Source organism: Simochromis diagramma, unplaced genomic scaffold (genome assembly GCF_900408965.1).
Source record: "Simochromis diagramma unplaced genomic scaffold, fSimDia1.1 OVJJ01000123.1, whole genome shotgun sequence".
Lineage (NCBI taxonomy): Eukaryota > Metazoa > Chordata > Actinopteri > Cichliformes > Cichlidae > Simochromis > Simochromis diagramma.
The window spans coordinates 5620890-5869820 of record NW_024386778.1 but is presented as its reverse complement, the minus strand read 5'-3'; the positions used below and the strand labels follow the sequence as shown (position 1 = coordinate 5869820).

Genomic DNA, 248931 nt, shown 5'->3' with positions numbered 1-248931 from the left:
TAAACATCTGACACAATGAGCAAGAAAGTGCAGGAGGGACAGGTGAAGTAGCCATGGTGCTAACGAGTCGGCTACGAGCTAAGCTAAGCTAGCGAAACAGTACAGAGACAGTGAGTGAATACTTTGGCTATAAATTAGGTAGTGAGTACACAGAAAGTGTGCTTCGGATGAAGCACGTGAAGATTATACTATGAAAAAGAATGTATTTAAAAGTTGTTAATTAAATTGCTAAGCAAATAAGCTACTCAGAAACACCACTGTGTTTGAGCAGGAACAGGAAGTGATACTCTACCGCAGAGCGAGCGAACACCAAGTGACATATTCATTTTGGTAAGATTTTATTTTTTCATTGTGCTCCTTCAGAAAGTCAACAACAAATCACACTCGGTATATTCATTTTAATCTCCCCAATCAATGACAATGTTACGTTGGAATGTTTCAACAAGGCAGAACAGAACTTCCAGATTGTATGAGAAAAATTAGTTTTTTTTTCTTTTTCTTTGTCAGTTTAACAGTTTCTGTTTTGCCTGTCACTATTCCTTGTCTGTTTTCTTACCTGGTTCTTCCAGACCTTGTACTTTCTCCTCACGTTCCCCTCTTTCCTCTCTCCTTCTTTGGACTGACAATCATACACAAATAGATTGTATTCAATTAGATGAAAAAATTACATTAATATGAAAAAAATACTATTAAGATCAATAATAAAAAGTCCTCTCTCAGTGTACTTTCAACCAAAAGGCAAATAACCGTGGTTACGTGTACATCTAATAAAAGATATGAATATTGAAACACTGATCCAACATTATTCTTGATTGACGGATCATTTGATCTTACACTTTTACCTGAATGTGGCTTCTTTTTTTGAAAAAACTTCCTTATATCCATTATATCCACACAAACGCACACACAACAGGAGTTATAAGGTTAATGGGACTTATAAGGTTATAAGTCAGTTAGCTAGTTAGTACCTTGGGTTTAATATCGGCACATGCACATATGACAAAATAACCGGCTTCTCCATTTCAAACAGGACAGTGGTAACAACCAGAGGCGGAGCCAGACATTTTATACACCTGGGGCTTAGCCCTAAAGTTTATATAACTATTTAGCCTTGTTGAGCAAACAAGCCTGCATAACTTAATAAATATAGAATTTGAAAAATAACAAACCTAAAAAGATACTAGATACATGTTTTGATGAGTTTTGGCAAACAACCACTTGACTAACATGTCTGTCTCACCTGGCTCTTGTTCTATCTCTGTTCTGTCCTCATTATCCTCTCCATCCCCCTCTCTGTTCCTCTCTCTCCCTCCCTCTCCCTCTTTGTGCTAACAAACAAGCCAAACACCAACATCATCAAATATACAGTTGAAACCAGATATTTACATACTCTTCAGATAAAAACACAAACACTTTTTTAATTGTAAAACATCAAATCACACTAAATGTTTATTTTTTTGATTGATAAATATAAAAAACGTATTTGTTGGCCCCTCTGGCCATTGTATGTAAGTATTTGGTTTCAACTGTGGATATACTGCTGTGTACTGAAGTTCCTCTTGTTTTGCATAGAAATATATTGAACAACATACAAAGCATAATATATAAAATAACATTTACCTGAGTTTTCTCTTTGAAATAAGCTCCTTATGTCCATTGTTGTGTATATCAGCACATAACTGAAACCGATTTGGAGTGCTTTATTTAGCCGTGGAGGGAGCAACTGAAAATATAAAACACACATGTAAACTAAGACTCTCTAAAAAAAAAAACAGCATTGTTGTTCGGCTTTTCATTTCGCCACTTGTTGGTTCACTTGAAGAGCAAGTAACGTAATATGGGTCAAGTGATCAGTTTGATATCAATCTTTTGTGATACACCGTCATATTTACATTGTTTGTATAGTACGAATGATTTGCTTGGGTACCTGGTCAAACTAAAGCTCTCCTCTGTCTGCCTGTCCGCACTTCTCCAACAAACTCGCAGGCAGCAGCTTCTCCCCCCTCGCTCACATGCGTAAGTGCTGTGCTCAGTCGCCTAGTGTCCGAGCTCAGATCATACCAAAATAGGGGGGATTTACAACGTGCGCTATGTGCTTCGAATATTGCGTGTAGTTTTTGTTTTATACAGTTGTCAGTCAGGCATCTAACTATGAAACAAATTACACTATAAAAGACCATACGGTTACGATGAAACCTTGGTTCTCTTAGTGAGAGACTATCTCTCCCCACCGTTACATATTCCATATGTACAGGGTGACCCCCCTTGGTCGGGCGTGTGGCTACTTCTTTAAGACACTCCTCCTTCTAACCCAGCCACGCTCCACAGCTCACGTATAAAACAGCTGTGCAGACGTGACACAGATGATAGTTTGATCGGAACGCGTCTCCAAGCGGTGAGAGATAGTCACTCACTAAGAGAACCAAGGTTACACCATAACCGTACGTTCTCTACCACATCGAGACTATCTCTCCACACCGTTACATATTCAATATGTACGGGGTAATTCTGTAAGACACCCCGCGAGGAGAAAGTGCAACCGAACCGCCGAGAGTGAAGGTACCGGGAGTCAGTGACAACACACCAATAGACACACCACCCTGGTCAGGGCTTCGCAGATGCGAAGGCCTACGACATACGGGCAATGCCAGACAGAGAGTTGGCGCTACAGGCTAGAGAACTCTCACCCACCACAGCGAGGTCCAACTGGCGTGTAAGCCGGCAAAGCGGGCAACACGCCAGGGGAACACAGCCAGCAGGACAAGCTAGGGATGTGACCTGTCCATCCTCAAAGCCGAAGCCGCCCCAAGCTGTTGACAGACAGGGTGGGGGCTGGCAGCCTAGCCTGCTGAAGTGGGGGGCTGAGCAAGGCGATGACCCGAAGATCCCCCCCCAGCACCGTCACTACGTGCTTTTTGGCAGACAGAGGAGCCTCAAGGGTGAACTCGCAAATGAGACGCTCGAGGTCAGACACAATCCCCAGCTCACTGGGCGTTCCCGTGCTGGCCGTGTAAGCATGACACACAGGCAAAGCACCAGACAGGGAGCCAGCATAGCAGGCTGGGGAGCTCTCACTCACTGGCCAAAGTGTCAGACACAGCGAGGTCTGACAAGCGCAAACCCACGGCATGCGGTTAGAGCGATGGAAACGCCAGAAGCACGGGCAGTCGGCTAGGACGAGCCCGTGTGCACACACACCAAGGATCCCCAGCTGGAGCCTGGGTAGCCCAGGGCCCAAACCTGGAAACCTGGAATCCCAGGAGCGGAGTGAGGAGAGGAAGCGTAGCTCACCGAGCCGCTGAGTGGGGACCCCACTGGCCACGCAACCCTGCAAGAGGCGGGCAACGCCAGACAGGAAGTAACCCTCATGCCCCTGTTAGGGCATGCCGCCCTGCCCCGGGGAAGGCCCGAAGGGGGCAACAAGGGATCAGGGGTGGGGCTATCGGGGGAGGAGCCAAAGACACCTACTCCCGCCAGCATGGCAGCAACCATCTGTGGACAGGGAGCTGTCAAATGCTGGGAGGCGGGGCACTCAACTGCCTGCCACCAGACCTATCAGGAAGGAGCGGCACCTGAGGTAGGCTGAGGCCGCGTGACATCAACCTCGAGGTCCACTCTACTAGATAGGACCTCAGGAAGGGCTAGTTCCCACACCCGGCATGCTCCAATCAAGAGCTGAAGGGACCCATCTCGCCCAACTCTGTGCCTGGGGACCAGCAGGGGGCAGCCCATTGACAGGTGGGCAACACCTGAGGAGAGGATGGAAGTTTCTTCAACATCCGCCACCTGATCGTCAACCTCCACCGGCCCAGGCCTCACAGAGGCGGAGCCATGGGAGGGACACTGTGGGAGGGGCCAACAGTGAATCAGCAACAGGTGTGTGAAGGGACCCAGCCCATGGCCTGCCTATCTGGTGTCCACAGCAGTGGCAGCCATTGTCCCCATAGTATCCTGCTTTCTTTTTTTGGGAGGCATGAGATGGGGAGGGCGGGCCATTTAAATGCTTTCAGAAAAACAAGCATGGTCTCCCTAGTTCGTGCTGGCAACAAAGCAGTCCATGCAAGCGTCAACTTCTCTAGCCAGCACAGCATGCTCTGGGCTCAGGGCTCGCAAAATCGCTAGCCCGACATCCCGGGGCTAGCGATTTTTCCAGTCGGGCTACCAAAATCTATCTCAGCCCTGCCCGTCGGGCTATCATAGGAAGGAAAAAACGTATGTCAATGCTTTTGCATGCTTTCGGAAATGTAGCTTGGTAATTATGTCATTGGCATCGGTGAGCCACTGTCAATATGTGACATATTGAAATCGCGTTTGAATTTGCGCTTGTTTTTTTGCTTTCACTTTGCAATCGCGCAAACTGTGTGTAGAGAGCGACAGTACTGATTGCTGAGTGATGATAATTTGTGCACCAATTCCTCTGACATTGTCTTATCAATCGTTAGCTTACTATGCAAACATGACAAGGTGAAATCTCCCGCAGCAAGCTTAAACATGTGAGAGGTTGATCGCGCAGAGAATTGCTGAGCGTTATGTGAGTGCATGTGTAAAAGCAGCAGGATATACATTTTAGTTCTGCTGAGCCAAATAAGACAGGTCAGGGTGAAGAAAGTGACAGCGAAAGAAAAGCTTACCACAAAACGGAAAAGTTATGACAAAATCAGACTATAAGGCAAAAAGAAAGTGCAGCTTTATGGTTTCATGGACAAAATAATTTCTGTGGCTGCAATATGACAAGCTAATAATAACGCAGGGGGTGCACATAGTGGTCCGCATGTGCGCATTTCGCTGTCAAAATAAAAAACCGCGCACAAGTAAGAAGTTGCAATGCGTGTTGCGTACATAGGATTTCTGGAGGAAGACAGACATTTGTTTAGAACTCTTAAAGATGTTGAAGAAGCAAGCTCCTTAAGCCATTACTTTGGGTTCCTCCACCTCCAAGAATGTCATAAGGAGTCCGAACCACAAAAGAAGCGCATATCTCAGAAAAAGTGGTTGCAGGAGGTGAGCTGCTTAAACCAAATGATGAATGCACAGAGATTTGGGCAGAATGTGCCGTGAAAAATCCCACTCAGCGGACAAAAGCAGTGCCTTTATATGGACGCAAACGCGGCGTTGCAACTTCTACGGAAGAGGATTAGTGCCACGGGAAAAAAAAAAAAAGAATTCTGACTTTAATGCTCAGAATTCTGACTTTTTTTCTCAGATTTCTGACTTAATCTCAGAATTCTGAGAATAAAGTCAGAATTCTGACTTTTTCAGAATTCTGACTTTTTCTCAGAATTCTGACTTTAATTCTCTCGAATTCTGACTTTATTCTCAGAATTCTGACTTTAATCTCAGAATTCTGACTTTTTTCTCAGAATTCTGACTTTAATCTCAGAATTCTGATTTTTTTCTCAGAATTCTGACTTTAATCTCAGAACTGACTTTATCTCAGAATTCTGACTTTTTCTCAGAATTCTGACTTTAATCTCAGAATTCTGACTTTAATCTCAGAATTCTGACTTTATCTCAGAATTCTGATAATCAGAATTCTGACTTTATCTCAGAATCTGACTTTTTCTCAGAATTCTGAGAATTCAGAATTCTGACTTTAATCTCAGAATTTTGAGGTGGGCACCTGCAGGCTTCCAGCTTCGTGACAGCGATGTGTCCAGTTTGGCAGGTGGAGAACTAATTCACTAAATATGGTGGATATAAGTGACTTTTTGCGTGGCCGAGGGGTCCCCGAAGATGCTATTTTATTAATGAAGAGCAGAAGGTGAGTAACAAAAAAAGAGAAATAGTTTGGTGTCTCCTATTTTACAGGAAAACAGTTACGGTTAGCTTTTAGCATGCTTGTTAGCTTATAATGTTATATAGGAATGAACGGGTTTCACGATGTTACAGTATACTAGTGAATTGACGTTTTAACTGTTGTTGATCGCAGGATCATCCCAGATGGGTTCGTTGCATTTTATTTTATTGTTCTACTATTTCAGAGTTTTTTCAAGGCAGTTAAGCGGAGCTTACAGATGCTAGGCCGCCTGCCAATATCACTGATATATTTTGATGTTGTACAAGTAAGTTACACTTAGTACAGCGGAGGAGAGAAGCTGTAATGAATGTTTATGCGGATATTTCACTCAGAAAAATGGGTGGCGTTCATACACAAGCCACCGACTACAGCCCCGGTTGTTGTTCTGACGGTGGTCCGACTGACGATCCCCTCACAACATGTTAGCTAACACAAACTAATGTAGTGCATTGTACTGTGTATACGTTAGTGGTACAGTGTCGGAAGAAATGAGCAAACTGTTTATAATGTCAGATGACATCATCTTTGTCCTATATATAAAAGTGCTGGCTGAGGAGCGCTGCCGGGGTTGAACTTTGACCTCGGAGTGACGTGACGTTTGTTCGCACAACCAATAGAAGTGCAGAAAGTCGCAAATCAGGCATATTGTTCGCATAAACACAAAAATAAATAAATAAATAACGAAATAATCCCGATATTGTGCCAAAGACTGATTTACAATGTTACTTTGTGTTCTATGTGTAATACCTTTGCTTAAATGACTAAATGGACTGTGTATTTATGACTCTGCGTTATAGTCTTACATACATAAGTAACATTCATATGTACAGATAAAAATGTACAGAGATATGTACACAAGCGTGTACACAAAAGTCTACTGCTGATCGAGCTGCTCAGTGGTCGTACAGTCTCATGCAGAGAGCGTGGAGGTGTTGTCCATGGTGGATGTTAGCTTAGACAACATCCTCTCCTCCCCAGTCTGCTCAGTGGACTTTAGCAGACCGCTAAAGCTGGCCCTCCCGACCAGTTTGTTAAGTTTCCCCCTGTCCCTCTCTGCCATTCCACCACTCCAGCAGACCACAACATAAAAGACAGCAGACGCCACCACAGTGTCGTAGAACATCCTTAGAAGACGTACTACCTACATCATAACCAATCAAGTCCCGCTTTTTTTTAAATACAGAAGAGGATTTATTATTTACTGAAAGGCTATGCCTTAGTTTGCTTCTTTCATTATTGTGTTTCGCCCTGCATAAAATAGATAGCTTTTCTGATAACTACAGTCAATACTCTCCTACTGGCATTAGCGGTGACCTAAGAGGCTTAACTGTAATATTGCTTTGCAGTGTAAATGTTGCAGAAAATGACTGTCTTTTCTTTCTTCCTGTGTGCAGATTGACTGTGACGTCATAGCGCTGATGGATGACGCAACTTTGGCAAACTACATTCCCTCGTACGGAGACCGAATTGCCGTCTTCAATTTCTGCAAAAGCAAGCAACCACTGTCAAAAAGAAACTAGGACTTCTGCAAAAACTTCGTGAGAAAATGAAAACCAGAAAAGAAAGTCCAAAGGAGAACACTTCACATACAGATGCAGGAATAAGACAGACAAAGAAGCAAAAGCAACACGCAATGTTGAGATAGGATGGATACATTGTGATGGAAAAATAGCCAAACAGGTGAGAGCGAAGCAGGGAGGTGGCACTAGAAAAATTCAAATGGCCACTGATGCTGGATTAAAAGATATTCTTCAGGAAGGAAAGAAACTTTTTTTTCCTAATGGCATATCTCCTAAGGGATGTGAAACAGATTTTGAGTTTGAGGTTTGGGACTTTAAACAGAACCACCTTACTGATGATACCTGCCAGTCTATTGGCAATATGTATGAGGCAGCGAGACTGACAATGTTACGCTTCTACATTGCAACAAAACCAAAAGATCCTGAAGAAGATGCCAGCGAGACATCTGAAGTGGTGTTTGTCTCAGAAAGCAGTGGCAGTGATATTAATCCATTGCAAGTGGGGGAAGTCAGGGGTAATTTTGATGAAGTCATCGCTGGTTCAGAAATTTTAGATGATCCAGAAATTACTTTGGTCCAATTTTTGATGCTGAAGAAGATACAGAAGACACATTAGTCTATGAGGGTTTTCTTGTACCCCTCAGTACACCTAATTCAGAGAACATAATAACAATCACCATACGTCATACTGACACTTTACATGACATGATTACTGCTTTCTCTGATGAGGAGATTTTGACCAAAACACTGAATGTGAAGCGCATACTTCCAGACAACACAGAAGAACCAGGCACTGGATCAGGAATACTAAGAGATGTACTCACATGCTTCTGGCATGAATTTTATGAGCGATGCACCCTAGGTGCAACCGTTTAAAGTGCCATTCATTCGCCATGATTTTCCTGCTGAAAAATGGAAGGCAGTTGGGCGAATACTCCTGAAAGGTTACCAAGAATGTCAGTATTTTCCAAATAAACTTGCAATCCCTTTTCTGGAACAAGTGCTTTTCAGTGGTGTTTACAGTGATCTTAAAGCACACTTTCTACAGTTTGTCAGCAGCCAAGAATGTGATGTTTTGATGGAAGCAGTAAAAGATTTCTCTGCAGTTGACTTGGATGATCTTGTGGAAGTTCTTGACAGTTATGGCTGTAGAAAAAGAATCACTGCTGAGACTCTTCCTACAATCCTTGATGAAATAGCACACAAAGAGCTTGTCCAAAAACCAATGTTTGTTATTGACTGCTGGCGGGAGATCATCGACCCCCATATCTCCCTCAGTCCGGAGGGACTGACCAAGTTATTCTCTGAACTGCAACCAACTTCAAAAAAAGTGTGCCAGCTGCTGAAATTTGCTGTGGATTTGATTCCACAACAAAAAGAAGTGAAAAATCATCTCAAAAGATTCATCAGAGAGCTGGATAACATTAAACTTCAGAAATTTATGCGTTTCTGCACCGGATCTGACCTTATAGTAACAAACAGTATTTATGTGGAATTTCAAGATATGACAGAGTTTACAAGAAGACCAGTCGGACGCACGTGTGGGAATGTTCTGCAGCTAGCTAACAGCTATGAAAACTTCCCAGATTTTCGTTCTGAATTTAATGCAGTTCTTGAAAGTAATGTCTGGGTGATGGACATTGTTTAGACTCTCACAGCAATGCGCTACATTTGAACTGCTCATGCACACTAGAGCATAACTGTAAAGAGATGTTAGGAATATGTATTTTTATGTATTTTGAGAGAGCTCAGCACAGTCAAATACTTTTGTAAGTAATTAGTAGAAAGACTAATTCATTCAGATGGTATTTTCTTATTAGGTCAGGGCTAAAACTGAACATAGTTATAACGTAAAAGTAATGCTGTTATGCAACACTGTATTGTAAAAGGAATAAGTACAATTTTATACTTTAGCATTTGTCATGTCTGAAAACATTTTGCTTTACAGTATATGCAATTTTTTAGTTAAGGTAGGTTAAGGTATCAAAGTTTGGCATTTGTTGTTGATTACAAAGGTTCCATATAAAGTTGGTGAAAATATTTTTTAAAATTCCAGTATTTTCTTAATGTCATGTTGTTTCTAAGCATACCTGTTATTCATCCATCAAATTGATTCAAGCTGCTTAAAGGATTCAGTCTGTTTTGAAGATGGTTATTGATTACTGAGATCATAAATAAACACTGTACACTTCAGTGCAGTGGTCAAGTACTGTGATTATTCAGGCATCCTTTTGTAATGCCAAATTGTCATGTTCTCAGATATAGTATTAATCTTAACACCTGAAAAAATGTCTTGTTACTGCCAGAAATTATGCATTTTTATTTGTATGCATGTATGTTCTCAGTCATTCACACTTGTTTTTATTTCTATACCATAGATGACACTTAAGGAATATGTGATACTACAATAGCCAGTGTTCATGGTCTTTACAGTAAGTCACTGATGTATACTGATGCATAACAAGACTGTATGAGATCTATAAGTTTGTTTTAAAAGTTGAGTCATTCTTGTTACAGGGCAGCTTATACGGTTATGAGTTTTAGCCATGTTATTGGCATTGGCAAGAACAGGTTTCTTGTAAACTTTTTCCAATAAAATGTTACTGTACACAGTACATTTGTATTGTTGTTTTGAATATGTTCATCAAACTCCATATCTATTTGAACATGCCAGAATTCAAGAGACTGCCACACATGAGCTCAGTAACATGGAAGAATACCATTTATTTTTAATTTCAAATATTTCATAAAGATACACAAATATAAATGTAAAACATGTTGCACTTAATGGGACAATAACTTGGTTCCACTTGTAGGAACTGTTTTGTTGCATTGTTGCTGGGATACTACAAATAAAAGTCTAAATATTTTTGGTATGTTTCTTATAATTTTAGGATTCATATCATGAAGGAGCCTTGTATACAACAGCTAACACTGAATCAGTATAGCAATGATTCATGGTCATTTTACATGAAAACCAGCTAAAATATCTTACAACTAACAGAAGTGAAATACATTAATAATTAAGTGATGGATCTTCATATGGGTAAATGATTATAATAGCTTTGCTTTAATATAATTGCACTAAAAGCTCCCCAAAAGGCATAACGACTTTAAATATTAACAATGATACGTTTATAGAAACATGCTGTTGTCAAGACCTAGAATTGTTAATGCTACTATGGTTTGCTGAAACATACCACAGATAACCCGGGCACTTAGCATATCATATGCTGGTGCCTGGGTTTCCAGCCATGAATATTAAGAGTAAAGGTTGATACAGAAAACAATGAGCAGGGAGCTGGTCAGTTTATATTTTATATACTATGCACATGTCTGGCAACAAAACACAGAAATTTATATTGCAATTTACTGGTAGGCAGGTTTACACCACTTATGATTCAATCAAAAATATAACATTTGTAAATGCAGTTTAATGTATGGCCTTTTAAAAGGATTGACATGTGTTTCATAACTGATTGATAATATCACAATATTCAGCTTTTTCAAGTAATATATAAACATTTCTGTTTAATGGTAGTGTGAATGTAGAAAAACAATCAAATTGGGGGGGGGGGGAGATACCAACCAAACTGTATTTATTACTATGATCAACATAAAATGATACTAGTTGGTGCTGACCTCCTATCAGCACTCTGAATTTACATTACAGCAGAAATAAACAGCAATATTCTGAGAGAATGACCTGAAAAATGGCATGTTCGGTCACACCTAAAAGATGTCTTTCATTTAATGCAGTGCAGAAATACCTGCATAAAAGGTACCTGTAAGACATGGCACCTACTATCAAATCACGTTATCAAGATAAAGAGAAATATTTTGTATTTATTTGTACATTTACACACTGAAGTTCCTTAAATACTTTGCAGTATTTCTTCTCTTAACCTAATATACAGATCCGCAGCACCAAGTGGATCTCCTGGGGCATCCCATTCATTTTCTACCATAAGCAGACAACACAGTTCAAAGACTGTTTCATCACAGGGGTGTTGACCTTTTGGGCTACACTCTTCCATACACAAAGTGATATCCTCCATAGAAATAGGCTTCAGTCTATCCTCAGCACTGTGCAGCTCTGGAAATGAGTACATTACTACTGGTCGACCCGATGCTGCACTACCACTTGGCCGGATTTTGTGCGAGTTCCATGTGTTCACAACTTCATCAAGTTCATCCTACATGAAAAACAACACAATATAAGTACCGGTATATGAAACAGACCATGTACCAGTAGATTTAGCCAAAGTTGAGGCTTATTAACTCATTAATCAACAGACATAGAAACTGACCTCTAATTAATGTAAAACCAAGCAGCAACAACAAAAGAGCACTTTCACTAAACAGCACATGGACACAGAATGGTGCTGCATGATTCTGCTGTTGAATAGATAGCCCAACACTTTATACTCAGTGTGCAATGATTCTACAATATATTTTCAATAGAGAATTAACCAAATGATAGGATTGCTTTCTGAAACCATGCCCAAAGGACCACTAGGTAACAGACTCCATAGTAATTTAAACCATGTGGCAATAAAAAAAAAAAAATGCTCCATGCACCTGTGCTGAGAAAGGTGCAGTTACTTCCACTGATAACATGAATACAATTCCATCAAAGTATTAAAATGGAATCCCAAAAAGTTGATTCTGTTCATCTGGATGTAGCGTTTTCAGTGTGAGAAATGTTCTGTCAAAAAACATTCCTTACCTGGCTGATTGAGCATGCATCAAGACATATTAAAATGGAAATAAAATTCATATTTAATTTAAAGAAAAAAAATGTTCTAACCATATTTATATTTTCTATTTATGCAGCTAAGACATTACATAGCATGAGCACATGCTTTTACCTGAATAAGATTGAGAAAGCAGAATTGGATAAGACTTTTGTCCAAAAAATCCCCTGTGAAGTGGCCATCATCCTGAAAAGTTTGAAATAAGTTCATCCAAAATTGTGCACTCTGTTTGCGTAGGGTAGCCCACCATCCTTCTATACATTGGTTGGCCGTACCTCTTCCGTAAAGGAAACTTTTCTCACCTGCAAAACTGTCTGTGTCGTTTCTCCGTAAAAACATCTGCATTTGTTCGACACAACCATTTTCGGTACCTCGGTCAGCACGTAACCTTTCTGGACATCCACTGATGCATGAAACTGTTTTCAGAAAATAACTTGCAATCAATTTAGGGTCATTGTTTGTGGTATAAACCTACATCCATAAAACATAGCGGCTAAAACCATCTATGCAGCCACTGATAGCAATACCATATGGTTTCAACTTGTCATAGCCATCCATGTGCCAGAGAGCATTTGGCCCTCTGCAGCTGTACTGTCGTCTTCTCAACCGTCGAGCTCGTCTCAGTTCCACACCTTGAGGGTCAAGCAATTTGATTATGCATCTTACAGTATCTTGTGACACCACAAATCCATGTTGAATTGCACGTAGATGTAGCCAACAATAACCTTGCATCTGTCCATTTGTCATGATCTCTTGTTGGACAAAGGCTAGCACTTCCTCCAAGTTTGATTGATTCTTCCTTCTAAAAAGCCCAAGTCTTTTACAAATTCTCTTTAGAGTTCGAACACTTATAATTGTCTGATGACTATGTGCTAAAATTGAGAGTATTTCTTTGTTACTGAAAGAAAGTCTGAAATACAGTCTTATTAAGTCATCCAAATCTGACATGTCAGCCACTGTTTCTCTCACTTTGAGAGGTGAACTTTTTGCAGAAGTCCTAGTTTTCTTTTTGACAGTGGTTGCTTGCTTTTGCAGAAATTGAAGACGGCAATTCGGTCTCCGTACGAGGGAATGTAGTTTGCCAAAGTTGCGTCATCCATCAGTGCTATGACGTCACAGTCAATCTGCACACAAGAAGAAAGAAAAGACAATCATTAATCATTTTCTGCAACATTTACACTGCAAAGCAATATTACGGTTAAGGCTCTTAGGTCACTGCTAATGCCAGTAGGAGAGTACTGACTGTAGTTGTCAGAAAAGCTATCTATTTTATGCAGGGCGAAACACAATAATGAAAGAAGCAAACTAAGGCATAGCCTTTCAGTAAATAATAAATCCTCTTCTGTATTTAAAAAAAGCAGGACTTGATTGGTTATGATGTAGGTAGTACGTCTTCTAATGATGTTCTACGACACTGTGGTGGCGTCTGCTGTCTTTTATGTTGTGGTCTGCTGGAGTGGTGGAATGGCAACGGACAACACCTCCACGCTCTCTGCATGAGACTGTACGACCACTGAGCAGCTCGATCAGCAGTAGACTTTTGTGTACACGCTTGTGTACATATCTCTGTACATTTTTATCTGTACATATGAATGTTACTTATGTATGCAGGACTGTAACGCAGAGTCATAAATACACAGTCCATTTAGTCATTTAAGCAAAGGTATTACACATAGAACACAAAGTAACATTGTAAATCAGTCTTTGGCACAATATCGGGATTGTTTCGTTATTTATTTATTTATTTTTGTGTTTATGCGAACAATATGCCTGATTTGCGACTTTCTGCACTTCTATTGGTTGTGCGAACAAACGTCACGTCACTCCGAGGTCAAAGTTCAACCCGGCAGCGCTCCTCAGCCAGCACTTTTTATTTTATTGTTCTATAAAAAAAAAATCAAATACTGTGTAACCGAGGACAAGGGATGAGTAAACGGGGCAAAGAAATAAATTGATCGTTTATTTATTACATAAGTTAGACATAATAATTCCCAGTCATTTCCAGACAGGACTTACAACACATCCTGCTGATATCCCAGCTGCACATGAGACTTACCACACAAACTGTGCGAAAATAACAACACTGCAACCCGTCACACCCCGCTTAGCGACACTGCAATCGTGGCACACACTGCAAACAATTCGGGTCTCAGCGCAGCTGGGAATCAGTGCTATGTATGGCCTGTGATCTGGGAGAAAAAGGGAAGTGGCACAAACAATTAAACAAAAAAACAAAAGGGAGGTTAGTCCGCCCTTACACAACTTAAAAATCAATAACCGCCTTTACGGCTGGACGGACTAACCAAAACAAAATTACAAATCAATCAAAAGAACGAAAAAAGGACAGCAGAGACAGCACAGCTGAAAAACAAACAACATTATCAATTAAAATATTACCCAATAAAATAGCAATTTTATGAAACCATTCAAAATCATGAAGCTAAAACAAACACTCAATATACCTATAATATTGATCAGTTTCCCTGCGCGCAGTCGATCTAGGGCTTGATCAATTCTTCTATTAAAATTCGTGGTCACACTAAAAAAGTCCAATGACACATTAAAAATAGGCACATGCAATAGCAAACGATCCAAACAAAAATGGCAAAAGTCTCTTACCGACAGTATACCCACTCGCACCTGAGTGAATTAATTGCCTCTGGTTTTTTCCGCAGAAGAGCGCTCACTTCACCCCACACACCCACTACCTTTTCACAGCTCTTCAGCCAATCACCTGGCAGAAAGCAACAAACTGCCAGGTGACACTTGTTACAACCGTATTAAGTTTATTTTTACCGGTAGTTAACTGTAGTGTAGCCTACCATTTTCACACGTAGGCGTTAAGTGCACTGGGCAGCTCAGAGTATAAGATATGATTTCCTTCTTGAGCTGACACAGTGCAGGAGAACGATGATGTCATTCTGACATTATAAACAGTTAACAGTTTGCTTATTTCTTCCGACACTGTACCACTAACGTATACACAGTTACATGCACTACATTAGTTTGTGTTAGCTAACATGTTGTGAGGGGATCGTCAGTCGGCCACCGTCAGAACAACAACCGGGGCTGTGTCGGTGGCTGTGTATGAACGCCACCCATTTTTCTGAGTGAAATATCCGCATAAACATTCATTACAGCTTCTCTCCTCCGCTGTACTAAGTGTAACTTACTTGTACACATCAAATATATCAGTGATATTGGCAGGCGGCTAGCATCTGTAACACAGCTCCGCTTAACTGCCTTGAAAAACTCTGAAATAGTAGAACAATAAAATAAAATGCAACGAACCCATCTGGGATGATCCTGCGATCAACAACAGTTAAAACGTCAATTCACCTAGTATACTGTAACATCGTGAAACACGTTCATTCCTATATAACATTATAAGCTAACAAGCATGCTAACAGCTAACCGTAACTGTACCATAACTGTTTTCCTGTAAAAATAGGAGACACCAAACTATTTCTCTTTTTTGTTACTCACCTTCTGCTCTTCCATTAATAAAATAGCATCTTCGGGGACCCCTCGGCCACGCAAAAAGTCACTTATATCCACCATATTTAGTGAATTAGTTCTCCACCTGCCAAACTGGACACATCGCTGTCACTGAAGGTGGAAGCCTGCAGGTGCCCACCTCAAAATTCTGAGATTAAAGTCAGAATTCTGACTTTAATCTCAGAATTCTGAGAAAAAAGTCAGAATTCTGAGAATAAAGTCAGAATTCTGAGATTAAAGTCAGAATTCTGAGAAAAAAAGTCAGAATTCTGAGATTAAAGTCAGAATTCTGACTTTTTTCTCAGAATTCTGACTTTAATCTCAGAATTCTGAGAAAAAAGTCAGAATTCTGAGAATAAAGTCAGAATTCTGAGAGATTAAAGTCAGAATTCTGAGAAAAAAGTCAGAATTCTGAGATTAAAGTCAGAATTCTGAGAAAAAAAGTCAGAATTCTGAGATTAAAGTCAGAATTCTGAGAATAAAGTCAGAATTCTGAGAATAAAGTCAGAATTCTGAGATTAAAGTCAGAATTCTGAGAATAAAGTCAGAATTCTGAGAAAAAAGTCAGAATTCTGAGATTAAAGTCAGAATTCTGAGAATAAAGTCAGAATTCTGACTTTAATCTCAGAATTCTGAGAATAAAGTCAGAATTCTGAGATTAAAGTCAGAATTCTTTTTTTTTTTTTTTTCAGTGGCCCTAATCCTCTTCCGTAAACTTCTTATCTGGTGCGCGTCTTTTATTTTGACAGCGAATGCGCACATGCGGACCACTTATATGCACCCGTGTAAATAACATAATGTTCTGCAGGGTGTGCTGTTGGTTTTCCCTCGATTTCTGAGTTGACAAGCGCCTTTGTTACTGGGACAAGTAATTTTAAGAAAGGACCCCATTAGAACCCGTGAGAAATGCAAGAAACGCATTATTGCTCAGTCTGCAATATCTTTCCCGGAACAAACACCAATTGCAAATAACATACTAAAAATAAACCTGAAAAATCTGATTAGAACAGCGTACTATGTTACAAAGAGTGAACTACCACTGGCAAAATTTAGCAGTCTTTGCAAACTTCAAAAACCCGTGACTTCAGTGGAAAATTCTAAATCAGGATCTGACACAGACTGATTCATGTTCTACAGTTCTTACAAGTTCATAGAAATTTCTGTTCAATTAGAACCAAGTATTTGAGTTGATGATTGTAATTTTTATACAATGTTGTAATTTGTGTTTCAACAATTTTTTGATTGTTTTGTTTTTGTTACAATATTATACTTTAATGTATAATATTGTAACGGAAACAAAACAGGAAACAAAACATCAATCAAAAAATTGCTCTCTTTTTTATTCGGGCTACTTAAATTTATTTTGGGCTACCAAAAACTGAAGAGTCCCTGCCCAAAGGGCTACCAGGGATTTTGAAATTTTGCAAGCCCTGGGGCTGTTATAGTTTAGTTATTTATTTCCCTTTTCGCTCAGGCACAGCAACACTGCTTGTGCCTATTGTCAAAAGGCAAAAATGCCATACACAGACATGTTTGGGACGTGTGGGCTGCCATACTTCTGCTACCAAGCAAAGGGGCAGGGCCACATGCTAACCAAGACGTACTAACAGGTGGCCGGCACCAGCCACAACCTGAATTCCCCTTTCACTGTTTATTCCCCACAGTCTTAAGCAGGGCGACAGCGAACACTTGGAACGCTGAAGCTGTATCCCCTCTGTGTTTACATACATCCCAGCCGAGCTGCAAAGTAGGGGTGGGTTTTGATAATGGATTTATCGATTAAAATCGATTCTGGCTTGGATAACGTGATATCGATTCATTAAAATCCTGAATCGATTTTTTTAATATTAATTTATTTTGCCCGAAATGCCAGAATCTCAGGTTAAACCTCACAAAATTTCAAGAACCACCAAACAGCTAAAACAGTAAATGAGAGCAAGTACACAGATTCTGCACAAAGATGTAAACACAAAGCTTGGACCCCCCGACGGATCAGAATCAGTGAGATGCCGCCTTTCTCACCCGGCGGCACAGTCACGGTCGAGGCTGAAAGCCGACAGCTCGCTGATTCCGATGTTTCAGCGGGTCCGCGCTTTGTGTTTACGCCCTTTTTGCGGTGATTCTAAAGCTGTTAGTTTTATCTCTCTCCAAACATTATTGACCGAACCAGCAGTAAAAGAAGATCCAAACTACGCTTCACAAAAACATCGTCATGAATTCCCTCTGACTTTTGCTGTTTTGCTTCCACCACACTTCATGCACAGCTCTCTCTCTCGCTTTCTCTGTATACTTCAAGAACAGCTTCCCGTCTAAAAATCTGTTTTGTGCATTATTCGCTTGCTTGTTACGCACAAGTCTACCGTTGTTTACAGCGCTGTCGGCCGCTGTTTTTTTCCCTTTTATGTTGCACCCTCAGAGAGACATGACTCCATTCTCCTTTTTTTGCAACTTTATTCTCCTCAGTTCAGGTTTGGAGTTTACAGGAAGCATAGCGTATCATCAGCAAAACATCGCTTCCTCACGTCTCAGACACTGTTTTTTTTCTGCGCTTACTGATGACATCACACGTCTGAACTCTGACCTCCTGGAGCCAGTAAACTATGAAAATTAACTAGAAATGTGTCCAAAAACAAAACACAATTAAATAAGAATAGTCTTTAAAGATTTTTCCAATCATTCAGAAAAATGTACGTTTTATAACTACTTTTAGAGCGCAACACCCTCCCCCACAAAAGAAAAATGTTGCCACACATTTTCTTTCTAATCTTTGACAATTTACCAAAAATAGAACATTTAACCGAAGATGAGTGAGCAAACAAATATTTCCACACATATTACACATTACTGGATGAGAGGCTATACCATCTCTTAGTATCTCAGGACAAGTCTCTCATGGTCACGATACAAAACTAAATGTTCATAGTCCTTTTGTACTGAAGGGTGGGTTATCCCTCAGGGTATTGGTGGGCCCGCCGAATCTTCACAGTGGGAAAAGGAAATTACCATTTACACCCCAACATCATGTGATTACACACTTCAAAACCATGAGTTCATTAAACCCATATTGTACCCACGTCTTAGCTCTTTGACGCTAGAATGATAAACCTTTTCTCAATTTATAATAGTAATGATGCTCAGAGTACCTGTTTTTTTTTTAACTGTAACATGTGTCAATACCACATCAACATGAACTGCAACTGTAATGTTACGCTTAGATTAAACTCTCTTGTGAAATTGACTCTGTGTTTTCTGTTTTATCTATTCATACTGTAAAGGATACATGAATGATGGTGGGACAGAGGAATGATGGATGGCACTTGAAGGGCTGTTCACGCTGACAGGGCATGTGCTCCATTGCTGGACGGTTGGCTGGCCTAGTTTTTCATATGTGTAGACACGCCGGGGCTGTCTCATTCTCTTTGGCTTGTGCCTCCATGTCTCAGCATCGCTCTGCTCACTCTCGGGTCCAACAGCTGGAGCTTCAACCTCCTCCTCCAAACTGCGTCTCTCCTCCACCTGTTCCTCTTCAGGATGCCCCTCTGCTCTGAAAGCAGGCTCAGACTTCTCTCCGAGTGTTTCACTCCGGGGGCAGAAATCCTCTGCTTCTGGGTTGAGGGGTAGATCGGCATATCTGAGTGCTGTCCACATGTGACAGTCGTCTTCACTAGAACTGCCTGTGTCTGTTTGGTCAGTATCGGGCTTGGTCTGATGATGTCTTCTTGCTGACTGTCTCTGTTTGTTTCCACGGCTTTTGTCTTTCAGGCTGCTTTCGCACACCCCAGACTCGTCAACCAGGTAAGGACACGGCAACAGTAGGTTACGGTGTAACACTCGTCTTCTTCCTGTCCCCTGCAATGGCTCAACCACATACACTGGACTAGGGCTGGGCCAGTGTATGTGTAACATAATACCGGTATAATGTTAGGCAACGATAGGAAAATGAAATATCGCGATAGAATGAGTAAAACGCGCATGCGCAGTGCCTTTGTTTTCATACGCACATGGCCGATTGTTGAGTGAAACAGATGAACCAGAATTGGTTTGTAAAAATGGTGCAACTTCAGTGATGTGGAACTGGTTTGGTGTTTGTCCGTCAGATACACGACAAAGCACATTTTTTTGCAGAACATGCAAGCGGCCGTCGTTATTGTCGTATTTGTCGGACTAAGATGCTCTTAAATCTGGGAGTAATCTGGGTCCTAAACACCGTATTCTTCAGGTCAAACGAACACTGCAGCATCACTGAGAGTTAAAAACTGTCTAAATTCTTTCATCTTTAATAAAACGATCAGCATTTCTGCTTTACCAGGTGTAACTATGAAGTTTAACTTCCAGGCATCCATGAAAACAAAATGTATTACATTATGGAGTTAGAAGTTAGCAGGAAGCTAGCGGAAGTTAGCTCGCTAGTTTCGCTAGTTACCTAAGCATGATATTGCATGTTCTGACTGAGAGATTTCTGAAAAAATTCAAACGTATAGCTCTGCTATCACTTCCAACATAAATGAAGACAGGAAACTAAACAGCAGTGACGTTTGTAGGGTTACTGAAGTTGGGCTAGCTGGTATATAATGATGTGCTACGTGATCGCTAGCGACACAGCTATGTTAGCATAACATAAACAGTGAAGCTGGAGGATGAACACTAACACTTTTCCACTTATAAAAGGTAACGTTAAAGTTCCTGATAGTTAGAGACAAATGCAATCGCATGGCAGGATGCTGTAAACGGACCAAACTTCAGTCAGGAGAACAACTGAGATAATCCATCCACAATACAAGGTTAGTCATTAATATACTGCAACAACATGGGAATAGAGCAGCTGCCAGAGAATTCAATTCAATTCAATTTTATTTATATAGTGCCAAATCACAACAAAAGTCGCCTCATCAATTTGCATTAATGAATCGATGGTACAGAAGTGGAGGAAGCAAGAAGAATGAGTTTAATAAAGTTTGATTTATCTGACTGCTTTGTTTCGCTTAATGTGCCTTATAATCCCGTGTACCTTATGGTCCGAAAAATACGTACTGCACACTGCAGTTTAATGTTGCAAACCACCTTTTTTTTAACTTCAGTGGATATTATACATGGTTATGCTCAGGATATGTCAGCCCATTTCTACTGGAAATGCCTTTTGGTTAAACTTTCAGCAAGGAATTTGCATTTGCACTGTTAAATTTTTATAAAGCTTTAATGTACATAAAAACCAGCTTCTTGTTTAAGTGAAAATAAATGGAAGGTTGTCTTTTTGCGCTAGTAATGTTGTGGAGTTGTATTTTGTCTCGCATCAATTATATCGTCAGTTATATCGTTATCGCAAATTTTCAAATATATATCGTGATAAATATTTTTGGCCATATCGCCCTGCTCTACACTGGACTATCCGGACCTTTCCTTTTGGTGATGATATGAATCATATCCTCTCAATAGCTGCGCAGTTTCCCAGGATCTCCTCTGGGTGTGAGATTTCTCACCAAGACATGGTCACCTGGCTGAAGCATAGAGCTCCATGCACGTTGATTGTAGTTTTTCTGTCCCCTTCTTGCACTCTTTCTCATGTTCTGCCTCGCAATTGCATAGGCCTCTTGCATAACTCCTCTCCATTTCTCTGCATAGCCAATGTGCGATCGACTCTTCTCTTCTTCTCTTTTTGGGAAGAGCAGGTCAATAGGCAAGGTTGGTTCACAGCCAAAGAGAAGGAATAATGGAGAAAATCCTGTTGCTTCGTGCACAGTCGAGTTGTAGGCATGAACTACTTTGTTCAAATGGTCTTTCCATCTTGACTTCTGATTTTCATCAAGTGTCCGGAGCATACCTAGGAGTGTCCTATTGAAGCGCTCTGCAGGATTGGCCTGTGGGTGGTACGGGGAGGTACGAGAATGGCTGATACCACAGTAGCCTTGAAGCTTGCGGAAAAGATTGTTCTCAAATTCTTTCCCCTGGTCATGGTGTATTTTGGATGGGGAAACTGAAGCGCATGATAAAGTCATCAAAGAGCTTTCTTGCCGCAGTCTTCCCAGACTTGTCCCTTGTCGCATATGCCTGGGCATATTTGGTGAAATGATCCACAACTACGAGTATGTATTCTTGTTCTGGTTATTCTGTTAGGCTTCTTCTTCTTTATACAGCAACACACCTGAGTGACATAGTGCTCCATTTCCTGCCTCATTTTAGGCCAGAAGAAGTGCTCCCTGGCGAGAGCAACCATCCTGTCTGCTCCTAAATGTCCCATCTTCTCATGTAGATGTTTATAGACCATGGGCTTTAATGAGTCAGGAACAACTAACTGCTTTCTCCTGGTGGTCTGACGCCTCAGAATGCCATCTCCATCAATCTGGAAATGGGGCCACTGCCGAAGAAGGTACCTAACTGCCTCACTCTCCGCCATCTTTTCTTTATGCTTCAGGTAGGTATGTGTTCTTTTCAGGGACAAAACTTGGTTTATGGCTATGTCTGCATCCTGGGAGTCTCTGATGTCATCAACTGCAAATGGCTAAATTGGTTCTGAGACGATGCATCCCTCTGGCAGCGTGTTGACATTACAGGTGACAGCTGAGATCCAGTTCATTTCTCCTGTTTTCGCTCTCTCTAGGGCTTTCCCAATACATTCAATGGCATCTTGCTGACATTCCTCTGTGCATTCCTGCATGATGTCTTCAATGGGCTTTCCTCTTCTTGATAAGAAATCTGCATCTCGATTCGCTGCCCCTGGCCTGTACTTAAGAGTGAACCGATAATCTGCCAACTCCGCCACCCAGCGGTGTCCAGCTGCATTAAGTTTCGCTGACTTCATGACGTATGTCAGTGGGTTATTGTCACTGTACACAGAAAAATGAGGCGCATGAAACAGATAATCACGAAAGCGTTCTGTTATGGCCCATTTCAGTGCCAGGAATTCCAGCTTGCCTGAATGTAGCTTGTAGTTTTTTTCTGCAGCTGTCAGTGTCCATGATCCATAGCCTATGACTCTCAGGGCAGTCCCTTGACGCTGGTACAAGACTGCATCCAAACCATCCTCAGAGGCATCTACATGAAGAACAAATGGCTTCTCTAGATCTGAATATGCCATGATTGGTGGGTTTTTCAGCTGGTTTACTATTTTGTCCAATGTCTCTTGGTGAACTGTCATCCACTGGATTGGATGGGATGGTGGCAGCTGGGCAGATTTGCGGTGGCACTCCCTACTCTTTCCACGCTGCTTGAGTTCAGACTTAGGCTTTGCTAAGAGTTCATAGAGAGGGTTGGCTGTCCTTGAGAAGTCCTGTATGTAGGGGTTTCCTTGTAGTAGCTAAGGAAACCCATTAACTTTCTCACCTCTCTCACGGTCGATGGTTTCTCCTGTTTCAGTGCTTGCACTGCTTCAACTTCTTTGGGGTTCATCTTGTATCCCTCTGCTGAAACCACTCGCCCTATACAGCAGACTTCACGTTTGAAAAAGTCACACTTCTGTGGCCTTAATTTGATACCACATTCTCTTTGTCGCTGTAGCACTCTCCTCACATTTTGGATGTGTTGTTCGAAGCTTGAGCTAAAGACGAGTACATCATCCAAATATGGGACACACATTTCATCCCTGAGGTCTCCCAGGCATCCCTCCAAGTAGCGCTGGAATGCTGCTGGGGCATTAGTAAGGCCAAATGGGACCCTCACCCACTCATAGAGTCCCCATGGTGTTATAAATGCAGTACAGGGTCTGCTGTTCTCACTCATGAAACCCTGGTGATAAGCCTTTCCCTGGTCCAATACTGTGAACCAGGAGTTGCCCCAAGGTTTTCCAGGATCTCCTGTATTCTCGGATGGGATGTCTCTCGGGCAGTGTCTTTGCATTCAGGAGCCTATAGTCTACACACAAGCGAAGGCCACCATCTTTCTTCCTGACGCATACCACAGGCGAAGAATATGAAGAACAAGATTTTTGGATCCAGCCCCGATTGAGTAAGTCTTGTATGTGTGCTTTTACCTCCTGATAAAGGTGTCTGGGGATTGCATTATATGTCTTTTGCACAGGCAATTTGTCTTTTAGCTGTATCTCCAGCTCTTGATCTTTAATGCATCCCGTGTCCCAGTCATCTTTTGCAAAAACATTGCATTCCTCCCTCAGCATCTGTTTTACCTGCTGCTGTTGGTCACTTGTCAGATGGCTCAAATCCACTGGTGGGTCCCAGGGCTCAGTTTTTGTTGTCTGACTGGACTGCACTGTGGGTAAGGAAGTACTACCGTCTGATGTCTTAGAAAGCTCACCCTCCATACATTTTAGCTGTGGCATGTAGATAGCATCAACATTGTGCAGCCACCCCAGTGTAGTGCGACCACAGAGGGTGATATCATGGTCAGTCATATTATCCACAGTCACTGCAACTTTAGCATCACCTTCTGAGGGGAGCTGAATACAGTCTTCACTGGTGTCATCTCTCAAAGCTAATTCTTCTATCACATTAAAGCCGATGATGGGGCATTCAATGTCACCACTGGCGACTAGGATTGGAACTTGGACGGGCCTGTTGGTCATCCCAGCCACAGCATTTTTGGACAGGCTGAACTCAGTCTTCCACTGACCTCATTTCAGCATCAGGCAGGTGTTTCTTTCTCCAGTTCGTCCCCACTATCGATACTTGTGAGCCGGTATCCCACAATATTGTGGTGTCCACACCTCCTAAGAAGCCATAGACCTGGCATCTTTTGCCTACCAGCTTCGCCATTTGTTGTTGTTTACCAGTGAGGGGTGCTTTGAGGCTGAATGGGTCGGTTTGGTGCTTCTCCCCTTCAGGGTTAAGTATGATTTCGATCTTACTTTAATTAGCTGAGCGCTTTTTCCTACGACAACCTGCTGCCCAGTGTTCCGTACTGCCACACATTCATTCACATTTGTAACAGTGGTCACATTTGTTTCCTGTATTGGATGATTGACACTGCTGGCACTGTCTAACGTTTGTGCTCCTAGGCTGTGATTGGTATTTCCGGTCAGGTGGTTCGGCCATTCTCATGTGCTGAGGCTTAATGGTCTGCTAGAGGCTGGCAATGTGAGTGGTGAGGTTCTGCAGAGCCTCACATATGGCCTTGTTGCCTTCATCAACTTTATCCATTAATGTGTCTCGTTTGACCACTCCACCTTGCTTGTTCTTACTGTCTGATGTGTGCATACTGCTTTCTTTCTCCACCTCTTGATCTTCCCCACTTACTGCTGCAACTTTGATCATCTTTGCTCTTGATGCAGCTGACAGCTTATTCTTTCTTTCCATTTCCGGACTGTATGCCGCTGTCATTTTTTCCAGAAGAACCTCATCTGTGATTTTAGGATTTTGCAGATATAGCTTCACATCAGCTCGGATGGTGTCATCATGGAGGCCAGTGAGTACTGTCTGGAGAAACTGATTTTGGATGAGCTCCGAACTGTACTTTAAACCAGACTTAACTCTCTCTGAAGCAAGAACAAGTTGTTGTCTCAAATCCATTGCTCGCATCAAAAACTGGATTGGAGTTTCTTTTGGCTCCTGTACAGCATGTGTGAGCGAATGATACAACTCTGTGGCATCTTTCTCAATGTAATGAGTCCGTAATATTTGCCTGAGAGCTTGCAAAGTCTACTCTACTCTCAAGGTAGCTTTTCAGTTTTGTTCCTGGGGTTATAGCTTGAATGATGGCTTCAACAATTTCTCCTTCATCATATCCCCTCTTCAATGCCCTCTGGATTTGTCTTTCCAAGCTAGTGTATGTTAATTTGTCCTTTTGGTTTGGTTCTCCAATTTGTCCCATTATTTTCAGATCCCGTCGGTACAGTGAGTGTACAAAAGGCCTTCAGATGAGAAACGGGGCATTACTTTCGCATCTCTTTTGCTTCACTTCATTAATTTTGTCATCTAATTCCAACAACAAAGACATTCCTTCATCTTCTCGTGCAGTGACATCCTCTCCCTCTAAGTACTGGAGAATACGCCGCCTCAGTTTACGAGGTAAGTCTTTTTCACTTTCATCCACGGCTAAACTGAGGGCAGCACAAATCTCATTCAAATCCGGTGCTAGCAGTGTAAGTAACTTTTCCTCTATCTCCTCAAGAAGTTGCTCCCAATCAGGAGACATCTACTGTACTTTAGACATGACGAAAAACTTTTACCTTCACTGCCTTTTCTCGGAGGGATGGCACTGCCATACGAGTTCAGGTGGGGGGTAGTGAGCGAGGCTAGTCACCTGTAGCTCGTCCTTCTTTGCGGTATAAACTCCAAACCGGGCGGAAACACCAAGATTATGTTGCCCCCTCAGAGAGACATGACTCCATTCTCCTTTTTTGCAACTTTATTCTCCTCAGTTCAGGTTTGGAGTTTACAGGAAGCATAGTGTATCATCAGCAAAACATCGTTTCCTCACGTCTCAGACACTGTTTTTTTCTGCGCTTACTGATGACATCACACGTCTGAACTCTGACCTCCTGGAGCCAGCAAACTACAAAAATTAACTAGAAATGTGTTCAAAAACAAAACACAATTAAATAAGAATAGTCTTTAAAGATTTTTCCAACAATTCAGAAAAATGTACGTTTTATAACTTCTTTTAGAGCGCAACACCTACTTACTTCCGAAAAGAAAACCTAATTTCTGCTGTTCAATAGGCTACTGAACAAATGTAAACTTTTTAAAATTATGCAAAATGCAAAACGCTTAGCCGTGTCTCTAATAAAACCGCTGTAACTTCATATGTTCATATGTTGATTAATGGTTTTCTTTCGTTTTTGATGTACTGCAGAATATTTTTATAAAATCCCAGGCCAGGAAAATCACCATGTTTTTCTGTGTTTTATCTTCAGCTACTTTGACACAAAGGCATCTGCTGTGATGCTCACACCTTTGATAAAGTCTGGAAAGTGTCAGCTTCCTTTTTATAGATACAAAAATATGTAAATGTACTGATCTGAATTATAATATTTCTGACTGTCTGAGGCAAAATTTCCCAGATTTAAATCGAATCGAATCGTGGATCGAATCGATTCGGGACCTTGTGAATCGGAATCGAATCGATTCTAGAAATCAGTGACGATACCCAGCCCTACTGCAAAGTACCCAGGCGACAGCGTATGCATGAACGCTGAAGCCGTGCCCCTGCTGTGTTTGCTCACCTAGCCACTGTGACAAACCATCCTACTTTGGCAAAACATCCTACCGTAAGTAGTTTATGCACATTTCTGCAGTCACAGAGTAATTCCAGCACAAATTTAAGTATGTATGACGGTTAGCCACTTAACTTTGCCCATCAGAGTATGCTTGTAGCTCATATTCATAAAGCCAGGACGGTTTGCCACTTCATTTTACCCGTTAAAGTATGCTTGTAGGTAAAATTCACAAAGGTAGCATGGTTTGGCACTTAATTTTACTCGTCAGCGTATGTTTCTAGCTTTTATTAACAAAGGTAGGATGATTTGCCACTTAATTTTAGCTGTTAAAGTATGCTTCTAGGTAATACTTTACCACTTAATTTCGTGTTTTGCGCAAAGGTAGGATGGTTTGGCACTTAATTTTACCCGTCAGAGTATTTTTCTAGCTAATATTCACAAAGGTAGGACGGTTTGCCACTTAATTTCGTGTTTTGCGCATGCGCAGAAAGAACGGGTAGGATGGTTTGCCAGTTTTGATGGATTCCCAGAACACCGGCAGCTGCACAGCGTGGTCTGACCGGCGAATATGGCTGTTTTTCGAGGCGATAAGCCGGGGAAGGGAGACCAACCAAAGGGAAAGCTAAGGGCCAGCTAAGGGGATACCAGGGGAATACCAGGGGAGAGGCAGCGCCCACGGAGGCTGCTGAAACAGGCTCTTGACGGATGCACATACATACAGCACTCTCAAGTAGTGATGTGTGAATCATGAATGAATCGTTCAATACTCGAGAATCACTTTACTGACTCGTAAACAAGCCCAACTGACTCATTCACTGACTCATCCCTGTTGCTGTTAGCAAACTAATTTCATTAGTAGAAATATATCTAGCTTATAATTAAAATTGTGTTTGGGGGGGGTGGGACAACAGCCAGTTTCCTAACAGAAACATTTCTGCTCTGAACTGGAAGAAAAAACCCTGAGTAGAAAACTCACATCAAGACAATAGCTCCTCAGTTCACAGTGGCATCGCTCTGCTAATTTGCTAACAACACATTTGAGTTCACCCCCTCCCTTACTGTGTCAAATCGTTGAGTAAGCGAATCCGGTCATTAAGTGATGACGTGACGAATCCTACTTCCGGGCCTAAAGTAGTCTGCGTTTAATATGGCTTTTGTGTTGTTAACATGTTTAATGTTTTGTATTTTCTTCTATTTAATCTCAAAAAGCTCCTAAAAAAGTCAGTGATCACTGTTGACCTCCCTCGGCTTTTATTACTGCTAATCATTTATTTAAGCTCAGTTTTTAAAACCTTAGGATGTAACTACAGTCCAGCCCATGCAGCAGTATATGAATGACTAACCTCGTATTGTGGATGGATTATCTCAGTTGTTCTCCTGGCTGAAGTTTGGTCCTTTTACAGCATCCTGCCATGCGATTACATTTGTTCCTGACCACCGAGAATACTCACGTTAACTTTTATCGAGTGGAAAAAAGTTAGCTTGTTTATATTATGCTAACATAGCTGTGTCGCTAGCAGTCACGTAGCACATCATACCAGCTAGCCAAACTTCAGTAACCCTACAAACGTCACTGCTGTTTAGTTTTCTGTCTTCATTTATGCTGGAAGTGATAACAGAGCTGTACATTTTAATTTGTTTCCAAAACCCCGCAGTCAGAACATGCTATATTGTATTTAGATAGAAGCTAGCGAGCTTCTATCTCACTAGCTTCTATCTCGCTTGCTGTTTAGTTTTCTGTCTTCATTTATGTTGGAAATGATAACAGAGCTGTACGTTTTAATTTGTTTCCAAAACCCCGCAGTCAGGACATGCTATATTGGTTGTGTCCAAATTCATGGGCTGCATCCTCCTGAGGACCCGGCCTTCGCGGTCTACGTGCGCCGGGTCCTCAGAAGGTCGGGTAGGCCGGAAGTAAACGGCTGGGGAAATTGGACGGTCTAGCATACTGATTAGCGTCACCGCTGTCTCGGTGGAGTTTAATAAACTCGGCCATCTGCTCCTTGCTATCTAAAATATAACAGGACACTGGCGGAAATTCTCGACCGTCTCACACTTCTGTTTAATCAGTTTTCTGTTTGACATTTATTCAGCTGTGTGAAATAACCCACCCGGGGGACTAATAAAGTTTTATTTTATCTAATCTAATCTAATAACTTTAATCTCAGCCAAACCGATTTACTCACGAACAAATAAAACACTGAAAAAAGCCCAACAATAACATGTTTAGGTTGTCTAAGTGACTTATATATTACATTTAACCTGTTGATGTTAAACTCAATTGTTAGACCTGGTAGAGCAGAACACTGATCATTTACAGACAGTTTTTCAACTCTCAGTAATGCCATAGTGATCGTTTGATATATGGACCTGCGAGTTTAGGCCCAGACACGGCTAGTGACGTCAGACTTAACGACCGGATAACTTACTCACCCCGTCCTTTCCTGTGCTGAATCGTAGCATGAATGAATCACTCACTCACTCACTCACTCACTTACCCCCTCCCTTGCTGTGCTGAATCGTAGCATGAACGACTGAGTGCTATACTTCTTCTTTTGCTACTTGGTAGGCAACCAATGTTAAGGCGCATTACTGGCCCCTGGCTCACAACTCAGTGGACATTTTTTTTTCTAAGCTTTATTTTCATTTTTAAATTGGAAAACGAACAAACGATAAACGATAACCTCAAACATCTGAAAACCAAACACAGAAAATACAGGCATAATAATAATAATAATAATAATAATAATAATAATAATAATAATAATAATGACGACAATATTGGTAATTACAGAAATTTAAAACAAACACACAAACAAACAAAGAACAAAGAATTCAAAAAAAAAAAAAAAAAATGAAAAAAAAATGAGCAAAACAGAAAACACATCATGTGAACCCCTCCCACCATACCCCCACCCCTTTACCCCTGTATGGCTCTCAATCTCATCACATTCGTGTATCCAGACAGCCCATATTTACACCTATCTATAGAAACTCTCATATACAGGAATCAACATCCCACAAGATAAAACTACAGCATTCAGGAAATCAAGTCAGAAGGGCCTAACCGGGGATCAACTCAAGGCAGACCCAGGGGGATTTGCGTCATCTCTATGATCTGTTAGGTCCAAAGATGGTAGTACTGACAGGAAGGGGCCCCAAATTTTTTCGAAGGTTCCATATTTCCCTTTTACACTATGCAATATCTTCTCAGGTGTGCAGTAGGACGCTAGCTCATTAATCCAGTGTCTCAGTGTTGGAGAGTTTTCAGATTTCCAATGTAGCAGAATACATTTTTTCACTGCAGTACTCGCAAGTAAAATAAAATATTTCTTATGATAATTCACATTTATAGAACCTGTGTCACCTAGAATCCATAGTTTTGGGTCCAGTTCAATTTGGATCCCCATTACCCTTGAGATTATTTCAATGGCCCGTCTCCAGAACTCTTCTATCACTGGGCAATTCCACAGCATGTGCAGGAGATCACCATCTGTCACCTTACATCTCAAACATTTGGGGGAGTAATTAGTATCAATTTTATGTAACCTATAAGGGGTGTAATATATCCTATGAAATATATTAAATTGCATTTGCCTGTGATCTGTAGAAATTAACATGGTCTGTGCCTGTTCCAATAAATGGTGCCATTCTACCTCTTCATAGACATAGCCCAGGTCTGTCTCCCATTTTCTTTTTAAAGACGCTTTATTATGGTCAGGTAACTTTTCATTGATAATAGTATATATAGAAGATGCTATTCCTTTTATTGACTTCCATGGTTTGGTGCAAAGATGCGTTTCAAGAGGAGTTTCTTTAGGTATCTCGGGGAATAATCCTTTGGATTTCTCTTTGACCTAATCTCTTATTTGTAGGAATTTGAAGAAACTTTGTCCTGGGAGTTTGAATTTTTCCTTTAGTTGTTGAAAGTCAATAAATGTATCATTATTGTATAAGTCGGCAACAGTTCGAATATTTCTATCCTTCCATCCCCGCAATATTGGATCAGCAATATGATGAGAGAGATCAGGGTTGCCCCATAAGGGTGTCCTTCTAAGAAAAGAGATATTTATTTTCAGAAGTGAGTGGGATTCCTGCCAGGCACAGAAGGTGTTTAATATTATCAAATTGTTTGTGAGCTTGGATAGACATTTTTTTGTACCTAAAAATGGAACATCTTTTAATGGTATGGGGTTCACCTCATGTTGTTCTATTGGAACCCATCGAACCTCACTCCTCTCTGCATGTAGCCAGATCCAAATTGATCGGTACTGGGAGGTAAGATAATATTTCCTAAAGTTTGGTAAATTAAGTCCTCCCCTTGAATATGGGGCCTGTAGTGAGGAGAGTTTGACTCTTGGATTTTTCTTTTGCCATATGAAAGAAGTTCTGAGTTTGTTAAGCTCTTTGAAGAAACTTCAAAGAGCTTTCTTCAATGTCTCCCTACATTTGTAGGGAGACATTGAAATAAGTAGATAAACTTAGGCAAAGTGTTCATTTTAATAACATTAATTCTCCCTATAAGAGATAATGGAAAATCCATCCATCTCTGAATATTAAGTTTGGTTTGCTCCAACAGTTTGATGTGATTTAATTTGAATATTTGATCCTCGGATTTACCAATTTGTATACCCAAATACGTAAATCCATTATTACACCACTGTAATGGGTCAGTAAGAGCTCTAATACGGCTATCTTGTATATTTAATGACATAATCTCACTTTTGGTATAGTTTAACTTGTATCCTGAGGCTGCACTGTATTCTTTAAGACACTTCATTAAAGAGGGAATTGATTTAAGAGGGTCCGTTATATACAGTAGGAGGTCATCTGCGTATAGAGAAAGTTTATGTTCACTTGTGCCGAATTTGATTCCAGATGTGGAGGCATTAGTACGGATGGCAACTGCTAGTGGTTCGATCGCAATCGCAAAGAGCAAGGGGGAACTTGGACAACCTTGTCTGCAACCTCTAGTTAAAGAGAAAGTGCCAGAAAGCACATCATTTGTTATGATATTGGCTCTGGGGGCATTAAAAAGTGTCCTAACATAGTGGGTGAACTTTTCTCCGAAGCCCATGGCTTCCATTGCCTGAAATAGAAAGTTTGGCTCAATCCTGTCAAATGCTTTATTAGCGTCCATGGAGATTATTAGCAGTGGGTCTTGGTTTTTTTTTTAGCAGTATTCAGTATATGGAGCAAACGCCACACATTATCTGCTCCATGTCTGTTTTTAATGAAGCCTGTTTGGTCGGCATTTATTATCTTAGGCATAATGTCCTCCAATCTAAGTGCAATTATTTTAGATAATATTTTATAATCTGCATTTAAAAGGCTGAGGGGTCTGTAAGAGTCACATCTCTGTTTGTCCTTGCCCGGTTTTGGCAATAATGTGATTGTTGCAATTTCCAATGATTCTGGTAATTTATTATTTTCTAAAGCTTCTTTAATCATATTTGTAAGTGGTGTCAATAATTTATTAGAAAAAGCCTTATAATAATCAACTGGAAATCCATCTGGTCCAGGGGTCTTATTATTTTGTAAACACTTGAGGGCTCGAAGAACCCCCATCTCAGATATATCTGCATCAAGCAGTTCTTTGTCCTCATTATGTAATTTAGGAAGGGTTATTCCATCTATAAATCTTTTTGCAGCAGTACTGTCGACCCCTTGCTCAGATTTATACAGATCTTCATAGAACCGTTTAAACTCTGCATTTATGAGTGCTGATTCATCAAGAAGTTTATCATCTTCCGTTAATATTGTCCGTATAAATTTATCAGATGTTTTTCTTTCTTAATTTGCCAGGCCAGTAGTTTACTTGTTTTGTTTCCAAATTCGTAGTAGTGATATCTAGTTCTGGCCATGGCTGCTTCTGCTCTGCTGGTGCATAAATTATCATATTGCAACCTTATTTTTGTTAATATATTGAGGTATTCTTCCTTTTTGGTAGCAATATATTGCTGTTCCAAGTTTTTAATGTCAATCTCCAATTTAGTTATCTTCTCTCTGACCTTTTTAACCTTATTGGCACCGTATGACATAACCATACCTCTCATATAGGCTTTGAGGGCTTCCCAAATATTGGCATGTGAAGAGGAGTTTGAATTGGCATCTAGGAATATTTCAATATTAGTGTTCATATATGAAATAAAATCAGAGTCTCCTAGCATATAATTTTTAAACCTCCACCTGTAGGTTACACTTTGCGACATATTGGTGGCCCAGGAAAGTTTATGGGTTTTTGGGATTATGGTCTGAAAAAGTAGCTGCTAAGTAGGAGCAATCTATCACTGTTGCCATCATATTTTGTGGTACAAGAAACATATCAATTCTAGAGTGTGTATTATGTACTGGTGAAAAAAAGGAGAAGTCCCTCTGGCCTGGATGGAGGTTTCGCCACACATCAATTATGCCTATATCCTTCATACCTTGGTTCAGTGCTGTTGCTGCCTTGGATAGTGAAGTTGTTTTGGGTGAGGACCGATCCAAAGAGGGGTTTAGGACCAAATTAAAGTTTCCACCCACAATATACTGTGTGATTCTTACTCTGAATCTGAATAAGTACGCGGGACCACTGTGTGCGGTAAGACCATCTCTTTTACTTCCTGTATTACCATTTCCCGGCATGCATTGCCAGTGCGTAACACGTAATTACACAATCAAACAATGAACACATACTGCCCATACAACAAATGTACCAGAGACAATTATGAATACACCACATCTCCCCTTTTAAACAAAAACAGAATATTACTTTTCTCAAGACAGAACTTCCAACCAGACTATCTCTTGATTCTTCTTTTTCTCTTTTTCAAAGCCATACAAGAACATCTGGCAACAATCTGCATTACATTTTTAACCTTTTGTTTTTGTTTTCTTGTTCTTTTCTTTTCTTAACAACTCTTTTTAGCTTTATTTTACTGTGCTCTACAAAACCATTATAACACAGTTACATAACAACAACCTTTTTTTTTCTCTTACAGATCTAACTTTTTAGGTTTAACTATTGGCCTCCCTGACTTGGTTCTGACCACATCAGTATTAACAGGTGTAGCAGGGATCACACTGGGTATTTGAGGCTTCTGCAACACAGGCACATTAGCAGGTTCATGCACAGGTGAACTTAAAGGAATCAAATGCACACGATTACGCCTCACAGTCCCTTGTGGTAACTCCACTGTGTATGATCGGGGTGTAGAGTGATTTTGGATAACAGTGCCTGTAGTTTTGACATCAGTCACCCAAACTTGCTCTCCTGGGGACAGGCTGCATAAAGGTTTTGCGTGATGGCGCCTGTTGAAGTTTGCCATGTCCATCATCCTCTTCTCCCTTTCCTTTTGAGCGAGCAGTGCGTTGTCCGGCAGTGTGGGCTCCAGCTGCAATGGAAGCATCGGCAGTGTGGTTCGCAGACGTCTGCCCATTAAAAGCTCTGCAGGGCTGTATCCGGACTGCAGTGGTGTAGCTCTATAGGCAAGAAGAGCTAGATAAGGATCAGCTGCTTTTTTCAGAAGATTTTTTACAGTCTGCACAGCACGTTCTGCTTCTCCATTACTTTGCGGAAACTTGGGACTGCTTGTGATGTGTTTGAAGCCGTATGCTGCTGCAAAGTCTGTAAAGATTTGACCTGAATACTGTGGCCCATTATCAGACATGAGGACCTCTGGGATGCCGTGACGGGCAAAGAAAGATTTCAGGTGAGTAATGACGTCGTTTGATTTTGTCCTGTTTAACAAAGCAATCTCAACAAATCTAGAGTGATAGTCAACAGCGAGAAGGTAAGTTTTCCCTCCCAGCTCGAAAAGATCTGTGCCCACTCTCTGCCATGGGCGGGCAGGGTATTCTGTTGGCATGAGTGGCTCACTGTTATTGTGTCTTTCTTGAATACACGTTTTGCACTTGAGCACCATCTCAGAGATTTGTTGACTCAGCTCGGGCCACCACACTGTTTGGTGTGCACGAGCTTTACATTTTACAACACCTTGGTGTCCTTCGTGTAGTTTTTCCAGCACCTCGTTTCTCATTGCTGAAGGAATGACAAGCCGTTTGTCTTTTAACAAAAGGCCATCTTCAGCAGTGAGCGTGGCTCGGTCAGGCCAGTAATTTCGCAGTAAAGGCTCTTGTTTTGCATGTTCTGGCCAGCCTTCGGTGCACATGTCCATGACGCGAGCACACACACTGTCGCTTTTCAGTTGTTCCTTCAGTGTTTGCATATATGATGAACTGACAGGCATGTTTGCTACAATACTGTCCACATATATGTCTGTGCTTTCCATTAGCTCTTTGTCTGACGGGTTCATTGGTTTTTTCAGAGGTGAGCGGGACAAAGTATCTGCTGTCCAGCGCGATTTCCCTGGGGCGTACTGCACAGTGTACGAGTAACGCATGAGTCTCATTCTGAATCGCTGGATCCTGGGTGGCAAGAGATCCAGAGCTTGTCCTCCCAGTAAGGAAATGAGAGGTTTGTGGTCCGTTTCAAGACAAAAATGTTTACCAATCAGGAAATCACGAAAACGCTCACACGCCCATGTAGATGCCAGTGCCTCTTTTTCCACTTGTGCGTATCGTTGTTCTGTAGGAGAAAGGGACCTCGATGCATACGCCACTGGTCGCCATCCTTCTTCCCACAGCTGCAAAAGAACACCTCCGAGACCATAGGATGAAGCATCTGCTGATACTTTAATGTCTCTGTCATACATTGTGAGCACTGGGGGTGAGGTCAGGGCATCTCGTAATGTTTTGAAAGCTCTCACTTGGTCAGTTCCCCAATACCATCCGTTCTTTTTGGAAAGAAGATCTCGCAGGGCTTTGTCTTTTTCAGCTAAATGGGGGATGAACTTGCCCACTTGATTCACCATGCCCAGAAAACTGCGCAACTCTGACACATTAGTTGGCTCTGTCATTTCTGTAATTGCCTCTGTTTTCTTCGGGTCGGGACTGATTCCTGTATCCGCTATGATGTGACCCAAGAAAGCAACCTTGCTCTGGGAGAGCTCGCATTTTTCAACATTCAGCGTTATGCCTGCTTTTTCCAGTCTTTGCAGTGTAGCATGGAGACGGGAATTGTGCTCCTGATGGTTACGTCCCCACACCAACACATCGTCAGTGTGACACACCACTCCTTCGAGACCCTCGATGACCTCCGCCATCATGCGCTGAAAGTGTTCGGGCACTGAGTTGATCCCAAACGGTAGGCGGTTAAAGTGGAACCGCCCAAAGGGTGTGATGAAGGTGGTGAGTTTGGCAGACTCATTGGACAGGGGAATCTGCCAGAAGCCCATGTTGGCATCCAGTTTGCTAAACACTTTGGCTCCTGCGAGCATTCCGAGACTTTGTTCAACCGATGGCAGCACATATTTTTCCCTGCACACATACTCATTTAGTCCGGTAAAGTCTACGCAAAGTCTTAGCCTAGGGCTGTTTTTCTTTGGAACAACAACCATGCCGGCACACCAATCCGTTGGTTCCTCAACTTGGGTAATGACACCAAGCTCTTGCATTCGTTGGAGTTCCTCTTTTACCCTTCCCATCAGAGGCAGAGGAAGCCTTCGCGGAGTTTTGAGTGAGTACGGCACAGCATTCGGTTTGAGTTTAATGTGATAGGCCCGCTGCACTTTCCCTAGACCATTGCAAAGTTTAGGGTAAGTAGTCTTCAGAGTGTCCATTGAAACCGCGTCAACTCGCACCAGCAGGCCAAGAGCTGGCGGGCAGGCCTAGCAGTGGAGTGCTCAGGTTTCTTACAACATAGACCTTCTCTGTTGTCTGTTTCGCTCCGTAGTTGAGCTGTAGCTTTGTAAAACCTGCAACGTCCAGTGGTGTTTTTCCAGGGCCTAACAAAGGTTTTTCTGGCTGCTGGAGAACTGGTCTGTGTTCGTTAGCAAAAATCTTTGATAAGTCCGAGTCAGCTATTACAGTCACATCTGCTCCCGTATCCAGTTTGAAAGTAATTTTTGCATCTTTCACTTGTATGATGGCTGTCCACGCCTGGCCGTCACTGGAAACTGAGCCTAGGAAGAAACCTTGCTCCTCTTCCTCCTCAATACTTTGCACTGTCTTGCTTTGTCTGCAGACTCGCTGGTAGTGACCTTTTTTTCCACATAAATTACATTTTGCATCATTTGCTGGGCACTCAGGTTTCGGATGTGGAGAGCCTCCGCACTTGTAGCATTTATTACTTTGTCTCTTGCTATATTGCTGTTGTGTTTTGACAGTTTTATTTTTGAACATGTTGAACTTTGTTTTGTCGTGCTTTTGTATCACTCTGTCAACTGTTTTCGCATTTACATGCGTTACATTTGTTTCACTTCTCAAAGCTGACTGTTGCTTTTTGATTTCTTCTGACTGCCTGGCCATATTTATAGCTTTATCCAAGTCCAAGTCTTTTTCCATCTGCATGCGCTCAGACAGCCTCGTGTCGGGCAAGCCCACTACTATTCTGTCTCTTATCAGCTCATCGTGGAGCGGTCCGTAGTTACAGTGCTCTGCTAATGCATGCAAGGCAGTCACGAATGCATCAACAGTCTCATTCGGCTCTTGTTTGCGCATATTAAAACGTGCGCGCTCATAAACAACATTTTTCCTGACAATGAAAAAGTTGTGGAAGCTATCTCTCACTTTAGCATAGTCCCGTTGGTCTACATCACTTAACTTTAGTCCTCTCAGGACGTCATCCGCTTCGTCTCCCATACAATATATGAGAGTGTTCACTTGATTTTCCTCCGAGCTCGCAGACAGATTACTTGCCTGACGGAATCTCTCGAAGCGACGGACCCATCTTGTCCATTCGTGTGGTTTGGAAAAATCAAAGGGCTCCGGTGGTTGGATGCTAAACGTAGCGCTGGGAGTGCTAGCCGCGGTGCTAACTCCTGCCCTCGGACGATCGTCTACGTCGTCATTCGGCATTTTGTTTCCACCTTCCCCTTCTCCTCACACTCGGCAGATGTATGGAGTCTTACAAGTCACACAGCACTTCTGACACCATGTGTGATTCGCGGGACCACTGTGTGCGGTAAGACCATCTCTTTTACTTCCTGTATTACCATCTCCCGGCATGCATTGCCAGTGCGTAACACGTAATTACACAATCAAACAATGAACACATACCGCCCATACAACAAATGTACCAGAGACAATTATGAATACACCACATATACTGGCCCTCAATTGTAGCCACTTTCATTATTAAGTTGTTAAAGAATAAAGGATCGTCGTAGTTGGGCCCATATATATTTACCAAAGTTATCTTATTTCTATTTATTTCACAATCTACAAGTAAGAATCTGCCATTTTTGTCCTTTTCAACTGAATTTAGTTGAAAGTTCAGGTGTTTATTAATAAGCAGGGTAACGCCTCTTGCTTTGGAAGTATATGATGAGTAAAAAACATTGCCTACCCAATCTCTTCGTAATTTTAAATGTTCAGCGTCTGTGAGGTGGCTCTCCTGGATAAAAGCGACATCTACACTCTGCCTCTTTAAGTATGTCAGCATTTTTTTCCTCTTAATAGGTGAATTAATCCCTCTAATATTCCAAGATATACAAGTTAGATGACCCTTAATTTAAGTTTTTTTTTTTTATATATATAAATGTCTTGGACAGGTAAGTGTCATGGTATTGAACTCTGGGGATTTCTGAACACATTCTTGCTTTTCTGAGTTAGTTTCGATGTGGTGAAATTGTGTAGTAAGTGAAATTCTGTATAATAGTAAGATACAGCCTAGACCAGGGAGCTATCTGAACAGTTGTGTAAGTATGAGTAAAATTTTTGGTAAGAGACCATACATAACCCCAAAACGTTAAAATAAAAACCTGCCTCATAAAACCCCTATAACAAAACCACATTAGGTAGGTAATTCAACTAAACAATAGTGGTGGCCCAGGCAGCTGTTAAGGTTGAAACTTTAGCCACTCTTGGTGAAATATTTACAGCAAAGTACTAAATTTTTACAGTTAGATACAGAACGTAACTGTGTAAGGGACAAATAAACTGGTTGATCAAGATGTAATCACACTCATCCAGTAAGGGATTGATATCATAATCATAAATGCACACAAAATCTGTACTTTTATGAATTCGTACACATTATTTTAACTGAGTAATGAGCAAATATTTATATTAGTTATCAAATACTGGATTACTATAAATCATATCTCCAATTCGTCTGACAAGTGGAGGATGGAGAGTTTCTATGTCAATGCTTGATGTTATAGTCTTTTTTTTTTCTCTTCATTTCACCTCCACCCCCAAATTTAACAGTGGAGGACTTCTCATCTGAGAGTACAAGGGCGAATTGCTTTGTTGAGATCACATTACAACTCAGTGGACATTTAGATGAGAAAATATATATTTGACACATTTGAAGAAAATACTAATAAAATAAAATAAAAATAAATGTTCCTTTAGAAATCTTAATTTTTTTGCTCTTTTTTGCTCTATAAAATAGTTGTTTTTCTTTTTCAATCACTCATCTTAACAGTAGGATATACATGAAAAGAGAAACAAATTAAGTTTGAGTGAAAATGGACATTTTTTGCTCTCTCTGGTGCACCTTGTCCCTGTGTATGAGCCCTTAGTGCGCAGGGAGCCACCAGCCACCCGCACAGTACAGAGATGGTCAGAGGAGAGCGAGGAGGCTCTTAAGGATTGTTTTGAGTCGACTGTGTGGGAGGTGATTTGTGATGACCACGGAGAGGACATCGACAGCTTTACTACATGCATTACTGACTATATAAACTTCTGTGTGGATAACACTGTACCTACCAGGACTGTACGGTGTTTCTCCAACAACAAACCTTGGATTACCCCAGAAATTAAAACCGTCCTCAAGCAGAAGAGGAGGGCCTTCAAATCCAGAGACAAAGAGGAGTTGAAAAGGGTGCAGAGAGAGCTGAGGGGACTGATAAGGAATGGGAAGGAGAGCTACAGGCAGAAGATGGAGAACCAGCTTCAACAAAACAACGTTGGTGAAGTCTGGAGAGGCCTCAGAACCATCTCGGGCCACAAACAGCAGAACTCTCTGCCTGGAGGGATAGTGAGGTGGGCAAATGAACTGAATCATTTCTTCAACAGATTTGATTCAGCCATGAGGCAGTCTGCAACATCGGCTGCAGACTCACCCACCCCCACTGCTGCTGTTCCACCTCAGACACTTCACACCTCCTCTATTCACCCTGCTCACTCCCCCCCACCCCCAACTGCAGCATCCAATACACACTCAACACAAGGCTCCAGCCTGTCTCTCTCAACCACCCAGGTTAGGAGGGAACTGAGGAGGATTAATGGCAAGAAGGCAGCGGGTCCAGATGGCATCAGCTCGAGGGTCGTCAGGTCCTGCGCGGACCAACTGTGTGGGGTGATGGAGCACCTCTTCAACCTGAGCCTGAGGTTGGGAAGAGTCCCACAGCTCTGGAAAACCTCCTGTGTTGTACCAGTGCCAAAGACTTCACGCCCCAAGGACCTCAACAGCTACAGGCCGGTGGCTCTGACATCCCACCTGATGAAGACCCTGGAGCGGTTGGTCCTGGCTCAGCTTCGGCGCCTAATAAGCTCATCACTGGACCCACTTCAGTTTGCCTACCAGCCTGGCATTGGAGCGGATGATGCCGTCATTCACCTCCTACATCGTTCCCTCGCTCACCTGGAGACCGCTGGAAGCACTGTGAGAATCATGTTCTTTGATTTCTCCAGTGCCTTCAACACTATTCTTCCCTCGGTTCTAAAGGACAAGCTGGTGAACTCTGGAGTGGACCATCACCTCACTACCTGGATCCTGGACTACCTCACCGACCGACCACAGTATGTGAGGACTCAGGGCTGTGTGTCGGACAGGGTCGTCTGCAGTACGGGGGCCCCACAGGGAACGGTTCTGGCTCCGTTCCTCTTCACCATCTACACTGCAGACTTCTCCCACAATTCCACCCAGTGCTTCCTGCAGAAGTTCTCTGATGACTCTGCAATAGTCGGCCTCATCACTGATGGGGACGACAAGGAGTACAGAGGTCTGACCCAAGACTTTGTGGACTGGTGCCAGCTGAACTACCTCCAGATCAACGCCAGTAAAACCAAGGAGCTGGTGGTAGACTTCCGCAGGCACAAGCATTCTCCACTGCAACCACTGAACATCCAAGGTATGGACATTGAGGCTGTGGACAGCTACAGGTACCTTGGTGTTCATCTGAACAATAGACTGGACTGGACTCATAACTCAGACGCCCTCTACAGGAAAGGGCAGAGCAGGCTGTACCTGCTGCGGAGACTCAGGTCGTTTGGAGTGGAGGGCCCACTCCTGAAGACCTTCTATGACTCTGTTGTGGCTTCTGCTATCTTGTATGGTGTGGTCTGCTGGGGCGGCAGCATCTCTGCTGGGGACAGGAAGAGACTGAACAGGGTGATCCGAAGGGCCAGCTCTGTTCTAGGATGCCCTCTGGACCCAGTGGAGGTGGTGAGTGACAGGAGAACGGCGGCTAAGCTGTCATCCCTGATGGACAACATCTCCCACCCCATGCAGCAGACTGTGACAGCACTGAGCAGCTCCTTCAGTGGGAGACTGCGGCACCCACGGTGTGGGACGGAGAGATTTCGCAGGTCTTTCCTCCACACTGCTGTCAGACTCCATAATAAAGACTTTAACTGATCAAGCACACACATCCATACATATGCAATAATACTAAGTGCAATAATCCTTTCTGTCATCATTGTATTTTTACTCAGTTGTATATAGTATTTGTATTTGTATTCTATTTTTATCTTATTGTATATTTATTTTATTTTATTCAACTGTATATAGTATTTTATTTTATTCTATTCTGTACAGTTGTGTACTGTATTTATTCTTATTGTATTCTAATTTTTGCCTCATAACTTTTGCACTGTCCACTCCTGCTGTGACAAAACAAATTTCCCACGTGTGGGACTAATAAAGGTTATCTTATCTTATCTTATCTTATCTGACTCAGTGACTCAAAAAACCTGATTCATTAAAAAGAATCGAACTTACCATCACTACTCTCAAGGCACTCACACACACAACACAAGTGGAGATCAAACGATCACTGGTGTCACATCTGCACAGCTGTTTTATACGTGAGCCGGAGTGTCTTAAAGAAGTATCCACACGCCACAACCAAGGGGGGCCGTACCTGTACATATAGAATATGTAACCGTGTGGAGAGATAGTCTCGATATGCTAGAGAACCCGGGCTTCTGGAAAACCACCCTCTCCCTGCTCCGCTGATGGTAACAACAGTAGGCTATGGACAACTTTAAGTTTTTGATTTTAAATAGGCTATATACAATTCAATGGGAGCAACAGGATGGTTGGTTTCTTATCCTGTTCTACATTAGACATGCTAATTCGTGTATGATTTTTGTCATTTTGATATGTCATGTATTTAATAATAATGAGAAAATTCTATAAATTTCATAGAAAATCTGTTTTAATGTCTTTACAGTGTACACACGATCCCCCATTATTTCCCCAAAACAATAAAGAAATAACTAGATAGTATCTAAAACTAAACCAAAGAGTAAAATAGCAAAATGTGGATCATTAACATTAGGTCTCTCTCTTCTAAGTCCCTGTTAGTACATGAATTAATAATTGATCAACAAGTTGCCTTACAGAAACCTGGTTTACAACATGATGATTATGTTAGTATGACTGTTGATTCATTTAAACTAATCGTCAGAATCAGAACTATTTGACTATGTTCTGATCTCAGTCATCTCAGCTGATGGCTGCCGCTCTCTGAGCCTGGTTCTGCCAGAGGTTTCTTCCCCTTAAAACGGCATATTTCCTTCCTACTGTCACCAAAGGATTCTACAATTGGTGTAATTTTCTCTGTAATATTGTATGTTTTTTTCCTTTTATAGATTCTGGCATCCTCAGGTGAAAGTAGGCTGGTCTTGTTTTTGGATTTTGCCTGCTGGTGGGAACCCGTGTTGGCTGGACCATTTATACTACCCTTATCTGTATATATCAGTATATCCATACATTTGCCCATAGTACATCTGTATATTTGCTCTCTACGTTTAATAATAATAATAATAATAATGGATTGGATTTATATAGCGCTTTTCAAGGCACCCAAAGCGCTTTACAATGCCACTATTCATTCACTCTCGCATTCACACACTAGTGGAGGCAAGCTACAATTATATACAGATACGTAACGTATCTGTATATAATTGCTCTTATTGCACTTACAATTTGCATCTAATCAGAAGTGCAAGAGTAGTATTTTGTTACCCTCTATGCGTAATGACAATAAAGTTGAATCCTAATCCTAATCCTTTTGCTGATTTTTACATTATTGACCTCTTGATCAGGTTGTTGTTGTATGTAGTAAGCTATCTGTATCACTGTTAGGAGACTATCTGTTTTGGTTGGTACTCACCTGTGATTCTGGGCTTCTCAACTCCTTCAATGAAAGAATATGCACTGACCTTCTGAGACACATCTGTCCATCCTCCACTATCACCTGGGCCATCAACTCAGTTTTATCCAAATTTTATCCAAGAGGGCTACCCAGCAGCCACAACCGGTTAGGGGTTTTACAGGTCTTTGTTTTTATTTCCTGTAGTTTAAATAATTATTGTGTGTCATCTGACCTAACAGATAGACATCTGCATCACAATGAAAATGTTTTGTATCCTTTCTAACGATGACACCTAAGCGAAGTAATGCCATCATGGCAAACCTGACAGTCATATTTCTGAGAGATGAACAATGACTGCAGTTTTTTTTTTAGTTGAACAAGTCTCTAATGAGTCTCTAATGAAATCCAGTTGCATTATTCAAATGCTGTTTCCTATGCTAACCCTTGCTACAGGAAAACTGACTATGTGCACAAAAGAGTTAACATGGTCAATGCCACCAACCTGTTTCTGTCTGATTCCTGAATTAGTGCAAATTGTGAAACATTTATTCTTAATTTTACATGAAACAAGGTTATATTAAAAAGTAATTTTGATTTCTATAATGAACATGCAGTTTTTCTTCACTAAGACTTGAACTGGCAGATGTCAAGCAGTTTGCAGCTCCATACCGAGACAGTCCCCTCAATGGAGACCACAGGTAATGCACAAACACATCATTCAACTACAGAAAAGGAAGGAAAAAAACACAGTTTGATGCATAACTTTCAACATTCCTTTAAATCGTGTACCTCCAATCACCTTCAAACACCTTTCTCCTGATCTGACTTGAGTTCTGTGTCATAATTACTGATGATATAGCTTTGTTGCTCTATAGTAGTTGGGAGAGCCTCCCGCCCCACGAGCCTGACTTGAATAAGCGCAAGAGGATGGATACCTTTGTTTTTACTGTTGCATGTTCACTAGAAGCCACTGGCTGAAAGAGTGTATTTTAAACACAAGCTGTCAGAAAAGGGCTGTGAAAGGGCATGCACACATCAGATTTAGGGTTAATAACCTTGGCATACATGAACACAAACCATTTAATAGGTAACTGTGACTGTTTATTATTGATTTAAAACAAAATCAACCAATCAAGCATGAATAACATAAATATAAACATACACTGCACATTATGCATGACATATTATCAATACATTTCTTTCACTAGAGCACTTTCACTGAATTAATTTACATATTAATGATATGTAAATGAATTCAGAACATTAAAATTGCCCTTTGCAACCAAAGGTTATTTAAGCCCATCACAAGGGTGTCCAACAGAATGGACAATACTGAGCTTAGGAAAGATGGTTGCTATACAAAAGAACCACTGCAAAAGCAAACCATCGAGTTAAGGGGGAATGCCACTAAATGGCATATCAGAATGTGGAATATCAGTGTTGTGGTTCCAGATATGTGTAAACTCCCTGTCTCCATTAATACATGAACTAGGCTGGGGTAGAGCCACATTCACATTTTTGCATGTTAATCTGGTAGCTATGTGAGTCTCTTGAACTTTATCATGGAGAAGCCTGTTAAAAACCTTGGCTTGTTCCAAAATATGAACTAAATACTCAAGTAAAAAAAGGCCTTCATGCTGGGGATCACACTCACACTATAAATACAACTGGACCATTTAAAGACTAACACACAAAGCCAGTGAGCTGTGTTAGTAGATTTGTGAATATCATTTTCTTGTATTTACGGTATAACAAAGTTTTGACTGAACCATTTTATTTCCATTTGAAAAGGGAGAAGCCTCAATCAGAGTGGGCTCTGTGAAAAATAAACAAACAATGAAACACTATCACTTATCAACTCTGATTATTTTGATAGTCTTCCATAAAATTGGAATGTGGAAGTGAAAACAGGAAAATAGGACCTAGTTTAATCTAGGCAGCATGCTGTCTGCGAATGCTATGCAAGCAAAGTTTAAACGTATAAATACGACAGTATTTAATCTAAGGACAGTTCAACTTTTTGCCCTCGGTTGTTTGTTTTTGTACTAAGGAGTCTTGATTTACTGACTTAAAAACTCAGAACAAAGGATAAATTGTTCATATGATAAGACACGATGTCAACAAATCCGCAGGTTTGACAAATGCATGAAAGCAATTACAGAAAAATATCAAAATAGGTCTTAAAGAACAGAAATCACCTAGATAAACGATTTACAACGTGTCACATCACCTGAGAGCTTGTTTTCTTCAAAGAAATTGTTCAGGAAATCTCAAAAATTACTTTGGAAAGTAAATTTTTATCACAGTCTCAAATTATGAGGTGAAATTATCATGGAATTTCAGATATTTGACATATTAAAGAAACAAATATTAACACCCAACTCCTACAGTGGATTCTGTGAATATGTGGAATTGTTAGGTTCAACTAGTCCCCCTGAAGGGAAAGGTCACTGCAGACCATACAATTTCGATTTTATGGTCTGCATACTCTGTATAAAAGCTGTCTTCAGCTGCTCCCTTATCACGAAGGGATCACCACGTTAGGAAGCACCAGATGTTTGATTTGAGTTTTACACCAAATATCTTTTAATATGCAACCCCATGTGTTTGGCTAAAATTGTAACTTTTGAAAAACAGAATGGGCAGCAGATCATCCAGTTTGGATTTAGGAGACAGGCACTGCACTTTCAAGATTAGGCTTTAAACTTTTCTTTGTGATAAAGAAACCCTGAAACACTGCTTAGTTAGCCTCAGGGCGCCGAGGGACATCCCATGATAAGTTTCTTTATTATGACACTATTGTGTCTTTTCTTGGTTTAGGCTTTAACCTGTGGTTGTTTTGGTTGATTAACACTGAAGTTGTTGTAGCAGTTTGTGAAGCACATGGTGCTTCACAAACTGCTACAATTTTTTATGCTTTTTTTCCTGTAGCAGATGCCATATTGTGAGGTAAGGGTTTTTAACATTACAATGACCGTGCATATAATTGGTCTTGCGTTTTGAAACCTGTGCAGTATTTTGTTCTTCTCCATTGTGTTCACGTGCAAACTATCAAGTCACACTCTCTCAAAATCAGGCTGAGAGTGCTTCCTCCATCATGTGTGGATGTGAACATTTTCAGTGTGAGACAGTGGGAGACAGGTGGCTGTGGATCGTCTCATCTCTTAAGATCTAACAGATATGTATGTTTTATGGAACTGCACCCGTTCCTGTCATTTCTTTAAACTTGGCTTTAGACACAGACAAATCAAACATCCACAAACATTAAACACGGCATCACTTAAAGAAAAAAAACTAGGCCTGAGGGAATGAAAAAAGGTAAAGGTCACTTATGGAGAACAAATACATTCCTAGGCTTGCTGCCCAAAAATGAAAAACATAATAATAAACATCCCCTGGTGTAGGAACAGAAGCGAGGAGCATAATTAGTCCTCCCATGCTTCTCTGCTTTTCTTGTCCAAATGAAGTATTTATTCCTCTACATGTAGTACAATTACTATGTCAAAATCTGGGCAAAAAATGGAGTATTCTGAAAAATACATACGGGAAGAGGAGGAGGAAGTAAAACAGAAGGCACTAGATAGAGGAGAGGGTGGAAAGCAGCTAGAGAAGAAACATCTTGGTGAAAGGCTCACCCCACTGGTTATGAAAACTGACCCTCTGACAACGTGCAGCTGAAACTGTTTTGCTATTATAAGAATCTTTCAGATCTGAGTAATGTGATACGACAGTAGCAGCAGTAGCATGATCTGGTCTACGCACCCAGACACACAGAAGAATTAAATCCAGAGGCCAGCACTGGCAAAGTTCACTGTAAACATAACAAGCCTCTTCTTTTTTCACAGGTTTAATCATTCACATCCATATCTTTCCCTTTTTTGATTCTCTGTGCTCTGCAGTGATTTGGTTTTAGCCATTTCGTTGTGCATGTCATCTCTGTTTGGCAACAAAAAACTAAGTCTCCCTTGAAATATTTCTGTTTCTTTCCCTCACTATTTTCCCCTAAAATTCTGAGAACAAAGAGAATAAAGAAGCCCTTTTTAGAGGCACGGCTTCATCGCTGTGCTCCACTTTCACACTCTGTTAGGACTAGAGGTTGAGTCTGGGGGCCACTAAGGCAAATTCTCGCAGGATGTTTCGGGCCACATCCACTTTGTACTGAGCAATCATCAGTGCTCGCTTCACATCGTCAAAAGCGAAACCCTCGCCCATCAGTTTGGCTATCTTTGCATCTTCACTCTCCAGCTCCAGGCTGTGTGGTTTTTCTGGTTGTATTTCTGGAGGAATCTTCCTCGGATATGGCTTGGGTGGCCTCGCTGGTGCCTGCAAACAGTCCAGTGATACTTGGAGAAAGAGGAGAGAAATGATATCAGTGGAAAACTTGGGAAGGAGAAAACTAAACACTGCTTATCAGCATACTGATCTTTTTCCTGCACCTTCAGATTTCAGACATTTTTCATGAAGTCATGAGATTCTAATCATGTAGAAATCGCCTAGATGTTCCACTGCCTTTCTACTTAGGGCTGCTCAATTAATCGAATTTTAATCTAAATTACGATCTGGGCTTTCAACGATCATTAAAAATTATTGAGCCGATTATTAGCACCTCCCTCGTGCTTTACTCTCGCATTGCTCCGTGTGGCAAATTGAGCGCACCTCTCTGCATTTCGAACACGCGTCACAACAAGTAAGAGGACCCGAGGGAAGCTCGGAAAGCTAAGCAGAAGTTATTTGGAGAGGAGAGTGACTGCCGTTGGTTGAAAAGAGAGGTAAAAAAAAAACCTTCAGTGGTGTGGAAACATTATGGGTTCGCGGAGTCAGACGTGGATCAAGTAGACATATTGTGTAAACTTTGCTACGGTGTCGTAGCTGCACCACAGAGCAACACTGCAAAGTTCACTAAACATAGATGTTTACACTTTTCATTTATTTTTTATATTGCAAACATTTGCACTGTTATCAGTGCAAATGATAACAAAAAATAATATTTTATATTATTTTTTGACAATCTTTTAAGCCATTATTCAATACATTGTTATTGTTAAATAAATATTGTCAAATAATCGAGATCTAAATTTCAGTGAAAATAATCGTGATTATCATTTTTGCCATAATCGAGCAGCCCTATTTCTACTCCTCTGACTGAAAGGAATCAAGCCTATTTGTACAAAAGCAGTCTTGCTGTCTTCATTGAAAAGTTGCTAGGGACATAAAGAAGAATCCATGTTGATGAGATTTCTCGAGTCAACACATGAAAAACACCTTTTCTTCTTTGAACCTTTTAACCAAAAATTTCTCCTTTGGTTAACCAAAGGAGAAATTTTTGGTTCTGCACAATTTCAAAGGCATCTAGATCTAAAAAAATTGATCTTCCACTCCCAACATGAAAGGTTTGAAACCTATAAAACATGCAGTCATTTATACACTGACCGAGCACTATATTAAGATCCCCTGTTGCTTAGTCATGGAGTTTACCATCAACTGCACGAATCCACGGATCCAGCTTGCCCAGCACAGGGTTCTGCCTCTGTGACTTTATCTACAATTTAACAACTTTAATACTACTTACATGTGTTTTCAGTATTACTAATTGCCCATGAGCTCAGTGAACACTCACTAAAGAGACAGGATGGTCTCTTTAGTGAGAGGTTGTACCTGGATGGTTGTACTCCAGGATGCCTCTGGAGCTTTTCACATTGTCCGTTTGCCTTTTGGCTGGATGCGAGGGAGCAGCACTGTTCACCATTCCAAAAACTGAGTCTGGACAACAGAGAAAGTCCGGCACACAAGCCAACACGAGCAAAGCAATGTTGTAAATAATAAGTTTAACACTTATTACACTGAGAAATATAATGCCCTAAAACGATTTATTTAGCTTGTTTTTAAAAGAAAAACTTTACCTGGAGTTAACAGGACATGCTCGTGTCCAGAGGGGGGCATGTGTAGTTGAGTGATAATAGAGTTGGATGACATGGAAGAGTTACAGGATGAGGGTGATGAGGGCGGCTCAGTAAAGCTGTGTCTCACAGGTGGAGGAGGAGGAGGAGGCTGGGATGGAGGGCAGCTGTTTAAGGTGTCTTCAAATACTGTAAGGGAACACAAGCCAGATGCTAGAGTTCTGTTTTGGGGTTTTTTGCTTGGTCCTGATTGACAGTATCTACTTATTCTATGAGGAGGTAGCTGACTAAGAATTCTAAACTGTGTGCAGTCTTGCAGTCCTACGGATTACATACTAAAGGCATGCTTGGAGGACTGGGAAAGAAAGTACAAAAAGGCTGAAATCGGCATGAATGTGTGACTCTTCTACACCCTGAGGTGGTGCTAAGACATCAAATATACAAAAATGATTATAATCAGTCAGATATATCTGAGTATTCAAATGAAGACCATATGTTGGAGTTCTGGAATGACATCATCACAGTTAAAGTAAAATGCCTGAACATGAAATTTCAGAGTTTATTACAGAGAAATGGCTCTTTCCAAAATAAAAGCTATACTATACGCTTCTTCTGGGCTATATTCTCAGCAGCATATTAAACATATCAGGTAATAAACTCTCTTTTCCAAAGATGAGTGATTTCTCCATCAGATAGATTTATTTTTTTATTACTTTGTTGTTTCAGCAACATTAAATTTAAAAACTGTACTTTTGAGTTAAAATATATATTTATAATTTTAATAAATGACAAATTAAAAAAGCATGAACATTTTTTTGTATCAAAAAAATATCGAACCGTGACACCAAAGTATCGAACCGAACCGACCCGTGAATTTTGTGTATCGTTGCACCCCTAATATATAGATAGATATAGATATAGATATATATACATGTATGTATAACAGCAGGGTGCAAGATGCTAGCAGCCAAGGCATACATGGAACGGCATAACCAGGTGGCCGGCATAGTGTACAAGAACATCTGTGCTGAGTATAACCTGGACGTCCCAAGGTCAAAATGGAAGAGGCCCCCAAGGGCGGAGAATGTCCGAGCTAAGATCCTGTGGGACTTCCAAATACAGACGGACAAAATGGTGGTGGCTAACCAACCGGACATAGTGGTGGTAAACAGAAGAAGACGGCCATAGTGATCGATGTAGCGGTCCCGAATGACAGCAACATCAGGAAGAAGGAACACAAGAAGCTTGAGAAATACCAAGGGCTCTGAGAAGAGCTCGGGAAGATGTGGAGGGTGAAGGTAACGGTGGTCCCAGTGGTAATCGGAGCACTAGGTGCAGTGACTCCCAAGCTAGGCGAGTGGCTCCAGCAGATCCCGGGAACATACATAACATTGGAGATCTCTGTCCAGAAGAGCGCAGTCCTAGGAGCAGCTAAGATACTGTGCAGGACCCTCAAGCTTCCAGGCCTCTGGTAGAGGACCTGATCTTGAAGGACAGCTCACCCGCAGGTGCGAGTGGAAATGTATTTTTTTTATAGATATTGTGCGTGTGTGTTCGGGTGTAGTGACCAGAGGCTGGTCACTACACCCCCAGGGCCCCAGGCTCCGGGGAACCACCCCCATGCCAAAGAAGCTACCCCCAATGAAGCAGATCAACAACCACGCCCGAACATCCAGCCACACGCCCTGGAACCAAAGGCAGGGCCACATCCTGGGGAACTGCAGCAATGTCCCAAAGGGACAGCGAGCTTCAAACACTGGGCTGTGCCCAGCCGTGCACACACACACACACCCAGGCCATTCACTCACTCACACATACCCATCCATTCATGACACAAAGACATACACATGCTTCCTGCTCATAATCAGATCATACTATAGCAGGGAGCTTATTAAATGGCTCCAATAATTAGTGTACCACACTTAACTTCACAGAATAAAATTGTGTAATTAAATATCGTGTTATATAGTAATCATTTGTGTTTACTGAACAAAAACAATGAGTTATACAACATTTTTCAAAGGGCACTTATAGTTAGCACAGCAAACGGCACAGATGCATTGTCATGTCTGCAGGAGGAACACAGACAGGACAGGCAGCATGAAACAGCTGACATGCACAGGAAGCTATGGCTGAGTGAGAGAAGGTACATGCACTGTTAGGGAGGGCTACCTGGTTGGGGAAGTAGAAAGTCATAGTCAGATGGTGTCTTTTGGATGTTGAAGGGGCAGAGGGTAGTATGTGCTGCCCCCGAGACTAACCCACCGATGGATTCTGAACATCCACCCGTGGAAGCAAAGAAACGTTCAAACAGCCAGTCTGACACAATATTGCATCTTTTCTTTCTAAATTAATTTATATTTTTTTAAGTTTCATTGAATAAGGTATGGTAAGACATGTCATTTAGTTAGGATCTATATTTTTTATTTTACTGTTCATGAAGCAAGTTAATGGATTGTTCCAAAGCAATATATGCTATTGCTGTTGGTCATTTTGTTTATTATTGGTGTGAATGCTGATTCAGTGAAATACTAAGAACACAAAGAATAAAATTATTAATCTTGTTTTGAGAATGTCTTTTGTTTCTTATTTAGTTTATAAATAATAAAATTAGTTACTTTACATGCATATCACCAACAAACTGTTTGAGATGACACTGTTATCTTACAACCATTTTTAGTAATAATTCCCACACTTAAACTTTTGTTGTTCAAACTTTAACACACAGTCAAGAAAATTGTGCAGTGGTTAACACTGCTACTTCACAGCAAGAAGGTCCTGGGTTTGACTCCACCATCTGACTTGGGCCTCTTCCTATGGGCTCTCTTCCACAGTCCAAAGACATGCACTTAACTGAGTTAGGTTAATTGGTTGATTGATTCTAAATTATCAATAGTGAGAATGGTTGTTACCCTTGTGAAAGACTGGTGACCACAATAATCGTCCTCTCAAAGTGAGAAAGAAGTGATGCTGAAAGAAGCATTGATGGGCCAGTTTTGAGTTTATTTGACTTAATAAAGTACTTGGAATGAGTGTCTCAACACTTCTTTTAAGATATTTCTCACTTGTCTAAAGTCTAGATATTTTTTCTTATTCCAAGATATCTTGTGAAGTGTAATTATCTTACAGCACTGAGTGTTTCTTCTTCAATCACCTTTCTCACAATGTGTTTACACCTTACTAGTTATTAATCTCTGGCTCTCTTCCACAGCATGTCTTTTATCCTGTCTTTCTCCTCTCACAACAATGTGGGATTTAATGGTTGTTATTGTTATATATAAATCCTAGCTGTTACGATTTTCTTGCAATCATCAGTACTTTTCATAAAATGGAAGTAAATCATTATGTTTGTTATTTTTTCATGTCTCAGGTCAAACAGGATCTTATGTGACAATAGATAAAATGTGTTCGCTAAAATGAAATGGAGCTCTATAAATAGATATAAACAAATCGACATACAAATTATTGTAGCCTTTAATTTTTCCATTGGTGAGTTTTAAAATCTGTTTTTTGAGATGCTCCAGCTGTCAGTTCTTTCTTTTCCATACTGGGATTGTTTAAAAAGCAGACCACACCCATCTGGAAAGCAAGCTAAAATTACACTACACTAAATTATATACAGGGAGTGCAAAATTATTAGGCAAATGAGTATTTTGTCCACATCATCCTCTTCATGCATGTTGTCTTACTCCAAGCTGTATAGGCTCGAAAGCCTACTACCAATTAAGCATATTAGGTGATGTGCATCTCTGTAATGAGAAGGGGTGTGGTCTAATGACATCAACACCCTATATCAGGTGTGCATAATTATTAGGCAACGTCCTGTCCTTTGGCAAAATGGGTCTAAAGAAGAACTTGACAGGCTCAGAAAAGTCAAAAATAGTGAGATATCTTGCAGAGGGATGCAGCAGTCTCAAAATTGCAAAGCTTCTGAAGCGTGATCATCGAACAATCAAGCGTTTCATTCAAAATAGTCAACAGGGTCGCAAGAAGCATGTGGAAAAACCAAGGCGCAAAATAACTGCCCATGAACTGATAAAAGTCAAGCGTGCAGCTGCCAAGATGCCACTTGCCACCAGTTTGGCCATATTTCAGAGCTGCAACATCACTGGAGTGCCCAAAAGCACAAGGTGTGCAATACTCAGAGACATGGCCAAGGTAAGAAAGGCTGAAAGACGACCACCACTGAGCAAGACACACAAGCTGAAACATCAAGACTGGGCCAAGAAATATCTCAAGACTGATTTTTCTAAGGTTTTATGAACTGAGAAAGGCGACATCTCACTGATTCTGATCCACGGTCCGGGCTTTGTGTTTACGTCTTTGTGCAGAAGCCGTGTACCTGCTCTCATTTACTGTTTTAAATTTTTGGTGGTTGTCAAAATTTTGTGACATTTCACCTGAGATTCTGGAATTTTGGGCAAAATACATTTATATATTAAAAAAAAATCAATTCAGGATTTTAATGAATCGATATCACGTTATCCAAGCCAGAATCGATTTTTAAAACCCACCCCTAATCACAGGCCTTCAAGCTGGCAGTAGTTAAACTGTTGCTTAAAAAGCCATCTCTTGACCCAGGGGTCTTAGCTAATTATAGGCCAATCTCCAGCCTTCCTTTCATCTCAAAAGTTCTTGAAAGAGTAGTTGTCAAACAGCTAACAGATCATCTGCAGAGAAATGGCTTAATTTGAAAAGTTTCAGTCAGGTTTCAGAGCTCATCACAGCACAGAAACAGCGTTACAAATGATCTTCTTATGGCCTCTGACAGTGGACTCATCTCTGTGCTTGTCCTGCTAGATCTCAGTGCAGCGTTCGATATGGTTATTACAGCAATAAGTCACACATATCTTTTCCCAGAAGTGTGTGATTAGTGAAATGTATAAAAAGTCTCAACAGGATCACCCTGACAAAGACTTGCATAGACTTTGCTGTTGCTCGCTTGCAAGTAACGAAATAAGAAGTATGTTCAGGAAGTTGCACAACTCGTTTACTGACATAATGTGTAACCCGTTCCACAATCCTGGAGACACCATTCAGTCCAAGGCCTTTGATGGGATTGTTTCTGGTACAAACAGATGGTACAAACTGCCTGATATGTCTTTTACCCAGTCTGCTGATCCTCCACTGTACATAAACACCGTTTATTTTTTTTAAATATTTAAAAAAAAAAAAAAAATCTTTTTAAAAACCAGTGCTCCAGTCTTCTCTGCCAGGTCCTTCAAAGACAGAGTAAACCAGAGCCACAAGAAAACTACTAAACTCAGAAACCTCTGGTAAGGACCTTGTTTGTTATTATTGCCAGCAGCCAGGCCACAAGACTTCTGTGTGCCCCATCTGCAAAGCTAAGGTCACAGGGGATAGCTATGCACCCCAGCAGGAGATGGAGCCCACAGGGAAAGACAGTGGAAATGCATTGCTAGAAAATGGTAAATGTCAATAGTCAGCCAGTTACTGCTTTGTTGGAAATGTCTTTGGTTAACCATTGTATGGTACCAGTGAGCAATGTGGATTATAGCAGACAGGAGGAAATTTTGTGTGTACATGCTGATAAGCATCGTTACCCCAAAGCTGATGTGACAGTGACCATTAATGAACAGTCCTACATGTTGTCTTTTCTGGTGGTACAGAGCCTGCCTGTTGATGTTATCCCAGGAATGGAGTTTTAGGGAGGATGAGACATTGAAAAACTTGATTGCTAAGGTTACTGAAGGGGAAAATGGAAAGTGAGAGGGGAAATGAAAAGTTCATTTTTAATAAGCATGTGTTATACGCAGTTGACTGTGACCACCAATATCTTGAGATCCCTGTTCCCTAGGTCCTTTATCATGTACCTAACACACACCCTTCCCTGGGTCTTTAATGTTTGCAGACATACAGAAATCCTGAAGTGCATGCTCCATATGCCAGAAAACATGTCCTCCAAGGAAGTCAGACCAAAACCTCCTGTAGTCACTGCCAGTTATCTACACTCATTTCTAAAAGACCAGGGAACCAACCCGTGGCTGCCCTTCCTGCTGTTTGCATACAGAGAAGTTCCCCTACCTTTAACGGAGTTCTCCCCTTACAAGTTACTCTATGGCTGGGATGTACATGGGCCCTTGGATCTACACTCGAAGGGTTGGGAGTCTCCTTCCTTCACTTGGAGTGATAAAGTACTATGTACTCGAAATGAAGCACCATCTGGCAAGACATTGCAAGGAAGCTGGGGGAACATGTCCAAGGCTTATATAACCCAGAAAACCTGGTATGGCCAGCAGGCAAGGCACTGTGATTTCCAGCACTGTCAAAAGGTTTTGTTATTCCTCCTTTCTGCTAACACTTCTGGCAAAATGGCAATGGCCGTACACTGAAGGCTCAACAAAATGAACAGGTCCGTTTTAAACTCTAGCATCTGGCTTGTGTTGCCTTTAAGCCATTTTAAGATCCGTGGCAACGTGTCATGCAGGACGCATCTCCCTTCTGTGTGCAAGTGAATGAGTGAGTTTGTGTGTCTGTAAGGAGTATGTGGTGGCTACAGTGAACACTGAAGTTTGGTCAAAGCAAAAAAATTATGATAATTTCTTTTATAATAGAGTTGCAGCCCTAGTCAACACTGTAGTCTGCTCAAGTTACTGAGCAGTCTCAAACCAATGTTCCAAGTCCTTGGGAACACACAAGATGAGTTATCAAAAGCTGAAATACTAAGCAAGGTTTTAAAGGTTATCTTTACCTAAGCTGTTGCGAGATTTAAACAAATAAAAGTTACCGCCTTTTGGACGGGCTGACGGGCTATATGTATTTGACTGACCTGGTGTGGAAATGTTTAGACATTCACAATTTACTGACATCAAAAGGATGATTTCTTTTGCTGAGATGCTGAACCACATCAGTGTCAAAGGCCTGATCCAATGTCCAAGGAACACAGAGCTTTGCTTACAAGCTCTGTAAGCTCTGTAAAAGAGAACCACCAGACTAAAAAGATCCAAAAGATATTAATTAAGAGTTGTTAATTCTCTTGCATTTTGACGTCACAAAAAAAGATGTACACAAATATCGGAATTACCCTAAAACTGGCAGAAATGATGAGACAAGCCATACCTGATGAGACAAGTAAAGGCTGTACACTTCCGGTATGATGGCGCCTGTGTTTGGCTTTGCCGCTGCCGGGTGCAGTTTGTCACGCTCTTTCGTCGTGCTGTTTTTCTCTGCTCTGCTGTTTTCTATTTGTATCAATGATGTACTGGCTGCCTTGGTTTATGATCGTTTGACGCTGTTATCCATCCGATCTTCAATGATGGCTCAAGATGTCTCATCCTCCTCCTCCTTTGGCACTTTCCATCCTCCGCACTCCTTTGGCACTTTCCATCCTCCGCCAGTGGCTGGATCCTCGGCCAGCGTCCTCAGCGTTCCCCGCAGACCACGGAGAAGGAGAGGAAGAAGAGCAGGTATCCAGGTGAAGCTTAGGCTTTTCTGGCGGCGGGGTCTGACTAGAAAGCGATGTCGAGCGTGCTTTGTTACCTATGCTCAGAACAGCTCCATGGAGAGGAATTTGTTTTCCACGTCCCTGCTTGTCCAAAAGGCGGTAACTTTTATTTGTTTAAATCTCGCAACAGCTTAGGTAAAGATAACCTTTAAAACCTTGGATAATCAATGCTTAGTATTTCAGCTTTTGATAACTCATCTTGTGTGTTCCCAAGGACTTGGAACATTGGTTTGAGACTGCTCAGTAACTTGAGCAGACTACAGTGTTGACTAGGGCTGCAACTCGATTATAAAAAAAATCATCATAAATTTTTTGCTTTGACCAAACTTCAGTGTTCACTGTAGCCACCACATACTCCTTACAGACACACAAACTCCTGCTGACTGGCTTTTCATCCCCTCGGTGAGTGGAATCTACGAGCGTGAAGGCTCAAACCCAGAGTATTTACGTCCTTTAACTCGAGCCTCTGCCAAAAATGATGCTTCCACCCCGCTGAACATGGCGCTTTTTAATGCCCGATCATTGACTAATAAATCGTTCGTGCTTAACGATTTTATATCTTCTAAAAAACTGGACTTCTTATTTCTGACCGAGACCTGGCAGAGGGACTTGGACTATTCGTCTCTCATTGAAATGTGCCCGAACGGCTATTCCGTCATCAGCCAGCCTCGGGGATCTGGTCGTGGAGGAGGTCTCGCGGTGGCATTTCAGGGCCGTTTCAACTGCCGTTCAGTGAAAGTTGGACACTTTCTTTCCTTTGAATTACAGCTTATTAAAATCGGAAGTAAGGATCCTTTTTATTGTGCTGTGGTGTATCGTCCACCAGGCCCAAATAGCTTGTTTTTATCGGTTTAGCGACTTCCTGTCCTCTACTATGAGGTTGTCCAGACTGCTTTTAGCTGGGGATTTTAACATACATGTTGATGATGACTCCAACCTCTTTGCCAGACATCAACATTATGGATTCTTTTCATTTTACCCAGCATGTGTCCGGCCCCACACATAACAAAGGACACACACTGGACCTTGTTTTTACTTTGGGTTTGAATATTGATTCTATTTGTTCTGAGGACATTTTTTATCTCTGATCATCACTGTATTCTTTTTAACATGTCTTTTCATGAGCCTTTGTCTCCTGTTCACCGGACAATTATCTCGCGCATCATAAATTCCTCCACAGCGGAGAATTTCTCGGATGCTTTTAATTTAACACTATCCCCGCAAAACGGCGTTGATTTCTTAACAGATCTATTTAATAACCATTGTTTTTCGATTTTAGATGAAATCTGTCCGGTTAAAATGAGACCAGTTTCTGTTCCCAAGTCCTTACCCTGGCTAAATGACAACATCTGCTCCATAAAACGTGATTGTCGTAAAGCTGAGCGCTTATGGAGGAAAACTCATTTAAATGTTCATCTCCTTTACTTAAAGGATCTTTTAGCCTCTTTTAACAATGCAATTAGAGATGCGAGGGGTGCTTATTTTTCTCATCTGGTTGCAAAGAGCAGAGGTAATCCTAAGGTATTATTTGACACTATTACTGATATTATTACTCCTGCTCCACCTGCTGCCATTATTTCTTCTAATGAAGACATTTTTTTCTTTCTTTCTAGATAAAATTAGTAATGTAAGGAAAAAATTGTCCCCATCAGCATCTGCATTGTCAGTTCCTACACCAGCTCGGCCTGTCGTTTTAGAATGCTTTTTACCCGTCTCACTATCAGAGCTGGAAAAAATAGTTAATGCAACAAAAGCATCCTCCTATTCACTCGACATTTTACCCGCATCGTTATTCAAAAATGTCTTCCACTCTATTGGTCCCTGTGTGCTCACCATAATTAACACCTCACTGGGATCTGGTAAAGTCCCTGCTTATTTTAAAACTGCTGTTATACACCCCCTGTTAAAAAAGCCTATGCTGGACCCATCTCTCACTAGCAATTACAGACCAATCTCAAAAATACCGTTAATTGCTAAGATATTAGAGAAGGTTGTGGCTAAGCAGCTTAAAGCAGTTTTAGACAAACATAATATCTTTGACAAATTTCAGTCTGGCTTTCATAGAGCTCATTCTACTGAAACAGCCCTTCTTAGAGTTTCCAATGACATTCTGATGCAAAACGATGCAGGAAAGTGTTCTGTACTCCTAATGTTGGACCTCACGTCAGCCTTTGACACCGTTGACCATTATATTTTGCTTGAAAGGCTGAAATACTGGGTTGGTGTATCTGGGTCTGCCTTAGAGTGGTTCTCCTCGTATCTCTATGAACGATACTTTTCTGTGGCGGTTTCTAAGTACAGGTCATCTTCCACGTCCCTGTCCTATGGTGTGCCACAAGGTTCTGTGCTGGGGCCCTTATTGTTTTTAATATATCTACTTCCTCTCCAGCATATTTTAAGCCCCTTTTAGGACATTTGCTACCACTGCTACGCAGACGACATCCAGCTATATATATCTTTTAAACCTGAAGATGTTTCTAAGCTGCAGATTCTAAATGTGTGCTTAGAAACCATCAAAGGTTGGATGGCTGACAACTTCCTCCAACTTAATGAAAAAAAAGACTGAAGTCCTTGTATGTGCTCCTAACATAATGAATGCTCTTGGTCCTCTTTCAACATTTGTGAAATTGTCTATCAGGAACCTAGGGGTAACCTTTGATTCTGCTCTTACCCTGGATGTCCACGTCAAATCTCTGGTTCAGTCCTGCTTCTATCATTTAAGAAACATTTCTAAATTGAGCCCCATAGTATCTCATACTGAACTGGAGATTGTTATTCATGCATTCATTTCATCACGATTGGACTACTGTAATTCACTGTTTACATGTCTAAACAAAAACTCCCTGGAGCGTCTGCAGATTGTCCAAATTGCTGCAGCAAGGCTTCTGACAAAAACATTGAAATACTCTCATGTAACACCATTGCTTATACAGCTGCACTGGCTCCCCGTTGAATTCAGAGTCCATTTTAAGATTCTGGTTCTGACATTTAAGGCTCTTCAAGAACAAGCACCAGCGTACATCATTGAACTTTTACAGCCCTATGCCCCTAGTAGGTCCCTGAGGTCTTGTGATCAGGGCCTACTTGTTATTCAGTATACAAGACTGAAAACCAAGGGTGATAGAGCTTTTGCTACTGTGGCCGCCAGACTGTGGAATTCTCTTCCTCAGAACTTAAGATCCGCAGACTCAGTGATTACTTTTAAAAAACAGCTAAAAAACACATCTTTTTAAAATTGCATTTTGTTAACTTTTGACTGTTTTTGTGAATACCTTGTGAAGCACTTTGTGATCTTTTATCTAGAAATGTGCTATATAAATAAAATTTTACCCCCGCCAAAGGTGTGTGTCCCGGCGTAAAAGTAATGCAGCATTTCAGAAAAGGAACATCAACCAACAGTAAAATATAGGGGTCATAGTGTGATGGTCTGGGGCTGCTTTGTTTCTCAGTTTCCCATTATGAATATACAGTATGGGTAAGGTGCACATATGCCATTTTTAAAATGTCTGCCTCTTTATTAGGTATGCCTGTTTTCACTTTACAGCAACAAACTGTAGCAACAAGGTTTTTAGTGCCACCAATAGCCCCAGACCTAGTCTGCCAGTAGCAACAATCCCACCACAATTTCTCCAGAAAGTTTTCTTGTACTCTTTTATTTTAACTATACAGAAGGTAATTTCTGCCTCAACGGGTCCCTTAATCAAAACATGAAAAAACGATGTAGCCTGGCCTGCTTATAACAACAATATATGAGCCAAAAATGTAAATTAATTAACACTTGAAAGACTCACCAGGCTCAAGGCACCAGGGCTTCTCCTCCTCAAAGGACAGCTCTGGAGGGCTATTTTCCAAGGACCTGCATGAGCAACAAAATGTAACTGAATCACAGCACCCCAACTAAACTCTAATGACATACAGACAGAAAACTGTTGAAGGCAAACCAACTGGACATTGTAGTGGTGGACAAGCAGAGGAAGAAGGCCGTAATAATAGATGTAGCTATATAAAGTGATAGCTACATCAGGAAGAACAATGTGAAGAAGAACGTGAGAAGCTGGAGAAATACTAAGGACGGAGAGAGGAGCTGGAGAAGCAAGGTCAAAGGTGAAGACAAGTCTTGGGCAACTGCTCTGTCTAGCAGTAGCTGATGTTTTGTCCTTCTGGTGTTTTGCCAATTCCTCTGGGTTTGCCAAAAACCCAGAGGAATGATTCCAATACACTGCTGAATCTATGTCATGAAGAATGACTGCTGTTCTAAAGGCAAAAATTGCTAAACATTTTTGTTAAAAGTCTTGAGTTACAGCTGAAAATCTGCATTCAATCAATTTTATCTTTTTGAATGTTTCATTCACTGTGGTGGTGAATAGAGGCAAAACTACAAAAATTATGTCTGACCAACTACCTATGGAACTAACAATATACCATGTGTGTGAAGACCAATACCTGCTTGCTACAGTGATGCAGACAGGAGTCTGACTCAGGCACAGACTGGATGAAGGAATGTGATAGTTGCCCTCCGGTCCTTCCATTGCCCCTTGATGTTGTTCTAACACAGGGCTGCAAAAAGGGTTGGAGGATCTGCAAAGATGACATTTGATTTGTCAAAACAACCTTTGACTACATTGGCTAGTTTGTCTAATGGTTAACTATAAGAGGGAATCTTATGCAAAAGCCCTTTCTAACCCGTTTTCTGTCAGAGGTTTGCTCCTGTCAAAGGGGTGTATTTCTCTCAAAAATTGTTCAAGATGTCTTATTATGTTGGTTAGGTTTGTCAGACCAAGGAAAGTTTAGATACAGTCGGAGAAATAATTATTCGAGCTACTTTGTAAGTTTATTCATTTCCAAAACAATGAATAGTCTCTAATTGCATAGAGACAGAATTCAACCAAAAAAACAACCCAGAAAAAACAAGAGTTAAAACCCCCTCAAAAGTTATTATAAACAGATTTGCATGTCATTGAGTGAAATTAGGTTTTGCTCCACAAGATCAAATACTTGTTTTAGTACTTGGTCAAGAATACTAACTTTCTTGGCATAATTTCTTATTATCAGGTTTTCATATCTCTCAGGTGGGATTTTGGTCTTTTAGGTTTCTTGGTTGCCTGGTTGGCAACTTCAAGTTTCAGCTCGCTATAGTAATGAGGTCAGGAGACTGATAAGGCCAGGGTGGCTGTAGCTCAGGTGGCAGAGCAGGTCAGCCACTAATCAGAAGGTCGGTGGTTTGATCCCAGGCTGCCTCCTGGCTGCATGCCAAATATCCTTGGGCAAGATACTAACCCCATGTTTGCCTTTATTGTTAACTTTTCCCGTGTTGTAGTTGTGTGTCTTATTTTGAAAGAAATATTTACACATTACCATAGCGACCAGAGAGCATTAAGGGGCAGAGAGGAGGACACAACTACACAGTGAATTTGTGTTTATTACTATATTTACAAAATACCACAGTTTTTGTCTTGGTCGTATCATTTTACCTTAAAGGCCGGTCCATGAAAATATTATCTGACATTAAACCGGTCCGTGGTGCAGTAGGCATGTCCAGTAGGCAACGGATGAAGTGTCTTGCCCAAGGACACAACGACCGAGACTGTCCAAGCCGGGGCTCGAACCGGCAACCTTCCGATTACAAGGCGAACGCCCAACTCTTGAGCCACGATCACCACCAAGTCATCCTCTACCCTTAGACAAACTGCCCCAAAGCATAATGTTTACACCTCTTACTTGACTGTGGGACTGGTGTTATTTGGGTCATACTCAGCATTTCTCTTCCTCCAAACACAGTGGTTTGAGTTGATGCCAAAGTACTCAATTTTGGTTTCAGTGGAAGGCAGATGCCAACATTTGAAAGTATATGTACATCAATCGCACAATCACACAATACTTTTTCAGTTTGAGCCTCCTCTTTGGGTTAAATCTTCATCAGAAGTATCAGCTCTATCTCCTGCCTCCAGTACATCTGGATACACAGAATATATAATCTAATTCTTACTGCAGCTAAAAGGCTATTATCATTCAGCCATTACTTTTGGCAGTTTCTAACCATCAGATTTGCCTTAACCTGTAGACATCATTGGTAAAAGATCTGAAACCACAGAGAAAGCAAAAGAAGAGTTTCATATATACTTCCTGTTATGGAAAATTCTAGTTTATCCTCACATTTAGATTTATGTGTTTAGAATCTTAGTGTATGATTTTTGTATAACCTTTGCCTGCTTAAGATGAAGCAAGTGTGTGTCAGTATGACCTCGTAAAGAACTGCTTAGCTAGGCCTAATGATGTTTCACTATGTTATCTGCTAACTGTTAGGGTGTAGAAGGACGAAACTCCCAAGATGACAGGTGCCAGGAGCTTCCTGGGAAAAGATAGTGGAAGATGCTCTGCCCAGCCACTGCCCATGGGACAGAAGCCTGTTGTAACTAAAAGATACAGAAAGTTGTGTGTGGGGAGGGGGTATAAAAGAGGAGCTGAGACACCCCAAGGGTAGAGCTGGCACGACTGTAAACTGTGATGTTTGATGTGTGTGTTGGCTCTCCTGCGCAGTAATAAATAGCTTGACCACAGCTTTTTCCGTGTTGCAGACTTTATTTACAAAATTCCATGACAAGTTTGGCATCACAAACAGGATGCTCCGAGTGTGGGCACTCCAAAGACGGCTGATCACCCCAAGGGAAAAAGTCAATCCTCGGTCCCACTAAAGCTTCAAAAAGGGGGAGTTGTGAGGCGAGTCCTCAGCGACACACCGAGATCATCCAAAAGAACTAGGGGAGAATCTGCACTGGTGAGCTGTGTCCAACCTATGTCATATATGGATGTATAAGTCACTTGGGTTCTCTGTTTGGTCAGGCCAAAGGGTGGGTGAGTCATGGCGCACCTCCGTGATATTTCACGGAGAAGTTCTGGGCTTAAGTACGGAGCAATTTCCTCAGGTCTCAGCTACATACAGGATCTAATGGCCCCTGGGGCAGTGGCTCATGGGAGGTCGGCCGAGTAGCTTAGAGTCTGCAGAAAAAAACCCTAGGCGCCGGGGGACTGGCGTTAGGCAGCAGTATTTTAGCATGTTTGGTCCGTAGAAGGCAAAAGGCTTTGCTAAGGACGCTTATCGAATAACATGGGATGACAGTCAGCACGGCCGAGTTAAGGGCTGGGGCGTGGACTGTCACGCACGCTCAACCGGGTGACCAAGGTGAGAACTCAGTCTTTGACTCAATGGTAAAAAATGTAGAAAGAAAGCATGAAATATGTTGTGAGAAAGAAAAAGAAATGTTGAAAAGAAAGTCAGTTGATGTGGATTGAATGAATGATGAAAGAGAGGTGTTTGAAAGTATGGGTGGAGAGAAGAGAAAGCAGTTTTGGAAGGGAAAAAAAGTGGAAGAAAAAAATGTGAAAAAGGAGGAGAGAGGGAGAACCAGAACCAGAACCAGCAGCAGTGGTGGCTGCAAGCAGACTAAGAGGAGCAGGGCAGGACCCCAGGGGACGCTTCAGGCCGTGGTTTTCCCAAGACGCCAGAACAGGGAAGTGACGCAAAAACACAAACCTACATATATACACACACTGATACAGTGAGGAGTGATACAAGAGCCACACACAAACACGGACGCACACACACATGCTGACGCAATGAAGAAAGCTTCGCTAACAAGTGCTACGGAAAAAAAGTGCTCCACACACACATACACAAACACAGAGACTGCTGCAAGAAGCCACACTTAGAACACATTTCATGCCATCCAAAGGGCAAATATGTGCATATAACAAACAAAGCCTATAAATCTCTGCCTATGTATACAATGTCTGTGTGTGGTGAGAAGGTGGAATTTCTTGTAGACTACGGAGCCACTCTGTGTTACACTCTCACCCTGAAATTCCAGCCAACATTAGAAGGTACACCCACACTGTCTCTGCAACAGGCCATGTTCAAAGAGATAATTTCACCATTCCCCTGTCCTGTATTGACGGACAGGGCCAAAAGTTAAAAGTTTTGTCAGACTCATGTCCAGTAAATTTACTTAATGTGTAAATTAAACATAAATTTGATCTCCTGCCATGATGGCATTACAATCACACAGTCAGAATGTGACCATGCAATGGTGAAATACAGCCCTGTGACCCCTGCCTTCGTGTATGAATGGAGGCTGGGGGCAGGGCTGCTCACTGAAAGGTTTTTTTTTTTTTTTTTTTTTTACAAACAGCACTTGACTGCATGCCTCCAGATGCCATTTTTGGCCGCTGATGGCCTGCACTGCACTTTTCACTGTGCTTCGCAGAGCCCTGATGAGAGACATGAGGAGGAGTGGTAAAGAGTTGAACATGATAAACTAACAATGAAATGCTTATTTTAGAGCTTTACATTTGCTGCACTTGCGATTTCCCTCACTAAAGAACAAAAGGTTATTTATAATGGATGCATCCACCCCACACATCTTCCTTGCTAGGTCTGCTGACTACAGGTGGGAAGACCTGGGCAGATTTGTGCACAATTGTAAAAGAGCTTGCCTCCCTGATTGGCAAGTCAGGGAGGACCCAAAAGTGTTGTTCTCCCTAAAAAATGATTGCTTATAAAACAGTTATGCTGTCTATTGTTATACTGTTCACTGTTTGCTCATTTGAACTTTTTGATCCCACTGTTGATCAGAGGTGCCTGACGGCCTGTGGGCCAAGTCTAAATACGATGTGGGACTGATTAAAGATTGCAAACCAGCTGTTATCATCTTGTCCTGTCAACTTAGTGGGTTGATATGTAAATTAGTTGATTGTTATTAGATCAGGGAACGCTCATTTAATTATAACACAAGTGAGCAGAATGTTGCAAATGAGTGGAGACTAACAGACTGAGTTTCCGGTTTCTGATGTATGTGAAGCTTGCACATAGACATACACACACACCTGATTATATGGGAACAAACTTGCTTTGTCAAGTGAAATACATGACATCATCTCACACATTTTTATTTTAAATGCTAAATAAAATGATTGGGTTTATGATTAGTGCAACAGTACAGACCTGAGGAAGAAACTCACATTCCAGGGATGAAACATTGCAATGAGGTGTTTAGGAAGCATCTGACATTAAACATTAGTGTTGTGTGAACTGTGCAGCTGCTAACAAAAATTTATCTGGTGGAACTATGCCAGTTGACCCCAGACTCTCCAGAACTGTGTGACATCTCAGAGCACTTGTGGGCAACCAGTGGATATGATGCAGGGGAAATGAACGGGGTAGTGAGTCTTAAGTCTGAGTTCAGACCAAGTAAGCATAAATAACAAATAAAGCCAGAAACAGTGAATGCACTACTGCATCTCATGGCACCTGAAGTTCTAATCCTCACACCATATTGTTCCACCAGAAAAACACATTTTTTCTGTGATTTATCTGGCTGACGTTTTTGTTTTGTTTTAGTGTTAGGCTGATCCTATAAGTCAGTTTGGGTCTGTTTTCTCTTTCTAAGAGAATGACAGCCTTATGCTTGGACATGTCCTAAAACTAGGCCTAATGTTTTAGGGTTTTTTTTGTAACAGTGCACTTAAATAAAACCTGTCAGGTGTCACCCCTCCAGGGCATGATATTTTGTGTGCTGATGATTTAACAATCAGCTCTCTTTTCAGCAGGCCTGCAAGATTGATACGAAAGCGCTATGAAATATTCTTACTGGAAACATTTGCAAAGTGTGATTCTTCAGATTACAATGGGCTTTGGAGAAATTCACTCGTCTGGGACACGTGATCTCACGCGACAGTAAGTCCCTCTGTGTAAAAAGGTTGTAGCGATTCAATCCATTCCAAAATCATAAAGAATTGTTTTTTCTTTTTTTGATATGACATCGTATTGCTATTAGTGGATACTCAAATATGTGCGCGAGAGGCTCCACTCTCAGCAATGACAAATGTGAAGGGACTGACTGGACTGTGACAGACTGATAATGTAAATAAAGCTTTGACTGACTTGAAACTGAGATTAAAGACTGCACCAAGTTTAGGATTAGTAAATGCTGTTAAACAATTCACCAAAACAGTTAGAAAAGGGTGGATGTTTGTGCGTTGTTTGGTTTTGTTTTCACAGGAGCGGGCAGCGACCAGAGATGGGAAGACTATCTAGGTTCACATAAGCTTGTGGGCCGTGCAGACTCAACCATTAACTGCCACTTTCAGTGTAACTGATTCTTGTAGAGAAATCTATGTATTTACTAGCTTTGTTGTTTATGATGCCATAATGTATTGTTGGAAAATGCCAAATGTCACAGTTGAAAAATGTACTGTGTTAAACCCAGAATAACTTATTTCACAGGAGCTGATGGCTAACCACATGATTTTGTTGCAGCTATTTCTAGAATCTATTTGTCCAGATCTGATCTACAGGATGCATAACTGGCTAATGTTGTTTTTTTTCCTGAAGGTCTTTGTGGAGGATTTGGCATCACACAGACAGTAAAAATAAAGCAGGATGTGAAGTAATCACAGAACATCTTAGCGTTGGGCTAATTATTATATCAGTATTTATCTCAAGTTGCTGAGCTCATAACATTGAAACAAGTGAGTGACATTACTTATGACCAGTCACTATACCTAATTCTAAATACACACGGGATGATCCATGATTTGGGCATATTATGGGAACAATGACTTTTTTTACTGATTCAGGAAAATCCATTGCACATGACAAACTTGTGACTGCAGTGCTGGATGCCTTATTACTCCTCTGACCTACAGTTGTTTGTAAATGTGAAGTTTATATTAACTCAAGATTCTGTTTTCTAGGCAATTACAGAGCAGATGCGGTGGTAAAACCAGTAGTTAAGCAGAATTAACATGAAAACCATGCTAATTTCATTTCCTAGCACAGGTTTAAAACTATTTCGTGATATTTCTATGATTTTCAATTATTTTTTTTTATGATTTGTGTGACTAACAATTCAATTCATGTACAGGTATCAAAACTCTACAGGTGGTACAGATTAGTGATGGTAAATTCGATTCTTTTTACTGAATCGGGTTTGAATGAGTCACTCACCAAAGTGAATCGGGTTTTTGAGTCATTTGAGTCACTGAGTCAGTTGACCAGAGAGTGCAAAAAATGTACATTTTCACTCAAACTTAATTTGTTTCTCTTTTCATGTAAATACTGCTAAGATGAGTGACTGAAAAAGAAAAACAACTATTTTTGCTCTCAAAAAAGAGCAAAAAAAAAAAAAAAGATTTCTAAAGGGAACATTTATTTTTATTTTATTTTATTAGTATTTTCCTCAAATGTGTCAAATATATATTTTCTCATCTAAATGTCCACTGAGCTGTTTGCCAGGGGGCGGTAATGCTCCTTAACTCTGGTTGCCAACCAAGAGGAAGAAGAAGAAGCTGTGAGCCAGGAGGGAGGGGGTGAGTGAGTGTCACTACCCGATACCGGAAACCCGATCGGTACCCCGCATGCGCAAATCTTACATCACTTCCTCTCTTTGCCAACATTGCGACATTCAATATATTTGAATGATACGGTTAGCGCCCAGTTAGCTCCTAGCATTTCTCAACAGCTCTGCCTCCTTTTCGACTACCGGGACATTTAAACAATGGATAATCTGTATCCGCAACAAATTTTTGCTTTTCTCCTCAACAGAGAGCGTTCCCCGATTGAACAACAGCGCCGTAAAATAAGAAGAATGGCGCCTAATTACAGAGTTAATAATACAGACTTTATAATATGTCACGTGAAGATTCAGCAGCCAGATGAAGTGTTTACTGGCAATTGACAGTGATAGCGGACATTATCATCACTTTTCCAACAATCCTCTCCACACAGACAAGCATAAACACACTCGATTATCACTAAATCAAATTTAACACATGTTTGTAATGACGCTAATTCAGTTTACAATAGGGTTCATTCGCTCAGTCAGCAGGTGGTGGTATCCTCGTACACTGCCATTAAATGAACAGAAGAAGAAGAAAACCCCTGCACATGCGCGGTACGGATCGGGTAGACCCGATTTGTACTGTCCGACTTTGCACATGCGCAGTAAGGATCGGGAGTCCCGATCTGTCACTATCTTTTTATTTTTTTGTTTTTGTCTACATTATATTAAATGTTTCATTATCGGAAACATTTTAAGAGATACTTACTGTGGCCCTGAGAGGCCAAACGGACTGCAACTTCAGAAAACACTTGCAAAAAGAAAAATGCTGCAAATAGAAAAATGCTGCAAAAGGAAAAACACTTGCAAAAAGAAAAACGCTGCAAAAAGAAAAACGCTGCAAAAAGAAAAACGCTGCAAAAAGAAAAACGCTGCAAAAAGAAAAATGCTGCAAAAAGAAAAACGCTGCAAAAGCACACACAACACAACGGAAATAGGAAAAAAGACAACGGAAATGTTTCTGGGGAGACAATAACCGGACGGACCAGTTGCACGAACCAAAACATGCTAACAAGTGCACTGGGACTGGGAGACACTTCAAAGAAGCGGAGCGGCCAAAGAGTAAACTTTCAAAAGTAAGTTCTGAATATTATGTCACTTATTTATGTGCAAATGTTTAATAATGAGGAACATTAAAACATTACTGTTGGCCACATGCCGGCAAAGTTATGTGACATTAGCGATGTTTGTACTTTCAGCATTTACTTTGTTTTAAAGCCTCTACTTTATACGCCGTTCGATAGTCGACCTTAATCTTACAGAGAATCTGATGATTTTGTGGATAATTAAAGTCAGTCATATATCCAAAAACACAACAAGCTGAAAGTCAGTGATGCTGTTTGGTTTGCAGTCCTGAATATCACGGCACAAGCAGGATTCACTGCACTGTTAATGTTAGCTATGTTATATTGCTGCCTCTGTTCGGTGGTGTCGAGCCAAACGGACTTTAACGTGTGTTTGAACGAGCTGACGGTTCACTCGTTAAGCTGAAAGAAAGATGCTTTAATCACAGGAGTCACACATGTGTCCACTGTACCATCTGGGAACTCTTCTTGTTTAGCACTCGTAATAACACAAACACTAAATCCTCCTGTTTGTAGCAGTGTATACACCTGAGACTGTCACCTGTCTGTCTGTCCTGCACTCTCTCTCTGTTTCTTTCTCTCTGATTGTGTAATAAAAGTATGAACATGTATTTATAAGTTACACTTGTGTTTTTATCCTGCAGCTTATCACACATTTGATTTCCATGTGTGACAACTGCAAGTGTCCAGAGTGAGGACAGACTGAGGGACCCACTGCTGCACATCATTTGTGAGGCTTTGCACCCCTGATGATCCACCAGGACAAACTCAGCAGTGTGTGAGGAAGAGGAGGAGGAAGATCCAGCAGCAGCTGACAGATGGAGAGAATAGACAGACTGTTCCCTGTTTGTGAAGGACTGCTAGCAAAGTTTAAAATCACTAACTGTCTGTCCTGAATCAGTCTTATTAGGTAATGTTCAAATAATTGTATCATTCCAGTGTTTTCAGTGTGGGAGAAAGTACTCAGGGCCTTCAGGTTACACACTATGAAAGGCAGCAACAAGTTTAATGTTCAGAAACCTAAAGTATGTATCAGCAGCAGAATGGAGCTAAAAATAAATGTTTGTTTCAGTTCTATGAAGCTTTGAGTATTTTGGATTAGTAGCACTGCTGTGTTTGTTGCATCATATTGCTGTAACTGTTTATATGCTTTATATATTCTGAGGTAAGTTGATCTATAGTGTTACATCATATTTTATAAGGATGTTATGTGTTTGGATACTTTCTGCCCAGTTTGACCCATTTAGCAAAAGTCAGCCTGTTTAAGGCTCTGATATCTATTCTGTATGACTTAAAGCAGTTATGACATGTTCTGATTTTCTCACCCAATAAAGAAATATTTAATATATCAGTCTACTCTTCATTTTATCAGAAACAGTTATCACAGCTCGTACATTTTCTTTTTACACATATATGTAAGCATTGAGCCAAATTTAGTAATGCCAACATACTGAAGGAACAACATTTGTCTCTTATATATAAAATACATCTATATATACACTGTCAAAGATACTTGAGTGTCTTTGAGTGAAGATTTAAGGTGATAGGACATATAAATAGCTGCAACTTGAATCTTTACTGAAGCTCAGTGTTTGGCACAGAGTTCATGTTCACTGCTGTAATAACTAATAATGATTAATATAATATTGGCCATATTATATTTACATTACCAAAGTGAGATGACTTTAGTCTCATGAACAACATTAGCTAATTGTTATTTACTATCCATCCATCCATTCGCTTCCGCTTATCCTTTTCAGGGTCGCTGGGGGCGCTGGAGCCTATCCCAGCTGTCATAGGGCGAGAGGCAGGGTACACCCTGGACAGGTCGCCAGTCTGTCGCAGGGCTAACACACAAGGACAGACAACCATTCACACTCACAGTCACTCGCACATTCACACCTAGTGGCAATTTGGATTATCCAATTAACCTATGTGTTATTTACTAACTAATCTTAAATGACTGTTCAGTACAGAAATGAAGCCCAAAAATCATGTTTTACAGTCCTGTGGTCTCAGCCTCAGATACTTATCAAATCACACAGAGCTCATGTAGAAACAAATGTACAAAATATGTTCTCCTTCATTTCTGTCAAACAAAGCTGTATGAAACATTTCCAGCTGTTAGTATCATGGTTGCTAGGCAACCTGGGCAGCGCGACGGAGGCTAGACTGTCCCATCTCACAAGCCTACAAGCCTCACACTTCCGGCCTTAGCGGTCTTTGAGTAGGCGGCCCTTGAGGACCGTGGAGGCTGCGTACTTTAAGGCTGCAGACCCTGAATTGGGATACAGCCATACATAGGCTGTATCCCAATTCGGGGTGTGACTCTGAGTCTGCAGAGGGTCCCGGTGATGTGGAAGACATCATGCCTCGTCCCTGTACCAAAGACGCCACGTCCCAGTGGCCCCCAGGATTACAGGCCCGTGGCACTGACCTCCCACATCATGAAGACCCTGGAAAGGCTCATCCTGGACCAGCTGCGACCCATAGTAAGACCACATCTGGATCCCCTTCAGTTCGCTTATCAGCCTCGTCTCGGAACTGAGGACGCCATCATCTACCTGCTCAATCGTGTCTACACCCATCTGGACCAGCCGGCGAGCACTGTGAGGGTCATGTTTTTTGACTTTTCTAGTGCTTTCAATACCATCAGGCCGACCCTCCTGGGTGATAAGTTAGCAGCGATGCAGGTGGATGCTTCTCTGGTGTCCTGGATTGTTGATTACCTGACAGGAAGACCACAATGTGTACACAGCAAAATCTCCAGTGTTAAATTAACACTAGAGAGTGTCTATATGGGTCCACACCTCTGAGTGTTAAATACAACACTGTTGAGTGTTAAATTAACACTTTTGACAGTGTTATATGTTTAAAAGTAACCTAGTCAGTTTTGAAGATTAACAATGGCTAACACTGAGCAGTGCTGATTTTCTAACACTGGAATATTTCTAACATTTTGAGTTATTTTCCAGTGTTAGAAAATCAGCACTGCTCAGTGTTAGCCATTGTTAATCTTCAAAACTGACTAGGTTACTTTTAAACATATAACACTGTCAAAAGTGTTAATTTAACACTCAACAGTGTTGTATTTAACACTCAGAGGTGTGGACCCATATAGACACTCTCCAGTGTTAATTTAACACTGGAGATTTTGCTGTGTACGTCTCCCACAGTGTGTGTCTGACAAGGTAATCAGCAACACAGGGGCACCACAGGGACTGTCCTCTCTCCCTTCCTCTTCACCCTCTACACCACAGACTTCAGCCACTGCACAGAGACCTGCCATCTTCAGAAGTTTTCTGATGACTCTGCGGTGGTGGGATGCATCAGCAGGGATGATGAGACAGAGTACCGGGCTGTGGTCGACTCCTTTGTCACGTGGTGTGAGCAGAATCATCTGCAGCTCAACGTGGCAAAGACCAAGGAACTGATCGTGGACTTCAGGAAGACCAGGAAACACTTGACCTCTGTTTCAATCCAGGGGGTCAGTGTTGACATTGTGGAGGACTAAAAATACCTTGGAGTACACATTGACAATAAACTGAACTGGGCTAAAAACACCACAGCACTTTACAGGAAGGGCCAGAGTCGTCTTTTTTTTTTTGAGGAGACTGAGGTCTTTCAACATCTGCCAGAAAATGCTCAGGATTTTCTATGAGTCTGTTGTGGCCAGTGTGATCCTCTATGCTGTTGCATGCTGGGGGAGCAGGCTGAGGGTAGCAGATGCCAACAGACTTAATAAACTAATCCGTAAGGCCAGTAATGTTGTGGGGATAGAGCTGGACTCCCTCAAGGTGGTGTTGGAGAGGCGGATGCTGTCCAAGATAAAGACAATGTTGGATAACACCTCCCACCCACTCCATGACATGCTGGTCAGTCACAGGAGCACGTTCAGTGAGAGACTGAGATTACCGAAAAGCACCACTGAACGATACAGGAAATCTTTCCTGCCTGTGGCCATCTCCCTGTACAACGCATCCACTTAACACACTGGTTACTGCTACAACTACACATGTTTCTTTTCCAGCTATTTATTAAGGAGTGACTTATGTGTACATATATATGTATATATTGTACTATTCTTAGTTAGCGTATTGTCTGTCTTGTCTTAATGTTGGTTTATAATAGAGCACTGTAACAAAAAATAATTTCCCCCAGGGATCAATAAAGTATTCTGATTCTGATTAGTTATTACAGCAGTGAACATGAACTCTGTGCCAAACACTGAGCTTCAGTAAAGATTCAAGTTGCAGCTATTTATATGTCCTATCACCTTAAATCTTCACTCAAAGACACTCAAGTATCTTTGACAGTGTATATATAGATGTATTTTATATATAAGAGACAAATGTTGTTCCTTCAGTATGTTGGCATTACTAAATTTGGCTCAATGCTTACATATATGTGTAAAAAGAAAATGTACGAGCTGTGATAACTGTTTCTGATAAAATGAAGAGTAGACTGATATATTAAATATTTCTTTATTGGGTGAGAAAATCAGAACATGTCATAACTGCTTTAAGTCATACAGAATAGATATCAGAGCCTTAAACAGGCTGACTTTTGCTAAATGGGTCAAACTGGGCAGAAAGTATCCAAACACATAACATCCTTATAAAATATGATGTAACACTATAGATCAACTTACCTCAGAATATATAAAGCATATAAACAGTTACAGCAATATGATGCAACAAACACAGCAGTGCTACTAATCCAAAATACTCAAAGCTTCATAGAACTGAAACAAACATTTATTTTTAGCTCCATTCTGCTGCTGATACATACTTTAGGTTTCTGAACATTAAACTTGTTGCTGCCTTTCATAGTGTGTAACCTGAAGGCCCTGAGTACTTTCTCCCACACTGAAAACACTGGAATGATACAATTATTTGAACATTACCTAATAAGACTGATTCAGGACAGACAGTTAGTGATTTTAAACTTTGCTAGCAGTCCTTCACAAACAGGGAACAGTCTGTCTATTCTCTCCATCTGTCAGCTGCTGCTGGATCTTCCTCCTCCTCTTCCTCACACACTGCTGAGTTTGTCCTGGTGGATCATCAGGGGTGCAAAGCCTCACAAATGATGTGCAGCAGTGGGTCCCTCAGTCTGTCCTCACTCTGGACACTTGCAGTTGTCACACATGGAAATCAAATGTGTGATAAGCTGCAGGATAAAAACACAAGTGTAACTTATAAATACATGTTCATACTTTTATTACACAATCAGAGAGAAAGAAACAGAGAGAGAGTGCAGGACAGACAGACAGGTGACAGTCTCAGGTGTATACACTGCTACAAACAGGAGGATTTAGTGTTTGTGTTATTACGAGTGCTAAACAAGAAGAGTTCCCAGATGGTACAGTGGACACATGTGTGACTCCTGTGATTAAAGCATCTTTCTTTCAGCTTAACGAGTGAACCGTCAGCTCGTTCAAACACACGTTAAAGTCCGTTTGGCTCGACACCACCGAACAGAGGCAGCAATATAACATAGCTAACATTAACAGTGCAGTGAATCCTGCTTGTGCCGTGATATTCAGGACTGCAAACCAAACAGCATCACTGACTTTCAGCTTGTTGTGTTTTTGGATATATGACTGACTTTAATTATCCACAAAATCATCAGATTCTCTGTAAGATTAAGGTCGACTATCGAACGGCGTATAAAGTAGAGGCTTTAAAACAAAGTAAATGCTAAAAGTACAAACATCGCTAATGTCATATAACTTTGCCGGCATGTGGCCAACAGTAATGTTTTAATGTTCCTCATTATTAAACATTTGCACATAAATAAGTGACATAATATTCAGAACTTACTTTTGAAAGTTTACTCTTTGGCCGCTCCGCTTCTTTGAAGTGTCTCCCAGTCCCAGTGCACTTGTTAGCATGTTTTGGTTCGTGCAACTGGTCCGTCCGGTTATTGTCTCCCCAGAAACATTTCCGTTGTCTTTTTTCCTATTTCCGTTGTGTTGTGTGTGCTTTTGCAGCGTTTTTCTTTTTGCAGCATTTTTCTTTTTGCAAGTGTTTTTCTTTTTGCAGCATTTTTCTTTTTGCAGCATTTTTCTTTTTGCAAGTGTTTTTCTTTTTGCAGCATTTTTCTATTTGCAGTATTTTTCTTTTTGCAAGTGTTTTCTGAAGTTGCAGTCCGTTTGGCCTCTCAGGGCCATCGTAGATACTTGTTATTCTTAACATCTTAACAGATACTCTGACCTGTAACTATCGTAAAATGCTTCGACCGGAAGTAGACACCTTTCGCACATGCGGGGTACGGATCGGGTAGTGACAGTGAGTCCTGAGTGATTCACTTACGCCAAGATTCAGCACAGGAAGGGAGGGGGTGAGTAACTCAAATGTGCTGTTAGCATGTTAGCAGAGCGATGCTACTGTGAACTGAGGAGCTATTGTCTTGATGTGAGCTTTCTACTCAGGGTTTTTTCTTCCAGTTCAGAGCAGAAATGTTTTTGTTAAGAAACTGGCTGTTGTTTTTTCCCCACACAATTTTAATTATAAGCTAGATATATTTCTACTATTGAAATTAGTTTGCTAACAGCAACAGGGATGAGTCAGTGAGTCAGTTGGGCTTGTGAATCATGATTCACGAGCCAGTAAAGTTATTTTCGAGTATTGAACATCACTAGTACAGATAAGCTTTTGATAACCCACATGTGAAGTTCACTGAACAGAAAGTAAAAAGCTGATGATGATGATTGATGCTTTCAAAATGGTTAGAAGTTTTTCCTTCTAGTAAGGACATACAGCTGCAGTAGCCAGAGTATTGCTGGAAGAAATCATCTGAAGGGTAGAATCTCCAGACTGAGACTGGGTGCTGATCAGAAATCTTCAGAGAACCAGCAGGAAGCAGGGACCAGTCCACGTAAAGCTGACAACCCAGACAGCGGTTAAGGTCAAGAGTCCTGTCGTTTGGGGTCACAGTAGTCATAACGAGAAAATTCCAGAGCCACAGCAATAACCACAAAGGTTAAGAAAGATCCCTACGTTAGACGCTGAGGAAGACGACAAGGGTGTATGGCGTGCTCTGCCCTTTCATCCTACAGCTGCGTTGGAACGCGAGAGTGAGGGGTAAAAAAGCACCCTCCTCCAACAAGGGCGTGACAAGCTCCCAACTTAGTGACTTGCAGAGCAAGGCTCTGTGTCACCTAAGAGGGGATCAGCAATGGAATACAGACCAGACCTGATAAAACAGTCAGGCAGTTTTACCTGAAACGTTCAGTGTGTTTTTTTAAGTTAAGGTGGTCATTGGTGTGACTTTTCTAATTGTTTCACAGATGACATAAATTTACATGACTCTCCAAACATCACAAACACAGGAAAGGTGTACCGTATTTTCACAACCATAAGACGCACCGTACTAAAAGGCGCAGTCTCAGTTATGTGTGCCATTACTGTATTTAACACACACATAAGGCGCACCCGATTATAGGGCGCATACAAGTATGCGTGTTTAAAAATAAAGCGGGAGCAAAACTGAGTTTGGTACTCACATTTTTATTACCGGTAATCGTCATCATCATCAGCATACAAGTGTGCGTATTTAAAAATGAAGCGGGAGCAAAACTAAGTTAGGTACTCACATTTTTATTACCGGTAATTGTCATCATCATCAGCATACAAACATACAAGTATGCGTATTTAAAAATGAAGCGGGAGCAAAACTGAGTTTGGTACTCACATTTTTATTACCGGTAATTGTCATCAATCAAACCCATCAAAGTCCTCATCCTCTGTGTCTGAATTGAACAGCTGCGCTAAATCTCCATCAAACATTCCAGGTTCACTTTCTTCACCGTCAGAGTCACTTTCCGTGCCGTGCGGCTCCTCGGAAATGATGCCGGCTTTTGCGAAAGCTCGAACAACAGTGCCAGCAGACATGTTAGCCCAAGCATCTACAATCCATTCGCAAATTGTGGCGTAACTCGCCCGGCGCTGCCTTCCACTCTTAGTGAAACTGTGGTCCCCATCGGTCATCCATCGCTCCCACGCCGCTCGCAGCCTTACTTTGAACGGCCGGTTCACACCGATGTCCAGCGGCTGGAGTTCCTTTGTCAGGCCTCCCGGAATGACAGCAAGCTCACAGTTCATTTGTTTCACTTGTTTTTTCACATCGGCTGTGAGATGGGCACGCATAGAGTCACAGATCAACAGCGATGGTGATGCGTGGAAAAAACCACCTGGTCTCCTTACATACACCTCCCTCAGCCAGTCTTTCATCATTTCCTCATCCATCCAGCCCTTTTCATTTGCCTTAATGATGATTCCTGCTGGAAACTTCTCTTTAGGCAAAGTCTTTCTCTTAAAAATCACCATAGGCGGCAGTTTCTGTCCATTAGCATGGCAGCCAAGCACAACAGTGAAAGAAGACTTTTCGTGCCCCGTTGTGTGTATCGCTACCGTGCTGGTCCCCTTCTTCTCCACAGTATGACTCACCGGGATGTCGAAAGTGAGCGGCACCTCATCCATGTTAGTGATGTGGCTGGGCTGGATGTGTTTGTCGGCGATGTGTTTGCTGCAGTAGGAGCGGAAGATGGCCAGCTTTTCATTATAATCCGCTGGAAGTTGCTGCGCTACCGTAGTCCTGGTCCGGATGGAAAAATGGCACCGTTTCATGAAACGAAAGCACCAAGACGGACCTCCTCGGAAATGTTCAATTTTCATTTCTTCTGTTAGCGAAACCGCTTTTAGTCGAATGGTGACCGTCGAAACGCTTCTCTCACTCGTTCTTTGCTCGATGATCCACCGCTCGAGTCTTTCCTCCAACTCGAGCCACCTCGCCTTATGTCCGCGGAAACTCAGCTGCGTCTTCTTGACCTGTCGGAGCTTGTTTTCCAGCTTCCTCCACTTGCGAACCATCGATTCATTAATCTTAAATTCTCTCGTGGCTGCTCAATTTCCATGTTCCTCCGTGTAGCTGATGGCCTTCAGTTTAAACTGTGCTTCATAAGCGTGTCTCTTTGCCATTTTCAGGGTTGTTAAAACAACGATGTTCCACATAATGCACATACCTGTCCTTTTATACGGGTATGTGCGATTGTCCGGTATATACGATCAACGCCCACACTTCACCCTTTAGCGTTCTCATGGTGTTCTCTACTACGTCCTCCTTACAACACACAGGGCGCACTGCACTATAGGGCGCGCCACACTTTTTAAAGAAAATCTAAGGCTTTTATGTGCGCCTTATAGTTGCGAAAATACGGTATATGAATTGCTGACTTTCAAACTTTTCTCTAGCCCTGATCTGATTAAAAGTAACTAGTGTAAACAGAGTATGCAAATTTCTCAGCCATTTGGCTAACAATTCCTTGATGGCAAACATTTGGACATGGCAAGATAGAACAGAAAAGAGCAGAGGAACGAAGGCTGATTTCTTAAAACGGCTACACTATGATATTTTGTGCCTTCAAGAGATGAGATTAAAAATACATGCGGATATAAATGAATTAAATAAAGTGTGGAACCCTGGCCATTCAATAATATCAATAGGGGAAGACAGCTCTGACGGAGTGGGTATTTTCTTCAAAAAGGATACGGTGAATATAATCAAAAGAAGAGACATAATACCGGGACAACTCCTCCTTGTTGATTGCTGTTATTACGGGCAAAAGTTGCATATTATTAATGTATATAACGCACCCGATCGAACGAAAAAGATGCAATTGCTGAAAAAAATGAAGTATTTGTTAGAGATTGGTTTTAATATTTTTTATGTGGAGATTTTAATATTGCCACTGAAGCAGCTGACAGGATATCCAATGTTGAGGTTAGAGAATCTCGAGAAAGTAAATTGTTGGTTCAAATTTGTAAGGAAGCAGCACTTAGTGATCTGTACAGAGTCTTGCATCCCCATACCATACATTACACTAGGTTCGACTCATTAACCAAAACAAGGATTGATAGACTTTACATATCATCTAACATTCAAAGTCTTAAATATGACACATTCTTAACAGACTTTTCATCCCTTCACCCCAACAGTAAGGAATATACTTTTTTCTCACATGTCCATCACTCCTACTCTCGTCTGGATTATTTTCTGGTCAGCAGCTCACTGCTGAGTAACATTTCAGACACTGAGATTCATCCTATAGCTGTCAGCGATCATGCTCCTGTATCTTTAACACTAATACAGAAGAATAATACTACACCAAGTAAAAACTGGAGATTTAATACATCACTGCTCAAAGACGAAGAGTTTATCAAATACTTTAAAAAAGAATGGACTCTATATTTAGGCTTTAATGACATTCCTGGAACATCAGCATCTGTCCTCTGGGAAGCAGGGAAAGCCGTGATGAGAGGTAAAATAATCTCTTTCTCATCACATAAGAAGAAAGAAGAAAACAAAAATATTCAGGAACTAGAAAAAAACATCAAATTCTTAGAAAAAGCCTTTGTGTCACACCAAGATCAAGAAATATTAAACAAAATACGCAAGACAAAACTAGAATTAAATGAAATTATTAATAAAAAGACTAAATTCTTAGTACAAAGACTTTGCCTGCAAAATTATGAACACGGTAACAAATCCGGACAATTTCTTGCTAACCAGTTAAAACTAGAGATGGCACGATACCACTTTTTTATGTCCGATACCGATACCGATATCATAAATTTGGATATCTGCCGATACCGATATGAATCCGATATAGTGTTTTTTAATCAACAAAACTGTTTTTTAAAATGTCTTGCTGCATTTTGCAAGTCTGCAAGTTCATACTCAAGTTTAAAACAACAACTACACTAAAGCTATTCTGTTATACCTATATACAAAAAAAATATTTCATAGTTCAGCAATACTGATCAATCTAATAAACTTAAACCTACACCATCCTCACTATTCTGTTATTTTAAAGAGTACTTAGCGTAAATATTAAGCAACCTAACTAATAGGGTTCCAACTCCCAGCAACAACAAAAATAAATAAATAAAAAATAGGGAACCACCCCTCACGCTCCACCTCATGATGCTTAATCGACGTAATCAACCTTAATTTGATGAAGTGTGAAAAAAATGCACAGAAATCAATTATTTTTCAAGAAATATTAAATAGATTCAACATCTTTCTTCAACAAAATTGCAGACTGCACAGATGGTACCTTCCCAAAGTAAAAAGTACTATAGCTTACTAGGGTATATATATTAGACTTAATAGTCACTATATACAGTAATTGACTTCTATTCATTTTACATCAAATTAAAACTTTGGGTGTCAGATAATTATTTATTAAAAGCTTGACATTTTAAATGAGAATAAGAAAGAAAAGTATGTCTTTGTGCCCCCTTTTCCCTGTTCATGCCCTATCGGCCCCCCTGGCTAAACTTTGCTAGATCCGCCCCTGCACAGTTACCAGCGTCGGCTACGTAGAAAAAGATCCTCGAGTAGAAAGTAATATTAAATAAATTCTAACAACAGCTTATCAAGCTTAAACATGCTGCTGTTGTTCAGCCGCTGGTTTCCTCTTTCTGGTGCAAAGTGGGGCAAAAACAAACAAGACAGACGGATTCCCGACAGAAAAGCCGATCAGCTGATCATTAAGCAGTTTCATGATTGAAGTAGCAGCCGGAGAGCGAGAGGCAGTCGCTTGTTAAGCTTAACGCAGGAATGCTTTACAAACATTCAGAGATGGACTTACACACTTGCTTTACTTCTCTCGGGGATAACTTTGTCGGAGATGAAATGCCGGGTTGCTAGCGAAGCTCCAAATGCTATCCAGACCACCGACAGGTCCCGCATGCCACAGCCGCTCTATCACGTGATGCATACTGCTCCGACGTGCTAACGTTCTGAGGTGAGTTACGGCGTGTTGCAAGTTTTGTGAGGTGCTTTCGTGATATTTAATGGATCAGATTACATTTTTTATTTTTCTCCGATATCCGATCCAGTAATTTAGGTCAGTATCGGACCGATACCGATACGTAATATCGGATCGGTCCATCTCTAGTTAAAACTCAATAAAGAAAAAACAACTATATGTGCTGTTAAAGATTTATCTGGGAATACAATATATGATCTTAAAAAAATAAACAAATTTTTTAGGGATTTCTATGAAACTTTATATACACCACAAATAAACCCATCTAAAAATGAAATTGATCAATTTCTCGACAACATAACTCTTCCAAAATTATTAGACACCCAAGCAACGGCACTGGATTCGCCACTGACGCCAGGTGAACTCCAGGAAGCTCTGATAAGTATGCCCAATAATAAGGCTCCAGGTCCAGACGGTTTTCCAACAGATTTTTACAAAGAATTCTGGACGATTCTGGCACCAGTTTTTCACAGGATGTTGCAGGAAATCAAAGAAAATGGTAGACTACCACCAAATATGAACTCTGCAAATATCAGTCTCTTACTAAAACCAGGCAAAGACCCTGTATTTCCTTCAAGCTATTGTCCAATATCCCTTATTAATGTAGACCTGTAGAAATTAAACCACATCCCACTTTTAAAGACAGTAGAAGGCGATCTGGCTAGATGGAAATCTTTACCCATATCACTCATGGGAAGGGTCGCCGCTATAAAAATGATAGTCTTGCCAAAAATAAACTATTTATTTTCAATGATCCCAAATAAGCCATCACAAGATTGGTTCAGATCTCTAGACTCGTATATTTCTAAATTCCTTTGGAAAGATAAACCCCCACGTATCAGCTTAAAAACACTACAAAAGACCAAGGATAAAGGAGGATTAGATCTGCCTAACTTTAATCACTATTTTTTAGCCAACAGGCTTCAGTTCATCTCTACATGGTAGTGATGTTCAATTCGTGAACGAATCGTTCAATACTCGAGAATCACTTTACTGACTCGTGAATCATGATTCACAAGCCCAACTGACTCACTGACTCATCCCTGTTGCTGTTAGCAAACTAATTCCATTAGTAGAAATATATTTAGCTTATAATTAAAATTGTGGGGGGAAAAAACAACAGCCAGTTTCGTAACAAAAGCATTTCTGCTCTGAACTGGAAGAAAAAACCCTGAGTAGAAGCTCACATCAAGAAAATAGCTCCTCGGTTCAGAGTAGCATCGCGCTGCTAACATGCTAACAACACATTTGAGCTACTCACCCCCTCCCTTCCTGTGCTGAATCGTAAGCATAAGCGAATCACTCAAGACTCGCTCAACCCCTCCCTCCTGTGCTGAATCATAGAGCGAACGAATCACTCACTCACTCACTAACCCCCTCCCTCCTGTGCTGAATCAAAGAGCGAACGAATCACTCAGGACTCACTAACCCCCTCCCTCCTGTGCTGAATCGTAAGCGTAAGCGAATCACTCAGGACTCGCTCACCCCCTCCCTCCTGTGCTGAATCATAGAGCGAACGAATCACTCACTCACTCACTCACTCACTCACTAACCCCCTCCCTCCTGTGCTGAATCAAAGAGCGAATGAATCACTCAGGACTCACTAACCCCCTCCCTCCTGTGCTGAATCGTAAGCGTAAGCGAATCACTCAGGACTCGCTCACCCCCTCCCTCCTGTGCTGAATCATAGAGCGAACGAACGAATCACTCACTCACTCACTCACTCACTCACTCACTCCCTCCTGTGCTGAATCATTGAGCGAGCGAACGAATCACTCACTCACCCCCTCCCTCCTGTGCTGGCTCACAGCTTCTTTTTCTTCTTGGTTGGCAACCAATGTTAAGGCCAATGGATCAGAAATCCCAGTTTGCAATTAATAGAATACAAAATATTACATAGAGTGCACTATACTGGTCATAGGATGTTCAAGATGGGCTATATGCCTTCCAACAACTGCTCACACTGCACAGCAAATACACCAGACAATTACATCCACGCTCTTTGGTTCTGTCCACCAGTTCAGCAGTTTTGGCGTGAGATATGTGAAAACTTATCAAAGTGTCTGAAATGTAACATTCCAGCCTCCCCTTTAGTATGCTTGCTGGGCAACTTGGATGAGGTCACTGCAGAAATAAAGACAGCCCACGTTGTTTTTACGGCCCTATGCATTGCCAAGAAAATGGTCCTCATTAACTGGAAAAATAAAAATAATCTTAATTCTAACCAATATAAAAACCATCTAATAGATCGCATTAGTCTTGATACAGCCTCTGCCATCACATTTGATCAATCCCTTTGGGCTCCTTTGATCGGCTTCATCACCTAGTGGGGGTGGGGGGTCATGGTTTGGTCCTGCCTTCGCTATTGTGGTTGATATGGGGGTGGGGACGGCCTTAGGGCGTCTGGGGAGTCCCTAGGGACGTTTTCCCTGGAGGGCCTAACCCGGGGGATGTGGTTAGGGGCTCTGGTGGATGGTGTTTTCCTTGTGGCTGCGTACAGTGGAGATGGGGGAGGGTCTGTGCTGGCGGATGTTGGTTACTGGCCTGGTAGCCTGGCTGCCCCTGGGCAGGGTCCGGGATGGGCGTGGAGGCTTGGGGGTCTGGGGGTGCTCTGCCCCCGGTCTGGGGTGCTGGCTGGGCCTTGGGTCCTGGCTGTTGTGTCACCAGAGCTGTGGGCGGGTAGGTGCAGGGGGGCTCAGCCCCAGTGCAGGGGACCTCTGGTGCATCGGCCCAACTTGGGGGCTCTCTAACTGGTGGGGAGGTTGTTATATCTTCGCAGGTAGTCTCCTCTCTACAGGAGCTCACTCTGCAGGTGGGGGAGAGATATAGGAGAGGTAGAGAATGAACTCAACCTGGGTGTCTATTGTTTTGTGTAGTTTGGGAGATGATTGGATGATGGGGTGGGTGCAGTTTTCTCTGGGGTGGAGTCGGGTGGGCTGCCCCGGACTCTGTGGGGCTGGGCGGTGCTGCTGCTGCGGGCCCCGGTCCGGATGGGCCTGGGCCCTCTTGCCCTGGTGGGTTCCAGAGTGTGGGGGTGCCTACTGGGGTCAGCGGGGGAGCTGGCCCCAGGGAGGGGGCCGCTTGCCCCTCCCTTTCTTCCCTCCCCATCCTCAGCTGCCTCCCTATTCCCGCTCTACCACACCCACCCACACACGCAGGGCTTGGGGTGCAGGTATGTCACCAGGGTGCAGGGAAGGCACTCCCCCTCTGTCCCCTTCTGGCCGCCTGTGCCTCAATTTTATTCTGCAAACTAGACATCCACATTACTCACACTCTCACATAACACATACATATAGGGCCTTGGGGGTGGGCACGTTTTACAGCATCCAGAGGATGGTCGGTGTATTCCAACCCACCTCTGGCGCTGGTGCACTACCCTCAATTTTAAATGCATATAGACACTAAGGGTTTTCGGGAGGAGCCGTGCTGCTCTCTGATGTTTTAAATGCACTTTAGAACAGCACACAGCAACACTACATATGAGCGGGGGTAGGGAGGTTTGGGGTCTTCACTCACCCTGGTTCTGTTAGCCGTCAGAGCTGGGGGGCTGGGAGGAGGTGCTGGCCGTCAGACTGGGGTCTGGGATGCGGGGGCCTCCCTGCTACTGCAGATAAGCAGGTGGTCCGCTTGCCTCCACCACAGAGAGAAGGGTAACATCTCCTGGGTCTAGGTGCGGCTTGCCCCTCCGGGGGCGGGGGTACCTGGACCTGGGATATAGAGTATGTTTGGGGAGTGTGACTGTCTCTGCAGTGTCTATTTGTGTCTGTCTACACGTCGGGTGAGTGCCAAGTATTTGGTTGTGTATATGGGGGTGGGAATGCACGTTTGTGTCCGCGTGCGCCTGTTCGTCTGTGTCTATATGTCAGGTTGGGTGTTAGACTCAACCTCTCTGGGTACATCTCAGGCCGTCCTAAGTACGGAGGCCTATCTCCCCTTACCACACTCCCTGCCGGTGGCTGATGCCCTCAGACGTTGGTGTGTTGGTGGTTCTTGTCGACTGGGGCTGAGCGCTCATGTATGTACCGGCTTACTCCTGGTGGCCGATTGGCGGACCCTGGCGCCTGTGGCTCGGCTGGGCCCCTTCCAGGGGGTGGGGTGCCTTCAGGCCTCTGGCCTCTGGGCCTGAAGCTCGGTCCTCTCTGGCACAGCTGGCTGCCGGCAGAGCCCGCGGGCACGCCACTGCTGCAACCCCCTCTGGCCTCTGCTCCGTAGCTGCTGGGTGACCTCTTGTTTGGGGCTCTACTCAGCTCTTCCCATGAGGGTGGCACGGTTCCCCCCCTTTTTGGTGGTCCTCCTCGGGTCCTCGTACTCTGGGGCCTCTGGATGTCTGGGGCCTGGATCTCCTCCATACCTGCTTCATACCCTGGGGGACCGGGGGACCAATATGGCAAGGCCATGATGATCCACTTGGTAAAATAAATCCGCTTGGCATCTTTCGTGGCCTTAAGACTACAATTTCGGGAGACAACAATTCTGATGGCTAAAGATCCAAACGGGACAACAAAAAAAACCCCCAAAAAACAAAAACAAAAAAACCCCCAGACTTTTCTGATCACATGGTGGTTATGGCAACAATATCCTGTTGCTCCCACGAATTTTTGAACTATTGGAAACTGAATACATCTTTGTTACCAGACGGGTTGCTTGTGCTTGAAGTTAAATCTGAAATTAAGAAAATATTACATCTTCAGATTTTTACTGCCTCTTTCTCAGAACTTTGCGAGATAATTAAATCAAGCTAAGAATATGAAATACAATGAAGATGTCAGTAGATATATATATATTTAAGAAATAAGAAGGAGAAACAAGAAGAGGAAGAAAATCAAAGGATGTCTCTTAAGGAGAGCATTGATCGAGTCAACAGAGAAGTTTTATTTAATATGTTGAGATGTACTGAATTTCATGGGAATAGCGATTATATGATTCTAAATAATCAAAAGAAATGTGGAAATGATTTCATTGTCTCAATTAAGGACAAACATGGAAAGTCAGTTTTCAAAGAAGAAGGGAAAAGATTAGAAGTTAGAAGAAGTTATTAGGGACTATTGTTCGGAGATATTTCACCCATAGTTACAAACAGTGACACTGTTAACAATCTTCTAAGTGAAGTTGAACTATTAAATTCTGTCACTTATGAGACCTCGGTTGGGGAAATTAAAAGAGAGGAAGTGGAATCAGTAATTAATCAACTGGTTTGGATGGACTCCCTTCTGAATTTTATAAACTTGTGAGTAAAGAACTGTCTGAATTATTAACTCAGTACTATAACGAAGGAATAGAAAGAGGAACAATGGGTGAATCATTTTATGAAGGAGTTATCCATCCATTCGCTTCCACTTATCCTTTTCAGGGTCGTGGGGGGCGCTGGAGCCTATCCCAGCTGTCATAGGGCAAGAGGCGGGGTACACCCTGGACAGGTCACCAGTCTGTCGCAGGGCTAACACACAGGGACAGACAACCATTTGCGCTCACATTCACACCTATGGGCAATTTGGACTCCACTAACTGCATGTCTTTGGACGGTGGGAGGAAGCCGGAGTACCCGGAGGGAGCCCACGCAAACACAGGGAGAACATGCAAACTCCACACAGAAAGACCCCGGCCTGATGGCAGAATTGAACTCAGGCAACTGTGCGGCAACAGTGCTAATCACAGTGCCACGGCTAGCACAAGGAGCAGGAGTTATGTGTTTATTATATAAGAAAGGTGATAGAGAGAACATTAATAATTAAAGACAATTAACAATAATGAATTTAAATTATAAAAATTTTGCTAAAATAATTATGAACAGACTAGAGGATGTGTTAGATATTATCACTGAAAAAGAACAAACTTGCGCAATCAAGGGACGAATGATGTGGGATAATTTATGTATGTTAAGAGAAATTATTTATAATGGGAAGGATTCAGAGCTCTGCATCCTAGATTTAGACCAAAGGAGAGCTTTTGATTCTGTCTCCCATTCCTATATATGGCTAGTAATGAAAGCCTATAACTTCCCGGTTCAGTTTATTTCCATTGTGCAATTGATTTATAAAACGTCCCTAGTGCAAGTTAAAGTAAACGGAAAACTCTCATCCCCTTTTAGTGCTGAGTGCAGGATTAAACAAGGATGCCCTTTAAGTGCTGCTTTGTATGTTCTTGCAATCAACCCCTTATTGAAAAGGATAAATAATGGTAAACAAATTAAAGGATATCTCCTTGACAAAACCCATAAGATTACAGCCTTGGCGTATGCAGATGATTTGACGTTGTTAATTAGAAATCAAAATGAACTGTCTATAGTGATGGAGATATTACACCAATATGAACTGGCATCAGGTGCCAAGCTGAATCAAGACAAAACTTTGGTGTGGCTTGGAAAGCAGACCAGAAGACCTTAATTTCAAAACTTCTCTTCCTCGCCACAATACTTCCTCTTCTGAGAAAAAACATTATCAAAATAAGTGAGATGTGCATTAAATTTATCTGGGGATCCAATCGTGAGGTGACTAAGAGGAAATTTATGTACAAGAGTAGGAAGCACCAAGGATTGGGAGCTCCAGACTTGGAGATTATTTTGCGAATTCCTTTTTTCAAAAATATTCACAGTGTAATTTCCCGAGGTGCCTCGTGGGTTCAAGGGAAGGAAGGATTGTGGAGTAAAAAAAGAGGCAGAGCCAGAGCAGGCGTACCATATCACAGACTTATGTTTGGAGATTTATTAGGTCAATGGGAACATTATAGTCTCAATATTTTACAAGATAATACGAAGAATACCGATAATAAAATTAATGAAATTTTATTATCGGTTTTGTGTAGAAAAGCACCAATTATGTTGGTGCTTTTCTGCACCAACAAAATTTGTACCATTATCACAATGTATGATTTCAATTTGGCCTCTTCTGCTTATAAACCATTGGAGAACATTGATGTAGGAGATGGTGTCAAGACTGTCTGCTACCTCTATTTGTGATGCTAGTAAACAACACACCACACCTTTTGAAAATTCCTCAGCCACGTTTTCAAATCCAAATTAAAATATACAACTGAGCAAAATACAACATTGTCATAAAAGAGTATTGCACTTAGTGTTATTGCTATTGTACATGTGTGGATGCGTGTATTTGGTCAGTTGAAGCAGTAGTTGTGATATCTTGTGGTTCTCCTGTAGTATACTGCTTGCTGCAAGTAGTACAAATTGTCTGCATCATTTCTCTGTTCAATGGCTGGCTCAAAAGCTTCTATAAAGGACATGTCGGTAAGTGGATCACCCTTGAAAACTGCCATCATCAGCTGCTTTATCCTCTTTGCTTACTTTGCTTTCACTCAAGTAGTAATGATGGACAAGCAGAGGAAAAAGGTTGCAGTGACAGATTTAGCTATACTAGGAGTAACAACAAGAAGGAAGAAGGAACATGAGAAGCTGGAAACATACCAAGGACTTAAAGGGGAGCTAGAAAAGCTGTGTAAGGTGAAGGCAACTGTCGTCCATGTGGTAAACAGGGCAGTGACCCCCCAAGCTGGGCGAGTGGTTCCAGCAGATGCTAAGAACAATATCCTAGTCATAGGAACAGCAAAGACACTGCACTAGACATCCCAGGCTTCTGGTAGAGGACCTAAACTTAACCTCTTAAGCCCCAAGGGGGTTTCTGAGCTTCCTGCTCGAAAATGTAATGCCAAATTTAATTGATTATTTCTCTGCAATTAAAAACTCTGTCCTTACAATCTTGGTGTCAAAACAAAAGCTAACACTTGTCAGATTTCATCAGAGGTGTAAATATTGAAGCAGATATTACTGTGTCAAAGTTACTGAGACTGGAACACAGAAAAAGTAAGTATATTTTATCCTCGCCTAATTTTTTTTAAAATTTTTAGCATATAACCCTTTTAAAAATATGCCTCAGATCACATTTGGCTCCAGGATTTCAGTAACCAACATATAAACATCATCTGTGCAAAGATTTATGTTTCTAAAGTGAAACTGAAAAATTACAGCCCTGTCAATACATGAATATCCAGACGTTGTACAAAAATGTCCAATTTTGGCACATAATTGGACACCATGCCAGTTGAATTTTTTAGGTATTAAAGAGTAGAAATTAATACATTTTATTAACAGGCCTAAAAATGCTTTTTTTAAAATATATTTTTGAAGAATTAACCACACATTTACATGGTAATGGCCCTTTTCTGCAGTGCGCATGAAGCGTTTAATTGGTCTCTGACCCTTTAAACTCCGAAGGGCTGTAACTTTGGTTTCTTTTGGTCAATTTGCATGATTGACACCTCTTTTTAATCGTTTTAGCCAATAGAATCAAAGTAACAATGCCACGTTAACGTCACTTCAACCAATCAGACGTTGCAATGCCCAAACCCACGTGGGCCCAAATTTGCTGCATGTGGCGTCTGTCCAGTCACGTGTCTGTAGGTGGGTCTAAAATGGAGGTTGTTGACGGAAATCGGCTCTGTTGTGGCTAGGTAGGCGTGGTAACATCTGATAATCACATGGCTACCGGCGAAAATAACGGAGGAAATTGGGACGGTAAGCCAATCTCTGTCTTAGCGCATTTGCGCTGCTATGTGTTTTTGTGGTCTTCTTTTCAATTCAATTCAATTTTATTTATATAGCGCCAAATCACAACAAAAGTCGCCTCAAGGCGCTTCAGAGATACAGAGAAAAACCCAACAATCATATGACCCCCTATGAGCAAGCACTTTGGCGACAGTGGGAAGGAAAAACTCCCTTTTAACAGGAAGAAACCTCCGACAGAACCAGGCTCAGGGAGGGGCGGCCATCTGCTGCGACCGGTTGGGGTGAGAGAAGGAAGACAGGATAAAGACATGCTGTGGAAGAGAGACAGAGGTTAATAACAGATATGATTCAATGCAGAGAGGTCTATTAATACATAGTGAGTGAGAAAGGTGACTGGAAAGGAAAAACTCAATGCATCATGGGAATCCCCCGGCAGCCTACGTCTATTGCAGCATAACTAAGGGAGGATTCAGGGTCACATGAACCAGCCCTAACTATATGCTTTAGCAAAAAGGGAAGTTTTAAGCCTAATCTTAAAAGTAGAGATAGTGTCTGTTTCCCGAATCCAAACTGGAAGCTGGTTCCACAGAAGAGGGGCCTGAAAACTGAAGGCTCTCCCTCCCATTCTACTTTTAAATACTCTAGGAACAACAAGTAGGCCTACAGAGCGAGAGCGAAGTGCTCTAATAGGGTGATATGGTACTACAAGGTCATTAAGATAAGATGGGGCCTGATTATTTAAGACCTTGTATGTGAGGAGCAGAATTTTGAATTCAATTCTGGATTTAACAGGAAGCCAATGAAGGGAAGCCAAAACAGGAGAAATATGCTCTCTCTTTTGAGTCCCTGTCAGTACTCTTGCTGCAGCATTTTGGATTAGCTGAAGGCTTTTCAGGGAGTTTTTTGGACATCCTGATAATAATGAATAATGAGTAGTCCAGCCTGGAAGTAATAAATGCATGAACTAGTTTTTCAGCGTCACTCTGAGACAGGATATTTCTAAATATCCTTTCTTTTGCGGCTCATTCAGTGAATTTTGGTCTGATCGTGGTGAAACTTGGTGTGTGGAGTCAGTGATAGCTCTGGAAGCAAACCAGCCTATCTTTAGCCGGTTACATGAAGCCTGGAGAATTTCGGGTTCGGTTTTGTTTGTTTAGCGGTCTTCTGAAAATGGCTATTGGTTGTCCTAAAAGTTGCTAGAAGCCGCTAAATGACGTCATCGCATAATTTGCATAATTGGTCATGCTAATGTAATTGTAATGTATGTTGTTGGAGAGAGAAATAACATCGCGGAAGAGACATAAAGTGAGTAAAAAACGTCCTAAATGCATTTAGTGTTTATTTAGAACTACACATTAAATTTCTTTTAGCAATTATTGTTTTTTTTTAATGTCACAATTCCAACCCTGCTCCGAAATAGGCACTCTGGTGGAGTTACTATATGTGTGTGTGTGTGTGTTTATAAGTAGATTTAAACCTTGTGATCCACAAAACAGCATAAGAGTAAAAGAAGAACTGACTGCGTTACAGTCAGTGCGGGAGCAGTGGCTTCGCTCATGCGTGATTCATTTGCAGTTTGGACTCATAGGTGTGGATGTCTCCTGTCCTGATAGCAGCTGGGGGAGGACTATCCTCCACCCGTGAGCGCTTTGGCACGGGCGAGGTGCCCACGGCAGCACCCGCTGCTTGTTGAGAGTAGGAGCGATACGCGCTTTCACGTCAAAAAGTCGTCATAAATAAGTCTCCAATAACACTAGAAAAAGTCGCCAGATTTGTCGCTGGTCGCTTTTTAGAAAAAAAGTTGCTAAGGGGGTCTGAAAACTCGCTAAATACAGCGACAAAGTCGTTAAGTTGGCAACACTGACGTGATCTCCTTTTTGACCCCGGTACCGGGGGCGTGGGGCTTAAGTGGTTAAAGAATAAAAACAGCCCACATGGCGAGTAGGGAGATTTTGTTTATACATGTATTAGAGCACTCTTAATCTTACTGACCACTCAAGGCATTTTACAGTTGTCCCATTTGTCCATGTATACAGTGTTTTACACTTTAAGCACTTTATCTACTTCAAATCCATACATGTAAAGCTCACTTGCTGAAAATAAGGTAAAACACAAGTCATGTAGTTTCTCAGATACAGCTGAGTATCCAAGATGTCTATAGCATGCACAGCATAACAGTATGTTTTCATTTTTTTTTAAAAGCACACAATCTTGACTCAAAATCTGAGACACAGCCTTGTCAAAGGCTGGTTAATCTACAGTTTTAGAGCAGCATCAAAACTGACTTAAAAATGCAGATTAACCAGAAATTTCCAGGATATTTTCTGGGAATATTTGTTCATATCCAGCTAGATAAATATTTATGTGTGTGTGTGTGTGTGTGTGTGTGTGTGTGTGTGTGAGATGTGATACTCACTTGTGGCTACTACAAAGTTTGGACTGAGTTGGCAACTGCCGTGAGGGAACGATGTCGTACTCATCACTGACTTGCTCGCCATTACAGAAGGGCTGCACAGACACACAAAAGATAAAATGGATGTGGTATCTGTGATGTGGCAATCAGAAATAAATCAAAATATCTTTCATGTAGAAGAACCCATCCTTAATGATGAAAAAAAAAACCTTTTGTAAAAATATTGGCAGCTGTCATTGCAAGTAAGATACATTTATGGTATAAATTTGAAAATCCAAGGGGACTTCCTTCTTGAGTTATATCATTCCCAAAATAGACCCTGATTCAAAATCCTCATAGATTTTTAGTAGATTCACCTGTAGCATAAATATCAAAATCATGCGTTGCTTCCCATATGGAAAAGATATATATAAATCTTATAAAGTTTGTATCTGTCTTGTGTGAAACTTGTATGAAAAGCATATAAGTGTGAAAACAGATATAAGATCCCTTGAAAAATTATATAATGAAACTTGTATGTTTTGGATACTTACTAAAACAATGTATGAAAGTAATGCGAAAGTGGCCACTTTCATGAGTAAATCATGTAAGCCTTATATGTGATTACTCATGAAAGTGGCCACTTTCATGAGTAATCACATATAAGTTTTTACTATTTCTTTTCCGTATGGGTTACCCCATCAGCATTTTATTGCTATGGGGTAAAAACTGTTTTTTCAAATAATGTTTCCTACAGTCACTGAAAAAGTGTTCTGAGAAAGATGAATTACTTTTTGAGAATTATTATTATTACTTGCAATAATGTAAAAGCAGTGCCCCCTAGGACAGAAGAAATCTTTAAAACCAGAGAATTCAAAGACATGTTCAGAAGCCTCTGCTGTCCCATTAATCTATTGATTTCTTCAGCATTACAAAAGTCGAATGTCAGTTGTCAGCATTTCCACTTTTACACAGGAAACAATAGTTCCTAATAGTTAATTAACTTTATTTTCAAAATTGAAACAAATACGGTTTTGATCAGGATCCAGTGACGTCAAAGTGACAGACATCCAGAGACTCAAGCATGAAGAGTTGGACAGCACCAGGCCCTAACATGATTCATGCCTACTGGCTAACTACATTCCACTTGGCAGTACAAATGAACCAGCTACCAATGGAATGGAATGGCTAACTGAAGGCCGGATAGTCCTGATCCCCAAGGATCCCCAGAAAGGAAGCTAAGATGAATGGGCACACAGTTTTAAACATGAAAGGGGCATAGAAAGGAAGAGGTAGAAACACCAGAGGGCCAAAACAACAGCTGAGAGGTGTTCCCATAGGCTGTTTGGAAAGCTGCAACCACCAAATACCTGCAGAGAGTAAGGCAAGTCCCGAGGAGTCAGCTGAATGGGAAGAGCAACATCTAAGGAATCAACACCTATGATCTGCCAATTGTCAGATACCTTTCTGAGATAATAAGCTGGCCAAAGGAGGAGATAGAAGCCACTGACATCAAGACAAGAAAACTACTGACCATGCATGGAGGGTTTAACCCAAGTCCAGCAACCTGAAGCTATACACTAAGCGGAAGGAAGGAGCCCAATGACTAGTGACTACATCCATGAATCCACCAACGGCAGTCCAGGAAAAGTTTGTGTTTAATAAAAAGTAAACTGATCAGTGATCATGATGCTTGTTAAGCTTGTGCTTATTACAAACTTTCGAGCAATCTTAGAGTATTCCCCATCTTAGTTAAGTGAGATAGAACGTCCAATGGAGGCTGTTAAGATAACATTTATTTTTGTAATGGTCAAAATTTTGATCTGACACTGGGTCTAAGAGAAATGTTAGAGAATCTCCAAAAATATTTAGATTTACCATTATAGTCCTCAAGAAAAGATTTAACCAAATGTTAGAGTAACCTAGAGCTGCAGCGACCTATTATTTTAGTATAGAGTAATCTATCAATTATTCCATTGATTAACCAAGTAATTTTGTAAGAAGTACTTTTGTCTTGTTAACAAGTAATAATAAATATTAAAACGAGAAAAAACACTGGTCTTTTAGAATGAAACCTAACCCTAACCCATTGGTTTCCATTTTAGAAACTGCAATGTTTTAAAGTTTAGCTGCATACAATATCTGTCAAAAAACAACAACTAAATGCTGTGATTGTTTGTACGTGCCATATTGAAATTTAAGCTTTTAAATAAAACATTTTTTAAATGCAAAAATATATAAATAATCTAAAGTACAGTCAAAGTCAAATAAAATAATATACATACAATCTAAACTAAGGCATAAAAAATAATCTTTCTTCTTGGAAGGCTTTCTGACATGAGGAGGCAAGTGTTGTGCTGCTGAAACACATGAGAACACAGCAGGAACAAATCAGACATAACCAGATAGGGGAAGCAAAACAGAAAACAATACAAATGCAACAAGAACTACCAAAAGATAACAGGAAGGAGCTCAAACACTGAGACTCAGACATAATCACTCGAGCCTGACACTAAGACGGGGCTAAACAAACATGGAAACACATAACAAACTGGGGAGGCAAAGGATAAAATACAGAGAAGAACATGGGAAGGGAGACAGAACTCCGAGGTCTGACTGGGATGAGAGAGAGATGAAGTGACACAGATGTAGATAGAGAGAGAAAAAGACACTGAAGGGTAGGGCTGCCACGATTAGTCGACTAGTCACGATTACGTCGACTATCAAAATCGTCGACCACTGATTTAATAGTCGACGCGTCGTTTGAAGCTTTGTAAGATCACAAAAGACGCAGGAATAAGTAGTAGAATTTAAGAGTGTAATAACGGACTGAAACAGAAGATGGCAGCAGTGTATGTACAAGGATGCCAGCTGCCGTTAAACCCCGAAGAAGAAGCTGTGTCCCAGAATTCATAGCGCAGCCCAGCTCAGTTTCCAACAATGGCGGCAGCTAGTTAGTTTTAATATTACTCTTATTATTCTTTCTGGGTCACAAAATAAACCCATCCATCCATTCGCTTCCGCTTCTCCTTTTCAGGGTCGCGGGGGGCGCTGGAGCCTATCCCAGCTGTCATAGAGCGAGAGGTGGGGTACACGCTGGACAGGTCGCCAGTCTGTCGCGAGAATGTAACTGTGTAAACCTCAAATATCTGCTCAGTTTATCAAGACACCACATATTTTCAAAAGCGCTCCAACGTTTTCGGAGATGTCTGTTACCCACTAGCTCGATAGCTAGCCGGGAGCAAGGCTCACTAGAGCCGTGAGAACACCGGACTCCCAGCAAATCGTTTTCAAACCCACCGCCGTCTTTCGCTACTCAGGTTAAACATATATAGGTCACTTAGATAACTTAAAAATGTTATTGTTTGGCTTTTTTTTTTTTGTATTTTATTTGTTCCTGAGTAAATCGGTTTGGCTGAGATTAAAGTTATAGTTTTTACACAGCTGAATAAACGTCAAGCAGACAACTGATTATCAGAAGTGGGAGATGCTCGAGAATATACTCCGGTGTCCTGTTATATTTTAGATAGCAAGGAGTTTATTAAACTTCACCGAAACAATCTGCAAATTTCATTAAAATTTAATAAACTATCATCTTGTCTTTATTTTTAGTTAGCACATACCTTAAACACTTAAAGCTGTAAGCTAATGATAGTTATATAAGAGCAGATGCTGCTGGTGCAATAAGCTGTACGTCTAATGGATGCGTGATCTGATTAGTCGACTAATCGCAAAAATAATCGGTGACTAGTCGACTATCAAAATAATCATTTGTGGCAGCCCTACTGAAGGGTAATAAACAAGGACAGAGGGTAAGACAAAAGGGGAAAGGCTAAAGAAAACTAAAAAATCCAAACTAACATGAATCCTTGGGCAAGACACTTCACCCGTTGCCTACCGGTGGTGGTCAGAGGGCCCGGTGGCGCCAGTGTCCGGCTGCCTCGCCTCTGTCAGTGCGCCCCAGGGTGGCTGTGGCTACAATGTAGCTTGCCATCACCAGTGTGTGAATGTGTGTGTGAATGGGTGAAAAGTTTGCCGCACAGCAAGAAGGTCCTGAGTTCAATTTCAACATCAGGCCGGGGTCTTTCTGTGTGGAGTTTGCATGTTCTCCCCGTGTTTGCGTGGGTTCCCTCTGGGTACTCCGGCTTCCTCCCACCGTCCAAAGACATGCAGCTTGTGGGGATAGGTTAATTGGATAATCCAAATTGTCACTAGGTGTGAATGTGCGAATGAATGTGAGTGCGAATGGTTGTCTGTCCCTGTGTGTTGGCCCTGCAACAGACTGGCGACCTGTCCAGGGTGTACCCTGCCTCTCGCCCTATGACAGCTGGGATAGGCTCCAGCGCCCCCTGCGACCCTGAAAAGGATAAGCGGAAGCGAATGGATGGATGGATGGAACATGAATCCCTGAGGTAAAACAATAATCAGAAACTCATAAGCACATGGAAACTAAACTAAGAAAAATAAATCAGTCTTTAAGAATACAACAGTGATAATAAACAAGCTTCAAAAGTCCACACAAACAAAACATTGGGTCAAAGAACCATGACAAACCCATCCCACAGTTCTGGACACATCGAACCTCACGGGGCAGAATGAAGAGACTAAACAAAGTCACAGTTAGGATTCTTCCTCCCAGAATTGTGAGAGTTTATCCTTTCTTTTACTTAGTAAATTCAAAAAAATACAGTCCAGTACTGGCTTATCATTTTAAATATTTAAAAGACACGTAATCTTTACCTTGGAGCTCTCTGAATTTCCTGCCCCGTCCAACCTTTGATGTAACCTCACAAATTCCACAGATGGACAACTGCGTGGTCTTCTGTTCAAGTGACAAGGCACAGTGGGTCCCAGCTGGAGTTGGTGTTCCCCTCCAGTCTTGTGTGCATCTGTCAAATGGCTGTCTTTGGAGCACCAAGTCTCAGAGGAAATTTGGAATTCTGACAGCATGCCTGTAGAAGAAGAGGACATGTACGAGGAACCGGGGAGCGAAGAGTGGTGTGATTCAGGGGGGACAGGAGGAGGACGCTCGGGAGGAGGAGGTGGTGGTGGGTCCCTCTGTGGAGGAGGTGGGGCTGGAAGAGGCTTGTCTTGCTTCCTAGATATGCCTGGTGAAGACTAAAGGGGTAGAAAGATAAAGTTGTTCAATTAAATGAGACAACTAATTTGATACCTGGATTTACATTTTTTAAAATTCTTTTAATTAATCTGGTCGTCCATCCATTCTCTTCATGGGGAAACTGGAGCCTCTCCCAGCTACCATAGGGCAACAGGAAGGGTACACCCTGAACAGATCGCAGGGCCAACACAGAGAGACAGATAACTATTCACACTTTCAGGTGTGTGCTAACACAATGCCATAATCTTCCCAGGAGTAAAAATCTCCATAAATTTACCTCTGTAAAATGCTCAGAGAAAATACAGAAAACCCAAGAGCCAAATCTCAGACTCTACAGGACTCTGTTATTATTAGTTAAATGTTAAAGTTCAGTTTGCAAAAGACTGAACAAGTATGACTGTGCCTTGGATTAAAAGGGTTGCCAGAAAAAAAGCATTTTTCTACTTAAAAGAACATGGTTTAGCAGGGCTCGCAAAATCGCTAGCCCAACGGCTATCGATTTTTCCAGTCGGGCTACCAAAATCTATCTCTGCCCTGCCCGTCGGGCTATCATAGGAAGCAAAAATATATGTCAATGCTTTTGCATTCTTTCGGAAATGTAGCTGGGTAATTATGTCATTGGCATCGGTGAGCCACTGTCAATATGTGACATATTGAAATCGCGTTTGAATTTGCGCTTGTTTTTTGCTTTCACTTTGCAATCGTGCGAACTGTGTATAGAGAGCGACAGTACTGATTGGTGACGATAATTTGCGCACCAATTCCTCTGACATCGTCTTATCAATCGTTAGCTTATGTTGGGATTCAGAGATTCTTTTATTGCTACCATATAATTTGCCTTATGAAGAATGTATTAATAACATGTTTCACAGTATCATTTATCAGTAATATTTCCTACAGGGTTTATATTGCATTGAATATGTCTGTCATCACATTGACCTTTCTATTTTTACAGGTTGAGTTCATTTTATACACAATGCATGAATGTGCTTGGTTAGAGTTGATGTTCCATTCTAGAAGGTTTTAAGCTTCACTGGTGAGAGTGTCCAGATGATACATGCTGAGGGGAGATGAGAACATAGCAGGTTAATTGCATGCATGCTTACAATACACATATTAATCTAGTAGCAGGTTTGAGTGAAGGCCTAAGCGTCTTCTACTTCAGTTTGAGACTGGCTGCAAAGTACTCTACTTAGTGATTAATGACGAGGGTCCATTATTAGCTCTCAGAGATGCTAAGACCTGAAGTTATTACCTTAAAAGGCAAGTAATGTAGAAAGGAGAAGTTATATGTCGGTGTAAGGTTATACAGTGGGGCAAAAAAGTATTTAGTCAGCCACCGATTGTGCAAGTTCCCCCACTTAAAATGATGACAGAGGTCAGTAATTTGCACCAGAGTTACACTTCAACTGTGAGAGACAGAATGTGAAAAAAAAATCCATGAATCCACATGGTAGGATTTGTAAAGAATTTATTCGTAAATCAGGGTGGAAAATAAGTATTTGGTCAATAACAAAAATACAACTCAATACTTTGTAACATAACCTTTGTTGGCAATAACAGAGGTCAAACGTTTACTATAGGTCTTTACCAGGTTTGCACACACAGTAGCTGGTATTTTGACCTGACCCAGGACCGTGACAACCTGTTTTTTTTTTTTTTTAAATCATGCCCTGGCTTTGTCACACTGAATCATGTTGAAAAGATCTATTTTCATGGCTCCCCCCATTACCATTTCCTTGTACTTCTTTCTACCAGTCTATTTTATTTTGTGACATTAACATCTTAAATGTACCCCTAATTATTAATAGCTGTGTTAGTATTTATAATGCATTTTGTTTTTTTTTATCATGTGCAGATCTACCAAGGGTCAGTGGCACAGTTCACCTTTTGTGGTAAGTTATAACACTTCATATGTGGTCACATAAGTAAGTTGTTTCATCAGTTGTTCAGTTCTTATAAAATGTTGTATAATTGTACCAAATCACTGAGGATACATCCAATGTGTAAATCACAATCAACAATTTTACTGTGATATTCGCTCGTGTTTAGAGAATCTCCATTATCTTTGTTACTGAGTTTCCATTTTTGTAGGGCCAAATTTGTATTAAAAATTAATATTTTCATATGATGTGAAATGACTCAATCATTTCTAATTTTTAGAAGAAACCATTCATTAAGTCCCTTAAGGTGAAGATTTCATATAATGATAAAATTAACACAAATTAAAAGTTTCACTGATAAACACACAATTTTTCCTTGCTTTGAACCCCATGTTCTATATAGATTACAGCTCTGATCTGGAGAACACTATCTTAAAATACTGTGTAGGGTTTTTGTCAAATGATTAAGAAACAGACTCTCTGTCACAAGAGACAGAAAGGTTGTATCTTAAAAGAAAAGTCTCCAAAATTTAGTAGAGTCTGATGTCATGCAGTTTCATAAACATGTATTCTCCCCAAAGAATGACACCTGAAAACTTTGCGTTAAATGAACTTTTCTTTTCCCTTTTTAGGAGGCGCCTGATATCAACGTGAAACGCACTGCAGTACTTCGTGCCCTTCCTGTATACCTGTGGGAGGAGGACCCAGAATTCTTTTAGACATGTAATGTAAGTGTATTTTTGCATTACTTAAATTCTGCCAGTAAGATAAAATGCTATGGATTTTTTTTAAATACAATTTAATACCCTAGCAGCTACCAAATTGTACAAACAAAATACCCTCTCTTTAGAAAACCCTCACACAGGGGGGATGGTCACATCTTGCAGGAGCTTTCTTCTCTTCAGGAACTTTCTGCAGGAGGGGGAGATACAGGAGAGGTGGAGGAAGATCTCAGCCTGGGCGTTTACCGTCTTATGTAGTCTGGAAGATGAGTGGATGGTGGGGTGGGTGCAGTTTTCTCTGTGGTGGGGTTGGGTGGACTGTCCAGGGCTCTGTGGAGCCGGGGGGCGCTACTGCACTGGGCCCCGGTCTGATGGGCCTGGGCCCCCTTTCCCTGGCGGGTCGCGAAGGGTGGGAGTGCCTACTGGGGTCAGCGGGGGAGCTGGCCCCAGGGAGGGGTTACCTGCCCCTCCCTTCCTTCCCTCCCCATCTCCAGCTGCCTCCCTCTTCCCGCTCCTCCACAACCACCCACACATGCAGGGCCTTGGAGTAGGGGTATGTCACCAGGGTGCAGAGGAGGCTACCCCCCCCTCTGTCCCCTTCTGGCTGCCTCTGCCTCAATTTTATCCCACAACTTAGACATTCACATTATTCACACTCTCATTACACATACATATAGGATCTTGGGGGTGGGCACAATCACGGAGTCCAAATTACCATCAGGGTGTATACCTCACCCCTGACGTCGTTGCCCACCTCTCAATTTTAAATACACTTAGTCATTGAGGGCTAGCAGGAGGGACTATGCACTTACCTGCTGCTCCTTGGCAGGTAGCTCCATGCCCTCCTGGGTTTTAATTGCACCTTAGAACACATATGCATCAACACTACAATGAGCGGGTGGAGGGAGGTTTGGAGTCTTCTCCCACCCCCATTCTCTGCGGCCTGCTGGAGCGGGAGGGCTAGTAGGAGGAGTTGGCCATCCGACTGCGGTCTGGGGTGTGGGGCCTCCCTGCTGCTGCGGAGTCGGGATGGTCTGCCTCTCCCCACCGCAGGGAAAAGGGTAACACCACCTGGGTCTGGGTGCAATTCCCCCCTCCAGGGGCAAGGGTACCTAGACCCGGTTTGTAGAGTACGCTTGGGGAGTGTGATTGTGTGTACAGCGTCTCTTTATGTCTGTCTCCACGTTGGTTGAATGTGGAGTGAGTGCATATGAGAGCATGAGGGTGGGAATGGATGTTTGTGTCTGTGTGTGCCTGTATGTCTGTGTCTATATGTCAGGTTGGGTATCAGACGCCACCTCTCTGGGGACACCTCAGGCCCTCCAAGGTTTGGAGGCCTATCTCCACCCACCACCACTTCCCCTGCCGGTGGCGGACTCCCTCAGGTGTCGGTGTGTTGGTGGTTCCTTGTGTCTGGGGGTGGGCGTCCGGGTACACACCGGCTCACTCCTTGGCGGCCGCTTGTCGGGGCCTGGGGCCTGGGGCTCGCTCGGGCCCCTTTGGAGGTGGGGTGCCCCCGGCCTCTCGGCCTGGGGCTCGGTCACTCAGGCACAGCTGGGGGCCGGCGGAGCTCACGGGCGCGTCACTGCAACTCCCCCTGGCTTCTGCTGGCCCCAGGGAGGGGTTACCTGCCCCTCCCTTCCTTCCCTCCCCATCTCCAGCTGCCTCCCTCTTCCCGCTCCTCCACAACCACCCACACATGCAGGGCCTTGGAGTAGGGGTATGTCACCAGGGTGCAGAGGAGGCTACCCCCCCCTCTGTCCCCTTCTGGCTGCCTCTGCCTCAATTTTATCCCACAACTTAGACATTCACATTATTCACACTCTCATTACACATACATATAGGATCTTGGGGGTGGGCACAATCACGGAGTCCAAATTACCATCAGGGTGTATACCTCACCCCTGACGTCGTTGCCCACCTCTCAATTTTAAATACACTTAGTCATTGAGGGCTAGCAGGAGGGACTATGCACTTACCTGCTGCTCCTTGGCAGGTAGCTCCATGCCCTCCTGGGTTTTAATTGCACCTTAGAACACATATGCATCAACACTACAATGAGCGGGTGGAGGGAGGTTTGGAGTCTTCTCCCACCCCCATTCTCTGCGGCCTGCTGGAGCGGGAGGGCTAGTAGGAGGAGTTGGCCGTCCGACTGCGGTCTGGGGTGTGGGGCCTCCCTGCTGCTGCGGAGTCGGGATGGTCTGCCTCTCCCCACCGCAGGGAAAAGGGTAACACCACCTGGGTCTGGGTGCAATTCCCCCCTCCAGGGGCAAGGGTACCTAGACCCGGTTTGTAGAGTACGCTTGGGGAGTGTGATTGTGTGTACAGCGTCTCTTTATGTCTGTCTCCACGTTGGTTGAATGTGGAGTGAGTGCATATGAGAGCATGAGGGTGGGAATGGATGTTTGTGTCTGTGTGTGCCTGTATGTCTGTGTCTATATGTCAGGTTGGGTATCAGACGCCACCTCTCTGGGGACACCTCAGGCCCTCCAAGGTTTGGAGGCCTATCTCCACCCACCACCACTTCCCCTGCCGGTGGCGGACTCCCTCAGGTGTCGGTGTGTTGGTGGTTCCTTGTGTCTGGGGGTGGGCGTCCGGGTACACACCGGCTCACTCCTTGGCGGCCGCTTGTCGGGGCCTGGGGCCTGGGGCTCGCTCGGGCCCCTTTGGAGGTGGGGTGCCCCCGGCCTCTCAGCCTGGGGCTCGGTCACTCAGGCACAGCTGGGGGCCGGCGGAGCTCACGGGCGCGTCACTGCAACTCCCCCTGGCTTCTGCTCCGCGGCTGCTGGGCGAGCCCTCATCTGGGACTCTCCTCAGCTCTTACTGGAACAGTGGCGCGGCTGCCCCTCTGTTGGTCTTCCATGGTCTCTTGTGTTCTGGGGGCCTCTGGATGTCTGGAGTTTTGATCTCCCCCATACCCGCTTCACACCCTGGAGGACGGGCTGTGGCCCCCCCACACTCCCTAGCAGATCATTACATGGAGAAACCTTTGGAATGCAAGCATGCTGATCCACACAGGTATGCACACAGGTGTACACATGGGTATTCACAGACGCGGACTAAAGCTTTCTTGGCTGCTGCCTCAAAGCACACTGTGCACTGTCTATCTTGCGTGCTGCACAATATCGTTTATTATTTAGTAACTATTGATCTCTATGACTAGCTAGTTTATTGTGATGGTGCTTTGTTTTCTCTATTATTATGTTGCTCTTTGTTGTTTGCTGTCTCCTCTGTTTGTTTGTTTTTTGTTTTTTTCTCCATACAGGTGACCCAGGAGTTTTTTTTTTTTTTCGTTTTTTTTTCTCTCTCTTCCCCCCCCTTCTCACCGTCTCTTCTCCCCTTTGGTTTTCTTTCTTTCTCTCCCCCTCTTTCTCTCATTCATTCCCCCTGTCCTATTTATTAAAAAAAAAAAAAAAAAAAAAAAATGACAAAGGATGAACTGAAGCTCTGCCATCACGTAATGTCGCATACTGCTGTTTCTGATGTCATTTAAAAAAAAAAAAAAGAAAAAGAAAAAAAAGAAAAGAAAACCCTCACACACACACACACAGGTCAGGAGCAGGGCACAGGCGTATCACAGCACTATGGCTATCCTGCAGGTGGCCCCAAAACCAGGCTGAAGTCAAGATCTAGTTTCTTTTTGAGATAAAGTCATGAAATAAAAAATTACTTTTTTTTTTTAGAAAAATAACAAAAATACAAATTATGTAATGCAAGAAGCTAACACGTTAATGTACATTTTTCAAAAAAAGTAGAGTACCCTAACTCGTTACAAAGTAACCCACTACACTGCTGAATGTTTTGCTAGATTACAGGTCATGCTTGTCACATTCTCTCAAACCAACCTTACTTATTTAATTGGGGCGATCGTGGCTCAAGAGTTGGGAGTTTGCCTTGTAATCAGAAGGTTGCCGGTTCGAGCCCTGGCTCCGACAGTCTCGGTCGTTGTGTCCTTGGGCAAGACACTTCACCCGTTGCCTACTGGTGGTGGTCAGAGGGCCCGCTGGTGCCAGTGTCCGGCAGCCTCGCCTCTGTCAGTGCGCCCCAGGGTGGCTGTGGCTACAATGTAGCTGCCATCACCAGTGTGTGAATGGGTGTGAATGTCTGGATGACTGAATGTGTAAAGCGCTATACAAATACAGGCCATTTACCATTGATACTGTGTCTATTCCAGGCGGACGCATTGGATGAGTCGACCCTCATTGACACTTCAGTTGCCCTTCTCACAGTGGTTACCGACGGCGCTTCCCAGTCCAGTCCATTTTACTTCCTCAAGCATGGCTGTTGTGGTGAAAGGCGACTAGGTGATGCGTGATATTCCCAGATTTGCAGATGCATTTGCTTTATTGTTTGGCTTGATCTATGCTCTGCATTTAGACTACCCCAGGAAGCTGGTTCACACATTTGCCTTTGTCCAAAATATCTTCATGGGGCTTGATGATGGCAAACCCCTGAAACCCCTGCCTACATGCTCTTAAGGAATATAAGGCAATGTTTGTTAGGACACGCACTCTGTTACTGAGCACTTTGTTTGAAGCACTTTAAGCACTTTAAGTTTACTACAGGCTTTGGGTGGATTTAACTCCATCAGTTTACCTAATTTTCCTATACTTGACTGCCTTATCTGGTTATTTGGAAGCTGATCGTCTTTGTACCCATTTTAAAAAATTGTTTTTCATTTCTATTTAAAAAAAAAAGTGATTAGTATTTGACTTTTTGTTTTGCATTTTTGTGTATTTTGAGAAAGATGCAATTAGGACTGATGTCGTCCTTTGTGATTTTATAAAAAGATAAATGTTCTACACAGAATTTATAATGCTCACTTTATGGTGCCGATGTCCATGTTAGTTGTTTTATAAAAACATTTGTGATGTTTTTAGATTTTCATGAAAAAATGTTAAATAAACAAAATGTAAAGTAACTGAATTTCCGTACTTTTTTTTTTTTTAGTAGTCTACACTCAAACATTGAAACATAAATATCTTTTAATTAATAATCAGATAATTTGAGTTTAGGTTGTAATATAATTGCATTGTGTTGCATCAAAATAATAAACTACAAGAAACACAAAAATATTGAAATTAAAGTATACAGTCTTTGAGTAAAGCTCAATTAATAAAATATAAAATATAATTAAAAATTTTTAGGTTAACAATAAATACAAATTTTGAGTACCCCATACTTAGAAGATATGAGTTTTTGTACTTAAATCTTTTGAGGTAATCAGTTTCCACAAAAGTTTTAAGTTCAGTCAACTTGTTCGGGTTTACAGTGTAGGTGTTAAGACTGGCTGGGTTGTGCAGGTGAAACCACTTGTTTTATCAAAAGTGTACCAGCAGATATTGTTTCAGCTAAGAGCTACTGGGTGCGGCCTACTTCCCCTTTTTTACTTCCCCTTTGAACAGGAGAAGAAACACGCACTGTAGGCCTCTTTAAGATTAAAAGAATAACGTTGCTTGTCTCCTGGTGATTTAAAATAACAGGCCTTGCTGAATGGTGTGAGTTTGACTTTAACAGAAAGAGAAGAGAATTGTTTTTAACTTTGTGCAGGTCTAAGGTATCTGAAATATACAACTGCGCAGTTTTTGGGTTGGCCCGCACTTCCTCTTTTTACTGAGGATCGGTCTACAAGTTGCACCAAGTATAAAAGCTCTGTGCTTGGTTTTTAGAGCAAGAGTTGCAGCTGGTGTGGTGTGTTTATTTTATAGCGCTGATAATTGTGGCTGTTTTGAGAATTTATGAAGCAAATGCTGTTCTGACCCAGTGCTGGTTATATCAAACAGGGTACGAAAAGAGGAAGTGACTGTTGGGTGGCTGCAGGACATCTGATAAAGAAATAGGGAAGTCGCCTCAAGAAACTTGCAAGGAGGAGTCATATACTTATACATATACTTACTATGCAAACATGACAAGTGAAAATCTCCCGCAGCAAGCTTAAACACGTGAGAGGTTGATCGCGCAGAGAATCGCTGAGCGTTATGTGAATGCGTGTGTAAAAGCAGCAGGATATATATTTTAGTTCTGCTGAGCCAAATAAGACAGGTCAGGGTGAAGAAGTGACAGCCAAAGAAAAGCTTACCACAAAACGGAAAAGTTATGACAAATCAGACTATAAGGCAAAAAGAAAGTGCAGCTTTATGGTTTCATGGACAAAATAATTTCTGTGGCTGCAATATGACAAGCTAAATAACCAGGGGTGCACATAAGTGGTCCGCAGGTGCGCATTCGCTATCAAAATAAAAAACGCGCACAAGATAAGAAGTTGCAACGCGTGTTTGCATACATAAGATTTTCTGGAGGAGGACAGATATTTATTTAGAACTCTTAAAGATGTCGAAGAAGCAAGCTCCTTTACGCAATTACTTTGGTGTTCCTCCACCTCCAAAGAAATGTCAGAAGGAGTCCGAACCACAAAAGAAGCGCGTATTCTCGGAAAAGTGGTTGCAGGAGGTGAGCTGGCTTCAAACAAATGATGAACGCACAGAGATTTGGTGCAGAATGTGCCGTGAAAATCCCACTCTAGCGGACAAAAACAGTGCCTTTTTATATCAGAATCAGAATCAGAATACTTTATTGATCCCTGGGGGAAATTATTTTTTGTTACAGTGCTCCATTATAAACCAACATAAACCAACATTAACAAGACAGACAATACGCTATCTAAGAATAGTACAATATATACATATATATGTACACATAAGTCACTCCTTAATAAATAGCTGGAAAAGAAACATGTGTAGTTGTAGCAGTAACCAGTGTGTTGAGTGGATGCGTTGTACAGGGAGATGGCCACAGGCAGGAAAGATTTCCTGTGTCGTTCAGTGGTGCTTTTCGGTAATCTCAGTCTCTCACTGAACGTGCTCCTGTGACTGACCAGCATGTCATGGAGTGGGTGGGAGGTGTTATCCAACATTGTCTTTATCTTGGACAGCATCCGCCTCTCCGACACCACCTTGAGGGAGTCCAGCTCCATCCCCACAACATTACTGGCCTTACGGATTAGTTTATTAAGTCTGTTGGCATCTGCTACCCTCAGCCTGCTCCCCAGCATGCAACAGCATAGAGGATCGCACTGGCCACAACAGACTCATAGAAAATCCTGAGCATTTTCTGGCAGATGTTGAAGGACCTCAGTCGCCTCAAAAAATAGAGACGACTCTGGCCCTTCCTGTAAAGTGTTGTGGTGTTTTTAGCCCAGTCCAGTTTATTGTCAATGTGTACTCCAAGGTATTTATAGTCCTCCACAATGTCAACACTGACCCCCTGGATTGTAACAGGGGTCAAGTGTTTCCTGGTCTTCCTGAAGTCCACGATCAGTTCCTTGGTCTTTGCCACGTTGAGCTGCAGATGATTCTGCTCACACCACGTGACAAAGGAGTCGACCACAGCCCGGTACTCTGTCTCATCATCCCTGCTGATGCATCCCACCACCGCAGAGTCATCAGAAAACTTCTGAAGATGGCAGGTCTCTGTGCAGTGGCTGAAGTCTGTGGTGTAGAGGGTGAAGAGGAAAGGAAGAGGTAGAAACACCAGAGGTTGCTGATTACCTTGTCAGACACACACTGTGGGAGACGTACATATTGTGGTCTTCCTGTCAGGTAATCAACAATCCAGGACAATAGAGAAGCATCCACCTGCATCGCTGCTAACTTATCACCCAGGAGGGTCGGCCTGATGGTATTGAAAGCACTAGAAAAGTCAGAAAACATGACCCTCACAGTGCTCGCCGGCTGGTCCAGATGGGTGTAGACACGATTGAGCAGGTAGATGATGGCGTCCTCAGTTCCGAGACGAGGCTGATAAGCGAACTGAAGGGGATCCAGATGTGGTCTTACTATGGGTCGCAGCTGGTCCAGGATGAGCCTTTCCAGGGTCTTCATGATGTGGGAGGTCAGTGCCACGGGCCTGTAATCCTGGGGGCCACTGGGACGTGGTGTCTTTGGTACAGGGACGAGGCATGATGTCTTCCACATCACTGGGACCCTCTGCAGACTCAGACTCAGCATAAACAGTTTATGAAAGACTCCACACAGCTGGGGGGCACAGGTCTTGAGGACGAGGGGACTCACTCCGTCTGGTCCAGCAGACTTGCCTGAGTGAAGTCTCCTCATTTGCATCTCAACCTGGTATTGAGTGAAGGTGATGGGTGGGGGAGGGGTGTCCGGAATCTCACAGGAGGCAACAGCGCCATGTGAAGAGAGAGGCTGGCACAGTGGTGTGGCTCTGGATTCCAGGCTGACTACAGGTGAGGTTGTGGGGGTGGGAGCAGACACTGTGGTGTCGAATCTATTGAAAAACAGATTCAACTCGTTAGCTCTATTCTCACCTCCCTCAGCTCCCCTGCTGTTGGTTGGCCTGAATCCAGTGATGGTCTTCATGCCCCTCCACACCTCTCTCATGCTGTTCTGCTGGAGTTTCCACTCCAGCTTCCTCCTGTAATTGTCCTTAGCCTCTCTGATCTTGTCCTTTAGTAACACCTGGACCTTCCTCACCTCCTCTTTATTGCCCCCTCTGAAAGCCCTCTTCTTGTTGTTGAGGAGGGCTTTGATGTCCTTAGTCACCCACGGCTTGTTATTTGGGTAACAATGAACAGTCTGAGCTGGAACAATGGAGTCGGTGCAGAAAGTTATGTAGTCTGTGATACACTCAGGAAGCCCATTGATGTCCACATCACTCAGGACCTGTCATGGTCCTGCCACATCAACACCCTGGTTAAGAAAGCCCGTCAGCGTCTCTTCTTCCTCAGAAGACTTAGAGACTTCCATCTGCCACTGAAGGTGCTCAAGAACTTCTACTCCTGCACCATCGAGAGCGTCCTGACGGCAAACATCTGCACCTGGTTTGGGAACAGCACCAAGCAGGACAGACGAGATCTGCAAAGGGTGGTGCGCTCGGCAGAACGCATCATTCAATCAGAGCTCCCTGACCTGCTGTCCATCTACACCAAGCGGTGCAAGTCCAAAGCTAGGAAGATTATGATGGACCTCTCCCATCCCAACAATGGACTCTTCTCACTGTTGAGGTCTGGGAAGCGCTTCCGCTCCCTTAAGGCCAAAACAGAGAGAATGAGGAGGAGCTTCTTCCCCCAGGCTATTCGGGCCCTGAACCAGGTGTAGGACTGGACTCTCCCAAACACGTCACTATAAGACTGGACTCTCACACACGTCACCACACGCACCACCACACATTTCCTATAATCCTATAATTCCTATAATTTATAATCCTTATAATCTCTTTCTGCTATTTGCACATTCTTTACTGTAAATTCCTAAGTTAATTTGTAAATTTTTGTAGTAAACTGTAAATTGTAAATATTGTAAAACTTTTCTTCTGTCATTTAATGGTCGGGCATTGTACAGCTACAAGCATTTCACCCCCATGTCATACTGTGTATGGTTGTGTGTGTGTGACAAATAAAATTTGAATTTGAATATTTGAATTTGATGTCCTCGGCGTGAGGCTCGCTGAGTGTTTCCCAGTTGGTCACCTCGAAACAGCCCTGTAGTTCCGCTAAGGCCTCCTCTGACCACCTCCTAACAGTCCTCATGGTCACAGGTTCCCTCCTCACAATTGGCACATAGCGGGGGGTGAGGTGAATCAGGTTATGATCTGACCTACCAAGTGGGGGGAGGGAGGAGGAGCTGTATGCATTTTTGACATTAGCATACAGTAGGTCTAGAATTTTTTCTCCCCTGGTGGGACAGTCCACATATTGTCTGAATGTTGTTAGTGTATTGTCCAGTGATACATGGTTGAAGTCACCCGAGATCACAATAAAGGCACTCGGGTGCTGAGTCTGTAACCGGGCTATGGCAGAGTGGATAGTGTCACATGCAGCTGTGGGGTTAGCAGAGGGAGGAACATAAACAGCCACCAAGATAACGTGAGAGAATTCCCTGGGTAAATAATACGGCCTGAGTCCAACAGCACACAGTTCAATGTCCGGGCAACAAATCCTTTCTTTGATTGTTATGTTGGCAGGGTTACACCACCGGTTGTTAACTAAAACAGCAAGCCCACCTCCTTTCCGCTTACCGCTAGCGATGCTGTCCCTGTCCGCCCGAACAGTGTGGAAGCCTTCCACGGAAGCATTCTCATCGGGAATGTCCTGGTGCATCCATGATTCGGTGAAACACATCAGGCTACACTCTCGGTATTCCCTCTGACTCCGTACCAGTGCTGAGAGCTCGTCGATTTTATTCGATAACGATCGGACAGTTCCCATTACGATAGACGGCAGACACGGTTTATACCTCCTCCTCGCTTCGAGCCTCCGCTGTCTCACCGTCTCCTTCTTTCTTCTCTTCTGTCCTTGACCTCTGCCCCGATGTGTTTTCCTCCAAATTTCAGCTGGTACTTCTGCGGGCCTGGCCAGCGAGCCGGCCGGCATCAGGGCGATCAGCTGATCTCTGGAGTAAACAGTCCGTGAGTGTAGGAGATGTGCCGCGGTCCCGTTCCTTGATAAAAGTAACAGTTCCACGGCCACCAGAAGAACAAAAACTCTCTCAATCCACATGATTGAGTAAAAGATAATAAATGGATGAAAATACAAGTCAGAAAAAAAAGAATACGTAAGAAAAAAGAGCTAAACTAAGAGAAAAAGCAGGAGCGACTGTAACAGGCTGCACGCTGGTTGGCGCATGCGCACTAATTATATGGACGCAAACGCGCGTTGCAACTTCTTATCTGGTGCGCGTCTTTTATTTTGACAGCGAATGCGCACATGCGGACCACTTATGTGCACCCGTGTAAATAACATAATGTTCTACCGGGTATGTTGTTGGTTTTCCCTCGATTTCTGAGTGGACAAGCGCCTTTGTTACTGGGACCAGTAATTTTAAGAAAGGCCCCCAATAGAACCCATGAGAAATGCAAGAAATGCATTATTGCTCAGTCTGCAATATCTTTCCCGGAACAAACACCAATTGCAAATAACATACTAAAAATAAACCTGAAAAATCTGTTTAGAACACCGTACTATGTTGGAAAGAGTGAACTACCACTGGCAAAATTTAGTAGTCTTTGCAAACTTCAAAAAGCAAATGGCCTAGATCTTGGTTCCACTTGCCTCTTACCCATGACTTCAGTGGAAATTTCAAATTCAGGATCTGACAGGCTGATTCATGTTCTACACAGTTCTTACAAGTTCATAGAAATTTCTGTTCAATTAGAACCAAGTATTTGAGTTGATGATTGTAATTTTTATACAATGTTGTAATTTGTGTTTCAACAATTTTTTGATTAATGTTTTGTTTCCGTTACAATATTATACTTTAATGTATAATATTGTAACGGAAACAAAACAGGAAACAAAACATCAATCAAAAAATTGCTCTCGTTTTTATTCGGGCTACTTAAATTTATTTTGGGCTACCAAAAACTGAAGAGTCCCTGCCCGAAGGGCTACCAGGAATTTTGAAATTTTGCGAGCCCTGGTTTAGGATTGCAAAACTGAATCTGAACAAATCACAAGACAGGGGTGTCAAACCAGAGATGGCTACTTGCACTCGCGACTTAGACTCGAGTCACAGTTGAGTTGCAAAAACCAAAGCCTTCAGACTTGAGACTTAGACTCGAGGGTTGGGGCTCCAGTCTTGAGAAACATTTTTTACCCATGTAAATACGGTAACTGTAGGTTATTTGGATAGTAACGAGATGTACACAGCAATTTGTCTCTAATATTTAATAAAATGTTCTGAATATGCTAATAATTTGTGAATTTTTGTTTTAAATTTATCATTAATTATGTGAGGGTTGTAAGGAAGACATAGTCCAAAGGTTTCATCATATTTCACTGTATAAATGAAGTGTTTCTTAAATCTTTGTTGTCCATACACATACTAAGATATTAAATATATATAGTATAATATAGATATTAAAGTGTCATTTTTTCAAACGATAACCAAGGAGAGATAGCAGCAGCAACAATGTGGCAAAGACTATTAAATAATTATACAGACCATTATAATTACAATTACATCCAGCCCTGAACTCCTCATAGGTTACAAAAATATTCCTTTTCATATGACTGACTCAAGCTACGGTGCTTGACAGCTGGAATGAGGTGTGTTTGCCAATATTCAGTGTTTGCTTTTGATCAGACATAGCACTGTAGATTATGGCATAACATCTCCACTTTGGTTTTTGCTGTCCAAAGGATACTGCTCCAGAAATCTTCTGGCTTGTTCAGATGAACTTTAAAAAAAAAAACCTAAGCTATGCTAACATGTTCTTTTTAGAGAGCAACCTTCCAAATAAGCCATATTTGTTCAGTTTGTTGTTGTTTTTTTAAATTGTACTGTCAGTAAACTCCGGGTCTCCATAGTATTGTGATAACACGTACCTTAATACTCAAGACTGCTACTTTTATAGAGATGGTAACAGTTGATAATCATGATCAGTGAGTGAATCAAGTGGATTTAATTAGCAGCATTTGGGGCACTTGGAGTAATTTGTGGATTGTCATGTAAATTCTCTGCTGATCAGTAAACATTGTAGAAACTGTGTAAATAAACTTAAACACTTGTGTGCCAGGTGAACATATGAGGTGTTTCATAGTGGCAGTGTGCTGAACTGTGACTGACCTTGGGGGAGCAGATGGGACTGGCAGATGGGGAGCGAATGGACCCTTTGTTGATAAGGTCACGTCGTGGTGGGACAGGTGGGAGGCTGAGGTGCTGGACACATTGGCTGGAGTTTCCCCCATGGGCTTTTCTGTGTTGGCTGACAGGTGAAGAACTGGGCGACACCATTGGCGATTTCTGATGCTCGCCACATTGCTAAGGGAAAAAGTAAATAAACTTTTAAAAAAAAATTCTTAGTCGTTTATTACCAGTTCTATCCTGATTAGAGACTGCTAGAATCCACATTCTTTATAGGGGATAGATGGAAGCAAATCTACACCACTTTAAAATGTGGTAAAATGTTAATCAATTTCCCGTTTTGATTACCCGAGATTATGCTCTCGCCACTGCTCCAGAAGTGATGTATCATAGCCAACATAATGAGAAGGTTAGATATAACCTAGAGCTCAGTATTCTATTTTCAATAGTACTGTACTATCTATCATCAGCTGTCATGGGGCAAAAGGCAGAGTACAACCTGGACAGACTGCCAGTCTGTCACAGGGTTAACACATAGAGACAGATAAACATTAACACTCATGTTCACACATTCAAGGTTCAAGGTTCTTTATTATTTGTAGCCTGACACGATCCTCGACATGTGCAAAAAAAATTGGGGGGGGGTGTAGAGGAAGAAAACATTATATATATATATATATGTAGTATATACACTGGGTGAATGTGCAGTAGTAGCAGCAAGCAGGTGAATTCTGTACATTAATATGAATAGACATCTGACTATTTTACAGGATAGACAATATAAACATATTTAAAATTAAAGGAATTGAAATGTACATTGTGCCTTGGTTTAGTGTCTGGAAGAGTCCTGACTCAGTCAATTATAGATGATGTGAGAGGGCGGGTGTGTGTGTTTAGGGCACGGATGGCTTGGGGATAGAAGCTCCTCTTGAGTCTCTCTGTCCTTGCCCGGAAGATGCGGAACCTTCTACCAGATTGCAGAAGTTGGAACAGTTTGTTGCCAGGATGGGACGGGTCCTTCAGTATCTGCGCTGCTCTAGTCCGGCATCTCCTGGTGTAGGTGTCCTGAAGCGGGGGGAGAGCAATCCTGCAGCAGCGTTCTGCTGTACGGATCACTCTCTGGAGAGCTTTTTGGTCCTTCACACAGCTGTTCCCGAACCACGATGTCATGTTCTGTGTGAGGATGCTCTCCACAGCGCCTGTATAGAAAATCCTGAGGATCTTTGGAGAGACCCTGAACTTCCTCAGTTGTCGTAGGTGATACAGGCGCTGCCTAGCCTTTTTGGTCTGGACCTGAATGTGGGCAGCCCATGTCAGGTCTGAGGAGATGTGGACACCAAGATACTTGAAGGACTGCACCCTCTCCACTGGAGCTCCATTGATGATGATGGGCTTGTAGTCTCTGTGCTGACCCCTTCTGAAGTCCACCACCAGCTCCTTGGTCTTGCTGACGTTCAGCTGGAGGTGGTTGTCCTGGCACCACGATGCCAGATTCTTCACTTCATCCATGTAGGCCGCCTCATCGTTGTTGGAGATGGCACCCAACACCACTGTGTCGTCAGCAAACTTCACAATGGTGTTGGAGCCATGGGTGGCCACACAGTCTGAAGTGTAGAGGGAGTAGAGCAGTGGCGAGAGGACACATCCCTGAGGTGCTCCTGTGTTGATGATGATGCTGTTGGAGAAGCACCTGCCCACCCTCACCACCTGAGTTCTGCCAGTGAGGAAGTCCAACACCCATGCACACAGACGGCTGTTAAGTCCCAGATCCCTCAGCTTTGTGAACAGTCTGCAGGGCACTATTGTGTTAAACGCTGAACTGTAATCAACAAACAGCATTCGCACATAGTTACCCTGTTTCTTGTCCACGTGGCTGAGAGTGGTGTGTAGGACGTGGGCGATGGCATCCTCTGTGGATCTGTTGGATCTGTAGGCGAACTGCAGCGGATCTGTGGTGTCTGGGATGGCGGAGGAGATGATGTTCTTCAGCAGCCTCTCAAGCACCTTCATTACTACCGAGGTCAGTGCAACTGGCCGGTAATCGTTCAGGGATGAGGGTTTGCTGTTCTTGGGCACAGGGATGATGGTGGATCTTTTGAAGCATGTGGGGACCACAGACTTCGCCAGGGACTCGTTGAAGATGTAAGTGAACACACCTGCTAGCTGGTCAGCACAGCAGCGCAGCAGACGGCCGGTGATGCCGTCTGGCCCCGCCGCTTTCCTTGTGTTCACTCTCCTCAGTGCCGCTCGGACGTCATGCTCCGCGATGCTGGTCACCGGTCTCTCGCTGATGACGTCACTGTCCTCGGTAGTCAGGCGGTAGATAGCATTAGCCGCCTGGCTAACCTCGAAACGGGCGTAGAACCGATTCAGCTCGTTGGTGAATGCAGAGTCGGCGTTGATCGGCGCAGTGTCCCTGGCTTTGTAGTCCGTAATGGTGCGTAGTCCGTGCCACATACTCCGTGTGTCGCCCTGGTGGAAGCGGGACTCCACACGTTCCCGGTACCTGCGTTTGGCATCTCTCACCGCGCGCCGCACGCCGTATGAGGCCGCTTTGTAGACGCTCATATCGCCAGTGGCGAGACCCGCGTTGTAGGAGGCGGTTCTGGCGTTTACTGCAGTGCGGCTCGATCTGTCCATCCACGGTTTCTGGTTTGGGAATGTGGTGACTCTCGCAGTGAGGATAATCTCCTCCGTTAGCATATTGACGAAGCATACTGCTACTTCCGTAAACTCGTTGATGTCGACTGCGCATGCTCTGAACATGTCCCAGTCGACGTCGTTGAGTGCGTCCTGTAGCGTAGCTTCTGATTGGGCAGTCCACCGTTTTACCTCCCTCGTGGTTACTTCTTCCCTCCGTATGCTTTGTTTATACTGGGGGATGAGGAAGATGGCGTTGTGGTCAGACTTCCCAAAAGCCGGGTGTGAGACAGCTTTGTAGCCCTGCTTGTATGGCGTGTAGCAGTGATCCAAAATTCGATCCCCTCTCGTTGGACACGAGACATGCTGGTAAAAGTTTGGCATGACTTGTCTGAGGTTTGCTTTGTTAAAGTCTCCTGCTACAATGAGGGCTGCGCCCGGGTCTTTGTTTTGAAGCGAGCTCAGCACATCATGTAATTCGGACAAAGCCATACCTGTGTCCGCTTGGGGTGGGATGTAGACCGCCGTGGCGATGACTGAGGTGAACTCACGGGGCAGATAGAAAGGGCGGCACTTAATGCTCAGGAACTCCAGATGTGGCGAGCAGCCGCTGGAGAGAGTAGAAATGCTCCTGGCATCACACCACTTTCTGTTTACCATGAAACACACTCCTCCACCTTTGGTTTTGTTCAACTCTGCCGTTCTGTCCGCGCGGAGCACAAAGAATGAATCCGACGGAGTTACGGCCTGGTCCGGCACGGTGGGGGACAGCCATGTCTCCGTGAAGCACAGAATGTTGCAGTCCCTCATGTCACGTTGGAAGGTGACCCTTGCTCTTAGGTCATCGAGCTTGTTCTCCATGGATTGTACATTGGCCAGTAGGATACTGGGCAGTGGTGCGCGATGCGCCTGCTGTCTCAGTCTGTTCCTAATACCAGCGCGTTTTCCCCGGCGCTTCTTTGTTCTGCGCCTCGGATGAGCGGCCCGTCCTTTGTTGTTCTCCGCGCCGCGTAGAATCTCTGGCGGCCAGGAAGGGTCAGGTTTAAAAGTGTCCAAGATTAGATGTGCAACCTTGGCACCGATGTTTACAAGTGATCCGCTGTCGTATACTATAAGACTAGAGGATTTTGGGATGTAAACCAGAGCAAAAAATAAGTAAAAAACAAGAAAAGTGGATAGTCGGAGCGGAGCGGTCAGGAAGGCGTCTGGACGTGGCCGCGCCAACTTGGATTACATGCTTGGCCAATGCTCTTTTTTGGACTGTGGAAGTAAGCCTTGGAATCTGCAGTTGTTTAGAAATGGCTCAAATGGCTCCACCATCCTAACTTCTGTAAATTTTATAAGTCTCCGTCTTAGCATTACTACCAATTGTAGTCAATGGTTATGACTAACAACCATAAGAAGATGTCATCAGATGGTGTCAAACCATCAGCAGTTTTTTTAACCATGAACCACAATGCCTTTAGGTTGGCTGGTCAACAATGACAGCCAGTCACTGCTCATCTTCTCCTGGTGCCCAGCTACCCTGTTCTTTGATTTCTCCAGTGCTTTTAACACCATTCAGCCACGACTTCTGAGGGACAAGCTGGAGCTATCAGGAGTGGACTACCACGTGTCCCAGTGGATACTGGACTACCTCACAGGACGCCCACGATATGTGAGGACACAGGGCTGTGTCTCTGATATGCTGGTCTGCAGTACGGGGGCCCCACAGGGAACTATGCTGGCACCATTCCTCTTCACCCTATACACTGCAGACTTCTACATCAACTCCCACCTGCCACCTACAGAAGTTGTCTGACGACTCTGCCATAGTCGGCCTCATCACAGGTGAGGATGACTCAGGCTACGTCCACACTAGCCTGAATAGATTTGAAAAGGTGAAAAGGTCTGAAAACGCTCTGCGTCCACACTTTCAGTCGTTTTCACAGAGATGTGCGTCCACATTGAAACGGCCGAAAATGCTTACGTTCAAGCATTGCACGTGCGTGAAACACAAGAAGATTCAGCCTGCCTCATTTCTGTCTGCCCTTTATTTACTTTCCGGCTCTTTGAAACGTCACGGCAAAATGTCGAGGAAAAGCACCAGGTTTTTTAAATGGACTAACAATGAGGTGGAGTTGTTGCTACGAGTAACACAAAATTACAAAGTTGCAAAAGCGAGTGAGAATTAAAGAATTTGAAGAAAAGCTATCTGAAGCATGTACAAACTGATATTAATCTTTAATAGGGCTGTCAAAATTGAGAGCAAACAAAACAACTGCTGTATAATGCCCTCCGCTATCTTTGTTTAATTGGTCACATGACTGCATCATATAACTAACATGTGTCATCATTTTCAAAAGTCTCCGTTTTCACTGTCCACACTGCGATGTGAAAGCACCGTCTTTAAATGTATTTGTTTTTGAGAGCGTTTTCAATATGATGCGTTTTCCTTCGGGGAAAACACAGTCTCAGTGTAGACAGGAGGCCAAAACAGAGAGAAAACCATGCGTTTTCAAACGTAAACGCATTAGTGTGGACGTAGCCTCAGAGTACAGACAGTGGACTCTGGACTTGTGGACTGGTGTCAGCAGAACCACCTGCTGATCAACACTGGGAAAACCAAGGAGTTAGTGGTGGACTTCCGGAGACACAGACCCACCACACTGACATAGGTGAACATCCAGGGAGTGGACATTGAGATAGTGGACTCTTATAGGTACCGGGGTGTTCACCTGAATAATAAACTGGACTGGAGCCACAACACTAATGCTCTTTACAGGGAGGGTCAGAGCCTATCTACTGAAGCGGCTGAGGTCATTTGGAGTCTAGGGAGTGCTTCTAAAGACATTCTATGACTCTGTGGTGGAATCCATCATTTTTTACCGTGTTGTATGTTGGAGCAGCAGTTTATCGACAGCTAAGAGGAAGAGGTTGGATAAACTCATCAGGAAGGACAGCTCTGGGATGCACCCTGGATCCAGTGCAGGTGGTGGGAGACAGAAGGACTCTGGCCATAATAACTTCTCTGATGGACAGAGTCTCCCACCCCATGCATGTAAATGTTGCTGAACTGCAGAGCTCCATCAGTGACAGACTGCTGCATCCTAGATGCACGAAGGAGCGTTTCTGCAGGTCCTTCCTCCCTGCAGCTGTCAGACTGTACAATCAAAACTGCTCCCAACAAACATAGATGTTTACTAGGGGTGCAACGATACTCGTATCGATATTGAACCGTTCGATACAGTGCTTTTGGTTCGGTACGCATATGTATCGAACAATACAAAATTTTTAATTTATTTTATCAACTTTCCTTCTGACGATGCTGTCTGTGTTGAGTGCTCAGTGGATCTGCGCTCGACAGTGCAGCCTAGGCAGAGTAGTCGAACGCAGATTCACTGAGCCCAGAGCAAGCTAGCAAGACAGAAGTTAAGCTCTCCTTGCAACATGGCAAATTGAATCTCCCCCACCCTCATTCAGATGTGGCGTTTGGAACTATTTTGGTTTTCATGTGACGTATGACCCTGAAGGTAAGCGCGTCATGGACAAAAGTAAAACAGTATGTTGGATGTGCCACGTAATGCTCAATTACATTGGTGGGAACTAGTGCGTTAGCGCAGTTAGCTCGTTAACGTGTTGGCCGTCCAGCCCCACGCACGGGGCGATCCACGGTAGCTCGTTAATGGAGACTTGCCGTGTTGTGGCGTTAACGTCATTTCAGATTAACGCTGACAGCACTAGTGGGAACACAATGAATATGACTGCACATTTACGCCGACATCATCCTAGTGCAAAGACAAGTGGAAGCAGACAAAAACAACAAGCAGCATGCTACAAACTTTATCCGAGTCATTTAGACAGCCGTTAGCACATGATTCTCCTTATGGGGACCTGATATGTTTAATATGCTGCTGAGAATATAGCCCAGAAGAAGCGTATAGTATAGCTTTTATTTTGGAAAGAGCCATTTCTCTGTAATAAACTCTCTTTTCCAAAGATGAGTGATTTCTCCATCAGATAGATTTATTTTTTTAATTACTTTGTTGTTTCAGCAACATTAAATTTAAAAACTGTACTTTTGAGTTAAAATATATATTTATAATTTTAATAAATTACAAATTAAAAAGGCATGAACATTTTTTTTTGTATCGAAAAAATATCGAACCGTGACACCAAAGTATTGAACCGAACTGAACCGTGAATTTTGTGTATCGTTGCACCCCTAATGTTTATATCAGTGCTGTAACAACTTCTATTGTTATAACTTGCACATTACTTTTCTCAGTTTATATATACACAAGTTACATGTCTACTTTTTAATGCACAGGTACAATACGCAATCTACACTTTTCTAATTATTCTAAATATTCTTAACTATTTAAACATCTTTCAGTATCCTGCACTGTTTGCACACTACAACCTGGGTTTGCCACTTATCTATACTTTAATTTTAATAACTGTACAGTACTCTGCTTTGGTAACTATTGTCCATGATGTAAATATGTAAAAACTGTGTTTCTGTTCTGTGTCCTGTTCTGTTTGTATATGTGTGTTTTTGCTGCTGATACAACCAAATTTCCCCTTGTAGGACAATTAAAGGATTATTCTAGTCTTCTATCCTATTCTATACTTTTGACCCTGTGTAAATTAGAGAGAATCCTAATACCTAATACCCTTTTCTGTATTATGAGTCCAGTCCAGTTTATTGTTCAAATAAACACCAAAATACCTGTAGCTATCCACAGCCTCAATGTCCATACCTTGAAAACTCCACCCTTTTCCGGCTGAGAACCATGGCTTTAGATTTGGAGGTGCTGATCCTCATTCCCGCCGCTTCAGATTTGGCTGCGAAGCATTCCATTGCGAGCTGGAGGCCAGCACCCGATGAAGTCAACAGAACCACATCATCCACAAAAAGCAGAGATGAGATTCTGACACCACCTAAGTGAAAGCCTTCTGCCACTTGGCTGCGCCTAAAAATTATGTCCATAAAAATTATGAACAGAATCGGTGACAAAGGGCAGCCCTGGCGGAGCCCAACACCCATTCGGGAATGAGTCCGACTATGTGGACCAAGCTCTTGCTACAGTTGTATAGGGACACCCCATACTCCCGCAGCACCTCAAACAGCACACCAAGGGACACGGTCAAATGGACCAAATAGCATATGGATCAATAGGGGCTCTATGTCCATGTCGCTCTTGGGGGTCACTCTCATAGGCCTTAATTCTGAGACTCTCCACCATCTAAGAACTGAAGACGCTTCTCGGATGAAATATCTTCAAGCAACTTAAAGAAGTCCAGACATTTTTCTTTCCAAGTTCCTTAGACATATAATATATAACTGTATATAATTTCTTGAGCAGTGTATTTAAGTCTGTATTAATACTTTTGATCCTGTGTAGATTACCTTCCTGATGTTGGCCAGTCCATTCATGACAAGACAGTCTTCTCGGTCTTCCTCATCATCCAGGTCCAGCAAGGGGGAGCTTTGTTGGTCCAGGAAGAAGCACTTGGAGCCCTCATTTCGTGGGTCAAAGGGATCCACAATAATGGGCTCTGTGCCTTTGATCTCACAGCGACAGAAAGGGCATCCTTGGCCATCTGATTCCTGAATAGATATAACAGGCTAGTCATACACAAACATACAAAAACACAGGTGGTGACATTTTAACCAAAAAATATAACTAAATGCCACATGTTGTTTCAGTAACATCATGAAATTATTGTGCATTCATTGTAAAAGACCCTGTCAAAAATATAAAAAATAGCAGTATAACGTTTTCGAGCATCTATCTAACAAAGACAGAACAAAGCTATGCTTTTGGTAGCCATATAGTTGGGAACGTGACTGTGGACTTGTGGGAACTGATGTCTGTTAACTAAAAGCTTTACCTTTAGCCACATATGACACACATTTAAACTTTATTTTTGAGTGATTGTTTCATTCATAAGTCAACATTTCAGTAGCACACTGGGAGAATTCTGAGTCAAATGATTATTCTCTATGGGCTTATTACCACACTACTATATCACTATTACCATTATCACAGAAAAAAATACAGGCCATGGCGGTTGAATACATTACTTATTGTTTTCTTTGAATAAATAAACCTGCAGATTTTTATCATCCTTAGCTCTTGGACAACTCTTCTGATAATTCTTTTCACTCCTCTGTCTTTCAGGGAGCACCTACTTGTGGCCAGTTTATGGTAAATGAGTGATCAGTTCTGCAACCAGTGCCATCAGTTTGTTTTGCAACAATAAGGTTACAAAGGTGTTGAGAGAACTCACTGGTTTTACCAGTCATGAGATATTTGTTGTGTGACACCTTGGTAATGACAGACCTTAATAGGCCACCAGCTGGAACTGAACCAGCTCATTTTAATTTGAATTAAGTGGCAGGATTGCTTGGAAATTACTGATAGATTTCAGCTGGTGTCACTGCTTTCCATGCCTTTTACACCTCCCTTTCTTTATGTGTTCAATACTTCTTCCTTGTATAATTTCTCTATTACACATAACTTTTTTCATGGACATCTATGGTTTGATTTCTTTGCATCTGTAGGTTGGATGGGTTGCTACTGACATCTGGTGAGAATGTCACGTCAATACTGCCTTCAAAAATATATTTACTTTGAAACTTGGTGAAATGTTCAACACTTATTTTATTCAATGTTAATCTTTTTCTTTTATTTATTTACTTGTTTTCTTTTATTATTATTATTATTATCTCTGTGGTTATACACTGCTGAAGGTGACAGGGATAGTAAAGAGAAGGAGTAGGTAAAAAAAAAAAGGGAAAAACTGCAAGACTTAAACAAATAGCTCCCTGTGTCCACCCCAACATCCCTAGAGAAGCTGATGATAACCACATCTTGCATGTGAGCTCTCGTCAATTTTTAGTTTGGAAGGACCAGCATGTCTTATTGATGGAGACATGCGGGCACACACTCCCTTTGTGACTCTAATCTATTGTGGGTGTTTTAATAATAATAATAATAATAATAATGGATTGGATTTATATAGCGCTTTTCAAGGCACCCAAAGCGCTTTACAATGCCACTATTCATTCACTCTCGCATTCACACACTGGTGGAGGCAAGCTACGGTTGTAGCCACAGCTGCCCTGGAGCAGACTGACAGAAGCGAGGCTGCCATATCGCGCCATCGGCCCCTCTGGCCAACACCAGTAGGCAAGTAGGGTAAAGTGTCTTGCCCAAGGACACAACGACCAGGACAGAGAGCCCGGGGATCGAACCGGCGACCTTCCGGTTACAGATACGCTTCCCAACCCCCTGAGCCACGGTCGCCGCCCTTTAACATTCCTGGATAAAGTTCTTTCTTTTTCTACAATTAAGGTTTATTTGGCAACTATATCTGCTTTTGATATTGGATATGATGAGGTGACTTAAGGTGTACCTTAAGTACGCTGTACTGGTGTAGAGTCAACAACCTGTCTCTGAATGTGGACAAAACAAAAGAGTTGAATATCAACTTCATGGGAGCACAGAGAGATCACTGTGCACTTAACATCAATGGATCCTCTGTGGAGGTCGTCAAGAGCACAAAATTCCTTGGTGGTCACCTGGTGGAAAACCTCTCCTGGTCCCTCAACACCAGCTTCATAGCTAAGAAGGCCCAACAGCATCTTTACTTCCTGCGGAAGCTGAGAAAAGCCCATCTCCCAACACCCATTCTCACCTTTTACAGAGGGACTATTGAGAGCATCCTGAGCAGCTGCATCACTATCTGGTATGGTAGCTGCACCGTATTGGATTGCAATATCCTACATTGGCTAGTGAGAACAGCTGAGAAGATCACTGGAGCCTTTCTTCCCTCCATCACAAACACGTATCGCACCCACTGCATCCGCAAAGCTGCAGAGGACCCCACAAACCCCTCACACACACTCTTCACACTGCTGCCTTCTGGCAAGAGGTACCAGAGCATTCGGGCCCTCACTGCCAGACTGTGAAACAGTTTCTTCCTCCAAGCCATCAGACTCCTGAACACTCAGTAACTGGACATTAATACATGTCACTACCTCATCTCCTCCACACATCACTCACTCACTTGGACACTAGAAGGGGGAATTATGTTAAAATGCTCTTCATAGACTACAGCTCTGCATTTAATACCATAATTCCCTCCACACTCACCACCAAGCTGGAGCATCTGGGACTCAGCTCATCTATGTGTCAGTGGATCTCCAACTTCCTAACTGGCAGACCACAGGCAGTAAGGACGGGCGGACATGTCTCAGCCTCCACCACTCTCAGCACTGGAGCCCCCCCAGGGTTGTGTTCTGAGCCCCCTGCTGTACTCTCTGTACACATATGACTGTGTGGCCACTACCAGCTCCACCACCATCATCAAGTTTGCTGACGACACCGTCGTGGTGGGCCTGATCTCTGATAACAACGAGACGGCCTACCTGAAGGAAATTAGAAATCTGGAGAACTGGTGCCAGAGGAACAACCTCCTTCTAAACGTCAGTAAGACAAAGGAGCTGATAGTGGACTTCAGCACTAAGCAGGAGAGGAACTACCAGACCCCTGTCATCAACGAGTGCCCAGTGGAGAGAGTGGACAGCTTCAAATACCTCGGAGTTCACATCACGCAGGACCTGTCATGGTCCTGTCACATCAACACCGTGGTGAAAAAGGCCCGTCAGCGTCTCTACCACCTCAGACGCTTGAGAGACTTCCAACTGCCCTCCAAGGTGCTCAGGAACTTTTACTCGTGCACCATAGAGAGCATCCTGACGGGAAACATCTTAACCTGGTTCGGGAACAGCACCATGCAGGACAGACGAGCTCTACAGAGGGTTGTGCGGTCAGCTGAGCGCACCATCCGCTCCGAGCTCCCTGACCTGCACTCAATCTACAGCAGGCGGTGCTGGACCAAGGCCAGGAAGACCGTGAAGGACCTCAGCCATCCCATCAACGGACTGTTCTCTCTGTTGAGGTCAGGAAAGCGATTCCGCTCCCTGAAGACCAACACAGAGAGACTGAGGAGGAGCTTCTTCCCGCAGGCAATACGGTCTCTCAATCACACCACCACACAGTACTGACCCACACATACAGTTCTTACACACACACTGGACATTCTGGACATTGTTTTCACTTCATCACTTAAATCACTTTAAGCATATTTGCACTGCACAAGACATAATGTGGATTGCACAACACTGGACATTATATTCTTCATTTCCAGTTAATACTTGTACAGCTGCTGTTATTGTGTATATATATATATATATATATATATATATATATATATATATATATATATATATATATTTATTTATTTATTTATTTATATTTCTTCACACATTCTTATATAGTTCTATACTGTGTATTGTGTATTTTGTTGTACAGTTATTTTATTTTCAACTTTAATTTATATATTTTATCTTATTCTTTCCCAGTTAAATTTACCCTTCATTCTAATTTGTGTTGTACAGTTATTTCATTTTTTATATTTTATATTCTTATATTTTATTCCTTCCTAGTTAAATTTACACTTTTTAATTTTTCATATTTATTTCCTATCTTATTCATAGCCCTTTCCTTTTTTTTTTCTTTAGGTCACGAGCAGTTGTCTAAGCATATCGTACTGTGTATGACTGTGTACGTGACAAATAAAATTTTTAAAATTTGAATTTTGAATTTTTATTTCGAGCATTTAACTGCACAATCTCATATACACAAACACGCACACCTTCATACATCAAGTTACCTGTTGTACAATGCTCAGTCTTTTGCACAACCCACTGTCATTGTTGCACTTTTCTATTGCACTGTTGTGTCTGCACTGTCTTGTGTCTGCATTATTCTGTTCTGTCTGGTGTTGCACTGTTTTTTTGTTTGGTTTTTGGCAATTTTTGCACACTTGCAATTTATGTAGTTCTGTGTTGATTGTCTGTTATATGTCATATGTAGCACCATGGTCTTGGGGGAACGTTGTCTGGTTTCACTGTGTACTGTACCACTGCACATTGTTGAAATGACAATAAAGCCACTCGACTTGACTTGAGTACTGCTTCTCACTTTAGGGTCTGCAAAGTGAGTGGGTAGGCTTCATGCATTGTTTTGTGCATCCTTCTTGCACACAGTTCTCTTCTGACAGCCTTAGGGTCGTATTACGTCCAAATATGTTAGGGTACCTGGATCGTTGTGGGTTTTTTTTTCTTTGACTCTTGTTTATTCGTTGTTGTTTTCTCTGTGTGACTTTTTTCCTAGTTGACTTATCTGTATTTCTAGTTCAGGTTGTCTGGTTAGTTATTAGTTCCCTTTTCATGTCCTGGTCTCGTCTCTGTCTTGTTTGCCTTGGTCTTGCCTTTGTGTGTCCACCCCTGTTAGGTCAGTCTTGTCTTCATGTTTGTCTGCCTGTTTCCCTAGACATGTGTTCTTGTGTCCCTCTCGTCCCTTGTTCTCTCGCCCTCTCTCATCCCTTGCTCTCTCATCCTCACTGTCTTGCCTCCTTCCCCTGGGTTTCATCTGTCTGTGTCCAATTGTATGTGTTTCTTGTACTTCCTCTTTTAGATTGACAGACAGATTACGCTCAGCTGTGTTCCCTCCTGTGAGTTGTTCCCTCGTTTGCCCTTGTCGCGATCGCCCTCATTCCCCACTGTGTTCTGCCTGTTAGTTAAGTTCCTGAACAGTTTTTGCAGTCCAGCAATAAAGCTGCCACTTCAGTTTGGTTTCATGTATGGGTCTACATTTTGGGTTCTTCAAACCTGCGTACCTCACACAGTGAATGACAGAATGCTGAATTTTCCTAAAATTATTCCTGTGGCTTATAGCACTATATAGAATTTGAGCTTGTGAGCTCTTGCCTTTCTCTTTTCGCATTTGAGGAAAAAAGGAGGCTGGATTCTCTCTGTCTAAGTCCAGTTGCTTGTCTGCTTCGCTAACCAAGTCAGAGCTTTGTCTAAACAGAGGTTAACTCGCTGGATTATGGACGTTTTCCTTGGCATATGGCACTAAGGGTCTCTCTTTTCCTCAGGGCGTGAGAACACATTCCACCGGAGGAATGGGAACCTGAAGGGCCCTTTTTAAAGAAAACTTGCAATCAGCGTTACACGGACAGCTTATACACCAACTGGGTAGTGGTGGTTAGCACCAAGCTAGATTGACTCAACAGGTGTTCTTAGCAAGGTGAAGAGCGGAATAACTGAGAGATGACTGTGATGACAGGGGTATATGTGTGCAGGCAGGTGACCAAAATGAGTGCAGGCAGACATATTATCACAGGTCTTTTGCCTTAGAGCAGTAAATAGATTTTTTATCAGACATTTTATCAGTATCATGGAGTATTTTCACTTTACCTAGCATGCATCAGCACACACACTGGACTTTGTATGTGTTAAATATTGATTCTGTTTCTTCTGTGGACATTTTGTGGCGTACTTGGAAAACTACACCAGACGGCAGAATATACGCATTGTGGGGATACCAGAGAATGCGGAGGGCCCACGACCAACGAAATTCATCACCAAACTACTCTTTGATGTGCTTGGGGAGAACAACTTCGAGAGGCCGCCATCGGTGGCTAGAGCCACGTCCATTCATTGTCAGACTCCACCACTTCCAAACCACAGAGCTGATCCTATGCCTCGCCAGACAGAAGGGCCCGCTCCTATTCAATGGATCGAGATTCCACATATTTCCTGACTACAGCCCAGAAGTCAACAAAAGACAAAAGTCTTCTCCAAGTCCAAAAGGAAGCTCCACAGTGCAAAGGTCAAGTTTGGTCTCTTCTACCCAGCCACTCTGCAGTTCACACACAACGGGAAATGCATGAGATTTACCGACCCTGCAGAGGCGCTGACCTACGTTAATAATAATATCACTGTTGATAACGAACGCCCCGCCTCGCACCCTGCAGAGACTGGTGACTGAGGTAAGGTAACGATTGGGTTAATAACATTGAAAATCATTTCACAGAAGGTGGCATCATTAGACATGGCTACTCTGTCATATTTTGAATATTTCTTTACTCTCATTGTGTTCTATTATCATTGGTCATAGTGGCAATGAACGTTTTATATTTGATGGTGTAAATACACACCACACATAATGCCACTCATGAGCACCTTCCTTTTCTTCATTACTGATGTTATTGCCCTTTTTTTCTTTTTTCTTTTCTCTTTTTCAAATTATGAAAGGGCGTTACAGTTTGTTTAATACCCTGTTGGAGAGGTTCATTAATGGTTCAAACATGTATCCTTTATTGCGGGCAGCATGCAAATGCAGGTTTGCAAAAGTTTGAAGTTTTTTTGGGGTGGTAGCCTTTTTAAGGCCCGTTTATGTGTTATGTGTTATGTGTTGTTTTGGTGTGGCATTTGCTCTGTATTCACTGTGTGCACCTACTGTGATTTTTTTATCGTTTAAATTGGGCAAACATCTATATTTTTGAATTACATAGTTCTGACAAAGAGTAGATTGGACCCTGACCCAGATAATGCTGACGTAAAAATTATAAGTTGGAATGTGAAGGGTATGAACCAGGCAATAAAGAGAAAAAGGGTCCTTTCTCATTTACAACATCTTGGGGTTGGTATTGCCTTCCTGCAGGAAAACCACCTCAGGAATTGTGATCAGTCTAAAATTCACAAAGAATGGGTGGGCCAAATGTTTCAATCGCAATTTAATTGTAAAGGCCGAGGAGTGGCTATACTCATCCACAGAAAAATTCCTTTCATCGTATCAGATACTATCTTGGACCCTAATGGCAGATATGTGATGGTTGTGGGAGAGCTGTCTCAACTTTCCCTAGTATTGGTCAATATTTATGGTCCAAACTTTGACGATGAGAACTTTTATAAAAAGATGCTAAGCTCCATTCCCAATTTGGATAATTTGGATAGTTATCATTTGATTATGTCTGGGGATTACAAACTGGTAATGGATTCTGTTTGGGATCGCTCTTCCCAATCTTTACTAAGACTGTCTAAATCTGTGCAAACAATTCAGTCATTCGTAGAGGCACATAAACTTGTAGACCCTTGGAGATTTAAATATCCCACTAAAAGGGAGTATTCATTTTACTCTAATGTGCACAAGTCATTTTCTAGGATAGATTTTTTTCTGGTTGACCCCTACTTACTGAGTGCTATTACAGACTGTAAATATGATGGTCATTTCTGATCATGCCTCGGTTAGTATTAAGGTAACTCTTCCGACTCAGAGGACAAAGTGGACATGGCAACTGGACCCACTCCTACTCGCTGATTCAGACTTTGTGAAGTTCATTACAGAACAACTAGATTTTTTTCTACAGGTAAATAGGACGGATGGCATCTCAGCTTCGACCCTCTGGGAGACGCTTAAAGCGTATCTCGGGACAGACTGTCTCTCATTCTGCTTATATGAGGAAGAAGTATAAGAAGTTTGAGGAGTTATCCTCAGAAATCAAGACCCTGGACAGACTCATATCTGGTTCTCCGACCCCTGATTTGATTAAGAGGAGAGTGGTCTTACAAGCTGAAATTGATCTATTAACTACCGCCCAAGCAGAGAAGCTCATTTTAAAATCCCGTAGTAGATTGTACGAAGAGGGAGATAAACCATCCAAATTATTAGCTAGCCAGCTCCACCAAAAAGCAGCATCCCGTGTTATTTCACAACTTATCTTATCAGATGGCTCATCAACTGAGGATCATCAAGCTATTAACGACTATTTTAGAGAGTTTTATGCTAAATTATATTCCTCAGATTCAGCACCAGCTCAAAATAAGTTTGACGCTTTTTTTCTAATCTGAATATTCCTATAATTATCTCTGACTCGAAAGAACAATTGGAACAAAGTCTGACACTGAAAGAAATTAAAAATGCAATAATGTCCCTTCAGAGTGGAAAAGCCCCTTGTCCGGACGGGTTTCCAACTGATTTTTATAAGAAATTTATGGACAAACTTGCCCTTCTTCTTCTCTTGGTTTGCACGGAAGCAATAGAGAATAACATTCTTCCGCCTACGCTTCGGCAGGCATCTATTACACTCTTATTAAAGAAGAATAAGGACCCCCGAGATTGCACATCCTATATACCAATCAGCTTAACAAACTGTGATGGCAAAGTGGTCTCAAAAGCCATTGCACTCCGACTTGAGAAAATTCTTCAGGGGACCAGATTGGGTTTGTCCAGGGTAGACAATCGTATTTTAACCTGAGGCGATTGTTTAATATCATCTATACTGAGGCTGATACTCCATCCCCAGAAGCAGAAATATCGATTGACGCCGAAAAGGCGTTTGATCGGATTGAGTGGGATTATCTTTTTCACACACCAGTAGGCTAAGTGATTTTTAGCCAATTACAAGTTGAATCTGGTAGTTGGGGGTGTTAGCTAAGATACCGTCATTAAGAAGCGGCACAACTAATGTGTCTATGTGAGCTAATTTGCGATGTGCACCGCTGGCCCGGCCATTTGTTTTTAATGCACCCTCCCAGATTAATTCACTGCGTGTCGTACCCAGGGCTGGACTGGGACAAAAAATCGGCCCAGGCATTTTGACTGGAGACCAGCCCACCAGGTATTATAGGAAAAGCCATAAAGCCTTTGAATGAAAACAAACGCTGTTGTGACAGTGATGTACACTGTCTTGTTGGTATATGTATGATTTCTATACGTTGTACATCAGATAAAAACTTTGGTTGTAAGATTCAGATAATTATTTAATAAAAGCTAGACATTTTAAATGAGAATAAGAAAGAAAAGCACATCTTTGTGCCCCCCTTTCCCTGTTAATGCCCTACCTGGCCTCCTGGCAAAACTTTGCTAGAGCCGCCCCTGCACAGTTACCAGCTGTCAGCTACTTAGAAAAGGATCCTGGTGTTATTTGTCTCTCAGAAACAGTTCATAACTTTCCTTCAACTCATTCATGTCACCTAAAAGGTAAACCTGTCCATCACCTGTTCAGCTCTGATGATTCATCTTCATGTTTCCCTCTCACTAGATATCCAAACCGATATCATGACCTTCAGCTTTTACAGCTGTGGCTCCAGCAAGCATCAGCTGATACTAGAAATTAATATTAAATACATTCTAACAGCAGCTCATCAAGCTTAAACGCGCTGCTGTTGTTTAGCGCGACATCCGCTGGTTTCATCTTTCTGGCGCAAAGTCGGTGTGCAAATTCCCTGCTGACTCGGCCTCAGGATGTCTAGAGGCAAGAATCAAGCGCACCCAAAGGAGCGCATCAGTGATCATGTGCGCATCACGCAGAGGGAGAGTGAGAGGCGAAAGGCAGCGGCAGAGCATGGCAGTTTTAACGCAGTTTGTGTGATTCTGTGTGTGTTAATGAAACTGTAAGTTATTACTTTTGACAGGTTAACTGGTATGATAAGAGTTATAGTTGTTTGTGCATGTTAAAGCTAAAGTTATGCCCCGGTACACAGATATCACGTTAGTAGGTTTATTTAATTATTTAATTAATTTGCACTAAGTTAATACCAGTGGCCAGAATCTCCTCCAATGATTACATCCTGCGGTTAAAGGATTTTTCTGTTGTTTATTGTTTAGTTTAACTGTTGTTAGCTTACCACATTCTTGCCTTAGTACTAGCAACTGGGAAGATATGTGCTATTTAGCCAACTTCTGGTCTTACGGCGACCCCCTGTGGACATTGTAAAATATTGCTGTGTCAGAGTAGATGATGTGTTCTGATTGTTTCTTAGTTATCTTTGACCCTGCTAATTATAGTATTACCTGTTTCTGTTTCCAGACAACCATGCTTATAGTCACCTATACTGCATCTGCCACAATTATAATTGCATATCTGGCTGTATCACAGTTGGATTTATCATGGCAAGCCCTGCTGTAACCAGTTCTTCTGTGAAGATTCATTAAAGACGGTGAACTAAACTCCTGGACTGCTGCAGTCTTTCTGACCGAAGACTTAGGCCAGACTAGTATACCCAGCACTTCCAGTATATATATATTCTACAGTCGGCGATAAACAAAGGAGAGACTTGCGTCACAAATACCGATCAGCTGATCATTGATCAGTTTCATGATTGAATGAGAGAAGAAGAGGCAGCTGACAGCGTAAAGATGCAGAATAACTCCAGCTTTGTGTCTTTTTTCATCCTAGCTGAAGTACGGGACAAACTGTGTTCCTTTTCAGCTCAATACGATATGCGTGATAACACAAAAATGTCGATGAAACGTTTTGCACCAAAGGCAACCGTGGGTGCCTTCGGTTTTATTCTATAATACTGGTCTTATTTTTCTACGAAGTTTTGAACTTTTAGAGTGTGTAAACCATAGAGAAAAGTGTGGAAATGTTCGAGCCTGTTGGAGAAAAGTGTATAAAGTGTGTAGTGAGGGGTTTTACAGCTATAAAACATCTATAATAATTGTAAAAAAAAATAAAGTTAGCTACTTCGCGGATTTCACATATTGTGGGTTATTTTTAGAACGTAACTACCACGGTAAACGAGGGACCACTGTACATACTGTATATATACAGTACATTAAATGGGAAGGAAAATGATAGGTTTAAACACACACTCTATAGATCTGCCAGTGTTTGGTATTTTATATGAATAGCCTAAAGCATTCTAGAGTTATAATGAAAATGGGAAACCATAGACTCATTTTGTATGAACTTTTCAGCAGTGCATTTTAAAGAAGTTATTGTCCGACTCTTCAAGGCTGTAAGCTTGGCTGTTAGGTGCATTTGTACAAGCCATAATGTGTTTGTAGTGTTGCAAAAAACACTCAAAGGTCCTGTGAATGTTTGCCACATTTTTGGTCTTGTTTTAAGCCCCTCAGAGTAAAATGTGTAGACTGTCACATGTTATTACGTGAGTGTGAGTGTTATTATGTCAGTGCAGAACTCTAGCAAGTCTGAAGAGACATGACTACAACACCATGGTCAGCGAAGGGATACGTATGAAAAAAGGGAGAACAGGACATGCTAATGACTCATATGAGAGTAACATTTACAGACACTGCTCATACAGCTTTCAGTGCACAAACAAGAGGCACAATAAATATATATATATATTTTTTTGTTTCAAGATGGCGCCGAGTATGGCAGCCTCGTCGCGAGCTCCCCCAAGCAACAGCTTTTTTCTGTGTTTAATTTTACTTTTCCTTCATTTTTTCGCGAGTAGCACATGTCTCCTTGTGTACGACCGACAAACCTTACTGGACATAAAAGACGGTCTTTCTTATAACTTTCCGGAGTTCAAGTTTTGCAACACGGACCCTCCGTTTGCAGACCCCCCATTCATCTCACCTGAGACGCCTTTGTTCTCTGGCCCTGGAGGCCGCAAACGCCGACGCAGAGGGAGAAGATCTGGCGTTCTGGTTCGACTGAGACGGCGCACTAACAGACCACCGTTACCCAGTTTATTACTGGCTAATGTGCAGTCTCTGGAGAACAAGCTGTGCGAGCTTCGGGCACGGATCTCATTCCAGCGAGAGATGCGGGACTGCTGCGTGATCTGCCTCACAGAAACCTGGCTATCGGACAAGGTACCGGACTCCGCAATACAACTACCGGGGTTCTCTGTGCATCGCGCGGACAGGTCACAGGATCTTAATGGGAAAAGCAGAGGCGGTGGTGTGTGTTTCATGATCAACAACAGCTGGTGTGATTATGTGAACGTGCACCCGGTCAAATCCTTCTGCTCACCGGACCTGGAGTACCTGATGATTAAGTGCCGGCCATTCTGGCTACCGAGGGAATTTACAGCAGTGATTATTACGGCTGTTTACATTCCCCCACAAGCCGACACTGACCGAGCACTCAGGGAACTGTACAGCGCGATCAGCAGTGAGGAAACCGCACACCCAGAGGCAGCGTTTATCACAGCCAGAGACTTTAATAAGGGAAATGTCGAGGAAAACCTGTTATTTTACTGTTACTTGGTTATCATTTACAGGCACTGTCATTATTTCATCATTACTTCATTAGTCTGCATCACTTATCATCAGGTTATCATGGATCATTTATCATTTATGGTTATAGAAGAATCCTGCATTCCAGGTTTAATTATATCCTTGTTAATCTGAGCAAGATATTAATGTATATAGATTATCATCACTTTAATCAGTCTATTGTGGTTCTGTATTATTCTTTCTATCTGCTTAAGCTGTTGTCCATTAGAGTATGTACACCACTCGACCTTTTACATTCAGGCCTGTAACAACACACACACACTTAATAAGAACAGAAAGGTCGTCTTAGGACAGTCTCTCTGAGAGCTACACTATCACAAAGTGCACAATGTAATACACACTTGTTTTTCTCTAAAGTAGCAGTTGATGTCCATATAAGGGGAACTTTTTGAGTGCGAGGAACTGTTATCATTGCCAGTAAGGTCTAACTGTGTGACGTCAGAATGACTATAAAGCTTTCTGTCTTTGTGCAAACGAAGAAGAAGTCCGGCTCTTCCCACACTGTAATGTGTGTTTTAATAAATGATCTATGCTGACCCAAACTATATCCCAGTCGTAGTCTCTTCCTCAAAATCCGAACCATGACAATTCTGGTGCCGAAAAACCCGGTTTGGGGGGAGACAAATGGAGCGTGGCTGGGGTATAAGTGGTGTCAGACGGACAGCCAGGAGGCCGACTGAGTGATGGGCCCCGAAATATGAGAGGTAAGCACCGCCTGTTGATGGATCTCCAAAGGTGCTGAATTGGGAATTATATTAAATTAAATGTTCACTCAGTGGGGCTTCTGTTCTGTTCTGATCTTGAGTAATTAGTTTAAAAAAAAAAAAAAAAAGGGAATATTGGTCTGTCTAAATTTATTACTGTTTATTTTGGGGGTGAATTTTGAGCTAAGAGGTTATATGTGGTTAAGACAATACGGTTTAAAGTGTTTAAAGAAGAGGTGAAGTTGATTGGGTGCCAGCCAATCAACCGGTAGTGTAGGGAATTTGGTTTAATCGAGTAGCAAAAACGCGGTTTTGGGCGTCAGGTAATTAAACTGGAGGCGGAGACCTCGCAGTGATGCTTATAATATATTGAGTAAATTGTGTTTAAGACTGGGGACGCGGTCCCCTAAGAGCGCAGCTGCTCAGCGCCGTGGCGGCGACTCCTGATCGCGGACGCGTGGTTAGGCTATTTGCTCGGTTGGTTGCCGGGGAAGTTCGAGCATCCCAAACAAACCAACGTGATCGACGGAGACCACTTTCTTACTGCGCTAAATTGATTGACAGGGTCGCGGACCCGGCCGGGACCACTCAACGTCGTTGGCCTGTGAGCTTTAAGTAAAGCTGAAGGCGTGGGTTTGATACTAGCGCCAGAGGTGGAGCTCTTTCCCAGCTGCGGGAAACGGTTATAAATTAATTAGTATTTAGAAATTAGACCGCGGCCGGCGAGGGCGTTCCCGACGCGTGTAATTGATCAGCAAGGCGCGGCCTGGGCTATAGATGCTTTTAAATCAGTCTAAAGTATAGGAACACCGCTAGAGAAATAAATGAGATAAGCGGTTCTGGCATGCGGTGTGTTTATGTTTATACGGGCCCGGGTGTAAATAGTATATAAATTACCCATGTGTGAATAGAAGAAAAATTACGTGGGTGTGTTAATAAAGTGTAAATAAGTTCTATAAATCTGTTAAATCTGAAACTCCTGCTAAACTTCCTCTTTACAGACTCTTTTCTCTTCTTTCCCTCTTTCTCTCAGATGGGATTCTGTGTGTGTATGTGTGCTGGAGAAAAAAGGAAAAGGGTCTCTCTCTCTCTGTCTCTGTGAGAGAAAAAAGGTGGGGGGAGCCCGCGGGGCCGAGCGGGTCTGCGGGAGCGAGCGTGTATGCTGTATGGGGAAGAATGAGGAAGAAGGGAGTGAGAAGGAGCGAGTGAAAAGAGTGACCGAGTGTTTGGTGATTTTTATTATTTCAGGGGCTGTGTGTAAGAGTTTTGACTATATTGATTAAATTCTGTGGTTTTGGAGCTGGTGATTTTAACTGTGAGAGTTGTGAAAAGAGCAGGTTTTTCTCTTGTTGTGATGTTAAGTATAAATTGAATAGACTGTGATTAATCGGTGCTTTTCTGCCTAGTGTGCTGCGTGGAAGACATAGAAGTGTAGAAATGTCTGAGGTTTATCTTTGTTTGACGTTTATATAGAAGGGAGTTGGTTGATTCAGGGTGATTTCTCCCGTTTAAGGGAGGAGTTGGATTATTGTTATGTTAAAGCTTTGCTGTAGGTGTACGAGTGTGAATTTTTGCTGGCTTCGCATGTTTAAATTGATGCATAGGAGTTTGTGAGGGGGAAATTGTCTCCAAGAGGGGGAGCAATGATAGGGGAGGTCACCTTCTTCCCCTGCTGGACACAAGAGAAAACATGATTTGGAGTGTTGTGCACGTACAAGCAAGGTTAAGGTAGCGACACTTAACATACACCTGTTTTTAAATGATATAGTTTATCCACTACTGACAAATAAACTCTCTGGGTTGCAGGACAACAACTTAACTTCAAAAGAAAAGACACTGGTCTGACCATCCAGTGAGGACACGACAAATTTAGTGGTTAAAGGAGTTAAATTGTGACATGTTTTTGTTGATTGCTTAAGACAAATGATTACTGAATGACAGAAAAGTCCTTTTTAGGTTTTTAAACATGATTTTAAGAATTTTAACACGTACCTGTGTTGTCCTGCCAACTGGGGGGGTTATGAGTTGATTATATGGTGAGAAAAAACAAAAAGGGGGGAGAGGAGGCCCCGTTGTTTCTCCCCTCTCTGGGTAACACAGCCAACACAACATCATTTTCCTGTTCGCCTGTGGTTGTTTTGTTTTTGTTTTTTCTGAAAGCCGAAGCTGACCTGGACTCCTACCCTCCCCTCTACCATCGTTGCCCTCTCCGCTACCATCTTTGACCCTTTGACCCCTGAAGGCCACAGCAGCTGGACTCACAACAACAACTTGAGGATGTCAAAAGTGCTGCAAAAAGCAATCTCAGCGGAGATGGAGAATGCTAAAGCTTCAGCTGACAGAGCTGTGACGAGAAGCGCATTAAGCCCGGAGGAAAAGGGAGGTTGAGCAAAAGAATGCTGACCTCTGAGAAGAGCCGAACAGCAGAGCTGCAGAAGGCCGTGGAGCAAAGTAAGGACAACATAAACAGACTCCAATCTGACGTGGAAGGAAAAGACTCTGAGGTTTTTGCCCTCAGTAAGAGCTCAAGGCATCAGAGCAGAAATTGAGCATGGCTCCGGAGGAGCTGGTTGCTAATTGAACTCATCAGTCAGACGTGGAGTTTCACATACAGGACTTGAAATCAGGCGGAAGCTTGCTGGAGCAGGAGGTCGTCAGACCTGACGCAAAGCTCCAGCAGCAGGAGCAAACCCTGAAAGAACTACAGAAGCAAAAGGGTCAAGTTACAAGGAGAAGATGCAGGCAGCTGCAACAACGGATGCAAACAGACCCAAAGAGGAGGACAGGACCCCAGGGCATGCTTCAGGCCGCTGGTTTACCCAAACAACAGAACAGGAAGGTGATGAACACAAACATACACCAACACACAAACACACACTTCTGCATACGCCGATGTAGAATGAAGAGAAACACACACATGAACACTTATGCACTCGTTGAGTGAGTGAAAACTGATACACACCCATGCACCAAAATCAAAATGTTGATTCAATTCACTAAGAAGTGACACACAATGCTCCAGCTGCTGCAATGAAGAATGCTTTACTGACAAAAGGCTCAATGCTGCACACAACAAATTCAAATACAGAATCTGCTACAATAATAAGCCCAGAGGGCATTTGTGTGGTCTGGGGAGCAGAGTCCAGGGCGGTTTGGTTATGAAAACGATGCCTGTGCGAGATATCTGGGGCTTAAGGCCTCGACTCAATTGTTTACTGTACACTAAAAAAGAAAAGAAAACAGCCTGAGCAGTGGTGCAGAGTGAAAACGATGAATTAACAGTGTGAGTCTTATTTCAGAGCGCCACATCATTGTGATGGAGATTTAATAAAAGGAGGAACACACGGACAAAGAAGAAGAGAAAGGGGGGGCCAGCCCTTGATCACGATTGTCTGAGGTATTAAAGTTCTGTACTAAATTCTGGTTTCCAGTGTGAGAAAAGTCACGCAGTGCCAGTAGTAGAGCTAGGTTGAGTGATGATTCTAAATTACTGTAAGTAAATCATTGTAGACCCGTTCAAGTTTCATGATAACTGGGATCTAGACTTTGTTGAACCCTAGGCAATTTGAACAGGTAAGATTTGAGTGATCAAGTTGCAGTTGAATAAAAGTTACTGAATAAGTGTTGAGATAAACTGGCAGAATTAAGAGAACTAAAACATTTCAAGAGCTCAAATTACTTAATATGGAAACGGTTCAATTTTGTTTCACGAACACAAAACATATAGGTTTATGAATATGAAAAGGTTGAGGTGGTGTTGATTTGACTCTGTGTAGGTTTAGGTTTGGCATTTTTACTGATAGGAGGAATATTCAGTGACAAGTCCTAAGACCCGGGCGTTTGTATTTTTGTTTTGTTATCTTTCATTTTATTTTGTTTTATATTTTGAACAGTGCACTGATTTTTGTTTGTGAATCTTTTCTTTAAGCAGATCTGCACATCGGAAATTACAAACATTACACGTCGGCGAGAAAATTGTTGTAAGTGAGTTTCTCCGCATTGAAATGGGTTCTGGAGGAAACACTTATGGGGACAATTAGAAATGAGAGTCCCTGCCTAAAAAAGGATTCAGCGAGGTAATCCGATCTCAAGTTCTTGTTTTTCTTTTTGAAATGACGTCATTTTGCTGAGGGTGGAAATCTAAATGCGGCGATGGTTTCCACTATCAGCAAAGGAAAGAATGGATGAATGAATGAATGAATGGATGAAAGACTGGAAATAAAACAAACGGACTGACTGGTAAAAGATGACAAGACTTGACTACGACTCAAGGTTAACCTCCACCTAGATAGAACAAGAGGGTGGATGAATTTATGTGTGTTTCTTTTTACAGGAGTAGAAGGATGACAAAATATTCGAGGATGAGTGAACTTTTAAATGCCATTTTTGTGTCTTGTGTTGCTTACAGAGGTAACTGCGCAGCGTTAACATTTACATTTTCTTTTCTACAGCGTTACAGTTCTTAATGTTTTCTTGTGACAGGAAATCTTTTTATAGCACCTCTGGAATGTGGATGGCTGACTGCGGTCAGTGTGCTGCTAATGTTTGCTTTGCTTTGGTAAGAATGCGTGCAGTAGAAAACAGACAAGTGACATGAAAACAAAGAATAATAATAAAACAAGTAATAATAACAAATAACCAATTTGGGGACAGTTTAACCTAGAGCTCACTAACTGGCCATTAGGGGGCTCTGAGTGATAAAACTAGTGGAGTAACATTGCCCAAGTGTGAATAAAACAAATTGCGGCAATAATAGTGATTTATTGATCGGAGGAAACCTGAACATGATACTTGTCTGTTGTGCTGAATCTTTTATTACTCTTATGATTTACAGGTGGTTGTAAATAAGCTGCTTGATTTAACAGATTTGCTTTTTAGGTGAATTGGGAGTTAAAGGGGGTTAACATGGAACTGCTGACTGATGTTTTTACACAGGGTTACAGCTTGGCGGGAGAGTGTTTGGGAGAGGATGTGTAATGTTCTTGTGCAGTTTGCAGTGGGGAGATTGCAAATACAACTAGAACTATTAATTGAGACTAATTAAAACTAACCTGAAACTGAGGAGGTTTTAGATAAGGAAGAATTAAAACGGATATAAAATGCATCTGGTCTTTAATTGCAGGTGTAACCATGAAGATTTTTGGTACAGATTGCAGGTTGTTGCTCATTATTGAAGTGTGCTCATAAAGGCAAAAAGCTATATAAGGGGTCTATGATTTCATTGGTGTTTTAATAATTTAGGTATGGCAAAATTAAAGGTTTCTGGACAATTTAGAGAACCAGTGAGAAGCATAATTAGATGATCAGAAACTGAGTACTACATTTAAATGGAAGTTAGAATTAAGAATGCCCAATTTGTTTTGATGTCTGTTGTTCGCTTTTGTACACACACTGCAAATGTTCTTATAAGGAGGTGGGCCCGGAAGAGAGCTTGCTAGAGATCAGCTCCATCCCGAATAACACAGGGGGGAACATAGAGGCAGAATAATCCTCTCCCCCTGTGCACCGGTCCTCCCCAGTAGTCCACCTGGGGGGTCGAAGAAAGAAGAATCCGAGGGCGTTTCTTCACTCCAAGAGGAGGTGGTAAAGAGGCCTGAAGTGTGACAGGCTGAAACTAGAGTCTGAAGCTAAAAGAACAGCTGGGTTGTGGGAAAATTGGAAAACAACGGAGGTGTTGGGGTTGATAAGTGTCATAACGTGTTTGTTTGTTTGGAGACAAATCCTGGTGTAAGTTGGGCTGGCAAGCCAGCCCAAAGAGGAGGAGATGTCGAGGAAAACCTGTTATTTTACTGTTACTTGGTTATCATTTACAGGCACTGTCATTATTTCATCATTACTTCATTAGTCTGCATCACTTATCATCAGGTTATCATGGATCATTTATCATTTATGGTTATAGAAGAATCCTGCATTCCAGGTTTAATTATATCCTTGTTAATCTGAGCAAGATATTAATGTATATAGATTATCATCACTTTAATCAGTCTATTGTGGTTCTGTATTATTCTTTCTATCTGCTTAAGCTGTTGTCCATTAGAGTATGTACACCACTCGACCTTTTACATTCAGGCCTGTAACAACACACACACACTTAATAAGAACAGAAAGGTCGTCTTAGGACAGTCTCTCTGAGAGCTACACTATCACAAAGTGCACAATGTAATACACACTTGTTTTTCTCTAAAGTAGCAGTTGATGTCCATATAAGGAGAACTTTTTGAGTGCGAGGAACTGTTATCATTGCCAGTAAGGTCTAACTGTGTGACGTCATAATGACTATAAAGCTTTCTGTCTTTGTGCAAACGAAGAAGAAGTCCGGCTCTTCCCACACTGTAATGTGTGTTTTAATAAATGATCTATGCTGACCCAAACTATATCCCAGTCGTAGTCTCTTCCTCAAAATCCGAACCATGACAGAAACCTGAAGAAAGTCTCACCCAAACTCCACCAACACATCCATTTTAACACTCGTGGAGATCGGCTACTCGACCACTGCTACACCTCTTTCCGGGATGCGTACAAAGCCCTCCCCCGCGCCCCATTCGGCCAATCAGATCACCGCTCCATCCTGCTCCTGCCCGCCTACAGGCAGAAGCTGAAACAGGAAGCTCCAACCCGGAGGGCGGTGCACTGTTGGACGGACCAATCGGAGTCTGCGCTGCGGGACTGTTTTGATCACGCGGACTGGGAAATGTTTCACGTGGCTGCTAGGGACATTGATGAATACACAGACTCAGTCTGCGGATTTATCAGGAAATGCGTGGAAGATGTCGTCCCATCCAGAACAGTTAAATCCTTCCCAAATCAAAAACCCTGGATTAACGGAGATGTTCGCGCGGCACTGGCGGCACGGAGCACCGCCTTTGCCTCCGCGAACACATCGGACTACAAACACGCACATTACCAACTCCGGAAGACGATCAAAGCAGCCAAACGTGAGTACAGGGACAGGGTGGAGCAACAGTTTGACAACCCTCGGAGTATGTGGCAGGGACTAAACACGATCACAGACTTTAGAGGGAAAACCAGCACACCGCAGACCACGGCCTCTCTGTGTGAGGATCTAAACGTATTCTACGCTAGATTCGACACAGCGAACACCATGAGACCGGACAGTGTGCGCACCGCGGATGACGTCAGTGCGCACACTGTGTCTGAGGAGGATGTGCGGAAGTGCTTCAGGAAGGTGAACGCACGCAAAACTACTGGTCCGGACGGGATTCCCGGCCGCGTCCTCAAGTCATGTGCGGCTCAGCTGGCTGGAGTGTTCACGCACATCTTCAACCTTTCCCTCTCTCTGTCTGTAGTCCCAGCCTGCTTCAAAATGGCCACCATCGTCCCTGTACCCAAATCCTCCACCATCTCCTCATTGAACGACTGGCGACCTGTAGCCCTGACCCCCATCGTAAGCAAATGCTTCGAGAAGCTGGTCAGGGACTTCATCTGCTCTGCACTACCCGACTCACTGGACCCTCTACAGTTCGCATACCGCCACAACAGGTCCACTGATGATGCCATAGCCCTGACACTACATACTGCCCTGTCACACCTGGAGAAGAGAGACACGTATGTGAGAATGCTGTTTGTAGATTACAGCTCAGCATTCAATACCATCGTTCCCTCGAAGCTGGACAGGAAACTGCAGGATCTAGGACTGAGCAGCTCCCTCTGCGGCTGGATCCTTAGCTTCCTGTCTGACAGACGCCAAGTGGTCAGACTGGGCAGCATCACCTCATCCCCCGTCACACTGAACACTGGTGCTCCACAGGGGTGTGTACTGAGCCCTCTCCTATACTCACTCTACACCTACGACTGCACAGCCACTAACAACTCCAACATCATTGTGAAGTTTGCGGACGACACTACAGTGGTGGGTCTTATCACCAATGGTGATGAGACAGCTTACAGGGAGAAGGTCAGCGCCCTGACCCACTGATGTCAAGACAACCATCTCACCCTCAACGTCGCAAAGACAAAGGAGTTGATAGTGGACTTCCGGAGGTGCAGAGAAGTACACACCCCCATCACCATCAGCGGCGCTGCTGTGGAGAGAGTGAGCAGCTTCCGGTTCCTTGGTGTACATCTGGCTGAGGATCTTACGTGGTCAGTACACACAAACAAAACAGTGAAGAAGGCGCAGCAGCGCCTCTTCTTTCTCAGGAGACTGAAAAGATTCGGCATGAGCCCCCGCATCCTCAGGACCTTCTATCACTGTGCCATTGAGAGCATCCTCACTGGATGCATCACCACCTGGTATGGCAACAGCACCGCCTACAACTGCAAAGCTCTCCAGCGAGTAGTGCGGTGCTCTGAACGGATAATTGGAGGTGATCTTCCCTCCCTCCAAGACATCTACAGGAAGCGCTGCCTGAGGAAAGCGGGGAGGATCATCAAGGACCCCAGTCACCCCAGCCATAAACTGTTCAGACTACTTCCATCAGGAAGGAGGTTCTGCAGCATCCGGTCCCGTACCAGCAGACTGAGAGACAGCTTCTTCCATCAGGCCATCAGACTGCTGAACACTTCATAGACACCTCAGCTTCACTACTGGAACTTTAACATTATGCACTCCATACTGTACAGTAATGCCACTGTTTTGCACATGTCTCACTCTGTATATTTTATTTTATATATTTTATTTATTGTTTACTCTATTTAATTTGTAAAATATGTGTACACACACACACACACACACACACGTAGAAAAATATTTAGTATACACATCCAGAAATGCATATACTATTATATATTGTACATATATTTATTAGTTTCAGATGTAGCCATTCTTGTATTTTGCTTGTTTACATTATTGTATTTTGCACAACTCTGTTGCTTGTGAAGCTTGCACACAAGAATTTCACTCACATGTGCTGTACCAATGTACCTGCACATGTGATGTGACAATAAAAGTGATTTGATTTGATTTTGATTTGATACACTAGTGTTGGACAGGTTGCTGTGAGAGACACTACATACAAAGACAACAGGAAGCAGAAAACCACAAGGAGAACCACAAGCAGAAAAACTGGAATATATTGTGTGCATATAGTCTCAGTTTTCACTTCTGTTGATATGTGGAAATTCAATTTGGACATATTCATGTGTACAGGGAAGGAGTAAGGAAGAGAGGGGGGGTTTGTTGGACTGACTGCTGAAGAAAGCTGCTTTGACTGTATTTTTCAGAAATCTTTTCAAACTTCTATGCAGGCTCATTAATGCAGGCTCACAAAGAAAACATTATATTACCCAACTGGACAGAACATTTCTCAGTGTGACAATGAACAAATGCATAAACACATGCAATACCACCAATATTTAATAACTTTGAAATGGACTTCTGTGATAAGATTTGTTACGGTACCTGCCAGGCAGTAAAACAGGAAGTACACATGAGGTGACCGCATGGTTCAATCTTGATGTCTTTGTCATTCTCAGCACAGATCTTACAAAGCTGAAAGGTAGAGCCCATTTCACAGTACAGCTCATACTGCTCCTGTTCATGCAGAAAATACTGCTGTTAGTCATCAAATGGCATATAAAAGTCATGAGAAACATATAAACATGCACTATCCGTACAACACACGTTTCCCATCTCGTCTTGTACAATGTGTTTTTCTTCTCTCACTCGTTCAGAGCTATTCCATAACCTTTTATCTTTAAAGTCCCAAATTTTATTTGGGGATCTAACTGAATAAGTGTTCAGTTCAAAAGAAAAAACATGTTTTCTCATAGTGAATGGTGCTGCACCAAATTCACAGAAACAGACTATTTTTATTGGTTTAATTTTAAAGGCTTCCCCCTGAAAAACCAAGTCTGATTTGTCACCATTACTAAACAAAAATAAGTACAAGAACAGGTATAGCTGTGTAAGAACTGCTAGCTACTAAAAACCTACAATTTATCTGTACAGTTTTGAAACCACAGAACAATCAGAATTTCCACACGAGTCAGCATGTAGCATAAACCAAAATGGTTTTAAGCATTTTCTAGAGAAATTTTCCCAAATTACTTCCATTGTGACTATTTAATAATCTACCAAGAAGAAAATCGCTTTTGTAGCGGAAGCCTTGGTAGAGCTATGTTTTCAGTGATGTTTTCAATGATGCAAGCAAAAACTACCAAGCCAAATTCCATGAAATTGTGCAGTGATGTAAATATTTGAAAAAGAGGATCTCATTGGATGGTGATGTAGAACTGGATAACTTTCTTAAAGTGGCCTTGTCAGATAATACTCTTGCTGGTGCAGGAAAAACAAATAAATAATAAGCAGACTGCTTGCTGGGCAACTGTCATTCACCTTTGAAGTTTCCCAGTATTCCCTAACTGATCTCGTTTGGAATAATTTTCTCAGAAAATTAAAATGTCAAAGTACAGGGAACACTACACCATTACACATGAATGAATAAACAAACCACTAGTAAAAAGTGGTTTAAAAACAACTTTTATGTACTATTTTGAAATTGAAAAAATGTGGTTTCACTTCTAGAAAACTTAAAGTTTTTGTCACACTATATGGAAAATTCAGTTTTGTAATAAATCAGAAGTGAGTATAAAAAGCCATTGATTTGTATTACCTCATTTAATACCACACTTTTACACAGTGATTTTCAACATTTAATAATTTGGAGAGGCTGTGAGTCATGTCGATTTACTGAATGCTGTGAAACACAAAGTCTACCTGGCGAATCATACTACTCACCGAAATGTCACAATTATTTATGTGCCATTACAAGTGGGAAATTTGTAGAGTATTATAAATTTCTCCACGTATACATGTTTTTTTTTTTCAGTAACATAGAAATGCTTACACACACACATAACCACACAGACAAACCCACTTGTGTGACTTTGATGTGATCGTGAGGTGTCGGCTCACATAAACCAGTGAGGTCAGGATTGTAACTGCGACCATCTGGGAATAAGTAGCTGTGAATTTAAAGCAAACAACCAAACAACAAAGAACAGCATTTCATTATATGTTATATTTATAAGAGTTTAACTTGTGCACAATTCAATAATCATGAATTCTGTCTAGTTAAAAACAGTGGGTATAATTATGTAATGAGTAAAGTGAAAAAATGGATTAGTAGTACTGTTTGTATCAGTAATATAACCTGTTTTTTCCACCACTTGAATTAAATATATATGTCTAACTTTTTTGAAGGCTTTTAATATTATCAGGTTTATTGAAACAGACAACATCAGATAAACACTTCTGGGTCAAAAACCCTTTCTTGATCCAGGATATAGCTTTTATGAAAGCTATATCCATATATATAAACCAGAGATTAGCAGCAAATCTCTGGCTTGCTGCTAAACATTTAAAGCGAATCAGATGTGACCACTGAAGATACAATTTGTGACTTTCTGTTTGTAGAAAGCGACAAGCTCACCACATACCTGCAGAGAGTGAGTTAGAAAAAGAGATGTGTGACAGGTTACATACAAGCCCTCCTTGTAGCCATCGATTAAAGCCTGGAACAGCGGTTTGTTGTTGGGAATGGTCTGCAGTATGTTTCCATCAGTGGTCACATAGCCAATGGCCCATTGGCCCAAACGTGTACAACTCAGTCTGAAGATGTAACTATTAGAGAAAGATAAAGATATGCATGACTCACACTAAAAACATCACTGACAAGGAAAAATCTGGTAACAACTGAAAAGAATGCAGTGACTACTGGTGAGTCAGTGACACCTTGGAACGATGGCATTAAGCGCAAATCAGGCTTACAACAGAGTCTGTGTCTTCTGTAAGGTGGCCCCCCAAACAACACACAGGTGTTCACTCTGTTGAGAAGGAGGCCTGGAGTTACCCAAAGTCAACTTGAGTCTGGCAATGATATGGTCCAAATTATAGAAGCAACCATGATAGGAGATATTGGCAGGAAACTTCAAGCCATGGCAACAATAGGTTCAGAGGAAAAAAGATGAAAAATATCAAAGAATGAGAACGGGAAGGTGAAAATCAAAAGACAGTTACATGTAGGCTTGACACTATATAAATGTCATGGTTACAGGTTTTGGACTTTTGAATTATTTATTAATCATTTAAAGCTCCACTGGAATTCTTAGTATGTATGTATTCGTACACACACACACACACCACACATACACACACACACACACACACATATACCTGTAGTTTATATTAGGGCTGGACAGAACTAGTTTAGCCTGGAAACTAAACTCGATCTTGGACACTGGTTATATTAAACAATTTCTTTCCTCTACTGGCTGTCAAAGAAAAAGAACAACAACAATAACAATGACAAATAAAAATAAACTAAGAAATAAACAACTTATCCCATTATCTAAGATACGTTGTTGATGTACCACAAAAAGGTACCCCAGACCTGATCAAAAATATCTTCTCTCCCCTTAACTCTGTGCGTAACCTGTTCATATAATGCCATCTTGGACATTTGTTCAGTCCATTCCCTGAAACAACAGGGGTTAGATGACTTCCAGTGCCTCAGTATTATCCTGCATCCTGTTATGAAAGCCAAACGCACCCATAGTCTCTGTCTTCCAGTGAGAATAATACTGAAACCAGCTTCTTCCAACTATCCTCTGAAATTTGAATTCCAAGATTATTCTCCCAGCACAGCCTCAGCCCCTCCAGATGGGGAGAGTGTTCCTCTCTGAAGATCCCATAAAATTTGGATGCTCTGATTCTATTGATGCCAGGAGCAGTGAACACCTCCTGAATACTAGATGGAGGGTCTGGATTATTGTTCAAAATGGCTTTAATACAGTGTCTAACTTGAAAAAACCTCCAGAATTCCCTTTAATCAAGATTAAATTCTTGTCTGATTTCCGCAAACGATTTCATGCCAGTTTGCCCAAATAAATCCCCCACTTGGTTGATACCTGCCCTAACCCAAGCCTCCCATCTGAACGGTTTCTTACCAACTAATATTTTCTTATTATACCAGATAGAGGCTCTGGAGGTAAGAAAGGGGCTAGTGTTGATAAATTGGTGAGCTCTAAACCAGGTCTCTTGTATACACGGAGTGCAGAATTATTAGGCAAATGAGTATTTTGTCCACATCATCCTCTTCATGCATGTTGTCTTACTCCAAGCTGTATAGGCTCGAAAGCCTACTACCAATTAAGCATATTAGGTGATGTGCATCTCTGTAATGAGAAGGGGTGTGGTCTAATGACATCAACACCCTATATCAGGTGTGCATAATTATTAGGCAACATCCTTTCCTTTGGCAAAATGGGTCAAAAGAAGGACTTGACAGGCTCAGAAAAGTCAAAAATAGTGAGATATCTTGCAGAGGGATGCAGCAGTCTCAAAATTGCAAAGCTTCTGAAGCGTGATCATCGAACAATCAAGCGTTTCATTCAAAACGGTCAACAGGGTCGCAAGAAGCGTGTGGAAAAACCAAGGCACAAAATAACTGCCCATGAACTGAGAAAAGTCAAGCGTGCAGCTGCCAAGATGCCACTTGCCACCAGTTTGGCCATATTTCAGAGCTGCAACATCACTGGAGTGCCCAAAAGCACAAGGTGTGCAATACTCAGAGACATGGCCAAGGTAAGAAAGGCTGAAAGACGACCACCACTGAACAAGACACACAAGCTGAAACGTTAAGACTGGGCCAAGAAATATCTCAAGACTGATTTTTCTAAGGTTTTATGGACTGATGAAATGAGAGTGAGTCTTGATGGGCCAGATGGATGGGCCCGTGGCTGGATTGGTAAAGGGCAGAGAGCTCCAGTCCGACTCAGACGCCAGCAAGGTGGAGGTGGAGTACTGGTTTGGGCTGGTATCATCAAAGATGAGCTTGTGGGGCCTTTTCGGGTTGAGGATGGAGTCAAGCTCAACTCCCAGTCCTACTGCCAGTTTCTGGAAGACACCTTCTTCAAGCAGTGGTACAGGAAGAAGTCTGCATCCTTCAAGAAAACATGATTTTCATGCAGGACAATGCTCCATCACATGCGTCCAAGTACTCCACAGCGTGGCTGGCAAGAAAGGGTATAAAAGAAGAAAAACTAATGACATGGCCACCTTGTTCACCTGATCTGAACCCCATTGAGAACCTGTGGTCCATCATCAAATGTGAGATTTACAAGGAGGGAAAACAGTACACCTCTCTGAACAGTGTCTGGGAGGCTGTGGTTGCTGCTGCACGCAATGTTGATGGTGAACAGATCAAAACACTGACAGAATCCATGGATGGCAGGCTTTTGAGTGTCCTTGCAAAGAAAGGTGGCTATATTGGTCGTTGATTTGTTTTTGTTTTGTTTTTGAATGTCAGAAATGTATATTTGTGAATGTGGAGATGTTATATTGGTTTCACTGGTAAAAATAAATAATTTAAATGGGTATATATTTGTTTTTTGTTAAGTTGCCTAATAATTATGCACAGTAATAGTCACCTGCACACACAGATATCCCCCTAAAATAGCTAAAACTACAAACAAACTAAAAAGTACTTCCAAAAACATTCAGCTTTGATATTAATGAGTTTTTTGGGTTCATTGAGAACATGGTTGTTGTTCAATAATAAAATTATTCCTCAAAAATACAACTTGCCTAATAATTCTGCACTCCCTGTATAAGCCAACACGGGATCTTTTCTCTGAGTGAAAAAGACCTCTTAAGGTGTAGGAGCCACAAGACTTCAATCGCCACCCATGATGGCTTCTCCCCATACCGGTACAATGTTATGCAACGATAAAAAATTGAAATATCGCGATAGAATATGGGTAAAACATGCCTGTGTGTAACATACGTGTTAAATACTTGTGAATTTCACCCAAAACACTTTTTTTTTTTGGATTAAATATGTCATTTTTGCATCTCGGTCTCCTACCTGTGTGATCTGAGTCTGTGTGTGTTCGTGTGTGTGTGCGCTGCGTGGTGACGTAGGCGCGTGCATGTGTGCCCCGGTCACAGCTCCTTTCAGCATGGCCGGAGGTAAGTCACTGCCACGTTGCTCTCTGCGAATTAAAGTTTGTTCAGACCCCAAGCTGCAATGTGAATACAGCCGAACCGCCGCGTTTTTGTTTATCATTAAGAGACTCATTCGGGATAAGTTTTGTGGAGGGCGGAGTTCGCTAATATACGCTTATAATGAGTTTTAGCCGAGAACACAGCTGAAAGGCTAGCATGCTAAGTTAGCCTGATCGCTAGCGGCTTGAGAGCGTACTCGCAGCAGTCTTTTTTTTAACAGCATGCACTCTTTATTCCTTCGTCAGGAGAGGTGTACTGGCAGTCGCGTGACACACACAGAACAGACACATATTTCTGTGTTGCAGATGTGCAGTAAACAGCCAAAGACCCAGTACTGTCGCCTGCCTCTTACTTTGACGCCAGAACACAACGCAAGAACAACAGGCGTAACACTTGAACGGGTTACATGTTCAGTGGCCGAAAAAGCATGGCACCAATGGAGAATGAGAAGGGGAAAAGCGGATCGTTGAGTGAAATGGACGAACCAGAATTGTTTTGTAAAAATGTTGCAACTTCAGTGATGTGGAACTGGTTTGGTGCTTGTCCGTCAGATACCCACCAAAGCACATTTTTTGTAGAACATACAAGCGGGCTGTCATTATTACCGTATTTGTCGGACTATAAGGTGCTCGTAAAAGCCTTTAATTTTCTCAAAAATCGACATTGCACCTTATAATCCAGTGTGCCTTATATATGAATTCTGGTTGAGTTTACTGACCTTGAACGGATTCTATGTGGTGCACGGCGCTCAAAAATCTGTCAAAAAATGTTTTAGTACGACTTTGGGAAGCTACAAAGCCACAACACTTCGATAGATTTTCTGGGCATTACGGCTCATGGCCTCGCAGAGTAATCTGGGCCCAAAACTCAGTTTGCTTCAGGTCCCAAAGTCAAACAAACACTGCGGCACACTTAGAGTTAAAAATTGTCTAAATTCTGTCATCTTTTATTAAAGTGATCAGCATTGCTGCTTTACCAGGTGTAACAATTAAGTTTAACATCCAGGCATCCATGAAAACTGAATTTATTGAATTTAACTTGATAAAACTTAAGGGTTCCTAATGGTTAGGGACAAATGCAATCGCATGGCTGGATGCTGTAAACGGACCAAGCTTCAGTCAGGAGAACAACTGAGAAAATCCTTCCACAATACGAAGTTAATCATTAAGATACTGCAACAACATGGGAATAGAGAAGCTGTGATAGAATACAGCATTAATGAGTCAATGGTACAGAAGTGGAGGAAGCAAGAAGAATGAGTTGAATAAACTTTGAATTATCTGACTATATATATATATAGGGGTGCAACGATACTCGTATCGATATTGAACCGTTCGATACAGTGCTTTTGGTTCGGTACGCATATGTATCGAACAATACAAAATTTTTAATTTATTTTATCAACTTTCCTTCTGACGATGCTGTCTGTGTTGAGCGCTCAGTGGATCTGCGCTCGACAGTGCAACCTAGGCGGAGTAGTCGAACACAGATTCACTGAGCGCAGGGCAAGCTAGCGAGACAGAAGTTAAGCTCTCCTTGCAACATGGCAAATTGAACCTCCCCCACCCTCATTCAGATGTGGCGTTTGGAACTATTTTGGTTTTCATGTGACGTATGATCCTGAAGGTAAGCGCGTCATGGACTAAAGTAAAACAGTATGTTGGATGTGCCATGCAATGCTCAATTACATGGGTGGGAGCTAGTTGTTAGCGCAGTTAGCTCGTTAACGTGTTGGCTGTCCAGCCCCATGCACGCCCCGCGGTAGCTCGTTAACGGAGATTTGCCGTGTTGTGGCGTTAATGTCATTTCAACGAGATTTACGCTGACAGCACTAGTGGGAACACAACGAATATGACTGCACATTTACACCGACATCATCCTAGTGCAAAGACAAGTGGGAGCAGACAAAAACAACAAGCAGCATGCTACAAACTTTACCAGAGTCATTTAGACAGCCGTTAGCACATGATTCTCCTTATGGGGACCTGATATGTTTAATATGCTGCTGAGAATATAGCCCAGAAGAAGCGTATAGTATAGCTTTTATTTTGGAAAGAGCCATTTCTCTGTAATAAACTCTCTTTTCCAAAGATGAGTGATTCCTCAATCAGATACAGGGCTCGCAAAATCGCTAGCTCGACGTCCTGGGGCTAGCGATTTTTCCAGTCGGGCTACCAAAATCTATCTCTGCCCTGCCCGTCGGCCTATCGTAGGAAGGAAAAATATATGTCAATGCTTTTGCATTCTTTCGGAAATGTAGCTGGGTAATTATGTCATTGGCATCGGTGAGCCACTGTCAATATGTGACATATTGAAATCGCGTTTGAATTTGCGCTTGTTTTTTGCTTTCACTTTGCAATCTCGCGGACTGTGTATAGAGAGCGACAGCACTGATTGGTGAGTGATGATAATTTGCACACCAATTCCTCTGACATCGTCTTATCAATCGTTAGCTTACTATGCAAACATGACAAGTGAAATCTCCCGCAGCAAGCTTAAACATGTGAGAGGTTGATCGCGCAGAGAATCGCTGAGCGTTATGTGAGTGCGTGTGTAAAAGCAGCAGGATATATATTTTAGTTCTGCTGAGCCAAATAAGACAGGTCAGGGTGAAGAAGTGACAGCCAAAGAAAAGCTTACCACAAAATGGAAAAGTTATGACAAATCAGACTATAAGGCAAAAAGAAAGTGCAGCTTTATGGTTTCATGGACAAAATAATTTCTGGGCTGCAATATGACAAGCTAAATAACCAGGGCTGCACATAAGTGGTCCGCAGGTGCACATTCGCTGTCAAAATAAAAATCGCGCACAAGATAAGAACTTGCAACGCGTGTTTGCGTACATAAGATTTTCAGGAGGAGGACAGACATTTGTTTAGAACTCTTAAAGATGTCGAAGAAGCTCCTTTAAGCAATTACTGTGATGTTCCTCCACCTCCAAAGAAATGTCAGGAGTCCGAACCACAAAAGAAGCACGTATTCTTGGAAAAGTAGTTGCAGGAGGTGAGCTGGCTTCAAACAAATGATGAACACACAGAGATGTGGTGCGGAATGTGCTGTGAAAATTTAATAAATGACAAATTAAAAAGACATGAACATATTTTTTTGTATCGAAAAAATATCGAACCGTGACACCAAAGTATCGAACCGAACCAAACCGTGAATTTTGTGTATCGTTGCAACCCTAATATATATATATATATATATATATATATATTAGGGGTGCAACGATATTCGTATCGATATTGAACCGTTCGATACAGTGCTTTCGGTTCGGTACGCATATGTATCGAACAATACAACATTTGTAATTTATTTTATCAATTTTCCTTCTGACGATGCTGTCTGTGTTGAGCGCTCAGTGAATCTGTGTTCGACTACTCTGCCTAGGCTGCACTGTCGAGCGCAGATCCACTGAGCGCTCAACACAGACAGCATAGTCAGAAGGAAGAGAGCAGGGCAAGCTAGCGAGACAGAAGTTAAGCTCTACTTGCAACAGGCAAATTGGACCTTCCCCACTCTCATTCAGATCTGGCGTTTGGAATTATTTTGGTTTTCATGTGACGTATGACCCTGAAGGTAAGCGAGTCATGGACTAAAGTAAAACAGTATGTTGGATGTGCCATGCAATGCTCAATTACATTGGTGTGAACTAGTGTGTTAGCGCAGTTAGCTCGTTAACGTGTTTGCCGTCTAGCCCCATGCACGGAGCGATCGGCGGTAGCTCGTTAACGGAGATTTGTGTTGTGGCGTTAAGGTCATTTCAACGAGATTAACCTGAAAGCACTAGTGGGAACACAACGAATATGACTGCACATTTACGCCGACATCATCCTAGTGCAAAGACAAGTGGAAGCAGACAAAAAAAAGCAAGCATGCTACTAACTTTAGCCGAGTCATTTAGACAGCTGTTAGCACATGATTCTCCTTATGCTGCTGAGAATATAGCCCAGAAGAAGCGGATAGTATAGCTTTTATTTTGGACAGAGACATTTCTCTGTAATAAACTCTCTTTTCCAAAGATGAGTGATTCCTCAATCAGATACAGGGCTCGCAATATCGCTAGCCCGACGTCCCGGAGCTAGCGATTTTTTCAGTCGGGCTACCAAAATCTATCTCTTCCCTGCCCGTCGGGCTATTGTAGGAAAAATATATGTCAATGCTTTTGCATTCTTTCAGAAATGTAGCTGGGTAATTATGTCATTGGCATCGGTGAGCCACTGTCAATATGTGACATATTGAAGTTGCGTTTGAATTTGCGCTTGTTTTTTTGCTTTCACTTTGCAATCGTGCAACTGTGTATAGAGAGCGACAGCACTGATCTGTGAGTGATGATAATTTGTGCACCAATTCCTCTGACATCGTCTTATTAATCGTTAGCTTACTATGCAAACATGACAAGTGAAATCTCCCGCAGCAAGCTTAAACATGTGAGAGGTTGATCGCGCAGAGAATCGCTGAGCTTATGTGAGTGAGCGTGTAAAAGCATTTCAGTTCTGCTGAGCCAAATAAGACAGGTCAGGGTGAAGAAGTGACAGCCAAAGAAAAGCTTACCACAAAACGGAGAAGTTATGACAAATCAGACTATAAGGCAAAAAGAAAGTGCAGCTTTATGGTTTCATGGACAAAATAATTTCTATGGCTGCAATATGACGAGCTAAATAACCAGGGCTGCACATAAGTGGTCCGCAGGTGCGCATTCGCTGTCAAAATAAAAAACACGCACAAGGGTTAGGGTTAAATTTAAAAACTGTACTTTTGAGTTAAAATATATATTTTTAATTTTAATAAATGACAAATTAAAAAGGCATAAACATTTTTTTTGTATCGAAAAAATATCGAACCGTGACACCAAAGTATCGAACCGAACCGAACTGTGAATTTTGTGTATCGTTGCACCCCTAATATATATATATATATATAGTTTGTTATTTATTCCTACTGTCTTACCTATTATATTTTATTTCCACACAGCTTGTGTGGAACACCCATAATTGTGTTGTACATATATAATGACAATAAAGAGCTTTGTTTGTCTTGATCATTATCTTTAGGTTGTGGTTTCAGTTAATATTTTGCTTAGGGATTAGTAGAGTTGTCTCGAGACCGGTCTCGAGACCACTTTTACGTGGTCTTGGTCTCGTCTTGGTCTCGACGGACTTTTGTCTTGGTCTTGTCTTGGTCTCGAGTGACTTTGGTCTCGGTCTTGGTCTCGGTCTTGCGTTCTCAAATCGACATAGTGTTCGGGAGATTTGGAGTCAACCATCAGCGGAGCGAGGGGGTGGCTTACTGGGCTTAAGCCCAGGTCATTTTTTCAAAAGCATGGGGTCTTTTGGAGTGTAATTTGTTAGTTAGATGCCTGACTGAAAACTGTATAAAACAAAAACAACACACGAAGCACAGAGTTCAGGCACTAGGAGCACAGCACCCATGTGAGCGAGGGGGGAGAAGCTGCTGCCTGCGAGTTTGCTGCAGACAGAGGAGAGCTTAAGTTTGACCAGGTACCAAAGCAAATCATTCGTACTGTACAAATAATGTAAATATGACGGTGTATCACAAAAGATTGATATCAAACTGATCACTTGGTTGCGTTACTTGCTCTTCGAGTGAATCAACAAATAGATAAATAAAAAGCCGAACAACAATGCTAATTTTTTAGAGAGTCCACGGCTAAACAAACTCTCTAAATCGGTTTCAGTTGTGTACTGATGAACACAACAATGGACATAAGGAGCTTCTTTCAAAGACAAAACTCAGGTAGATGTTATTTTATATATTATGCTTTGTATGTTGTTCAGTATATTTCTATGCAAAACAAGAGGAATTTCAATACACAGCAGTATATTCACAGTTGAAACTAGATATCAACATACACTTTAGGGAGAAAACATAAAAACTTTTCTTTTTACTGTTAAACATGAATTTAGAGTAAACTTGTTTTGTTTTAGATAAATAAATGTTGAAATATCTTTGAATTAGTTAAATGTCAGAATAAAGAGAGACAGCGCTGTCTATTTTAATCACTTTCATCAAATTTAGGAGTACATATACACTAAGTTTATTGTTAATTAATACGAAAACGCCAGGCGATTCCATTCTGAGCTTAAGAAGCTTCTGATAGGTTAGTAGAGTCCATGTGAGTAAATTGGTGGCACACCTGTGGATGCATATAAGGCCCCCCAACACACAGAGCCTGTTTCTTTGACATGGGAAAATCAAGAGATATCAACCAAAACACCAGGAAAAGAATTGTGGACCTCCATAAGCGTGGCTCAATTTTGTATACATTTTGGGTCCATTTGCAATTAAGGAATACAGACAATTTCTCTCTTTACTCTTAAAGTTAACAAATATGTTTTTATATTTATCAATCTAAAAAAATAAACATTTAGTGTGATTTGATGTTACAATTGAAAAAGTGTTTGTGTTTTTATCTGAAGAGTATGTAAATATCTGGTTTCCACTGTATATTTGATGATGTTGGTGTTTGGCTTGATTGTCAGCACAAAGAGGGAGAGAGAGGAGCAGAGAGGGAGAGAGAGAGGAGAATGAGGACAGAACAGAGATGGAACAAGAGCAGGTGAGACACATGTTAGTCAAATGGTTGTTTGCCAAAACTCATCAGAATATGTATCTAGTACCTAGTGTAACTTTTTAGATACCATTTGTTACTTTTCAAATTCTATATTTATTAAGTTATGCAGGCTTGTTTGCACAACAAGGCTAAATAATTATATAAACTTTTCTGAATCTAAATAGTGTACTTTGATAGAATTAAAAAATAAGTGTAGTGCAGATCTATGATGATTTTTAGTGCTACTATCATCTAGTTTTGATTCTGGTTCTGTTTTGGTTAAGTCCTAAGTAGTCCTGATTTTGAACTGTTGTAGTCCCGTTTTAATTCCGGATCAGTTCTGGGTCTGGTTGAATTGGGGTTTAGTCCCTGTGTTTTGATACAGCCCTGACTTTGTTCTGCCTTGCTGCTTAATTAAAAAAAATAGTTTAAGGTGTCCTGCATATGTGACATATATATATTTTTCCTACATGAAGTCATTCTTTTTTGAACAAAACTCAAAAAGGAGCCTAATAATCTTTCAGTCATTTCTACCCTCACTTAATTTCCTTTCGCTGCTCAGCTCTCACACAGTGGCTCAGCTATGCTCCAATCCCTCCATATTGTGGCCAATCACATGCAAGGATATAGGATAATATCATTATGTGAAAAACAGAGAGGGTGAGAGATGCGACAGTCAAGTGCAGCGTGTGTTTGTCCTCTCAGTAAGTGAGTGAGACAGTAGACAGTGGTGAGGAGGGCTGTGCGAAAGCAAAAACACATAAATATGCCTGACACCTGTAAACGAAGCAGCATCTGGCTGCAGTTTAAAGACTTTTTTTGTCTCGGTCTCGGTCTTGGTCTCGTCTCGACTCGGTCTCGGTCTTGGTCTTGTCTTGGTCTCGGATTAGGCGGTCTTGACTACAAGTCTAGGGATTAGTACTGTGTGGGAACACTACACTACTACACTTGACTGAATGAACAAACCACTAGTAAAAAGGGGTGTAAAAATATTTTTATTTATTATTTTCAAACTGGAAATATGAGGCAGTACTTCTAGAAAACTGTTTTGTCACACATAAATCTGAAGTCATTGGTTGACAACAACCTGGAGACAGAGCAAGGAGTTTCCTTTTAGAGGTTGAATAAAGTGTTTTGCTGATCAACTTCTATCTAAATCCTTTGGCTTATTAGGTGTTAAAGGTGTAAAGAGACACAGTCACTGATGGCTGTGGCTTAAAAGAGGAGAACCAATGGGGACAGAAGTGGAAGGTCCTATTAGGGGTGGGCGATATAAACGATATACGATAGAAACTTTCCCAGCTGAAACAAAGGGACCAGCAGGACTCATTGAAAACTAGCTTTAATGCAAATTCTGTGTTCATACTATGAATATTAAGTCACAAATGCTCAAAGTACAAACCTGGTTAAAATTCTGTGCCATATTTTGTGTCATATTCTTTATGCCAGTATTTTTGAGCATTCTAAGCCGAAATAAGCTAAATTAGAGTTAACTGCATTAAGCAGAAGTGTCATAGCAGTTGGAAAGTCCGCTCTACAGCTTGGTAAAATAAGTAACAGGGACAGAACAAATGGCAAAATAAAATTTTTACAAGTTAAGGAAGCAATGACAGTATCCATTCATCCTGAGACCCTCTGTGATCCAGCCCTTTCTGCATGCTGAAGTTGAAGGATTACATACCTGCCAGGCTTGTTGATGTACTTGTGCAGTCGAGCTTTGACTTCATCATAAGTAAGGAAGGCCATATAGCCAGGGTGTGTCACAGCTAGGAAATTCCAGTTCCTCAGAATCGATCCCCAAGGCTGAAAAAAAAACCCATGTTATTGTGGTTATGCAGTTTTTGTAAGTATTAATGTTTTATATTGTAAACATAAAGTAAACGGAAGTTGGGTCATGTATAACAGCATACACTCATTGCGTTGCCTCTTCAAGGTAAACTGTTCCTTAGGGATGGGTACGGGTATCTGACGGTTCTGACATAAACGTTAGTAACCAGACTGTAAAGCAGCGCACATTTCGGTGCTTTATTTCGGTGCTTTATTTCGGTGCTTTTTTTTCCTGAGATGTCAGACACTTTGGATTCCAGCCAATCATTTTACCTTTGCAAGCGTAGTAGGCGGGGCCAGGTACGTACGTTCTTTTAGAGCAGAGCTACAGATTAAAAACGCCCAAGGCGAAGCGGTCAAAGTCTGGCTGTACTTCACAGCAAAAGATGCAAACTCAGCAGCCTGCAACAAGTGCTTTAAGGTGATACTGTGCAAAGGAGGTAACTCCTTGAATCTGTTGAAACACCTGGTGACGCATAGCGTTTTTTTAAAAGCCGAGAAATGCGCCGTATTTGATAGCTTGCTGCGAGACCTCACACCGTGCACATCTACTGCGGGTGTGGTTCCTGTTATCGGTCCCGGAGTTAGCAACATCCCCCAAAAACCCAAAGAGGAGAGTCCTGGCCCCTAGCCCTGCCAGTGTAGCAGGAATGATGACGGATGATGATGGCAGCAGCAGCCGTTCTTCTCTGGGTCAGTAGCTTAATGTTGTCCGTGTGTAATTTACGTTGAGTAAGCTAACCACGTTATTAAATTAATGCATTTAAGGTGAACTAGCAAACACCGTCATAGTTACATGCGGCTGTCTTCTTGTTTGATGGCAGATACTCCCTTCACCCTGGCCAAAAAGGCTAAAATGACCAAAGAAAAAGTGGAAAACAGCTAAACATAAGAGGTTTTTGGACAAAGTTGGTGTTTTTTCCATTGATTAAGCACTGCTTCCAGCAAAGAGTGATACCATAAATCCCCTATAGCTGCAGAAAAGGCTAACATTGTTATCTTTTTACAAAAAAAAACAGCTAAACATGAGAGGTTTTTGGACAAAGTTTGTGTTCTTCATTTTTTAAGCACCGGTTCGAGCACCGTTTAAACACCAGCACCGTTTCAAAAGTACCAGTTTGGTACTGGTATCGGATAAAACCTAAACGATACCCATCCCTACTGTTCCTTGCTGAGGGACCAGACAAAGAGTGATTTAAAAAGAAATCCATAAAGGAGGCAAAACCATGGCGCCCCACGAGGCAGACATGTTTGCTTGCTCTGCTCTCAGATGCTGACTTGTTGTTTGTTGTTGTTTGCTTTTGTTCTTTTTGCACTAGATAAGTGTTGTGCACTGTTAACATAGCCGAGACAGGCACTACTGGACTTCGGTAACTCACACAATCTTCTGGACTTTACCCTTCCACCGGAGTTTCAAGTCATTGTTCGCCCAGGTAGACACCAGGGACTGCAGACTCACTCTGTATACCAAGGAAACTGGACTGCAGCCTCCGGTAAGGAAAACTCCATGATGCCACCAGTGCATTACAGACAACTGGATCAATAGTCAGATACGAGACATGCTGCATACTCGATCTCTTGCATTTACATGAGGCAATGAGACATAGTACAAAGCTGCAAAGTATGGACTGAGGAAAGACATTACAGCAGCTAAGACGCAGTACAGAAGTTAGCTGGATGGCTTCTATTCTTCTGCTGACCTCGGGCGGATGTGGCAAGGCTTGCGCACATCCAGAGTACAGGGCCACCGTCAGCACCATCAGACCTCAATGTATTCTACACCCACTTCGAGACCCTCCAACCCCCTCAGACCTTCCAGACCTCCCGGACCTTCCAGAACCCCCAGATCACCCATGTGACTGGCTACAGGACTTTCCCAGTCCGACAGGATCGGCAACAGGACTTCAGCCAGCATTATTACAAACACTGGCATTCCACAGGGTTGCGTCCTCAGTCCTGTCCTCTACACCCTGTAGACCCACAACTGTGTTGCCTCCAATAGGGATAACACCATACTGAAGTTCGCGGACAACACTGCAGTGATTGGTCGCATCACTGGAGGGGACGAAGCGGCTTATAGGAGAGAGGTGGCCGGTCTGGTGTCATGGTGTGAAGACAACCTCAACCCTCAACACTCATAAGACAAAGAGATGATAGTGGACACGGGAAAGAAGAGGAGGGCTCACCAGCCGCTGTTTATCTGGGGGCGTTAAGTGGAGAGGGTGAGCAGCTTTAGATACCTAGGCATCTACATCACTGAGGACCTCACCTGGACACTGAACACCACACAGCTGGTCATGAAGGCTCAGCAGTGGCTGTATTTCCTGAGGAGGCTGAGGAAATTTGGTATGTCGGCCAAGATCCTCAGCAGCTTCTACAGTTACATTTCCGAGAGCACACTGACCAAGTTGCATCACTGCATAGTATGGCAGCACTACTGCTATGGACCGCAAACGCATGCAGAGAGTGATAACAACTGCGGAGAAGATCACCAGGACTGCGCTGCCCTCTCTGCAGAGCATCTACCATCGCAGAGTCCAGAGGAGAGCTGGCTCCATCCTCAAAGATCCCACACACCCCCAACACGGACTGTTCACACTTCTGCCATCGGGGCGGTTTTAGAAGTGTGAAATCCAGAACATCCCGACTCAACAACGCCTTCTTCCCCACTGCTATCAGACTCAGAACAGCAGAGAAAGAATTTCATTGCACAGAGAAATGCTTTTCTTTGTACACATGACAATAAACAATTTGAATTGAATTGAATTGAAAATATTCAATCACCCTCCTTAAGTCAGGTTTGTGGAGGGAACTTGACATAGACCATCCGGTGGCCGGAACTTAGCCTTAGCCTCCTGTATGCCTACCACCCACAGAAGGCACTGGGGGGGTCAGGTGCATTGTGTCATGGGTAAGGATCAAGGGCGGGGGCCCTGGCAAACCGATCTACAGCTATTGAGGTTGACTACTGGGACACGGAACTCCTCTCTTATAGGGAAGGACCCTGAGCAAGTGCGTGACGTTGAGAGATACCAACTAAATATAGTCAGGGTCACCTCAACATACCACTCTGACACTGGAACCATTCTCCTGAAAAGTCACGGGACTCTGTTATAGTCTGGAGTTACCCTTGGTGACACGTAATGGGCAGGGGTAGGTATTCTCGTATGCTCTCGTTTTGCTGCTTGTACACTGGGGTTCGTGTCATTGGACAAGATGGCCATTTCCCTGTACCTTCGGGCTAGGGAACGGGTCCTGACTGTTGTATGTGCTTATGGGCCTAACGACAGTTCAGAGCACCCAGCCTTCTTGGAGTCATTGGGTGAGGGTGTTCTTGGTGCTTGTCATGGTGGTAATCTCCGAACCAGATGTTGGAAACTGGAGGTGAAGGGACCCATCAAAGCTGAAGAAGGAGTCCTATTGGACTTGGTTAGCCTGTGGGACTAAGCTGGGAAACAGCTGACGGGTACTAGAAGGCCAACTGGAATGCAGCCCGGGGTGGTAGCTGAAGCAAAAACTCAGGGGAGTTTGGTGAAGCCATGGAAAAAAAACTTTTGGTCTGTCTCAGAGCAATTCTGGTAAACTATTCGGCAACTCAGGGAGGGAAAGTGGTGCTCTACTCACTGATCTCAAGTGGGAATACAGTTAGGTGGTGAAAGGAATACTTTGAGGACCTCCTCAATCCCACTGACACCTCTTCCATAGAGGAAGCAGTCTGTGAATGAGAGGGACAACTCGCCCCTCACTAGGGACAAGGTCACTGAGGCAGTTAACCAGTTCCTTTGGTGGCCAGGTCCCTGGGGTGGATGAGGTTCGCCCTGAGTTCCAAAAGGCTCTGGATGTTTTAAGGTTGTCCTGGTTGACATGTCCGGACTATATCGCATGGAGATCTGGAGTGGTACCTGTCTGGGTTGTTGCTACAAAGCTGTTCAATCCTTATGTGACTACTGCAGGAGCTTGGTCCAATTTGCTGGCAATAAGTCGGACTCGCTTTCAATGTGTGTTGGACTCCCCTAGAACTGCACTTTTCCAGAGATTTGGTTCATAGTTTTTATGGACAGATTTTTTTAGGCACCACCATGTGGTGGGAGGCTTCTACTTTGGAGGCCTCAGAATCTCATCACTGAATTTTGCAAATGATGTGGCTGTGTTCATCAGGTGGCGGCCTCCAGTGCACAGATGTGCCAGGAATGGGGATCAACAAGTCCAAATTTGAGGCCATGGTCCTCAGCCGGAAAAGGGTGTAGTGATCATTCCAGGTCCGGGATGACTTGCTGGCACAAGTTGATGAGTTTGGGTATCTCAGTGTCTTGGTTATGAAAGAAGGGAGTAGGAAACAAGAGATTGACAAACTGTGGCACCAGTGTCCTTGATTGGACTGCTGCCCCTGCCCGGATAAGCCGAAGTAAGTGAAATAAAACCAAACTACAGTCTAAAGTAAAAGGTCATATGAGTCAAAATAATCAGATTAAGTAGTTGGAAACTAATTTACTTGATATTGACCAACCTGGAAGAGGCGTGTGAAGATGTCAAACTCGAACACAGAAATGTAGTCATTGCAGGTGAGGTCAATGGTGGATTTGAGAGCCATAGCCTCCAGACCGCTGCTGATGGGATGTATGTCATGAAGGCACTGACGGAAGACTTTCCATGGCACTATTGTCCTGCAAAAGGACCAAGTCGTAAAAGTCACATACAGGATTGTGAGATATAAGTTAGATATCCAGACATGCATCTTTACTGATATAAATGTGCAAATTACCAAATGTATGTGGTGACTGTGATTAGCCACAGTGGGCCTTTAGACACTGGGCTTGCAGTCAAATCAGCAAAGTTACTTAAACACAACAGTATCTTATACCCTGACATAGTTTAAAACCTAATATTCAGCAATTAAAAAAATTGATTCAAATGTTCCCAAGATGCCAAATGCATTAACTACACTGTTACAAAAAATAGTAATGTCAAAGTATCTTACTGTATATTTTACAGTTTTGTACTGTCTTTCTAGAATATCATTACATTTACATAAGTAGACTGTGATTTTATATGTCAAAGGTAAAATAACATAACATCACTGTAAATATAGTAAAACACAATTTACTTGTTTTTTAAATATATTTTCTGTACATATTTAGATTGTAAAAATACATTCAGAAACGTATCATAATTTCACAAATATTTGTCTGTTATGTGAGAGAATGATCTGTGAAATTCAAATGTAAAACTATGGAAAAATATACAAAATGATCGAACAGTAATGAGAATAATCAATAATTAAAGGAGTATTTGATTTATAATTTTGCTGAAAATTCCATGTCATCTGGGTCTGATTCAATAATTCAGAGGTAACAAGTGAAAATATAATTAATAGGAATAAAAACTTAAAAAAAACATATAAAATATTGCACGGCCATGCTGTGCTAATTATATATTTTAAAAAATAAATGTAGAGGTAGGAATTGCAATTAATATAAATCTCAAAGTATTCACAACATTCCTAAACAGAAATAGGCCTCTGCACCTGGGGTGAGGGTGTGGCCATGAAAACAACGTGACATGCCATTGGATGTTGGGACACATAATAACATGACGCTAAGCATCGGCCAATGAATGTGAACTAACAACCACAAGATCGCGGGTATGGCTGTACTGTAGGAAAAAATCCTAATATAAAAGTATTTTAGTGTGCATTTTACAGTTTTGTTCTGTTCTTCTAGAATATCATTAAAGTTACGTAAATAGACTGTGATTTCACATTTCAAATGTACATTAACGTTAAATCACTGTAATGCAATAAAACATAATTTTCATGATTATTAAATGTATCTGTCTGTACATATGCATATTTAGATTGTTAAAATACATTCACAAATGTATCATGATTTCACAAATATCTGTCCATTATTTGAAAGATTGAACTGTTGAATTCAAATGTAATGCTATGGAAAAGTATATAACATGATTCCTATAAGCTTGTGTTACATCACATAAGTTTTATTATCATTGCTATTTAGGGCGATCGTGGCTCAAGAGTTGGCAGTTTGCCTTGTGATCAGAAGGTTGCCGGTTTGAGCCCCAGCTCGGACACTCTCGGTATTGTGTCCGTGGTCAAGACTCTTCACCTACCGCCTACTGGTGATGGCCAGAGGGGCCGATGGTGCGATATGGCAGCCTCGCCTCTGTCAGTCTGTCCCAGGGCATGCAATCCATTATTATTTAAACCAACTGTTAACTGTATATTTCTGTACATTTACATATTATGATTCATATTGCCACATTCATTGACCTTGTTTATAGGTAATTCCATTGTTTGATCACGTAAAATGTTCCTAATTTAATGTCTAAAAGCACTTGGAAAAGGCAGAATCCCATGTAAAATTAGCGCAACAAACTCTATTTTCATTACTGAAAATGACTGTATTTTCATGAGAAAGTTATTTTCTGTTATTTTACAGTAGTATTTTGGCGCCCCAGCTGCCGGAATATTACCCTTTTTTTAGGATTTTTTTTTTTTCCTATTTATAGATAATTTCATTGTTTAATCACATTAACATGTTCCTAATTTAATGTTTAAAACCACTTGAAAAGGCAAGATCCCATGTGAAATTAGCGCAACAAACTGTATTGTCATTACTGGAAATAACCGTATTTTTATGAGGAAGTTATTTTCTGTTATTTTACAGTAGTATTTTGGCACCCCAGCTGCTGGAATATTACCGTTTTTTTAAGATGTTTTTTTTAACAGTGTAAATTACAAAAAGGAAAATACACAGAGGCAGTAAATATTAAACATTAAGCATTCTGGAACAAACAACATGTTTGTGAACATAAGTGAGGATAAGACTGTGAGCAATATGCAACATCTTTTACCCAGCAACTGGTAAACCTAAACAATGAGGTAGCCTAAAATTTCAACAACACAGTAAAGATAACACAAACATTGCATGAACCAAATACTTTCTATGCCTAAATATCCTTTAGCAGCATACTAACACCAAGTTGCTCTCCGATGCATCCATCGGCGTGTGAATGTTGAGATAGAAAGCGCATAGATAATGGATGATGGTGTGAATGGAGCATTTTATATAAAGCACCACTGGTGCTCAGGTAGAGTACAAAAGTGCTATATAAGGTAAGTACCAGTAGATTTATTGACCTCTCGCAGAATGTTTACTGCACTGACAAGATGATGAATGCAACTCAACAGCAAAAATAGAAATATTAAAGTAAAACTTCTTTCAAGTGAAATTAATAATAAATGTGCATGGGTGTGTAACTAATCAGCTGTTTGGGCTGTGTTTTATGGGGGGCTCTCTGGCAATGTGTATAAAAAACGAAGCAAACTTGGGACATTAGACGGACCCCAAAAGACCCCAAAAAATGCAATCTATACTACTATGTGAATTCCATAGATTTGAGGTTATATTCAGTTTTGTTGGTACTACTGAAGCCTTCAATTTGTTGAAAGGAGGAGAGTACATATGCTCTCACAGTTACCACAAGATAAAAGAAGACTGATATCCTTATGTCCGAGTTTTCATGAACACAGCTCTGCGCTGAAAAACGTTTCTGAATGAAAACAATGTGGACAAAATGTTTTGCACTGTCAAAAGCACCGGCGGTAGCATCCAAAAGGCAGAGGAAGATGCTAATCATCGCACAAAAAGTTGGACTTCTGGACATGCTAAAGGAAGGTAGAAGTTACCGTATTTTTCGGACCATAAGGCGCATTAAGCGAAACAAAACAGTCAGATAAGTCAAACTTCACTCAACTCATTCTTCTTGGTTCCTCTACTTCCGTACCATTGATTCATTAATGTTGAATTCTCTCGCAGCTACTCTATTCCCATGTTGTGGACCTGAAAACAGGGTTTGATCTTTGGTTTCATTCTATAATACTGGACTTATTTTTCTAACTTTCAGAGCGTTTAAACAAGAGAGAAAAGTGTAAAAATGTTCATGCTTGTCTGAGAAAAGTGTATAAAGTGTGTAGTGAGGGGCTTTACAGCCTGAAAACATCTATAATAACTGTAAATAATAAAGCTGGCTATTTTGTGGATTTCACCTATCGTGGGGTAATTTTAGAACATAACTCCCACGATAAATGAGGGAACACTGTAACGTAAAAATCTAAAGTCTAAAAAATGTTTGTGATTAATTTTTATTAAAGGACAAAACATCTCAATGGCATTCACTAATAAGGTTCAGGAAATACAAAGACAATGATATATTTTATATATATCTGTAAATGTTCTGTAAATAGCAGTCATTTCTGGAGATGTTCATGGCCACAGTTGAGGTGTGCCAGTGTCTAGTGGCAGAATGGATGTTGCGGATGCTGTCCCTTTTTTTGAGGGAGGCCCAGACAGTGGCAGGTATTGTGGGGCAAATTCACAAATGTCTGCAGGGCAACTCCAGGGAAGAGGGATATAGTTCAAGGATTGACCCTTCACCTACATGCAACAGCTCTGAGATGCAGGAGCCAGGTGGTTGCAGCCTGGCCCGATTGAGACGGGAACACAGCTGCTGAATTTAGCCATGTTGGAACAGTTTGTGGGGCTCCCGGGACAAACAGATCTGGTAGAGTGGGTCTCTGTTGGTCAGCGAACCTGGAAGTGGTGGATATTTTGGTAGAAGGGTTCCACATAGATCTTAGTCCACCAAATCCAAGGGAAAAGAGTCAAGGCTGCAGTTAGCTCCCTTCTGGAACATCGGTTAATTCTGGGAACGGAATGGTTCCGATTTAATAAACCGATGAGGCATTGTTTAGGGATGTGCACACAACTGGTAGGCACATATGTCTGTGCTGTGTTCAGCGGTGATGCAAAGTCCTCCAACACTCTCCAGGCAGGAGGAAATTGGAAGTCTCTCAGGGGCATCCCCAGTTCCGATGGTTTACTTCATGGAAGATTTTCCCCTTGAGCAGTCTTCTAACAACACTGTGAAATTAGGCTTTGGCTAAGTGATGAAAATTGAAAATTGGGCCAATTCACTATCGAAAGGTGTTTCAGGTTATCTCCTGAGTCGGCATCCAGAGAGACTGACGGGTTGGTGAAGTGTCTGAATAAGACTTTAAAGTCCATAATTCTTAATAATTCTCCAGCTCAAACAAGAGTATCCTGACATTGAGTACAGCCTCCAGCATGGTGTATTTGGACCAAGTCACTCATTCAGGCAGAGTCATGCTTAAAGTGGTCCCAGTTACCCTCCACAATAATGGGCGATCTCTGTCCACCTACGCCATTCTTGACGACGGATCAGAGCGGACTATTGTTTTATCTGCAGCGGTTCATTACCTGCAATTAAATATCACAGAGGAGTCCCTCAAACTACGAACCATCAGGCAGGAGGTGTCACAGTTACAAGGCGCATGCGTTTCTTTTGAACCCAGCTCTCCCCAAATCAAACATTACATCAGACGTGTTTTTACTGCTAAAGAACTTAATCTGGCAAAACAATCCTGTCCAGTGGACATACTCCGTCAGAGATATCCACATCTGGCCGACGTTCCCATCAAAGCATTTAAGGATGTGCAGCCTATGCTTCTTATAGGCTCAGATAATGTCCAGCTCATCACCCCTCTGTCACCTGTCAAAGTTGGTCCACTAGGCAGCCCTGTTGCTGTCAACACTAACCTCGGTTGGGCCATCCAGGGACCGGCTACCTTTCTACATCTACCTACTGAAGCTTCATGTCTGCACACATCCCTGTTACCAACTCCCTCTCAAGCGCTAAGACAGAACGTTGAGAAGCTGTGGCAGTTAGATGTGCTCCCCTTTCGATCAGAGAAAGAGGTAACTCGCTCTAAACAAGACAAAGAGGCACTGGAGTTACTGCAGAAAACCACAGAAAGGGTACAGGTGGATGGAATAGCTCGCTATGCTACTCCTCTGCTCCGCCGCAGAGACTCCACTAAACTACGAACTGACCATGACGCAGTGATGGCTCTCCTTCGGTCCACAGAGAAGTGCCTGATTAAAGATCCTGATCTAGCGGCTGTGTACAATGCAGAAATACACAAACTGGAACAAGCAGGTTATGTAAGAGAACTCACTCCTGAAGAGGCAAACCGCACAGATGAATCCTGGTTCATTCCCCATCATATTGTGCATCATAACAATAAGCCTAGGATAGTTTTCAACTGTTCCTTCCAATACAGGCAAGACTGCCTTAACGATCAGCTGCTACCAGGTCCAACTCTCGGTCCATCCTTAATAGGTGTCCTGTTGAGATTTAGGGAGCACCCTGTTGCTGTGAGTGGGGACATACGAGGTATGTTCCATCAGGTGCGGCTTCTTCCGCATGACCGGCCCCTGCTGAGATTCGTGTGGAGAGATATGGAAAGAGATCGGAGCCCGGACATTTATGAGTGGTGTGTCCTGCCCTTTGGAACCACATGCAGCCCCTGTTGTGCCACGTATGCCCTTCAGCGCCATGTGCAGGATCATAAAGATGGCAATGAACAAGTACTAGACTCCGTGCTGCACTCATTTTATGTCGATAACTGTTTGCAATCTCTGCCCTTTGCTTTGCAGGCACGACCACTTGTCGATAACATCAGAGAGTTGCTATCTACTGGTGGTTTCGAAATCCGACAGTGGGCCAGTAACTACCCAGAGGCCATTGTTCATCTCCCCTCTGAAGCAAAGTCCCCTACCTGCGAGCTGTGGTTGACTGAACACCAACCACATCCCCAAGAACCAACCTTAGGCTTGGCATGGCACTGCTCCACAGACCAGATCGCCTACAGATGTCGGCCAGTGGTTCCTCAGGAGTCAACCATGAGAAACATCTACAGCATCCTCGCCTCTCAATACAACCCACTGGGTTTCATCATCCCCTTCACGACCCGGGCAAAGGTTATTGTTCAACGTCTGTGGCAGAACGACAGGAACTGGGATGATCCCATCGAGGGCGAGTTACTCCAGCGGTGGCAAGAGTGGGTGAGTGAGCTACAGTATCTACAAGAAATCTGTCTGCCTAGATGCTACACAGCCCCAGCAACCCAAGAGGGAACTTTCCAGCTGCATGTATTCTGTGATGCGTCAGAGAGTGCTTACGGAGCAGTGGCATATTTGAGATTTAAATCGGCAGAACATGAGGTCCACACTGCCTTTATCATGGCCAGATCACGTGTAGCTCCCTGCAAGAAACTGTCAATTCCCCGTTTAGAGCTGTGTGCCGTACTGGCTGGCGCACAACTGTCTAGACTCCTCCTCAGTGAGCTTACTCTGCCCATTAGTGAGACTACTTTATGGACCGATTCTACCACTGTGTTGAACTGGATCCAGTCCGAGTCCTGCCACTATAAAGTGTTTGTAGGTACTCGTATTGCCGAAATACAGGAGCTGACTGAGGCCGCCAGCTGGAGGTATGTCCCCTCGGCTTTGAACCCAGCAGATGACATCACCCGGGGAAAACCATTACGTGAGCTGTCAAAACCTAGCCAGTGGATGGATGGGCCCCTCTTCCTGAGACAAGCATCTGAGCAGTGGCCAGCACGACCTACTGTGAGTACAGACACTGAAGATAATACTGAGTTAAAGAAATCAGCTTTCTGTGCCTATGTCACTACAGATTTGGCACAGTCTGATCCTGCATACAACACCTGGGCTGATTTGGTGCAGGCCACCTACCTGTCTTCTCACGGGGCGGCTGTCCTCCCTATGTCAGCGGCACAATGACTAGAGACAGAAGTTCAAATTCTCAAACAGGCACAACAAGATAGCTTCCCTGTTGAAGTACACACACTTAAATCTGGGAAAGAGGTGTACAAAGACAGCAGACCTTTCTCCCGAATATGACAGTCAGCTTGGCCTCATACGAGTAGGTGGACGTCTCCGGCGAGCAGAGCAGATGGATGTTGACACTCTGCATCCTATCGTGTTGTCACCAGACCATCCTACTACTCAGCTCATCATCAAAGACTATGATACACGTCTCCTGCATCCTGGCCCAGAACGTGTCTTTGCCGAATTGAGACGCAGGTATTGGATTTTAAGAGGCAGACAGGCCATAAGGAAGCATCAGTATCGCTGTTTGGAGTGTAAGAAGTGGAGAGCCAAGCCTGTTTCACCGAAGATGTCTGATCTCCCTGCTACCCGCTTGCGATTAAATCAGCCGCCATTCTGGTCCACAGGAATTGACTGTTTTGGCCCTTTCACTATAAAGATAGGTAGGAGACAAGAGAAACGGTGGGGCATTATATTTAAATGCCTTACGACCTGCTGCATTCACCTCGACCTTCTCACTGGTATGGACACTGACTCCTTTCTCATGGCTCTGCGCAGTTTTATTGCTTGAAGAGGAAAACCTTTTGAAATACTGAGTGATCAGGGCACCAATTTCAGAGGAGGAGACAGAGAGCTGCAGGAGGCATTCAAAGTGATGGAGCCACGACTGCAGGAGAAGCTCAGTGAACAGAGCATCATTTTCCACTTCAACCCTCCGCATGCTCCACATTTTGGGGGAGCCTGGGAACAGGAGATCCGTTCAGTCAAATCTGCACTTCAAGTTGCTCTCAAAGGTCAAGCGGTGCCAGAGGATTTGTTGCTTACTGTTCTTATTGAAGTAGAGGCTATACTTAATTCCAAGCCACTGGGATACGTTTCCTCGGATATTGCAGATGTTGATCCGATCATGCCAAATATGTTGCTCATGGGGCGGCGCGATGCTTCCCTTCCCCTGGCAGTTTATGGCACCAGAGAAGAACTTGGAAGGCGGAAATGGCGTCACAGCCAAGTCATAGCAGGCCAGTTCTGGACTCAGTTCATTCAGCGCTACCTGCCTGTACTGCAGCCTCGCCAGAAGTGGAACCAGACTACTCCACCTTTGAAAGTGGGACAGATGGCCTGCATTTGTATAGCGCTTTTCTAGTCCCTAGTGACCCCAAAGCGCTTCACACTACATTCAGTCATTCACCCATTCACACACACATTCACACACTGGCGATGGCAAGCTACATTGTAGCCACAGCTGCCCTGGGGCGCACTGACAGAGGCGAGGCTGCCGGACACTGGCGCCGCCGGGCCCTCTGACCACCACCAGTAGGCAAACATGGGGTTAGTATCTTGCCCAAGGATATTTAGCATGCAGCCAGTAGGCAGCCTGGGATCAAACCACCGACCTTCTGATGAGCGGCTGACCTGCTCTGCCACCTGAGCTACAGCCACCCCATGACAGACTGTCATGGTGGTGGACTATCAGCTCCCACGGGCTTCCTGGCCCGTAGGACAGGTAACACAGGTGTTTCCCACCCCGGATGGACAAGTGCAAGTAGCTGAAGTCGCCATTGGGGAACATAAATACCAACGGCCTGTGTCAAAACTTATCACTTTACCTGAACTGTCAGCTGAATGTCCTTAGTTATATTCACATGGGTTTTTTAATGTTTACTAATGTGCTATACACATTAGGGGGCGGCTGTATAAAACCCCTGTGATTTGTGTATATAGACTGTTCCACGGACCCCCTCTAACCACTGCTAAGATGGTACATTCCTCCCATCCTTTGTTTGAGTTTACGCTGGTTCACCGTGATAGCGCTGGTGGAGCTGGGCTGTTGTACTGAACATGTGTCGTGCGTGTGCGTGAATGATAAGTAAGTGCCTTGTATTTGTTTGTTCTATGGTTGTAACTTATCAAATACTTACCTATGTACATTGGGTGATGCTTTTATAGAGTTTTCCAGCGGTTTGTGTAGCCACGAGACAATGTATATTCACGCTGATTTGATTAAAATGGCGCTACCCGTGTGAACCTGCCCAAAGTAAAGACGGAGTCTATCTCTGTGCAGCAGCCCATTTGTGTCCACCAGGGGGTGGGGTTTAGTCATTAGACTTTCTGTTCAACCCTTTCTGTATTATTTAGACCAGTTTGGTTGACTTTAATTGTTTGCTAATTGTAATTTCTGTTATTTTACAGAACCACACACATACATATACTCACACGAATTCACTTCTGGAGATGTTTTGGATTAAAGGAACCCTAATTATCATTGCTGTGGACCCTCTCTTTCATCATATAAGTCACCTGTGCCTTCTGACCGAGGATAGGAAAATCTTGCTGTAATTTGCCAGTTTATTGAGCACACACATGTCCAGTTCAGGACTGCTCATGTATTTGTATCTCTCAAGTATCTCTAAAATTAGAAACATCCTGTCATAGAGCTGAAAAACTAGTTTTTGCATTTATTACTTCTCGGCTGGACTAGGCTTGTCCTAAAAACTCCCTGAAAAGCTGTCCATTGATCCAACATGCTGCAGCGAAAGAGAGAGCATTCCCTTCATTGGCTCCCTGTTAGATTCAGAATTTAATTTAAAATCCTTCTCCTCACATACAATGCATTGAATAACCAGGACTGATTTTATCTTCAAGACCTTATAGTACTGCCAGAGATTTCTTTCTGATAAAAGGCAGTATTTCCTCCCCACTGTCGTCAAGTGCTTGCTCATAGAGGGACGTTTAATTGTGGGGGGCTTTCTCTCTCTATTACTTCAGGGTCTCTACCTTAGATTATAAAGCCCTGTAACAGAACTCTTGTGATTTAGTGTTAATACATACATAATTGCTATTGTATATTGTATACATAATACAATATACACCAAATCACAAGGGGGTGGCTGTAGCTCAGGGGGTAGAGCAGGTACCCTACTCATTGGAAGGTTGGTGGTTCGATCCCTGGCTCCTCCAGGCTGCATGTCAAGTATCCTTGGGCAAGATACTAACCCCAAGTTACTTTCTGATGCATCTGTCAGCGTATGAATGTGTGACTGTAGTTAGAAAGCACTATGTATAAAGAAAGTGCTTGTGAGATTGGGTGAATATGGCATGTTATATATAGTGCTTTGAGTACTCCGGGAGAGTAGAAAAGCGCTATATAAGAATCAGTCCCTTTACCATATATGTGAATTTAATTAATTCATAACATATCGTTTTAACATATTAAAAAAAAATATATGATTCACAGTTTAAATTTCATTTTCTGAAAAATATCCAACAGTGTATCTGTGAAAATGTGAAGCTATTGCCTTAAACACTATCTTCTATTAGGGTAAAAAAAAAAACTGTGGATAAAAAAAATCCACACAAAACTGGCATTTCGGGCATTTTGAGAATTTACAGAATTTGGTGCCCAATGTTTAATGTATTTGTTTTTTTGTTTTTTAAGTCATCATTTTTACATCGCATTTTTAAAATGACACAACTGTAACCGTAATTTGGACTGTGCCATTAATCCCAGAGGAAGAGAAAAGTATTCACAGTGCTTTGCTTCCTCCATAATGTGTTATGTTACAGCCTTATTGTAAAATGGAAATGTAAATTCATTTTTCAACTCAAAATTCTACATACAATATCCAATAACAACAAAGTGGAAAAAGTTTGCTTAAAATTCAGAAGTGTAATTCTTGCATGACACCGAAAACTGAGCTCAGTTGCACCCTGACACACACCTGTCTATATAAGGTCCCTTTGATGACAGTGCACGAAAGGTCAGAGGAATTGTCTGTAGATTTTCAAGACAGGATTGTATCAAGTCACAGAACTTGGGGTGGGAGTATAGAAAAATGTCTGCAGCACTGAAGATCCCAATCAGCACAGTGACCGCCATCATCCATAATAGGAAGATTTTGAAACACCGGGACTGTTAGCTACTTGGCCAGTCTGAGCAAGTTGGGATAGAAGGAGTATCATTTCTGCAGCACTTCACCGATCAAGCCTGTATGGTAGAGCAGCCAGACGGAAATCATTCTTCATGACAGGTCCACTCTTAAACAAAGATTTAACTTTTTGGCCTGAATCCCGTGTGTCATGGAAAGCAGGCACTGCTCACCACCTGGCTAATACCATCCCTACAGTGAAGCATCGTGGTGCCAGCATCAGCAGCAGAACTGGGAGATTAGTCAGGGTTGAGGAAAAAATGACAGCAGCAATCTACAGAGACATCCTTGATGACGGCCTCCTTCAAAGTGCTCTGGCTTTTGAAATGTGGCAAAGGTTTATCTTCAACAGGATAATAACCCTAAGCACACAGCCAAGATAACAACAGTGGTAACAAGAAGGAATGGCTTCGGGACCACTCTGTGAATGTCTTTGAGTGGCCCAGCCAGAGCCCAAACCAACCTGATGGAGCTTGAAAGGTTCTGCAAAAAATGGGAGAAACTGCCCAACAACAGGTGTGCCAAGCTTGTAGCATCATACTCAGAAATACTTGAGTGCTGCCAAAGGTGCGTCAACAAAATACTGATCAAAGGCTGTGAATACTTGTGTAAGCAAAAATGTTTTACTTTGTCATTATGGTATTTTGTGTGGAATTTTGTGTTTAAGGCAAGGCAAGGCAAGGCAAGGCAAGGCAAGTTTATTTGTATAGCACAATTCAACAACAAGGTGATTCAAAGTGCTTTACAGAGACATTAGAAACAAGAACAAATAAAAAGCATGATTTAAAATTGATTAAAACAAGCAAATAAACTAACTAACTAATTAACAAACAAACAAACAAACAACAGTATATAAAATCAAAACAGATAAAATCAGAACAGTAGATAAAATCAGTAGTTAAATGTAAGTTTTGAAATTTAAGCTTAAAGTGTGGATTTGGTGCTTTATTCAAATGCAGCTGAGAACAGGTGAGTCTTCAACCTGGATTTAAATAAACTGAGTGTTTCAGCTGATCTGAGGCTTTCTGGGAGTTTGTTCCAGATATAAGGAGCATAAAAGCTGAATGCAGCTTCTCCGTGTCTGGTTCTGACTCTGGGGACTGATAAAAGACCGGATCCAGATGACCTGAGGGATCTGGATGGTTCATACTGGGTCAGGAGGTCATTGATGTATTTTGGTCCTAAACCATTCAGAGCTTTATAGGCCAGCATCAGAACTTTAAAGTCTATCCTCTGACGGACAGGCAGCCAGTGTAAGGACCTCAGAGCTGGACTGATGTGGTCCACTTTTTTGGTCTTAGTGAGGACTCGAGCAGCAGAGTTCTGAATGAGCTGTAGTTGTCTGACTGATTTTTTAGGTAGACCTGTAAAGATGCTGTTACAGTAATCAAGCCTACTAAAGATGAATGCATGGACTAGTTTTTCCAGGTCCTGTTGAGACATCAGATCTTTTATCCTTGATATATTCTTGAGGTGATAGTAAGCTGACTTTGTTATTGTCTTAATGTGTTTTTCTAAGTTTAGGTCTGCATCCATCACTACACCCAAATTTCTCGCCTGGTTTGTGGTTTTTAGATGTATAGATTGAAGTTCTCTGGTGACCTGTAATCGTTTTTCTTTGGCGCCAAAGACTATTACCTCAGTTTTGTTTTTGTTTAGCTGGAGAAAATTGTGGCACAACCAGTCATTGATTTCCTCAATGCATTTACCAAGAGCCTGTACAGGGCCTCGGTCTCCTGGTGACATTGTGATATATATTTGTGTGTCATCTGCATAGCTGTGATAGTTTATTTTGTTGTTGTTTATAATCTGTGCCAGTGGGAGCATGTAGATGTTAAACAGAAGGGGTCCCAAGATGGAACCTTGGGGAACTCCACATGTGATACTTGTCTGCTCAGATGTGAAGTTACCTATTGATACAAAGTATTTCCTGTTTTCTAAGTATGTTTTGAACCAGTTTAGTACAGTTCCTGAAAGACCTGTCCAGTTCTCCAGTCGTTTGAGTAATATGTTGTGGTCAACTGTATCAAATGCTGCACTGAGATCCAGTAAAACTAGGACTGACATTTTTCCACTGTCTGTATTCAGACATATGTCATTAAACACTTTGGTCAGAGCGGTTTCAGTGCTGTGGTTCTGTCTAAAACCTGACTGGAAGGCATCGTAGCAATTATTCTGTTTTAAGAAGTAATTGAGCTGTTGAGAAACTGCTTTTTCAATGATCTTACTTAAAAACGGGAGATTTGAGATCGGCCTGTAGTTGTTCATTTGTGTCTTGTCAAGATTGTCCTTTTTCAGTATAGGTTTGATTACAGCAGTTTTTAGTGATTCTGGAAACACACCTGATAATAAAGAAAAGTTGACAATCTGTAACAGGTCTGACTCTAAAGTCTTTGAGACCTTTTTGAAAAAACTTGTTGGCAGGACATCTAAACAGCAGGAGGAGGAGTTCAGTTGACCTAAGATGTCCTCCAGGTCTTTGCTGTTAATCGGGTGAAACTGTTTCATGGTGTTTAAACAGTTTTTTGGTGGACACAGTACATATCCTGGATCTGCTGTTGATGTACCAATTGCTTGTCTAATTTTTTGGATTTTTTCTGTGAAGAATTTGGCAAAGTCATTGCAGGCCATGGTCGAATGAAGTTCAGCTGCCACTGACACAGGAGGGTTTGTTAGCCTGTCAACTGTAGAAAATAAGACCCGAGCATTATGGCTGTTTTTAGTGATGATGTCAGAGAAGTAGGACCTCCTTGCATTCCTCAGTTGTAAATTATAATTGTGAAGTTTCTCTTTATAAATGCCATAATGAACCTGGAGGTTTGTTTTTCTCCATCTGCACTCAGCTTTCCTACACTCTCTTTTTTCATTTTTCACCAGTGTGGAGTTTCTCCATGGAGACTTTTTCCTTCCAGAGATAACCTTCACCTTAATGGGAGCAATAGTGTCCATTACATTTAACATGTTAGCATTGAAGCTATTGACGAGCTCATTGACTGACCCTCTGGGCAGGTCAGGTGTTAATGGGAAGACCTGGTTAAAAATTGCACTACTGTGTTCAGTTATACACCGTTTTGTGATCACTGTTGTTGATATATTTGTGTGGGCTGAGATTTTACTTTCAAAGAAAACACAGTAATGATCAGACAGGCCCACATCAGACACAGTAACCTTTGAAATGCTCAGGCCTTTGGAGATCAGTAGGTCAAGAGTGTGTCCTCTATTATGTGTGGCCTCTGTTACATGCTGAGTCAGCCCAAAGTTGCCCAGAGTGTTACTCAGGTCTTTAGTCCCTTTGTCCTGAGGGTTGTCCACATGAATGTTAAAATCCCCAGCAATAATTACACAGTCAAAATCAACACAGATCACAGACAGCAGTTCACTGAGGTCATTAAAAAAGTCTGTGCAGTATTTGGGAGGCCTGTAAACATTAAGAAACACAACTTTGGATGGGGCCTTCAGCTGTAAAGCCACATATTCAAAAGACTGAAAACTTCCAGGAGATAGCTGCTTACATTGAAATGATTCATTAAATAAGACAGCAACCCCTCCTCCTCTCCTGCTCGCCCTGACCTCACTGATAAAACTGTAGTTAGGAGGGGTCGTCTCGATGAGAGCAGCTCCACTGTTACTTTGGTCCAACCAAGTTTCAGTTAAAAACATAAAATCAAGGCTGTGCTCAGTGATTAAATCATTAATTAAAAATGTTTTCCCAGCTAGAGATCTAATGTTTAATAAAGCCAACTTAAGTGTTTTAGAGGTATTACTTGTCCCCTCGTGTTTGGGAGCAGTCTGTGGCACACAAGGTATGTTTACTATGTTTAAAGATCTTTTAGAGTGCAGCTCTCTGTGTTTTGACCAGGCCACATGTCTCCTGTCACCTAAAAGTACAGAAATTTTAAAACTTTCTAGTAAACAGGGTCCCAGCTTCTCCTGGGAAAAGTCGTCACTGCCATAATCCTCACAGCCCGGACCCTTCACACATCACGCATCAGACTGTGGAGACAGGGCATGAAGAGGAACTAAGGGGGGCGAGGCTGGGCAATGTGACTTCGATTGCTCTGTTGAGGGTGGGGCTCGATGGCGAACCTTTGGCCGCTCTGGTGGGGGGTTTATGGGGGACAAAAAGGGATTGGGACGGGGGGTAGATCTGAGCCCAGCATTGACCCGCTCCATCATCTCCTCAGTGAATTTCAGGTGTGGGGAGGAGGGAGAAAGGGAGGGGGAGGAGGGTGATGGCCTGTCAGGGGTTTGGGGGACTGGGGAAGGTCGTGGTCCCTTGTCCTGGTCGTTGGTGTTGTTGAGAGAGTTGGAGGCAAATAGGGACCCCTCTTCTTGCCTTAGATGTCTCTCCTTTCTAAGGCTCTTCCTCAGATACCATGGGTGTCTCTCCTTTCTGAGGCTCTTCCCGGGTGGGGGCAAATGGAGCTCCTCCTCAAGGTTTCTGCTGGGCTTTGTCTGTTCTTGGAGTACTGTTTGTTCCTCTTTATGAGATAACTCCTCGTTTATCTCAGCCTTGGCACCAAGCACGGATGGATGACGTATGGAATAAAACAAGTTGGAGGTGAACAGTTTCACCCCTGACTTGTTAAAATTAAATCCATTTGCTTTGAACAGATGCCTGCGTTCCCAAAAAATATTAAAGTTGTCGATAAAGTGCACTGAGTGGTCAGCACATGCTGATATAAGCCATTTATTCAGTGTAAACAACCTGCTGAATCTCTCGTCTCCTCCTCTGACCGGCGGTACAGGTCCACTGATGAATACAGCTGCATTCAGAGAGTTTACAGTATTTAATAATCCAGTAAAGTCCCGTTTCAGAACCTCCGACTGTTGTTTGGACACATCGTTTGACCCTGTATGCAGAACAATGTTTGTCACAGTTGGATATTCATCTGCAATTTGAAGAATTCTCTCCTTCAGGTTGTTGACCATATCGTTAGGAAAGAAGAGGACTTTAGTGTTCTTACCGCACATCCTTTGTACATCCTTTACGGCAGAGTCACCCACAATCAGAGTTTCAGGCCTAGCCTTTAGCTTTCCCTGTGGCCTTTCACTTTTCAACAGATTTTCAGACCTTATTTCGCTGCTTTTAGATGGATGGTTGTCCGATATAGATCCAGGGTCCTTTGATAGTGGAGCAAATCTGTTCTGCAGTTTCACATTCAGTTGTTTTGGAGGTTTGTTGTTAACCTTCCTATTCACGGTTGTCCAGTCCTGTTTCCTCCCGTATACAGGGGTAGAAGAGCTTCTCTGTCTCGTAGGAAGTGAAGGCCAGTCGGTTTCAGAGATTTCAGCTCGCTGTGCCCTGCCTGTGATACGTCCTCCCCCTTCCACGAGACATGATTTATGTCTTGGTTTTGCACCAAGACAGTCTAAGGGGGGATTATCACTTGAGGATTTATAATAATGCACAGAGTCTACTTTCTTGGTCATGTTATCTGTGCTCCTTAGCTGTGTACTAGCTTGCTCATCGCCATTGTTTTGAATCAAAGGCAAGGTTGTTTCATTTCCACACAGTCCATTTACCTCCACGTTTACTTCTAAGCGATGAATTTTTGTCTCCAGTACTGCAATCTTCTGCAGGAGGCTGTGGTAGTCATCTGTGGAGAGGGAAGGCATCTTGTTGCTAGTTAGCCTAGCGGTTAGCACCTTTCCAGGCTATTGAGGCTGCTCGGTGCCCAGACGCTGTAATCAGGCTTCAGCTGTGTCTAGGCCACAAACACACGGAGCGCTGAGGACAAGGTAACCATAAAATGTTGCTGTTTCTGTTAAGAACACTCTAGTCCTAATGATCTACAAGTGTCCAGAAGTTATCGCAGGTAAGCTCACACGGAAAAAAAGAGAAAAAATCAGCATAAAAATCAATAAAAATCAATATAAGAAGCAAAGTATTCAAGAGCAAAGAGATGAAGCGTCCACACTCATAAAGGGGAGGAGCAAGAAAAAAATGAATTTAATCCATTTTGGAATAATACATGACAAAATGTCAAAGAGGTTAACCACTGTGAATACTTTCCGGATGATGTAGTTTGCAGCTGATGTCACATATCTGAAGATACAGTAATTTGTCAACCAGCCTACTGAATAAAAATAATAGAGGTAAACTGTTCAGCTACGCTTCCTATGATTACATTTTTGAAGCTTGTCTTTGAGGTGAGTTCTGAGATGTAATGTATGTGAGTATTATTTACAGACCGAAGCAATCAGCCAGTGTTATAGGTGACACAGGAGCTGTCATGGTTCAGCCCATCCATAAGCACAAACCACAGAAATGGAAACTTCAGCTTGATTAAATGTGAAACAAACAAAGAATTGCAGTGTTATAGTAGCCATGACTGGTAGTTGTATAGCGCCTTTCTAATCATTAAAAGCACTTTTTACTACACGTCTCATTCCCCCAAACACACAGAAATTCATACAGTGGGTTTATATAGGCCAAGCACTTTATAGCATCCACACATACACACATGGATGCATTAGGGCATGTGGACTCAGGAGTCAAGAGAACGATGCACTGACTTTCCTATAAGTAGATGACCCACTGAGGCATATCATGTTTCTCATTAAAACAAAGTAACTACAGACCATTTCATATGGCCTGCATTTGTATAGTGCTTTTCTAGTCCCTAAGGACCCCAAAGCGCTTCACACTACATTCAGTCATTCACCCATTCACACACACATTCACACACTGGCGATGGCAAGCTACATTGTAGCCACAGCTGCCCTGGGGCGCACTGACAGAGGCGAGGCTGCCGGACACTGGCGCCACCGGGCCCTGACCACCACCATTTCATATACCTCCAACAGCTTCCTATCTGACACAGTTGGCTAATTTGGCTAATAGTGGCCATTGTGATGTTTTCTGCTTAAATTTATGAATGTTTATTTATAGTGAGCATCAGCATCAGCTTCCTTACAATATAAACAGTAAATTCATCTGAAAGACATTATGTGCAGTTAGCCTCAAGCAAAGTCCTGACATCTCAATCTTCTCTCAGAATGGGTAACAAGTGTGACCCTTTGACTGATTAAAGGGCTATACCTCAGCTTCGGTTTGCAACAATCTAATAATCTAACAGATTATACTATACTTAGTTTCTAAGGTGGCTCTGAACACAGTGTAGGATGAGCAGAGAGAATTCAACTACATTGAAAAAAACACATTGTCTTAGAGATAATTATGAGGTTTTACAGAATCAAAATAAAGCAGTGATAGTGCATCCAGTAGCAATTTATATCTCTCTACACAAGTGGATTTTTTTTAACATGACATTTTTCATAACAAACACTTTAATTCACTATTATACTGAATTACATATATTGTGTAATGTATTGAAATGATAGGAACAGGATCTTCTAATATTCTCAAAATTCCAAGAATATCACAAAATAAGTTTTGCATTTTTTATGCAAATAAAAAAAACATCCAAGAGATTTAGCTCTTTTTTATGAGGAAGGTATATGAGCAAAACATATTCTTTTAAGACATTTGTAAAATCATGGAAAATACTAGCCAAAAATGTCCTCCTGATAAAACTGAAAAGAATTAGAAACTGCTTCACAAGGAAGTAACCATTACCCTACTGCAGACTTTTGTCAGTATGAATGGAAAATGGTTATGATCTGAAATGATATGCTTAATGAAAAATACTGCTAAATTACTCTTTCTCGTTTGGCTCTCGGCGAAGGCAGTTGCACTTTTCTCCTCTCCTCCTTCCCCTTATCTTCCCTGCTTAGCCTCTTGTGTCCTTGTCTTGTCTCATGTGTATTATTTTCCCTGGAACACTCTCTCACAGTCTGTTCTCTAAAACCTAAAAGAGAATTATGGATTTGATCAACTGGTCTCTGAATGCTATTGACACCCTTTTCTCAACGAGAAGTCTGGGCTTGGGAGAGCCAGAGTGCCCTGGAGGGACTTTCCCTGCCGGGAACACAATGGACGGGTGGCAGAAATGGAGGATCATGTGCCTGGCGGGACTGTCGATCGAGGACGCTGAAGATATCTACCTATTCGGAACCATGATAACAAGGTTCTTGCTGATCGGAGCTGGCTTGGCCCTGGCTTATTGGAGAATTAAGAAAGCGGAACCAGCTGTTCAAACCCCCCCAAGGCTGCCCGCTGGGATTGAAACGATGGGACGAGGCGTGACTTCTCAGAATTGGCTCACTGAGTGCAGCATGGTTAAGACCTTGGAGAAGCTTACGGCTGCCGTGAATACTCAGAATATATTGGATTACATCAAGGGGAAGTTCCCTCAGAATAACACCTGTGAGCGAAAGTTGGATTACATCGTGGAACAGCTCACTGCAGTCGTGAGTTCTCAGAATCGGCTCTCTGAGCACAAGAATGACAAGACCACGGAGTGCAAGTTTGACAACATCATGGAGAAGCTTGCGGCTCTCCAACGGGAGAGTGAGAGACCAGTGTTGGAGTGTTAAAGAACAGCTTTAAAATTCTCATGAGTTGTTCGCATAAAAGAAAAATCAACAACATCAACATGATAATGCGGATATACCCTCGGCGCCAGCTGTGGGCTTAAGGCTGGAGCCGAACAAAAACTCCCTGATAACGACTGTGTTTTGACTGTTCCTTCCCATTATAAGGCCACCTGGGTTGGCTGGTAGACTGTTTACTTAGCCTGGTAGGGTGAAGGACAGGATGGCTGCTGTGTTGCCTGGGATTACTCCTCATCCCCTACCCAACCCTGTTGCTGGTCACGTGCTCTGTAATGTTGTACTGTGGACATTTATGTGCTTTCTGTGCAGAGGAGTTTTTTTGTTTCCTGTTCTCATGCTGTCCTCCTGTAGCCCAGCATGAGTAGAAGTCTCTTTTTTTCCTCTTGTACTTTCCCATTGTAGTGTACATTTCAGTGTTTTTTTTTCTGTAATGCAACCGTTCTCTGACTTGTATCCCCATGTGATGTCTGTGTTGTGTGTGTAAGGTTGGGGGGCGGGTTCATTCCACTGCAGGGCAACATGCCACTGCATGTGGCGAATAAACTTTGAACTTGAACTTGAAATTTAGCACCAGTGTGGAATTTGACTAACTTTTAGCTAGCCAGCTCTAGAATAGGCTTGGTACATTTGTAGTGGTGTTTTACTACTTTTTACCATTACACGTTAAAAGTGATGGTGTTGATTATTTAATGGAATATGTCATTCCCAACTATTTGTGTGCATGTCCAATTTGGACAAGTGAATAACATACACAACTATCAAAAAACAAACAAACAACAACAAAAATAATACTGAGGTGACACTTACTTTTCACCAAAAAATCTCCTCCAGAAGTCAGCAGCATCAGCTTTGGTAATCCTGAACGTGTCTCCTTGGAATTGTCCTCCAGGGAAGATTGCCTTGATTTCTGCCAGCATATGACTGAAGATCAGAGACAGCTTGGTCAGGTTCCTCCTGCAGAGGCCAGAAAACAGGAAACTTCTGATTTGCTGGTAATAGCTGGTCAAATCAGACATTTCGAACACTCTCTTAGACCAACATATGCTAGAACACAGTTTATAGATAATTTAATGTTGGATTTCCTTTAAAAATGTTAACTATAATATGAACTACATGAGCACATTAGAAAACAAACTGGCTTAAATAACGACTACAGAAGGATCTCTGTGCTATATCACACAACATATCACATCTATCACACACTAGATAAAACTGAACTTAAAAAAAAAAAACAGACATATTATAACACTTAAGGATGTGTGGGCATAGGATGTGAGAACACATTTTTCTCAGGGTTAGGGTTAGGGTTAGGGATCTCATGATCTGATAATGATAAATGTGACAAATGCAGAGCCAGTGTTTTATTTTGCACAGTTATTTATGCAGCCTAAAATCCAATAGCATATTGCCACTTATTTTCTGAGTGTACAAAAAGGGTGATAATGTTAGTGCTTTGTAAAAGGAAAGTAAATTTGTTCTTATTCACAAAAACTAACCAGTATAGACAGGTACATTTCCTTCTTTTGAAAGCAAAAACCAGACAATCATAAATGTGACATAGAAAGATTCATCAGTCAAATAAACCACTGACTTGTTGATCCAGAAGACCCTCTATGGAATGGATTCATGTCATTTGTTTTTGAATTACAGTGGGGCAAAAAAGTATTTAGTCAGCCACCGATTGTGCAAGTTCCCCCACTTAAAATGATGACAGAGGTCAGTAATTTGCACCAGAGGTACACTTCAACTGTGAGAGACAGAATGTGAAAAAAAAATCCACGAATTCACATGGTAGGATTTGTAAAGAATTTATTCGTAAATCAGGGTGGAAAATAAGTATTTGGTCACCTCAAACAAGGAAAATCTCTGGCTCTCACAGACCTGTAACGTCTTCTGTAAGAAGCTTTTCTGTCCCCCACTCGTTACCTGTATGAATGGCACCTGTTTGAACTCATCATCTGTATAAAAGACACCTGTCCACAGCCTCAAACAGTCAGACTCCAAACTCCGCCATGGCCAAGACCAAAGAGCTTTCGAAGGACACCAGGAAAAGTATTGTAGACCTGCACCAGACTGGGAAGAGTGAATCTACAATAGGCAAGCAGCTTGGTGTGAAAAAATCAACTGTGGGAGCAATCATCAGAAAATGGAAGACATACAAGACCACTGATAATCTCCCTCGATCTGGGGCTCCACGCAAGATCTCATCCCGTGGGGTCAAAATGATCATGAGAACGGTGAGCAAAGATCCCAGAACCACACGGGGGGACCTGGTGAATGACCTGCAGAGAGCTGGGACCAAAGTAACAAAGGTCACCATCAGTAACACACTACAACGGCAGGGAATCAAATCCCGCAGTGCCAGACGTGTTCCGCTGCTGAAGCCAGTGCATGTCCAGGCCCGTCTGAAGTTTGCCAGAGAGCACATGGATGATACAGCAGAGGATTGGGAGAATGTCATGTGGTCAGATGAAACCAAAGTAGAACTTTTTGGTATAAACTCAACTCGTCGTGTTTGGAGGAAGAAGAATACTGAGTTGCATCCCAAGAACACCATACCTACTGTGAAGCATGGGGGTGGAAACATCATGCTATGGGGCTGTTTTTCTGCCAAGGGGACAGGACGACTGATCCGTGTTAAGGACAGAATGAATGGGGCCATGTATCGTGAGATTTTGAGCCAGAACCTCCTTCCATCAGTGAGAACTTTGAAGATGAAACGAGGCTGGGTCTTCCAACATGACAATGATCCAAAACACACCGCCCGGGCAACAAAGGAGTGGCTCCGTAAGAAGCATTTGAAAGTCCTGGAGTGGCCTACCCAGTCTCCAGACCTCAACCCCATAGAAAATCTGTGGCGGGAGTTGAAAGTCCGTGTTGCTCGGCGACAGCCCCAAAACATCACTGCTCTCGAGAAGATCTGCATGGAGGAATGGGCCAAAATACCAGCTACTGTGTGTGCAAACCTGGTAAAGACCTATAGTAAACGTTTGACCTCTGTTATTGCCAACAAAGGTTATGTTACAAAGTATTGAGTTGTATTTTTGTTATTGACCAAATACTTATTTTCCACCCTGATTTACGAATAAATTCTTTACAAATCCTACCATGTGGATTCGTGGATTTTTTTTTCACATTCTGTCTCTCACAGTTGAAGTGTACCTCTGGTGCAAATTACTGACCTCTGTCATCATTTTAGGTGGGGGAACTTGCACAATCGGTGGCTGACTAAATACTTTTTTGCCCCACTGTACTGCATATGGACACTATCTACAAATTGCAACAAGTTTTTACACTTCCCAGGATGACTTAGAGCAAAGAAAACCTATGTGTGAGAAGCTGCTTCTTCAACAGAAAGATTGCACACTGTCACTTTGTTGCCTGCTACTATTACTTCCTATTAGACCCTGGTTAAAACCAACAGATGGCATAGCTATACTTTCAACTTTCAAATGGTCATAACCCCAAATGTCAATCAAAGAAAATCCTGTTTATTTGAACAATTATATTTGACGTTATATTCCATCTTTGCTATGAGGAAGGGCAAAAATGAAACTTAGTAACTTCCCAAACACTATCATAAGAGATTTAGCTTTACATGTGATTTTTTTCCCATCAGATGAGTTTTAATATTGTTGTCTTGTACAATTCGCCATCACACACATATTATTTTATGATCAACAACTGATGACTATAATATGAACTGGTTGACAAAAATTGAAAATGGCAATGTCAAAATTTTATTTCAAACAAATAATCAAAGGACTTAAAAGAGCCACTAAAACAGTAGAACCCTAATTGATGTCTTACCAATAAAATGGGTCAGATGACAAACACATCATCTATTAACTGTAATGTAAACACAACATGCAAATATTAATTGGAATCCCCTTATAGAAATAGATAACCAGGATTTGTGTTGTGATTGCATTACTACTTTAAAGTGGACATAAAACACTACACATATTGGGGCTCTTTTTATCTAATTGCTATCATTTTAATTGATGCCCACTCATGGTAAATGATGGTAAACTGTTGTTATGTTATTCAGCCATGTTCAGAAACACTACAAATCCGTTATGCACAACGTGCATCACTCATACACTGCATCACACTTTTTGGATGTTAATTTGTCCTATTTAACCACAGTTTAGTGTTTTTCTTCACTGTCTGTTTGGAGTATAAAATGTAAGATTAACTTGATATCTGAGTGTCTCTTAGTCTCCTATATTAGCTAGTTAGTCTAGTTTTTTTTTTTTTTTTTGGGGGGGGGGGTTTGCCTTGTTTAGTTGACTAAGAAATCAGTTGCCATGAACAGTTACACGTCAATCAGAGCTGTAGTCAATTTGATAAATTATACAATAATTTTACAATTATTCATAATATTTTTCAACTTTTTCTTTATTTCTGATTTAATTTTGGAATGTTTGCCCATCTACTGGTTTTCTCCATTTCCTTGGAAATTGAATAAAGTATTTGGGTAATATTAGGTTAAAGTGGGAAAGGTGAGCATCAGTATTCTGTGGTAGCGTTCCACTTCAGTTGGTCTGCATGTGTATGAGCATGTGAGTGTGCTTGTGTGTATGCCTGCACTGAAAAAAAGTAATTTCATGCTTCTTTGGTTACCATTAGGCCTCTAATCAACCAAGGGCCAACCAAAATAACTTCTCATTGGGATGCAAAGGAAAAGACCACACATCCTTGTGGGGGAGGGCTCTGCTCTTAAGTACCCCCAAACAAACAGAAAAAGCAGCATGTATTCTGCGCTATATAATGTATGCATGGATACATGGATACATTCTTTGGATGTAAATTTTCTCCCTGCTTACAGCATCACCCCACTTTAATGCTCAGTGCAAAGTACAAGACAGATATATGGTCAGTCTCTCATGTGTCCTTGCCATGATCTGTGCTATCAGTCTGTAATCTGCCTCATCTGACAAGCTGCCCATGAAAGGCAGCCTAGGGCTAATTTATTCAGCATGTCTAGGGTAGCATGGCCAGAAACTGCTGGCTGACTTATGTAATTTTTTGATTGTTCTGTTATAAGCAACACATAATTGAAATCATACTAAACAGCTTTTCAACATGTTAAATAAAAAGATCAATTTCAGATTCCCCATAAATAAAATACAGCAAAGTCACAAATTTGCTTACACAGTTGCTATCACACTGTTGTGCTGACAAGTGCACTCCAGCTGCTCAACTGCTCACTATCTCAATTTCTACTGGCTTCCTGCCATCTCAACAATTTGTCTCCATCACAAACGGCTTCCTCTAACTCACTATGACATTGTAGACTTGCTTTAAATGTCAGGGTCACTATAACAGAAGTCTCTAAATAATAAATGAATTGTTCATTAAAAGTAATATGGTAAGGACCATACAGTTGTGCTGTATTCAATATTCAGTCTTGAGTATTTACTTTCATCCTGGATAAATGTATTACCATTTCTCCAACATCATGTACTGGTATTCAAAAGCTTCATTTGAATCATTTTTAGGCTCTTATGAATGATGATGAAAGCTATTATTATCAATTCATAAATGTAACATTTCCTATCATACTGGGAACAGTATTCTATTAAAAGGGTGATGTAAGAAAGATGTTTCTAGATTTATTAATAAAAAGCATTCTCTTTTCTGCAATTAAGGGTTGTCTGTGGTTGATGATAACTATGATTATAAAGTCTGGATGTTAAAGGGTAGAGCAATCAACTGGAAAACGTGGTCTGGCATTGTAGGGCCAATGCTGGGTTTGACAGCACACTTTTGGGGAGAGATTTCCTCGACCATTTCCTTCACACTGTCCCCCAGCTGCATCCGTTCAGTAGAGCCCCCCAGTCAATACCAGTCATTACAGTGTCCCCCGGTCGCATCCGTTCGATAGTGATCCCCAGTCAGTAAGAGTCGCTACAGTGTTCCCTGGTTGCATATGTTCGGTAGTGACCCTCAGTCAATACCAGTCTCTACAGTATCCTCCGGTCACATCCATTCGGCAGTGACCCCTAGTAAATACCAGTCACAAGCAAGCATTGCTATGGTTAAAAGCTTTGAAGATGCTGCAGTTTAAAGCTTGTCTGCCACAGCCCCTGTCTCTCGTGTACCTCAATGCTCATAGCTGAGTGTCCCGCAGAAGCTTGGAAAGAAAGCGTCTGGAGTTCTTTAAGTTTCCTCGAAGATGTTTCACCTCAAGGAAACTTAAAGAAGTCCACATGCTTTTCTTTCTAAGCGAAGACTACAATGAGCTGGATGACTGCGAACCTTCACAGATATATAACTCATGAAGTAGAACTGGATGTAGAACAGGAGGTAGAGCTAATTCACAATTTGAAGGTTGGTGGTTCAATCCCTGGTTTCCAAAGTATCCTTGTGCAAGTTGCTCAATTCATTGGAGTGTGAATGTATATGACTGTTAGGCCAGCACTTAGAAAAGTGCCTGTGTCAACGGGTGAATGAAGCACGGTGTATAAAGCACTTTGAGTGCTCCAGTAGAGTAGAAAGGCACCATTTAAAGGCTACATTTCCCATTTACAGCTGGGGGATGTGGACAAAAGAAATAAATGGGCCCTTTGGACCCAAATGACTCAATCCAAGCTTTTATCCAACAGTGGAGGGGCTGTTCTTTTTTCTTCATGTGTGTTTGAAGGGTGGGGGCATAATACTGCAGGTCAAAGCACATTGATATAAACCCTTAGTCAGAAGGCAGTGAGTAAACCTCTCAAAATAGCTTTCCAGTCCTTTGTATGTATGTACTCTCACAAACACACATACATTTATGCTGAGACTTATTCCTACCCAGGTTCTACTTTGTGGAAGCTTACTCAGGCTCAGACCTTCCATGGGAACATGTGACATCATCAGTTCAAAGGACTGCTCACTATGACACATCAACAAGCGTAATAAAAATCCTTCTGCAGAAGTACATTCCAGATCAAGCCTATACATGTTAGTTGCAGAAATACAGTACTGTGCAAAAGGTTTTAGGCAGGTGTGAAAAAATTCAGTAAACAAAGAATGCTTTCAGGAATATATGATTGTTGTAATGTTTGTTTATTTTTATCAATTTACAAAATGCAAAGTGAGTGAACAAAAATTTAAATCAAATCAATATTTGGCGTTACTGCCTTTAGCCTTCAAATAAGCATTAGTTCTTATAGTACAATTGCACAAAGTCAGGGATTTTGTAGGCCAAACTCTGCTACCAAGTTGAGGTTGTGAAAGACAGTTTCATGTCATGGCAAGATTGAGCACAGCAACAAGGCACAAAGTAGTTATACTGCAACAGCAAGGTCTCTCCCAGACAAAGATTTCAAAGCAGACTGGGGTTTCAAGATGTGCTGTTCAAGCTCTTTTGAGGAGGCATAAAGAAACGGGCAATGTAAAGGATCATAAACACAAGTGGTCGGTCAAGGAAACTTACTGCAGCAGTGCTTACAGTGGGGCAAAAAAGTATTTAGTCAGCCACCGATTGTGCAAGTTCCCCCACCTAAAATGATGACAGAGGTCAGTAATTTGCACCAGAGGTACACTTCAACTGTGAGAGACAGAATGTGAAAAAAAAATCCATGAATCCACATGGTAGGATTTGTAAAGAATTTATTCATAAATCAGGGTGGAAAATAAGTATTTGGTCAATAACAAAAATACAACTCAATACTTTGTAACATAACCTTTGTTGGCAATAACAGAGGTCAAACGTTTACTATAGGTCTTTACCAGGTTTGCGCACACAGTAGCTGGTATTTTGGCCCATTCCTCCATGCAGATCTTCTCGAGAGCAGTGATGTTTTGGGGCTGTCGCCGAGCAACACGGACTTTCAACTCCCGCCACAGATTTTCTATGGGGTTGAGGTCTGGAGACTGGCTAGGCCACTCCAGGACTTTCAAATGCTTCTTACGGAGCCACTCCTTTGTTGCCCGGGCGGTGTGTTTTGGATCATTGTCATGTTGGAAGACCCAGCCTCGTTTCATCTTCAAAGTTCTCACTGATGGAAGGAGGTTTTGGCTCAAAATCTCACGATACATGGCCCCATTCATTCTGTCCTTAACACGGATCAGTCGTCCTGTCCCCTTGGCAGAAAAACAGCCCCATAGCATGATGATTCCACCCCCATGCTTCACAGTAGGTATGGTGTTCTTGGGATGCAACTCAGTATTCTTCTTCCTCCAAACACGACGAGTTGAGTTTATACCAAAAAGTTCTACTTTGGTTTCATCTGACCACATGACATTCTCCCAATCCTCTGCTGTATCATCCATGTGCTCTCTGGCAAACTTCAGACGGGCCTGGACATGCACTGGCTTCAGCAGCGGAACACGTCTGGCACTGCGGGATTTGATTCCCTGCCGTTGTAGTGTGTTACTGATGGTGACCTTTGTTACTTTGGTCCCAGCTCTCTGCAGGTCATTCACCAGGTCCCCCCGTGTGGTTCTGGGATCTTTGCTCACCGTTCTCATGATCATTTTGACCCCACGGGATGAGATCTTGCGTGGAGCCCCAGATCGAGGGAGATTATCAGTGGTCTTGTATGTCTTCCATTTTCTGATGATTGCTCCCACAGTTGATTTTTTCACACCAAGCTGCTTGCCTATTGTAGATTCACTCTTCCCAGTCTGGTGCAGGTCTACAATACTTTTCCTGGTGTCCTTCGAAAGCTCTTTGGTCTTGGCCATGGCGGAGTTTGGAGTCTGACTGTTTGAGGCTGTGGACAGGTGTCTTTTATACAGATGATGAGTTCAAACAGGTGCCATTCATACAGGTAACGAGTGGGGGACAGAAAAGCTTCTTACAGAAGACGTTACAGGTCTGTGAGAGCCAGAGATTTTCCTTGTTTGAGGTGACCAAATACTTATTTTCCAACCTAATTTACGAATAAATTCTTTACAAATCCTACCATGTGAATTCATGGATTTTTTTTTCACATTCAGTCTCTCACAGTTGAAATGTACCTCTGGTGCAAATTACTGACCTCTGTCATCATTTTAAGTGGGGGAACTTGCACAATCGGTGGCTGACTAAATACTTTTTTGCCCCACTGTATTACCCTTTGAAATCAGAAGATGTCCAGCAGTGCCATAAGCTCAGAACTGGCAAAAGACAGTGGGACATTCCATCTAATGTCTGGAGAAGTCTGGCCAGAAGTGGTCTTTATGGAAGAGTTGCAGCCAAAAAGCCATGCCTTTGACGTAGAAACAAGGCCAAGTGACTCAAGTATGCACGTAAACATAGGAAATGGGGGTGCAGAAAAATGGCAGTAGGTGCTCTGGACTGATGAGTCAAAATTAGAAATATTTGGCTGTAGCAGAAGGCAGTTTGTTTGTTGAAGGGCTGGAGAGCGGTGCAATAATGAGTGTCTGCAGGCAACAGTGAAGCATGGTGGAGGTTCCTTGAACGTTTGGGATGCATTTCTGCAAATGGAGTTGGAGATTTGGTCAGGATTAATGGTGTTCTCAATGCTGAGAAATACAGGCAGATATTTCTCCATCATGCAATACCATCAGGGAAGTGTATGATTGGCCCCAAATTTATTCTGCAGCAGGACAATGATCCCAAACATACAGTCGAAGCCATTAAGAACTATCTTCAGTGTAAAGAAGAACAAGAAGGCCTGGAAGTGATAGTATGGCCCCCACAGAGCCCTGATTTTAACATCATCGATGGTGTCAGAGATTACATGAAAAGACAAAAGGATGTTAGGAAGCCTACATCCACAGAAGACCTGTGGTTAGTTCTCCAAGATTTTTGGAACAACCTGCCAGCCGAGTTCCTTCAAAAACTGTGTGCAACTGTACCTAAAAGAAGGCAAAGGGTGGTCACACCAAATATTGATTTGATTTAGATTTCTCTTTTGTTCATTCACTGCATTTTGTTGATTGATAAAAATAAATGATTAACACTTCCATTTCTGAAAGCATTCTTTGTTTACAGCATTTTTTTTTTTACACCTGCCTAAAACTTTTGCACAGTACAGTAAAAGCATGCCCATTCTCATGAACAAATTAAAAGAAATAACTGATACAGTGAATATCAAATTAAACAAAGAAAAATGGACTATGCTTTTCTTTTCCGTCTATACTTTTATTCTCTCTTTTCTTTACCCTCAACTCTCAACTAGCCACAGAAGATAACTGCCCCATGCTAAGCCTATTTTTGGAGAGGATCACTTCCCTTCCTATTAAATAAAATTTTTTCTTGGCAGTTTGCTGAGTGGTCATATGCTAAAAATATAAACAGTCCTTGCTAATGCTCTTTTGAGATTTTAATAATCTTAACACCTTAACTATTCTGGTATAAAATGTCACAGAAATATAGGCTACATAAAAATGTATATGAGAGTACAAAAGTATGTGGTGTAGTATGTGAACTATCAAATGAGGATCACAGAAGAAAAAAAGTTGTTTCAGCATAAGCTGAAGCAACCTTCAGCAAGATCAGGAAAAAAAATCTTTTTTAGCAGAGCTAATTTACTGCAACTTTGTTTTACGGCTCAGTTTTAGCAAATGACATTTTATATAATAAATTTATCATTTTCAGCATTGAATTATGAAACCACTCATGTTTGTCAGTGTCATTTTAGGCTGTTTGATGGGCTCTTTTCTAAAAAGGGTTTACCCTTGCTTAAGAATGACATCATCTGCTTTGGGCATTAACTGCCAATGGGCAGGACAAATAGAGAGAGTCACTAAAGTACTATGGTGTCAAAGATTTGTACTACAAAGTAAAAAATTGAAAAGGAAGAGGTTAACTTGCTCAATTAAATAAAACAGCCATGAGTCTGTTTCTAATGAGAGGCTCAAATTTAATACAAAAGAGACTGCAGATCATTCTTAAACTTTTAGAAATGCTCTTCTTCACATAACCTTCACAGATGTGTGCTTGAACGTACTTCTCCAGTTTAAAACACAATTACTCAAACAGACATAAGCAAAGACACAGACACCCTGTCTCTCAGTCTTTTGTAGGATGAAAGAGAGCCTCTTGCCTGTATGTTTAAGAGTCTACTTTCTCACGATATGAATAAAAAGATGTATGAATAAACTCGGACTATATATTTACAACTACATATATTTTCACACTGTTCTAGCTAGGGTCTATTTAAACATTGTATGCTAGTGAAATTGAGTTGCTTATGTTAAAAGAGTCATTGCTAGACAGCAAAAAAGGATGCATGTAATTTTGAAACTGTTTGCCATTCTTTCAATGTGTCAGCAGAACATCCACTTGAGAACATTGAGAAGAGTTGATGAATAATGCCCCTATCATTTTCCAGTTTCACATCTTTAACATCTATGTATAGTATTTGTGAAAATATTTTGAAAAGTATTTGCTGATATGTAAATATCAGGATGTACTTTCTCCCTAATAATCACTGGTATAGGTTCCAAAATTCAACTATGGGAAAAACTGCTGGAACACTTCTCACTTAGTCTGGTTTAACAGGCATCCTGCAACATATGCATATAATGTAAAAGCTCAACCTCATGTTGTAACTGCAAAAGCTATTTGATATAACCGGAAATCAATTTGATTAACACAGAAATCAAACCCTGCAACTGGTTCAACTGTTCTTTTAGACTTCATTGAAGCAGAAGGAATCATCACGAACCCACACACACCGCATGACTCTTTGCTTTATGCAAATGAAAACAGCTATGTTAAAAGTCTAGAAATACTGACTCATACAACATCATGTAACTACCAAGAATGTACTAAATAGCTAAATAATTTGTCAGGTGATTCAGATATGACATTTATAAATCTTCACACGTGAAATATATGTTTCTATGGTTTCTTCTTTACCATATTGCAACAGCAACATATAGTTTTTATAGTAAACACTGTGTTTTACTGCAATAAATTAAGCCTATACAATCAGAGGCAATAAGAGAATAAAAGTAAGAAAAAAAGAGAGAAAGAGTTTCACACATACAGATCAAAAAGGGTGCTGGATGCTTCTTCAGCTGAGATAAAAAGGAAATATATGAAGCGGATGTAAAGTGTGTGGGGATTTTCCCTCTGAAGCTCTGCGCATAGCTATCAGAAAGGGCTCCTGAGAATTACTGGAGCCTTACACATTTAAATTACCTATTGCAAAAACAGTTTTTAAATGACATAAATCATTTAGTTTTTATACCTGTTGACTCATAGCAAGAAGTTTCTGGAATTGAATACACCATCTGGCTGGGCCTTCTGTATATGTTACACGACAGGCTTGCATTTGAAAAAAATCAGAATTTCATATCAAATCTTTGCAATGCGCAAGATGTGTAGTGGCATTTATCCTTAGATAGTTTGGGAAGAAAGTCAGTCAGAAGGGCTGTCTGGACATCAGTAAAAAAGAATAAAGTAAAAAAATCAGTAAAAAAAAATGTAATATATGTGTGTTTTATTAAGCTCCAATATGGACTGCAGAGTACAGTGAAGCAGTGCACCTTGAAAACAGATGAAATTGCAGCAGAGACTCTCTGCATAGTTACTTTTTGGATTATACGACTACTTTGCAACTCGGACCATGGAAAGAATGTGAAGTGTTCTTCCTGTAACTCTGCAATGGGTAAAGTTTTCACAGAGAATCATCTTCATTCTGCTATCACAGTATTTCAGCTGTCTAACCAGCCATGTACAGTTACAAATATCTATCATCACGATGTGGCTGAGATTAAAAAAAAAACAACTTAAAGTTGTCAAGATCATTCCAACATATTTTTCAGATGAATCAACCTGCAACTTAATATTGAGCGTTATGACAAAGAGCAGGAGTTGGTGTGTTGAAGTACTTATGGAAACTTTTGACTTTCACAGTTGTAATTGCAAGTGTGACACATATGAGTTGGTTGTAAGAGGCTGGAAAACTGAGCTATTAAGATTTTAAGAAAATGTTATTTAGATAACATTTAAGGGTGAATGGTAAGACATGTAAGTCATGTTGTCTCTGTGACTATGGTTATCATGAGTAAAACAAAAAGAGAGCACCGTCTCGTACAGTATTCAAAAAGGAAACTGACATCTGAGGGCATCAAGGAGCATCTGCTGTGCATATCTAGCCAAATGTACACAAATATATATAGCTTTGGAATGAAGTGGCCAGAACAGAGTGTACCTCCAAAAAGCTTGTAATTTTTAAATCTGAAACAAAACTGTTAATTATTATTGTTCCTATTCTGTCTGAGAGACATCATAGGATAGCTACTTCTCTTAAAGCAGTCTTCCAGAGAAAACCAAGAAAACCTGTGTTAACATAAAACACAAAAGCCAGGAAATATCCCGTCGTCATACCTGTCCTGTGACTGCTCCTCGTACATCCTCTCTCTTCCCTCTTTGAAGAGCCGGATAGCTCGTTTGGATTTCTTCATAAGGCTATCAATGTAGATTTTAAAGTAATCATTCTCACTAAGCTGTATGATCATCTGGTTCTCTTCATATTTGCCTAGTATGACCCGCAGGTGTTGGTAGGCATCAGGTAAAATATCCAGGATATATGGTGGACTGTTTTTCAGTTGGAGTCTGGGATTTTGGCAGAGCCGCACCTGTTGCAAAGGAATTAATCAATAAATGAAAAATCAATGTTTTCTCAATGCACATCAAATTTTCTCCTGCCACTCTACCTGAGCCGCTGTGGCAGCATGAGAGGAACAACAGGAACAATATTATGCATATACTAGTTTCATTATGTAACTCAGGTATGTATATGACGGATTTTGATAAGGACTTTTGTAAATAAATGTAGTTCTAAAGGTTCTATTGAGATGAAATTCTCACCAGATGTCGGTAAACCCATCCAGCCCACATATGCAAAGAAATCAAACCACAGATGTCTCTTAATTAAGTTGTGTGTAATAATGATAAACAACACAGGGAAAAAGTATTGAACACATGAAGAAAGGGAGGTGCAAAAATACATGGAAAGCCTGACACCAGCTAAACTCTATCAGTAATTAGAAAGCCATCCTGCCAATTAATGCAAATTGATATCAACTGCTTCAGCTGTTTTATGGACAAAATTTCTAGGTGTAGCTAAGTAAGGGAAGGTTTCCACTTAAGTGGTCTCCACTCATCTCTGCTTTTTGCAGAGGATGTGGTTCATTTGGTTTCATCATTTGGTGGCTTGTTCACAAGTGAGGGGAGTGGAGAATGGGAAAGCAATAGGTGGATTGGTACTGTGGCAGCAGTGATGCCGTCATGGTCAAAAGGGAGCTGAGCGTGAAAATTGAGCTCTTGATTTAGTGGTCGATCTACATCCCTACCTTCACCAATGGTCACGAGCTCTGGGGGGTGACTGAAAAAACAAGATTGCGGACACAACCAGCAGAAATGAACTTTCTCTGAAGGGTGGCTGGACTCTCCCTTAGTGATAGGGTGAGGAGATAGACAATCCGGGAGAAGCTGAGAGTAGAGCATCTAGGCCCTGTAGCAGACCCAGGACACGCTGGAGAGATTATATCTCTCAACTGCCTTAGTGTTCCCCCAGACAAGCTAGAGGAGTTGGTTCTAGGGAGAGGGATATCTGGGCTTCTCTGCTTAGGCTGCTGACCACATGGATAAGTGGAGGAAATTGGACAGATGGATAGATAGACTGATGGTTCAGTCCCAACTGATGCCCTATTAAAAGCTGTCTCATTACCAAGGTTTCACACAAGAAATATCTTGTGATGGGTAAACCACTGAGTGCTCTCAAGACCTATGGAACTTTATTGTTGCAAGAAACACAATGATGGCATTGTTTACAGAAGAATTTCTAAACTATTGAAGATTCCAGTGAGCACTGTTTGGGCTATAATTCAGAGGAGTGAAAACAACTATCAGAAGAGTTGTCCAAGAGCCAAGGACCATTTGTGAAGAGGTACAGAAAGGCTTGGAATCAGCAGGTATAAGTGTTTTAAAGAAGATATTAAGTAATAATCTCAAATGCCATGGCCTGTATGGATGCTCATGATCCAAGACTCCATTGCTGAAGAAAAAGCATGTTGAAGTGCGTTTAAAGTTTGCTGAACAACATTTAGACAAGTCTGTGAGGATACAGTCTGGTCAGATGGGAACAAAATTGAACTTCTTGGATAACATAATATATACCATGTTTGGATGTCAAAAGGCACTGCATATCACTTTAGAAGCACTGATGGCCAAGGTCATTTCTCAAGACTTACAACTTTATCCATGAGTTTCCAAGTTTTTTCTACAGTCCTCCGGTCAGCAACTGCTTGTTTGGGTGGCCCCACTGCATCCTGGATGGCATCAATGATGCCTAAAATTCGCCCCTTACTTCTATTTGGTCCACGTCCACCAGGATATCGACTACTGAGAGCAGTTGCCATTTCCTACAATCACACAGAATTTGTACTATCAAAACATTAAATGGCATGAAAACATTTGAAAAAAAAAAAAGTAAATTTCTAATAGAAAAAAAAAATCAGCTAAAACAGTTACAGTTGTTATTTTTTCATTAATATGCTTTCAGACAGAGAGAATGATGAGAGAATATGCACAGCCTATATAAGATGTTTATTATACCAAGCTTCTTCTTAGTTCCCCCCCCCCCCCCCCCACTTCTCTTTGGTCCTGGACTTGTCAGTTAAACCCCTGCAATATAGGTTTTAGTGTCTTTCCTGATGAGTGCATGTCACCTGATTTGCATGTTAATTTTACACATCCAGAACTTTAACTGCAAAATTAAGCTGCACAAAATAAGCTGCCTATTATATTCCGTCCTCTTCCTTTGTGGTTTGATTAAGGATCAAGTTTTTACTTTGTGTGCAGTGATCTTGTCGTATGTTAACTTATTCGTTTTTCTGGTTTTCATGAACTACCTGTTATGAACGTAAGTTACCATATAACCACTGTTTCCGGGAGGCAGATTTTTCGTTTTAAGCGACTGTGACTGAGGTCACACAAGATTCTTACACTTATATAGACGGATGTTGGAGGGGAACAAAGTCCTAACTTACCAAATCACAGGGGAATGTCTGCTGGGATCCCTACTGAATTCGGTCCACATCCAACACAAAAACAAGAACTATCCCAGAGTCCAAAGCTGAAAAAAATGGGCATGAAAAGTATCCAGCCTATATAGTTCTGTTATTTCACTATAAATCCTCAAAATTTATAATTGTCAAATAAGAGCAACTCCCTAGGAGTAGCCGGAGGAGCTGTATGAACCCGAGGCACAATACGTTTTGTACAACAAAATAGGTGTGAAGTTAAATGCTCTAAACATTATACTTCCAGTGGAACATTTCAAAATAAAGTGACGATTGATGAAATCATTTACATCTAGATTTTCAGCTCCGTGGTCAGCTTGTATTCGATTTTCTTTTAAATTAAAATCAACACCCAACAATCATGCTCTTTTAATAGACCAGTTGGACAAAGATGACGGCCAACAACAAGATGAATTTAAGGTGATTATGTCATCACTGTTTGTTGTAATCAAAGATAGGGCTGTTTGAGATTATGTAGAAATAATTTTGTCGACTTCTTTCCTTTTATTTTGGTCAATATAAGAATTAGACACTGTAGCCCATATTATTAACACTCAAAATAATAGATCACAGAACTATATCTCTTGATTAATTTATGATTATCGTTTCAAGTGGCAATGGTTAATCAGGATGTAGTCTTATGAAAAACTAAAGTAGTGCATAGCATAGCACTCGACCTCCCAGGCCCATCTCAGAGCTATGAAGACTCTATTCCTTTATAAATATTGCAAAATTGAATTTGACATATCTTACATTCAACACAAGATATGTAAATTTCCCAGCACAAATGTGTTTTGTTTAACTTTTGCCTTTATTTTCTAAATTGTCTTTTTGCTTTCGGTTGCTGGCTACATTCATCTTGTCTTTTTTGCGTCACACAAACGCAACTCATAGCGTAAAGTCTGTGCTTTTATTTTAGAGGTACAGTAGTCTAAGTTCCTGCATCGTTTTAGCCTTGTTCTGGAATCTTGCTACAACCACAACGTGACATGAGGGCCGCTCCCACTCCTTTCAGTCGGAACGAGCAGTGTTATACCGGAAGTGACAAGAGTGCTTGGGTGTGACAAGTGTGCGCCCTCAAATAAACGTGTTATTGAAGTTGTGTAGTAGTGATTACAGCATTTACATATAACTCCGCTGTGATTTGTTAGATCTTGATGGCTGATGTTCTTCCTGATACAACCACTGAGGACGTTGTCTTTATTCTGATGATCGAACCACGGATCTTCCCAGCAAACAAGGAAACCATCTGCAGCCCCCCAACCCCCCACACACCCACCCACTCAGTTCCCTAACCGTTGCGTCGTATAAGGGAGTTCTCTGGAAGTTAGAGAATCGGTTGCTGGTGGTAAAAATGACAGGTCGGTAATCGTTTTGCGAGCATTAATCGGACCTTCAAATTTACCGTTAAGGCGGCGGACCTCACCGTTCGGATTAACGCTGTCCTCGGTGTCCTACGAGGATAGCGCTGCTATTCTTTCACCGCCACCGTCCTCGGGAGAGTTCCAGCTGGCGCTGCTTCCGGGAAGTTGTGTTAACCGGTGTTAACAACGTAAAAAGACCATTGCACGCTAATAAATTTTAACAATGTTTAATTAACAGTGTCATATATTGGCAGCAACTGGCAGGGAGAAGCAAATCGCACCAACTCTAACTGCTATCTCTTTTTCCTTATTCATTGCCTATGGCAGTGCTTTTAATTATTAATACTACAAATAGCATCTGTCAGCAAGCATAACACAGGGAAAATCTTATGCAAAAATAAAATGTAATAAATGTGAGTGATGATTACAACATAAATTTTATATAGTCTTGATTTTGACAAGTGCAATCTGTATACTGTCTTAAACTGGTAAGGGTAAGTCTTGCACATGAGGATGAGGTATGAATTCTGTCAACTACTTTTAGATCAGATCAGAGAGACTTTATTTATCCCCAAGGGGCAATTAAGAGACAACAGAGCATCATGACCTTAAAGATAAGGACAGGGCATAAACAGACAATAAAAATGAGATAAAAAAAAAAATACTTAGAATATACAGTATATACACAGTTTTAAAATTAGAGAGACTAAATAAGTGAATAAATAACTATAAGTGACTAAGAGTGAATAAAGTGTCAGCAGTATAAAAAAGAGTAAAGAGAAGTTTATGTTTATGGGTGTGAGAAATGGTCCTATCGGCTGGAGTTAAAAAGCGGAGCAGCAGTGTCCCAGTAATCTTCCCCAAACTTAGGACACAGTTCCTATTCCCAACTGGAAGTGATATTTTTGGTTGAGTAATTGCCCAATGCAATAATGAAAGTATATATTCTTAATATGAGAGTCTTACTGTGAGGTTTCAATTAAAATAAGTCCTTCCATGAATGCTTGGGGGGCTGATTTGGAAACTGGGAAAATAGAGGCTGCACAGTATCTTATTTGAGAATAGCGGAATAAATGAAATGAGGGCAAATCGTACAAATAAGACATATCACTAAAAGTGTTGTCTTTGAAAAAATGATTTAAAAAACATTTTATACCATTTCTTGCACATATATGGAAGGAAGATTCCAAAGGAGATGGGGGAAAGAGATGATTGTTACACATTGGGGCCAGAGCAGAGGCAGAGACAGAATTAAGGTGTGGCCGGATTTGATACCATATTTTTAGACAGGGAATTGCAACAGGGTTATCTGTATATTGTCACAGGGAAACAGGAAGGGATGAAAATAATAATGGTGAAAGTGAGGTAGAGAGACATGATTGAGCCTCAAGGTAACACCAAGTAGCATGAGGATCCTGTTACCTTGGATCCTACCCTGTTAAAGTGAGGCTGAAATAAACTAGTAACATGGACAGTGTCATGGTGGACTGAACGGACTGAAGTGCAGACTCGAGGAAAAAGTGCAAAAGATTTATTACAGCAATAATAAAAAGTGATCCAAATGTAATATTGTATTTAACATGTGTTAAGTGAATCTGAAATTATTCGAGAGCTAAATTTTAAAGGATAAAATACAGTTTCAAAGCAAATGAATTCATTTTCAAACTATAACATTCAATTTCGGTTTAGTGATGATCATTTTCAAACCAATAAATTGAATTTCAAATTAGGCTAATTCATATTCAGTTTTTAAAAGCATTTATTCAAGTTACAAGTCACATTCAATCTGAGCAATTTAAATTTGAATTTAACTTATTCAAATTCAGTTTTTGATGGCACAGATTTCTGCCCATATCCACCTCACTTCCAGTCAGTGAAGGAAAACCTCTGGAGATGAAAGGCTTGAACACATCTATCTCTACTGCTGGCACCTTGTAAGACAATGGCTTACAAGGTGCCAGCACTGACACTGTACTGGCCCTACAGCAGACAAGTTTCTTATGTTTTGGGGCATTAAGTGGAGAATGTCCATGACCTGCGAGCCATACCTTCAGCCCCACCTGATACCTGCCCAGATAGCAAGGAAACATTGAAACACTGTTGAGTCAATATCAGGCTGTGTCACTGAATCAACGTTGAAGTGTGATATTGACCTAACGTCACTCTTGCACCCTTTTTTAACGTTGAAACAACGTCAGGTTTTGATGTTGAATCAATGTTGAAACCTGACATTGATTCAACGTTGTATTTTCTAATACTGTTGACATTGAAACAATGTCAGATTCTGATATTGAAACACTGTTGAGCTATGGTGTTGATTTTCCACCTCTTTCGCACAGTTGCTTTTTATTAAAACAACAGTTAAATCATGACTGGAAATCTACCTTTCTTTATAGGTATTTTAACCAATACTAAACTACTGCATCTTTCCATCAATACTTAAACCACCTAAACACATAATTGTACTTATTCCTCAAATTGGACAACCTTTATAAAAAAAAAAAAACCCAAATGTCTCACAATGTATCATGTCAATATTAATATCCTAAAATAAGAAAGCATTGCATGTGATGTAACAGAGAAAAAAAAAAAAAAAAAAAAAAAAAGGTCAATAGTCATGTTTCGTTTGCTAAATACTTTATTAAAAGACAGTTTCCTATTTACATGTATATGTTTCACAGAAGTTTGTAATTTTTTACTCCAGGATGGGGATGCATGATGTGCGTCCTGCACCACCCAAACGATCTGGGGCGTATCGGAGCCATTTCTGCACTGCTTGCGCAAAGACAAACTCGGACATAGAGTTTGCCCCTAACTGCTGCGTCAGGCCATCTAGGACAAAAATACACACACACACACACACACACACACAAACAACAAAAGTGAATTAGAGCACATGAATAAGCTCTTGTTAACTGTCTTCAGCGGGGAGAAAGTATGTAAACTCCTAGGCTGATAAACATGAAAGTCACCAGGCGTAAATCTGCAAACTGCCGCATTTGATTCCCAAAGAGCTATGAGCGGAAAAAGTGATAAGTCTTAGCATGGTGTGCCGTGTATCCTTTAAAACAAAATAAACATGGGGTCCTTGGGCTGTACAAACTACAACCCGTGGACTAAACAAGCCAAAGACCAAAGACTCCATCTCCAGATTAACCGGACATGAAAGTCTTGTTATTAAGAAAGACAAAGTAATATAGCAAAAAAAACGGTAAAACTTACCAAATATGCATTTGCAGAGCGCTGTATCTTTAAATGCCCTTTTTTGCTTTGTCTGGTCCTTGGTTTTTTTCCCTGCCCAGTTTAGTACCGAGGCCAGCTCGTTTGTAATGGCATAAGCCATTACACGGCGGACTCGCACCTCCAGTGTGGTCCTTCCAATCAAGGCAAAGCGTCTCACCTATAGACACATTTTAAGAGATGGAATTAGCGTGTCTCATGTCTTAAATGTGTATGCAAGTGCTTGTGTGTTTAATCAACAAGCCGTTGTTATGTATTTAAATCACATCTGACAGCTATTACACTTTATAGTTACAAAGTGTATATAACCTTTATATACTTACCATTGCCTTATTTGCCTCTTGTGATTGAAGAGCTGGCTCTGCATTGTTTAGCTCCTCAATGTTGTGCAAGGGCAAATCCAGAGGCAGTACCCCAGCATCTACCGATTCATTGCAGCCGGTATTGCGGATGGCTCTGACCTCCTCACGGAGTTCGTTAACAGCTCTCGTCAGGTCTGACAGAAAAAGATAATTTTTTTTTAAGTCTTTAAGAATACAGACAACTTGTCAAAAGACACCCGCCCCCATGGGGGCGGGTGTCCTGCGGCAGTTAGCATACTGGTGCTGGCGTTCGACTGAACTGAGAAGCCTTTCCAAGGCCTGTGCCCAGATGTGTTGGCATAGTTGCAAGTGGTACTGAAATTAGGGAACCGCCAGATCTATATCTGCCTCTGGGAAAAGCGGTGGTTGATATCCTAGGGGTGCTTCGAAAGGCGAGGGACCAGTAGCAGAGGCAGTGAGAGAATTGTGAGCAAGCTCTACCTATTTGAGATATGATGACCAGGTTTCCGGGTTGTGAGAGGTGATACAGCGGACACCGGATTCCAGTTCCTAATTCAGTCATTCAGTTAGGCTGTTGTTTTGGGGTTGATAACCAGAACTGAGACTGACCGGGTCCTGAGTGCCGAGCTCAAGGACTTCCAGACTTGCAAAATGAACTGGGGACCACAATCTGAAATTATTTCAAAAGGATAATTTGTCCAGAGCAATGACATGAGCTCATTTGGAAAACCTGTCAACTATGGTGAGTATTACAGTTCTGCCTGAGGATACGGGAAGGCCATTAACAAAATCCAGTGCAATCTGCGACCAGGGTCTGTGTTGGAGCAATCCGGTGGGGTGTCGATTATGGTGTTTATACAGGCACAGTTTGGCAGGCAGCTGCATAGCTCCTCAGATTCTTTTTTAGGGACTCCCACCAAAAGTGATGCGTGAATAATGAAATGGTTCTACTCACGCCAGGGTGGCAGGAGAATCTGGCGGTGTGGATCCAGTTGAGTATGGTGGCGAGGGTGGATGTGGGAAAGTACCATAGGTATTTGCTGCAGTAAATACTGTGGAACTGTGGATGGGCTCAAATGTGAATTAATAAACAGCAGAGGATACTTATTTTTGACAGTGATTTCATTCAGCCTCCGGAAATTTATACAGGGACAGAGTGTGCCGTCTTTTTTTGAGCCAAAAGATAAAATAAAATGTGAGTCTCCCGGGGGTTGCTTGACATGACCAGACAGACACGTTCGGTTGGATGGGTTATTATGGATGCATTATTACGCCAAACACTTGATTGTTCAGAGCGGTAACCGGGACAGGTGGGTTTAAAGGGATGAGTGATAGATGCAGTTGGTTCGCTAATTCCGTGTCTATGATGTTCTGTTCACCCTCTGAATCTAGAAGGGCCTGTAGTGACCAAGTGACCTGGTTTAGGCTAAGTTTTACTGGTAGCAATAACCAGGGTTTAGAAGAGGTCATGGATCTGCTATCCGTATCCCCAAATTTTACCGGCGGCCAGATCCTTTTGACCCAAATCCTTGAAAGAGGAGTCCCATGAGGCTAATTGATCCCTTATCTGATCATTCAGAGCTTGGAGGAAAACTCTCTAACAGTTTCTTAGCTGTGCTGCCCTCAGAGATGAGGTGAGAAAAGGTCTTTCTCAATTCCCCATGGAACTCATCATACAGGCAGGAAGAAATTGGGTTGAAGGAAAAATATGACTATAACCCATTAACTGACATATATTGACCTCACCGTGGCTCAGGGGGTTGGGAAGCGTATCTGTAACCGGAAGGTCGCCGGTTCGATCCCCGGGCTCTCTGTCCTGGTCGTTGTGTCCTTGGGCAAGACACTTTACCCTACTGCCTACTGGTATTGGCCAGAGGGGCCGATGGCGCGATATGGCAGCCTCGCTTCTGTCAGTCTGCCCCAGGGCAGCTGTGGCTACAACCGTAGCTTTTCTCCACCAGTGTGTGTGAATGCGAGAGTGAATGAATAGTGGCATTGTAAAGCGCTTTGGGTGCCTTGAAAAGCGCTATATAAAATCCAATCCATTATTATTATTATTTATTATATTTAAGGTTGTAGGACTTCTTTGAGCTGTCTTGTAAGAATGGGGTCTAATAGACATATTGATAATTTGAAGATAATTATCAAAAGTTAATTCAGAAAGCTCAGATGGTTATGAATATTTTTGCCTATTGTCTATCTTCTTCAATCACTAATAGTAAGATGTTACAAGCTTTTTTTTTTTAAAAAATAAATAAATAAATATAAATAAAGCAACAGATTTTTTTACTGGTTAAATAAAGACCTTTTAAATTAGTGAGACACAATTTTGTCTCCAGCTCACAGGTTATCTGTGGTTTGTGAGTTATACCAGGCAGAAGAGCACCTCTGATTTCAGGCTTTAGCCAAAGAATTCAGAGCCATACACAGTGAAGATATAACACTAACAAGATAATCAATCTCTGTTGGAGTAGAATTGATGTAGTGTCAGAAGGGGCCGAAATGCCAGTACGTGGGGTGGACCCAAAAGCAGACTCAAGGGACAGACAAGTTTGTGAGAAAACAAAGCTTTATTTAACTTGGGGTTTGTGATGCTGAATATTTAGCTGAAGCAAGAGCCTCTGGCATGGATTCAACTGAAAGCAGAGAGAGAGGACAGTTAATACTGAGCGGAGAATGGTTGACAGAAGGTGAGTCATGGCAAAGGTGGAGGATCAATGGAGGAAATATATCTTTAAACTTAGTTACAACACTTTCAGAAAGACGTCTATATAAGTGACGGTTGGAGTCGAAAGGGACCATCATTCTGAAGGAGGAGTCTCGTTGTGCTTGGTTAGCCTGTATGACTTCAGAGGCAGCTGATGGCAGTCCCAATGGAATGAAACTCTGACTCAAAGACTCAGTGGGATTTTTGCAAACCATCAGACGACTTAGCTCTACTGACACTGTAGAAAGTGGAAGTGGGACACTGCGGACACTTTGAGAAATGTTGCATGAAGGTTGAGGTTTTGAATTGTCTGAGTAGGGTATACAAGGGTAAAAGTCAGGCTTTTAAATGATGTGAATGTGTAATGTGAATCTATCTGGTTCTATAGTTGATGAATAGGGTGGAGTGGAAGATTACTGCTACTTTTCCAAAGAATAAGGTTTGGTAAATCGATCAGATAGATAAATGCTTTATTGTCATACCATGCAAAGAAAACATACAATGAAATTTACTATGCTCTTATCACAGCAGAATGTACAACCCAGAATGTAAAATCACAATCATAAATATCACACAAATACAACAATAATTACAGTCTGATCATAAAAGACAACAATTTTAAACAACTGCCCTTCTGGCTAATCATCTGAACAGTTTTGTCTGCATTGGCCTCTGCCCCTAGACTTAGTAGGCTGGGCCATCTGGGCTGTTTTCTGTTTTGTTTTTTTTGTTTTGTTTTTTTAATTTTACGTTGGCTGTTTTTCTGGGACATCTGATTCAAGATTCAAGATTCAAGATTATTTATTTGTCATGTGCATAGTTATACAACTATAACACACAGTGATTGATGTCCTGATTTAACACACGGATGGCCTGAGGATAGAAGCTCCTCTTGAGCCTCTCCGTTTTTGCTCAGATGGTGTGGAAACTTCTGCCTGATTGCAAAGGTTGGAACAGTTTATTGCTGGGATGAGACGGGTCCTTCAATATCTGGGCTGCTCTGGACCAGCGTCTCCTGGTGTAAATGTCCTGTAGGGAGGAGAGAGCAGCCATGCAGAAGTGTTCTGCTGTACGGATCACTCTCTGAAGAGCTTTTTGCTCCTTAACATAGCTGTTCCCATACCAAGATGCAATGTTCTGTGTGAGGATGCTCTCCACAGCGCTTGTATAGAAAGGAGGAGATGTGGACACCAAGATACTTGAAGCATGGCACCCTCTCCACTGGAGCTCCGTTGATGACAATGGGCTTGTAGTCTCTGTCCTTACTCCTTCTGAAGTCCAACACCAGTTCCTTGGTCTTGCCAACATTCAGCTGGAGGTGGTTATCCTGGTACCACGATGCCAGATTCTTCACTTCAGCCATGTAGGCCGCTTCATCGTTGTTGGAGATGGCGCCCAACACCACTGTGTCATCAGCAAACTTCACAATGGTATTGTAGCCATGGGTAGCCACACAGTCTGAAGTATAGAGGGAGTAGAGTAGAGGCGAGAGTGGTGCTTTATGGTGATGCTGACGGAGACGCACCTACCCACCCTCACCACCTGAGTTCTGCCAGTGAGGAAGTCCAACACCCATACACACAGAGAGCTGTTGAGTCCTAGATCCTTCAGCTTTGTGAACAGTCTACTGGGCACTATTGTGTTGAACGCTGAACTGGTGGTGTGCAGAACATGGGCGATGACGTACTCAGTGGATCTGTGGTGTTTGGGATGGAGGATGAGATGATGTTCTTCAGTAGCCCCTCAAACACCTTCATTACCACTGAAGTCAGTGCAACTGGCGGTAGTCGTTCAGGCATGAGGGCTTGTTGTTCTTGGGCACAGGGAGGATGGTGGATCTCTAGAAGTATGTGGGGACCACAGACTTTGCCAAGGACTCGTTGAAGATGGAAGTGAACACACCTGCTAGTTTGTCAGTACAGCAACGCAGCAGATGGTCGGTGATGCCGTCTGGCCCCACCACTTTCCTTGTGCTCACTGTTGGGTCTCTCTAGCACAGGCCCACCGCTGGAACGAGACAATTTAACTACACAGCAAAAGCACTGAACACCAAGTAGGCAAAGTTCTTCATGTTACTCACGCATGAGGGAGACCTGCCTGGAGCCAAGTGTTGTTCCACCCACTTGACCTCCGTCAGACTCTCAGCCAGGTTCCCCATAGCACTCCTTTTATTGAGCTCACATGAATATACATAGGTTCATTAACATATGACGTCTACATACACACAAAGAGTACCTTGCCTGTGCGTTGTGTAAGTATGTGTGTGTGCGTGTGTGTGTGTGTGTGTGTGTGTGTGGGGTCAAGATGTGACCCTGTGAAGACTCCCCAAAGCTGGTGCCAGGAGTCTAGCGGTCCATCTAAACAAAAGGCACTTAGCCTAAAACTGACATAGCTACGTTTATCCTACCATAAAACAATAAGACAAGATACGACCTCTTCCCATGCTCCCAGGATGTAGGTGTGAATGCCAGAACACTCTGGAATGCACACCAAGCCTTTGCAGACTATTAAGGATCACACATCCTATCACTACACAATCGATTATACACCTCTAAGCATATATGGTTAAATATTTCTAAGCATAAATGACAATAAACAATACAAATCTAACACTCACTCTCCTCAGTGCCACTCGGACGTCATGCTTCGCGATGCTGATCACCGGTCCCTCACTGATGATGTCACCGTCCTCAGTTGTCAGGCAGTAGTTAGCATTAGCTGCCTGGCTAACCTCGAAATGGGCGTAGAACGTGTTCAGCTCATTGGTGAATGCAGAAACGTTGATTGGCGCTGTGTCCCTGGCTTTATAGTAGGGCTGGGTATCGTCACTGATTTCTAGAATCGATTTGATTCCGATTCACAAGGTCCTGAATCGATTCGATCCACGATTCGATTCAATTCAATTCAATTCGATTTGAATCTGGGAAATTTTACCTCAGTCAGAAATATTATAATTCAGATCAGTATATTTACATATTTTTGTATCTATAAAAAGGAAGCTGACACACGCAAGACTTTATCAAAGGTGTGAGCATCACAGCAGATGCCTTTGTGTTAAAGTAGCTGAAGATAAAACAAAGAAAAACATGAAGGTGATTTTCCTGGCCTGGGATTTTATAAAAATATTCTGCAGTACATCAAAAACGAAAGAAAACCATTAATCAACATATGAACATTACCTCTGAAGTTACAGCGGTTTTATTAGAGACACGGCTAAGCGTTCTGCATTTTGTATAATTTTAAAAAGTTTAAATTTGTTCAGAAGCCTATTGAACGGCAGAAACTAGGTTTTCTTTTCGGAAGTAAGTAAAAGGAAAAAAAACATCGGCCGACAGCGCTGTAAGAACGGTAGTCTTGTGCGTAACAAGCAAGCGAATAATGCAGAAAACAGATTTCGGGGATAGACGGGAAACTGTTCTTGAAGTACACTGAGAAAGAGAGAGAGCTGTGCATGAAGTGTGTGGTGGAAGCAAAACAGCAAAAGTAAGAGGGAGTCCATGACGATGACAATGTTTATGTGAAGCTTAGTTTGGATCTTCTTTTGCTGCTGGTTCGGTCAATATTGTTTGGAGAGAGATAAAACTAACAGCTTTAGAATCAGCGCAAAAAGGGCGTAAACACAAAGCGCAGGCCCGCTGAAACATCAGAGTCGGCTTTCAGCCCCGACCGTGTCCGTGCCGTGAGAAAGGCGACATCTCACTGATTCTGATCTGCGGGTCCACGCTTTGTGTTTACGTCTTTGTGCAGAAGCCTGTACCTGCTCTCATTTACTGTTTTAAATGTCTGGTGGTTGTCAAAATTTTGTGACGTTTCACCTGAGATTCTGGAATTTTGGGCAAAATACATTTATATTAAAAAAATCGATTCAGGATTTTAATGAATCGATATCACGCTATCCAAGCCAGAATCGATTTTAATCGATGAATCGATTATTAAAACCCACCCCTACTTTATAGTCCGTGATTGTGCGTAGTCCGTGCCACATGCTCCGCGTGTCGCCCTGGTGGAAGCGAGACTCCATGCGCTCCTGATACCAGCGTTTGGCATCCCTCACCGCGTGCCGCACGCCGTATGAAGCAGTTTTGTAGGCGCTCATATTGCCAGACGCGAGACCTGCGTTGTAGGTGGCGGTCCTGGCGTTCACTGCAGTGCGGATCGATCTGTCTGTTTCTGGTTCGGGAATGTCACGGCTCTTGCAGTGGGGATGATCTCCTCCATTAGCATGCTAATGAAGCTTACTGCTACTTCCATAAACCCATTGATGTCAACTGCACATGCCCTGAACATGTCCCAGTCTACGTCATTGAGCGCGTCCTGTAGTGTTTGGCAGACCAGCGTTTCAGCTCCCTTGTGGTTACTTCATCTCTCTGTATGTGTTGTTTACACTGAGGAATTAGGAAGATGGCATTATGGTCAGACTTCCCAAAAGCTGGGTGTGAAATAGCTTTGTAGCCCTGCTTGTATGGTGTGTGGCAATGGTCCAAGATTCTGTCTCCCCTTGTCGGACATGTGACATGTTGGTAAAAGTTCGGCATGACTTGTCAGAGGTTTGCTTTATGAAAGTCTCCTGCCACAATGAGGGCTGAACCCAGATCCTTGTTTTGAAATGCACTCAGCACATAATGTAGTTTAGACAAAGCCATACCTGTGTAGACCAACTCACGGGACAGGTAAAAAGGGCGACACTTAATGCTCAGGTATTCCAGATGTGGAGAGCAGACGCTGGAGAGCGTAGATATGCTCCTGGTGTCACACCACTTTCTGTTTACCATAAGACACAATCCTCCACCTTTGGTTTTGTTTGACTCTGCCGTTCTGTTCAGATCAATCAGATGCAGTTACAGCACGGTCCAGCATGGCGGGGGTCAGCCATGTCTCAGTGAAGCACAGAATGTTGCAGTCCCTCATGTCTCTTTGGAAGGTGACTCTTGCCCTCAGATTATCTAGTTTGTTCTCCAATGATTGAACATTACTAGCAGGATATTGGGCAGAGGTGCACAGTCGCCTGCTGCCTCAGTCTGTTCCGAACGCCAGCGCGTTTCCTCCCGGCGCTTCTTTGTTCTTTGCCTCGGGTGAGCGTCCTGTCCACGCCGGGTAGTATCTCAGTCAGCCAGGACCGTTCGGGTTTAAAACTGCTCACGATTACATATGCAAATTGTTATCGATGTTGAGAAGTGATCTGCTGTTGTAAACTATAAATCTAGAAGATTTTGGAATGTATAACAAAGCAATAAATAAGTAAACAACTAAAAAGGTGCATAGTCTGTGCACAGTGGTCAGGAAGGCATCTGGATGTGGCTGTGCCATCTGAGAAGCCATCTCTTAAGGGGGATAAATAAAGCTGCAGTTTACATTTTGTTTCCAAAATTCTGCAGTGCTAAGTCCTGTTGCTCTTAAATTTCTTTTCACCTGTTTATCAGGAGTGGGGCCAGTGGAGGTTTGCCCAGTGCTGCAGCGGTTTTCTCTGTGAATTTCACATTCTCTGTGGCAGCGTGCTCAGTGCTTGCTCAGATTTGAAGTTTAATTTTTCAAAGTAATGTCAGTACTTCCAAGCTTTTAATGCTACATGGTCGTACTCTCTCCCGCACTCCATATTATCCATTGTTGATCCACACATGTCTGTTGCTGCCACGGACGTCACACGCTTGTACGTCATTGTCATGTGACACTGTCACAAACAAAATCACAGTTTAGTAACGCAGTAACACAGCGTGCTCACGGGAAAGTAACAGTAATCTAATTACTTTTTTGCAATAGTAATCTCTTATTTTACTTGTTACTTAAGAAAAAGTAATCAGATTACTGCCCATCTCTGCCTGCAAGACAAAACAGAGAAACATACAACATACAATTTTGCTATGATGTGTGTGTCCACTCAAGACCAGCACCCACCATCCCCAATACAAATGGTTGTAGTAGTACCCGAGCAGATGGGCCCCTAGACTTGAGCCCCAACACCAGTAATCCACTAAATCTCTAATGAATAAAAAAATGACAAGACAAAGTAGTCTGTGTCGGAGATAAACTAATGCACAACCCACCTAAACTATCTCAAACGTCACCAACACTGCCGAGAAAGAGACTGAGGCCCAGACTCCTGACAAGAAACATCTGCAATATATTTTGTGACGAACCAATAAGTTGCTACGTATTTTATTTTCAACTTTCATAAATTTATAATCTCACTCTTTCTCTGTTTTTCCCTCTGTGCACTGAGCAGAGGAGGAGGATGAGGCAGTGCCTGCAAGACCATTAGAAGTATGGCAGCTTTTCCTTATCTTGTCTACAGTTGTAACCTTTCAGCCGTTCAAGTTGTTCTGAATAGTTCATATTTCTGACATATGCAATTAAAACTGAAATATTTTCACATGGCTTTTTTTTCTGTAAAATGGGAGACACTTAAAATACAGCCCAATCCCCAAAAGTGAGGACACTGTATAAAATGTGTAAGTCATTTAAACCACTCTATGACTGTCTTAGAAACAGTGAAGTCATATTAAGTTATATTTATAAAATATTTTAAGAATAATGCAATTGCAAAGAATTTGTGGTTTTGATATACCACTTTGTAAATACCAACATGGTCTCCTCTGAACCTGTAGAACTGTGGTTTTCCTGTATTGTCAGATACAAGTATATGGTGTATGTAAATGTTGTTAAATACCGTATTCCCTTTTAATGCGGGTTTCAAGTCAAGGTTTTATTAGTTTGAACAAATTCTGTACATAATCACACTGCACACTACTTTTCACAAGCGATTCCTACTAAAAAAGCTAGCAGATGTTATTTGTATCTTTAAAATGTTGGAATACGGAAGCATAGTAAGCACACAAGTCTGTGTGTTTTGCATACATGGAGAATGGCTCTATGCAGCCAAGTATGGACCCCACCCTTATCAGCTGAGACCAGACTCAGGGAGCATGACGTTTTTGCAGCCAAACATTACCTATTATCCAATTAGACACACTTATTGGATGCCATGTGTATCTGATAATCAAAGTGGTGGTGTGGACAGAGAAGATATACAATGTTTAGGTCAGATTAGCTCACTTGCTACACTTCCACAGAACTGCCGTCAAAGTGAACCAGCACAGGACTCTTAGATGACCTGCTACACAGCTTTGTTTTTAAATTTACAAGGCAAAAGAACATGGAGGTAGGATGAATTATAGTTTTTCTACTCATCCAAGGTTTGAAGTGGGGACTGGGGGCAGGGAACTGACATAGGATAGATAGAAGGCATAAAAACAATACTTTTGATTTGGTTCAATACATTGACTCAGTTTTACTAATATGTTGTAATTTTATTAGTTTTACAATCAGGATGTATTTATATTTATTATTATTATTATATATTATTTATATACATATACTTAAAATATTTATAAGCTTTCACAGAGAGAAAGTAATACCTAATACAGTTATTTATCCAATAGTAGACTCACACTTGTTTGATAAACTCTGTATAGTAGCCAACACATTTATGTGTTGCAAAAAGATTCCTAGAAATGTTTAGAGCACAGGTCATCACTGGAATATCTATCTATATATTCCAGTTTTGTTTTTGTTTTTTTTTGTTTGTTTTTTATGAACAGCATAACAGAGTCAACCTGTTATAAAAAAGGCCAAAGTCTTCAGCAAATAAATATGTTTTAAGAAACGTTTTAAACTTAGAAAGAAAAGAGGCCTGCTTAACGTGGAAGGGCAGATCATTCCAAAACTTTGGAGCAGCTACAGCAAAAGCACAGTTACCTCTAAATTTATGCTTAGTTTTTTTTTCACCTCAGACTTATGATGTCTGTGTCATAATGGTAAAATTTGGTCTGGAGATATCTACTACAAATGCATTAAAAAAAAAAAAAAAAAAAAAGTACAAGTACAAGTATAAACAAGGTAAAAATGCAATTACAAAACTCAACTTCTCTGAAACACCTCTAATGCAAAAAACAAAAATACAAGCTATCTTCATTTCAAAATCTACTTGAATATGATTTTAAAAAGCATTAAACAACAATCATACAGAGTAACACATGCAGTGAAATGTTTGTGTCCAAGCTGTGGACAGGCTGCAGACGTAGCCGCGCTATGGTCTTGCAAGGAAACAGTCCCATTCTTTAGAACACCGAGTTATATTGGCTCTTCTTAAAACATTTTTTTCTACATTTGCTATAGAACAGACCTCAGATAACCCAACTACATTATTACATTGTTGCCAAAAAATACTGTAAATGTGATATAAACAATTATGTCATTTATCCATCTTCTCTGTGGCTGGGTCGTGGGGGCAGCAGTCTAAGCAGAGAACCCCAGGCCTCCAGGGCCTCCGCCCTGTGGGACACACAAACCACCCGAACTGGCTTCTTTCAATGTGGAGGATTAGCAGCCACCCTTCAGAAAAAGCTAATGTCATGCTTGTATCTGTGATCTTGTTCTTTCAATCACTACCCAAAGCTTATGACCATAGGTGAGGGTAGGGATGTAGAGCAAACAGTAGATTGAGATCTTCGCTTTTATATTTAGCTCTCTGTTCACCATGATGGACTGGTACAGCATCCACATGACTGCAGTTGTGGCCCCAATCCATCTGTCAATTTCTGGTTATCCCTCTTTTACTTGTTATCTTCCAACACAGTATGAGTTTAGAATGTCTTGTCATTTGTTAGTTATGGTTTGGCCACTTTGTTTATTCATTTATTTTTACCAACAGAACAAAGACAGCAGGATGACAACAGAATGGAACTCAACAATGGAAAACAGAAAGCAATCAGATAGCAAACAAACAAGAACTGACATGAAAACCCAAAAAGAAACTTTAAAAAGACAAAGGCAACTGATATGTCAAGCAATGGAGGAGATCGAACAACTCTGGAGACAGACAGAAAGAAAGACAAATGAAATTGACTTCTTAAAGACAAAGACAGAGGGGCAACAGGAAGACATTGAGAGACTGACATCTGAAAAAAACAAACATCACCTACTATTAAAGCAATTTAACTTCCAAATAAAAAATATAACTGAGAAACTCAAACAAAGCAAAAATTCAGTTGCTAAGGAAAAAACAAACCTTCTGAAAATGTGGACTAAAATATACCAAGAGAAGGATACTCTGGACAGAAGACGTCAATACTTCATCAATGAGCGACACAAGCTAGACACTATAAAAGCTAGTAAGACAGAATCACCAATAAGGGAGGAACCCAAAGAGCCCCTTAATAAGCAGGTAAAGCGGGAACTGGATATACTGGAGAATGCAACTGAGAAAAACAGGGAAATAATGCTTGAAGTAAAGAAAGTTAAAGAAAAAATGGAGAAAACAAAAACAAACATACAGCAAGCATTAAAAAGAAATAAAAAGGACATTTCAAAAAACAGTGAACAAATTAACCACATTAAACATATTATGTATGTAAAGATCAACATGGTCAAGCACAGATGGGCAAGCATTATAAAACAGACTGAAATGAAGAAAATTCACATGTATAAAGAAGGACAGAGAGAAAGAAACGATGGAAAAGCCACATTTGACACAGTGATGAGAAAACTGTGTAGAATCCAGGAGGAGATGGAGAAACTTTGGGATGTGCTGGAAGACAGTGAACAACAACTGGAAGTGACTCAAAGTGCAAAGCAGCAGCTAATGGCAGAGAACAATCACGTGAACATCAAGATGAATATTGATTATCAAAAGCAACAAGATTCAGATCTAAGCTTTAAAGTGACACACATCCAGCCTGAAAGAGATGACTTAAAGAGAGTTGAAATGAAACTAAAGACAGGAAGGGAAAATGTAGAAAAAGACAAACCAAATACTTACATGCAGAATTTGATCTCTGAGGAAGAAGAAAACAATGAAGTGCTTTGTAACAAGGGTGAAGAAACAAAGCAGAGCATGAGGGACTTTACAGAAGTAAAGGCTCAAACCAAATGGACAAATTTTCGAGAAAAGCAAAAAAGAAGGGAGCTTGAGCGTTTGCTGGAGAAGATAATGAAAGAGGGGGATGAGGTAGAAATCATGAAGACAAAAATACAGCGACAAAAGGAAAGGGTTGAACAAAAACTGGAAAATACTGTCACTGAGATAAAAGGTAAAATAGAAAAAACTGGTGCAGAAATGAACAACACTTGGGAGAAAATGCAGAGAACCCAAAGGGAGATTAGTAAGAACCAGGAAGAAGCCAAGAACTATATGGTAAGTATTTATTCTTTCCTTTTAGCTATTTCTTGTCAGGATCCCCTGATTATTATTGAACCTGCTTTTAGTTGAAAGACATTCAGTATTTGATAACCATTCCTTTATTTACCGACTGGAATTGTTGGAAGAAATACTCCATTAAGTACTCCAATAAAACTGTAAAAAAAAGTAGTAAGATGCCTGATATAACAGTTTGGGTTTAACTGAGCTTGAAATTGTAATTTGCGTATACATAATTTTTTAATATTCTGACAATTGAAAGTGTATGGTTACTGATATCCACATACTGTAGTTGCTGTTGTCAATAAGTTGTGGAAATTATTCTAGAACTATCCCCAGGCTATGCAAAGTTAACATCTCTGACTTTTTCTCCAATGTTTCCCACTTGGTTCAAGCATGGAATGTTAATTACATAAGTAATTTTACTGTATAAACCTAACAAACTGAAATGCAAAAGAATGTGTAAAAATAATCAGTTATGCATTGGGAACGGTGGATTTTGGAGTCAGTGGCGAAAATACCGCCTACCACCAGATGTGTTTTTCTGTTTTGGGGTGGGGGGTGCCCTTTAAACATGGAAAAGATAGACATACACCAGTGGCAGGCAATAGAGAAAGTAAGGTGAAGAATGATTGAGTGCACTTAAGTCTGCTATAGTAAAGTAAATTATGTCATCAGACGGTGGGCACAAATGTCCATGCAGACATCTGTGTGCCTGTGTGTAATCAAAGCGAAGTCTGCTACCAGAATGGCATCACACTGTGCTGATAATGTTATATTTAATTTAATGAAAAAAAAAGAACAGTCAACATTTACAATTAAGCATGAATAACTTCTGCTCATAGTAGCAAACTCATTCCATGTCATCTTGATCCTTATCCATGAAAGGCTACGTCCACACTTACATGGGTATTTTTGAAAACTGAGATTTTCCATTTAAAAAAAAATAAAAATAAAAATAAAAAAAATAAATAAATAAATCCCATCCACACGTAAAAGCCAAAAACAAAGGAAAATGCTGCTAGGAACATGCCAAAGCAGCATGTGGCGCTATATTCCTATCCATGTAGAAATGTTGGCCAATCAGAAGTCAGCCTGGGTGGGAAAGCGTAAACAAAGATGGCGAATAGAAGCAGAACCGAGTCCTATGTGTGGAGGGACAGCAAATGTATAAGCATTTAAACACTGCAGAGTAAAATTAACAGTAATGGTATTTTGTGTAAGTCCACCATTGTAGAAATTCATTTCATCGAAACAATAACGTGGCGCACAGTATGACGTCAAAAAATGCGCACACCTTTGATGCTGCGTTTTCTCCGTTTTTCCTCATCCACGTAAACGCAAAAACTGAGTTTTCAAAAATATCCACCCTGGCTGGAGTTTTTAAAAATCTCAGTTTTCAGTGACCGAAAACGCCGTTTGAGTGTGGACGAAAGGTGCAAATGCATAGAAAAATCTGTGTTTTCAAAAATACCCGGGTACGTGTGGACGTAGCCTAAGTGAGATAGAAGATTTCTACCTTTATTGCAACTGCCAGGCTCAGGAGCATAGCAGTCTGTGTAAGATCTAGGGTTGGGCGATTGGACGAATATATCAACTATAGGCTGAGCCCACTGGTGATTTATTTATTTGCCCATGAATAAGTTTGCTAATAATGATGGAGCAAATAGAATCAGTCAAAAGAAAAAAGAAAAATTTAAGAGTACTGGTTTAAAAGCACCCTCTGTCATCTGAGAGCAAATGCACCCTCCTGAGAGTGTGCCCAAATGCTTGTTGATGGAGCTGCAGAAGCTGGTGATAGCCTTGTGTGGTGGCGCGAATGAGGGATAACCAGGGAAGGTGACAACGCCACCTGAGAGGAGAGTTACACCCCAGGAAAGTTTTTTTTTTTTTTTTTTTTTTAAATAGCCAGTGTAGATGTTATACTATCTACCAAAGCCCACAGGCTAGTTATTAACAGCAGAGGTGAGGCAGATCAGTTTTACAAATCAAAATTTATTAAGAAAAACTACTAAAAAGCATAGAACTGAAATCAGAGAAGTTCTTAAAGTAGCAGGGCCAAGACTGCAAGACTGTTAATTAAAACAATTAACAAACAATGATTAAAACCACAAGGCTCGCTGCCACCCTAGTAAAATAACTCGATAAAGTAACTAAACAAAATAGCTGAGACCGGCCACTTGAGGCAACCTACAGAGAGGAGTGCCCAAGGGTGCCACCAATTACTCACCCATGTAGTTCCACAGCAAACCTCACTGTCACTCACACTGAAATCTAAATGGTGCGGTCTACCTATGCCCGGTGTGTACACTCTCATGCATTGAGGAGGGAATTCCACCTCATGTGCCTAGCCCCTCAACAAGCGGCCGCACCTCCACTAAAGCAATAAAACAAAGCGTAAAACATTAAACAAATTAGTAAAAGAGATAAATAAAACAAACCCACCCTAAGTTACAGTTCTTTATAAAAGCAAGATTACAATATATAAAACAATTCCAAGTAAAAGATCATAAAACCAAGAGTCAGTCGAGGCCAGTCCATAAACATTTGTAAGGCCACAACAAGACAGAATAAAACTGAACAAGAAAGAACGACACAAAACAAGACAGCACAAGACAGCAGCAGTATGGCACAATCCTGTAACAAAAGAGGGAAACAGTCGTCAAAGTCCACCCTACTATATACCACATCATGACAAACGCAAGAGTCCCTCTTACCATTCTCTAAAGGGCAATACTAAAATGAGCCGCTTTCCTGAGGAGCTCTGCAGTGCTTAAGCTGCCTAATGCTCTCAGCCACCTTGGATGGGAAAAGACTGCCAAATACCTCCATGTGGTAGTGAAGCGCAGTTGTTTCTTATAAGGTTGCTAATTATCAGCTGGGAAGGTGGATGTTAGTGCTGCATTCGAGGACATCACGTAAAATCCTACCCAAAAAATCTGCTTCACTACACTAGCATACTCAGCCAGATGGTGGACACGTACATGCTCATGCAAGTTAGTCGTGTTTGAGTACTTTGCTCGCTTTATACATCTGCACAAGGGGCAGACCGTTTTGGTTACATCCTTAGGTTTACTATTTTCATCTGGTTTAAAGCCAAAGAAATCCCAACTTGGCAACTTTATATTTCTTTAGTGCTGTCAACGTTAAAGTGCCACCATCACGACTAACGCGTTTAACAATTAACCCATCTGGATCGCAGACTGAGTCAAAATCCCTTAAATGTCTCTCTCAACGCATTTCGAGCAGTTTGTCCAAAGTTTATTCATTCTGCGCTCCAGATGGGTTAATCGTGATGACTGCATAAATGCTGACAGCCCTAATTTTTTGGGGAAATTAGTTCGTCCATGTTTGGACTTCATCTGTGTTGTAAATGTGCAAATCACTCCATGCATGACTACATTGCTCTGCCAATCAACAAGTCTGCGTATGCGCGAATATATCGCCCATCGTCGATTATTGGACTGACAATTGTCGGTTGGAAAATTTTTACATATGGCCCAACCCTAGTAAGATCCATAAATGTGAAACAAAAAATTAAAACATAGATGTTTTAAGAAGATCTTTATTGTTGTCTTGGTGTCATCAAAAACAAAAAAAGCTCTTTTTTTCTGTTTTTGTGAAGGAAAAACTGACATCCATGAAAACGTGGGTCAACAAATGGATATCGGCACAATCTACAATCAAACATACTTTTTCAGTGAACGCATCCAAACTTCAAGAATCACAGTATGAAATAGACAAAGACTCCCTCGAGGATCAAACATCAGCAATTCCAAAGGACAAAAGGGGGACAGAAAGTATAACAGATACAACATCATTACAAAATTCTGTAACATTAGATGATCAGCATCAAAATAAAAAAATAAAAGAACAACAGAAGGAGCATTTTGAATCCAAATATTGTTTTGCAGAAGGCAAAAATGGGGAGCAGGACTTTTGCTTACAGATGCGAACTGAAATTCATGAAGAAGTAGTGCATGATAAAACTGAATTACTGATAATTGTAAGAGAAAGGGAAGAAGTGGAAAAACTGATACGTAACCTAAAGCAGCAAGAGGGGGAAATAAAGGAACAAATAAAGTACACTATTGATAACATGAAAGAAAAAACTCAAGATATAAAAAGGCTCATTTTGGAAATAAATGACCTGCAGAGGGCAGACACTGTAATTACAGTCGGGGAAACTGAAAATGCCCAGGAAGTATTAACTAAGCTGTTGGAAGAAACTGAACAGAGAAAGATTTTGATGGTGAACACCAAAGTTTTCAAAAATGAAATAATGAAATATGAAGTACAAGAGGGGGACGATGCCAAAAAAATAAAACAAGAGTCTAGCTTGATAAGGCTTAATGTTAACAAGCAAAAACTAATTCAGAAATCAGGAGAAGAGATGAAAAAACATGTTGAACACACCGATGAAGATAAAAAGGACAGAGGAGCCGATATACAAAGACTCAGGGCAGAGATTTACAAAACACAAGAGATTATAAGAACGCTAAGAGGTGGACTTGAGAACCTAGCGGAAAAAAATAACATGGACAAATATCAACAGAATGAAGGCAGTGAAATTGAAGGATTGCTAAAAGACATCAAACAGTTTCAAGAGTTTTTGGAAATTGTAAAAACCAAAATAAAGCAAAGTGAAGTACATATGACAGAAGAAATGAGCAATATAAAATCAATGAAAACTGCAGTGAAAAAGAAGAGAAGAGAATTAGATCAAAGGTTAGAAAATACTTTGAAAGAGAGAGATGGATTAGACATCTTTAAAATAAAAATGCAGAGGCAAACTGAACTGATTCGGCAGAATTTAGAAAAAATGGCAAAAGTTAAGAGCACAGTCGAGAAAATAGGTGCTAAGACCAGAAGGAAAATTGAAGAGATAGAAATTAGTATGAAGGAGACTGAAATAAAACTAAGACAGTTTAAAGACCTTGACTGCATTAACCTTAACTTGACAAAAGGCGCAAAACCAGACATGGAACATGGTATTACACCTAAGCAAAGAACTGCTCTTGAAATTTCCAAGACTGAAATTAAGAAGACAATGGACAATAAAAGAGATAAACTGACAAAAAACAAAATGGACAAAGAAACTGAGGGAACAGAAAGCCTCAAACAAGTTAATGAGAAACTGGAGGAGGTAAAACTTTCATTAGACAGTCTGGGTCAAAAAATTAAAAAATCAGTTAGTGAGAATGTAAAACAAATAATCAAGAGAGAAGAGACTGAGATGACAGAACAGATCCAAACAGCGATAAAGAATGAGAAAATGGTTAAACAGCTAACTGAAACAGAAATACAGGAGGAACAGGTGAACCATTTGAGGGAGAAAACTGAAAGACACAAACAGGAGCTTGATGACGGAGTACACATGACCAAAAGGCAAATAAGAGAAATGGAGCTGCTGCAATCAGAATTGAAAATAAAGGTAAAAGAATTTGAGCGTTTTTTTAGAAAAAGTATGAGAAATAAGGAGGAAATTGAAATAATGTGGTATGAAATACAACAAGAAAAGGAAGCATTAAGGACCGAGATCAAAAAGAAAAGAAGAGAATTAGACCAAAGACTGGAGATGACTATGAGAAAAAGGGATGAACTAGAAGTGTTAAGGGTAAAATTGAAACGACAGATGGAAGAGCTGGCTGAGGAGAAGCAGAGAGACCATAATCTGTTCATCCATCTACCCAATGAACATGAAAAACATTTTGGAAGGAAAGATGTGAAAATGTTAATGGAGAAAATTAAAAACCACAGCTTAAAAGTTTCTCAGTATACTATTTACATCCAAGACATAAGAGACAAGTTTAATTTACACATGGGAACAATTAGGACAGAGATGAAAATTCTAGAAAATGTGAATGCTCATTTAGAAAAGGACAGAAAAGGATTCAGAGAAGTTGAGGCTGAAAATAAGAATATAACAAACAAAATGAAGAGGTTAAAATATCAGCTTAATATAATCTTTGGAAGAGTTACCATACATGACACTGCAGAGATGGATGAAACAATCAACATCTGGGAAAAAATCCAAAGAGAAAAACAGAAGCTTGATATGAGACTAGAAAATATTAAAAGGGAAAGACAAGAGATAGAAGCTCTGGTGGTTGAGCTGGAGATGAAGAAAAGAGAAAACCAACATGTAATCAAAAGAAGCATTCAAAAAGAACAGAAGATAAAAAGAATATGGGCTACTTTCAAAGAAGGAAGAACTGCCCTCGTGAGAGAAACAAAGCAGAAAAAGGAGGTTGAACAAAGACGAGACGAGATCATCAAACATCAAGGTGAACAAGAAATAAAGCAGAAGTTGCAAAAAGAAAAGAGAGGGATGCAAAGTGAAATTGAAGACATGAGGATGAAAGAAAAAAGGAAGCAAATTCAAAAACAATGGGAACTAATCAAGAAATACTTAGGGGAATATAAAAAGGTAATTAAAAACACTCAATTCATCATTGGAATAATTCAGAATGAAAATAAACACATGCAAGACCAAAAAAATTTCTACATGACCACAAGGAAAGAAACACTGAATATTAAAAGTGAATTAAATAGGCAAAAGGAAATTATACGGTGCGCATTAAAAAACATACAACAAGAGCCAAAACATGGGGAACAAGTGGAGACAAAAATCAAGACGGAGCAAGGAAAACATGAAAATGGAAGGAGAAAAATATATGAGATAGAAAAAGATGCCTTGGATGACTTGAGTGCAGACGAGAGTCAAGACAAAGAAGATCTTGAAAGAGTGAAAGAGTTGTTGAAAAAGAACCAGAAACTTGACATGAGAGGCTGTAAAATCAAAAAAGAAATAGACATATTAAAACAAAAAAATGAAAACATAAAAGAGGAAAGGAAAACCACTGAAATAAAAGAAACTGAAAAAAAAATGAAACTGAAAGATTTCAATAAAATGTTTTGGGGCAAACAAAAAGAAAAACACAGTACTGAGTATCTGACTGTAAAGAAAGAATATAAAAGAGAAAAGATTAAGGATGGTATAAAAAGGGTGATCTTACAAGACACAAAACAAAACCTGATAAAAAAAGAGATAAAAAAATGTAACCAGGAAAAAGAAAAAGTCAACCAGATGAAAACTAGACGTGAGAATAGAAAAGAACTGTTGTTGAAGGTAAGGAGAAACATCAAAGATGAAGAGAAAGAGATGGAAATGAGAGGAGACAAAGTCATGGATGAAATGAAATCGCTAGAGATTCTGAAAGTGAAACTTCAACAACTGAAGGAGGATATAAAAGCCAAAATGGAGAGATTACTACAAAATGTTGACAACAGGTCAAGGCTGCAAACAGTGTGGGAAGAAAAACTTGCAACCCAAGACGAACTGAAAGAAAGCATTCGCTCTTTCACTGAAATGTTAGAGAGAGAAAAGGAAGGTGTGAGAAGTATCCTTTCAGACATGGTCACCAAGAGAGAATGCACAGAAAATGAATGGAAGCAGCAGTTTGAACTGGACAAACGAGAGCTTGATAAACTGAAAGAAGATCTGAGACACGACAGAGAAGATCTGGAGAGAGAAAGTGAGGTGCTGAATAAAGAGAAAATGGATTTGAAGGTGTTGATGTCTGACATCAAGAAACAATTTGAAATATTGGAAGAAAAGAAACAAAATATAAAAGAAGAAAGAGACTCAATGGAAATCATAAAGCTTGAACTGCTCAATAAGATGGAACATGTAAACAGGCTGTTACATGAGACAAATGAAGAAAAAGCCAAGATTAAAATTTGTATCCTTCAGGTTCAAACGGAAAAAGAAAGACTTGAAGACATTTTAAGCAAGATTTTCTTAACACATGATGAAGAAAAAGTCAAGGAAGATGACCTCAGAAGACAAACAAAAGAAGTGGAAATCATGAAAAAGGAATTACAGAGTGAAAGAGCAAAAGTGGAGAGTCTGATGAGGAATCTGAAGAAGAAGCAAGAAGAGCTTGAACGTGCAAAGGAAATCATGAGTGAAGAAAAAGAAGAGATGAAAGAGATGAAGACTGACATTGCCAAAGAACGAGAACTGTTGTTGAAGGAAAGGAGAAATATGGAAGAAGAGCGGTCTGAGATGGAAATGAGAGGAGACAAAGTCATGGATGAAATGAAATTGCTAGAGATTCTGAAAGTGAAACTAATTGCGAGGAAATCCCTGAAAGGTGAACTGTCTGATGTACAACCCAGAGAGGACATCCTCAGTAGTGTTACAATCTCTACAAGAAACCTTATAGGAAAACTAAATAGACTGATTCATCAAGACTTGCCGACATATATCAAGAGAGTAGAGGGGGAAAATGAAAAAATATTACAAGTGATCTCTACATATGAACAAAATTGTGTCAGAATTCATAAGCAGAAAATTAAAATTACTGCAGATTATGCCAAGATACAACAACAAAAGAAACATGTGTTTAAGACAACGTTTGACAAAGCAATCCAAACTGAGGATGTTTTAAAACAATGCTTACATGAGCATCAGGATGAAGAGACTAATGAACATGAATTTAAGCAGAGGATGAAGGATGTTGCAGGTAATCTTGTAGGAAGCAAAAGATACTTGACACCTGACAAGGAAGGTCTGCTGTTAGTAGGAGAAGGTGAAGAATTTGGAAATGTCAAGAAAACAAAGCTTGCAACGTTGTCCATCTTGTCAGCAGAGGAAGATGACTTCACACAGAAGGGAATTTTAAAAACTGAGTTTTTGAAACAAATCTGGAAGGACACTAGAATAGAACGAAATGAGATAAATCAGATGAAGCTCAGAGGTCAAAAAATGAGAAACAATATGGATAAAAGAGTAAAGGTGATCGATCATTTTGTTAGGAGATCAATATTTCAGAAAGAAAAGACATCAGTTGAGAAAACAAGAAAAATGTTGGAACATGGGCAAAGTAATACGTTTTTATCTGTAAGTGGCAGGGATGGAGAACACAAATCACTTGATGAAAAATATACCGAGCTCCAACAACTTAAGGTCCGCATGCTTAGTGAGATTGAGAAATTCTACATACAAAACAAAGCGTCTAAGACACTGACAACTAGCAACAAAGCTAATCAAACAGTTCAACTAGATTCTCCAAATATCTATCAAGAGCAAATAAAGGTAGAAGAATCTGAAGCAGCACCAGAGAGATCTCCTGGACTCCTCAGTCAGCTCAGACTTTCCTGTTATCGCTGTTGCTCCTGTTATTGTGCCTACTGCAAGCAAGGATGTCCAAAGAAAAAATGAGAGGCAAGAAAAGTGCTACATAAAAATCAGTCCATTTACCATTTGTTTTACTTTTTAGTTATATTAATATGTGTGTATTTGGAAAATGTGTTTTTTCCTGTTAATCATATTAACCTAACAACGTAAGAGTACCAGTCTGATGTCAATCATTTAATTTTTAAACAACTAGTTATGTAATGTAAAAGTATTCCTTTAACATGTTATTTTTTTCACAAATGCAAAATATTAAAGTTTAACAGATAATCTTAACATTTCTAATTACATTTTTATGCTGATTTCTAATTAATCTTCTTTCAACATATTTATTCTGTTGTCTTGTGTTAGAATACAGAAGCACAAAGAATACAATAAAATCTAAGCTAACAAGAATATTTGAAAACTGTGACTCCATATATATTCATATTTAAATGAAAGAAAAATGCATGTTTAACATAAATTTTATCCCTAAATAAATCTTTTTCCAAAACCATTCACATCACTGCAATATTTTTCTTTTGGTAAATTTTGAAATATATAAGAACCCAATTGTTTGAAACATTATTTAAATTAATTACACAGTTAATTGTAAATTGAACCATTAAATATAAAACTCATGCCATCTAATTATCTTCATTGGGGTATATCATGTACACATACATATATATATATATATATATATATATGTATATGTCATATATAAACCCTTTGTCACGGCTGCCGAGGCGAGCCGTGTGGTGTAGAAGGGAGAAAGGACCCAAAACGCAGGCAGTAGATGATAATGCTAGTGATGTTTTATTTACACAGTGGTGAGATGGCAAAACAGGCAAAGAGGGAAGACAAAACTAAAGACCTAAACTGGGAAAGCTAAATGACAAACCTGAGAGGGTACCAGAATGGGGGAGAGGCAGTGACGAACCGGCAACAGGCAGGAGAACATCAAAGCTGACGGGACAGGGGAAACGTAAACTGAACACACTCACATGAGATAGAGACCTTCAGAATAAAACAGGAAACTCACAGACACAGAACTGGACAAGACACTGAACTAAACAGACAGATTCACACACAGACAGTGTGACACCATAGACAGACAGAACACAGAAGTGGAACCAGGGCAAGCACAGAACAGAAACCTAACAAATGGCAATTCGTAACAGAATACGTACTCACAATGAACAAAAGCATAAAGAAACATAAAACACTGAGTCGGCAGACTCAGGACCATGACACCCTTTGCTACGGTAGTATGGACCTGGAAAGTGTAGACAAAATAAACAACACTTGATTCTGTAACTTGCCTGATTCTTCAATACAATTTTTATTGTGTTTTTAGTGAAATGATTTTCTATATAATATTTAGAAAATCCTTATTAGAATTCAGAATCTTTTTTCAAAAGATTTTAGAAAGTTCTTTCAATCTTGGGAAAGAGGACCAATAAGACAACAGGCCTAGTTAGATCTTTAAATGAACCCAGCTTCATTTGTTGATCTATCCAACAAGGTTATAATGGTTGACACCCTATCTGAAGCCGAGATTCTAATAATTAATCCTTTAGGTCAGTGGTTCTCAAACTTTTCACAATGAGTACCACCTTATGAAATATATGGTTCTTAAAGTACCACCCTTATGCCCGACATTAAAGTACAGTAGTATAGGCCTATTTAACACCATATACAGTTTACACAAGACAATTTTATTTCTTATATGGATGTTATTTATTTTAACTGTCATAAACAGGATGTGACAAGTGATATAATAACAACTGTACTGCATTAAAACATCAAAGCAGGTGGGATATCCGGTCTTTAAGTGATGACATATGAACCCTGCTTCCAGGTCCAAACTACTCTGTGTTTATTAAGGCTGTTGTGTCTTAATGCTTTGTATCTTTTTCTATTTAATCTGAACAAGCCCCTAAAAAAAGTCAGTGATCACTGTCGGCCTCTCTCGGTTTTTATTATCACTATTCATTTTAAAGCTCAGTTTTTAAAACCTTACGATGCAATTACAGCCCAGCCCATGCAGCAATACATTTATGACTAACCTCGTATTGTGGATGGATTATCTCAGTTGTTCTCCTGACTGAAGTTTGGTCCGTTTACAGCATCCTGCCATGCATTTGTCCCTAACCATCAGGAACCCTCACGTTAACTTTTATCGAGTGGAAAAAAGTTAGCGTTCATCATCCAGCTTCACTGTGTTTATGTGTTTATGTCAAGACATCATCGTGTCCAAATGACATTATTCCAACACATCTTCTAAAAAAGATTTTTAAGGTTGTCAGTTCTGACATTTTAGCTATTTTTAATAGCAGCCTTAGCTCAGGTGTTGTGCCAGCCTGTTTTAAACATGCTGTTGTACAGCCTGTACTTAAAAAACCTAATCTTGACTCCTCCGTCCTCACTAACTTCAGGCCTATTTCAAAGCTCCCCTTCCTGTCGAAAATTTTGGAAAAGATTGTGTTTGTTCAGCTGCAATCTTTTCTAAATGGACACAACGTTCTTGAGAGGTTTCAGTCTGGTTTTAAAACTCTTCATAGCACAGAAACTGCACTTTTAAAAGTTCTTAATGATCTTTTATTAGCCACTGACTCAGGTGACTCAGCTGTGCTTCTGCTTTTAGATCTGACCGCTGCCTTCGATACTGTTGACCACAGCATTTTAATCTCACGGTTGGAGCATTGTGGCGTAAAGGGCACCCCATTAGAGTGGTTCAGGTCATACCTGTCTGACAGGACCTTCTCTGTGAGCTTTGGCGATTTTATCTCTTCCTCAGCTCCCCTTACTTGTGGTGTTCCCCAGGGATCTATACTGGGGCCAATATTGTTCTCCATTTATATGCTGCCTTTAGGTCTAATTTTTAAAAAATACAACATTTGTTTTCATTCATATGCCGATGATACTCAGATCTATCTTCAATTGAAGGGAAACAGTCCTGCCTCACTAGAACCCTTACTTCAGTGTCTCGGTGAAGTTAAATCCTGGATGGCCTCTAATTTCCTTAACTTTAATGAGAACAAAACCGAAGTGATAATTTTTGGACCAAGCGGCAATCCCAACACTTCTAATTTTAACCTGCACAGTCTTGAGCCTTTTGTCCAATCACATGCCAAAAATTTGGGGGTTATACTTGACAGCAATTTCACCTTTGAAAAACAAATTAGCTCAGTTGTACAGCGGTCTTTCTTCAAACTGAGGCTTTTATCTAAGGTGAGATCATTTTTATCTTTTAAAAACTTTGAACGAGCGATTCATGCTTTCATTATATCCCAGCTGGACTATTGTAACTCCTTATATGCTGGAGTCAGCCAGACCTGCCTGGCAAGGCTGCAGTTGGTCCAGAATGCTGCAGCTCGTCTTCTGACACGTACTAAAAGATGTGAACACATTTCCCCGGTACTTGCCTCCCTTCATTGGCTCCCTGTCCGCTTCAGAATTAATTTTAAAATTTTATTGTTGACTTACAAAGCCCTGAATGGACAGGCTCCCGGGTATTTGTCTGACCTCTTGCAGACTTATACCCCCCTTAGATCTCTTAGATCAAGTGATCTTTTGCTTTTAGCTGTACCAAGGTCGAGGCTGGTTCATAGAGGTGATCGAGCATTTGCAGTCGTAGCGCCTAAGCTGTGGAATAATTTACCCCTACACATCAGACAGGCTCCTACTGTCAATCTTTTTAAATCTTATCTTAAAACGCATTTTTATTTACTGGCTTTTAATACAGCATGAGAGTTGTTTGTTAATTCATATTTGGTGTTTGCTTTTAATACTCTAAGTTGTTTTATTATGTATGTTGTATTCTTGTACAGCACTTTGGTCAACGCTCCTGTTGTAATTAAATGTGCTATATAAATAATTAAACTATTAAACTATGTTATGCTACCATAGCTGTGTAGCTAGCCACCATGTAGCACAGTGGTTCCCAAACTTTTTTTCGCTGGGCCCCGCTTTGTTTTACAGAAAATTGTTCGCGCCGCCCCCCTCGCACACACACACGCGCGCACACACGCATGCACTAACACATCCTCCAACCACACACACCCATATTTTGCTCAATTGCGGTTTATTTCACACCTCAAACATTTAGTAAACAATTAAGCAAATACAAGTAATCTGCAGGTAGTAAGAAAATAAACTACTAACTTGCTACGTCCGCACCTACACGGGTATTTTTGAAAACGCAGTTGTTTCGTCCACACGTAAACGGCTTTTCGAATCACCGAAAACTGAGATTTTTTAAAACTCGTTTTTTGCGTTCACGTGTGGACGAGGAATACAGAGTTCATCACGCAACATCAAATGTATGTGCCTTTTTTCACGTCAGCTGTGCGCCACGTTATTGCTTACATGAGAGGAATTGCAGAATGGCAGATAAACCGTATTTTGTCTCTATCTTCAGGTTTTACACTCTTACATATAAACACGCAGTTACTGTCCCTCTATTTAGAAAGGCAGAGGCGTCACGGTGTAATTATTTTACATGTAGTTGTTTTTTTCCTGTGTAATAATATTCAACATTGCTATCAATACATTTTTCCAAAAAAAATGCCTCTCTGTGCAAAATGGGTTCAAAAACATAAACAGCTGTGGGATACTGTTTGTCCATGATTTAGACAGGGAAAAAAAATCGTGGCAGGATCAGCCTGATGTTATTTGTATCCCACTGTGACTTTACTGTATAAAGAGCTAACATCTCCAAAATGTCAGGAGTAGTTAGTCATTACAAGAAGTGTTTGTGAACTAAAAATCAAGAATGTGGGATACTGTTTGTCCATGATTTGAAGAGCCCAGCGCTGCTCCCGACGAAGGAAAGACCAATTCTGCAGGGGAGACCTACCTTGGCACTTGTGCTGGTGAAACCAGGGGAAGATATGCTTCACCATATTTTCTAGTCTTTGGCTTAGAATGAAATTGGTTTGGAAAAATATTCAGCTATGCTTCATCTCCTGCTTTGCGTTTGTGTAGGCGCCCTGTGCTAGCAGTGTCAAAGCGTTGTTTTTTTTTTTTTTTTCCCCTTTTCATGCCGCGCACCCCCTGCAATGGCTCTGCGCCCCCCCTAGGGGGCGGGCCCCACACTTTGGGAAGGTCTGATGTAGCACATCATTATATATCAGCTAGCCCAACTTCAGTAACCCTACAAACGTCACTGCTGTTTAGTTTTCTGTCTTCATTTATGTCAGAAGTGATTGCAGATTTTTTTCAGAAATCCCTTCAGAAATCCATTTTTCAGAAATCCCTCAATCAGAACATGGTATATTATTTAATCTTACATTTTTTTTGGGAGACTTCCCGCGTACCAGTTGACTGCCTTAAGTCAACTGGGACCATTCTGTGTAGTGTTTTTATGCTTTCCCAGTGGCTGTGTGAGTTTCTTTTGAGTTACTTCAGCTTCCTTCGACTATTCAAAGATGTGCTTGCTAGCTTACATGGTGATTTGATACCTACATGCACTGTAGGCGTGGATGTCACATGCTTAGCTGTCTCTCTGTACTGGCATTGCGATCTTCTGGTGAGCTGGTTGTACCAGTTTGTACCCTGATACAGCTGTGAGCAAGCTCAAGTCTTGTGACCTCAAGTTGGATAAGCAGTTAGAAAATGGATAGATGGGATATTGCTACTTAGTTGACCATCTATGTTGGAATATGTGGATTTTATCTGTAGGCAGAAGGATGATAAGTTGAAACAGTCAACGATTTTAGATGACAGCAGTGAATGGACTAAGTGAGTTGGTTTTAAATGTGAAGAGGAGCTTGTTTGTGACGACACCGTCGTGGTGGGCCTGATCTCTGATAACAACGAGACGGCCTACCTGAAGGAGATTAGGAATCTGGAGAACTGGTGCCAGAGGAACAACCTCCTTCTAAACGTCAGTAAGACAAAGGAGCTGATAGTGGACTTCAGCACTAAGCAGGAGAGGAACTACCAGACCCCTGTCATCAACGAGTGCCCAGTGGAGAGAATGAACAGCTTCAAATACCTCGGAGTTCACATCACGCAGGACCTGTCATGGTCCTGTCACATCAACACCGTGGTGAAAAAGGCCCGTCAGCGTCTCTACCACCTCAGACGCTTGAGAGACTTCCAACTGCCCTCCAAGGTGCTCAGGAACTTTTACTCGTGCACCATAGAGAGCATCCTGACGGGAAACATCTTAACCTGGTTCGGGAACAGCACCATGCAGGACAGACGAGCTCTACAGAGGGTTGTGCGGTCAGCTGAGCGCACCATCCGCTCCGAGCTCCCTGACCTGCACTCAATCTTACACACACACTGGACATTCTGGACATTGTTTTCACTTCATTACTTAAATCACGCTGCTGTTATTGTGTATATGCTGCTGTTATTGTGTATATATTTATTTATATTTCTTCATACATTCTTATATAGTTCTATATTGTGTATTTTGTTGTACAGTTATTTTATTTTCAACTTTAATTTATATATTTTATCTTATTCTCCCAGTTAAATTTACCCTTCATTCTAATTTGTGTTGTACAGTTATTTCATTTTTAACCTTAATTTATATTTTATTCCTTCCTAGTTAAATTTACCCTTTTTAATTTTTCATATTTATTTCCTATCTTATTCATAGCCTTTTCCTTTTTTGTTTTCTTTAGGTCACGAGCAGTTGTCCAAGCATTTCACTACATATCGTACTGTGTATGACTGTGTACGTGACAAATAAAATTTGAATTTGAATTTGAATTTGACTAGATATTTTCTGAGCACTCAGTGTTTGCTTAAAAAGTCTGATAAAATTTTCCCCAGCTCATGACTGTCAAATGTAAGAAAAAGAAAAATCAAGAAGTTGCTACACAAAAAAACGTTAACTTATTTTTAAAAGATTCTTCTACAACTGCTTTCTGCTTCTTATAAAATATATAAATATAGAAGAGTTAAATCCAAGCTAAATTCAGTTTCTTGTCTCATTTGTCTCTTGTCCCTTGTCTACAGCAAAAATAACAGTTTCACAAAACTGTGGAGGCCTTAGTAAGTTTACACTGTATGGCTAAAGGCCTACAGGCCACAGCTCTTAATCTTTGAATGCAGGTGTTTTAGTTCCTTTGCTACATTTATGTAAAATCAAGTAACTACCCAGGCAATCTCACTAAATTTGAGCATGGTACTGTAATGGGATGCTGCCTTTGCAAGAAGTCAGTTTGCAAAATTTCATATCTCTTAGATATTCCACAGTCAACTTTAAGTGGTGTAACTAAGATATTTGCTCTGTGCAAAGCGTTAAATCAGGCACGGTTGTCTCACAGCAAAAGGTCCTGGGTTAAAATCCAAATGTAGGGTCTGTGTTGGCCCTGCAACAAATGAGTGACTTGTCCAGGGCGTACCCAGCCTCTCACACTTACAGTGTTCACTGTGCTCATTTGTAAAGCACTTTACAAACTCAAACATTATGGTTAACAGGCAGATTTTCCTGTTTGACTGAAACTAATCAAACAACGTAGAGCCACTTACTGCTACATCAGCCACTCACTGGTTAAATCAGCTTCACAGACAGTGTTACATCTATGGTTTTTGAGACCAGGGCTCAATGGTGTAAATTAGCCTCTATATGTTTAGTGGTTCATGTCCTCTTTAAATGTTTAATAAAAAGGTTTTTTTTAGCCCACACCGGTTGGAGCCATCTTACTGATGTATTTGTGGATGTTTGTTGTCTCATCCTGGACTGTGGTGCTGACACTCACCAGTCCCTGGCCTCCTTCCTTCCGCTTTGTGTACAGCCTCAGGGTGCTGGACTTGGGGTGAAACCCTCAATGCATGGTCAGGAGCTTCCTTGTCTTGATGTCAGTGGCTTCTATCTCCTCCTTTGGCCAACTTATTCCAGCAGGGTACCTGATCATGGGTAGGGCATAGGTGTTGATACCCTGGATCTTGTTCTTACTGTTCAGCTGACTTCTCGGGACTTGCCTGACCCTCTGCAGGTACTCGCTTTTCTAGCGACCTCTTCATGGTTCCTATTTACCTGTGGTGTCCCCAGGTGTAGCTGTCCTCTATGTCTGCAATATTGCCTTCTGGTAGTTCAATCCCCTCAGTTATGACTACCTTCCCTCTCTTTGTTACCATCTGACTACACTTCTCCAGTCCGAATGACATGCCGATATCATTGCTGCATATCCTGGTGGTGTGGGTCAGTGAATCAATGTCTCGTTCACTCTTGGCATACAGCTTGGCTGGTTCTGTAAAGAAAAGTAGAGATGGACCGATCCGATATTACATATCGGTATCGGTCCGATACTGACTTACGTTACTGGATCGGATATCGGAGAGAAATAAAAAATGTAATCCGATCCTTTAAATATCAAAAAAGCACCTCACAAAAATTGCGACACGGCGTAACTCAGCTCATAACCGTAGCACGTGGGAGCAGTGTGCTCACGTGATAGAGCGGCTGTGTGTATTTGTAGCCTCACTACCAAACCAGCATTTCATCTGGAGGAAGTGATCCCAGAGTGAAGTAGAGCAAGTGTGTAAGTTCATCTCTGAATGTTTGTAAAGCATTCCCGCGTTAAGCTTAACAACCGATATATGGAGCGACTGCCTCTTCTCTCTCCCTCCCCTTCCTGCTGCTACCTCACTCATGAAACTGATCAATGATCAGCTGATCGGCTTTTCTGTCGCGAGTTCATCTCTCTTGCTTGTTTTTGGCCCACTTCATGCCAGAAAGAGGAAACCAGCGGCTGAACAACAGCAGCACGTTTAACCTTGATAAGCTGTTGTTAGAATTTATTTAATATTACTTTCTACACCAGGATCCTTTTCTACACAGCTGACGCTGGTAACTGTGCAGGGGCGGATCCAGCAAAGTTTAGCCAGGGGGGCCGATAGGGCATTAACAGGGAAAAAGGGGGCACAAAGACATACTTTTCTTTCTTATTCTCATTTAAAATGTCTAGCTTTTAATAAATAATTATCTGAATCTTACACTCAAAGTTTTAATCTTATGTAAAATATATAGAAATCCATTACTGTATATAGTAACTGTTGTGAATTTTAGCACTACGGTTAGCATTTACAGGATATTGTTTTGTAGTGATATTATACAGGAAAACTGTTACTCAATAAGGCCCATTTACTAGTTGTTTTTCTCTTTCTATGTGACCCAAGAATTAATGTGTAAGAATCACAGGCTGGTACTTCGAGGTTGAAAATACCACAAGAGATCACTCCCTTATTCCCATCCTCCCTTCTTTATCTCTTAGAAAAGAGCTTGTTAAAGGCCAGGTGGTTTGTTTCAGACTTCACTAATGAAAGAACTCTGTATTCTATGTCTAGGAGTGTATTTTCTCTTGCTATGTCAACTCAAGATTTATGGTGTGAAACTGGATGCTAAAGTTGGAGGGAAAACACCGACAAATCACTCTTTTACCTATCACTCCCTTGCAGAAGATGTTTATGTAAAGACCATCTGGTTTTTGTGTCTGAACAAAGGATTCCAACTGTCAGAAGGACGCCACCCCACCCAGTGGGCAGGGTCTGAACTGAAACTTGTTGTCTGCCTATAAAAAACTGCTGCACAAAGAATAAACTTTGAGTTAGTTTGGAATGACAATCTAGAACAGTCTCCGCGTCTTCTTGTTCTTCCAAACTGCTCCCGGTACTCCGGCCGGTACCGTGATTAACCGTTGATCATGCTTGAGAATATTTTAATTTTGTTATAGGTTAAAGGATGGACTCTGATGATTCCAGCCCACGCCTCAGAGAAACCCAGAATGGAGTTTCTCTCAGTAACTGTTAAGTCTAATATACCCTAGTAAGCTATACTACTTTTTCCTTTGGGAAGATACCATATGTGCAGTCTGCAATTCTGTTGAAGAAAGATGTTGAATCTATTTAATTATTCTTGAAAAATAATTTATTTCTGTGCATTTTTTTCCCCACTGCATCAAATTAAAGTTGATTACGTCGATTAAGCATCATGAGGTGGAGGGTGAGAGGTGGTTCCCTATTTTCTTTTTTTTGCTGGGAGTTTGCAACCCTATTAGTTAGGTTGCCTAATATTTCTGCTAAGTACTCTTTAAAATACCAGAATAGCAAGGATGGAGTAGGTTTAAGTTTATTAGATTGATCAGTATTGCTGAACTATGAAAGTTGGGTGCAGTGTATTTTTTACATACAGGTATAACAGAATAGCTTTAGTCTTGTAGTTAATTTAAACTTGCGTATGAACTTATACAAAATGCAGCAAGATATTTAAAAAAAGAGTTTTATTGATTAAAAAACACACTATATCGGATTTATATCGGTATCGGCAGATATCCAAATTTATGATATTGGTATTGGTATCGGACATAAAAAAGTGGTATCGTGCCATCTCTAAAGAAAAGCTGGTTTATTCTCCTACCTTCGATCTAGTATAGCTCTTCAAGTGGCTGGCCAAGGCTGTGAGTCGTTGTTTGGCAGTTTCCAAGGCCTCAGGTATGAACAGCTTACTGTACTTCGTAGGCACCTTCTTCATCGCACCTTTCTGCAGCTGGAGTTGATTTTCTGCGTCCAGATGCCAATTAAATCAAAAACACAAAGATCACATGAAAAGAGCAGAGTTCTATGCCAGTTTTTTTTTTTTATTAAATGGTCAAGTTCAGCAACATAGGAAGAGTAAAAAAGCTCATGCAGGTCAAAAACCAACACAAACAGACAAACAGTGGCCAAGAAACTACCCAGGGCGCATCTTTTCCCCCTGATTCACACCTGTTTAAGTGTTAAATTTAAACGAATATGTATTTTCTCAACTCTACAAATGTCAACATTAACTCCAATTATCGATGCAATATGTTTGGCAATACTTTTCCCCAATCAGTTGTCAATTTGCACTTTGTTCCTCTTTTAATCTTTGACACTTGTGTTAAATAACTTTCTGGCACTACTCCATAACTTTCTGAGCGCTGTTCCCAGTATCCATCATTTTTAATTGGGTCCCTGACGGTTTTATGGACAGAGTGAGTCCAAAAGTCCGCAAAACTACAGATATCAAACATACTGCAGAGAGAAAACAATTAATCCTCCTGACAGCTTTGTTGAGTTTGCTGCTATATCCATTAAAGAAGGGTTTTTCACAACTTTGGCAAATGGAGATGGACAAAAAGTGTCCCAGGTGCACTCTCAGGTGGTCAAGTTTGTTGATTATATTGGTTAGAGATGGATGGTTCACCACCTTCTGGGAGTGAAGACAGGCAGAGAGTCTCCCATGTGCATCTTAGCAGGGTGAACTTTATTTAACCCTTTGTTTGGACTTGTCATTGTTGGTCAAAACACAAAGGTTACTTATTGATCCTAATTGCTACATTTCAGACAGCATTAATCACGTATCTCATACAACAATTGGCACAACACATATATATACCGACATATTATTATTATTATCATGGTGAAGGGGTTTGTGTGTCCCAGGGATCCCAGGGACTATGTTGTCTGGGGGCTTTGGCCCCCTGGTAGGGTCTCCCATGGCAAAAAACAGTTTACCCTGCCTGGGATAGGATTACTGGGGCCCCGCCCTGAAGCCAGGCCCGGGGAGGGTGCCCGAGGGCGGGCATCTGGTGGCCGGGCCCGGCGGGGCACAGCCTGAAAAGGGGACGTGGGCCCATCCTCCCGCAGATCCACCACCCGCAGGAGATGCCGTAGGGGCTGGGTGCATTGCTTGCCGGGCAGCGGCCAGGAGCGGAGGCCCTGGCGGACTGATACCCGGCTACCAAGACTGGCAATTGGGACATGGAATGTCACCTCTCTGGTGGGGAAGGAGCCTGAGTTAGTGCGTGAGGTTGAGAGGTACGGGCTAGATATAGTCGGGCTCACCGCTATGCATGGCTTGGGCTCTGGAACCAAATCAAATCACTTTTATTGTCACATCACATGTGCAGGTACATTGGTACAGCACATGTGAGTGAAATTCTTGTGTGCGAGCTTCACAACCAACAGAGTTGTGCAAAATACAATAACGTAAACAAGCAAAATACAAGAATGGCTAAATCTGAAACTAATAAATATATGTATTTATTAGTTTCAGATTTATGTACAGATTTATGTATATATATGTACAATATATAATAGTATATGCATTTCTGGATGTGTATACTAAATGTTTTTCTATGTGTGTGTGTGTGTGTGTACACATATTTTACAAATTAAATAGAGTAAACAATAAAATAAAATATATAAAAATATACAGAGTTGAGACATGTGCAAAACAGTGGCATTACTGTACAGTATGGAGTGCATAATGTTGAAGTTCCAGTAGTGAAGGTGAGGTGTCTATGACGTGTTCAGCAGTCTGATGGCCTGGTGGAAGAAGCTGTCTCTCAGTCTGCTGGTTCGGGACCGGATGCTGCAGAACCTCCTTCCTGAGGGAAGTAGTCTGAACAGTTTATGGCTGGGGTGACTGGAGTCCTTGATGATCCTCCCCGCTTTCCTCAGGCAGCGCTTCCTGTAGATGTCTTGGAGGGAAGGAAGCTCACCTCCAATTATCCGTTCAGAGCACCGCACTACTCGCTGGAGAGCTTTGCGGTTGTAGGCGGTGCTGTTGCCATACCAGGTGGTGATGCATCCAGTGAGGATGCTCTCAATGGCACAGTGATAGAAGGTCCTGAGGATGCGGGGGTTCATGCCAAATCTTTTCAGTCTCCTGAGAAAGAAGAGGCGCTGTTGCGCCTTCTTCACTGTTTTGTTTATGTGTACTGACCACGTAAGATCCTCAGACAGATGTACCCCAAGGAACCGGAAGCTGCTCACTCTCTCCACAGCAGCGCCGTTGATGGTGATGGGGGTGTGTACTTCTCTGGACCTCCGGAAGTCCACTATCAACTCCTTTGTCTTTGCGACGTTGAGTGTGAGATGGTTGTCTTGACACCAGTGGGTCAGGGCGCTGACCTCCTCCCTGTAGGCAGTCTCATCACCATTGGTGATAAGACCCACCACTGTAGTGTCGTCCGCAAACTTCACAATGATGTTGGAGTTGTTAGTGGCTGTGCAGTCGTAGGTGTAGAGTGAGTACAGGAGAGGGCTCAGTACACACCCCTGTGGAGCACCAGTGTTCAGTGTGATGGGGGATGAGGTGATGCTGCCCAGTCTGACCACTTGGCGTCTGTCAGACAGGAAGCTAAGGATCCAGCTGCAGAGGGAGTTGCAGCTGTCTCCTGGAGTCTCCTGGAGAGGGGCTGGACTCTGTCTCGGTCTGGAGTTGACCCCGGTGTGAGGCGGTGGGCTGGGGTGGGTATTCTAATATCCCCTCGGCTTGCTGCCTGTACGTTGGGGTTCTTCCCGGTGGATGAGAGGGTTTGTTTCCTGTGCCTTAGGGAATTTGGTGCCTTGGTGACTTAACCCTTTAAAGCCGGTCGGAGCAGGCACGCTCCGTTTTGCGTAACTTTTTTAAAATCCCGGTAGCACTGCAACCACGTAAGCTGGCGCAATAATTTTTTTTGATTATGAAACCGGAGGAGTTGTACTTACATCTTATGAGATCAGCTTGTCCTAGGTCACAGTTTCCTTCCACATATAGCTTTGCAAAAACTGCATAAAAAGCACTTGCAGCAACAAAAACATAATATTCCAGAAACACGCTTTGCCAATCCGATCAGCTGTTTGTAACACTTCCTACATCCATCAGCGCGAACTATCGCTTGTCCGCCATGACCTGCCCGAAACCGGAAGTGACGTCATTTTGCGGAAATGTAGTTCTTTACCATCAGGGCCTTATGAGCCTATACTTGTGTTTTTAAAAGTTATGTTTGACTTTATGACTTTCTGTGTCGTTTCTGGGATGCTTAGGACTCATATTGCACTGATGGATATAGTTTATTTTGATGCATATAACTGTTTTTTGGCAAATTTGCATTATAATATTTATTTTCGTTTTTCCTGCAGTATATAAAAATTGGTGTATTTCAAAAATAAAACTATGAAGACACTTAAAATAAATTTCCTGTGGTGGGAAACTATTTTGTGCAACTTTTTTGTATTTACAGTTTTGAGGGATAAGCCTCTTAAATTTCTCTAACTACAAATATATGTTAAAAAATCAAAAACGATTTTCTAATTTTTTTGTTGTTTATTGCACTTTTTTGCAATTAATGTAATGACTATGCACTTAATGCATACATATTATTAGAATTTGGGCTATAATGGTTGTATTGATGTATATCAACTTGAAATGCTCCCAGAAATGGCACCACAACATATAAAAATATAATATAAGCTCTGGTGGACTTGGTTCTATGGTAGGTCTTAAAGGGTTAATATGTATGTGAGTATATATCCGGTGTATACAGGTATATATGTCATAAACAAATCCATAACACTACCACGATGCCGCACCAGGCAATGGTCCACGTCGCTTGTATCAAAATCCACCACTGCACCACAGTAAATGTAGTGCATCATGTTGTCATTATCTTAGCCAGGGAAACTGGTCAAGCCACTCTCTTCGAAATGTCTACACTTCCCCCTTTTATACTTTCAGTGGGCTCTGGCTCAGAGTATGTGGCTCATTATCTGATGCCGTCTCCGAAACAGTGTTAAACATAACCTGAGAGGTTGATGGCTCCGTGTTAGAACACTGGCTATGAATTTTGGCCGGATCGGGCTATGAATTTTGGCCGGATCGGGCCTTAACGAAAAAGTTATCAATCTCTCTTTTTAATCTTTTCTCATTACCCACGGATACATCTACTTCTATCGGGCCTAGGCTACTCACCTCTCTCTGTCCGCCTGCACTTTCAAACGTAAACACAGATGGCCCTACAAGAATATTGGGAAAATTGCCAATTAGTCCCACCCTTGACTATCTCTGATTGGTTTAGACAACGATATGGGCATGTGTGTCTGTTGTTGACCACACAGAGGCGTTCAGAGTTGCAGAGACTTTTTTTTTTTTTAAACGGCTGGTTGCACCAGTGTGGCCTAAGATTTTTTTTTTAGTTGTACCATTGAGAAATTAAGTCACATGTGCAACCAAATTGGTCACACTCTAGAGCCCTGCCAAGTAAGGGAATGTATCTGGGCTACTCCTCCACAGAATTTACAGGGTTTACATTGGGTATACACCTGTACAGTTAACCTGTTCATCACAGGGAAAACACCTAGATATTAATTCTTACATAAGAAAAATTAAGCCTCCAGTTATTTCTGGTCCTAAATATACGGAAGAGGATTAGGGCCACTGGAAAAAAAAAAAGAAAGAATTCTGACTTTTTTCTCAGAATTCTGAGATTAAAGTCAGAATTCTGACTTTTTTTTTATCAGACTTTTGACTTTAATCTCAGAATTTTGAGGTGGGCACCTGCAGGCTTCCAGCTTCAGTGACAGCAATGTGTCCAGTTTGATAGGTGGAGAACTAATTCACTAAATATGGTGGATATAAGTGATTTTTTGCATGGCCGAGGGGTCCCCGAAGATGCTATTTTATTAATGGAAGAGCAGAAGGTGAGTAACAAAAAGAGAGGTAGTTTGGTGTCTCCTATTTTTACAGGAAAACAGTTACGGTACAGTTAAGGTTAGCTGTTAGCATGCTTGTTAGCTTATAATGTTATATAGGAATGAACGTGTTTCACGATGTTACAGTATACTAGGTGAATTGACGTTTTAACTGTTGTTGATCGCAGGATCATCCCAGATGGGTTCGTTGCATTTTATTTTATTGTTCTACTATTTCAGAGTTTTTCAAGGCAGTTAAGCGGAGCTGTGTTACAGATGCTAGCCGCCTGCCAATAGCTAGGTTTCATTTGACGTAGACGTGACGTCGACGTAAAGCGCAAAATTTGACTGGCGGTCGGAAGTGAAAAAGATAAGCGCAAAATCACAGACAGACAGTACGCAAAATGCCTATGTCCTGTTGTGTTTACGGATGCTCCAGTAGGTCGACCCGAGAAACTGATAAACGGTATTTTAGGGTACCAAAAATAGCCCAACGAAGAGGAGAAAAATGGAAAATTCTAACCGAAAAACGTAGGAAAAAATGGATTTTAAATTTACGTTTACAGTCGGGAGGAGCAGAGTCTGCCAATGCCCGTGTCTGCAGCGACCACTTCGTCAGAGGTAATGTTATGTTTGCAAACGAACTTATTAGCATTAGGTTGTCGTTAAATTCTCGTTTACTTAGTGCTTTTAAGTTAGTAGTCTAATATTGATTTGATTGGGACTATAGGCTGCCCAAGTGCTTTGGATGACGAAGAGTCGGAGGACTGGGCTCCGACGGTCAATCTCGGCTACAAACGAAAACCCAGATCGGAATCAGTTCTCAAACGAGAGAAAAGAATGAAGCTTAAGGCAGAACAGCATCGATGTGCAGAGGCGATTTTGGATATGCAACAGACGGCTGAGAGCCCGGATTTGAGCCTAGTGACAGTGGAGAACCCCGAACTGCAGCTTCCAGCAATATAAGAACAAACACTCACCCTTGCAAACACCAAACTGTATCCATCACGGAGACGTTTTGTTCCAAGGTTGTGGACCCACCCGCTGACAAAAAAATTGTACGCCTCCAGACTCTTGAAAGCTTTCATTTGCTGCCTAGTGTAGTAAGAAGTCTGGAGGACCAAGTAGTTGGTGATATCCACAGCCTCGATAGTAGGCAAATCCTTTACTTCTGTGGTGTATTCGGACATTTTCAAAGAATACGGATCACGTCCGATATATTTTTTAACTATCTGTTTATATCTCTCCCGAGAAACGGGGTCTAAAGTTGCACAATAGCTGCTCTCCTGACTCTCCACAGTGTCCTCCATGTTTACTTCCTCCCTCCACTCAAAAATTGCGCTGCCTCCGCACGTCATCAGAACCACGTGACCGCAACCCAACTATATCACTGATATATTTGATGTGTACAAGTAAGTTACACTTAGTACAGCGGAGGGGAGAAACTGTAATGAATGTTTATGCGGATATTTCACTCAGAAAAATGGGTGGCGTTCATACACAGCCACCGACAAAGCCCCGGTTGTTGTTCTGACGGTGGCCGACTGACGATCCCCTCACAACATGTTGGCTAACACAAACTAATGTAGTGCATGTAACTGTGTATACGTTAGTGGTACAGTGTCGGAAGAAATGAGCAAACTGTTAACTGTTTATAATGTCAGAATGACATCATCGTTCTCCTGCACTGTGTAATGTATCTCAGCTCAAGAAGGAAATCATATCTTATACTCTGAGCTGCCCAGTGCACTTAACGCCTACGTGTGGAAATGGTAGGCTACACTACAGTTAACTACCGGTAAAAAATAAACTTAATACAGTATTTGATTTTTTTCTGGCTGGCTGAGGTGCACTGCCGCGTTGAACTTTGACCTCGGAGTGACGTGACGTTTGTTCACACAACCAATAGAAGTGCAGAAAGTTGAAAATCAGGCATATTGTTCACATAAACACAAAAATAAATAAGTAAATAATGAAATAATCCCGATATTGTGCCAAAGACTGATTTACAATGTTACTTTGTGTTCTATGTGTAATACCTTTGCTTAAATGACTTAATGGACTGTGTATTTATGACTCTGCGTTATAGTCCTGCATACATAAGTAACATTCATATGTACAGATAAAAATGTAGAGAGATATTTACACAAGCGTGTACACAAAAGTTTACTGCTGATTGAGCTGCTCAGTGGTCGTACAGTCTCATGCAGAGAGTGTGGAGGTGTTGTCCATGGTGGATGTTAGCTTAGACAACATCCTCTCCTCCCCAGTCTGCTCAGTGGGCTTTAGCGGACCGCTAAAGCTGGCCCTCCTGACCAGTTTGTTAAGTTTCCCCCTGTCCCTCTCTGCCATTCCACCACTCCAGCAGACCACAACATAAAAGACAGCAGACGCCACCACAGTGTCAAATTCAAATTCAAATCAAATTCAAATTTTATTTGTCACGTACACAGTCATACACAGTACGATATGTAGTGAAATGCTTGGACAACTGCTCGTGACCTAAAGAAAACAAAAAGGAAAAGGCTATGAATAAGATAGGAAATAAATATGAAAAATTAAAAAGGGTAAATTTAACTAGGAAGGAATAAAATATAAATTAAGGTTAAAAATGAAATAACTGTACAACACAAATTAGAATGAAGGGTAAATTTAACTGGGAAGAATAAGATAAATATATAAATTAAAGTTGAAAATAAAATAACTGTACAACAAAATACACAATACACAATATAGAACTATATAAGAATGTATGAAGAAATCTAAATATAAATAAATATATACACAATAACAGCAGCTGTACAAGTATTAACCGGAAATGAAGAATATAGTGACCAGTGTTGTGCAAAAACAAAGTCCAGAAAGTCCAGTGTGTGTAAGAACTGTATGTGTGGGTCAGTACTGTGTGGTGGTGTGATTGAGAGACCGTATCGCCTGCGGGAAGAAGCTCCTCCTCAGTCTCTCTGTGTTGGTCTTCAGGGAGCGGAATCGCTTTCCTGACCTCAACAGAGAGAACAGTCTGTTGTTGGGATGGCTGAGGTCCTTCACGATCTTCCTGGCCTTGGTCCAGCACCGCCTGCTGTAGATTGAGTGCAGGTCAGGGAGCTCGGAGCGGATGGTGCGCTCAGCTGACCGCACAACCCTCTGTAGAGCTCGTCTGTCCTGCATGGTGCTGTTCCCGAACCAGGTTAAGATGTTTCCCGCCAGGATGCTCTCTATGGTGCACGAGTAAAAGTTCCTGAGCACCTTGGAGGGCAGTTGGAAGTCTCTCAAGCGTCTGAGGTGGTAGAGACGCTGACGGGCCTTTTTCACCACGGTGTTGATGTGACAGGACCATGACAGGTCCTGCGTGATGTGAACTCCGAGGTATTTGAAGCTGTCCACTCTCTCCACTGGGCACTCGTTGATGACGGGGGTCTGGTAGTTCCTCTCCTGCTTAGTGCTGAAGTCCACTATCAGCTCCTTTGTCTTACTGACGTTTAGAAGGAGGTTGTTCCTCTGGCACCAGTTCTCCAGATTCCTAATCTCCTTCAGGTAGGCCGTCTTGTTGTTATCAGAGATCAGGCCCACCACGACGGTGTCGTCAGCAAACTTGATGATGGTGGTGGAGCTGGTAGTGGCCACACAGTCATATGTGTACAAAGAGTACAGCAGGGGGCTCAGAACACACCCCTGGGGGGCTCCAGTGCTGAGAGTGGTGGAGGCTGAGACATGTCCGCCCATCCTTACTGCCTGTGGTCTGCCAGTTAGGAAGTTGGAGATCCACTGACACATAAATGAGCTGAGTCCCAGATGCTCCAGCTTGGTGGTGAGTGTGGAGGGAATTATGGTGTTAAATGCAGAGCTGTAGTCTATGAAGAGCATTTTAACATAATTCCCCCTTCTAGTGTCCAAGTGAGTGAGTGATGTGTGGAGGAGATGAGAGATGGCATCGTCTGTGGAACGATTTGGACGGTAAGCGAACTGTAGTGGGTCCAGTGTGTCTGGTAGTGAAGAAATGATGAAGTCTCTGACCAGGCGTTCAAAGCACTTCATCACTACTGAGGTGAGGGCTACAGGGCGATAGTCATTGAGAGAAGCAGGGTGGGGTTTCTTCGGGACAGGAACAATGATGGACTCTTTGAAGCATGTGGGGATCACCGACTGAGATAAAGAGATGTTGAATATCTCAGTGAACACAGGAGCTAGCTGGTATGCGCAGTCTCTTAGGATACGACCTGGGATGCCGTCTGGTCCTGCTGCTTTCCTGGTGTTCACTCTCTTGAAGGCTCTCCTTACGTCATGCTCGGAGATGACGAGCACGTTTCCGGTGCTGGCAGTATCTTCCTGTCTGCAGCCGTTAGCGCCGCTAACACTAGCATTGTTGGAGACCTTAGCTGCAGCCTCGAAGCGAGCATAGAAAGTGTTCAGCTCGTCTGCCAGAATCACGGCCGCGTTCGTCATACCGGTTGTTGGTGCTTTATAGTCCGTTATTGTCCTTAGTCCCCGCCACAGGCTCCTAGAGTCACTCTGTTGGAGTTGTGACTCTAGTTTCCTCCCGTAGCGCTGCTTCGCCTCTTTCACCGCCCTCCGCACGTTATATGACGCGGCTTTGTACGGGTCCATGTCCCCCGTCATGAGTCCCGTGTTGTAGGCAGCGGTGCGGGATCTCAGAGCGTCGCGGATGGTTTTATCCACCCACGGCTTCTGGTTGGGAAACGTTGTGATAGTCTTTGTCTCCACGGTATCATCCGCTAGTTTCCCGATGAATCCCACAACCGCTTCCGTAAACACGTTGATGTCATCGTCGGAGCTGTTTCTGAACATGCCCCAGTCTGCGTCATCGAGTGCGTCCTGTAACGCGGCCACCGATTGATCCGTCCAGCGCGCGACCTTCCTCTGAACCGGAACTTCCTGTTTCAGCCTTTGTTTGTATTTTGGCATGAGGATGATGGCGGCGTGATCAGATTTGCCAAACGGGGGGCGGGATTGTGCCTTGTAGCCAGTCCTTGACCGTAGTGTAGCAGTGGTCCAGTGTCCTTTCACCCCTGGTGGGGCAGGTGATGTGTTGATAAAAGTTCGGCGCTGCGCGTTTGAGGTTGGCGCTATTAAAGTCCCCCGTCACAATAAGCGCAGCGTCCCGGTGTTGTGTCTGGTGCTGTGTGAGTGCCTCATGCAGCTCGCATAAGGCGGTGACCGTGTCGTAGAACATCCTTAGAAGACGTACTACCTACATCATAACCAATCAAGTCCTGCTTTTTTTTAAATACAGAAGAGGATTTACTATTTACTGAAAGGCTATGCCTTAGTTTGCTTCTTTCAGTATTGTGTTTCGCCCTGCATAAAATAGATAGCTTTTCTGATAACTACAGTCAGTGCTCTCCTACTGGCATTAGCTGTGACCTAAGAGGCTTAACCGTAATATTGCTTTGCAGTGTAAATGTTGCAGAAAATGACTGTCTTTTCTTTCTTCTTGTGTGCAGATTGACTGTGATGTCATAGCACTGATGGATGACGCAACTTTGGCAAACTACATTCCCTCGTACGGAGACCGAATTGCCCTCTTCAATTTCTGCAAAAGCAAGCAACCACTGTCAAAAAGAAAACTAGGACTTCTGCAAAAACTTTGTGAGAAAATGAAAACCAGAAAAGAAAGTCCAAAAGGAGAACACTTCACATACAGATGCAGGAATAAGACAGACAAAGAAGCAAAAAGCAACACGAAATGTTGAGATAGGATGGATACATAGTGATGGAAAAATAGCCAAACAGGTGAGAGCGAAGCAGGGAGGTGGCACTAGAAAAATTCAAATGGCCACTGATGCTGGATTAAAAGATATTCTTCAGGAAGGAAGGAAACTTTTTTTTTCTGATGTCATATCTCCTAAGGGATGTGAAACAGATTTTGAGTTTGAGGTTTGGGACTTTAAACAGAACCACCTTACTGATGATACCTGCCAGTCTATTGGCAATATGTATGAGGCAGCCAGACTGACAATGTTACGCTTCTACATTGCAACAAAACCAAAAGATCCTGAAGAAGATGCCAGCGAGACATCTGAAGTAGTGTTTTTCCCAGAAAGCAGTGGCAGTGATATTAATCCATTGCAAGTGGGGGAAGTCAGGGGTAATTTTGATGAAGTCATCGCTGGTTCAGAAATTTTAGATGATCCAGAAATTACTTTTGGTCCAAGTTTTGATGCTGAAGAAGATACAGAAGACACATTAGTCTATGAGGGTTTTCTTATCCCCCTCAGTCCACCTAATTCAGAGGACGTAATAACAATCACCATACGTCATACTGACACTTTACATGACATGATTACTGCTTTCTCTGATGAGGAGATTTTGAGCAAAACACTGAATGTGAAGCGCATACTTCCAGACAACACAGAAGAACCAGGCACTGGATCAGGAATACTAAGAGATGTACTCACATGCTTCTGGCATGAATTTTATGAGCGATGCACCCTAGGTGCAACTGTTAAAGTGCCATTCATTCGCCATGATTTTCCTGCTGAAAAATGGAAGGCAGTTGGGCGAATACTCTTGAAAGGTTACCAAGAATGTCAGTATTTTCCAAATAAACTTGCAATCCCTTTCCTGGAACAAGTGCTTTTCAGTGGTGTTTACAGTGATCTTAAAGCACACTTTCTACAGTTTGTCAGCAGCCAAGAATGTGATGTTTTGATGGAAGCAGTAAAAGATTTCTCTGCAGTTGACTTGGATGATCTTGTGTAAGTTCTTGACAGTTATTGCTGTAGAAAAAGAATCACTGCTGAGACTCTTCCTACAATCCTTGATGAAATAGCACACAAAGAGCTTGTCCAAAAACCAATGTTTGTTATTGGCTGCTGGAGGGAGATCATCAACCCCCATATCTCTCTCAGTCCGGAGGGACTGACCAAGTTATTCGCTGAACTGCAACCAACTTCAAAAAAAGTGTGCCAGCTACTGAAATTAGCTGTGGATTTGACTCCACAACAAAAAGAAGTGAAAAATCATCTCAAAAGATTCATCAGAGAGCTGGATAACATTAAACTTCAGAAATGTATGCGTTTCTGCACCAGATCTGACCTTATAGTAACAAACAGTATTTATGTGGAATTTCAAGATATGACAGAGTTTACAAGAAGACTGCAATTTTTAGTTAAGGTAGGTTAAGGTATCAAAGTTTGGCATTTGTTATTGATTACAAAGGTTCCATTTAAAGTTGGTGAAAATATTTTTTAAAATTCCAGTATTTTCTTAATGTCATATTGTTTCTAAGCATACCTGTTATTCATCCATCAAATTGATTCAAGCTGCTTAAATGATTCAGTCTGTTTTGAAGACGGTTATTGATTACTGAGATCATAAATAAACAGTCACGTATACAGAGACACACAGTGCTTTAACGGTTACGACACACCCACATGCACACTCACTCACGTACGTACACACACACAGTCACTCACGTGCACTCACATAGACACACGGGTACGCGCACACACAGGCACTCACGTGCTTGTGCATACACACACAGACACACAGAGTTTGCAGCACACCATGGGGGTTTTATGATGGGGTCACTTCGATAACGCTGGCTGTAACTAACAAAGAGGTGGAAGATCTGCAGAGGGACACCGGCCTGGCACATCTCCCCTTCTAGAAGATGCATGCTTAAATGAAGATGAATAAAGATGAATAAAGGTTTTGTGAAATAACTACTGGGTTCCGGTGCCATCTCTGGATGCCCGGGGAATAAAAGAACCAGGGTAAAACTGATTTCTCACCAAGACTCAAGCGTTTTGTATCACTGTACATTGAAGCTTTTTATTACAAACAATTTACAATACTGAAAAAATAACAGGAAGTATTGTTTTCTGAAGTAACAAAGCAAAAGACCGCTGTCACTCTTCAGTTGCTGAAATTCTCCACAAGAGACCCGAGTCATGACAGCAAATTGTCAGGGGTTGCTGAGTGGATGTGGAGAAAAGGACTCAAACGTAGGACTCACTGTGAAGATGCAGGGTGTTTATTGTGAGGGACGAATGACGAAAACAGGAGATGGCTGACTGACTGAATAACTGAATGAACGGCTGACTGATCTGAACTTGGGGGGCAAACATGGGGCATAGACAGCAGTGACAACATTAATGACGCGATGCCGACCAAGAGAGAACTGAGGACTTACAGTGGGGCAAAAAAGTATTTAGTCAGCCACCGATTGTGCAAGTTCCCCCACTTAAAATGATGACAGAGGTCAGTAATTTGCACCAGAGGTACACTTCAACTGTGAGAGACAGAATGTGAAAAAAAAAATCCATGAACTCACATGGTAGGATTTGTAAAGAATTTATTCGTAAATCAGGGTGGAAAATAAGTATTTGGTCACCTCAAACATGGAAAATCTCTGGCTCTCACAGACCTGTAACGTCTTCTGTAAGAAGCTTTTCTGTCCCCCACTCGTTACCTGTATGAATGGCACCTATTTGAACTCATCATCTGTATAAAAGACACCTGTCCACAGCCTCAAACAGTCAGACTCCAAACTCCACCATGGCCAAGACCAAAGAGCTTTCGAAGGACACCAGGAAAAGTATTGTAGACCTGCACCAGACTGGGAAGAGTGAATCTACAATAGGCAAGCAGCTTGGTGTGAAAAAATCAGCTGTGGGAGCAATCATCAGAAAATGGAAGACATACAAGACCACTGATAATCTCCCTCGATCTGGGGCTCCACGCAAGATCTCATCCCGTGGGGTCAAAATGATCATGAGAACGGTGAGCAAAGATCCCAGAACCACACGGGGGGACCTGGTGAATGACCTGCAGAGAGCTGGGACCAAAGTAACAAAGGTCACCATCAGTAACACACTACAGCGGCAGGGAATCAAATCCCGCAGTGCCAGACGTGTTCCGCTGCTGAAGCCAGTGCATGTCCAGGCCCGTCTGAAGTTTGCCAGAGAGCACATGGATGATACAGCAGAGGATTGGGAAAATGTCATGTGGTCAGATGAAACCAAAGTAGAACTTTTTGGTATAAACTCAACTCGTCGTGTTTGGAGGAAGAAGAATACTGAGTTGCATCCCAAGAACACCATACCTACTGTGAAGCATGGGGGTGGAAACATCATGCTATGGGGCTGTTTTTCTGCCAAGGGGACAGGACGACTGATCCGTGTTAAGGACAGAATGAATGGGGCCATGTATCGTGAGATTTTGAGCCAAAACCTCCTTCCATCAGTGAGAACTTTGAAGATGAAACGAGGCTGGGTCTTCCAACATGACAATGATCCAAAACACACCGCCCGGGCAACAAAGGAGTGGCTCCGTAAGAAGCATTTGAAAGTCCTGGAGTGGCCTAGCCAGTCTCCAGACCTCAACCCCATAGAAAATCTGTGGCGGGAGTTGAAAGTCAAATCAAATCAAAATCAAATCAAATCACTTTTATTGTCACATCACATGTGCAGGCACACTGGCACAGCACATGCGAGTGAAATTCTTGTGTGCGAGCCCCACAAGCAACAGAGATGTGCAAACACAACAACACAAACGAGCAAAATACAAGAATGGCCGACCTGAAACTAATAAATATATGTACAATATATAATAGTGTATGCATTTCTGGATGTGTATACTAAATATTTTCGTGTGTGTGTGTGTGTTGTGTGTGTGTGTGTGTGTGTGTGTGCGTGCGTGTGTATACACATTTTTACAAATTAAATAGTAAAAAACAAAAACAAAACAATAATAATAATAATAATAATAATAAAATATATAAAATATACAGAGTTGAATATGTGCAAAACAAGTGGCATTTATATACAGTGTGGAGTGCATAAT

At 41.7% G+C, this 248931-nt stretch overlaps 2 protein-coding genes and 4 long non-coding RNA genes across 9 annotated transcripts; 3 read left to right on the top strand and 3 right to left on the bottom strand.

Moving 5' to 3' along the window:
• Positions 1–10386: 10386 nt before the first annotated feature.
• LOC120722053 lies at positions 10387–14856 on the bottom strand. The gene is made up of 3 exons (XR_005693323.1): positions 14537–14856; positions 12189–14263; positions 10387–11513 (listed from the first exon to the last, which is right to left on the bottom strand). It is a non-coding gene; the product is annotated as an uncharacterized LOC120722053 (long non-coding RNA).
• Positions 14857–43917: 29061 nt separating this feature from the next.
• On the bottom strand, positions 43918–198218 carry cblb (Cbl proto-oncogene B, E3 ubiquitin protein ligase). Of its 4 annotated transcripts, none has more exons than XM_040012759.1 (19): positions 198100–198218; positions 195843–196013; positions 193975–194225; positions 181503–181649; positions 161082–161238; positions 156429–156550; positions 144652–144789; positions 144044–144131; positions 142567–142698; positions 119994–120194; positions 111944–112138; positions 96376–96753; positions 91660–91751; positions 60855–60989; positions 60203–60267; positions 51119–51232; positions 48950–49135; positions 48705–48809; positions 43918–47392 (listed from the first exon to the last, which is right to left on the bottom strand). In XM_040012759.1, the coding sequence occupies exons 2-19, from the start codon at positions 196008–196010 to the stop codon at positions 47139–47141; spliced, it is 2928 nt and encodes a 975-aa protein (XP_039868693.1). In that variant the 5' UTR covers positions 196011–196013; positions 198100–198218; the 3' UTR covers positions 43918–47138. The 4 variants fall into 4 exon arrangements, with proteins under 4 accessions (XP_039868693.1, XP_039868683.1, XP_039868703.1 ...); XM_040012749.1 differs by lacking the exon at positions 198100–198218 and adding an exon at positions 196641–197914; XM_040012769.1 differs by lacking the exons at positions 51119–51232; positions 198100–198218 and adding an exon at positions 196641–197913.
• Positions 74640–92315, top strand: LOC120722049. The gene is made up of 3 exons (XR_005693322.1): positions 74640–74865; positions 79004–79005; positions 92303–92315. It is a non-coding gene; the product is annotated as an uncharacterized LOC120722049 (long non-coding RNA).
• On the top strand, positions 98386–104234 carry LOC120722048. The gene is made up of 3 exons (XR_005693320.1): positions 98386–98649; positions 99270–99365; positions 103534–104234. It is a non-coding gene; the product is annotated as an uncharacterized LOC120722048 (long non-coding RNA).
• A 2280-nt stretch (positions 198219–200498) lies between the features above and the next one.
• Positions 200499–201831, bottom strand: LOC120722028. Its single transcript, XR_005693318.1, has 3 exons — positions 201601–201831; positions 201260–201437; positions 200499–200869 (listed from the first exon to the last, which is right to left on the bottom strand). It is a non-coding gene; the product is annotated as an uncharacterized LOC120722028 (long non-coding RNA).
• Positions 201832–211340: 9509 nt separating this feature from the next.
• LOC120722021 (trichohyalin-like) lies at positions 211341–224197 on the top strand. The gene is made up of 3 exons (XM_040012729.1): positions 211341–211463; positions 213015–214496; positions 218125–224197. The coding sequence occupies exons 1-3, from the start codon at positions 211458–211460 to the stop codon at positions 223726–223728; spliced, it is 7092 nt and encodes a 2363-aa protein (XP_039868663.1). The 5' UTR covers positions 211341–211457; the 3' UTR covers positions 223729–224197.
• Positions 224198–248931: the final 24734 nt, after the last annotated feature.

Excerpts from the sequence above, each read along its gene's own strand:
- cblb (XM_040012759.1), bottom strand. The coding sequence starts at position 196,010 with ATGGCAACTGCTCTCAGTAGTCGATATCCTGGTGGACGTGGACCAAAT. Across the intron at positions 60,990-91,659 it reads AAACTTTGTAGTAGCCACAA|ATCCTCCAACCCTTTTTGCA; the intron begins GTGAGTATCACA and ends TCATCTTTGCAG. Across the intron at positions 48,810-48,949 it reads GCATGTCCTGTTAACTCCAG|ACTCAGTTTTTGGAATGGTG; the intron begins GTAAAGTTTTTC and ends TCTGTTGTCCAG.
- LOC120722021 (XM_040012729.1), top strand. Across the intron at positions 214,497-218,124 it reads AAGAAGCCAAGAACTATATG|GAAAAACTGACATCCATGAA; the intron begins GTAAGTATTTAT and ends GTTTTTGTGAAG.